General features: G+C 33.4%; 2 protein-coding genes and 1 non-coding gene across 4 annotated transcripts; all 3 read right to left on the bottom strand.

The window, feature by feature from the left end:
• Positions 1-45,626: 45,626 nt before the first annotated feature.
• On the bottom strand, positions 45,627-72,750 carry LOC146994391 (alpha-tocopherol transfer protein-like). 2 transcript variants are annotated; one of them, XM_085827215.1, is made up of 5 exons: positions 72,419-72,750; positions 63,581-63,823; positions 54,425-54,620; positions 49,998-50,108; positions 45,627-45,969 (listed from the first exon to the last, which is right to left on the bottom strand). In XM_085827215.1, exons 1-3 carry the CDS (start codon positions 72,543-72,545, stop codon positions 54,592-54,594), a joined length of 399 nt encoding a protein of 132 aa, XP_085683341.1. In that variant the 5' UTR covers positions 72,546-72,750; the 3' UTR covers positions 45,627-45,969; positions 49,998-50,108; positions 54,425-54,591. The 2 variants fall into 2 exon arrangements, 1 of the variants encoding a protein (XP_085683341.1); XR_015044138.1 differs by lacking the exon at positions 63,581-63,823 and having other exon boundaries at positions 72,419-72,741.
• Positions 72,751-102,306: 29,556 nt separating this feature from the next.
• Positions 102,307-102,468, bottom strand: LOC118198483 (U1 spliceosomal RNA). The gene has a single exon (XR_004759777.1). It is a non-coding gene; the product is annotated as a U1 spliceosomal RNA (small nuclear RNA).
• Positions 102,469-105,607: 3,139 nt separating this feature from the next.
• LOC118198482 (neprilysin-2-like) lies at positions 105,608-229,412 on the bottom strand. Its single transcript, XM_035370178.2, has 21 exons — positions 229,162-229,412; positions 203,391-203,501; positions 200,141-200,248; positions 198,806-198,967; positions 194,091-194,180; positions 190,350-190,561; positions 186,947-187,132; positions 181,138-181,212; positions 172,287-172,411; positions 170,497-170,716; positions 164,551-164,649; positions 160,686-160,757; positions 160,505-160,608; positions 152,499-152,566; positions 142,438-142,489; positions 139,546-139,616; positions 126,424-126,563; positions 122,959-123,018; positions 118,596-118,706; positions 110,673-110,749; positions 105,608-105,884 (listed from the first exon to the last, which is right to left on the bottom strand). Exons 1-21 carry the CDS (start codon positions 229,229-229,231, stop codon positions 105,785-105,787), a joined length of 2,313 nt encoding a protein of 770 aa, XP_035226069.1. The 5' UTR covers positions 229,232-229,412; the 3' UTR covers positions 105,608-105,784.
• Between the last annotated feature and the right edge of the window lie 58,946 nt (positions 229,413-288,358).

Below are 288,358 nucleotides of genomic sequence, written 5' to 3'. Positions count from 1 at the left end.
CACACGGCATACGTCCACATGCATTCCAAACCCGCTTCTCCGTGAATGTGTGGGCGGTATTGTTAACGACTACCTCATAGACCCATACCTCTTACCTGCACGTACAAATGGCTTATGTTAACATATGTTTCTACTAGAGGTGCTAGCGGAATTGTTGCAGGATGTTCCGGCTGTCGTTCGTGATCGCATGTGGTTCCGGCATGATGGTGCACCAGCCCATAACCACGTGCAGGTACACAATTACTTGGATGGGACATTTCCGGGCTGATGGATTGGCCGTGGTGGACCCGTTCGATGGCCAACCCGTTCGCCAGATTTATCCAGCTCGAATTTTTTTTATGGTACCATCTGAAGAGCATCATTTACGAGACTCCCGTTGACTCACTGGAGGACCTCGTTGCAGGACTACCCATTGCGGCTGCAAACGTGCGCAAAATGCCTGTCGTTTTCCAAAATGTTCCTCAATCCATTCTGCGACGTTACCAAGCATGTATTACTGCTGGTGGTCGCAATTTTGAACATTATTTTGAATACTGTATTGCTACAAAGAATCACTTTGCGTTGATTTTGTACATAAACACATTTTCCTCTCATGTCGTTTTTTTTTTGCCTTCCTGCCTCACTTTAGACCCTACATTCCCATAAAAAATTCATATTTTAGTATGCTTCACCACCTCTTCAAGTTTGTCATTTCCTTATCTGCAGCGCTCCTAGAAGCACCAAAGTTCGATAGCCGGAACACAACCTGCAATTTCGCAGGTTAATCGCGGCAAATAAAGCAAGTTGAAGTTGGAGTCTCAACCCCTTCTAGTTCCTGCTTTCCCGGCACTTGAGTCAAGTTTGTCCCATGATCTATGAAACACCCTTTATACAGGCTTCTCACAGAAAATCTGATGCTTTGGAGTTGAGCCGATATTATCTAATTTTACCTCCTCCCCGTTACCCCTTGGACCTTTTGAATTTGAATGTAAATCTTGATCTTATACAAAGAGTTGTTAAAAACGAAATGAGCTATTCACAATTAAGATCTATTGCAAAGGAAACTATTGGGGTTCGCTATCTTCAAAATGAGTGGTTGCATGTCTACACTGACGGCTCTATGTTAGAGAGAACGCGCGATGCTGGATCAGGTATCCTCAGCGAGCTTTTCAGTTTCAACTTATCAATGGGAATTCTTACAGCTGCGTTTTGATGTTGAAATCGAAGCTATTGCTGTGACTATTCAACAACTGTCGATTCGTAGCCACTCGTTTGTAAAGGCAGTCATGTTGTCAGATTCCAAAAGTGCGCTTCAAGCTCTTTTGAATAAAATAGTTCCCAAAGAATCTTAGACTGTGGGCCTTTCCTTAAGGCTATGGCACACAGAATTTCTTTCCAGCCCACTGTAGAATGGCTTCCAGCCTACTGTAGAATTATGGTAAATGAAAAAGCTGATACTTTGGATAAGAAAGGTACTTTCATAATGCAACACATTAATCTACCGCTTTCATTTCATACGACTAAATTGTGTATTAACTTGACTCTTTCGAAAATTCTCAAGCAGGATATGATTCAACTTGCTATGGATAAGAGTTGGAGGATTCTGGGGGAAGAGACAACTTTCATTTCCAGTTTTCCAAGAATAACAGTGGTAGCTCTATATAGACGTCTGACCGCACATGAGTGCTTGCGAGACCACCTCTAGAGAACTGGAGCGATGGATTCCCCAAACTGTATTTTGAGTGACTCCAATCAGCCTATGACTTTTGAACATTTAATAATTGTATTGCACTTTCGCGGTATGAGGACATTGTTAAAAAGTACTTGACAGCCCGTGAACTTATGGCTTAAGCGCTAATGTTTGGCATTTGTAAAATAAATATTCATCCCAGTAACTGAGTTAAAAGTGAGACAAAGCCGCTTTTATTTCTCAATGATCTGTTTCCTTTTTCCTTTTCATTTTCCGTTAACTTCTATGCTTTTTGCTCAATCAGCTATCCTGCAATGTCTTTTTAATTTTTTATTTAGTAGGAAACATTTTCTACGTTAAGGCCTTTGATGGAAGATGATAAGCTGTTAAATTGTTTCTGAGGTTTATCACTGAGAAAACTTCTGGGTTTGTTCCCACAGAGCACAAAGATGTGATATATCTACAGATTGTAAGTGTCAAAAATGCATATATATTAACATGGTGTTTATTCACGCTTTCGTGAGATAGCTGGATTTCAGAGAACAAGAGAAAATAGCTCTCAGCCCACCAATGGCCAAGCGGTAAAATTGCTAAGCACTGGTAATTCTGTCCGAGGTTCGAATCTCGACAAACAAGCAGGCTGCATGGGCGTTTTTGTGGTTTTTTTTTCATGTGTAAAGTGTATACGAGCCAGTTTCCCTTAGAAAGTCCTCCGCGAAGGTATCCCTTCCTTTAGGTAGATAGCCGTAGTGTGGCTTGCCATAATCTACCAATTCAAAACCGTATAGCATCCGTATTTTTTTGGCATCCCTCCCTTTAAGCAGATAGCTCTAGAGTGCGCTTTGCTATAATTAAATAAAGAACCTAACCAAACCATGTTAGCTCTCACTAATTACGATATTAACCACAACAACGCTTTATCTGACTCTGCATACAACGTTTTTGTTCATAGTACTGTACTGTTGCGCATATATGGTATTTCATTTAGCTATAAGCTTGTGAGATGCAGTTCTTTTACATGCTCGTTAATCAAACTGGTAGTGATAGCTAAGCATTAGCTAAACTCGCATTTCAACGGTTTTCTACAGCACTGTAGGGTTAATCTTTGGATTATGGTAACTTGGCGATTTTTTTGGCGAAAATTTGGCGACCAACCCTGCTACAGCAAACTGCGCGTTTTTGTTTGGACGCCATTTTGTTTTCACGAAGTAAAGGCATTTTTTTTAACTCAACATTTTTTTTTCAACAATCTGCTAGCCTAATTACGCTTATGTTAGAACTTTTATGGAACAAAAGTGCTTAATCATGACGAAGATTAGGTGCGAAATTGGGAGAAAGTGCAGAATCGCAAACTGCTTGCCGCGTTTCTAAGAATTGCACATACACGGTATCCATGTACACGTCGACCTATTTTCACTTAAAAAAACATCCCAGAATTGCACAAAAATGGCATTGCGCACACTCTTGACTTTATCCATGTACACTGCTAAAGTCCTAGCTAGTAACCTTCATCACCTTACCAAAATGTCGCCAAACTACCTGTTACCATATTCCAAAGATTAGTCCACAGTAGTATAACTCTCTAATAGTTATTAACGCATGTAAAATGACTACACTGAAATTTTTATACTCGGATCTAATTTGCTTTCGTGCTTTCAGAAAAATTCCTTTTTCACTATAAGATATTTGCCTATAAAAGCCGATATCTTGGCAAAGATGTTAAACTAAAAAAGCTTAAATGATAGAAATTAACAAAACTAAATGAAAAATAGAGCCCATAGCGGAATGTGAATCAGAAGACAAAATTTAAGCATGGTATAGGAAGAGAATTTCAAATTAGAAGTTAATCGTTGATTAATAAAAAATGAGAGAAAATTGTGATACAAAATGTACCAATAAGAACGTTTCTTAAAATATAATTCGCAGGCAAATTTAGATAGTCGGAGAAGGCATGGTTGTAACTGTCCGTCCTTTCATAGGAAAGGCGATGGTGGCCCACCTATTCGGTGCCTCCAATAATAAAGTGACCACCACTTCCGGCCTTGTATAGATTAACGGACTGGGTTACTTTTGTAATTGTTCACAATCTGCCATTGGGAAAAAAAAGAATAAAAAAAATTCGAAATTTAAAATTAACGCTTTCAGGTGCCCATGTTCGGTTGGAGGATTACGTTATTCAAAATTTGATGGCTCTGTGTACCATCGTTTTCTCACAATGCGAGAAACATACATACATTCATGCAGATTCTTTATGATTTAATTTCTTTAAATATAATACAGGGCAATAATATTTGCTGGCAACAATTTAAAAAGTGATGCATTGTTTATAGTGAACCGACGCAAAATGTCGTTTCGAGACTAATAGCTCTCCTGGGGTACTCTTCTTTGGGCTAAAAATGCTACTTAGCCAAGTCTAGGGGAGCGTTCGTGGAAGACCTGCTAATGAAAACAAGTTAGATTTTCTTATACTTATGGGAGGAAAGGGAAAAAATCAGAAACCCACCCCTTTTTTCGGAAATCTGAATAATCATTGCTTAGAGGTCTTAATCAGTCAGCCATTAGTAAGCCGAGAATTTGAAACAATTGTAATTTTGAACACTTTTTTTTTTTTAGTGTTATTTAAAATATACCAATTTATTTATGGTAAATAAAAATTAATAAAGTATTTATCATAGGTTGGCTTTTACGATTTATAGATAAAACCGACATAAGCGCTGAATTTTTTGGCAATACAAGAAAATGTTAAAATTCACATTTTCCCTGAAACTGTGCTACGATCGCAAATAATTAAGTAAGCAAAATTTCAGCAGTTCGGTAGAAATGGGTAAAATACTGATAACAAAATTTACTCGTAAAAAAATTCAAGTATTAAGTATTTAAAAATATCTATTATTAATAAATTTTCAAATAAAATTAAGTGTTGCAAAATCTTATAAGAAATTAAATGCATACAAGTTTAAATGATTACAGGTTCCATAACTAAAAATCTTCAAAACTTACTTCTACGTGAGTCGACAATTATAAATGTGGAGTTCTTCGAATAGCCAATGTTGTTTCGGCTATGTATTATAAATTTGTATGGTGTAATTAGATCCATGTCTTTAAAAACGAATTTTGTTTCATTTCTGGGCTCAGCGTATTTTGAAAAATCATCAAAAATGAAAGCTTCTCTGTCTTCATCAGTTCTAAAGAAACGGTGAACGTGAACCCCATAACGAAAACCTGGTCCATTTAGATGCGTAACAGGTATTCCTTGCGAAGCATATCATGATCATTAAAATAGCGCAAAAGCTGGAAACAAAAATTATTCTCTTAAAAGCTATAAGGATCAAAAGAATCTTACTTTCCAATATATGGTTATTATTCTCCCAGCAGGGGGATAACTATTACTCTCAACTGTTTCAATGACAAATGAAGAATTTGTAATTTCTGCGGCCAAATAGGGAACTAGGAGACATGACATTTGGATTATTCAAAGGTAATGAAAGTTAAAAAATCTGATGTGTACACCACATGACTTCCTTGTATGGAATATTAAATTATATGCATTTTTTCTTGCATTTCATTTCGACTTATTGGATTGAATTAAATCTATTTCGCCGACAGGGCATAAACCACAATACAATAAAAGCATCTTTAAAATTCACTCTAGTATTTGTTTACCATAGCCAAACTCTGGTGCTAGATGCACATAACAGTATTATATTTCGTTCCTATTATAACTCATAATGCACTAAATTTATATCATTTAAAGAATAGAATTATCTAATCGTTGCCACGTGTTCTATTCATATACTATAATAAAGCTAGAATTATGTGTAAAAGAAATCAAGCAAACAAAACAAAAAAGAAACAGTTTTTCACAGACGATTGAGTATTTCTCATTCAATAAATTCAGTTCTCACTTCGCGAGAAGGCAAAAATACATAAAAACTCAAAATATCTATATTAAAAATTACGAAGTAAATCTTAAACACTTATTTCCTTGAAAAAATTCCAGAAAGGATTAAGCACGATTCAATTGACAATAATAAATGAAGGCGTTATCTTTGTTGTTGCGAAGCTAAGTTTCTTTAGATTGGCAACAAATCCACTAGTCTGCTGTTTCAAATGTAAACAATCAATGGCCGCCATATAAAAAAAGGCTTAGCGGCGCTGAAACAACTTTAAATTTGTTGATGATTCTAAAAATATTGCACACAGATTTACTAAAGGCATAAAAACCTTAACCGGAAGATAAAAACAACATATTTCAATCCTTTTTAAAGCAAAAAATGTACAATTTGCAAACATATACGAGTAAAGAAACTGAGATCACTGAGCCGGGTAAGAGAGTGGATATATATATAAATATATTTATATACGTTTGGTGCGGCCAATTGCAACCAAAATACGAGGTGCACATCTACACCAAAATACGAGGTTCACATCTATGTTATAGCAGTCCTATATACAAAATTTTAACGTTCTGAGGCTACTCGTTTCTGAGTTATGCAAGATACATACGTACGTGCGTACGTTCGTACAGACGCCACGAAAAATTCTCTTCAGAATTAATTTTAAAGCAGTTTTATAATTTTTTTGGAGGAAACGAGTCTTTTATTCTGTCCTTAAGTACAGATATCACGCAAAAACATCGTTAAATTGCATTCGATAGCGATCAAAATGGATATTTTCGTTGTAATATGCTGCCTGAAACTTTTCGCGATTACAATACTTCCTTTTTACTTCGTACAAGGAAGTAAAAATGTGAACAAAAAATTTAAAACTAATAATACCTTATACTTAAACTAGTAATGTTTTATAATTAAGGCTAATAAAGTTCTATAAACGCTACATAATTTATGTAGCAAAATTTTCCTCGTTGTATGACCAGACTTTTCTTTAAAAATGTTCATGTACAATTTTCCCAGAATGGTACGCAAGCTTTTTACATTTCTTGAAAAATAATAATAGGCAGCCACAAATAACACAAGAAGAACGTTTACGTTTATAGTAACCTCTCGTAATTATATAATACATTAAGAGTTGCGGTAAAACTCTTAATACTTGCAAAATTTAAACAAGATATTTTTAATTATCATTCTGATGTAGATATCTAAATACGCTATCAACTGTATAAATTAAAAATTTTCATGCGAATTCTTAGATAGAGATACTATTCTAAGAGAAGGCGGAGCAGATATACAAATAGTAATTTTAATTACAATCAAAAGTTTCCTTATGTAGTGCCAAAAGATCATGCATTTACTAGATCAAATTTGGAGTATTTGCATAGCTGGATATTTGCATCGTGGCGCATGAACGTTACTGTATGTGCTGTATAATGTTACTGTATTTTGTGGTATTAATGGTCGAGATATAGTTCGAAGCTCTGAACATGAATGTGTAACCCCTTTTAACGTTAACAAAATTGTACTGGAAAAATTTATGGAAAATTTATCTGGAGAAAGAATTGTTTGTAATGCTTGTGGACTTGATTTTTCTGATCCATTGCTTATCAAGTATAAAAATTTGAGAAAGGATATTTATGCAAAACTATATGCTGCTATATTTATGAGTTTATCTTCTAAAGCAATATATTTAGACGTAGTAAATTATTGTTAGACGTGGAAAATATAATACCATAATATCAGACAACGGTACTAATATGGTTGTTGCAAATGGAGCTGAAAACATTGCATAGTTTAGACCTTAAATCTAATGCTGATATTGCAAATTTCTTAACAACGTCTAAATGTATAAATTAGAAACTAATTCCACTCAGGGTACCAAATGTTGGTGGTTTATGGGAAGTATGCATTACGTCATTTAAATACCATCTTCAGCATACAATCGGCAATGATACATTGATTTTAGAAAAAGTTTGCGCTGTTGTCACATAAATTGAAGTTATTCTCGATTTGAGTCCAATTTTACTCTTAGCAACAGATGGGAATGTTTAGGCTTTAACGCCCGGTCATTTTTTTATTGGCCGTTCTATTACTTCTTATTCTGAACTTGACTTGTCTCATCCTACACGTAATAGAATTTCAAAATGGCAGATTTTTACTAAGTCCATTCAATTCATTTGGAAACATTGGTAAACTGCTTATTTAAATCATCTTGAATAGCTCAACAAATATTTATTAATAAAGAAAATTTAAAAGTAGGTATGTCAGTTGCGTTAAAGGAAGACAATCTTCTCCCATTTAAATATTCTTTAGCTAGAACTGTAGAACTCTTACTTTTGGAACTTTGCGGTTGTACTGGCTTTCAGCAGGAAATTAAAGTCCTGCTCTTGCCAGTTCCTGATGTGATCCCATGTGGGGCCTGACAGAGTAGAAACCTGAAAGAAATTTTCTCTCGTGGAGGTAGAAGTGTGCTGGAGAGAGAAAAAGAAGCACTTTGCTCCTGTACTGCTACATCTGGGATGGAATCCGCCAAGCAGGGGCCGGAGAAAGAAACTTCGGATGACCTGCGTAGGATAGCCCGAATACTAACTGTTCATTCGTCGGAGCCAGTCACGTGGGAGGTCACCCTCCCAGAAACTGACCCCGATCGATGCTGCTTGAAAACCAGAAAACTGGAACTTAGAATTCTGAACTCAAGAGGTGGGCGGCAAATGGGCGGAGGTTTTTGTCTTCAGCCAGGATTTCGTAGATAAGAATGCCCGTGAAATTAACAGGATTCACATTGATAATATTATTAAAAAAGTTGTTTATTCTGCTGAGGTAGTCCTGAATAGTATCTATTTTCAAGTCGGAGTGGAGAGTCCTATTCCGAACATAGGAGCTTTTGTGATGATTCTTAACACCTTATTTTGAAGCACATGGAGTTTGCTAATTTCGTTTGCTTTGTAGTTTGCCCAGGCTGGGGAAGCATACGTGAGAATGGGTCGGATTACAGTTTCATAAATCCTTTTTTTCAGTCTGAGGGTGAGGTTTTCATTCTTTAGGAGAGGGAAAAGCCTGAAAATGATCCCGTGTGCTTTTCCGCTTACTCTAAGCATATGATCCTTCCAATTGTAGTTCTTGTTAAGGGTAACTCCCAGGTAATTAGCTTTATCAACTGTAGGGATGATTTGCCAAAAAGTTTAGCCTCAGTTCTGACCCGTTTCCTCTGTCTGCGATTTCGAATCAGTAGAATCTTGGACTTTTCTGGCTGAATGCACGTTTTCCAGCGACTGCACCACCCCTCAATAGCAGGGATTTTAGCCTGAATTCTTGACAAGGCATACTCTGGGTTTAGAGACTTGGTGGCTATCGCTGTATCATCAGCGTAGCTGGCTGCGAGAAGATTTGTATCCTCGGAAAAGCAAGGGAAATCGTTGGTATAGATGATGTAAAAAAGCGGGCCTAAAATTGACCCTTGAGGAATACCTGCGTAAATATTTTTTACACATGAAGTTGCATTTCCATCTCAAACGGTGCAGGTTCTATTTTCAGAACTTTTACTTGGTAAAGGTAACAAAATAAGAGTTGTGAAAACATGCAATGGTGTGCATTCAATGTATTAGTAAAAATGTTTTATTGCCTATCAAGAATAACAACATTTAGCGTTACATTATTGTGTAATTTGTAAAATTTGTGCTTTATTTTGAAAATGGAACTTTATAATTAAGTTATGGTCATTATTATGCTTACTGGTCTCATATTATTTTATACTGTATTTCTCAATGGAAAATTTCCTGTTAGCGACTGCAGGATTATTTATTCTCAAAATTGTTAAATTGTATATGTTACATACTGAAATATGAAATTTCAAAGGGCGGCGGTATATTAAGTTAGAATGTAGTGGCATCTGCTGTAAGCAAAGAAAACACTCACTTAGAGCCATTATACTCGATTAAGGTAACATGTCAAAACCTGTCGGTAGTACACTATTAACAATTTAGTGTTAAAGTTTTTTACGTTTCTTAGTAGAGTCGTTTCATTTAATTTAATGCAGTATACATATTCAGGCTATATATTACCTAAAAATTTATAACACTTACCGTCAGGAAGTGTTTCTACGTAAGCATTCGAAGATGTGCAAGGAATGCCTAGGTTGTATAAATTTTGGAATTCGCAGGTAATTCTAAATTCGTATTTTGTATAAGGTATCAAGTCATCTATTGCCACGAAATTTTAGCTGAAAGGGTTTAGCTTTATTTCCTGAAACAAAGGATTTCTATTAACATTTATTTGGAAAAAACGAAATTACCACTTCACAGAAAAAAATTAAAACAACTGCTAAGTATTAGTAGAAAGTATACCAAAATTTTTTGTATTAAACAAACCATGAATTAGAATGAATAAACATGTTTCACAACTACAGATTATGTGTCAAAATATACATTTACTTGATTAATGTAACTGGTATTTGGGACAGCGAATTAATTCTGTATTTTAAGCCAAATCAAGAATACTGAACTGAGGTACTTCTGACAAAGAAATGTGATATGGAAACTGGATATTTAACTGGATGTTAAGCATCGTAGTGTGCATATAATGTAGATGTGTTCTTTGGTACTTTTAGCAGCAAAGTATTATTCCAATCTGAACAGAGCCAACAGTCCCTTAAGATTCAAGCAAGAATGCAAATTTCTGACAATGAAATAATAAATGGCTTAATAAGACTGGCTATTCGATTTTATTTCTTTACATAAAGGATCGAAGAGGTAAGTATTTATATCATTTAAACACAATCAGAGTATAAATCTCGCTAAAATGTAATTCACTTTCCTTAAATTAAGAAACACTCCTGAAGTAGACAAAATCTATGTGACTTTATATGCGTCACCAAAATATGATTCGTTATTAATGTAAAATTTAAGCAGTGTGGATGAAATAGTTAATCATTAAAAAGACGAGGTTAAAGGTTTTGCGTTCGTGTTCCATTCTCTGGGTTGTAGATTAGTTGATCAGGCACATCTAAACTCCATGGGAAGACAGCTTTCCGAGTGAGAATAAGGTGTTTGTAACAGGCATGTTTACTAGCTAGTCTGGTATTCATCGCTTTTCTACTTTCCATAGATTGCAAAGTTAAAATCTTTTAAAGATGTGTTAAATTAATTATTTATTTGATTCTTCTGGGAAAAATACCTTGCAGGTTTCGCTAAAATGTATTATTAAATTAAGTAAAAAATGTGAATAAATTTCATTTGCTCCATAGTTGACGAAAATTCACTACTGCTTAGCTGAAATTAAAACCTAAAATTAATAATAAAAAATGGGTTGAATTTGAAGAAATTTTGCTTATTTCACAAATATTATACAAGTTCCTTTTCAGTAATGCAAGCATTTTAATTACTCATCTCCCAAGTGGTCTACAAGGCCCACCAGCGGCCGAGCGGTAAAATCGCTGAACACTGGTAGTTCAGTTCGAGGTTGGAATCTTGCGAACGGGTTGGCTGCATGGGCGTTTTCGTAGTTTTCACCATGTGTGACGTGTATACGAGCCAGTTTCTCTTACAAAGTCCTCCACGAAGGCATCCCTCCCCTTAGGCAGATAGCCCTAGTGTGCTTTGTCGTATTCTCAATACACCAATATTCTCAATACACCCAAGTAGTTTACAGGGTTCTGAGGCCGACAGCTGCACTCCAGACGCCCTCCCAAATGCCGTCCGTGCCTAGCCGTCCAAACCTAGACGTCCGTGCGGTGGCGCCCAGGACGGGACTAGCCGGCAGCAAGATCTCGGGCTCCGATGCTACCTTGTGATGCACTAGCAGCTCACGTAGCACTCCGTTCATGTCCGGAACGGATATCTTAAAAATGCAGCCATTCCTTCAGTATTTATTTCCAATTTTGGGGGATTTCTTAACCCTCTGACTGCTCAATTTGTGGACCGAAATCGTTTGCAAAATTGCGCTTTTTTTTTTTTTTTTTTTTTTTTGTATATTTTAAATCTATATATATAAAAGAATTGAAAATGCACTTTTTCTTTCTAGAAAATATTTTTTATACAGATTTTTATCATGAGAAACTAAGCTGCCAGAAAAACCAATTTCAGATGTTATCACAAAAAAAAAATTTTTTTAATAAATTTCAGTCGAATTACAGTTAATTTCTATTTATTGCATAATATAAAAAAGTAAAATGTATAAAATTTAAGAAAATATAAAGCGCTGAAGAGAAAAATACCTTAATAATGCAGTTTAGTATGATAAAGTTAAAATTTCAGAATCTTTGCACCAGATTCAATAAATCTAATTAATAATCAATTTAATTATTAATCTAATCACTATCATTATCGTCAATTTTGTGGTCGTCAATTAATCGTCAATTTTTTATTATTATCGAAATTTTGTGGGTTTCACAGCAACCTTGAACTGCATAGATTCACTCTTTATCCAAGAGTCTCTTTGCGGTTCACTTTGTCACATACTATTCACATAACTTATTGTCTGTCACTATTTGTACTCTGTCATAACCATTTGCTTGAATTATTTGAATGGGAATCATTTTGTTGGCGTAGTTATTCTGTTTGGCAAAGATATCTACTAATATTTTGCAATTGCTTCATTATTTAGTTTATGCTTTCTCTTGTTTGTTTTAATTAAAGATCTTTTAAAAGGCAGTAGGATTGTAGTTTAGCATCTCATGATTTTCTTCTCTAAGGTTACAATTAAATATGTAATGTTCAGGGCGTCTCTTTCTCCGCATACACAAGTATCTGTGTTTGATATGTTTCTTTCAAAAACGTATGTTCGAAAGAAACCGTGCCTAATCATATAGTAGTTCAGTAACTGGTAGCTATGCTGTTCTCCCTTGCTAACTTTTGGTATTAAGTCATGTAATCTTCTCTCTTGTTTGTCACTGTCCATTCCTGTCAGAATAAATTAGTGCCTCTTTTGCATAATGAAGCTGGAAGCATAAAACTAAATGTTAACCAAGCTGGAGAGAGAGGATTCACCCTGTGCTTCCACTTCACTCAATGCGGGGAGCATATTTCACAAGTGCACATCAGCGCAGCCACTGAGGAAGGGGTTTCGAAAATGGACCAATGAGCTGCTATTGCTCTTGTGACGCTAAATCTTCCTGCATGTGAGCGTATATTGTTTACGTTTTAATTTGCATTTGTTTCGCAGTTATAAATATACGGCGTAATAGTAGAAATCTTGTAGTGCTTTCGTTTTCTGAGTTTAATTACTCGCTGACATTTCACTTTCGAGATTTTTATCACGCATTAATATTTGTATTGATGTTCACAGCATATTATGTAGATTAAGAGGATTCAAGTGTATAATTTTTTAATTGAGATGAGAATGACTGAAAGTGTTACAATGAATCTAGTCTTTTCTTATTTTAGTGCATTCTTTTGATTTTTAAAGTGTAAGATTCAAAACACATATCATCTATTGTTAAAAGTAAAAGTTATATGTGAATAAATTGAATATACTCATTGTGAATAAGATAAATTCCACCTGCTTAATGTGTATTTCTTGTGTAGACAGTTCACTTAAGAGCGAGCAGTTATTAAATGGGAAATTTAACACACTAAATGTATACGAATGCAAATTAGTAAATTTCACTTTGACTAAAATTCTGCATTGATTATTATAGAACATCTTTTTCATTTTTCAGACTGCGATAAAAAGTGTTGACTTCTATTTATTTACATATATAACTGGTGAAAATATTTTTCTCATACACATAGTTTTATGTAACGATTGCATTTGGGCTCAGATGTTTATCACATGTTTCTTTTTTCATCTTATTCACCACTTAATAAGTAACATTTCACATCAATAATTTTTCGTATCCAATCCGTCATCAGCCCGCAAATCTAACATTCCGTCCTTAGCTACGGACGCAGCGGTGGCTCACACAGACGTTGAGAAATCCGAATTAATTGCGGATTCTCTTCAAACTCAATTTACACCACATAATGAAGGAATTTTTGCGAACAGCGCAAGTTCTTTCCCACAAGATGTTGAACGTTTCCTCTCCTCGCCTTTCGAGAGAGAAATACACTATACATCCATGAGCGAGGTAAGCGAATACATTACCAAGCTCAAACCCAAAAAAGACCCTGGTATGGACTCTATCTCTAATCGTATGATTAAAAATTTACCCACCAACTATCTATTTTTCTTAGTAATGCTTATAAATTTTATGATAGAGCATTGCTATTTTCCTCGAAGCTGGAAACAAGCACTTATTGTGCCTATTCCAAAACCAGGCCAAAGCCTTTCTAATTTTCAAAATTATAGACCTATCAGCCTCCTATCCTCGTTATCTAAGACATACGAGTTTGTGTTACTTAAACGCCTGAATGATTTTCTCCGAAATCACAATGTTCTGATTGATGAACAATTTGGATTTCGAGCAAAACACTGCACCACGCACCAGCTCCTGAGGACAGTGGAGTTCATTCACGAAGGGTTTCGTAACAAAATGCTTACTGGCGCTTTATTTCTTGACATAGCCAAAGCATTTGATAGGACTTGGCATATAGGAATTATTATCAAGCTCATACAACTTGACGTTTCGGCCCATTTAATTCATATCATTAATTCGTACCTCACTAATAGATCTTTTTCTGTACGAGTTAATTCTTTCATTTCGGCACCCCGTCCTATACTCAGCGGCGTCCCCCAAGGGTCACTTTTAGGCCCAATTTTGTTCAACATTTTTATAAATGACATACCAAAATCACCCAGTATCACTCTTGCACTGTATGCAGATGATACGGCCATCCTAGCTCAACACAAACGCCTTGAAAACTTGGTCCAAATCATTCAGAGTTATCTCTCTAGCCTTGAGCACTGGCTCATCACTTGGAAAATCAAAATTAATGTTGCTAAATGTGCTGCTATGATATTCAAACGTAGCCCCCTCCCGTACCCTTCCATTAATTTAAAGTTCTTCGACGATTATGTTCCCTGGTCAAACTCTTACAAGCACCTAGGAGTTGTACTTGATTCAAAATTAACCTGGCGCCTTCACATTGAAAGTGTTCTCAACAAAGCGAAAGGTGCTAGAGCCCAACTTTACCCATTTTTAGCTCGAAGGAGCCAACTGTCAATTAAAAACAAAATTCTTCTCTATACATCAATTATAAGACCTGTCTTCATGTATGCATGTACAATCTGGGGTACTGCTGCAAAAACTCATGTCAAAAAACTTCAATCTTTTCAAAGTAAGACCCTACGTATGGCCCTGAATGCAGCCTGGTACGTCCGTACAGATGTGATTCATTCGGACCTAAATATTAAACCTGTAGACTACCATATTAAAAAGCTTAGTCAAAATTTATTCCTCAAAATTGAACAGATTGATAACCGAGCACTTCAGCGGATTCCAGCATACGATCCTGCTATTCGCAGCTCACAGAAGAGACCGAGAGCCGTGATTGGCCGAGAGTTTGGCATCTATCCGCCATCTAAAAGGGCAAGACACGCCCTCTCAACTTCAGTTCCAGCCCCCGCGCCATGAAGGAAGGACGTCCCTTCAGCGAGCTGCCATATAATTGCTTATTACATCCTTTTCAACTGCAATCAAGATCTTCAAGCAAAGTTATCAATCTGTTTACTTAAGAATCACATCTCCCGCAGATTTTAAATCTGCCTAAGAATATTTTCATCGCGATCTCAGTAATTATTTGCACTCTCTAACACAAGCCACATGCCAATGAGCCTACTAATCGTAAACTCTTTCCTACCCACTTTTTGCTTTAGTGTTTGTACTGTGTATAAAAAAATTATAAAAACCAAAAAAAGTATAAAATACAAAAAAATTCTAAAAACTTATAAAAAAAATTATGATACTTAAGTTTTTTATTTCTCATCTCTATCCCTAAACTTTCTCGAGCCTGGGGCTCCCTCTAGTGTGCATCAAGTAAATCACTTATGCCAAATTTTTCCTATTTCTGCTCGCTTTTAGTAATTCTGATGTGGAGGTAGATGGTTTTGAACCATAGGCACTCCGAAATTTTTAAATCATTGGCATTGGCCTCATTCGGAGCGGGGATTAGGTGGATTAAGTTTCGCCGTCGGATATTGTTCCTGCCTCTCAGATCCGGTTAGCAAGTACGTCCGTCTCGTGTGGCTTCACTGTGAGACCACGTGCTAGTACGAATCTGATTGCGTCAGCATTTTTCAATGCTATTTTGCGGTTAGTATTTTTTGTGAACGCTTATATGCTTTCACGATTTTATTTTTGAATTATTTCGCAAAATTTTGATTTTTCACCACCACGTGTCTTGCCATAATTGCCTGATTGCTGGTTTCACATGCCATATTGCTTATCATTAAGACTATTTGCGAGTTGTATATTAAATCGGATTATTTAATTTTGCGCGTTTGATTTTGGATTTTTGGATCGGATAACACACGTAGTTACCCCCAAGCTCTCGCTTCAGGTGATTGTCAGGGGCCTCGTGTGTTCTTCGCCTGCACATCAGTCTGTGGAGAAGGCTATCGGGCCAGGCTCCATCCCGGGGTGCAGGACTCCATTCTATGGGCGCTGGATTTTGGATTTTTGCGTTTATTTCTGCGTAGCGGACCATGGAGAGGCTCGTGGAAATATACACAAACCAGATTAAGGAGTTGGATAAAATCAGAGACAAAAATGATGGAAAATTATCAGATATTGAAAACACATTTTACAATTTTCTGCTTAGCTCACTTGAGATTGTAAATGCGTTGAAAGAACAAATTAACAGTGTCGATGATAAAACACCTACACCTAACATCGCTAAAAACTTGGATGAAAATTGCAGGGCCAGAAGTCCTATAACACTTCATGATGATTCAAACAACAGTACTGAGGAAAAAGCACTTGATCAAGACACAAGTTCTGATGAGGAACCAATTAAACGCCGCAGAGGCGACCAGACCGTGAGAACAAAAATTCACAAACCCATTGCTAAAAAAGTGAAACTCAGCACGCACACACAAATAATCTCTCCGATCATTACAGCTAATCAAGTTAGTAATAGCATAAATGATCATGCGCCGATTAATAGTGTGCAAACACCTGTTGAACAAAAACAAGATAACGAAACTGATAATAATATGGATACTAATGTTAACGAAACAGAAAATCAGGATGACATAAATAATCAGACGATAACTAATAATGATCGCACTGAAAGTAATACACAAAATTCAGAGACTAATACGCAAAGAAAACTCCCACCACTTATTCTTAAGGAAAATGTCATGACTTGGGGAAATATCAAGAAAATATTTCACACCAAAAAATTCTCATTTATCGGACAAAATCTGAGGAATGATGGCATAAAGGTCATTGCTGGAGATGCTGAAAGTTATAGGGGCATGGTTAAAGTGCTCAAAGAGCTCAAAGTTGAGCATCACTCCTACATACTGCCTCAAGATAAAAATTTAAAAGTGGTCATAAATGGACTTACTACTACTTCTGATATTGAGGAAATTAAAACTGAATTAGAGGAACTGAGCTATAAAATTATCGAAATTAAACAAATGTCACGACGACGAGGGGGGGAGGTCATCCCACTCCCATTATTTCTTCTTACCTTACCAAAAACTGATGATTCAAAACGGATCTATAATGAATACAAACTCTGCGATATGAAAATCAAAGTGGTAGAGTATAGAGGCAGACAGGGGCCCATACAGTGTTTTCGCTGTCAGGGCTTCAATCATACCCAAGCCGGATGCAACTACGCACCGAAATGTGTCCGATGCGGCGGAGGCCATTCAATTAAAGAATGCCCTGACAGAAAAAACCCTGATAAGCCCCTAGTCTGTGCGAACTGCGGGGGAGCTCACACATCCAGTTTTAAGGGTTGTGAAAAGTATCCCAAGAATAATAATAGTACAAATAACAATGCCAAAAACAAAACATTCTCAAATCGTATCATAGAAGGAAAAAGTTACTCACAAGCCATATCATCAGGACTGTATTCAGAAACTATTAATGAAGCAAAAACAGTTTTTGCTAATCTAGCGGAGCTAGTAAAAATGATTAAAGGCGCTGGCTTTTTACAATTAACTCAACAAACGAATCAGACAATTCAAACCAATCCAGAAACTACCAAAACACAGATTTTAGATAATGGGTCAATACAGAAATAGTCGGGCCCCTATCCAGTTCATGACCTGGAACGCACACAGCGTCCAGAACAAAATTACGGAGCTTCATAACTTTTTACTTGTTTATGATATTGACGTTGCACTCATCACAGAAACGTTTGCGACTCCCTGCTACAATTTGAACATCGCAAACTATAGATGTTATAGATGTGACAGACTAAGCCATAGAGGTGGTGGGGCCGCGATTTTTGTGAAAAACACCCTGCAATCTTGCCTCATCAGCGAAGATCGTGACAATGGATATGAAGCAGTTACTGCCTCAGTTTTACTCCCATTTTATGCAGTTGTCTATTTTATTGCAATTTATAATCCACCGAATAATGTATTGGATATTGACAAATTAACTGAACTTCTCCCAAATAATAAACAAATCAATCATCCTGGCTGGAGATCTGAATTCAAAACATACTGAATGGGGCTGCCGAAGAACCAACATTAATGGCGAAGTCCTAATTGTATTTATCAATAATTATCCTATCTATTTCTACGCTCCTTCAGTTTATACGTACCTCCCAGAAAACCCTAGAAGAGGAGATATTTTAGACATTTTGCTTACAAATACTGACATTCCAATGTACTTGGATGTTAAAGTCGAACTTACCTCCGATCACGTGCCGGTTATCGCTATTTTGGGCACTAACAAATGCGAAGAAAATAAATTCAAAAACATCACTGACTGGCAGCATTATTACACACAACTGTTAGAAAACCCTCCAATTATTAGCTCACTCAAGAATAAAGAGGATATTGATCATGCAATCGAAATTCTCAACAATAGTATCCTCAGTGCATACAACAATGCTACCAAAAAAATTCCTATTGATAAAGACAATTTCCGTTTACCCAGAGAAATTATGATTAAACAGAGAAACCGTTTGAGAAAAAGGTGGCATATCTCTTGGAACCCAGGGGTTAAGAAAGAACTTAATAGACTTAATAATATTATCAGTTGCAAGATTCGGAAACATCGGGATGAGGTCTGGAATAATAAATTTGAGAGCTTTAATGAAGCTGGAAATGATTTCTGGTCTTTTGCTAAAAACCTTAGGCGCAAGCCCCCTTGCAATAAACCAATTTATTGTAATAACAGAATTGCACTTACTTATAAAGAAAAAGCCGCCATTATGGCAGAGCACTTAGAACAACAGTTTGTACCGAATCAAGATCCCTGTGACCCTCTTTTCTCATCTTACATTCAGCAATATATCAAAGACTGGCTCGAAGGACCAGGGGCCAAAAATCGTACTGACTATACGTCTCCGACAGAGGTTAGAAACATTATCAGAAACCTGAAAAACCGGAAAGCACCTGGCTATGACGAAATTACGAATATTGCAATTAAAAATATGCCACTTAATACTGTTACACGATATGTCAGCATTCTCAATGCCTGCCTAGAAAATAACTACTTTCCCGAAAAATGGAAAAAGGCTAAAGTCATTCTTCTACCAAAGCCGGGAAAAGATGCCACCAAACCGGAAGGATACCGTCCGATAAGTCTACTCCCAGGACTTGGTAAGATTTTCGAACGGGTCATTTATAAAAGAATTGAACCGCATATGGATAAGCTCCCAATGGAACAATTTGGCTTCCGTAAAAATCTCTCTACGACAAAACAACTTGTTCGTCTGTGTGAATTTATTGGATCTGCTTTATTTAGACATCAAAGTGTCGCCTTACTCATGCTAGACGTGGCGAAAGCTTTCGACCGCGTCTGGCATGAGGGGCTCATTTTCAAGCTCATCACACTTGATTTCAGTAGAGACCTCATCTTACTGATTAACTCTTTCATACGAAACCGCAAATTCTTTGTAAACTTTGGTTATGAACACTCTGAGACCAAATATCTGAAAGCCGGGGTAGCTCAAGGTTCTATTCTTGGCCCAATTCTGTATCTCTTTTATGTTTATGACTTACCCAATAGTTCTGATCTCAATACGTACCTCGGATGTTATGCAGATGACACCGCCCTTGCCGTGAAATCAGATAATCAAGATCATGCAATGACAAAACTTCAAGAAAAAATTCCAGCCATAGAAGAATGGTGCACTAAATGGAGAATTGCAATTAACGGACAAAAATCCCAATTGATTATCATTGGTAAGAAACATTCCCGAATCCCTTTAGACAAAAAAAAAATTAATATCTTTAATGAAGAAGTGCCACTTGTTAAAAAGGCTACTTATCTTGGTATAGTTTTGAATCACAGATTCACCTGGAAAGACCACATTCACAGCATTAAATGGAAGACTTCCTATACTATCAATAATCTCCTCCCTCTAATAGGTAAAAACTCTAGACTTGATCTCAAAAGGAAACGTCACATCTATACTGCAATCATCCGACCAATTTTCTGTTACGCATCACCTGCCTGGACGACCTACACTCAAAGCGACATGAAAAAACTCCAAATTACGCAAAACAAACTTCTCAGAATAATTACTAATGCGCACTTTTACGTTTCAAATGAGACCTTACATAGAAACCTACGTATTGACAGAGTTGAAGAGTTTCTTCAAAAAATTAATAGAAAATTCTTTGAAAAAGCAAAAAATTGTCCTCATATGAAACACTTCAAAGTGTTTGATTATCAGATTTTTGCAGAAGACGCACGTTTTCGACCGCTTGCGGCCTTCACCGCTCGAGATTCGAACTTTCCTACATAACTTTTTCACGAGTGCAACGTCGCTGTATATATGTATATAGACTTTTACCATATTTTATTTTACTCTTTTCTTTTATTTGTATGTATTTTTTCAATCTAATAAATTGTATATGCTTCTGCTTTTTAGTATTACCTTATCATGACATGTACCTATCATGAACAACAGAACAAGTCTGATTTTCACCCTGTTTTGCCTCTCCTGGTTCTGAGCTTCGTCTGTGTGTTTTAATAGACTTGTGATGTCATGCTGTCACCCCCTCTTTGCACTATTGATGCCTCCTTTCAATTGTCACTGCTTTCTACCGTCATGCGCCCTTTGGGCATAAGTATCATGAGCCGGAAACATTGCGTAAAAGCAGCAATATGCCGGCAATATCGATAATGATGATGATGATGATGCCTTGAGCACTGGCTCATCAGTTGGAAAATCAAAATTAATGTTGCTAAATGTGCTGCTATGATATTCAAACGTAGCCCCCTCCCGTACCCTTCCATTAATTTAAAGTTTTTCGACGATTATGTTCCCTGGTCAAATTCTTACAAGTACCTAGGAGTTGTACTTGATTCCAAATTACGCTGGCACCTTCACATTGAAAATGTTCTCAATAAAGCAAAAGGTGCTAGAGCCCAACTTTACCCTCTCTTAGCTCAAAAGAGCCATCTGTCAATTAAAAACAAAATTCTTCTCTATACATCAATTATAAGACCTGTCTTCATGTATGCATGTACAATCTGGGGTACTGCTGCAAAAACTCATGTGAAAAAACTTCAATCTTTTCAAAGTAAGACATTACGTATGGCCCTAAATGCAGCCTGGTACGTCCGTACAGATGTGATTCATTCGGACCTAAATATTAAACCTGTAGATTACCATATTAAAAAGCTTAGTCGAAATTTATTCCTCAAAATTGAACAGATTGATAACCGAGCACTTCAGCAGATTCCAGCATACCATCCTGCTATTCGCAGCTCACAGAAGAGACCGAGCTCACTTACGCGAGTCCCATCTGGGGCTCAGCTGCTCTGACTAACCGTAAACACGTCCAAATTCTTCAATCAAAATTTTTACGGCAGATATTAAACGCTCCATGGTTCATAAGGAACGATGACATTCATAACGACCTCAAAATTATGCCCATTAATCGCTTTATACAGCGACTTTCGGAAAGATTTTTCAAAAACATCCATCTTGTTGGAAATCCAGTATTACATACCCTGCCGGTATATGATCCTGCGGTTGCCTCTTCTAAAAAGCGACCCAGAGCAATCTTACAACCTGATTATGCTCAACTACCTTTTAAACGGCGTCGGTATTGGAATACAGATGCCCAAGTGGATGCTTACCTCTCGTTCCTAAACCCCAACCGCCCCCGCGTTAACAATGCGTAAGGGCATTGACCGGAGGAATCTTGATCCTTGATCCTCAGACTTATAAGAAGTATCAGCCCTGGTGGGCTTTGACTAATATAATTCTCTTCGAAGACTTCATGGTATATTCGTGAAAGCTTTAATAAAAGCTGTTTTGGCAATAATCAAAGTTGAATTTCTGATGTTGTAGTCTTCATTTGCAAAAAATAGCTGTACATATTAAAAATTTGTAGAAAAATATAAAATTCACATAAAAATAAGCAGTAATAATTAAAAAATATAATACAAGTAGTAGAAATTTTCTGGATTAAATACGGAGAAGATAAATATAATACAAGTCCTATTTGTTTTTTAAAAGTTCGGTTAGGACCGAACCTGCGATCTCGTTGGGCAAGATGATCCAAGGTCCGTACCACTCGGCTACGTCATCATCTGTTCAGTAAGCGCTAAAAAGTGCTTATACGAATAGTTCCAGTGCCTGGAGGGCGAAATCTAGCTTCTCGTTTTTGTTGGAGACTTTGGTGAATTTGTGGTACAGGTCTTTTAATTTGAATATGAGGGATTTAAATTCGTCTAAGTTTTTGACATCTGATAGTTTGGTTTTTTCTATTTCTTTTTCTTTGGGTGCTGCAACGTTCGCATAAGTTTTCTTATTGTTATTTTCTATGATCGGTTCTGGGTTTGGTTTATTGAAGTTAGGGAAGTCATCTTTTTGAGGAATTTTTTGCTTTTGTAAGAATTTTTTACTTGGATGCTCCGGACAATCAATACTTGTAGCGGCGTGAAAACCGCTACAAAGTACGCATCTTGCTGGGATTTCTTTTTTATCTTTGATCGGACATTGATATGAAAGGTGATTTTCGAGACATCTTACGCAACGTGGTAAATTATGGCAAGCTCTCTGTGTGTGTCCGTAACGTTGACATCTAAAACACTGCACGGGACCTGGTCTGGAGTTATATCCTACAATACGAACTTTCATATCACAGATGTGAGTGATGTTAAAAATTTCTTTTTCCTGTGGAGTTCTGGGCGTTTCGACGTAAAAAATCGGCAGTAATGTTGCAATACCGTCACGCATTCTCTGTAATTGGTGAATTTTTAGAACTGTTATGCTATGCAATTTTAATTCTTCTTTTATTTCATCTATGGGTGTTTGTGCGGTTAAGCCTTTGATAACTGTTTTAAGGTTCTTTTCTTTAGTTAAGAGATAAGTATGGAACGGGATGAGTGCTTTTTCTAGATAGTCTTGAGCCTTTCGGAAATCGTCTTCATTAAAAAATTGAACTCTTATGTTATCTCCTTCGGTTTTGGTTTCGAGTTTGCAGATTTTTAAATTTTCTTTTATGTGTTTGCGAATTTCTGGCCAGTTGTTACTTTTGAGATCGGTAATTATAATTGGAGGAATTTTAGTATCTTTAGGATATGGGCTATTTGGTTTTTTAGGCTTTTCCGGTTGGGTCATGTTGATATCATCATTATTTGCGTCGTCATTATTTGCGTCAAGCATTTCTTCGTTATTGAGGGAATCAAAGCGTGATGAAGTGCTGATCGTCTGTGAACTATAAGAAGATCCACTATCGCGGCGCGATCTTTTGGCTGGCTTAACTACTGACCAATCGTTAGCGCTTTCGCTAGTGGAAGGCGGGAACTGCGCGATGATAGTGTCTACATCTCTTTTCGGGATAAATGAATAGAGTTTCTGCTCTTGTGTTTTAAGTTCGGCTTGCATTGAGCGACGGAGCTGAACGCTTTCCTTTGTGATCGGCAGTTGCTGAACTTTTACAATGGCATCCTTAAGCTCTTGTATATGGTGTACAATTTGTTGCACTTCATTGTCGAAGTCGGTCGTAGTCCTCGGTTTATTGAGGCATTTGCCTTTGTTATCAATCGACATTCTGCTGGCTATCAGGTTGTTCGTGAAAGCAAAATCATACTTACAGAAAAACAAGTTGAGAGAGAGCAAAAAACAAGACTTCACTCAATGAGTGAAGCAATCCAATAATGTGCGGAGGAATCCTGTTCTTTAACTCTTTAATAAGAGCCTTCTAACGTTTCTTTAACAAGGGACAACCTATCTCCGCAGCCGCACGCGACTGCACTTAATTTCTCAATAGCTTCTTAAAAGCTTCTTCTCCACCCGCTAAACGGGTTGCTTTCGACCCCCTAAGGGGACCTTTTAACGTCGCACTAAATAGCGACCAATAATTTTCTTCTCCTCCTTCAGTGTATCACACTGAACTGCTACTAGAACCCGCCCATCGGGTTTCGCCCCCAGTCCTTTTTGCCCAACTCTCCGGATTGCTTGTCCTAAGGATTTTATTTTGCTGTTGATATCAAGAATCAAGGAAATGTATTGCACCTTTTTATTCTTTTCAAAACTTTTTGAATGTTGACTCCTCTCTCAAAATTTATTCCTGACCCTTTTTAAACACAAAATTTAATTTAAAGAATTTCTAAGAGTTTTCCTTTTTTTTTCTCATGCGGAAGGCATTATCTGAAAAGCTTTTATTTTTATAATTAGGCTTCAAAATCTTCCCTTATTAGATGAATCCCTCTTTTGATGTAATTATTCTATCTCTGATGATGTGGAGTTAAAGGCCTAGCCTAGCGCACTCCGTAAATTAACTTCCCTGATCCTTGATCCTTGAGCCATGATTGGCCGAGAGTTCGGCATCTATCCGCCATCTAAAAGGGCAAGACACGCCCTCTCAACTTCAGTTCCAGCCCCCGCGCCATGAAGGAATGACGTCCCTTCAGCGAGCTGCCATATAATTGCTTATTACATCCTTTTCAACTGCAATCAAGATCTTCAAGCAAAGTTATCAATCTGTTTACTTAAGAATCACATCTCCCGCAGATTTTAAATCTGCCTAAGAATATTTTCATCGTGATCCCCGTAATTATTTGCACTCTCCAACACAAGCCATATGCCAATGAGCCTATTAATCGTAAACTCTTTCCTATCCGCTTTTTGCTTTAGTGTTTGTACTGTGTATAAAAAATTATAAAAAACCAAAAAAAGTATAAAATATAAAATACATAAAAATTATAAAAACTTATAAAAAATTTATGATACTTAAGTTTTTATTTTCTCATCTCTATCCCTAAACTTTCTCGAGCCTGTGGCTCCCTCTATTGAGCATCAAGTAAATCACTTATGCCAAATTTTTCCAATTTCTGCTCACTTTTAATAATTCTGATGTGGAGGTAAATGGTTTTGAACCATAGGCACTCCGAAATTTGCAAATCATTGGCATTGGTGTTTGTATTTCTTTTTTCAGTATATCAGTATCCGAGGTGTGGCTTTCGTACGTGAAGGTTGTCTATTTCCGACGCTTTTCTGGCTTTAACTACGTGAATTTTTCGAAGTACGACCCTTTCCTCGTGCATTATCACTATGACTAACGAACATCGTTCGGTCCTTGTGGACCAGTCGTATGCTGTATTAAAGAATTTTGGTCATGCTTTGGATGATCCTGCAAATAAAGAGATATACGAAAGTGGATGTTCTGCAAGAACAATTACGAAACGGCAGGCCTGCTAAGGAAAGCGGAGAAGATTTTCCTTGCCCTTATGGAGAAGGAAAGCCTTTCATTGGATCAATTCTGTGATAAAGATTTCATGAAAGAATTTCCCAAAAAGCATCCGATTGTGATTTAATTTCACCGAAGGCAAGCTGAAAGGAAGAGAAAGCAGTTTCTCATATCAGATAAAACTACAGATGATGAATGGCAAACGCCTACGAAGACTGCTAAGATTTTCGCTGCTCCTGTTAAGGAACCGTTGAAAACCCCTACGAAGAAGACTTCCGCTGCTACTGAGATTTCCAAAGTAGTAACGTCGAATTGTTTTGAAGCTCTCGCCACAGTTCCTGATCCAGTGGCTATGGACTGTGCTGATAATTCCGAGAAAGCTGATAAAGATCTTATGTTTGTTTCTAACGCTAAGACTGATCATAAAAGTGAACGACTTCCACCGATTTTCTGCCCAAGACCGGATGTGAAATGGAGCGAATTAAGAGGACAATTTAACAAATTTGATGTCAAGGATTACGTTGGTGTTTTGACTAACGATACAATCACTCTGATTTTTAATACAGCCGATCAAAGAGATAGAGATGCTAATGAAAGATGAAGTGCAATTTAGTACCTTTCGCCCTAAGAAAGATACACCTCTGAAAGTGGTTATTCGTGGATTGCCTGACGACTCGTCTGTGGAAGAAATCAAGGCTGAGTTGGTTAAAGATGAATTCCCTGTATTAAACGTAACGCAGTTTTCCAAGAAAATTGATGGTAAAGAAATAAAGTTATCAGTTTTCTTTGCATCATTCAAAAGGAACGAAGTGAGTAGAAACATCTACAGAAAGAAAACTCTGCTGGACCTTAGAGTCAAGTTTAGAAGATACAGATGCAATCTAAGCAACATGATTTGCTTCAGATGTCAACGATATGGTCACGGTCAGATGTTTTGTAACAATTCGCCAAGATGTCTCAAGTGTGGGCAGGGACACCTGACCTACACATGCAAATTAGCCAAAGAATTGAAACCTACCTGCGCGAACTGTAAAAAGGATCATATTGCTACTTCGAAGTTATGCGAATTTAAACCAAAAATTCGTGTTGTCTCTGACAGGATGAAAAGGATTTCAGCGCGGAAGTCGCAGTCTATGAATATGTCTCCGTTGACTGAAATACCATTACAGAAAGAAAATAGTGTGCCATCAGACTCCCACTCAGATGCTAGTACTCCAGCTAAAGTGGATTTCGCGATGGATGAAAACCTTCAGAAGATTGCAATCAAATTCCTAGAATTTGTTGAAAAATGTAAGAAAATTGACTCGCCGCAGGACAAAGTATTACTTGCCCTGGAATGGTTGAACAGATGATAAAAATGGACTTGTAAATTTTCTATTATTCTTTTGGATGATGAATCTGATGTTAACTTTGCTTAATTTCGATTTTGCTCGGGCTTCAGGGGATAGCACCGCCCTCCGGACTCTGCGTTCCTGCTCTGGTTAGTAGACACGCCTACTTCTCATGACTGACACCTCCATCTACGCCTGCCATGCTTTAGGTCTTCTTTTTCATCACTTCAGTAGTCCAGCTACAACTTCAGAATTTTTTAAAGTCATGCGCTTATAAGCAACTGTTCATGAGCTGGAAACAGCGCGCTTCGCGCGCTATCCCAGCAATAATTTGTCTGATTGATTGATTGACCTTATTTGGCTTTACACCAGATAGCAGTGAAATATTTCTCCTGAACTAGTTTCTGAAATTCGTGTGGTTATTTAAAACAGGCAATATGCTTAATACATTTCAGTGAATAAATTTTGTTTCTCTTATATCCATAACGTGAGGCAGGTGGCCTTACTATGTTTTCTTACAATGAAAAATAACTTCCTCTATTCGAAATTCAACTTACTTTATTATAAAAGTGAAAACATCTAATAATTTACATTGCTCGAAACAATCCCCTAAAGTTTATTAAGACGTTATTTTTTATGTTAAAACCTAGCCTGTTTTTCTAGGGGCTTGTCAACTTTATCGAAATAAATAAATAAACTAAGTGATAAGTAACAGCGAGAATCTATGTCTAGGCCTGTACTTCTAGGGGCTTGTCAACTTTATCGAAATAAATAAATAAACTAAGTGATAAGTAACAGCGAGAATCTACGTCTAAATATCATTGAAAATTACATTAGTAGTCTTTTAAATACAGTACCAGTTTGTTAAGTTTAAATTTTGTCTTATATCATAGCTGAATATATATAGTATATACAGAGTCGTAGCTAGGGTTTTCAGCGCCCAGGGACAACTGAAGATTTCGCGCCCCCTACTGCTTGCCAAGGATGGAAAACATTTAATTCTAAATTGTCGTAACATCAGTTTGGCGCCCCTCGGATTCTGCGCCCGGGGACAGATGCCCCCTTGCCCCCTCTAGCTACGCCCCTGAGTATATAGCCTTGAATCATAGCCGTGCGTAAATCAAGTAGAAGCGGACGTTAATTCATTGTTTCTATTCTATGCTTTAAGAAGAAGTTTTATAGTTTTTTATTGTTTTGATATTGAGAGATAACCGCAGGAAAAAAATTCGACTGACAGTCTAAAAAGTTAGATTGGCATTCGCACTGAGTTTATCCTTACAACCCTTTTTGTTCTTATCACCAAAAATGTTTTATAATTTAAATGAGTGTCATAACGAATGCTGATTGTTGACTATAAGATGTTTTATAAATTTAATATACACTATGCGATTCGATCCTATTAAATTATTTTCTTCAACATTGTTTTGTTTGAAAAGTTTTCAATCAATTGCAAAATTTATGATTTAAATATTTTCGCACTGCAGCCAAGATTCGTATACTGTATTTTACTTTAAATGTTTTCAAAATAAATTTAGACATACCTGAAATGTTGTCGGATATTCATACACAGGACTATAAGAGACAAAATATTTTAAAATAGGACGAACTCTATCTATCTTCTCTTGCGGAGGACTCCAGCGAACTATCAAAGACGTCGCGGTAACATCGGTGAATTCCATTTCTGCTGGACTTAGTTTTGCTATAATGAAATAAAATCACAGAAGTTTTTGTACAATATGAGATATTTTGCAACTGTAACAACGATATTGTGAAATCTTTGCAATTTAAATATCCTCATTTTCGTTAAAGATTTTCAGATGGGCAGATAAGACGCGAAAATATTCATTTTTCAATTTTTTAACAATTATATATGTAAGAAAATGTTTGGTAGAGGTAAGAGAAAACAAATGAAGTTAGTAACATTAATTCATTTGGTTAGGAACAATGAAATATTTTGTTTTAGATCACTAAATTGCTTATTTCAGATAAATTTAATACGTGCTAAAACCTGTACAGAATTTATACGTGCTAAAACCTTTCATATGTGCTCTAAATCTCAGCGCATCAGATAAATATTTCCGGCAATGAGGGAACTTATCCGCACTCGGAGCATCGGTGAAACATGAAGTATTTCAAGCATACGGCTGCATCTGGTAATTCAAAGAGTACAATTGCAAGCAATTACGCCATATACGAAAATATATATACAAGATACATTACATTAAATATAAATGATATGATTCGGATGAATACGGCTTAGTTATAATTGCCAAATACTGTAGACGATTAATTCATGGAAAAATACCTAATAATTACAAATGCATCACAAAGCTTTCAAACGACGCACAGGAAAACAATTTTCTAAGGATTCTTCTTCCATGTACACTTTTCTTTCCATCCTTTTCTCCCCATGCACAAGTTAGATAATTATGGCGAATAGGATAAGTGAGAGTTTCACAAGAACGCCTTCTTACAAAAGACACCAATGCATCTCTCCTACCTTTGCCACAATATCTCGGAATTCATTAAACGTACTTCAGTCTTGCAGTTATCATATCTGCACTTTATTAGATGTGAAGTTATTTGCTTAGGTATGATCCATAGTAAACATATTGCTTTTTGATAATGATGAAGTCATCTGGGATGGATGTCCTATTTGGATAGGACAAATAGGTCATCCATCCCATGTCCTATTTGGAGCTTCACGATACGTGTTCAAAGCATGAAAATGAAGCAAAGCATAACCCGTGTTCGTGCTCAAGGGCACAAAAGGTTACTAAGTAATTTTAAGAATGTGAGCATGAAAAGCAAAATCACTGCCGATGTTTAAACGAATGCTTTACTTCAATTGGTATTGGACTGGTACCTTGGCTTAAGCGAACTCATATACCTTAAACCTGATCTTCGATTCAGAATGATGATCTTCGAATGATCTTCGATGATGATCTTCGAATATGTGACTGTTGCAAAAATTGGAATATTTTATTTATTTAAAAAAAAAATTACTTCCAACTTTTTACAGCTGACTACATAATATAGCTGCTTTGGGAACTAGTAATCATTGCGCGCATGATATTTTAAAAATGGCTAATGGTACATACTTGAAATTGGATGGAATTCTTTATATGGGCACTGTTTTCTAACCGAACCAAAAATCTGATGAATATTTTAATATTAAAAAATTTTATGCACCAAAACATTACAGATTTTATTAATAAAATACATTTTATAAAATCAACTCCAAATAAAATAAAATTGTAACCTGAAATTCTTAGAATTTTTGCTTCACAGTAGTTTTCGAATGTTATAAAAGCTATATATTAAATATGGAATTAAATTACGCAACAGAATGTTTTAAATTGTGCGCGCAAGGTGAAAACATGACAAAAATTTTATCACAAAGCGTATTAAATTATAAAAATATTTGTGGCAACACAAACTTTCGGAATACTATTTCAGAAAGCAGCTATATTATGTAGTCAGCTATAAAAAGATGGAAGTAATTGCTTTGAAAATAAATAAAATATCCCAATTCTTGCTACAGTCACATATTCGAAGATCTTATAAGTTTTAAGGTGCATGAACCTCCTTAAAATCAAACCACATACTCCAGAAATAATAAGCATTGTTGAAACAAACTAAGCTTAAATGAAATATAGCACACATTTTTAAATACATTTCAGTACTTAGATATAAAGAGAGCTGATAGTACAAATTCTTATCTAAAGAAAACGAATTTATGTGTACACAGTTGTAAAGAATAATTATAGAAATTACATTTTTATATTCTAAAGAAATATTTCATTGTACCTGAGCCTATTTTAGCCTCCGCACCGTTAATGGTACCTATCAAACCTAACATAATTCCCGCTACAAACAGGTTCAACTTCAAGGAGGTGCGTCTGTTAAAGCTATGAACATTTCCCACTATAAACAGGTTCATCATCAAGGAGATTCGTCTGTTGAAGCTATGAACGTTGGTAAAACAGCCGTGTTTCTCTGAGATATTAAAATATTAAATCGTTTGATGTGAATGACACTTTTACTGCTTGATGCCACTTGTGAAAGTGACATATCATACTTCCTCATTTTTTCAGTCAAACGCATCAGAACGTTAATCGCTTCAAATGTAATTGTTCAATTCCGTTTCCAAAGAGCATTCACAGTATTCAGAATATGACAAAGATAGATAAAATAAGCTATAAAATATTGACAGTCGATAAAAATATTACCAGCTGTTACTCTGCTTATGAAAGAACATAAGCTCAGAGTTTACTGCAAAAAACAAATGTTATGTATGATGTAATACTACGTAACAAGACTATCGAATTCATTTTTGAGATGATAATGATTTAAACGGTGAAACTTCTAAAATTGTGAAAACAAAGCATTAAATGTTTCATAAACGTTCTCTTTTCCAAGACGAAAGGGTGAGAGCTATAGGAATCAAGAAGGGATAGATAGATACTAGTATAAGAAAAGAATCAAATTAACAGACGAAAATCTACAATTTGAGATGAAGCTATTTTCTAGTAACTGCTCCATGGTTATGAACTTTATCAACATCGCAATTTCCTGATGTATTGTAGCTGAAAGTTATATTAAGAAAAACAGAAGTTTATAATTATTTTCATGCAAATATGTGAAATTGTTTCTGCATTCTCGAAGAAACATTTAATATATAGAAGAGAATAATTTTTCAATATTTATTTTCAAGTTCTGACTCCCTGCCAAATTTTCTAAGCTTGTTTATTTTGAGTAAGTTATTTATAGTTCAACACATAATTATTTGAAATAAATGTCAGTTTGAAAATTTAATATACAGTTGTCAATACAAAGTCTAACTAACAGTATTACACGTGAATTATAAAATGTAACCAACAGAAATTTCTCTCAAATACCAAGCATTCTAATTCAAACGGAAAATAAATATAAATTTGAATTTTTTAATTTTCGTGCTTATTAGTTCTGTTTATGTTTTTATTGTCGTTATTAATATGCTTTAAAAATTATTTAGCAAATCAAATTTCGCCTCTTCGTTGGTATACGTCTATGAAAAGAGTTGAGGAAGGAAATCACCAAATACGTCACCAAGTAACATGAACTGTGGGGAGATTTAACGCATATTGATTAAACATTCAAAGTCGCAAGCCTTGTGATATAATATGTGGTTGTGGTGAAAATATTAATTAGAAGAGCTATATGTGGTGAAAATATTTGTAGTAGTAAGAATACTTATATATTTTAATTTCTTATGTAATGAAAAAATGTGTTAATTTCTGTAAGCTATGAGAAATATCTAATATATTTATTCAAGTGTATAAGTGATAACCAATATTTTGAATATCAATTTTATCAGCGATGAAATTATGACAGTGATTAAGAGTACATCACGTTGTTTCCGCAATAACCCGAATGACAGGGATAAAATATGTGACCCACAGAGGATAGCAAAATAAAGTACTTACCCCAGACTTCGTGATAGTTAAAGAAGAAAATACAAGTTATTCATCTACTATTTATCTTTTCTATCAAAAAATTTTATTGCTGAGCTCACACAAATAAACAAGAAAATTAAATATCAGATCATAACTATAGTCCTCCTATAAATACAGAGCGTCCATTCGTTTATCGATATACTGCAGAGCACTATTCATTTGCATCACTTTCTATAGATCACAAATTAAACGGGAATCGAAGATGTATGTAGACCAGGAGTATACTCATCTTGAAATTTCTTTTGATTTTGAAGCTTCTACCAGTGAATTAATTTGGAGCAGTCACCACGTGGCGATAGACAATGGATGAGTCTTAAATTTCACAATGAGATCGTTTACGATTTTTGTTTTAAAACATCATTCCACCCAGGATGAATTTTCAGCAACTGCATATAGAATGAAGATATTCAATAATAAAACTACAGTTATCGGACTTTTCAGGAAAGCTAAACGTCTATGATCACACGAGGCTGTAGGTGAAGAGACAGGTCGAAGCCCGTCCTTCACCCTTGAACTCCCAGTAGCGAAGAGGAAAAAAACCGGTCCAACAACTGCCACCAAGGGCTTGGACCAAACGATGACGATTCTTGAAGCGATAGTCTGATGATAGATGCCCGCTTGCTAGCACAGTGGTGTACAAGGAGTTTAAATATTTTTCAATTAAAAAAAGTTGATAACAGAAGAAAATATCTGATTTGCTGAAGTAAATCGAAGTGCATCATGTAGTAAACTTTTCGTAGATAATAATGACGAAATCGGCGAATTCTCTATGCATTCTGACATGAGGAGTGCTTTCCGAGTATTCATAAGGTGATGCTGTGTATAGCAGGGATGACATGTAATGATAAGGTAATCGATCAAGTAATTTCTAGAAACATTATGCAACATTCACAAATGAATTTTTATGCAATACTTGCAAACACTCCATTAGTAATGATTTTTATAAATAAAATGCTTTGAAAGTATGAATTTATATATTTCTAGTTATATTTTTTAAAATTACTTCAATTCATTGCTATTTCGAAGGTCAATTCTTTTCTTCCGGCATCAACTTCTAAGAGTTCTAATCAGTAGCTAAACATTTTAATAAAGGCCATTAGTAATCATAATAAAATAAGAGGTGTATTGGAAAATACACCACACCCTAAGGCGAGATCGAAGTCATGAGATAAACTCAGTAAATAGTAATTTTTAAATGCAATTAAATGGCATGTCAGTAGCTGTCAAGAGGCAAGTAACACTCATAGCAGCAGCAGTCAATCAATCAGACAAATTAACTATTTACAGAAATATTTTGAAGATAAGCATAGTTTAAAGTCACTTAAGTTGGAAAATCTTGGTTTCCGCTAAGGAGAAATGCAACGAAAGGTTCTAAGTGTCGGTCCTCTTGCAAGATTTCATAGTGGAATAAATTGAATATGCTCATATGTTCGCACTGCTTAGCAGGGTCATAGAAAGAAGTATTAACTTTCCTAAGGAATTCCTCGATAGTGTCAAGCTTGAGATCCTCGTGAAGACACTTGTTTTTTACATAAGGATGAGCATTGGTGATTATCCTGAAGAAGCGGTTTTGCACTATTTGCAGTTTTTTTATGTCTCTTTTGGTGAAAGACGTCCAGGCAGGGGAAGCATATGACATAATAGGTTGAATTGTAGCTAGATAAATGAGTCTTTTCTTTTCCAGGGTGAACTTGAAGTACTTCCCGATGATAGGGAATAAGCTCTTCGTAACTTTAACCGCTTTATCCCTTACATGCTGAATGTGCTGTTTCCAAATGAGTTTATCATTTATGATAATCCAAAGATATCTTGCCTGTTTCACAATGGGAACCGCTTCATTAAAAAGGAAAACACTTTTCTTTATAGGTACACTGCGTTTCTTTTTTCTTATAAGTAGCAGCTGCGATTTTTGCGCATTTATTCGGATTTTCCAGAAACTGCACCATTGTTCGATAGAGGGAATAATATCCTGCAGTTTTTTAATCGCGTGATTTATGTTCATAGACTTCACCGCAAGTGCTGTGTCAGTAGAGGGCCGGTCACCGAGCCTTGGGGGACGCCATTTGCCATGATTTTTGTATTAGATAATTCCGATCCAACAGAAACTCTAAAGGTTCGGTCATTGATGAAAGAGTAGATTAGTAAAATCAGTTCTGTGTCCAGATTGAGATCGATAAGCTTGGCTATTAAACCCTCATGCCAGACGCGGTCGAAGGATTTCGCCACGTCTAGCATGAGAATAGCAACATTGAGCTTGCAAAGGAGAGCTTCTCCAGCAAATACGGTGATTCTAACGAGTTGCTTAGTCGTCGAGAGATGAGAGCGGAAACAAAATTGCTGTTCAGAATAATTTTCTCATAGACCTTACCTAAAACCGGGAGTAGGCTTATCGATCTATATCCGTCGGGTTTTGAGTGATCTTTTCCGGGTTTAGGCAGCAGAATTACTTTTGCAATCTTCCATGGGGTGGGAAAGTACGACATTGCGAGGCAAGCGTTAAAAATACTTGTCAGGTTACATATAATATTCGTAGGAAGATTTTTAGGTTAATCTTCGAATTATAGTAACTTGGCGATTTTTTGGCGAAAATTTGGCGATTTGCTAGTTTTTTTTCGACGCCATTTTGTTTTCACGAAGTAAAGGCATTTTTTTTTTTTGTTTTTTACTCAAAATTTTTTTCCAACAATCTGCTAGCCGAATGGCGCTTATGCTAGAACTTTTATGGAACAAAAGTGCTTAATCATGACGAACATTAGGTGCGAGATCGGGAGAAAGTACTGAATTGCCCACTGCTTGCCACATTTTTAAAAACTGCACATACACGGTATCATCCATCTACACGTCGACCTATTTTCACTTAAAAAAACATCCCAGAATTGCACAAAAATGACATTGCTCACACTCTTGACTTTATCCATGTACACTGCTAAAGTCCTAGCTAGTAACCTTTATCCTCTTACCAAAATGTCGCCAAACTACCTGTTACCATATTCCAAAGATTAGCCGACTTTTAATTGCTGCATTTGAATTCACCATCGATACCAGGAGATTTTTTCAGTCTTAGCTGCTTAATAATATTTGCAGTTTCAGAAGGAGTGGCAAAAGTAATAGGCTGACGGACAGTTGGAGCATTCAGCCAATCACTGACTCGTAAAAGGGTGTTTAATTCAAAAGCAGAGTCATTGGGCCAATCATTTGGTGTGAATTGCTCCTGGAGATGTGATGCAAAGATGGAAGCTTTGTCTTATTGGATATTGCCACATTATCATTGTAGTGAAGGAGTCGATTGCTCGAGAAGGTAGTCTTTAAGTTTTTAATAAGTGTCCAGAAGGAGCCATCTTTGCCATCAAGATTCTACATTTTTTCATCCCAAAGTTCAGATTTAAAGTTTTTAATTTCCTTTTGTATTAACTTATTAAGCCGATTGATGTCACGTTTGAGAGCCAGGTCCCATGTTAAATGAAAGCACTTTCTCAGCCGGTTTCTCTCTCTCATGAGCTGACGAATCTTGGGAGGAAGTCGGAAGATTTTATTACTGCTAGGAAAAGTCTCACTAGCTGCCCAAATTGCACCTTTGATACTGTCAGATAATGCAGTGATAGCGCAGTTAATTCCGTGCACGGTATGAAGATTTTGAAGCCGAGGTGGGATATTTTTCAACAAATTTTTAAAAAGTCTCCAATTTGTGAAACGTTTCGTGGTGTATTTCATATTCTTCGTCACACCTAGCGTAGCAATCACGGGGAGGTGATCGGATGACAGTTTATGGAGAACTTCCATGGAGACGAACAGTAGTAGTAGGGACCGCAGTATCCAGTATGTCCGAGAGTTCTATCTGGCTCGATCGCTAATATATTCGGGGGGGGGGCGTGAATTGCCACTGGATGCTGAGAAATATATTCATGAAGTATTTTACCATTGTAGTTACTTTTCCGGCAATTCCAGTCAATATGTTTAGCATTCAAATCGCCAGCGGCGAGAGTAGGTAAATCTGAAGGTAAAATAGTATCCAAAAAATTTTCACAAAGTCTGTTTGCAGGAGGATTATGGATTATTTAATTATGGCACAGCGCACGAGGGTTATCTGCCTAAAGGGAGGGATGCCTTCGGGGAGGACTTTTTAAGAAAAATTGGCTCGTATACACGTTACACAAGGGGCAAACCACGAAAACGCCCAGCCAGCCCGTTCGCGGGATTCGAACCTCGGAACGAACTACCAGTGTTCAGCGTCTTTACCGCTCGGCCGCTGGTGGGCCTACAAGAGGATTATAAACAGCGCAAAAGTGAAGGTGATTATATGTAGGGAGGGTGACACACACAGTAACTTGCTCACAATTAAAGTTTCTAACTTACAACTGATTCATAAAGGTGGTGTTGGTGTTGGTGTATTTAATTATGGCAAAGCACACTAGGGCTACCTGCCTAAGAGGAGGGATGCCCTCGTGGAGGACTTTCTAAGGGAAACTGGCTCGTATACACGTTACACATGGTGAAAACCACGAAAACACCCATGCAGCCAGCCCGTTCGCGGGATTCGAACCTCGGACCGAACTACCAGTGTTCAGCGACTTTACCGCTCGGCCGCTGGTGAGCACGATTCATAAAGGAAATGATTGTATAAAGGATTATACAACGGAAGTGGTTGAGAGATGTTTTGAATGATGCATACTGAACACGTTGGGAAAGACGAAAGACTTCTAATCCTGAAAGTGTAACTGATATAATCCTATTCATATAATTATAAAAATCCAATATACTGCTTCTCTCTTTCTTTTATTTATTTTAAAGTTTGCAAACTTTTCATTTCTTATTCTCGACGCGCTTATTAGCTCGTCGTATTGTTTGAAACATAACTCGAAATACTTTAATTACATGTCTTGTATGCACTGTACTACTGCACGTATTACTTTTGTACTACTTGGTACATGTGTACATTGTATTTTTACAATGGTAGAAAAATTAAGAGCTTAACATTAAAGTATCGATATGAAGCAAATGTGTAAGAAATAAATTACCTATACTCTGTTTTAAACGCATTTTATTATCTGAAAACATCGATATGAATGCTGTATAAAAATATACTTATAAACTGATTAATCGTGGTGCAGAATAATAACAATTTTAATTTAATAAAATAAAGTACTATAAGATAACATTTACCTAAATTTAATCTATAAAACTACTTTCCTAATACATCGTAGCAACATTAGAGAAACATTGGCTTTTATTGTTTGCAGATGAGCATACCGATCAAGAACTTGACAAACAATATATTCGGTAAATGCTTTTCCAGTAATTGAAATTATTCCTCAAAGGTTACTATAGATACCTAAGCTGACAGACAGAATAGAGATTAAGTGCATTTGCTCAGTATGCTGTTTGGAACGATCCAATACCTAACGGGTTGATGTTGATTGCAATATAATTCTTTTGAGGAACTTAATCAAGAGGAATAGATACGTTACCTTACGAGTAAGTACCAAAATTTACTAATGGAAACAGCATTCAGAACAAGAACTAAGTATAAAATCAATTCGTATAAATACATATTCGCGCTATTTTATTTTAGTGCAATATTTAATCTGAAAATATATCCTGAAGACAACAAAATGCGTTCGTTATCCAAATATCTGATGTGGCTGGTTAATCTTTTCATTTGTGCGTGCTACATCGCGTTTGAATTTGGCTTTTCACTGCGAAATGAAAAGTCGGCTCTAATGGCAGTTAACATATTGCTGGTGCTCATCATTGTTGCTTACCGACTTAGGCTGTGTTTAAAACTTGGAAACCTGGAAAGCATCTTACAACATACACTGGAATTGAATTCTAGTTTTAGAGTTAGTCATCAACGTCTGATTATGATTTACGCTATCCTCAGTATGTTACTGCACGTATTACTTTTTAATTATTTCCTTCATAGTGAATTTAGCTTTGATAAACTTTATATCTTCATTTTTAGAAATCCTATTGAAAACGCAATAGGAAGTTATTCGATAAATGTTGTCTATTATTTTACTTTGGTTTTTTTCTTGTATTTGCCAGTGAGTTCCTTCTCAGCATTCTATGCAATAAAATGCCAGCATTTCATCGGAGTAGTTCGAAATCTCGTGAAGTCCATGAAGAATGCTGAGGCATTCGATTACGAACGATACCTATTGAATTTTGACTTCTTAAAGGATATATTGGAAGCGAATGATGAACAGATTTCGTTCTTAGCTTTTTTAACTATCCTGTACGATGCTATCATCATGTATTTAACGTTTTCTGTCATAATAGTACCTAGAAAAGCTTATAACATTGAGACCATTACTTATGTTGTGACTTTGCTTTTCACCAGCTTTATGTCTTTTTTATTAGTGACTGTGTATGCATCTTTGCTTTATGAAGCATTTGCTGAATTGAGCACAGCTGCTGATCAGCTAATGGAAAGAAGTAAATATATTTCTGAAACTAAACTGTTATTCCGTGCAAGAAGGCAAGAAAATGTTTCATTGACTGTGTGGAATATAGCTCCAATAAAAAGAAGCCTGATTTTGGCTATGGTCGGAACTATTTTTACATACTCAATCATATTCGAAAATCTTAAGTAATATAACTGAAATATCTATTCACTTTTAAAAATGATATAAGCATATTTACATGATATGTTTGTTTAACGAAGTTTAAACATGATTCAATTGGATTATTTACATTATGACAAAGCTGGAAAGGATATCTGCGCAAAACGTATACCTCCATTAGAACTTTTTAAGTTCTCATATGCAAGTTTTAATTTTCCCCTTTTAAGATTTTTCCAAACCTTAATTTACTAACAATGAGGAAATTATGTTATTAAATGAAGAAGAAAAATAGCTATGAATATTTTTAACAAATAAAGTGCTAAAACATTAAGTAATAAACACTGAGAAACAAAATCTCACAATATTCTCACAATAATTTCATTACCTAAGAAGGCATAATCCAAGTGGAGTAAAAAATTCTGTGTGTTTTTAAAAAACTGTGTTATATGAAGTAAGTTTCAATGAACTTTTATCAAATTTTATTTCCCTGTGTAATGTTATTTACTGTCCGAGACTCCAATTTAACAACAACAACCAAAAAAAAAAAAAAAAAAAACTTATTAGAATATATTTTTATTAGAATATATATTTTATATATTTTTTATTAGAATTATTTCCTTATGTGAATAAGGAAATAAAACAAAATGCCCCTTCTAATTTATTAGTATTCGCTAAGTATTTCCTTCTACAGCTGAAGGAAAAAAAAAAACTAAATCCCCAGTTGTATTATTTTACATAATATATTTTTAAAGTTATTATCCTTTCTGTTTTATGGCCGTAGTCTTAAGATAAAAGTACTTATTTTCCATAACTGCCACATTTCTCATTAGGTAACGCATCTCAAAGGAAAGTTACAATAAAAATTATTCTGCATTAGAAAATTAAATAATTTTATTGACGTATAGAATTTGAATCATCTATTCCCATATGATTAATAGAAAATGTTCCCATACGTACACATTTACGAAACATGTTATTTTTTATTATTTATTTTTTGTTATTTATGAATCATCTATTCCCATATGATTAATAGAAAATGTTCCCATACGTACACATTTACGAAACATGTTATTTTTTATTATTTATTTTTTGTTATTTATGAATCATCTATTCCCATATGATTAATAGAAAATGTTCCCATACGTACACATTTACGAAACATGTTATTTTTTATTATTTATGAATCATCTATTCCCATATGATTAATAGAAAATGTTCCCATACGTACACATTTACGAAACATGTTATTTTTCTCTTCAAATATCAAGCAACACCAAATTAATTTGGACCTTTGATGTCTCAGTGGAATTAGCAAAATTTGGAAATTGTTAAAGTTATATGTTTAATTTAAAATACAAAATGTACGCAAAAATTACAGCAAATGTACGCATTTGAGCATTTTTCATTTCTTTTTAATTTTCAAAATATCTGATGATTGCAGAAAATCCGGTATGTTAAGCCCTAACGGAAATGTAATACTATCTGAAATTTGCCTGTTATTATGACTCCTGAAAGAATAGTTTCCTGAAATAATAGTTTCCTTAAAGTAAATGTCATCTTCCGTTAAAATTGCAATATACTGTTATTTATATGCAAAACAATGGAATGATTTTCTTAAAAATTGGATATTTTATGCTAGAGTAAGTTTGTAGAAGGAAATAAGAAGGAAAATTACTAACTGTTTTTCAAAATTTTGTCTAATGAAATTCATGAAATTCGCTTAATAGGCGCCTCGTCAGTTTGATTTCATCAATAAATTATCCTTTTCAACCTTATGTGGCATTGTATATTGTTATAAAGATTTTAAGGCTTTAAATTGCTAACTATTAATATCAGAAAATCCACAGAAAAGGGAAAGTCTGTGATGCGATTTAGAGATGGGTCGATGAGGAAATTTCTTTTTCAATTTTCCTTTTGTGAAAAATTACATACTTAAATTCCTAAAATATGTTTAATTCAAAAAAGAGGTAGAACGAAATGCACTGGAAATGTCATGCAGTGGAATATAATGGCATCAGAATACCAGCTGTCAGTTATTAGCTGAAATTATTAAATATTAATATTCTCTCTCATTAAAACGTGATGCATAACGATCTTGTGGATTTTTATCACTCAAAATATAGGAAAATTATAGCTTACTATTTTAGAAAAAGTCTTGGAATATTTGGAACTTGTCTGAAATGAATAAAAAACAAGTAATTTTAATTCCTCAAAGAATTATACTTTTCCATCTCTTAATACATTAGATGTATTCCTCCCATTTAATGAAATTTAAATTTAACAATTGTATTACTTCCAATAGAACTTCAACAGAATTATAAAATTCGAATATCATTTTGATGGTAATTGAAATGTTACTAATATGACTGGCTAATGTGCTCTGAATAATGTTTTCAATACTTATGGATAAGTGTTTAAAATAATGTTATATTTTCTGAATGGGGGAATTTCTGATCAAGTTTTGATTAAAAATTTTTGAAGAGTAGTATTGTTTCTGTGAAAGACCGAAACTGAAAACGTTGACACTTACCACATACGTAAAAGGCCGAATATTTGATTGCATTCTCATGCATTCGGAGTATCACAGGTTTTGTTGCAATAAATAAGATTACATAACATCAATTACATAATAAGCGATACAAGACAGCACCGGGGTGGGTGACCACCCACATGACCTCGGACTTTGACTCTATTTTTATTTAGTGTGGTTCTTTAATCTCTCTTTTAGGGAAAACGACAGTGTTTTCCTGAGTCTTTTTCGTCGTGAAATACGAGGAAAAAATAAGCATGAATGTGTTATATTATGTTTATCTGTACAGTGAATTTTGCTTACTTTTGATTTCTACCTTATGCCAATCCTATTGCTGTATAACTTCAAGTACTCTTTTCACGGACTCATGAGAACTTTGCTCATTATGAACTCTCGTATTATGTTTTTACACAAGTGATTAGAGACTTTGACTCAGTGACTCTATGAACATTGTTTTGTGGAGCACTTTGGTATCTTTTTACTTGTACATAGTCCTTTGCATATTTAATCAAGATTTTTACATAATTATCCTAGAAAATGTACATAGTGTGTAGAGAGTATTTCTTGTATATCTCGCTGTCAAACTGTATTACTGTATTTGAGTCACGTGATATTACGTCACGTGATCAGGCCGGTCACGTGATATTGGTCCCATATCATGGTGACCAATATCACGTGACCGGCCTGCTATGATTTCAAGTTCTATTTTCACCGATTTTTAGAGAAAATTGGCTATGGAAACTTTTAAAGAGTATTTATTACTACTTGAAGGCTCATTGAAAAATATGTATTATTATCTTTTATACTTGTATTTTTTTGATACTGTTGGTTATATGTAATTATAAGGCAAGTTTTGGAAGGAAATGGTTCCTTTTTCCTGCGTAATTTTACAAAACAATACAATACAATATTCTTTAAAAGCAATAGTTTATTGTAATTATGGGAAGAAAATATCTATAATTAATTGCCAACTATGGAGCCATTTAAATTATGATTGATTATCTTTGTACTTGTTTTTATTTGTTTTGTGATAGTTTCCAGTTCCATCTTACTTTTACTTTATTTTATCAGTATCTGACGGATAATAAAAACTAACGGTTAAAGCAGAGATGTTTAACTGTGTGAGAAGAGAAGCACAGAAAATCATAAAGCCAATTATTGTTGTACTTGTTTTTATTCTTTGTTTTCTGGTGTTTTCTAATTCCATTTCATTTATTTTATCAGTATCTAACGCATAATAAAAACTGACGTTCAAAACAGAGAAGCATAAATGAGTAATCAGAGAAGCATAACCGTATTGCATAAGAAGTGACAGGAATCACGGAAGTACCACACATTTAAAAACATGCACCTAATAATCTCCTTACATACTACTATTAGGGAATGACGCTAAGTAGAAAGATTTGCAAAATTTGGGCTTTGACAAACGTCACAACAAGTAAACAATTCTGGTGAGCATCTACCAAATAACGGAGGAAGAATATTTGGCATTTCCATTGCATGAAACATTTAATGCGCTCACTGTTGATAAATTACATATCATATTCAAATTCAATTATAAATTATATTTGCTCTCTAAACCCTGCTCCTTCTTCTGTTGCGTTTTTGTACAAAGTAGATCTCTGTATATCTATTACTTTATTTCTGTTAACTTTTCAAATACTTAAACATTTTTAACCGCTCGGACGTCAAAATTCATTGTTAAGTTTAAAATTTAAACTTAAAACTTAAAGTTTAAATTTAATCTATAAATAATAAATAAATATTAAATAACATTGCTTGTGTATTAAAATAGTTTTATTTATTCGACATATTGATACAATTTAGTACAAATACAAAGATATAACAAATACAGTAATACAGTTTTTGTCAGGAAAATCACATTATAAATTTCTTTTGCATTAGTGTAGCATTTAATTAGGTAAATATCTTAACATAATTTTCAAGACTTGAGTCATTTTCTTGCTGTACTAAACAATATATATATATATATATATATTTCCTAAACAATATTTATTAATTGATTACATTATCATATATGTGGGTTCTTTAGTTTTGAAATTACAATTCATACTCAAACAAAACATATTTAATGAAACATTAATACATCTATAATATCGTTCATCGATTAATACAGCATCTATAACACCGTTTATCTATTAATACAATATCTATATCATCTTACATCTATTAATACATCTATATCATCTTACATCTATTAATACAAGATCTATATCATCTTACATCTATAAAACAACATCTTATATCTCCTCTCATTAAAACAAAATGGTGAGAGTTTTATCAATTTCACTCGTGCTAACAGCTAAAATTTAGACAGCGCGCGAGGAAAAATATTAAGGATTTAAAATCTCACATTCGGCCTTCCTGCTATGCGTCAACCTCGACGACATTATTCTACTCTTGGCATCATAAATCATTGATTATCTTACATCATCAAGAATAAGCCGAAACCTGAAAAGAAATACGAAGGGAGAGGAGAAGATTGTGTGCTAAGGACAAAATTGAAAGGAAGCATCTTAATTGTCCTTCATCTTTGCAACAATAACCTCGTCAACAGTCCCTTCTATTTTTCAGAAATTTCATCTCAATCGAAAAGTATCTTCAATCTTTCACACTTCTGGAAAAGTTCATTTCACCTTAAAAATAACATTAACTGAAATAAAAGTCATTATTAGGTGAAACATCACAGTTCGGTTATCAGTTGTATCACTCCTGGTTAAAACCTCATAATCAGTATTATTTTATACATCTTCTGCTTGAGTCCATGGTTTTATGTATTCAGCGCATGCAGTTGTTTTAATGGGTCCTTCATGATCTTCTTTTACAACGTCACAGGAGTCATTATTCTTTATTTTGACAATTTGAGACGAGTCTAAATACTTTGATTTTAACTTAAGGTTTGGTCTAAATTGCGTTCTTTTGATTGCTACTAAATCATTAATTTCATAACATTTTGAAGAACGTCTTCGAAGGTTATATGCTTTCTTATTTTCTTCTTGTACCTTAAACATTTGTTTTTTCGCATCTTTTCGGAGCTCTTCTCGGTAAGTTTCAAAACTATTTTGAATTTCTGCGTCAATTATTTCTTTAATGCTTTCTTTTGCAGCAGTGTAATCAGTACCTGCTTGAAAATTAGAAGCATTCTGGTTTTAGAATTAGGCTTAACGGATTTATTTTTATCATTATCTAATTTAATTTTTTCATATATCTTAAGTTTTTCCTGAAATTCTGCCAAAGTTTTACAACCGTAAAGAATAGCTTTATTAAATGTAGAATCATTTATACCATTAATAACATATTCCATTAAATCAGCGTTTTCAGTATTACTTTTAGAACACATATTTTTAATTACCAAAAAATATTCATATAGAGATTCTTTTTGCTGAATTTTACGTTTTGATAATAATTCATGTAACTGAGCAGAGTTATACTGAATACCATATTCATTTACTAATAAAGCCTTAAGGGCATTCCACGAATAAATTTTCGTTTCACTTTCAATGAATAATTTTGCCAGTTAAAGATCTTTTGGCGAATATCAGTTTCTGCAATTCATTTAGTTTTAACAAATTAGATACATCCTCAAAGTTTTCAATGAATTTGTCAACCGAATTATACGGATTGCCATCAAATTTAGAAATCAAGCTTTGAATATTATTAAAATTTATATACGCATTTGAAAACTGTGAAAATGGAAATTGAACTGATGACTTACTAATATTTCGTTTTAGCTCATGATCTTCATCAACAGCAGCAAAAGAAGAGTTGTTGAAAATTCGAGCAGTTGATGCATCGATTTCACTATTAACAGAAATATTTCTTCTATCATCCAATATTGCTTCATATTCCTCTTTTTGTTGTTTGTAATTTGATCCCACCTCTGACACCAATTTTGTGGGTTCTTTAGTTTCGAAATTACAATTCATACTCAAACAAAACATATTTAATGAAACATTAATACATCTATAATATCGTTCATCTATCAATACAGCATCTATAACACCGTTTATCTATTAATACAATATCTATATCATCTTACATCTATTAATACATCTATATCATCTTACATCTATTAATACAAGATCTATATCATCTTACATCTATAAAACAACATCTTACATCTCCTCTCATTAAAACAAAATGGTGAGAGTTCTATCAATTTCACTCGTGCTAACAGCTAAAATTTAGACAGCGCGCGAGGAAAAATATTAAGGATTTAAAATCCCACATTTATATATATATTTCAGCAAACTAAATAAAATTTTAAAAGATTTGCTGATTTCAATACTTCTTGGTATGTTTGATTACATAAATTAGCAGATATGGTTGATTGGTTGATAGTTTCCGGTGTCTGATTCACTGATTCAAAATTTCATACCCTTTCTCCTGAGTTTATTTAATGACATTTTCTGTTTTTTTTTTTTTTTTTTTTTTTTTTTTTAAATTTTAAGTAAATTTACCTGACCTGAGAGTATAAATTTATATTTTAATATAACCTGTAATCTAAGAAGATATTAATATAAATAAAGTTTAGTAATTATAACATTTATTTATTACTCAGATTTTATTGTGTCTCCCTTTTTAAACCCACAGTTTCTCATCTCTTCCAAAACTGCCTCTTGCGTGAGCGTATACTTGAAATATTCTGTATTATCTATGGGACCTACAGATCCTCCCAATTCCTCTGGAAGGAATTCTGGTGAAACGTATTTATGGAGTTCTTCTAAATTGCTTCCGTGCATAAACACCTATGAAAAGAATTATGTTATTATTACACTACTTAATTTTTTTGCATTAAAGATAATATTTGCTCAGAGCATAATAATGGGCGAAATACCTATGTACCAAAGTGTGAAAAGAAATACACCAATGAATTTTAATATTTCAAAACTTATGGATTGTTTATAACATTAATACAGAGTACAATGGGAGCAGAAATATTTACTGAAATATTTTTACTTAAAATGTCTTAGCTGATTATATAACTTTTTATAGAACTGTGCTCAAATATATTAATATTTTTATTATAAAGGTTTTCATTAATTAAATAATAGTCAGAGAATTTGCCATAATATCCCCGCAAGTAATGCCACATTTTCCTAATATCGTCATGGGGAGAGTAAAACAAACTCACATGAGTACATTGTCCGCATTGAGTCAATTTATACTCATGTTTAAAATTTAAAGATAAGTAACATTTTTGAGTGTATAGAAAAAATATCATGAAAAATGTATTGGAGCTATTTATTTCCCACTACCTAGTAACATTTTTGAGTGTATAGAAAAAATATCATGAGAAATATATTGAAACTATTTATTTCCCACCACCTAGTAACATTTTGAGTGTACAGAAAAAATATTATGAGAAATTATCGCAACTATTTATTTCTCATACCTAATTCAAGATTATAATCATCAACCTATTAGATAAAATAATAGATCAAAATAATGATAGCAAGTAGTTTAGAGAAAGGTTTTAAAAAGGAGTTCAGTATTGATGAAGGATAGATGAAACGCACTGATCAGTGCCTATTCAGTTTAATTGTTTAGTAGGAAATATGTATATTTTAACGTAAGTTCATTATAAACTGATTTAGCAACTTTAAGGAGAAATTTTTCCACTCCTTGCCGGTCACATGTTTAGTACTTGAAAAAAAGAAATGAAATTTGCTTCTTTTATTTATTTATTTACTTATTTTTAGATTATAATGTTGATAAGAGAATAAATCAAGTATCGAAACTGACTACAAATATAAAAAAACATTAGATTTCAAAATAGCAACACAAGGAAATATAATAGGAAAAACACTGCCTTCAATTAAATTATATACTGCAAGGCACTCTGTTTCAAAATATCAAACAAAATTTATTTCCTTACATTCTTTCTTATGACTATTTTTTTGTAATTATAGGCATAACAATCAAAATTTGATTGAAAAAAAAAGCATTATCAAAAATAATAAAAATTGAAATAATGAAAATCAGAAAAAGAAAAGACAAGGGAACAAATTTCTAACTGCGAAAGAATTTATGCATCACCGAGAAAAAATAAGGATGATATAAATTTAAGACAGATGTTTTTCCAATATCTTAATTTGCACACGTGATCTCTGGCGTCCTTGAAATGCAACATTTCAGATTCTGGTTTAACGTTTGTTAGTTTAGCTGAAAAGCCACTTAACAATTTTTTAATGGAGTTGTATTTCACCAAATTCAAATATTCTGTCAACTAATATTCTGAAAAATCCTCTCTTTCTTCGCAAATATGTGAACTGCTAATATTTTCCAATTGTCTACTTACATATTCAATATGACAGTTGCAACTTAGCAATCAACTAAATTGTTTATTCTCAAAAAATGAAACATCAGCATTTACGATTTCTATGAAGCATTTTATATTCTTTTCATTGTTTTGCATAAAATAATCATATTATAATAAAATTCATAAAACGTACTGAATATTTTATTATTTTAGAACAAAATTTAAGCAATATAAATTCGCGTATAATTTTAACAGCGAAGGAAACTGAGATCAACATTTGGAAATCAAAGTTAGTAAGTACTAGCATTTATCTAACACTTGGAGTTACGTGTAGATGATCTTGTTCATGTAAATTCTCTTACAAATTAGAAGCAATAAAAGGAGCAGTTTCGAGAATAGAGCTTTAAAATCAATCAGGTACAGAATTCGGATTGTGAAGATATAAGATTTGTGTGATGCTAAATATAGCATAAATGAAATAAAATGGAAGTGCCTATCGCTTTAAAGAAACCCTGACAGAGTCCTTTAGGTTTTCACACAGTTTACAAGAAGAAATTTCTAGCTGATGATGCATTATATATGTAGTCGAAAGAACTCGAATTTTCCTTATCAGGATTCTCCTTCTTCCATGTGGGAAATAGCTAACGACCGCTGCATCTCGTTAAACGGGATCCGTTAACTTCCACATACTCTCTGTGACGGTCAAGTAGCATTCATTCAACAAAACAGGAACCTAAGGCAGTGAAGAGAAGAGAAGAATTCGGAGGTCACTTTTCAAACTTCTTGACGTCATTGTTCATTTCCCCCGCAAGTAAGAAATGCAAATTCTCTACTGAAAATGACTCTTTAAACACTGTTTTTTATTAGACTTGTATCACTGAAGACACTGTGTCCTCAGGGGTTACTAAAATGTATAATTTTATTTAATAACTTTCCTGTACCGGTAAAATAGTTCTCCTGCGCTTTGTAATATTAAATTAAACAAAGAAAAAAACCTGCTATACACAGCATATCTCTGAATCAACCTGAAGTTTCAACTGGGAAAATTAAAAAAAAAAAAAAAAAAAAAAACTCTCAAGTTAATTTTTTTACAGGAATTATTTTTCATATTTCTTACTAGCGACCCGCTCCGGCTTCGCACGAGTATAAAATATTAATGGATATTTTAACAATGAATCGCAGTTCATAATCTTTTTCTGAACTTACATACCTCACCTTAAACTACGATTTTTGAAAATAATTTCCCTAATATTAAATTGATTTAACTCTAAATTTTAACCAAGATCTTAATAGAAAATTCCAATCCATAAATTATGGTTTTATTTAATCTAATCTTATCTAAACTTATATACTTATAATTACTATAAGTGCGATTTAAAAATTAACCTTAGAATAGAATATCATTTATATTTTAAAACTACTATCATACAATTATTTATCGTAACTTACTTATAATTACTGACACGTTGTCGCGCTGAAAGCTAGAGAGCTCCGATAATAAACGTGTCCTATCGCTGCTAAATTCAAAGTGCTATAGGGAGAACCGCGGCCTCCGACGCGCTATTTATAGGCACGCTCTAGCCGCCAGTACCGCCGCAAACGCTACGTCCCGCAATTTTTAAATCTGTAGAACTTTTCAATGTGTACAATACTTAGTACATCATTTTGATAAATCTCGTAGTGTTCAGCCTGCGTTTGCAATGTAAGCGGAAAAAATGTAATTATTTACGACATCACATTAGAAACCTCAAAAATAACAGTATTTATCCACTATTTAATGGATATTATTATACATATAAACCTTCCTCTTCAATCACTCTATCTATCAAAAAAAAAAAAAAAAAACCCGCATCAAAATCCGTTGCGTAGTTTTAAAGATTTAAGCATACGTAGGGATATAGGGACAGAGAAAGCGACTTTGTTTTATACTATGTAGTGATTAATATATTTATAAGGTTTATTTTGTTTTCTGTATTTGACTCTTTAATGGAATACCTGGATTCTGTTTGCTAGGGTTCTTAATAGTCCACCCCACCCTAGCTATTGAAACAGCTGTTAAGTAAATAGTGAAATTCGTGTTTCATTAATAATCCATTGCAGTAATTGCAACCATTTATTTAAATTCTGTTTCAGTATAATATAAATAAACGAATTTTAAATAATGTTTAACTTTGAGTGGTACCATTCAGAAACAACTAATGTCAATGATTAATACCGTGTCAAATGACTTAGAAATGTATGAAAAATTCTTTGAACTAGAGCCAGTGTGTTTAAAATCTTAGTAGTCTTTCTGATACACGATGCAGTTATATTAATTGTATTAAAGCTAACCTCTATCTCTTATTAATATAGTTATCCTTATTTATTAAAAAGCCTGTAAATTAGATTTTGCACAAACCCATAGCATAGAAACCATATCACTTTGTATTTGAAACTCTGACAGATGGCATATCTTTCAAATAATCCCTCAATTCCCACATCGATTTTAGAAACACTAATGAAAACTATACTTACCCTCTCTCTTATCTTCTTAGGCAGAGCATGTTTCACAGTATTATAAATAGCATGGAAAATCTCTGGTTCATTTACAACATGAATTGCCTTAAGCCGATAAGGCAGGCAATCCTAAAAGTTTATAAAATATTTCATAAGCAAATACATATCATAAACAGACATGCGTTCAATATTTATTGCAGAGAAATTAACTTACTTTAAAAACAGGTTATATTTCTATTAAACTGTAAATAGTTGATTAACTTTTGCAAAGGATTATTTAACTAACATTGAGTTACAAAACATTTTCCATGCGTTACATTTAGCTCCCCCTACCAAATACCGCTGTTTGATTTGTTTCGCAGACAGCTCATCTACAAGCGTAGCAACAGTTGTTAAACTTCTCTAATTAACTTTTATAGGGTCTCTACATCTGAAGTAATCAGTCTTATTGGAATATCGTCAGCTCAAGACAGGCTACGCTTGTTCGGGTCTGACATTCACTGGGCTGTTATTGGGGAATGTTAATAAGTGATGAATTCAAATTAAGACCTTAAATTAAAAGATAATATTGATCAAGAATCTAGATACTTTCAAAACTCTTAATTCTCATATATAGAAAACAAGCTGGCTTGCTAAATGTAAGCCAAATTCAACTTTACTGACTTTAAGCATGCAGAGTTTTAGAAAACTATAAATATTGAAGCTAAGAGTTCACCAACTACTTAAGGATTTGTGGATAATTTTGATGTAATTTCGTGAATTCTGCTTTAAGACAAGTTTCGGACAATTTGGTAAATCAAATTTCAAAGTAATATAATTTATGTATGAGAAACATTAACAGATATAAATTATCTAAAACCCTTCTCAGGTAGTGAATGAGAACTTGACTTGTTATAGTTAATTACTCAATTAAAGTCTCATTTTTCTGGGATGTTTAAACACCTTATTGAAAGATCTGAAGTCCGTTGATTGTACATTATTTGGTAGATGACACTGTGTCCTTTGTAAAAGAAGTTACTTCCTTTCGTCTATTGAAACGACTGTTTATTCTATAATTTAAATTTCATCCGTAAATGTCTTAATGTTTTTTCGTTATAAGTTATTTTACAAGTGAAATTTATTCTTGTGCTTGGGGAAAAATCACAACTTTGATAATAATTTAAGTGAACAAAATTTTCGTCACTTGATAATCTTGTTTATACAATTAGAATAAAGGTCTGCTCTATTTACTTGCGGGTTATGCAAAGAAACTGCAGTGTATGTCTCTACCAAATTTTATTGTAGTTATCGCAGTATTTATATAAAGATTAAATACACTTTGAATAAACTGGAATAATTGCATTCATTAAATGCACTATTAACTGAAATGCACTTAATAATTTTTATATAAATTGAATTTTAGGTACTTTTCCGTTTCGCCGGCGCAAATCTTGCCAAGCAGACTTTATTGGGGACAACATACAGTATACACATAAAAAATATTAAAAAAATGTTAGTTCTAAGAATTCTTTTTTTTGAAGGCATAAACATTTTAATATCGCTTAAAATTTTATAAAAAGCCAATAAATAAAGACAATAAATTTATAAAAAGACATTAATTTAAGAATTTACTATGTTTTCATGGTTCAACATCCTGATTCGCCGGTTCATATCACGTGACCCCAAGCGATCTCATCTCACGTAAACTACTGTACAAAAATTTAATGCTCTCAGTAATTATCTACATTCTACATTAATTTCAAGTTAAATCTTAATTTGGAACACAAGTTTAAATGCAAGAAATATTTCAATTCGTACGAATAGCTTACTCAGAAATTATGTAAAACTGCAGTGCTTTACTTCGCTAATGCATTCTCATTAGAATTGATGAACTTAACCCTTGAATTTACCTTTTCTATATTTTCGGCTTCGGGTAAGCGCTATGATTGCATTCTAATTGATTTAATTACCGAAAATGGCCTTAGACATAAAACTGAACTATCTGATAAAAATTCTATAAAATTATGTGCCAGTATTGAAAGAAACAATCAATCTGATAGGAAAAAGCTGCGACTTGTTTTGAAAATGAGGCGTAAAAGGTTACCAGCGAGAATATTCCGTTTGGCATCGGTTGTACCATTATTGGAGACTTTATCGTTTGCGCCGGCAAAACGGAAAAGTACCGAATTTTATATTATCTACCTCAGGAGGAGCAATGCAAAGAATATAAAGTCAGTAGATTAAAGGGAATTTGTTCAGCCTAAAGAGTTATTTTGGATGTACTAGTCATTGGTACATGATATTATGTCTCACAAATCGAAGATGACAGAAGACGAGAAAACATTATTCTAAATAGAAGTGCTGAAATGGAGGTGACAAAAACCTGTCTTTTAATCAATGAATTCGGTAGGAGGAAAGTTATCTTTTCTGATTGAGATTGTGAGTTTATCATAACGAGCTCTGATTGCTCTGATTGAAAAACGGGCGAGTCCATTATGCTATTTCTTCTGAAATGCGTCAGCTGAAAACCATCGAAATTGCTAATAAAAAACAATAGTTCACGTTTTCCCCCAAGTTTACGATATGAAGAGCCATCTAATGTGCGCGTGTGACATTTAAAGCGAAAGTTTCCGACCTGGTGTGAATTGACGTACGTGAAAACCGTTTTTTCCCACGTTGGCCGCATTTCGCTCCAACGTACCAGTGTGAACGCAGCTTTATTCGTTGGTGCGTGGTATTCATAGACCTACGGTAAGCACACAGAGTGAAAATTCATACAGTGCTATTTGAGTTGACTGCATACTTCACTAAAAAGTGCATTCTATTCATTTAATCTTTGGTTGTAACTTCCGTAACAATAAAATTTTTTACTACTTATTTTAACTAACTAGGATTCCTGACCAATTTTTTATATCATGAAGTATCTCATGTATTGATGAAGACTTTAATGTATGGCTTTGCACATACAGTGGATGGACAAAAATATGGAAACACCTTGTGAAATGCATGTTCGAAAAGAAAGATTGATTTTAATGAAATATGTAGGTGGCGCTGGCGTTTTTGACTACTGACGCCACCTATACGACTTCGTAAATGTGCTAAACAGTGCAGTTGTTGTCAGAGTACTGTTATGTGAGGTTGTCATTGCATTATGTGAAAGTTAACAAACTTCGAACGTGGGCAAATTGTTGGAGCACGTATGGTAGGTGCTTCCGTAAGCAAGGTAGCCGAGGTGTTTAGTGTTTCAAGAGTTACTGTATCGAAGATTTATTCCGCATATTTGAATAGCAAAAAAACATCATCTGCTAAATCACAGCGTGGACGAAAGTGTGTCCTGAGTGATCATGACAGACGATCATTAAGGGCAATTATGACGAAAACTAAGAAGACCACAGCTGTAAAGTTACTGCTGAAATGAATGTTGTCTTACCGAACCCTGTGAGTACCAAAACAATTAGAAGGGAGCTTCATAAACAGGGAATTGCTGGCCGTGCTGCAATTGAAGCCACTCATCAGTGATGCTAATGCCCGTAACAGGAAAAGGTGGTGTTTAAGTCATAAAGCCTAGACTATAGAGCAGTGAGAGCGAGTAATATTGTCTGACGAGTCTTCTTTCACATTGTTTCCCACTTCTGGCCGAGTTTACGTCTGGAGAACGCCATCTCAAGCCTATAATACAGACTACTTGTTGCCAAGAGTGAAACATGGCGGGGGTTCTGTTATGGTTTGGGTAGCCATATCGTGGTTCCCTGCTAGCCCCATGATAACTGTGTCAGGGCACATGACTGCCAAGACTAATGTGAAGATTTTGGCCGATCAAGTTCATCCCATGGTACAAACTTTGTTCCCCGATGGTGATGGTGTCTTCCAAGACGACAAAGCCCCTGTTTACACAGCTCACATTGTCCAGGACTGGTTTTCTGAGCACGAGGATGAGTTGTCCCATCTCCCCTGGCCACCGCAGTCACCAGACCTGAATATTATGGAACCTTTGTGGTCTACATTGGAACAGAAAGTGCGTTCTCGTTATCCACCGCCAACATCGTTATCTGAACTTGCCACCGTTTTGCAGGAAGAATGGTATAATATTCCCTTGGCAAACATACAGGAACTGTATTTATCCATTCCGAGAAGCCTGCAAGCTGTTTTGGATGCCAACGGGTTTCCTACACCATATTAAGCAAAGAAACATGTTTTTTTAAAGGTGTTTCCATATTTTTGTCCACCCCTGTACATAAATCGTTATAGTATAAAACTTTAACTGAAAAGCGTACTATTCCTTAAAATTTTGTTCATGCCAATATACTATTAGCAGTCAGTTTGCAATTTGACGGCTTACTCTGAAATCGAGAAGCTAACATCTGCTATTGATGTTAAAAATGGAAAATAGTGTAGAGAAGCAGAAAAAGGTACGTAAATTATTTGCACTTAAAATATGTAATTTCAAAGTATTAATCTGTACTTACCTGTACAGAATTGAGGACAAATAGTAAAAGCTTCACACATGCAAATTTAAACAAATCTGCCACAGAGAAGTCCTTAGCATCAAAGATTATCACCCAGCCACATATAGAAACAGCATCCAATTTGCAACCAAGCAACCCAACTGTCAAAGCTACTGCTATAAAATCGTCTATAGAAGTTTCTTGCCATTTAATCGAGCTGCAATTAATAATGTTTTTTTTTTCACACTTTAAGATTTAAAGCCTTACTTGCATGAATAAAAATCATTTAATACATATAGAGAATATAAATAAAAATATAATAATTGTTTTTTGAGAAAGTAAAGAAGGTTACATAAATGCAATGGTCACAAATACAAATTGCATGTGGCCCGAATGAACAGCCTGACAACCGCTAAATGGTCTGATATTTTTAAAACAAAATGAAAATTTTTTAAGACACTGGAATATTTTCCTAGCAAAATAAAAGTGTTTAAAATTCTATTTTAAATTTCGCTTCGTAAATAAGCTTATCAAAATAAGCATAAACGCTAATAACAATAATAATAACTCAAACGAAAAATTTAAATTTACATTTATTTTCCATCTGAAATATAAAAGTTGGTAGCTGCAAAAAATTTTGGTATTTAAGTATAATCCCTTGAAACATGAAAGTCGACAATCCGCTACCATCAAACTGTGAAAAGTTGCTGGAGATTCCCACAAAGTCGCACCAAACCTTCCTGCGGAATTCTGAGCCACACTTCATTCTGCAACGCTTGGAATCAAACACTAGTCAGTGTCTCTGCACAATCCACCGAATATACCACTATTGCGGCAGTATTCGACTTGCTTCGTTTTTGCGATTCCTGTAAAGGTTATGTCGATTTCTACTATTTTAAAACCTCCGATGTGGTCGAAAGGTATAGTCTGATCACTTGTTGAGTTCAATTCTAGGCGTACGGTCTGGCTACACGTACCTTTCCGCGTTTCTTTCCATATGTATTATGGATACCAGTCAATTTACCCTAATGCTCTATAGGCGCATCCCTCTCCTTAAACTTCTGGGGTGTATACACTGACTTAGTACTTTACTATGGCAGTAGAATACTGGGAGGACAGAAGCGCGAAACTGGCGGTTACAGGACCCCGAGGGAAGATTGTTCAATACGGTTGGCCCAAGGGGGGACTGGCTTCATTCCTCAAGCTAAGTCTGTATTATGTGTAAATCCTCTGGCGCAGGGCTGCTCGCGTAGTACTGGTGGAGCTATCGACGACCAGTCAAATTGGCAAGCTTAAATTTATTAGCCACGCCCTTCTAGGAGACAGAAAACAGGAATTGGTGTCCCCTAGGGCACGTTTGATTAGGATTAACTTTAAAAAATCTGTGCTCGGTGAATGTGAGACTGTCGGCAGTAAATGGTGAATTTCAATGTCATGTTTTGGAGGCTTTTTTTGAGCCTGTCTCCCGCCTTCTGCCTGATGCGGATGACAAAAAAATAATGGAGCAGGACATGTAGAACCCTATTCAGTGGGGCGGGACAAGATGAACAATACTTACATTCCTTTCCTTAGGCAGTCACCCCGAGCATGCTTTGTTATAATCTAATAAATAAAACCAAGCCAAACCTCTCGAACTAATTCTTTGTTCAAAATACAGCAAAAGGAAAAAAATGCTGTCGCAACAGAAAATTTATATCCTTCTCATAAGAACCCAAAGTAACTCATCGAGAATCAACTAAGCTTCCATCAAAAGAAAGCTCAAGAGCTATGCGTTTGTATGTTATGTGATCCTCATCGATAAAATGGGCGCTACATAAAACTGTGGCCAAACATCGCTAAATCGCGATGTTTGGCCACAGTTTCATAGTCGACAGGATAATACATATGTACCGAAATGTCTGTTGGCTGCAATTTGTAATGCGAAGGTATTAGCAGCTAAGTATTAAATTTACGAGCCGACATTAATTTTAAATAATTAATTTTAAATAATTAAAATTAATTGATACAGCAATTCACTTAATTGCATGCATTTAATTCAATTAATTGATGCAGCATAAAATTAATTGATTCAGCAATTTACGTACAAAATAACTTCATTAAACTTACATTAAAATGAACAAATTATGAAAACTTACAGAGTTGGATAAAAATTAAGAATAAATAATGTAAACTTATTCTTTTTTTATTTATTTATTAATAATTTTTTCTTCCTAGACATGCAGAAATAATACATACATTTTCATGTAAATAATTATAAAATTATTTTGCGCACAACATTTAAAAAGTGCATAATTTCCCATTTTTCCTAAAAAATACGTCAAATTTCGTCCACTTTTTAACCCTTTGTTAAAGACATGTTATGTGAAGTGTATTCTCTAAATTAAAATCTCTGCTATAATTTTATTAAGAATCTGAATGCAACATGATAGACGAGTTCTAGCACAAAAAGGACACTGAGAAATAATGCACTTTTGCAAGAATTAGATATTGTTATAAGGTAGATCTAACAAAAAGCACAAATAAACAGGTTTTATAAGACGTAATGTTGGTAACCCCTCTAACTCTATAGCAATATAAATTCCGCAGATCTGCCTGCAGTTAACAAACTAGCTACTGGTTCATGGAAAGCATACATCAGAAGTGCCAAGTAAATAGAAAATATCCGAAACAACTAGCATACTGAAGGCATGTAAGCATTTAGTGTCTAAGCCTCAAACTATCCGTTTCATTCCCTTCAACAGTAGTCACACGAATGGGCTCAGATCATAGTTCTGCAACTTTGAAACTATGAACACTGCATTTACAATAAACTCATAATTGAAATGTATTTGTAGACCAAGTAAAATTGCTAGTTCTCCAATGGAAGATGTTATTTGAATAATTTTGGCAGCAGAAAAATTCAAAGTGTGATTTTCGGACCAACAATGTTGAGCAACAGAGACTTCTGTGTTTCCTTTTCTCTAACATATGCCTCATGTTCCTTGACGCGAAATTTTACGGCTCTCTTAGTTTGGCCAATGTAAATTAAACCACACTGGCAGGGAATCCTATAAATACCCCAGGTATTCATATCCGGAATGGGGTCCTTGAGTATGGAACTCGGAATTTTATTGATGGGAAATTTAATTTACATTGGCCAAACTAAGAGAGCCTTAAAATTGCCCGTCAAAGGAACATGAGGCCTATGTTAGAAAAAACGAAACACAGAAGTCTTCTGTTGCTCAACATTGTTGGTCCGAAAATCACACTTTCAATTTTTCTGCTGCCAAAATTATTCAAAAAACATCTTCCATTGGAGAACTGGATTTTCTAGAGGCATTTCACATTCAAAAAAATCTTTTTGTTCTAGTTAATGATCCTAATTCCAATCCAACTTTGCCTTCGGCCTTAAAAGAAATTATGTTTCAGTTCTGGTTTCATCAACAGATGGAGCCACATGCTCATTCTTGTCCAGGCTTTCTTATCTTATCTAATCATTATTTCCTATCTTGTTCATTTGCGGTTTTGCAGCTGAGGATGGTGGTTCGATAAAACCATCGAAACTAGTCCTGCGAAAATTTTGAAAATATAACGCTGAGTTTCGTTGTTTGACTTCTGAATTAGTATTTTTTCGGCGTGTTATTGTGTCTTAATTAGAATATAATGTTGTTAGATGAGAAATCAGTGCGAAAAGAGAAGTGAACGGAAAAGAAGAAAACGTGTTGAAGCAATAAGTCTCCCTCCTTCAAAAAATAAAAATAGGAAAAATATATGCAAAAAATAATAAACATAAAATAATGTTAAAATTTTAAATTTAAAAATAACGGCTCTAATTGTAACTACAACTCTCTTCTGATATACTTACATATGCATCGACTAGTAGCGCTTACAAGTTTACATATATGAAACTTTATTAACAGAAAGTATGAAGCATATTAATAATTTTTTCGAGTTCTCTTCGAATTCATGTTATGTACACTTGCACTTATTTGTAAATACATACAGTGGTGGCCAAAATTGTGGACACTTTTGGAAATTTTTATGTTTTTGAACTTTGTATGCTTATAGAAAATGTTACGTTTCGCAAAATGCGAACTTGTATATATCATTTTACAGAGAATTTATTACTGAATTCAATACAAAACAAAAAATTCAATTATTTGCAATACATAAAAAGTTATATGTACTTTAATATAAATAAAAGACACAGTTAGGAAGTGGTTTGTAATGTCTAGCTTTTCTGGCCAATAACTGTTCTTGTTCTGAGACCCAATCAAATGTTAGTAACTGCCAGTAGAAGCTGACATCATGTTTACACTTGAAACAATTCATTATTTTGCTTTATTGTGTAGAAGGAGGACCTGTATCTTATACACAGCAATTTCAAGTAGGAGTTTTTGTAAAAATTTTTAATATTTAGTCAAGAAACAATGACATCAAATAAAAGAGTAGATTGGACACCTAGAAAGAGATGTAATATTATTGTGTTACGAGAAAGTGGTCTTTCCTATGCTGAAATTGCAAGACAGGTGGGTGGTTCAGTGACTACATCTGGAGTCCGAAAGTTTTGTTTACAATATCAGGAGACAAATTCAATAAAAAACAAAGAAGGAAAAGGCCGAAAAAGGTGCACCACATCTATTGATGACAGAAGAATAAAACGACTATGTCTCCAAGATAGAAAAATGTTATCAGCGGCCACCAGAAGTGATCTGAATGATGCTGGTGTTTCTGTCAGTTCAAGAACAATCAGGAGAAGATCAACAGATTTTGGACTGAGAGGTAGAATTCCAGGAAAAAAGCCTTATCTTAATTTTCAGCAACGAAAAAAAAAGACTACAGTGGGCAAAGGAACACATTAATTGGACAGATGATCAGTGTCACAAGTTATATGGAGTGATGAAACTAAGATATCGTTATTCGGTAGTGATGGGCGAAAATATGTAAGACGTAGAATAGGAGAAGAGCTACATTCTGACTGCATTCAAGCAACTGTGAAGAACCCAGTTAGTGTTATGATTTGGTCATGCATGTCAGCAGATGGTATTGGTCGCCTTCATGTCATCGATGGGACACTGAATGCCAGAAAATACATTGACACTATTCTAGAACCAAAACTTCTACCTTCCATCAGAGATATCTTTTCCAACAATACTTCGTTTATTTTTCAGCAGGATTCTGCTCCTTGCCACACTGCCAAAATATCGAAAGAGTGGTTTCGTACAAAGAACGTTAAATTGTTGTCATGGCCAGGAAACAGTCCTGACCTCAATGCTATCGAAAATTTGTGGCACCGTTTGAAAACTCTTGTCCGAATGAGGCACCCATCAAATAAAAGGGAAATAATTGAGGCTATAATATTTTCCTGGCATCATTTAATGACGGAAGAAGAGCTTAAAACTCTTGTCAGCTCAATGAACCGTTCGATGTGAAACTGTAATCAAAAATAAAGGGTAGCCCACTAAGTACTGATAACTCACTGCAATCATCACTATCTAATGTATATCGATAACTATTATCGTTTAACTTTTTTTGTATTGCAAATAATTGAATTTTGTGTTTTGTATTGAATTCAGTAATAAATTCTTTTTTAAATGATATATACAAGTTTGCATTTTGTGAAACGTAACGTTTTCTATAAGCATACAAAGTTGAAAAACATAAAAATTTCCAAAAGTGTCCACAATTTTGGCCACCACTGTACATCTGAATGCTGTGTTTAATTAATTAATTAAAAATGTTCTTGAACTGAATTTCACTCCTTGGTTACTTTCTAATAATTAATAAAACACATGTTTTGGAATTTATTTTCCATAATTTTCAGTCAGTATATTTATTTAATTCGTATTATATGAGCTACTTATAATTTAAATTACTTCTACGATGATTGCAGTTTTCAACATCTTGTCATTTAGATTTGATTATTATTTTCCTCTTTCTAATTATTTTGCTGATTGATTTGTTGCTTCTAATTAACTGATTAATTCAGATGGATATTTTTACTATTATTTTCCGATGTTAATTTGCTTATTTTCCAATTTTAATCTGATCTGCGTCATGTGATCCTATTTTTGTACCTGCCTTTGTGGAATTTATTAATGAACTATTTGCTGCCTTAATGTAGAAAAGTGTAGGATTTGCTTTGTTTACATTTCATTGGAAACCAAACGTAATTGTTTATCGTGTTGTTCACAATGATGGCAATCCTTTTAGATTCTCTTTCGGCACCAGCCCCCTGAGAAGACGGTACGAGATCAGCAATTCCTTCTTATATTTTCTCATTTCCTCTGATTATTCTGTGACCTTACTCAAGTGACTGTCAGTGTCAAGTTCTATTTTTATTGTTTTTCTTTTCTCATATATGTCTATGTATCAAGTTTTAGCTAATAGGAAAAAATTATAAACTTTTTTCTATTTCATGTCATTTATTTTTAAAGGGCTGTAGTTTATAGTGCATTGTTTTCTTCTTTGTTTTACTTGCGCTTATTTCATTCATTAATAATTTTAACATTTAATAATTGTTGTAACACGCCTATGTAAAACTGCAAATTATGAAAGTCTAACTTTACTAAAGTCCTAACTTTAGTTTATAATAACACCTTCAGTCTCCTACTTAATTTGGTTATTTCCAGTTTCTCCGCTAAAATAAGTAATATGTTTACAATAAATCACTTTAAACTGTGTTATTACCGTTACATAAGAGTTATATATTTTAAAGATTTGAAACGACCGGTATATTAATAATTCTAGCAAAGAAAGAAAAAATATCCAAATTACGAAGGAGACTGAGAAGACTATTATAAATTAAAGTTAGAGATTTAGTTTGCACTATATTTATTTGCACACAAAGATCTATCTTTCTATATATCTATATCAATAGATAGATATAGATAGATATAGATAGATATAGACATATATATACACACATATGTATAATATATATATAAATATAAATATGAAAATATAAAATATGAAAGAAAACTACTGACTTTAATCTAGCAATAGTCCTTTTAATCCCATATTTTAATTTCGCTACGTCCCCTTTTCCTCAGTTCAATTTAGCTACATCCTCTTCCGTACGTATAAAAATTATGAATGTAAACTGCATCATCTAAAACCTAATCCGCATTATGTCATTTTATTAATCCTGAAGTTGAGATTAGCTCTTATGCAATCATTTTTAAAATTTAAATGAAGAAATCAAGACTATAAATACCCTTTGATGAAATGCGCGCTACACTTGCTTGCCTCTCACTATACTATGTGCTGTTGCATCATTCTGTTCTCTGTGTCGTGCAATATTTAAAATGTATTTCATGCTATACTGGAAGTAGGTAGCTAACATTGTGGGGATGCTTGTCGCATCCATAGTGATGTGTAAAAGAGAATATGTACCCTCATAATTATTTATGAAGAAATGAAATTTTTTCTATGTAGCTACGCTGACGTCTGAAAATTTTTCTTCACCATTATGCATCTTATTACATATACATATGTTATGAACTAAAGTGGAAAGATTGATGTAGCATATGTTACCCTTAATAAAGTATATACTTAAAGTTATAGCAGAAATTAAGTAATATATATCTTTATTTAGGTGAGATTTGCAGCCAAAAATAATATGGTGCACTAATCATGCTTGTTTTTTACAACATTTACATTTTGATACCGTTACTGTAAGAAAGGAGCAGCACAGCATCAGTCTAGATAGATCGAGAATGAAAGCGAAATGAGTTGTAAAATATATGAAGGCTTAGTTCAACAGGAGGAAAGGTTTGGTTTGGAAATTTTAAGTTACTATTTACTACATCTTTCAGCGTTATTTAATGGATGAAAACGACAAATACTCAAACTAATATAAAGAATTAAAGGGCATTTGAAAAATTAAAGCTAGAATTTTCACTTACATATTATTATTGTACATATATATGTAAGAAGTTACACCCAGTCAGGAGACGTAAAACTGATGTCACTCCAGGTTGCCTCCAGCACAGTATCAGATGAACAGTGACCGTGGAACGGAAGCAGACGGGCTTTGTCACAGCAGAAGCCGTGGGTCAAATGGTCCCACTTTTGGAAGTAGGTAGCTTTAAAGAAGTTCTATAGTTTTCAGCCAGCATTTGAGGATATGTGAACTTTTTGCCAGAGACACTGGATTATAGTGTATGTAAGGACTAACCAGCGAAGTCAGTTATATCAGTCTCCTGGATAATGGATTCTGATTATCATATTGTTTTCCATTTCACATCATCAGTGTGAGTGAGCTATGCATCGCACAATTTTATGTAGCTAATGTTTTTAGAACCATGGACAATAACTGGCAGATGCTAATCGAACGAAGTAGCGGCTTAGAGGCTACAAAGGTAGAACCAAATTCACCAAGAAAGGATTTTGGTTTAGATTACTAATTAAGAGAAAGGTTTCAGTTCTGGAAACTTTGAGTTTAGGTTCAGAAAGATACGTAATTAGTGTTACAAAAGTCATACGATTGATGGATTGATCCAGAAATGACACAGTCCAGGAAAAGGCATTACTCAGTTAACTCCCAGTTTTAGGATAGGTAAGGGAATTAAGAGGCTATTGCTAGTTTAAATTATAACTTTCGACAAACATATTTTTTACCTCACACACACGCATATATATATATATGTAATGATATTTTTAAATCAATTGATTAAATTAAATTCTAATAATATTGCTTAATAATGTGTTGGCGATTCTCTACCTAAATTGCATCCCTGTTCCTAAATTTTGGCGAAACCCTTTCTTTAGTATAAAATATATTAACCTGTTGGTGCCCGCCAAATCGCCAAAGTCATAAATCTGTCATATTACATAAAGTCCTTAAGAACACTCCTGATGAGAAGATAGCGTCACCTCGTGATTTCAATTAATATCGCTGATTGGATGAGCCTCGTGACGCACACATATGTATAAGTAGGGCTTCTGCTCAAGGTACGATTAGAACGCTTGTGAGATGGATGCTAAAATAAACCTAGCACTTTATGTTCCAAAATTTGTCCCATTCCTGTTGCCCCGGCTGCACAAAACAAATAATGTATGAGAAATTACATTTCATATATATGTCAGTCTCTCTCTATATATATTTATAGAGAGGGAGAGAAGGGGAAAATTATGCTGAGAAATATAAGAATTTAACTTTAATTATAACTTTAAAGTTATAATGAAATTTCTCACCTGGTGTGCAGACGGTAATAGTTCTGCCTTGGGAATCTCTGTAAGGCAGTACTGAGTAACAGTTCATATTCATGACTTCTTTATGTTCGGAAGGTAGGAAATCAGTAAAAATGCGGGAGTACTTCTCTTTAAAGTGATAATAATTTCGTAGAGTGTTGAAAGCCTTTGGAACCTTGTGCTTCTGGTGTCGAAGAAAGCTTAACAAAAACTGGTCATCCATAAAAGGATAGAAATCGGGTTCAGCTGCAAAACAGAATGAAACAGGCTTATTTGATTATCTCTGCAATGACTGTAAAGTGGATAAGCAGTGATTCAAATCACTATCACCACAGTATATGTCATTCTGGATGAAATTAATCATACCAGAAATTTAGGAAATCTGTTACAGCGGCCCTTGGCTCTAGCCAATGGAAGGTCCACATGCAGCAACCATGTTGTGCCAAGGGCAAAAGTAATTCTCAAAATTACGGCGTTTAACAATATTGGGAAGGAGCAATACATCAATAAAATTTGAAATGCGATTAAATGGCAGATAATAGTGACAAATACGGTGCAAATCCGAAATTCGGAAGTTCAATAGCCGGAATAATATATTATCTGAATATATCATCAAATAGTTTTTTTAATATATCCTTTTTTTAGCGAAATATAGGAATAGCTAATATAATATACTCAAGCAAAAGAGAGTATACCGTAAGTAGAGTTTTGTTTCTATGACCTGAGCCTTGAGAGGTTTACCCTACAAAAACAACAATATCCGCGATAATATTCAATCATCCTGCATATTGTTTCGCTTTTAAACATCAAACCAGCTGTTATATTCAGGAAAATAATTGTTTCCGGGAGATTTTTCTTTTGAATTAAATTTGCCGCCTAAATAAAGTTTTTGCTAGCAACGAAAAGTATTAATAACATTTCGAAACTGATACTGTAAAAGCTCGACTATCCAGAGAGCTCGGGAAATGCGGAATGCTGGGTAAGTGGAAATTCCTGCGATATGAGTGTATAAAAAGTGCAGTTAACAGAAGAAAAGCTAACTAAAAGCAAAAGAAAGTTTTCTTAAAATTATAGAAAGCTACTGTATTTCCTATAAGAGTGAATATCAAAAGGGTAACAACAAATTTATTATCTATCTTATATATATATATATATATATTATATTATTATTATTATATATCTTACACACACACACATATATATATATACACCGCTCGACATTGAAAATGCAACACCAAGAAGGAGTGGTCAGAAAGTGATGATATTTGGAAAAAAGACAGAGACAGCAAGCAGCAATAAGTGATCTTTATTTCAAAATGATAGTCAGAATACAGAGCGAGAACGGCGTGGGCTCAGTAGGATATGGATATGGAGAAATGTGGTGGACACCCATTTTTTAACCTTTGGCAATGTGGGTATTGTCCAGCTACACTAGATATCCAGATAAATTACATCCCACAGGACTTACAGGGAATCCTGCCAGGCGTTGCTTGCAATGCTTTGTATTTTACCAGACCGCGGGCAGTGCCTTTCTTTTTTCCTTAAATATACATTGGTGTTTTTACAGTTGGTGCCTTTCGCACATACATGCTATTGAGGGCAGCTCCAGGTCTGCTTGCATACTATGTTTTAAGTGATAGCTTTGTTATATTATTCTAGGTTGTGCTGCATAGCTCAGTGCCTCTTTTGGACAGGAAGCTCATTATAATTATGATTTTTTTTCGGAGATGGATGTTCTTGATAGCGTATCTAATAAAGGCAGTCACTTCACTTTCTGAATTCGGGACTTTTAGATGATGTTCAGCTGTAAGGGGGCATTTGAATATATAATGGTCGGGACTGCCTCTTCCTCCACATGCACATTGATCTGAAGTTGCTAGTTTCCTTGCATAGAAGTACATGGGAAAAGGGCCATGCCCTGATAAGAACTACGCTTTTTCTCTAGTTATTAAACTGGGAGCTGTGCCTACTTTTGGGAACAACTGATAAGTCCTTCTTCCTTGTTCGGCGTTGTCCCACCAGTTCTGCCATTCAGCTTTAGATTTGATGGTTATGATTTTTTTAAGGTGCGAGCCAGGCCATGGTACTGATAAATTTTGTGCATTTTGACCCTTAGCTGCTTCTTTGGCTAGGATGTCAGCCTCCTCATTGCCTTTCGTCCCTGCATGTGCCTTCAACCAAGTGACAAAGCTCACTGAGGTGTAAGACCACCGCGTAAAGCGATGCACGAAAAAATACGTCTAGGCATAGAGCCAATAAGAGTGCGGATGATGTCCTGAAGGATGGCTCTCCAGTCCGTTTCAACCATTTGCCACAGTTCGTCTTCTGAACGAGGCAGGGAAAGAGTCTCGAAACGGCGTCTAATCACATCCCACACATGTTCGATTGGTGACAGGGCAGGAGAGTACGGTGGCTAGGGAAGCATCTGTATACCTTCCAGAGCACGTTGGCAGATGTGACGCCGTGTGTGCAGACCACATTCAACCAATCGACAGGAAATGGTTCTGTTCGACACGGGAATATCCAGGGTATCTTGCACATGCTGCAGAATCGCGGTAGAAGTGACTTGCGGGACCGCCACAGCTTGTCGGTGGATGCGCCGATACCCGCGTGCTGACGTCACTATGGCAGCACTTGCACCCTTCCTTCTTCTCACATTTCCTTGTTCCAACCATGTTCGCCGTAGCTTATGCACCGTGCTCGCCTCCATGTGGGTATCGGCTGCGATTTGACGTAACGACCAACCCGCCCTTCTCAGTCCTATCACCATACCCTTCGTAAAATTGTCTATGTGCTGGAACTGCCTTCGTTGACGGCGGCCTAACATTCTCTCCTATTACACGTATCCTCCGGGTCAAAAGCCCACCAGCGGCCGAGCAATAATGTCGCTGAACACTGGTAGTTCGGTCCGAGGTTCGAATCTCACGAACGGGCTGGCTGCATGGGTGATTTCGTGGTTTTCCCTATGTGTAACGTGTATACGAGCCAGTTTCCCTTAAAACGTCCTCCACGAAGGCATCCCTCCCTTAAGGCAGATAGCCATCGAATGCTTTGCTGTAATCTAATAAACCAAACTCAAACCAAACCTCCAGGACAAAAACCAACTTTCTTCGATAATTCGTTTGGCAGAAATAACGACACGAATATTGCCCATTCTGCACGTTCCTTCCCTTGCATCACGTGCTTGGGAGAGCTGCGCATTTCACATCATTCGCATAACTCAGTGACGTGCGTATACCCTAAAATTTGCATAAATTTCTGACCACTCCTTCTTGGTGTTGCATTTTCAATGTCGAGCAGTGTATATTATCCATTGGCGAGCACTTGCCTATTTAGCACAGAACACTTCTAGGGCCAGAAGTGGTAGCCATTTTACTGTGGAGGCACCTGATAGAAGGCCACCGCTTCCTCCTTTAAATGGACGGAAAGTTACAACCATGCCTTCTGCGGAATTCGAGGCCCTTCTCTTCGGTAATGCAATTGGCTCACGTAATCACTGTACCGTCCGTACATTAAATTATTTAAGATTTCAATCTTTATTATTTTAGGGATGGTATTTAAAATCTTCGAATCCCATGAATCTTGAAACCGGTACGAGATTTGAAAACACGAATCATGGTGCTTTTATCCCAGTTTTCTATATCTTAAACTTAGAAAAACCGTTAAAATTTTGCTTAAAAATTTCGGAAACATTGGTTTTCATTGAAGTCCATGAGAAGCGTTAACTTAAAAACAGGTTGTCATCTCAATGGACTTGGACTGTATCATTTTGAAACGGCACTGAGGGATACACTCTTCGGTTTCTGGAGCGAATTTAGAATCCCATGCTTTGTGCTTACCTGTATTAACTCTTGAAATAATCTTCCCTCCACTACAGTTGCTATGACTATAAAAGCTTCTCACAAATGTAAAATTTTCTAGCGTTACTCAAATATTTTGTGTCAAATTACATCAAAAGAGAACCTCTAGAATTTTAATCATCACTTCTTTCACTAAACTTCACTTGTATCTTCTAATAAAACCTTTTTTAAAACTTTATTTTAAAATTTATTTATATTTAATGCAAATTTTAAAGTCTGAATTTAGTTAAAACATTTTAATAGTATAATACCTTTTTTTACTATTATTATACGAAGAATTCGAAAATTTTTAGGATTCGAATTCAAATTCCAGAATATATAGTATTCATCTAAGTTTTAATTATTATTTTTACTTTTGAAGAAGAGATGTTTACAAATGCTGTAATTTTACATTAAGTCAGAATATTAAAAATTACTTTTTTGCTATTATCAATATAATTATAAATATAAATTATTAAATTATAAGTACAAATTTTTCTATTATTAATAGCAATACTTAGTCTTAATAAGTATTCTTTAACATCACAATTTGAACAACATTGTTTTATTACAGGATAAAAATAATATTCTTTGGAAACATGAAAAGCGTAACTTTTGCTAAAACGTGTATGCATTTTCATGTATCTTTTAATGAAAACGATATTTAACTACATTATGTAATACCTTTGGTAGAAACTGATGGCTTATTAGAACATAATTCTTTTGGCAGATAAATTATTTTAATTTATTTAGATCAAAATTTTATAATACGTTTTACATATACAAAAGAAAATGAAATTCACGACTGTGTTTTAAACCTAAAGGACATGTTTTCTTTTTACTTCCTTGTACTAAGTAAAAAGGAAGTATTGTAATTGCGAAAAGTTTCAGGCAGCATATTTCAACGAAAATATTTATATTGACCGCTATCGAATGCAATTTAACGATGTTTTTGCGTCATATCTGTACGTAAGGACAGAATAAAATACTCGTTTCCTCCAAAAAAATAATAAAACTGCTTTAAAATGAATTCCGAAGAGAATTTTTTGTGGCGTCTGTACGAACGTATGTACGTACGTGCGTACGTACGTATCTCGCATAACTCGAAAACGAGTAGCCTCAGAACGTTTAAATTTTGTATATAGGAATGCTATAACATGTAGATGTGCACCTCGTATTTTGGTTGCAATCGGCCGCACCAAACGTATATAAATACTATATTTATATATATATCCACTCTGTTATTCGGCACAGTGATCTCAGTTTCTTTACTCTTATATGTTTGTAAATTGTACATTTTTTGCTTTAAAATTATTGAATTATGTTGTTCTTATCTTCCGGTTAAGGTTTTTATGCCTTTCGTAATTCTGGAAGCAATATTTGTACAATTATTAACAATTTAAAAGCTGTTTAAGTGCGGTTAACTTTTAAATAACATGGCGGACATATTTGTTTACATTCGAAACAGCAGAATTGTAGATTTGTTGCCAATTTAGAGAGACTAAGCTTCGCAACAACAAAAATAACGCCTTCAGTTATTATTGCGAATAAAATCAGGCTTCATCCTTTCTGGAATGTTTTCGAGGAAATAAGTGTTTAAGATTTACTTCGTAATTTTTAATACGGATATTTTGAGTTTTTATGTATTTTTGTCTTGTCGCGAAGTGAGAACTGAATTAATTGAATGAGAAATACTAAATCGTCTGTGAAAAAGTGTGTCTTTTCTGTTTTGTTTGCTTAATTTCTTTCATACATCGTTCTAGCTAGTATTTGAATAGAACATGTGGCAACGATAAGATAATTCTTCAAATGATATAAATTTTGTGCATTCAGTGTGTCATTATAGTAAATAAATATAGTGAATTTAAAGAGTGCATTTATTCTATTGTGGTTTATGCGCTGTCGACGAAGTAGATTCAATTCAATCCAATCAATTTAAATGAAATTCAAGAAAAAATGCGTTTAATTTAATATTCCGTACAAGGAAGTCATGTGGTGTCCACATCAGATTTTTTTAAAATAGCAACAAGATAGTAGTCTCACAATTCCATTAAACCTCAGTCTAACAAGACTTTAAAACTGTAGATTTTGTAACTTACAACCACGACCTTAAAATCTTTGCAAATTTATGCATAAATTTACTCCATTAGACCAGATTAAATTGGCCTTTATCAATATACAATGAATTAAAAATTAAATTAAACTTACATTAGATTATATTATTAAAAAATTGTAAAAGTTTAATTGTATCCTAAAAGCCATATCAACGTTACCTGCAACCACTTGCACCAAAGTATGAACGAAAAACATTATTTATAATGCATATTTTAAACTTCAAACGCATGAAATTTACGCATGAAAAAGAATTAACTTAATAGGAAAAGGCCACCTGACATAAACAATTCGGCCTAGCTTTGAGTCCTAGAAAACGGATTAACAGCTTAGTGGTTTCGTCGTTTTTCTGTTTATAACGACGCTATTAAACATCTTCCTATGTCAATTCCTATATCTATATGTATGTTTATGCATCATTCTCGGATTGCGAGCACCCTGAAGAAGGTATATCGTAAATTTAAATCCTTTCGTTCTTTCAAACACCGAAATCTGAAATATTTCAAATATAAAATTACTTCAAATAGTCTTCGTTTCCTCAAAATTTTGACTTGAAATGCTTTTTTTAAGAAAAATTGCTTTTATTTTGGAAAAATATATATTCTGCTTTTTCTTTAGCACAGAATTTAATTAGCATTTATATGTTGTCTTGCTGTAAATTTACCCTGTGGTTTTTTTCGGTTTGTTACTCTAGAATTTTCCTCATAACGTTTAGTTACTTTTAATTTTTATTTTAAAGGTCACTTGGGAGCAGATAATATCTTAACGATTAGGTAAAAAATATTTTAAAGTTTTGATTTTTACTGTATTTCGTTTTTAAGGATTTTAATGATTTTTATTAAATTAATTTTTGTATTGCAGCTTTCTTTTATTTTAAATTTTCACAGTCATTTAGATATAATTCAGAAATGCGGCTATATTGAAACTTTTTTTGCTTCTTTATTTAATCTCTATCATTATATTTTTATTAATTGAATAAATTCGAAGCATACTGCACTGTTTTCATAATTTATGAATTTGATTTAAAACTTTAAATTATATATATATAATGCAAAAGGAAAGCTGAAAATCAGAAATAATGGCACACGTAAGTTTCTAAGTCCTAATGATTACAATATATCTATCCTATAAGAAATTAATTTATGCATTTATTGACTCTCTGAAAAACCAATAAATGTACTGCTAAAAATATACGAAATATTTGTGTATTAGAATCCATCAATCATTTGTAGATGAAATGTTTTATCTTCCACATGCCATGTTTAGCAATTACTATTTTACTGTATGTGAATATATATAAATTCCATATTATACAGCTCTCAGAAATCAACATACATATTGCAGCTAGTGAAATATTTTTGTTACCTTTGCAGGCACATCATAAAAAATATTTAAAAATTCTTTAAAATTCCAAAAAATAAATGTATGTAATTAACGTTGTAAGGATTATGTTAATTCTACCAGCAGTTTAATTTTGAGTTAAACTTCCTTTTCTATCGCTTCTTAATTTCAACTTACCACTCCCGGCCAGAACGTAGTTTTAGAATCACGTTTGAATGCAAATTGAGGAAGAGCGGTATTTAACCGCGAAGTTCTACTGTCTTAGTCAGAGAGAACCAGAGATTCTGACTAACACGCGTCCGCCTTTTTTAGGCTACTCTCTCTTAAGCTATTATTACCCTCGGCCATACTTTAGGCCCTTAATAGCTTCGCAGTCAATTAGCATTAAGGGGCCAACTCCGTTAGAATTGTGATAGCTTCGGCTATATCCTTGTAGTTAATTTAGTTAAATTTTAATTCTTAGATCCCTAAGTTCAAGCCCGAGTGTCGGCTTTATTGTAAAACTCCAAGACGGAGTTCTGCTAAATCTTATTTGAATAATAAAGGGTCTTTTAACCCTTTCCAAATTTATTTACTGTCTCACGAACTCAAGCAATTATTCGCTTACTAGTTCTTAAGATTCTTCCCATTCATCTGTAACTTAAGATACATCTTATAGAATCTTTACAATGCACATTTTGGAAAGTCATTAAATAATGTCTAATTTACAGCTTGTAGATAGATATTAGGATCATAATTAGTTAAGACACATAAATATTAATATTTTTAATACAATGTGCTTCACTTCATTCATGATAAAATTGTTATCGTATTTTAATAACAGTGACAAATATTGCTTTTAACTGGATCAAAATGGAAACATAATATATATATATATATATATAATTGTGACAATATGTATTAATGACAATGTGAAACAAGTAATATTTTATACTAACCTCAACCAATTATTCGCTTACTAGTTCTTAATATTCTTCACATTCATATGTAACTTATACACGTTATAGAATCTTTACAATGCGTATTTTGGAAAGTCCTTAAATAATTTCTAATTTACAGCTTGTAAAAAGATATTAGGATCATAATTAGTTAAGACACGTAAATATTAATATTTTTAATACAACGTGCTTCACAACATCATTCATGATAAAATTGTTATCGTATGTTAATAACAGTGACAAATATTGCTTTTAACTGGATTAAAATGGAAACATAATATATATATAAATTTAAACAAATTTAAATTTTAACAAACATGTATATACGTAAAAAAGCAAATTTAAAGTTAAAATAATTTCAAAAAATAAATTTAAAGTTGAAATAATTTAAAAAAATAAATTTAAAGTTAAAATAATTAAAAAATGTGCAAACATATAAAAGATTTAATTTTCGAACTAATCTACAATATCATTTAAATTCAGATAGCATAAGTATATATAAGCATAAGATATATATATATATTCATATATATATATATATATATAATTGTGACAATATATATTAATGACAGTGGGAAACAAATATAATTATATTAATATTTTATACTAACCTGCTATGAGTTTTTTTAGTCTTTCAAGGGAATCCTTCTTTACGGAAGGTGTCTCTCCAAGATCCTTTTCTGCGATTGCTTCCATTTCAGGACTTAAACCTTCTGCTGAAAAAGGCACAAGTACCATACTGAGAAAATAACTTCAAGTAAAATCAGTACTAACTTCTAATGAATAGTAGTTCGGATAACTTTTAAATTAGTGACTTGATAAGTACAGCCTTAGGTTATTCTATTTTAATACATCACCGAGTTTAACTTCTTTATCAAAATTTACTCGCGCTGCTCTCTTTAAATCTATTCAAAGTCTGATATTTTTTTTCCTTTTGCGCAGAAAGGCGATAAGCAGTTTGCGCATTCGGATTTACGTATTTAAATTAAGGTAACCAGTTCCGAACGATGATGGGACACTCGTTATCCTTGTAAACTCTCTGATTTTTGTGTTTTCACTAATCGTGTTCATTAGCGCTATATTTCCTTGACTATTTTTCAAGGAAGGATTTCAACTCGTAACTTTAACAGTGCGTCCGCAATAAAATACATGTTACATCCAGGGTTTCTTAAACATTTTGGCTTGGGGACCCCTTAATATGTAAGAAAATTTTGTGGGACCCCCCATAAGCATTACGCAAATCCGACACACGCGTGAGTGAAACTATCAGTTTCTTCACTTGTACTGTTTCTATTATTAAAATAAATAAATAAATAAATGAATAAGTAAAAATGTGAAATGTGAAAGGTTTCAGATTTTAAATTACGTCCAAAGGGGCGTTTTTTTAGCATTTTGTCTGTTACCATTATTTATTAAAGATCACGTTCTTCGCACATAAACCATAAAATTCAGTTCAAGAGCAATATCGCAAAATAGTTTTAAATTGAGCGTATCTTAAAATTTCCGATACAGAGTCTCGCGCGCTGGAGATAAAAAAGTTTTTTCTGTACTACGTTGTCATTGTTCGCTTTGAAATCCTTGAGTTTGTGAGTCAAAAATTCGTTAAAGTTTTACAAAATATAAAATCGATAAAAAAACAAATTACAAAATTTCAAATTTGGGCTTTCCCATGCCCATATTCCTATTAGGATTACGTCATTCAAAATTCGATGGCTCTATGTACCGTTGTTTTATCACAATGCGAAAAATATACATACATTGATGCAGATTTTTCATTATTTAATTTCGGGCCCACAAGCGGCCGAGCGATAAAGACGCTGAACACTGGTAGTTCGGTCCGAGGTTCGAATTCCGCGAACGGTCTGGCTGCATGGGCGTTTTCGTGGTTTTCCCCAAGTGTAACGTCTATAGGAGGCGGTTTCATTTAGAAAGTCCTCCACGAAGGCTTCCCTCCCTTCAGGCAGATAGCCGTCGTGTGCTTTGACATAAATGAATAATCCAATCCAATATAATCCATTATTTAATTTCTTCAAATATAATGCAGGACTCTAACATTCTGTAGCAACAGTTTGAAAAGTGAAATGGACATTTATAGTGAACCAACGCAAAATGGCAAGACGAAAACATTCTGGAACAAAAAGCCACTTTGGACTAAAAATGCGTCGAAAAGTTTTCGTTTTTTGTTTGTCTGTATTGTCTTATCTTTATCTATTTTCAGATCCACTATATAAAAATATTTCGTATTTATAAAATTTTTATAATAAGTTAAAGATATATCAAAATTGCTAAATTTTTGGAGACCCCCTGTTGCAGGTCTCGCAAACACCATGGGGTCGCGACCCACAGTTTAAGAAACTCTTGTCTAGTCCATAATGCTCCTTTTTATTCTATGAAATCTGCCCAGAATAATCACTGAATGCAATTAATATTTGAAAATTTGTTTACTTAAGGAGAGTGAAAATGTTTCGACTATGAAAAACGTGAAAGTTTCCATTGTTATTAACCCGTCGTTTTTCCTAGTAAAACTAATTGCATAGTTAAAATGTTTTTATTATAGGAACTACACCTTAATTTTTGTTAAAGTAAAAATTTAAGTTTTATCCTGAATATTATTTTTTTGGAAAGAAATATTGAAAAACTTTTGAAATCATAGATTTTAGACACTTTCAGTTAACTTTATGATTCTGTCAAAGCATATTAGGGCTATCTGCCTTACCAGAGGGATGCCTTCGTGGAAGACTTTCTAAGGGAAATTGGCTCGTATATACCTTCCACATTGGCAAAACAACGAAAACTTTCAGCCAGTTCGATCGCCTAGAATCTAACCGAGGTCGCAACTACCAGTATTCAGCGATTTTACCGTTCGGCGCTGATGGACAGATTTTTAGATACATGATCTTACTTAGGTACCCAGAAAACTTACTTAGGTAACTTAGTAAGTAAGGTAACTTAGGTAAAGTAAGTTGAACTTTTTATTGTTCATAGAATCACTTCGGATTTGCAGTGATGTATATTTGCATTTTAATTCAGAAATTTAAGTGAATTTATTTTTGTTCCAAATGTTTTACCTAAAAATTTGAAAATTTTTTGTAATTGAAGGAAATTCGAATATTTAAAAAAATAGCATATTTTTGAATAAGATCAGGACCTAAATAATACATTCCCTCTTCAAGACAAATGTAAATAGGCTCATTCATTATATTTGGGTAAGTAAAATTATGTTGTTGCTGTTATGACTTATCCCACTTGTATGACAGTAACAAAAGAATAAGCCCAGAAAATTTATCGTGGCAAAGAGTGCAAGATTGCTCCTGTCGTTGGCTCGCAGCATATTTAGAGTGCTCCCCATACCGCACAGACACTATATGTGTACAAACATCCTTGCCTTCTGCGGGATTCTAACATGAGCCTTTCGGAGCGGCAGTCAGAGTCTTTAACTACTTTCCCGGTAGGGATACAAGTAATATTATGAAAACAAAATTTAAAGTTTGTTAGATATATACAACTGCATAAAAATGCACTTAAATTTTGAAAAATGTCGTTTCGATAGGAATGCAAAAAAAGGAAACAGATGGATCTATCGACTGCAATTTTACGCATGTTTTTACTTCCTTGCACCATAATCATGTTGTGATTGCTGCTCAGAAACTTCACATTTCATTTTGCTTTGTTTTTTTAAAGATTCTTGCTTCCCGAATGAGTAGAGGGTAAATTATTTAAATATTGCATATCATGCAATGAATAAATTATTTTAGTCGCAAGTACATAGAAGAAAAGTAAGTTAATAAATAAGAAAATAAGAAAGAAAAAAAAAGAAAAAAGAAAAAAAAAGTAAGAAAGAAACTATAAATGAAATAAAATATGAAATAAGAAAGGAATGAGAAAAAAAGTAGGAATTGACAGCTATAATATAACTGATATCAGATTTAACTAAGTTGCTGAATTAAAAAGCGTCTTTCGTTATTGCTTAATGAATGCATTCCCTCTTAAATTAGATGCGCAGATTTATCGCATTTGCATTTATTCACGTGATATTTAAAATTTTTATCAAAATAAGTAATAAAATGTAATAATATTATAGTAGTTATAGTAAATGAAATAAGAAAATATGAAATAAGAAATGAAATAAGAAAGGAATGAGAAAGAAAATAGGAATTGGCAGCTATAATATAACTGATATTAGATTTAACTAAGCTGCTGAATTAAAAAACGTCTTTCGTTATTGCTTAGTGAATGCATTTCCTCTTAAATTAGATGCGCAGATTTATCGCATTTGCATTTATTCACGTAATATTTACATTTTTTTTTCAAAATTAAATATACGAGTTATCTCAGACTTTAGAATGTTTACAACTACCCTGATATCTTTATCATAAATGAAAGATATCAAAGGTTTGTATTACATTAAACGACAGGAAGGTCAACAGTGAAGGAAACACTTTTCTCTTCTTTTGAGAGTAGCGTTAATAATTAAAAAAGGAAAGTGAAGGCTTTCACAGCTTCGTGAAAAACACAACTTGTGAATAAAAAAAAAATGTGTAGTAATTTTAAGTACAATCAGTAATTAAACTTACTGATTAAATTTACAGGGACACTTTAATTAATATGTTAAATCTTAGATTACATTTTTGTAATGCAATTTTTGATGATGAATTGAACTCGATCTCAATTATTATTAAATTATAAAGTATCTTTATGCATGTGGCCCACCAGCGGCCGAGCGGTAAAGTCGCTGAACACTGGTAGTTCGGTCCGAGGTTCGAATCCCGCGAACGGGCTGGCTGAATGGGTGTTTTCGTGGTTTTCCCCATGTGTAACGTGTATACGAGCCAGTTTCCCTTAGAAAGTCCTCCACGAAAGCATCCCTCCCCTTAGGCAGATAGGCCTAGTGTGCTTTGCCGTATTCTCAATGCACCACCATACACCACTTTATGTATGTACGTTCTTCGCATCGGGAAGAAATGGCGGCACCTAGAGTTGCCACTTAGGGTCGCCACACGTAACCTTTATCTTATATACAAAATTTATCTTACATTTCTTGCGCTTTTAATAAAATCTTACATAAAAAACTAAGTGATTTAAAAGCATGTGCTGCCACATTGCAAAGCATTTATGTTTGATATTTAATAGAGAATTCAACTGTTTAAAATAAATAAACTGGTGTGCAAAACTTAAGCAACAATGTAAAAATTTAGCAGATAACCATAAAATTGCAGAAAAGGAGGTCTGGAGATCAGTATAATGAACACGTAAGTCAGTAGAAGCGTGATGTGTATGCAAATATCAGGAACGAAACGTCAGAGGCGACGTAAGCGTACACAAAACGCGTGATGTCGGCAGCTCAACAGTAGAATAAAAGGAAGGACGGAGACGCAATTCAGCATATTCGCTGCAAGTGCCAGGCTAGAAGAAATCACCTGGACGTCTACACATGTGGAAGAATGATCGGAAAGCTGGAGGAGGGGCGTACTGTCACCAGTGTAGCTGCAGAGTTCGGAATCAACAAAAGTGTCGTTTCGCGCGCTTTGAAAGCGTTCCAAGCCACAGGTACAGCGCTTAGAAAGGTTGGCGGTGGCCGCCCGAGGACGACAACTGCAGGGGATGACCGATATATCGTCCTGCAGGCGAAAAGAGACCGACAGCAGTCAGCAAGCGCCATTGCTCAGCAACTCTGTACAGCAACGGGGCGACAAGTATTGCGGTTTACCGTGGCTAGACACCTTCACAAAGGGGGCCAAAGCCACTTAGAGCGCTGCCTCCTGTTGAAAGCTGGTCACCGACGCCACCGTTTACAATGGTGCAGAGAGCACAAAAACTGGACAACTGATCAATGGAGTCGTGTCCTCTTTACGGATGAGAGTCGGTTCAGTACCAGAAGCGATTTTCAACGCGTTTTGATTTGGAGAGAGGTCGGGACCCGGTTTTATCCCAGTAACATCAGGGAAAGACACCGTAACGGTGGTCCTGGAGTTCTTGTCTGGGGAGGCATTATGTTGAACGGGCGAACTGAGCTCCACGTTTTCGACAGAGGGTCTGTAACCGGGGATCGCTATTGTGAGGAGGTACTCCTTCCCCATGTGCGTCTGTTCCGAGGTACCATTGGCCCAGACTTAATTTTTATGGATGACAATGCACGGCCTCATCGGACTCTTGCTGTTGAGGAGCTACTGGAAAGTGAAGATATCACTGGAATGGATTGGCCAGCGTACTCCCCAGATTTAAATCCCATCGAACATGTGTGGGATGCTTTGGGAAGACGCACTGCAGCACGCTTACATCTTCCGGAGGACATCCAACAACTCAAACAAATGCTGATTGATGAATGGACACTCCTACCGCAAGAAATGTTGCATTAGCTGGTTCCGAGTATGCAGTGAAGGAAGGGCATATCCCATATTAAGGAACATCTGCTTGTTGTTCTTTCTCTTGGGTAGACAATCATGAGTCACGATACCTATGGGTTCAATAAAGTTTGTCTTTGTTTGATTCAATACCGTACTCAATGTATTCCTTTTTCAGCTCCGATGCTTTCGTCATCCATCATACATAATACTCTCCTTCATTTCAGCATTTCATGTCTCTCAATTGATTCTCAGTTGATTTCTCGTGGAGTTATGCCAAAGAACCCTGCTGTTGCTTAAGTTTTGCACACCAGTGTATATTGCCATTCGACAAAGTCTACGATATTTGCCTTTCAAATGTAGTAAACTTTAATACATCTCCAAGATTAAAAAAAAAATGTCACCTGTATCCGAAGTAAAATACATTTTTTGCGCTAGTGCATCACCACTCAGGAAAGTATAAGGTATTTACTTAGTGTCGCCTTGAAATTCGATCCGAAAAAACTAAATGATTTCAAAGCCACAAGCACAGTTCTTCATTTCGGTTAACTAAAAGCTAGATTTATTAAAATCTTTGTCTAAACTTTTTTCTTTTTTATAATAATCATTTCAAGCGGCTGACAAGCGTCTAGTTATTAAATAATGAAGAATATGTAAGCATGTATATTTATTATAGAAAAATTGCGACACCTAGAACAGTCCTCCGCATGTGCTCCTCGAAACCTAAATTTTGAAACTCGAACTTTTATGTCATGTTTCGTAAGAAATTTTGATTAACAAACTCTGGTTTTAAAAGCAATGTTTTGCCACTTTGCAAAGCATAAGATTTTTAAATTTAACCAGAAGTGTTTTAAATTTATTCAGAAGCTTAATGATTTAAAATTATTTTGCTTAAATTATTTCGGGAATGTTGCCATCTTCCGAAATAATATATAAACGAAGGTTTTCATCTCCTACTAGCGGGCAAAGTCGTCAGAGGAAACGGCTGCGGCCAAAGCAAAACTTATCATTATCATTATAAGGCCACATAATGATAACGACAAGTTTTGCTTATCATTATCATTATGTTCCCTATCCTCTTAGTTGGCGCAAGCCGGCGTATGATAAATAAACTTCCTTCTATATCTCTCTCTTACACTCTAGGTAAGCGTAACTTCATCGAAAAAGTGCCAGACGTCCCCAAACTTGTCACATATTAAGCATTTATCATTATTTTTTAGATGGAACCAATTAAAATAAGCCGGAAAACGCCCACGTTTAGTACCTGAGTTACATCAACATTATTTATAATATTCATCTTGTTTAGATTTTTCATCAACTCTTTTTACTTCCTTGTACGAAGTAAAAAGGAAGTATTGTAATCGCGAAAAGTTTCAGGCAGCATATTTCAACGAAAATATCCATTTTGACCGCTATCGAATGCAATTTAACGATATTTTTGCGTGATATCTGCACTTAAGGACGGAACAAAAGACTCTTTTCCTTCAAAAAAATTATGAAACTGCTTTAAAATTAATTCTGAAGAGAATTTTTCGTGGCGTCTGTACCAACGTGCGTACGTACGTATCTCGCATAACTCAAAAACGAGTAGCCTCAGAACGTTGAAATTTTGTATATAGGACTGCTATAACATGTAGATGTGCACCACGTATTTTGGATGCAATCGGGCGCACCAAACGTATATAAATATATTTATATATGTATCCACTCTATTACCCGGCTCAGTGATCTCAGTTTCTTTACTCTTATGTGTTTGTAAATTGTACATTTTTTGCTTTAAAAATGATTGAATTATATTGTTTTTATCTTCTGGTTAAGAATTTTATGCCTTAAGTAGATCCGTGTGCAATATTTTTAGAATTATCAGCAATTTTAAAGTTGTTTAATTGCCGCAAAACCTGTTTTTAATGGCGGCCATTGATGGTTACAGGTGACAGGTGACGGAGGACGAGGGCGCCTGATGTTTAACATAGGTAAACAGGCATATGCCCCGCGTCCTCCACTATCTAGTGGCAACAACTCCTTGGAGCTTGATGTTTACATTTGGAACAGGAGACTAGTGGATTTGTTGCCAATCTAGAGAAACTTAGCTTCGCAACAACAAAGATAACGCATTCATTTATTATTGCCAATTAAATCATGCTTAATTCTTTCTGGAATTTTTTCGAGGAAATAAGCGCTTGAGATTTACTTCGTAATTTTTAATATAGATATTTTGAGTTTTTATGTATTTTTGCCTTCTCGCGAAGTGAGAACTGAATTAATTAAATGAGAAATACTCAATCGTCTGCGAAAAACTGTTTCTTTTTTGTTTTATTTGCTTAATTTCTTTTATACATAGTTCTAGCTTTATTATAGTATTTGAATAGAACATGTGGCAACGATTAGATAATTCTTAAAATGATATACATTTTGTGCATTCTGAGTTATAATAGGAATGAAATATAATACTGTAAAGTAAACCTAGTGCCAGAGTGTCGCTATGGTAAACAAAGTGAATTTTAAAGAATGCATTTATTCTATTGTGGTTTATGCGCTGTCGGCGAAGTAGATTTAATTCAATCTAATAAGTTTAAATAAAATGCAAGAAAAAAATGCGTATAATTTAATATTCCGTACAAGGAAGTCATGTAGTGTACACATCAGATTATTTCTTATTACACGACTCGCAGCAAAAATTCCATTCTGTATAAATTCAGTTTTCCATTTCAGCAATGGTTTTATTTCTTGAACCTTGGATATCAAAATTATCGGTTCCATTCCCAAGTGCCGTCAGTTTAGCAAGGGTGTCCGCAAAACTTACATATTCTATCTGCAATTTGAAAAGAAAATGTATATGAACATTTTAATATGAATGAAAGCTCTGTATGTTTTTATCAAAATAAACAGGTCGCGTTGTTTCATAAAAATTCTTACTCTATCTGTGTTTAGAAAGACGGATAGTAATTTTAAAATTCCACCTCGTACGCGTTCGACACAGCACTTCGAACAGCAGTGACGTTCAGCGAAAATTAGCGTTTTTAGAGAGCGTTTAATTGCCCTGTATGGGCGTACTCTAATAGTAACGGAAATCAACGCATTCACAAAGAGCTAAGGTTCTGCCAACTTAGATCCCATTACTATAAAATTGCCAAGAAATTTCATGGCAAACAGAAAACCATTAACAACTCTGCTATTAAAAATGCCAACTACAACCCGAATGATCTTGCTAACATTAACCGTCCTTTGGCCATCCTCAGCCCTTGGATCATGTAACTCTGTCACTAATATCTGCTTTTGTTTGTGCTTTGCCACTGATTATTTTTTGTGCATATGTTATAATTTATTTTATACTGCAACCCATGCCTCTGTACTTCTGCCGAAACCTTTTATTGTTTTTGAAACTATGCTTGTATAACAGTTGCGTAATATTTCCTTTAATCTCTTATGTTTCTTATCATGGATTCGACATGCCATTACTCACAGTTAACCTTACACATAAAAAAAGTATGTTATGAAAATATTTAATCATACAAATATATATATATAAATTTAATAATAATAATTTAAAAAAAAACTTATCTATACCTTTTACCGGTTATTTACTAATGTTCTAAAAGATAATTAATGTTCTACACGAGATAAGGTTTTTAGCCTAGGTACCCAGGTGTCCAGAAACACCGTCCCACTGTGGAAGAGCGTTTAATTACCTAGCTCGGCTGTATGTTGGCTTCTTTATGTTGCTTTTATAAGTGCGTTTTTGTTTCAGCTTTATATGAGATTGATTAACTTCAGCTTTACTTGAATCTTGAATCAATTCTTTACTGAAGAACCGCCCTGTAAGCAATACTTTGAGTGAATACTTTAGAGCTGGGTATCAAATAGCTTTGCTTCTTAATGTCTTTCAGTACAACACGAACATTCCTCGTAGAAGAACATCTTGAAAAAGGTACGTAAATCATTAATGTTCTACACGAGATAAGGTTTTTAGCCTAGGTACCCAGGTGTCCAGAAACACCGTCCCACTGTGGAAGAGCGTTTAATTTCCTAGCTCGGCTGTATGTTGGCTTCTTTATGTTGCTTTTATAAGTGCGTTTTTGTTTCAGCTTTATATGAGATTGATTAACTTCAGCTTTACCTTTGTCTTGAATCAATTCTTTACTGAAGAACCGCCCTGTTAGCAATACTTTGAGTGAATACTTTAGAGCTGGGTATCAAATAGCTTTGCTTCTTAATGTCTTTCAGTACAACACGAACATTCCTCGTAGAAGAACATCTTGAAAAAGGTACGTAAATCATTCCTCAAAAAGTGTCTGTAGTAAAAAAATTTCGTAAACAAGTTTTTTGTTGGCAAACCAACAAGCAAAATCTTTTGACACTTCAAGTTAATACGTATGGCATCATGATTTAAATTTAATGTAATACAGGAACTTTTACTCAATATGAATCAAAGACTTAAAATGGCAATACATTATTGTGTCCATTATCTTAAGCTGAAACAAAAAAGTTGTTAAGTGCAGCTGTTTATTTAAAATGCTAACATTAGCGAAACAATTTCAACCTAGAATGACGCCACATGCAATCAAGTGCTTTCTTCAACGTCAGAATATGTCCTTGCAATATGTTTAATATTTGGCAATGCTATTTTATTTCATATTTTTTAAAATTTACAAATTTTTGATTAACAAACTCTTCGATTTGAAAGAAAGCAGTAGCAACACTTTTCGAAATAAATCATTTTTATCTCCAGCTCCATGAGACTGTTGCCACTCGGAAAAGCGAGTGCGAAAATTAGCGTTTTCAGAGATTTTAATTAATATCTCGACTGATGAAAGTGCTACAAAGATGATAATGGTCAGAATGGTGTCCCACGAATTTGCAGAATCCGGGGGTACCTCTCTCAACATTCAACACTCCGGCCGTTCCGGAGGAGATGATATCACAAACAAGCAAACAGACGTGCACAGATTTATTATTTGACTCGTAAAATTGCTCAGATTTATTATTAGCTGGATTCGTAAAATTGCACATATTTATTATTAGCTGGATTCGTAATCTTAAGCTATTAATTATTAGCTGGACTCGTAAAATTGCAGTAGCTGGGCTCATTAAAATCAGTACACATTTTTCTTTTTTTATCATATATATTTCATGTAGTTAGACAAACAAGAGGCTAATTTAATAAGCTATGAATTTAATTTATTCGAAGTAAAAGTTTCTGAAATCTATATACTAATCTATATGCTTTACATGATCATAAAATTATTTTCTGACATTCAGGACTCTGCAATATCTAAAGTTCTTAAAGCTTAAGCATACTTTTTTAAGTCGTTTGATTTTGGGTAATATTTTTTAAAACTTATTCGTTTCTCCAAAGTTATATCCCTGCTGATTCTTCTAATTCTGGTATATGATTTATAAAGCGACAAAAAGGAAATTCCATGTATTTCAAATTCTTGGAATTTGCAACAAAGTCTTCGAAATTGAGCATAGCGTTTCTCTTTATCTTTAATCTCTTTCCTCTTAATATTTATCTTTTATTAGTAATGTTACAGTAAAATATTTTGGAATACGCTTACAATATTTGGAAGATTTTAAGATTTTATTGGTATTAAAAATTTATCTTGAGATTAAACTTTCTATTTTCAATAAAAACTTATTTATATATAGTATCATTAATTTTTTAAATTATAGGTATAATATTTTCCAAGATAGCTCCTTTCAGTGATCAGCAACATTTAACTTCAGGATTTACTATATTTAGATTTCAATAATAATGTAGATATTTAGCAGAAAATAATTACGATAAAAAGATAAATTATACGTTGATACTTTCTGCTTATCATAAAATATTTTTAAACACGAATACAGTATGAGTAATAAGAGGTATTTGTTGTATAAATTAAATCAGTGTTGTAATTTCATAAACTTGATTTTTACTTAACGGAAGCTAAAATACCGGGTAGCCCTATTTATAGAAATATAGTCGATACGTTTAACTACTTGCTAGACTGGCATTAAAATTTATTACTGCATTGTAGAAAGGATATAGAAATGGAATTAAAATGCTTTCTGGAAGACGCTTTACAACAAATTAAGAATAAAAAAACAGTTTAAATAAATAAGCAAACCACAAAAAATTTAAATAGTCGTTTTCAAACATTACGAATAAAATTATAGGAATAAATAACAGTACAGCATTACAAGCAGGAAAACGCAATCTGATTTGCATAAGCTTATAAATTACAGCATATGATACATAACTCACATAGTGAGAATCAATTATCTGCGTAAATATAATTACTTAAAAAATCTTATCAATGTACTCTATGCCTCAAATTTGAACACACCTATGAATAATCCCAAGTAGCACATAGTGTACAGATGCATAGTGTGCAAAATATTTCAATTAGGACAGCTCACCTTTGTCGACATACGTCATGAAACAAAGATGTCATACGTCATGAAATAGAGATGTCATACAAAGATGCCATACGTCATGAAACAAAGATGCAAAGTGTCAACCTTCGTAGAAGCAGTCGGAAGTTACCTTAATTTCCCTATAGACATTATTATTGAGTACTGCATTCGCCCCACCAGCGTTCGAGCGGTAAAATCGCTGAATACTGGTGTAATATCGGGTTCAAATCCAGTTAAATGGGCCCACTGCTTGGGAATTTTCGTAGTTTCCCTATGTATAAATCGAGTTTGGCCCATTTTCATAGCTAGTTTTCCATCAACTATCCCGAGTTCGAATCCCCACAACATGCTTTTACAGTTTTAGAATATCTGTTTGTTTGTGTGTGACGACGTTTTCGTCCATAATAAATTGTATGATATTTCCAAAATTTTTATTCTCTGTATTTAAGCTCTCTGCATTCATATAAAGAGTTGATTAGATTTGGGGTAAAACTGTACAACTGGAAGTGGTATTTTACTCAAGGCCATAAAGGCCTGTTTACACTAGAGGAACTAGAGGGACTTTCGAGTCCAAGGAACGCAAATGGACTTGATGGCTCCTCTGAAGACAAAAACTCTGATGTGGACAGCACATGATTTCCTTCTACGGTCTATTAAATTATACACATTTTTGATGCACTTCATTTAAACTCGAAACTTCACTTCCTCGTTTTTCATTAAGGATATATTTCTTATTTAATCACTTCAGTTCTCACTTCGCAGCAAGGCAAAAATACGTAAATTTCAACATATAGTGACTATTGACTAACTAAAGCTCATTTTCAAGATATATTTATTTAAAACACTAAACTGTACCAAAAATACGTGAGAAATTTTGAATTTAATTAAAAATACTCTAAATCTAAAAGTTCGAGAATATTTTAAAACTCTTTAATTCCCCCCCCCTAATGACGGCCCCCCCTATTCGACAATGGCCAGAAATAAGGGCCATTTTATTGTGGAACCACTTAATAGAGGACCACCGTTGCCTCCTATAAAGGGGACGAACAGTTACGGTTACAGTCGAAAACATCGAGGCAAAAAAATCGCGGACGAAAACGCCGCGGAGAAAACAACGCAAGGCAAAAACATCGTGGGAGAAAATATCGCAGGTCTAAAACATCGTGGTACAAAATATCGTCGTCGAAAATAAAGCGGTTCAAAAACTTCGCAGTTTAAAAGCATCGTCGTCGGAAATATCGCGCTAAAAAATAAAGTATCTACAATTCATCGCATGACGATAACATCGCATACATGCTTTTTTTTCAGGCTTTAATAATCGTAAATGGATATCCCTGTAATGATTTGTGAGCGCAAGATGGAAAGAAGGATAATTTTCACTTTCATATTTTTTATTAACTAATACATTTTTGCTGATAAAGTAAGTAGGCAACTTAAGCATAGAAAATTAATGCAACTTATAGCACTTAACAGAACTTTAAACTGACATAGTTAACTAACAAAGGTCATTAATAAATTTTTTTTAAAGTTTTTACTGGTAATTTTTCATAAAAAGTATAATCTAAAAAAACTGAAAAATGCATGTCTGCGATGCTATCGTCATGCGATGATTTGTAGATACTTTATTTTTTACCACGATATTTTCGACGACGGATGTTTTTAAACTGCGAAGTTTTTGAACCGCTTTATTTTTCGACGACGATATTTTGTACCACGATGTTTTAAAATTGCGATGTTTTCTCTTTGCGATGTTTTCTCCTACAATATTTTGTTGCACGGCGTTTTCGCCTTGCGTTGTTTTCTCCGCGATGTTATCGGCGGACACCAACAGTTACAACCATACCTTCTCCGGGATTCGAATTCGGGCCCTCTGGTATTGCAGTCGGCTTCATAACCACTGTACTGTCTTGGCGGAGAATTCATTTACGAATTTCATCCGCTTTCAGGATATAAAAACAATGTTAAAGGCGTGTTTGGTGTGTATTTAATTATGGCAAAGCACACTAGGGCTATCTGCCTAAGGGGAGGGATGCCTTCGTGGAGGACTTTCTAAGGGAAACTGGCTCGTATACACGTTACACATGGGGAAAACCACGAAAACACCCATGCAGCCAGCCCGTTCGCGGGATTCGAACCTCGGACCGAACTACCAGTGTTCAGCGACTTTACCGCTCGGCCGCTGGTGGGCCCCCAATGTTAAAGGCAAATTGCGTCTATTCTTCACGAATAATATTAAGGAATTTATTTTACTATATTGTTAAACATACAATTCGCATTAAATTACACAAATTTACGGTGGCATCAGATGAACTCTTTAACGATTTTGACACAACTTAGTCAATGTATTGTAATGAACTGAACTGAAAAAAAGTGTTCTGTGGGTCATTTGATATTTAATGGTCATTGAATGAAACATACGTTTTCCTAATGCACTTTTGATGTGCGTGTCTTGTGGCCTGTTTTTATGGCTGAAGAAAGCTTTCTCAACCCTTGCCTCAGCACTGGAACATAACAGTAATTCTTCGAGAATTATTACATTATAGAATAGACACAAATCACTCAGTCACTAGAAATGACATGGAAATAAATAATATACTCAATGACCCAGCTCATGACAAGTTGGTATTTTATCTATTTGCAACTGTTTCATAATTTAAAAAAAAAAACATTTAATAAACGAGAGAAATTCTTACAATGAAATCAGTAAATTTAAAGATATACTTTGTGTATTATTCCAATTTAAGTTTGGATTCCCCTAAAACCGGCATTCCGGATATATCTTAATTATATTATGCATTATTAATAATATGTTAATATTATTATGTTTGGAGATGCATAATTACACAATATATTTACAGAATTCTGTTTGATTTTTTTTTCATAAACAGTCCTATTCTATGCAAGTTTAAATTTTATTGAAGCTGAGAGACGTTATGTTGAATCGGTGCGTAAACCTTTCTAGCTTTTCACTCTGAATTAGCAACACTGCGTTGTCAAGAGTTAGTTTCCCGTTTTGTTTTTGCTATTGTATTTTGTAGCTTTTCTGTGATGTTAAAACACAATGTATTCCGAACTAATTTCGTCTCCTTTGTAAATGAAACAAGATGTAGTATCAAGTGGACAAAGCTGAATATTTTCGGCACTTTCTCCTGGTGTCCGCCGATAACATCGCGGCAAAAACATAGCGGACGAAAATGTCGCGGAGAAAACAACGCAAGGCGAAAACGTCGTGCTACAAAACATCGTGGGAGAAAATATCGCAAAGCGAAAACATCGCAGTTCTAAAAGATCGTGGTACAAAACATCGTCGTCGAAAATAAAGCAGTTCAAAAACTTCGCAATTTAAAAACATCGTTGTCGAAAATATCGTGGTAAAAAATAAAGTATCTACAAATCGTCGCATGACGATAGCATCGCAGACATGATTTTTTCAGGCTTTAGTAACTGTAAATGGATATTCCCATACTGATTTGTGAGCGCAAGACGGAAAGAAGGATAATTTTTACTTTCACATTTTTTTATTAACTAATAAATTTTTGCTGAGAAAATAAGAAGGAAACTTAACCATAGAAAATTATTGGAACTTATAAGCACTTAAAAGAATTTTAAACAGACATAGTTAACTAACAAAGGCCATTAATGAATCATTTTTATAAAGTTTTTACTGGTAATTTTTCATGAAAAGTAGAATCAGTAAGTTGCATTTAATTTTCTATTCTTTAAGTTTCCTTCTTACATTTTCAGCAAAAATTTATTAGTTAATAAAAAAAAATGTGAAAGTAAAAATTATCCTTCTTTCCATCTTGCACTCACAAATCATTATGCAAATATCCATTTACAGTTACTAAAGCCGGAAAAAAGCATATCTGCGATGTTATCGTCATACGATGATTTGTAGTTATTTTATTTTTTACCACGATATTTTCGATGACGATGTTTTTAAATTGCGAAGTTTTTTGAACCGCTTTATTTTCGATGACGATGTTTTGTACCCCGATGTTTTAGAACTGCGATGTTTTTCCCACGATGTTTTGTAGCACGACGTTTTCGCCTTGCGTTGTTTTCTCCGCGATGTTTTCGTCCGCGATGTTTTTGCCGCGATGTTTTCGGCTGTAACCCTTTCTCCTTTACTGAGGGTCTAGTACAGCAAGGATTGGTAGAAATAACTTATGCTCTATATCGGACTAATATCATTGCTGAAAATATGACAACGGAATGGTAATCATTTGGCCGGAGAAAGATATTTCATTTATCTGTTGATCTACGTTCAGAAAGACATTACCATTTCAATTAAGATCGTTTAAATCAGTACCTGCAAATACGAGGAAATTGGTACAACTTTTTATCAAATGTATTCAAACAGTCATCGTGTGCGCTTTAATTCTCCAAACTCTTGGTGCAGAGTGTGAAACATGCACAACCTCGTGGCAGGGTGGACTTCCGTTTGTAGGACAAAATTCGGTGATATGTGACTAACTGCATCGATGAGAGTTCAATTTTAAATTGTTATCACACTGAAAGAAATAAAATTTTATGTTCTTTTCATATATGAATAAACTAATGAAATGTTTTAATATGTGATCTCAATGTTGATCCACATGTTAAAATTATCTGTGAGACAAGTCTATGATTTTTAATTAAAAAACTAAGGCAGTTGTGTTTATTTAAAGTATTTTCTGCAATCGATTATAATTTTTGCAATATATGTACTGCAGCTTTACGAATATTTTTATTCATTTCTGGGAACTATGTGTGGGTCAAAAGAGTGTGCATAGACTTCTTTGGTTTTAGTTCTCAAAGTACTGTGCTAATAATCACTATAATGACAGATAGTTTAGACTTCTTAGACAATCTACTCTGTTTTTTAGCTTAAATTTTACGATTTTTAAAATTATTCGGAAGTTAAAATTTGAAGGGAAAAATTGAGATTTTAATCTGGTGAAAGGGAAGTAGGAATTCCTGTACATGGTAAAGAAATTTTATATCTTGCTTGAGCTATTTTATAAATATTTCCTTTATATTATATATCTAGATCTATAAATATATTTAGATCTAGATCTATAAACAATTTAATTAATCGCAATAAATTGCCTAATACTTGCGCGAAAGCTGCAAAGTAATAAAATAACAATTTATTTTCTAATAGATTACTTAGTACATTATCTCCTTTGGCAAAAGCAGTTAGAATTCTATTGAAATTGTAACTCGTTAGTATATTTAAAAATTGAATCTTGAATAAATTTTAAACGCAAACATCTTACTAAAAAGCATTTTTGTCATAATAATTCTTACTTGAGAAAAAGACGAAACACTTCCGCATTTATTAATTATAGTTAATTGATTGGAAGTTATCTTGTTTCCCTTCAAAAGTCAACTAATTTCCGATCAATGACGATAATTACTTGGTTTATTGATTATCTTTTCAATATTTCCATTTCAAATTTATTAAATATTTAATTTTTAAATATGCAGATGAGTTACTTGATCCCAATAGAATTTTAACTACTTTTGTCAAAGGAGATAATATACAAGTAATCTATTAGAAAAAAATATATTTTCTAATGAATTATATATATATAAAAATTATATATATTAAATATATATATTAATATATATTCTAATAGAAATATATATAAATTATATAAATTAAATATAAATAAAAAATTAAAAAATCTTCATTAATTTACTTAAAACATTTCTTTTCATTCAGAAACTGTTTTAGAACAATATAAGTGCACTTAATTGCAGCTGTTTAAAATTTAAATTTTTAGATTCTTTTTGTATGATATTTCCTTCTATCACTTACGGTGACTGAAGTAAACATATAATAACTTGTTCTACGGAAGGAGGGTACTTCCCTTCTTTCGACATGAACTAAGCATATACCTTTTAAAGTCGATGCAATTAAAAACCAAGATTCAAAGATCAGAGATCGTCACTATACAAGCAGATCACGACCTTGAGTTTTCTCAAGGAAATAGCCGAGCGTTAAGTAAGTAATTTAACAACATGTCAAGGAAAGGCACTGACTACTATGCAAAGTTCTGTCATTTGTCGTAAAGGAAACCAGCCCTAATTATAAATATATCCTTCTGCATACCTTTCCCCTTTCCTTCGTAGAGATACAAAACTTCTTTTGTCAGATAGGTGTTTCGGAAAAATTTAATATGCTTGTGAACAGAAATTTTCCAAAATTTCATTAAGAAAGCTAGGAAACATATTTAAGATTATTTAAATACATAAATAATAAGGTAGACTTAACACATTATACTTTTGTTTTATCAATTCAATACTAATTTAAACCAATGTATCAGAATAAACAAAATGGATGCAGTTATAATTAAGCTTCTTTTAAAATTAAATATACTAAACAAAATAATTAGATATAGTGAATGATTTATTATCTCCTCTGCTTTAATTATTTAATCTAAGTTTAAATATATAAATTTACTAAATTAAAAAATGTTACATATATCTTTTAAACTTACCTATAAGAAGATTCTCATTTGCCACATTTTAGGAAGAGCCATCTAGCGTGAGAAACTGCTGTCATGTTGTACCTGGAAAATGTCTTAGAAGGTCTTTTGAAAGATTATTAGAGGATCATAGTTTGTCAATTTTCCCTTTTATTTCTATTCTTTGTTTCGATCAGAAGACACATGAGTCTAATCTTTGGAGAAATTATGCAATGCCATGTAATGTAAAACTGACAACGGAAGCTATTTTTCAGGGCTGTTGTCTCACCGTTCGCCTACAAATTTGAAAGAAGATAAAAGGAAATTATTAATTTTTAATTGCGTCAGATTGTGTGTGTGTATGTGTGTGTATTTAATTATGGCAAAGCACACTAGGGCTATCTGCCTAAGGGGAGGGATACCTTCGCGGAGGATTTTCTAAAGGAAACTGGCTCGTATACACGTTACACATGGGGAAAACCACGAAAACACCCATGCAGCCAGCCCGTTCGCGGGATTCGAACCTCGGACCGAACTACCAGTGTTCAGCGACTTTACCGCTCGGCCGCTGGTGGGCTCTAATTGCGTCAGAACCGGTGCTACTGCACCAGGCGGCAGAATTTAGCGGAGTTAAAATGTATTAATTTTAGGGAGATCCCAAGCAGCAGAATTTATAAGCTGCAAAGATTGCACTAAGGGATAAAATGTCTAGCGTGGGCGCTTGTACCTGGTACAAGTAGAAGTCCATGGGACACCAGAATTTCGCCATTGGTCGTAACAGGCTTAGGCGATGTAGTCGTGGAAAAAAGGTATCTGGACGAAAGTCTCACTCTGTGAGTAGCAAAGTTAACCAAGTGCATAGCATTGGTGTCGTGAGACGTTGGAAGAATATAAAATGTTTCCCGTGCATGTCATGATAAGGTTATGTATTTAAAAATAAAGACAGATCTAAAGAACCATAGAGGAATGCGAATGGCGGACTGCCACGAAATGGAACTATTGCCACTAGGGCGGAGATTTGATGTCAGGAGGTACGATGGCAGGGAGTGCTGTGTTTGGCTGGCAGATGATCCGATAAATTGCTGGCTGAGATTTAAGGGAACCTGCATTATAATCTGGTTTAGGGTGGGATGAAAGACTTAAATTCAAAGCCATACTAATCTAAACATAACAGTAAGAAGAGGGGGGAAGTAACTAGGAGCGATTAATAGCGCTATAAATTGGATAATATTTATACTAACGAAATTATGTTGAATTATATACACGGTACAAATTAAAAATATAGCACATGTAAAAGCTAGGTCAGTCTACATATGTAAAAGCTAGTTCAGGCATGTTAAGTAAAATAAAAATGCGAGAGAGATTTATCCAGTTATGTGTCAATTCTATCAGTTGAAATGAGTTATAAAATATTTGTGTCTGAGGAGCAGAGCTCCATGTTTTCTGTTGTTAGAACTGGCAGTTAAATCGTAGTTTAAGCTTCGAATAAGCAGATTATTGATACTGCTGTAATTATTAAAGAATGTTTCCGCTAATTTGTCAGTATACCGTTCAATGTTTATTTAAAATTCCTCATGAATTGATGTGTTCCTCTTAAACCACTAAGTAATTTGCCTCGAAGTGAAATTTTTCAGTATTTGCAATTTTTTTTCATGAAGTTTACAAATATAACTCCAGATAGGAATAGACGTAGGAAATTATGAGACGCGGCGCGACCTTATATATGAGTAACTTATTATCTACGGATAATACCGAGTTCCGGGTAATTAGGGAGATGAGTTTAGCTTTAGCTGCGAAATAATACGAATAATGGCAGGACCAAGTGAGCCTGTGATCAAACGCCAAGGTAAGTGACCTGCTCAGTCCCCGGGATATTTTTGTTATAAATAGGGATATTCATGTTCATATTTCTCTTTTTGGTAAAGAGCACTGTCTTGGATTTGTCAACATGCATTCTTGTAATGAGTGGATGACTGTACAAAGAGATGTACTTCGTATCACGATCGTTGCATCGTCAGCCTACATGCTGTTTTTGTGAGTTTTGTCATTCTGATAAATTAGACATAATACAAGCCCAATTAATGACCTTTGTGGGACGCCACCTTATATTTGACGACATGTAGAGCAGTAATGGTTTGGCGAACAATAAAGTATCTATCCTTAAGATAGGATTATGCAGCGCATATGATGAAGTCCGGGAAAAACACGACTATTAAATTTTACAGTTGGCCCTCCGGCCATACACGATCAAAGACTTTGAAAATATCGAGAAGTAATGCACTTATGATTAGACAATCCTGTTGTCCTTTTGAGATACATTCAGTTACTCTGTGAAGCTGGTGACTTTTAGCTGGTGCGGGATAATAACAAATTGATCTTCAAGGTTCTTGTTACCAAGATGGTTGAATCAGCAATTTTACTGAGAGCAAAGAGCAAACTGATAGGACGACAAAACATGGCGTTACGTAGGTCTTTTCCGGGCTTCAGGATTGGTGAGATGATTGTAGTTTTCAAGCCAGTTCTAAAATGTTGAAGTTGCAAGATATAGTTAATGATTTTGGTGACTTTGTAGAGAATAGTAAAACGCATCTCCTTTATCATCTTCATGCTGACTTGGTCAATTCCAGGTGTTTCTGGTTTTTTCTGAGTCAATTCTTTCTGGTTTTTAGCTTCTAGATCTAATTCATTACCTCCGAGGAGAGAAATTGTGTGACACGGGGTTTGTAAAAGATTGTAGTAGAAGTGACTAAGTTTTTTGTATGTGCATGAGAGATGTTTATGCATAATTGAGATGCATAGCTATCAGCAAGTGACTCAGCTTTCTCAGTTATAGTGTATGCGATCCCGTTAGGGCCGTTACGGGACAAAATGCTGGAGTAGCATCTTTTATGTTTGGGGACAGCTTCCTAGATCGATTCTTATCACTGAAAATCGATTCCAAATACCTGGGCCGGTCATGGGTACGTATACTTTAATGAATGAGCTGACATAGTTATTCAATTGATTTAATAGTATTTTATCAGTAAGGCAGTGTGTTCACTGTCAGTCCTTCCTAGAACTGTTTCTTTTCTTAATAGGTTCCTTTATAGCAAAACCTATAAACCGTTGATCATGCAGGTACAGTAGTACCGCACTAAATGTGCAGTTGCGCTCCAATATTGAGAAAAAAACACCCCAGGGGCCGCACGAGGTTCTACCACTATTGTTCCGCTACTACTAACCTCTCGAGAGGACTTTCAGTTAGCCGTGTGTTTATAGTGCTCCCTTGCCGAACAGACACTATACGCTTACAAACACCCGTATTCAAACCTATGTCCATTGGTACGGCTGCCAGTGTCACTAACCGCTATACCGGCTGGTAGGCTTGCATACACGTATAGATAAAACTGGACGAGACGCCACAATTTGAAGCAAAAAGTAAAATTGTTGTTGTTAACTCACTCATGCAGATACGGGTACAACTAGGCAAAACACAGGAATTTCGCCATTGGTTAGTTATTAGTTAAAGAAGAGATACAAAAAATTAAGCTAAAATTCATTTCACATGATATTGCTAAGTAAGAAGTAATATAAAGCAAATGCAGTGAAACAACAGAGATTTTCTCATTGAATTATAAAAAAATGTAAAGTAATCTACAAACTTAGCTCACTTTTCGAGAAAACTTGCATAAGCACATGAAATTCTTCTGCTCCATTAAAAAAAAAAGCATTCTGAGATAAATGTTAGGGTAGTTATTTTAAAAAAGAATTCACAATTATTTTTTAAAGCTTTTAACTTTAAAATAAATGTACGGATATTTAAAATCCACAGCCTTAATAATTCTTTTTGAAACAGCGTACTAATGGTTGAATTATATGAAATCTTAGTATGATTTGTATAGCATTTTGTACTATTTATTGCGTTGTGTATGTAATTTCACACACATAGTTATTAAAGAATTAATATCGTTAAAGAAGAGAAATATGTTGATGAAAATACAAAATTGTTGATGTTTTTTGAAGGATCATCATGCAATATGTAAAATTATATTAAATATATGAAATGTAATTTCTCATACATTATTTGTTTTGTGCAGCCGGGGCAACAGGAATGAGACAAATTTTGGAATATAAAGTGGTAGGTTTATTTTAGCATCCATCTCGTAAGCGTTCTTCTCGTACCTCGAGCAGAAGCCCTACTTATACATATGTGTACGTCACGAAGCTCCTCCAATCAGCGATATTAATTGAAATCACGAGGTGAAGCTATCTTCTCATCAGGAGTGTTCTTAAGTACTTTATGTAATATGACAGATTTATGAGTTTGGCGATTTGGCGGGCGCCAACAGGTTAATATATTTTATACTAAAGAAAGGATTTCGCCAAAATTTAGGAACAGGGATGCAATTTAGGTAGAGAATCGCCAACACATTATTAAGCAATATTAATAGAATTTAATTTAATCAATTGATTTAAAAATATCATTACAGATTATCCCCCCCATCTGAAAAGGCTTGCAGTCGCGGCCGTCGACCCAAGACAGTCCAGATAGTGAGAGCAGAAAATTTAGTTATTAGGAAATTAAGTGAGTAGGAAAACTGATTGGATTTACCTCAAGGCACACAAAATGTTTACATAAAATATGACATAAAATATTTGAATATAACTAATACAGTATATAAAATATAATAAATGATTAATGAAATTATAATATAGTAACTAAGTGCAGAACAAATAAAGCACTAATAACATATTGCTGGTTAGCTACGCGGCAATAGGAAATATAGGAAATAACTGAATTTTTAAGTTTATATCTTAGGGCATGCCATTCACAGTTTGTGTATGAGTCCGTACAATCATTAGAGTTGTCATTCAGGCTCATCTTCAATCTTTTACTGGTCTTTGGAGATCTCCGGATCATTTAATTAGCGCTAGAATTATGGATCAGCATTGGCACTGAAAACATTTGAGTTTTTATGTCACGATACTAGAGCTCTTATAATCTTGTTGAAAATACACATTTTGCTAGGTTTTTAACATATTTTGTCACTCTATTTTTCTCTTATTAATGATAACAAAACAAAATTTAACTTCCAACATCCATACCAGTTTCTGTACACGATGCTGCAGAAACATAAAATGAAATTCAGAAGTTTCAACAACTGAAATTTAACTTTTTCAACTGTTGCTACAATTTATAACACAAACATAGGAAAACATGAGCTCAAGGAAATGTGAGGGTATAGTACTCTACTTGTAGTATAACCTCAATTGAGTGTTTCCCACACGGAAAGTGCATTGAACTTGAAACTCAAGTTTGAAGGAGCCCAGTAAAAGAAAAGGCCAGACAAACTTTGCAGGCACTGAGAGATAAATCAACTATTAAGGGGGACTACAGGATGAAAACTAAAAGAAGGGTTATGGATAGTTTATTGATTTATAAATTTTGATTTATTCATGATGTAATTTAAAGTTCTCGGGTGGATAATAGAACCTTAATTTTGACGCATGTACAATCTCAGTTGGTTTCTTCGTGTGAAAATTTTCCCTGTCGATTTCATAATTAACTTCAGATAATTTATTCATAATCCGATAAGGGCCTGAATAGGGTGAAGTCAATTTTCTAGTATTTGGGTATTCAAATTCCTCGTAAAGGACAAAATCTCCAGGTTGAAATTTAGATTCTACAAATCTGATGTCATATCTAGTTTTATTCTTTCGGTGGTATTCGATAGTTCTTTTCTTTGCTAAAGCCCTTGCTTCATTTAAGGAAGGGTATTTATTTTGATCAATTGGAGATTCAAAAGGGAGGTTACCAAATAGTAAGTATGCTGGGGTGAACTTAGTTACCGTATGAGGGGAGTTGTTATATTCGATAACAACTTGCTCTAGCACTTTAGTCCACGGTACTTTTTTAGAAGAAGAATTTACTTTACATTTTAGTCGACTTACTATTGATTGATTTACTCTTTCTACTTTACCATTTGTCTGGGAATGGTGAGATGAAGTTAAAAGTTGTTTAACATTATGCTTTTTAAGAAATTTTTTGAATCTAGAGGAAGTGAAGGCTGCATTCCTGTCACTCAGAATTTTTTCGGGGACTTGTATTTGAAATATTTGTTTTAGACAATTGGCATAGGTTTCTGAAGTTACACTTTTAGAGGGAAAAGCCCAGACATATCTTGTTGCATGGTCAATGACTATATGTAAATATTTTTTTGTAGAATTATAATAATTAAATCCTCTCACAGTGTCAATAGAGAGACATTCGAAAGGTTTGTCGGTCGGGGGTACGTCTTGCATAAGACCAAATTTTTTCTGTTTTTTCTTTTTATTAAGTTGACAAGTATGACAATGTTTAACAAAATTTCCGATATCTTCGCTAATATGAGGCCAATAATATTGAGGGGTGATTAAGTTAAGCATAATTTGAACTCCCGGGTGACCAAAATTTTCATGGGTTTTATTCAACAATTTTAATCTTAAAGATTTAGGTACTACAATTTTATAAAAATTCTTTTTCTTAATTACCATCATATCATTTATCTCTTGGTAATTTTTTCCGCAGACATTATCAGTTTTTTGTTGTTGGATTATTTCATTTCTATCAAGTAAATGTACATAATGTTGGAGGTGCTGTGAAACAGGATGTCTAGAAAGCATGTCAGCTTCAATATTGGTAGAGCCCTTCTGATACTTTACTTCATAATTGAACATACTTAGTTTGAGTGACCAACGGAAGAGTCTACCTTTTAAATTTTTAACATTTTTGAGCCAAACGAGGGCCGCATGGTCCGTATGTATAACAAATTTTTGTCCATGCAGATAGTAATAGAATTTGTCTAGGGCATCTACTATGGCCAAACATTCTAACTCAGTAATCGTATAATTTTTCTCATAATTTCTTAAAGTTCGGGAATGATATGATACAGGGTGAAGGACATCATTTTCATCTGGTTGTTTCAAAACAGCTCCAACAGCAGTTTGAGAAGCGTCAACAAAAATATGACATGGCCTACTGGAATCATACAATTGTAAAACAGGTTTGGAAATCAGTATTCTTTTCATTTCGTCGAAAGCTTTTTGACATTGGTCATCCCATTCCCACTTGACATCTTTTTTCAAGAGTCTGTTTAATGGAGCTCTAATAGTTGCATAATTCGGAATGAATCTATGATACACATTCACACTTCCCAAAACTCTTTGTAACTCTTTGGTATTACTGGGGTTTTTAAGTTTCTTAATAACTTCTATATTATGGTTATCGGGAATTATTCTACAATTTTTTATTTCATAGCCAAGAAATGTGATCTGATCTTGGGCGAACACACATTTGTTTCGATTCAATTTAATATGCTCCTCTTTAAACACCTCAAATAAAATTTTTAAATGTTCTAAATGTTCCTTCTCAGAGGAAGAGTAAACGATGATATCATCAAAGTAACTGCAAGCGAAATTAATTTTATTTTTTGTTAATATTCGTCTAATTGTTCTGTTAAAAATTGCAGGAGCATTTTTGAAACCAAAAGGGAGTCTTAACCATTCGAATAATCCAAAATTCGTGCAAAAAGCTAATTTCTCAGTATCTGCAGGGTGAATCGGGATATGCCAGAAACCAGATCTCAAATCAATTGTAGAAAATACTTTTGCTTTACTTAATTTGTCTAACAAAGTGTCAATGCGAGGAAGAGGGTTTGCATCTGTTTTAGCCAGGGAATTCAATTTTCGATAATCTATATATAATCTAGTTTTTTTTCCTTCCTCACGTTTAAGTACTAAAGTCACGGGGGACGAATATGGGCTACAACTTTCTTTAATTATACCTGCTTGTAATAATTGATCAATTTGGGTCTTAATTTCCTCTTCTTCCATAGGGGATGTTCTATAAGGTCTTAATGATACAGGCAAATCAGAATTTAAATTAATTCGTTGAGGTTCAATATTAATTTTTCCTACATCATACTTATTTTTAGAAAACACAGATGAATAATCATTTAACAATTTTTCCAAGTTATACTTTTTGTTATCGACAGTATTAGAAACAGCATTTTTCACATAAATGTTAGACTGAGAAACTAATTCCTTTGGATTTGTAGTCCGAGATTTACAGGTTGGAAAATTTCTTACATCATCATCATTATTATTAACACATGGATAAACATTTGTTGTACCACCTTGAAGTTGGAGGTGTAGAGATATGGGTCGGCTGTCAAAATGGCAGTCATCATTAAGTACAATAGCTCTCTGTTTAATTTTTAAATTAGTACAATCAATACTCAACTCAAATAATTTGCATTCATAAAGTCCTAAAATTACATAATTCAAATTATTATCAAGAACAAACAAGGTAATTTGTTTACTAATCCGTCCAATTTTCATTTGTATACAACATATTTTGTTGAAGATTATTTTTCCTTTAGTTTGGGTTACTGAAAATGATCTAACTCTTTGCAATTTTAAACGTAATTGTCTAGCTGTTTTGGAAGAAATTATTGATATGGTGGCACCACTGTCTACAACACACTCTAGACGTTTCTTATTGGGCAAATATCCCGACACCTTTAATAGTCAACTACTGTGAGGGGTTTCTGGGGTTGGTTCTATTGCAAGGGGCGTAACATTAGGTGTATCAGATCTCTCCCTTCTGAAAGGACAAACCTGAAACCAGTGAAAAGCATTTGGGATTCCGTTCCGGGTGCAAAGTCTACAGGGACTAGGTGGCAATGGCAATCTATTTTGAGAATTATAATTATGATGGCTTGTAAATCCTGGACCACTGAACCGATTATAAAAATTACTTGGTCTCTGAAAACGTTGGAAATTGTTGGGTCTAGGAGAATGTCTCACAGTAGCTGAAATTCTACTTCTATTAAATCGATTGTAATCTTGGGGACTGTTCTCAATCGGAGTAACAAATCTGGGAGGTGCACTTTTGATTTGTTGATTTTCTCTAATCTTAATAAGCTTATGGACATGAGTAAGCCAAGAGATGGGGTCAGAGGGTGCGTTGATCGTCATTAAGGATTTTAATTCTGTAGGAAGGCCATCCGTCAGACCCTCCAAGATCATTTCATGAGTTAGATTTAATTTTTTACCAATATCTAATTTTTTGCGAAAATATTGCATTATGTCCTCTTTATGATTGTACTTGTAATTGGCAAAATCACCAAACGTAGTTAAAGTGGGGTCGAAAAAATTTTCCTTTAAAATTTGGACTAATTCCACATATTTAGTAATTTTATGGCAGTTTCTGACATATACGCTAAGTGCATTACCTTTTAGATATCGAACTACATTATTAAGCTTCCACGTTTCATCTTTATCTAAATGAGTTTTGTTAAAGTACTCAAGCCATGAATTTATATCCATATCATTCTGGCGTCAAAGGGAATTATACTTGTTTCAGGTTCAGCGCTAGCTGCCCTTAATGAATCATCAGGATAAGAGAGGTTTTCATTAGCCATTATTCTTTTAATAATACTTTATAAATAAAACTAATAATACTTTCATAAATAAAACTAATTCAAAAATAATACTCTTTAAATTTTCCCAAAACAATATTAAAACCAAAATACATCCTTAAAATACCAAATTTAAAATACATTTATACCAAAATATTACTTTTTAAAATTTTCAAAATAAAAACACTATTATTAAATCAGTAATTATAACTCAATAGTAATAATATCATTTGCATCACCAATCTTTTTACTAATTGCTTCTGTTTGACTTATTGTGACGAGAATACGAGTGATGAAATCGACACGAAAATACACATTTTTGTGCACTCTTGATTAGATTTTCGCAAAACACGATCAATCACCACACAAGCACAAAGCTCTCGAGAGCAACACAGAACGGCGTAGACGTAGGGAAAGATTTCCATCCTCAAAAGTAGTTCAACGGTAAGAGCACATTTGATGAACGACGAACTTTCGATGGAAACACAGATCACACATCACAGGGGGCAGAAGGATGCTTCTCTGAACGTAAAATAATCTGCAGAATACCAGAATACAGGTAACAGAAGGATGATTCTCTTGAAGCAAGAACGCCTAGCGAAATATGTAGAAACATAGAAGTCGCACAGCGGCAAATTCATCTAAAGTGCGTAACATTTTATCCGTATAATCCTTGCGGTATTTTCTTTTTTAGATAATCCCTTTGAAGGTGGTATCCTACCGGCTTTCTGAAATGTAATTTCTCATACATTATTTGTTTTGTGCAGCCGGGGCAACAGGAATGAGACAAATTTTGGAATATAAAGTGGTAGGTTTATTTTAGCATCCATCTCGTAAGCGTTCTTCTCGTACCTCGAGCAGAAGCCCTACTTATACATATGTGTACGTCACGAAGCTCCTCCAATCAGCGATATTAATTGAAATCACGAGGTGACGCTATCTTCTCATCAGGAGTGTTCTTAAGTACTTTATGTAATATGACAGATTTATGAGTTTGGCGATTTGGCGGGCGCCAACAGGTTAATATATTTTATACTAAAGAAAGGATTTCGCCAAAATTTAGGAACAGGGATGCAATTTAGGTAGAGAATCGCCAACACATTATTAAACAATATTAATAGAATTTAATTTAATCAATTGATTTAAAAATATCATTACATATATATTTATGACATGTACGTTTACTCCATTAGAATAAATGAATAAATGTGAAGAGTGTGTTAAAGAAGAAAGCATGATCTATGGTGAAGCATATTCATGTAATTCAGAATAAGAACTTTTATCCTTGTATTATAAAACAATATACCTCATTTATTACTGCACTGAGACAGAAAATTTTTAATGGTATGTGATTGCTTTCATATATAATACAATTTTTAATTTAATATTTATGATTTGAAAACCTTTTTTACTGTGTAATTTCTTTAGCACGACATGTTTCCAGTTTAAGGTACATAAAACAATTTTTGATTAACTAATAAGGGATAAGGAATATTTGTAAGGAATTTTAGCTGAAAAAGCTTTGTATATATATGTATGTACGTTATATACGCTCGTATATATGTTATTATTACTGTTAGTCAACTAATTTACGGTTTCAATTATAAAAGGAATTAAAAATTGTTGTTAACTGTTAGAACAATCTGCATGCAAAGCTACTTGCTCTGATATGCTAGGGAAAATAACGTAAAATGTTCTTTAACCAATTCTTCGGAACGGTATTTCCACCTGCCTCGGTTGGCCGCTACAGTTTCTCACGCATATTTCTGAAATAGAGTTCTTCCTTCTTTGTCACATTCCTGAAGCATTACATTTCCGGCATAACACTTCAATAGAGAAATAAATAACTTTCTTTTTAAGAGTCTAGGGACAGCGCGAACGCAGTCCCCGCTATCAAAAATTATGCACCCCATACAACCGCGATTTGCGGAAGAGGCGAACGTCAGCCTCTCGAAGTGCAGTGAGAAGCCTCTGTTCGGGGGTAGTCTTTTATTTGATCAAGGCATCCCCAGTGCTAGGTAAGTATGAAAAAGCTCACTTTGCAAAATTTGATCACTCAACGCTATTTATACCTCTAGTGGTGATAGTTTTGGGGTGGCTGGGGGAGAATGCCTGTGGAATTTTGGCCTAGCCTCAAGATAGGAATTAGTGAGCTATTTGATCTGTGGATTCGTTTATGCTCCGTCACATTAATGATTTTGTGGAAATTTCACCAGGGTAATAACATTATTGGTAAATAAAACCTAAAAGTGATGTTCCTAAATTTCGCATTCATCTTAATACCTGGCTCTAATGAATTATTCAAGATAGATGAAGATTAATATTTTATTTTTCATTGTTAATTACCATAATTAGGGGACACATATCACTAAAGCAATTAATCAAATGGTAATTGGTGTTTGAATTGATAATAATAGGAGTCTCTAATGTATTCAGTTTTGCAAAGACACATGAGGCTTAAAAATCTGTAGAGGGTAATTCGGCTGAAACGGAAGAAAAAGAATTTTAACGTGGTAACACGTGAAAAATTCAGTGACATAGAGCTTTGTCCAGAAATACGTGGTCCAGAAATTTGTCAACTAATGCATCAATTCTGCACAATGTCACTGTCTTTTCATGTATCACGCAAGAGAATCAACATGGTAACACATCAGAAATGAGATAATATGCATCTTAGCTTTGTCCCGAAATAAGTAGATATCTGTATAATGGATTTGCCTTTGTATATGTCATGTTTTAAATCTTAAGTCAACCTTGAGACTAGAATGACCTAGAAACAAGTATTGTGACAACGACAGACATTTTCAATGTGCTTACAACTATCTCAGAGAAATAGACTGAACTAAAATAAATCGATTAACGGGGGTTCAATGAGCCAGTTTGGAAGTTTCTTCCTCGCACGACAGGATGGTTGGGAGACTGATGAGTGAGGCTTGTTAGATTCATTAAAGAGCTTCTTAGAAGATCTTCAGGAATAGCTATCACATAACTTATGTTATGACAGCTTACGTTACGACGAGTTTATGAGAATGATATGTGATTCTGAAAAAAATCATAAATTCTTGATCTAAACGTATCGATCGGAAGACATGTGAGATCTGATGCCATTAACTCTAGCTATATTCTTAATCGACAGACCGAACTCAGATATTGCAGAGTTTGATCCTAATATTTTATGGAACAAGTTTGGTCCTAATATTTTACGGAACAAAATAAAGCACCGTGTTACCAGATTTGAGATTACGCTTTAGAAAGGAATATTTAGGGCAACGTACTTAAAGATATCTACAAAATCCTCAAATATATCACATTAAAGTCGATGACATTATGCTAGTTGGAGAAGATTTCAAAACGCGCTTAGTTTAGGCTTTAACTAGAGGTATTGAATTATTTCCAGGTGAAATAGGTAAAGAACTGTGAAACTAAAAACAGAGTAAAATGTACTAAATCATGCTACTCAAAGAGTGTTTTCTCTACAGAATTTGCAGCCAAGACTTGTCCGTATACTCTGCTCCTAGAGCAGTTCTTTTTTAAAGTGACTGGTGAGCACAGTCGCCGGATTCAGATAATGATATCTCCAGAAAACCTCCAGAGAATGTGCCTCGTTCTCTCAAGAAACCGGAGAAATTGAACTTAACTTTGAAGTAACTATACGGCAACTGAATAGGGGGAAAGGATTTGTAGAATTTTACCCACCAGTCAACGAGAGTCAAGGACTGATGTTGCGTGATGATATGATAAGTTTGAATTCTTCACGAATGTAGACAGCTATATAACTTTTTGGGCAATTAGGTGTGGTTGAAAAACATTTGTATGCTAAATGTAAGTTTTCATGCAATTAAACTGTGTTTTGTTGTGTTACGCTATCTTATCATTGTTGTTGCTCATCACAGATCTTTCTCTCTCTCTCTGTTTATATATATTACTAGAAAGCCCGGCGGTCATACGAAATAACCGCTGTTCTAGATATTATAAATTGTAATTAAAATGATTTGTGCAAAGGTGCCTCCTAATTTAAACTGAATCACCCAGGGTAGACGGCGAGGACGCCCCTTTGCTTACTGCCCCACGGGATTGCCCCCTTCTAATTGCTTAATTGCTTAGAGTGTAATGGAGGAAACCACTGGCGGTACATTTCTTAAGAAACCATCGCTGGCTCAATCAATAAAGATGATTTAAATAATGAAATGTTAACTCACATGTCAAAGATCTCTTTGTACACAACATTTCTTGTGTAGATCTTTCCATCATTTTTAAGCTCGCCTTGCAGAGGACCATCGATTATTTTTAATTTTACGTCCGTTCTTTCACGAACTCTTGAACAGGCAACATAAAGTTGACCGTGTCCAAATGCAGGCTCAGGTCAAAAAATGCCAACACGGTTAAGCGTTTGGCCCTAAGACATATGGATGGTCATAGCAAAGGCAAGTTTTGGAGGAACTTGTCTACGTCTTAATTGAAACTGCAACCCAACTTCACCCCATTGGCTAGTACAGTTACGCAAGCAACCAATAAACTATCGGCGACAAACAGGCACTTAAGCCATATATATATATACGGGCTTAACGAAGCACACCGTTGGATTCCGCAGGTCCGTGGCACGCCATTTTGACCATTCGCGTCTTCTTGGGACTTTAATTAGCCGAGATATTAATTAAAACCTAATTTTCCCTACGTTTTCCCTACATATTCCACTTTCTTTCTTGGGTTTTCCCTATTACAGAGATTTGGCCAAGTGCCAAATTCTTTTTTCTGGAATGTCTAGGAACGGCGCCGAGTTGAAATTCGAGACACGTATCCTCGGATTCCATAAAATTCTCCGAATCCAACGATACCGTTCTCATCTTCGTACGACTTTAATCGGCCGAGATATTAATTAGAAACTGCGGAATCGTTAATTTCCGCGCTCATTTTTTCGAGTGGCAACAATAAACTATCGGCGACACACACTTTAGCCGCTTATATATATAAAGATATTGACATTGATACTGATAGTATTGAAGATATTGCATGTAAAAGACTTGAAATCAACGTTGTTGTATTTTTCTCATTGTAAGAAATTTGTTATCTTAAGCAAATGCATGGCAGATAAAATTTACACTGTTTCAGAAATAATGCTGTTTTTCCTGAGTAGATTTATCTAAACAAATAACAGGAATCTAGTATAAGAATAGTAGTAGTTTATTTAAATATAAATATCAGTTTAAAGTACAACAGTTTAACTGTTTTACATGTAGTATCATTTCCACATTTGTGCAAAATGATTCAGTAAGTGAGCAAAAATACTTTCACCAGTTATTCCAATATATGATTTTGAAATGTAATATCTTCTCTAGACGTGCCTACCAAATTTGGCATTTAGTTTTCGGATTCATTGGGGCATCTGACGGGCAGTTAAAATCCTCTGCAAACTCTGGCCGATTAGATATTGCTCCTATCACTCTGAAACGAAAGATATATATTAAATGTATTAGAGCAAAGCACGAATTCATTCTTTTACAATCTTGAAACGAAAGATACATATTAAATGTATTAGAGCAAAGCTCGAATTCATTCTTTTACAATCTTGAAACGAAAGATATATATTAAATGTATTAGACCAAAGCTCGAATTCATTCTTTTACAATCTTGAAACGAAAGATATACATTAAATGTATTAGAGAAGATATATATGACGAAAGATATGTACTTCTAAAGATCGAATTCCTTTTTTTATAATCTTAAAACGAAAGATATAGCATATTAAATGTATTAGAGCAAACCTCGAATTCATTCTTTTACAATCTTCTCCAAAAATTCCTTATTTGCTTTGAAATTATTAATTACTCAATGGAATTCATACATTAATTATTTAAGAAAAACAGAAATTTTTTATGTAATTAAATAAAATATGTGATATCTTCTTAAAAAATAACTGTTTCGTCACATGAAACACTCACAATATTCCTAAAACTTATTTCCTTGAGGATATAAAATATATATTGAACTTCATATGTAGCCTTGATATTACCGAATATATATAAAACAGTTTCGTGAAATTGGGAAGTGAGGAATAACAATGAACTGATAGGTACTCCTGATTCAGCTAAAGGGTGTTTTCAGGCGGTTTTATTGAGGGTACTGGCATAAAAATAGTGTTGATGAGTTAAGCACCGAAATTTTTCCTTTATTTACTTTCATCCATCCCTAGTTCATCTATGAGTTCAGCGGTAACAACAAAACATTAAACAGTGCATGCCCTTACTGTGTAATGTTTTAGGATGATACGTTTCCAGGTATATCAGGTTACAGAAATTAGCATGATATACCTGGAAACATGATATACCATGGATAAAATAACTTTTGATTAAGTAATAAGGGATAAGAAATATTTGTATACAAATATAAGGTATTTTAGCTGAAAAAGCTTTGTATATATATATGTATCTGTATGTAGAAATGTTATCATTATTGTTAGTCAACTAATTTACGATTTTAATTATAAAAGGAATTAAAAATTGTTGTTAACTGTTAGAACAATTTGCATGCAAAGCTACTTGCTCTGATATGCTAGAAAAAATAACGTAAAATGTTCTTTAACCAACTCTCCGTAACGGTATTTCCACCTGCCTCGAAAAATTACGCACCCCATACAACCGCCATTTGCGGAAGAGGCGAACGTCAGCCTCTCGAAGTGCAGTGGGAAGCCTCTGTTCGGGGGTAGTCTTTTATTTAATCAAGACATCCCCAGTGCTAGGTAAGTATAAGAAAGCTCGATTTGCAAAATTTGATCACTCAACGCTATTTATACCTCTAGTGGTGATAGTTTTGGGGTGGCTGGGGGAGAATGTCCGTGCAATTTTGGCCTAGCCTCAAGATGGGAATTAGTGAACGATTTGATCTGTGGATTCGTTTATGCTCCATCACGTTAATTACTCGTATGTTGTGGAAATTTCACCAGGGTAATAACATTATTGGTAAATAAAATCTAAAATTTATGTTCCTAAATGTCGCATTCATCTTAATACCTGGCTCTAATGAATTGTTCAAGATAGATGAAGACTATTTTTTCACTTTTCATTGTTAATTAACATAATTAGGGGAACATATCACTAAAGCAATATTCAAATGGTAATTGCTGTTGAAACTGATAATAATAGGCGTTTCCAATGTTTTGAATTTTGTAAAGACACATGACGCTTAAAAATCCGTAGAGGGAAATTTCGCTAAAATGGAAAATCACCGAATGTTAACGTGGTAACAAGTAAAAAATGTAATAACTGCAGCTTTGTCCAGAAAAACGTGCTCCAGAAATTTTCAAGAAATACATAGTTTGTGTGTGTTATACTATCTCTTCATTCCTGTTGCTTATGACAGGTCAATGTATGTATATATATGTATATATAATGTCGCAAAAATAGTTTTCTACACATACTGCAAATATCCTCTCATTAGACTAGAAGAGAAATACGCTAATGTGACAATCAAATTCGTAAAAGCAACCTTGTATTTAGCGTAGGTATAATGAAACACTCAATCGATTTCGAGGGCAGCTAAAGGTCCCTCCTCATCAGGAGAAAGAAATACTTAGAAAGAAGAAAATAAAGGAGTCACAGAAACACGTGGTACTTATCAGCACTGCACGTGGTTATAACTAGATTTTTAATCAGAGTTGCACTGGCCGCTTACTTTCACTGAGCCAGGCTATCTGATCAAGCATAAAGGACAAGAAAAAATTAGCGAAGTTAAAATAGGGAGTGAGGGGCAAATGCACCTTACGCTCAAAATTTGAACTTCAAATAAACTTATTTGATAAACTTCAAATAAATGATTTTGATCCTCTCATTAATCTACATAGTTTTAAAATTAGCAAAATAACAACATTGTGTTTCGTGTAGATTTTAGTCAAGACACTATTGATTTCGCGGGCAAACAAGTGCAGGTCTCTCTTCACCAAGAGTAAAGAAATCTGCAACGAAGGAGAGCCCGGATGTATTTAGACCCAACAGGGGCAAAGTTAAAGACAAGGTAGCGCAATCCGTGGGAAGAACTAGTGAAAGAGATTGAAAAATTCAGTTACTAGGATTTCAAAATGATAAGGAGGTATTGGATTGGATTCAAAGCCGAAAGTAAACAAGATAAGTCTGCGTGAACATGAAAAGCTTTAAGAAAATGCACTTAGCCAATGAAAGATGTTTTTAGATAATTTTTGCAAACAAAAAGGTCAAAATTATGATTAAATTTTCAACTGTGATTAGCTATCAAATACTCGTTAATTTCCCTTCGAATCGAAACCCTTGTTAATTTAATTCTTAAGAAATTTATAGGATATCTTGCCAGTACGGTTTAAAATATATCGGCCAAGCCGAAACAGTATTAAGTATTCGTATCAAGGCACACGAAACTTATTTCAGAAAAGGCGATATTAACAAGTCTTCGATAGCTTATCATAGTTGCAAATTTAATCACAATTTTGACTTTAGGTCTGCAAAAATTATCCAAAACATTTTTTACATTGATGAATGAGATTTTCTTTAAGTTTTCAGGTTCACAAAGATTAATCTAGTTCAGTTAATTTTAATCCAGTTCTTCCCAACGCTTTTAAAATTCCATTAAAATAATTATTCCATTTTCGTTACTATTTCTCCCAAAAGATGGCGTTACTTCTCATTCGCTTTACTCCTGTTGGGTATAAATACAACCTTTGTCTTTTCCTCCGTTGCTTTTCTTTGCTTCTAATAAAAAATCTGATGTGTACACCACATTACTTCCTTGTATTGGAATATTTATTTGGAATATTAAATTATACGCATTTCTTCTTGCATTTCATTTAAACTTATTGGATTGAATTAAATCTACTTCGCCGACAGCGCATAAACCACAATGGAATAAATAAATTCTTTAAAATTCACTCTAGTATTTGTTTACCATAGCGACACTCTGGCGCTAGATTCACTTAACTTATATAATAATTATATAACGGAAACTAAGTTAACTGTTATATAATCCAATAATTATATAAAAGTTAACTTATATATTTCGTTCATATTATAACTCATAATGCACAAAATTTATATCATTTAAAGAATAGAATTATCTAATCGTTGCCACATGTTCTCTTCAAATACTATAATAAAGCTAGAATGATGTATAAAAGAAATTAAGCAAAGAAACAGTTTTTCACAGACGATTGAGTATTTCTCATTTAATTAATTCAATTCTCACTTCGCGAGAAGGCAAAAATACATAAGAACTCAAAATATCTATATTAAAAATTACGAAGTAAATCTCAAACACTTATTTCCTCGAAAAAATTCAAGAAAGAATTAAGCATGATTTAATTGGCAATAATAAATGAATGCGTTATCTTTGTTGTTGCGAAGCTAAGTTTCTCTAGATTGGCAACAAATCTACTAGTCTCCTGTTTCAAATGTAAACATCAATGGCCGCCATTAATAAAGGCTTAGCGGCAATTAAACAACTTTAAAATTGCTGATAATTCTAAAAATATTGCACACAGATTTACTAAAGACATAAAATCCTTAACCGGAAGATAAAAAAACATTATTCAATCATTTTTAAAGCAAAAAATGTACAATTTACAAACATATAAGAGTAAAGAAACTGAGATCACTGAGCCAGGTAACAGAGTGGATATATATATATAAATATATTTATATAGGTTTGGTGCGGCCGATTGCAACCAAAATACGAGGTGCACATCTACATGTTATAGCAGTCCCATATACAAAATTTCAACGTTCTGAGGCTACTCGTTTTTGAGTTATGCGAGATACGTACATACGTTCGTACAGACGTCACGAAAAATTCTCTTCAGAATTAATTTTAAAGCAGTTTTATAATTTTTTTGAAGGAAAAGAGTATTTTATTCTATCCTTACGTACAGATATCACGCAAAAACATCGTTAAATTGCATTCGATAGCGGTCAAAATGGATATTTTCGTTGAAATATGCTGCCTGAAACTTTTCGCGATTACAATACTTCCTTTTTACTTCGTACAAGGAAGTAAAAAGGATTTGTACCTGTTTACCCTCGAAATCGAGAAATGATTAAATGTACGCCAAACATAAGCTTGATACTTGTGTAACTGAATAGCTATTTTCTATATTTGTGTGTGAGATAGGGCGGTAAATTTTGATCGCCATCGTTACCTTTTTGTTTTAGTAAACCATACAGTAACACACAAACATTCCTCTTATTTTAAAAATTATTCTCAAATTTTACTTACCTATATTTCAAAGGTAAATATGTGTCATCTCTGAAACTTTGCTGGAGGTAGTTATCTGTTTGTTTCTCGCACAGTACCTGAAACAGTTTAAAATGAATGCATCTACAATTGTTCCTTCTTTCATTAATATAGTAGTTACGCCATTAAATAAATAAATAAAATGGCTATTTATTGATCTTAATAGACATTACAAGTGATATAATTATATGAATGAAATAAGAATTAATCATGTAATCCATTTTAAGATATAACTGATTTTTGTTATGATTATAAAAACACTTAAAAAACATGTAATACTGCTTCATTTTATTTCATTATTATTTAGATCCTAAAATTAATATTTTAAATGTCATTCCTTCTTTTATTTTGAATGTACTCTGCTTTAATAATAAACGAATTCTGCTACGGAAAACGTCAAGACATTGGAAATTGTTTTATTTTTAGCTGTTAAGCAATCAACTAAACATAAATATTCATTAATCTTAACTGAAAACATGACATAAAGCATTGAAAGTAGAAATGTTATAGAAGGAATAATTATATAAGAAAATAACAATTAAATGAGATCTTGAAGTCATAAGCAGGCTCATGTACTAATATTTGTTAAAATGTATAAATTAAAAACGTACATAATTTGAATTCTATGAAAAAAAACTATTGTTAATTTTGTAATATTTTGAAATAAAGTAAAGCAATTTACTTCAAGTAAAATAAAATAAAGCAATTTACTTCTGCAAATTACTACTACTATAGGTTATTCTACTTATTCTGGTATAACAATTTCCACTTCATAGCAAAAAGTATGTACCAGTTCAACAGCATCACAATTTCGATTTTCCAGTACGACAGTGAAGAATTCCTACTGTTCTCAAATCAGATCTTAACAATGTTGTATTTTTTTAACTTTCTAAAATTTTATAATTATTTCAATTTAAGAAGTTGCTCATACTTCTAAATGCGCTGTAATACCTTCTAATAATAAGTTCCAGATAATAAGCTGAATTTCATGACTTATCTGCAAAGGAAAAATTCAGAAACGGAACGATATTTATTTATTCTTTAAGGCTTATCATGAATGGTAATCTCTTTTTAAAATACAAAACAAGCTGCAATGAACAAATAAATTAGAGAGTTAATCACAGAATTAGAAATGAGAATAAGATTTGATTAATAAACTTAAACCTAATTACACATTTTGCGGTGACGCAATGTCGTTGCCGCAGATATATATCATAATATTTTTTAGAAATTTTCCCCCTCAAATACTGCGATATTAAGTTTCTAGTATTCTCCACTACTGATTAAATAAAACCATTCTTCAGCAGAGATAAAAATATCAGTATGAAAAATATAAGTTAGAGAACAAATTAATTAACCATAGAATAACAAATGAGAACAAAATTTGATTAATAAACTAAAAGGTTACATTTTAAAATTGTTTCATAGTGATGCAATGTCTTTGTCATTGATAAATATAATAACATACTTTCAGAAATTCTTCCAAGCTACTAAGATATTAAGTCTCAAATATTCTCGACTCTTGATTAAACAGTACAATTCTTTAGCAGAGATAATAATATAAATATAAAAAATATTACTTAGAGAACTAATCATAGAGTTACAAATTAGAAAATGATTTGGTTAATAAACATAAAATTCTTGCACATTTTATGGTGACGTAAAGTCTTTGCCATTAATAAATATTATAATATTTTTCAGAAATTGTGTCCAGCTACTAAGATGCTATATCTCTGATATTCTCTATTATTGAGTATATAGAGTCATTCATCGGCAAAGATAAAATATATCAAAGATAGCAAAGATAGATATACAGCAAGATAGATATAAAACAAAATAAATATAAAACATAAGCAAAGATAGATATAAAACAAAATAAATATAAAACATAAGCAAAGATAGATATAAAACAAAATAAATATAAAACATAAGCAAAGATAGATATAAAACAAGACAAATATAAAACATAAGCAAAGATAGATATAAAACCAGATAAATATAAAACATAAGCAAAGATAAATATAAAGATAAATATAAAACATATAAATTAGATAACTAACCGTTGAACTACAATGAGAATTAGATTTGGTTAAAAAGTAAGTTAGAAAACTAATAACAGTTGAGAATTAGATTTGGTCATAAACGTAAATGTAGCATTCTTGCATATATTGTGGTGACGCAATGTCTTTCCTAAATATAAATACGATAATATTTTTCAGAATTTGTGCCTATCTACTAAGATAATATATGCCTCTATTTTTTATTATTGATTAATGAAAACAACTTTTCAGCAGAGATAAAACATTATCTCTCAATAAATTTTCCCAATTGGTATTTATTATCGCAGCTGGAATAAACGCAAAATGTTCTAAGACGTTAGAAAATGGGTTTTATTAAGCTTAATATTCATTTTCAAGATGAAGCACAATCTATAAAGAAGAGTAAATTATTGGATCAGTACCATTTTCCACAGTAATGACAGTTCGTATTCAGGTATTGTTAATAACACAAAGAACAATCACAAGCATCAATAATAATAATTTAGCCGCCCAGACGGTATAGTGGTTAGGGAACCCTGACTACCATACAGAAGGTCCTGGGTTTGAATCCTGGAGAAGGCACGGTTGTAACTATCCGTCCCCTTCATAGGAGGTGATGGTGGCCCGCCTATTAGGTGCCTCCATAATAAAGAGACCGCAGCATCTGGCCTTGAATACATTAATGGACTGTGTTACACTGTAGCTGTTCACAATCTGCCATTGAGGGGAAAAAATAAATAACTGCAATTGTGTCGGTTTGATTTAGACGCAAACTCGTTGGTCCAGAAAAGTATTTCTCAGAAACAGTTAATCACTATGTATATTGCCAAATAACCTTTCACAAAACTTCGCTGACCAATCTAGTTTATCTTTACTAAGAACAATGGCTATTCTTACATGTTCAGATTTCTGACCGCGCTTGCAATACAGATTTTGTTTTTCTGCCCCAGGGATATTTTTTCATTAAACGGCTTCGCTTTGTAATGCTTGTTAGCGTTCATTGTCTTCCGCAATGTTTGTTAAGGAACTTGTGAACAAATCCTTTTGCTTCATTTGAGTAAAGGTAAATGCATACGCAGGTATGAACCCTCTACGTAAATTCCTTATTGTCTTCGTACTTCAGCTGCGTTTTCAAATTCATTTGTGCTTTAGGCGCCATTTTCTATGTTTGAAGCTTAGTCTGGTTCTATTCATTACTTCAAATACACTCATGTCCATAAATTAAGGATAATTCGGAGTCACGCGGAAATCGAACTCTAAAATAAATATATCACCTGTAAAATCACTATACACATCTTAAAGAATCATATGCAAATTTCAGGAAGTAACCAGATGACACAGATGGTACGTCACAATGACGAGAGTGTAAGAGAGTGATTTATAAGGAAAACAGTCAAAGAAGTAAAATTGTTCGCAGGCGCTTTATAAGCATTTCAGTGCAATAACCGAATAGTTATGACACAAAGGACGCATTTGGATGGTGTTTTACAGGGTAGAATTATCGGCCGTCTGCAATGTGGGCGTACACAACTGGAAGTATCAGACGAACTTGGAATTGCCCAGAGTGTCATCTCCAGGCTTTGGCAACGATTCCAAGATGATGGTAATGTGAGTAGACGTTACAGCACAGGTCGCCCCAGAGTTACAACGCCGAATGAGGACCGGTATTTGGCAGTTACTACAAAAAGAAACAGGCGGAGCACAGCCTCAGAACTGTCTCGTCCGCTCTCTTCAGCCACTGGTACGACAATTTCAAGGCAGACCGTGTACAGACGCTTAGGGTAGATTGGTCTATATGCTCGTAGACCTGTCAGATGCGTTCCACTTACTGCAACTCACTGTCGCGTGCGGTTAGCCTGGAGTAGAGAGCATGCATTGTGGACACCGCAACAGTGGGCTTGTGTGATGTTATCCGACAAGTCCAGGTTTAGCTTGCAGTCTGATTCTCGCCGGACGTTCATACGGAGAGCTCCAGGTACCAGTTACCACCAAGAAAACATCATTGAACGACACCGTTTCGGTAGTGCAGGAGTACTCGTTTGGGGCGGAATTATTCTGGGTTCCAGAACTGACCTGCATGTTCAAATTGGAGCCATGACAAGCCTAATCTATCCTGACGTCATTCTGGATCAACATGTACGTTTGTTTCGGGGCGCCATGGGTGCACAATTTGTGTTTATGGATGAAAACGCCCGTCCTCACCGTGCAAACATCGTAAGCGAATGCCTTCAATCGGAGGATATCACCCGTATGGACTGGCCAGCATTCTCACCGGACTTGAATCCAGTAGAGCACGTGTGATACATGCTTGGCCGACGAGTTGCAGCCCGTCAAACTCCTCCTACATGTCTACCGGAACTTCGGAGAGCATTGCTTTTTGAGTGGTGTAATATCCCCCAAGATCAGATCGATAATTTGATACTCAGCATGCTTAGGCGATGTACGGACTGTATTGCAACGTCTGGGAGACATACAATGTATTAACAATCATGCCAACCATGTAATATTGGTTTTTTGTAAATAGGTTTTTTTTTGTAATTTGCTCCAGGGAGAAAAAATCGCTAATTTTTTAAATAGTATCAAACATATAGCATCTTTTTTTACTCTTTACCTTTTGTTTAATAAATAAGCTTTACAAATAAGTCAAATTTGTTTTGCTTCTAAATCTTCCTTTGCCTGATTTTGCATTATCCTTAATTTATGGCCATGAGTGTATTTAACTTAAGGACCTTTTTCAAAAGGCAGATTTTGGCTAAAAATCTCAAATATTTTTTATTTCACATTTTTAAAGGCCACACTGTTAGTCATCGAAAACAACTTTTCTTTTCTTGATATGTTTATTAGAAGTAGAGATATACCACTTCTTCTGAGAGAGGACAAACCGGAAGTTATGTTTGCGCCAGCAGAAGTGGAAGTTTAAATGGCAAATTAAAAATACAATTTTCGCCCTTTTTAATGTTATTTGTTAGCCAAATAATTTTAAACATTTCAATTAGTTTGCAGTGTCAGTGATGGTTGATTTTGATCTTTATTTTTCTTTAATTTCGAAGTAATATTTTCAGTTTTTGCATAAATTTCACAAAAAATGAATTTTTTATCACTTTTCTATGATTATATTTAAGTGTAATTGCAACCGAGTACACAATCTCTTAAATTCAGAACTGTAACAAACATTTTGAAAAAGCCTCTTGAACGAGATTCCAGTAATTTTAAAATGAGTTATCGACTATTAAAGCGTGCATACATATCTCAGAGTACCTTATAAGAAAGTGAAACTGTCAGGCATTATTAAAGTAATTTATTGGCTTCAACAACGCATGCGTGCTGCATTTTTGAAAAATATTTTCCAGGAATGTATAAAACCATTACTCATAGCAGTCTTTTTCGAGAATATGTCTACACAAATAACTCGTTTTTTAGCCTTATCAATGGTTAAAATTTTTCATGGGAAATGCCGATCGAATCAAAAGCCACAGTGTTTAATTATTACAAAATGAGCTGAGGTACACACACACACACACAAAATTGAAACAGTATAAAGTAAGGATAGCATATTATTGTTTCTCTGGTCATTTTAGTGAGGATAAATATTACATTAGCTACATTCTAAAATCCTCAATTCAATGGAATTATATGATAAAATAGGCTAATTTTTCCATACATTAAATTTTTTTAGAAGTGTTGATTCACTAGGCATAATTTGATTTGGTTTATTTGATTATGGCAAAGCACTCGAGAGCTATCTGCCTAATGGAAGAGATGCCTTTGTGGAGGACTGTCTAAAGGGAACTGGTTCGTATACAGTTGATACCATAGGACAGAATATAATTAAAAACTTCTAACAGCGGCAGAAACACGCCAGTGTTAAACTTAAAACTAGAGGGGAAGAAAAAAAAATTTTTTTTAATCTGAAAGTGCTTAGATTTTAAAGGTAGCCCAAACGGGTTTGTTCAAGTTTTTTTAATGCTTTGACTGAGCTTGAAGTCTACCAGTCTGTATTCCCTTCTACTAACCCATTTCTTTTTGTCTTTTCAGCTTTATTAATAAGCAAAATTTTCTTCGCATTCACGCCATACAGAATTCCAAAGCAAAATTACAAAAATTTTAAGAGCGGCATATGTTTTAGAATTCCTGAATAGTATTAAGGATTGGAATGCCTTTTTCTATTTTTTTCAGTCTTTTCTCAATTTACCGTCTATATTCAGTCTTTAGTTACCGTCTATATTCAGTTTTCTTAATAAGATGGCTTGCAAAATGTTTTTCTTTTTATTATCAACGTTCTGTGTGTTAAATGTATTAATTTCACCTTACGCCACATAAAACTGAACTCAACAGTAAAGTCGCAATGTATTTAAAAACAGCATATATTTAGAATTTAAGATATACCGTCTCGCTCGCTGAAGATAAAAATGTTTTATTCCGTGCAGTAGTTTCCTTCGCGCTTCCAAATTCTTATTAATAACACTTTGCTCGACATCGTTAAAAAATTTCAGAAATGCTTTTCAAAATATAAAATATAAAATTCAAAATTTGAACTTCCAGGTGCACATGCTCGCGTGCAGGACTACGTTATTCAAAATGTCATGGCTTTAGTTATCGTCTTTTTTTCACAATGCGAGGAACTTAACACATATATGCAGGTTCTTTATTATTTAATTTCTTTAAAAATAATGCAGGGCTATAATATTTGGCGGTAACAGTTTGAAAAGTGCAACAACCATTTATTGCGGACGATGCAAAATCTTGTTTCGTGTGTGTGTGTGTGTGTATGTGTGTATTTAATTATGGCAAAGCGCACTAGGGCTATCTGCCTAATGGGAGGGATGCCTTCGTGGAGGACTTTCTAAGGGAAACTGGCTCGTATACACGTTACACATGGGGAAAACCACGAAAACGCCCATGCAGCCAGCCCGTTCGCGGGATTCGAACCTCGGACCGAACTACCAGTGTTCAGCGTCTTTACCGCTCGGCCGCTGGTGGGCTCTTGTTTCGAGACTAATAGCTTATTTGGCCTAACGCCTTTTCGGCTAAATAGGCAGGGCCAGAAAGCTGAAATTGACTTAGATACTGCAAAGTTGTTTGTTTATCTCGGACTAAACAGATTCTAGATCACTAGAATTCATCTATATTACAAACTCCAGACCTCAAGTTTAATATTATAAGACTTTGTAACAGTAAAACTATAACCATTCTTCAGTATTATCAAAATTGTTGCAAAGCTAAATATCATTTTTCTTTCAAAAATGAAAATTGTGGTTCCGTTTTAGTTATGCACATTATTTAAATAGGTTTCGATATGTGCGTAATATGGCTATGATTTAGAATGCATACTTTCAATTTTTCCTGAAATAACTCTAAATTAAGCTTTAGTGCTGTGAAACCCACCAGCCGCAGAGAGCTCAAATCGCTAGTATTTCAATCGGGTTTCAAATATCAGCGAATAGGTAAAGCTGCATAGGTTACCTTGGTGATTTTTCTCCCTGCAACGTGAGGGTTGAGTTATCTGAATTATGGGAAAGCACGCGTATCTACCTAAAGGAAAAAGGGAAAGATGTCTTCGTGGAGGAATACTTTAAGAGAAAATGGCCAGTATTTATGTCATTAACGGGAAAAACCATGATCCCCTCCATGCAGTCACTTTCTTCTTCGGGATTAAAAATCGGATCAAACCAGCGTTCAGCAGTTTTGCCACTCATTTAAGGGTGGGTCTACCATGTGCATCTTAAATACAAACACGTTTGCTTAGCAGCTTTTCTGTGAAGGCGACCCTTTTCTTAGCCGTCTGCTTTAACACAAACTAAATAATCGAAGCGAAAAATTACATGTCCTGCAGCTTATGTCTAGCCATTTATGACTGCGAACTTACGTTTGCTGCACTTATCCAGAACAATTGTTTTGGTGTGTACTTCAATCCTGGAAGCTTTTTCTCTTTTTTTTGATTTGGCCAGTCCGTGTCATTTAACCAGAGATTATATGCCTGTAAAAAATAAAGGAAAAAAAAATGTTTTATTAGTGAATCTAATAAATTAAAACTCGGCAATGAATTTGGTTATAACAGCTGATAATTAACGTAACCAGTACCCATCTATGGTTCTTTAGCAAAATTACACGATATATAAAGTGTTTATTCTAATTTATTAAAATTAATCATTTATTTTATTTAATTAACATACAGTAATTGACGATCAACCGAAAAGATATCCGTACGTAACTCGCAAATAGAAATCGAAAAGAAATATCCCACAGAAGGTTTTTTACACATTTTTAGAACGACTTCCAAGTCGTTAAAGAGTATGTTTTGAAATTTTATCTTAATTTTATCTTAATTAAGTATCCAAAATTGAATATAAATTACATGAATGATATTGATGACTTTAATAAAGAACTGAGAAAAGCATGGGAAGAAATATCCTGAAATTCATGGGTCATAGAAATTTTATAAGATCTGTATGCTGATCAGAAATATAGTAATTAATATCCAGCATAAAATGATATTGCAGGTTTAACTATAAACGGCATTAAAAGATTTAGAAATGCTTCGGTGGTGTATTTAATTACTGCAAAGCACACTAGGGCTATCTGCCTAAGGGAAGGGATGCCTTCGTGGAGGACTTTATAAGGGAAACTGGTTCGTATACACGTTACACATGGGGAAAACCACGAAAACACCCACGCAGCCAGCCCGTTCGCGGGATTCGAACCTCGGACCGAACTACCAGTGTTTAGCGACTTTACCGCTCGGCCGCTGTAAAATGCTTCGAAATATATGATCTGAATGCGTGTTAACAAACTGGATTAGACAAAAGGAGGAGTAAGATTTTACAAGCAAAATATTATTGCTTGATTCAATGAATGTTTTAAATCTTCTTCGCCATCATTATCATATTACAGGACATGCAGATATTCTGGACATTTAAAATCCAATAAAGGAAAATGTTTGGCCACTAAAAGGCTGTAAAAGGATTGAAACAGTTGTTTGTGACTGTAATATACATAAAATAAATTGGTTTCAAAAATTAAGGAAAAACCCAAAAGATAGCGATAACTCGTTCACAAATAAGCCAATTCGTATAAAATTTGAATATATTGTCAAATAGGTTCTTGAGTAAAACTGCAGTATGCAAATTAGTAGTGCGTCATCTGCGATAAGCATAAAATTGAAAATTTGAGAGCAAGCCTGCAAATTTCGCTGTGATACTGAGATAAGAAATCTGGGAGTACCAATTCGTAACAATGACTTTTAGGCATCATTTGCTCGAAGACATGCAAAAGATAGCTATTGGGAGACTAGACGCAGGACAAAGTCAGACAGAAGTGGTCAGATGCCTAAATGTGAGTCTTCTGTAGGTCATAGACTTTGACAACAATTTCTAACCACAGATTCGGCATCCAGAAGGCTCAACTAAGGACAGCCAGCAGCTACGACGAGCACCTATGATCGATATTGGTTGCTATGCGCACGAAGGAATTGAAGGTAATTTTTTTATACCAAACTGACACACCCTACTTGTTTATTTTATAAATATGCTAATTTCTATAGTACTATAATTTTTTGGTAATTTCTTTTGGTCTTATTTTATACCTTACCACATATTGCATGAGTCAGTTTCATTAAATTCTACAGGTAACGGCCCACCAGCGGCCGAGCGGTAAAGTCGCTGAACACTGGTAGTTCGGTCCGAGGTTCGAATCCCGCGAACCGGCTGGCTGCGTGGGTGTTTTCGCGGTTTTCCCCATGTGTAACGTGTGTACGAGCCAGTTCTCCTTAGAAAACCCTTCCTTTAGGCAGATAGCCCTAGTGTGCTTTGTCATAATTTAATAAACCAAAACCTCTTGACGAAACCAGTCTTTCCTTTTATCTCATATCTTCGAAATGCCTAGCCTCTAAAGACATAAAGGCTCTGATGGAATGGATTGAATTGGATTATTAAGTTACAGCAAAGCAGGGCTATCTGCCTAAAAGGAAGGATGCCTTCGTGAAGAAATTTCTAAGGGAAACCAGCTGGCATACACGTCACACATGAGAAAATCTACGAAAACGGCCATGCAACCAGCCCGTTTACCGGGATTCGAATTCCGGAGTCAACTACCAGTGTTCAGCGACTTTACCGCTCGGCTGTTTGTGGACCTTTATGAAATGGAAGGCGATAACTTTATTTAAAATGATTGTTTCGAAAAGTTGGATGCTTTTTAATATACTTGCAGAATGCCTGAAGAAAAAATAAATTTTTGCGTAAAATTTAGTATTTGTACTTTTTTTCTAATTTAAAACTTTTTAATCTTATGATATTTGATTCTTTCGATTTAAAAAACTAAAATATAAATAACATTTTAAGAAACCAAATGTAGGATAAAATTGTGTAAAGCAATGGGCACACTGATAAAACTGTTTAAAGCAGTGTATGCAAGTCATCCTAAGTTAAAATTTCGGTTATGCATCTCTCTTATTTATATATATCTTTTCTGAATGGAACATTGAAAGGCGTGTTAAGTGTGCTTTACTGTATTTTCTCTTTTAATATATGCAGTTTTCAAATGCATAGTAGTCTGTGTCACAAACTATTCTTCCGAAAGAAACGCAATTGAAATAAATAAAATGAAATTCTGGAAAATTTATATTAATAAATATATTTAAAATGCTCAGTTCGAATGAATAAATAGAAAATTTTATAATAATTATCTTACGAGACAATGCAACACTAACAATTAAAATAAAAATTTAAAAATTTAAAATTTTCCTAAAATAGTAATTTTCACTAAAAATATAGTATAAAGAAAACTATTTGAAAACAAAAATAAACGACGCGCCTTTGATTTAAACTATGCGGTTAGAATGAGCAACTAGAAACTTTTAAAACAGTTATTCGAAAGAAACTATGCAGCTTAAACAATTAAAATAAATTCCAAAAAGAAGCCTCGAGGCTTTGCCATAATTAAATAACCTAACCTAACCTTTTTTAATCATAACCAGTGTATTTCGATACGGAATCTTTTCCTCTAGACAGATGACATCTTGGCCTTCAACGAAAAATTCTGGCTAGCTTTTAGGAATTTTATAGTCAGAAAGTGTTTCTGCCAAGTGAACGAAAACTGCCAAAACCGCAAAAACGTTAAGTCGTTAATTCAAACAATGAAAACTAATAAAACTGAAGCTGGATTCTATAACCATAGAATCAAATGGAAATTTAATTGAGAAAGCGGTTTGGAGAAGAGAATTCCATGAACCTAGCTTAATCTGATTAAACTGCTAGCTTTGATTTTCTTTCTTTCTTTTTCACTTTACAGTCGGCTAAATTAGCTATTCCAGTAGTCATATTTTAAATGTTCATATAAAATAATTTTTTATGTCCATATCTTTTTAATATAATTTTAAATGTCCATATCTTTTTAATGTTCATAAATATCCATACCATCTTGCAAAGACCATATTCTTGTGGTCTTTGCAAGATGCCCTAGCTTCTGGTTAGAAATACGCAAGTTACAATTATGTGCGTAAATAACCGTAAAATATTTATTCTTTATACAAATAATCAAATAATTAAACGACTGTTTTTCTTCCTCTTTGAATAAAAAGTGTTTTTAAATATGAGTTTACCTGCCAATACTTGTTACTAATCATCTGTTATATAAATATCATTGTAAAAAAAAAAAAAAAAAAAAAAAAAAAAAAAAAAAAAAAAAAAAAAAAAAAAAAAAAAGGGGCAAATACTAATTTACCAGTGATTCCTAGAATTTATCACAATTAGGTGGTATAAATGTGAAAAATGTTTTATTTAGAGATTTTATCATATGAATTTTACTGTAAATTCCCGCTTTGTTTTATTGTGGTTCTGCTTTTTGCGCCTCATTTTCTATCTCTGGGCATTTATAAATAAAAATTATTCGCTGAATAGAGACGTTTTAAAAGTATTCTCATAGATATTGACCATTTACTGGTGATGTGTTTTAGTAAACAGATTTAGTAAAGGCCGAAAATGGAAAAGTTTAAAAGCATCTTTCCGAAATAATCTTTATTATAACTTCATGTTAGTATAAACAGACATTAAAAGAACTTTCATTTTCGTTCAGTAAATGCTAGGATTTCTCGTTTGGAAACTTTAACTATAAAAATGTCAACTCTCAGTTTTAACACACATTAAAGTTCAGTTTCTTCTGTATTATAATTGAAACTTTAATAATAATAGTAATTTTCTGCTCTCAAAGGGTTTAGGCTTTACATGCATTCTTACCTTATAAGCGGCTAGAAAACCAGTATTGTCAGCTATATATTGAGCCATAGTGTAATCTACCTGCGAAAGATATAATAGCTTCAAAATACATTCAAGATTATTTTCCCAAAAAGAACAGGAATGTACCAAAAAAACAGGAATATACTAAAAAAAACAGGAATGTACTAAAAATCAGGAACGTACAAAAAAAAAAAAAAAAAAGAAAAGAAAAAAAAAACAGAATGTACGAAAAAAAAACAAGAATGTACCAAAAAAAAAACAGGAATGTACCCAAAAACAGGGATGTAAAAAAACAGGAATGTTTGCAAAAAGAATGTATCCACAACGGTTATGGAGAATAAACATATATTGCAAAATTTTGTATTCACTTTTACGGCGAATGCACCATAAAACAAACTTTTTACTACTGAAGCATACTCGCATTTTTGCTTAAGGCTACCTCTTCATTTACGATACCAGAATTTTTTAAGTACTTTTTAGTGCATAAATATTACATTCATTTGCACTTTTTTTTTCCGCAATTAGGGAAAGTGAAGCAAAATGAAACCCAGCAGGTTTTTAAAGTAATATATAAATTTATAAAATATAGTTTATAAAGCAGATAATCTCAGCACTCCATTTCAGATTATGTTACTAGATCAATTAATAGGAAAAGACAGTAGCAGAGTGTTATGTTCCAATTACATAATGTTTCGGCTACGCGGGACTTGACGTCAAACGGGACAGTTCTCAGAACCCGCACATTTCCAGTAAACCCATGTAGCTAGCTTTGGACGCCAAACAGTAATCGATTATTCCTCAGACTGGCATCACATGATCCTTTAGAAGCAGAACTTTCGTCTGATTGGTTGATCTCTAACCGGGACAGAGCTCCAGCCGAGACATTTTCGGTGTGGTTTGAAAAAATACCGCGTAGCCGTTTCTGTAGCTAGGCGGGACTTCGCTTCCAACGGGGTTCTTTTTTCTAGGAATCCTCCCGTTTAGACCAGTGCTACCAAAATCTCGATTCTCAGAAAAGTCCCGTTTAACATGGACTCTCGACAGATGTGATAACCTACGTAATGTTAGGAGAATCAATAGACAACGAATGGATTCGAAACGATAAATTTATGCCCCAAGTTTAATTTTAGAAAAATCTGTAGTATAAAAAAAGAGAAAATTACCAGTACTAAATAAGTAAAACGGAAAGGAAATATTAAAATATAGTTATTTTATCTCGTGTGTTGCTCTACTCATAAGCGATAAGTGACGGTGGACGTGGGCACTGACCCTTTGTCATAACGCTCTATCCATAAAGAAAAACGGAACTAATTCCGCAATATTTTCAAAATAAAATTTTAATTGTGTTTATATAATACTTTACTGTTTTTACCATTTATGGCCCAAGGTTAATTTTAGAAATAAAAAAGAGAAAATTGCTAGTATTAAATAAATAAAACAGAAAGGAAATACTAAAATATATTTATTTTATCTTTTTATGTTGTTCTATCCACATGTAAAAACGGAATAAAATTCAGAATATTTTCAAAATAAAATTTTAATTGTGTTCACAAATCACAAAATCACAAAATTTTTAAAAGCAGCACAGTAGCGTATGTTTGGAATTCACTATTAAGTGTTGGCATACATTTTCAGCTTTCTTTTTCAATCTTTTCTGAGTTAACATGGCTAACAAAATTTTTTTTTGCCTTTTAAGGTTCATTTTAATTTTCTAACCCACTATTTTAAGTTAAATTACTTTTCTGTAACAACTCGTTTCTTTCCCTGCCAGGATGTAAGTTTTCCACTGCGGTATATTCAAATTAGGTAGAAAAAAGAAAGTACTTAATGGTTTGGAGGGAGCGTGTTCTGCCTGCTTGAAGGACACGTTGCTAACTTTGATTATCTAACGACTAGAATTCTGCTGCGTTGAGTTATGTTTGCCATGGAGCTTGTTTACGCCGACTTCGGTCGGAACCAGCCTGCGTGCTAATTTAACTTTAAAACCCTTAATCTATATTTAAATTTCATTCATTTTAGTTTACCTTTTATATTTGATTTAAAACTGTGTTTTAAGTGTTTAAAGCTTTGATTTAAAGTGTTGGTTTCTGTAAGTATAGATTGTTGCCAGTTGTCTTTTTAAAGTTGTGGTCTAATTGCATGTTAACAAAGATCCAATATTATAGTCTTTTTATTATTTTCTTATCTGCTATCTTTATTTATTAAATTCAATATTACTCTTTTTCCACTTACGCCACATGAAATTGAATTCAATAGCAAAAAGACAAAATATAAACAACTTATCTTTAGAATTCCGGATACAGTGTTAGTAGTTGCGATACATATTTTTATATTCGCTATATTATTTCTATAGAAACTAGCTGCTCGCGCGGCCGTGGCAGCTAGCTTTTTATTACGTAAAAATGTTTCTTATGTACTTAGCAGCTAGTTTACATTATGTAAAGAATGTGTTTAATGATACGTAGAATGTGGAATAGTGCAAAATAATATTAGAAGAATTAAAATAGAAATTATATAAGAAAGATAATTCAATGTATGGAAACTTGCTTATACAGGATATTTTGAAAGAAATGAAAAGAAATTTAGAGTAATAAAGCACATAGGGGGAAAAATTTGAAAAGAAAAGGGGTAAACATAGGGGTTAAAACTAAACTTTATATCAAAAACGGTCTGAACGAAACTTTTTTTCCCTCAGGAATAAATTGAATCCCCCCCCTCTCAGAAATAAAGTGAATTGTCGCCCAGACGATATAGTGGTTAGGGGAGCCTGACTAAGGACCGAAGTGTCCGGTTTCGAATCCCATAGAAGACAGGGATGTTTGTTCCCTGAGAAGACATGGATCCCGGAGAAAACATGGATCCCGGAGAAGACATGAATCCCGGAGAAGACATGGATGTTCGTTCCAGGAGAAGACATGAATCCCGGAGAAGACATGGACGTTTGTAGATGTATAGTGTCGTTGCAGCAGGGAGTTACTCTAAATATGTGGCGAGCCGAAAGTTCTCTCACGTGGATTGGTGGAAGAGGAGAGGGGTGGGAGACTAGCGATCCGCCCCTGGGATGCTCTTCCTCAAAACTGAGGGTGGAAAATAGAAAATCAACCTTTCTTCGGAGTAGGCTCTGGCAAACATTGTTCCATGTAATATGGGCAGGACAACAACAAAATAAAGTGAATTAGTTATTTATTTCTATTTTTTTTTTTTTTTTTTTTTTGTTAACCCAAAGTTGCCAAAAAGTATAGGTTCCCTTTAAACAATAACAAGTAGATTGATCTTCAAATGATCTTAAAAAATTCTTCCAAATATACATAACGCTTTTACGTCCTTTCCACCTTGAAGAAGATTAACTTTTATTTGTAGCATTTCTTTATAAAACTCTTCGTTTGTGAGCTATATCACATTATTGCCTTAAATGGTAAGCTTTGAAGAGGGCAAAGAGAAGAACAGCTATTCGAATTTTCTTACCTTTAAATTTAATCCATAGTTTTGTTTCTTGTAAGTAAAATACTGATCTTGGAAGCAACTGACTTCCGATTCAAACTTTTCTCGCAATTTTGGAGTGGTCCACCAAGTGACGTGTTTACCATCTTTATCATAGTCCTTACCTGTGACGATAATATTAGTATTAAAAATGTAGCACAGAAAAGACACCTTTCTCATTTTTCATAGCATCAACCATAGATATATATTAAACGAAGTGAATGGAAAGTATAAAGGATAATAATAAAGTATCGTAAACGATACTTTAATATTATGAAGCTTCCGATACCTTTTCCAACACTACTGAAGAGCAAACAACAAAGAGCAAAAAACTCTTTTGAACAGCTTTACTTAAATAAGCATAAAAATAAACGAGAAAATGATCTCGGATTAAATCTACAACTGTGGCGCCCAATATATTAGTTAGGTAAATCGATTAACCTGATGTGTGATGATATTTAAAAGCATGATAAAAACAGTTATCTTTCCTTAATAACAAGCATTTTAAAATATAAACCCAGAATCTGGCAGGAGTTCGGAAATAATTCTGTTTTTTCGTTGTCCAACTGGTTCCTTGCACTTGCACAACTCCCGTGCGTTTTGCTTTTTCAGGATATTTTAAACAGCAAAAACGATATAATGAAAACTGCTTATGAGAAAGGCTAATTAATTCGAAATTTGCGAATTATTTCGATAGCAATGGGCAACTACTTCAATCAACATGTCGAAATACTCGAGTACTTTTTGAAAATAACAAAAACCGAAATTCATTTAAAATAATCGATATTTGTTCGATCGACGATTTACATGATTTTGAGATAACTTTGAAAAGAAACAAGGCTAAAAATCTTAAATCGCTGGAAATTAGCGAAAAAGTAATGATAAAATCCGATTGGTAGCATAGCATTTCTTTTCTTTCTTATACTCCTGATCTCGGATCAGGTATTGTGGTTAAAAGGAAGATGGTAGCTTTTATAACTGGCTAAGGCCTTGAGCACTATATAGGTAGGTACTTTTACATTACAACTCTTTCATCGCAAATCTTTTCCTGAACACTCTAGAGGAGTGGGCTGATCCAAGGGTCTCTTACCTTTTTTTTTTTTTCTTAACCTATACCTCTCACAGAATTTCCTTATCGATAGTATTTTATTAATTTTTTATAGTATTTAATCGATATTTTTATTACCCCCATGCTACAAATACACTACACGCTTACAAACATTTGTGCCTTCTCCGGGATTCGTCCCCCGACCCAATTATATGGTAGCCGCCACCATTATTCACCACATTTTTTAGAGTGCTCACATTTTAGATCTTACAATAAAGATATGTATTTTGTGTTATTATTCTGCACCACTTGGAAAGAAACCCTTCTCTTCTTTTCTACCACCTAAACCTGGGAAGAATTCCAAGAAAAAATTTCCGAATACATTGGAAAAGATTTCCGATAAGCATACACTAGTAGTTCGGTGCGAGGTTTGAATTTCGCGAACGGGCTGGCTGCTTGGGGTTTTCTCCATGTGTAATGTGTATACGGGCCAGTTTCCCATAGAAAGTCCTCCAAGAAAGCATCCCTCATCTTAGGCAGATAGCCCTCGAGGCTTTGCCATAATCACACACACACACACACACACCGATAAGCATACAAAGTTTTGCGCATTGTATCTGAGAAATTCCGCAACAACTGAAAATTGTTTTAGCAGTGCTTTTGGTTGTCTTAGCGCAAATCTAATGGGAAAAAAATTCGTTTAATATTGCTTTAAGCTTCATAAATAAAACATATTATCTTTTGAATGAATAGGATGCAGAGGATCGAATTTTGTGAACATATGTTTTGAATGAATATCATTCCAAAAGTGTTTTCTCAGATTATAAATTTTGTTGGTTATTATACATCTGGAATTTGCAAATCTGCAATGATCAGATTAACCGAGGCGTCCCTCAAATTTATTTTGACAGCTATTTCATCTTTAATTTAAAACGAGTCGACCATACACTATTTCTGTTTAAAAAATAAAAACATTTACTATTTTAAGGCTTAAAAATGACTTCTCCACAAAATATAAAATTTATTAGCAGTGTTTTTTAGCTTGATTTTATTTTCAAAATCTTTGGTATCCCATTTTCAAGTTATCTGATGATGGCTGCATCTGGAACTTCATGTTTTTGTTTTTGTTTGTATTCGCAAATGATTCAGCTCAAACTATCAATAAAATATTTTAACCGTGATAGTATTCAAATTACTTGAGAAGTAGGAGTGCATATGTGAAATATGCTCTAAGTAAATGAGTTCAAATGAGTAAATGACGACTATACAAAATTCATCCTCCTGCGGAGTTACATGAGGCTATAATCATTATTTCATAGATCCTTCCAACAGTGCGTTGAGACATATTGAGGTAGAATGCATGCGGCTTACATTTTGATAATGTTAATTTGAAGATCTAAAGAATACGGTACTATTCGGTTTCGAGGGCTATAAAAAATCGCCAAACTATTGTTGATGCCAATGCTGCCAAAAATAATTGCGGCAACCCTAATAATTGCGGCAAGAAAGGAAGTATAATAGTAAATAACTATTTAAGATTGATGTTTTAATTTAGATGAAAAGTTAATTTCATATAATACTTTTTTATCATTATATAATTTATATGAAAAAGGCTAAACATGACTGAATGGAAGCATAAGAGTAAATAACTATTTCAGATCATTATTATAATTTATATAAAAATTGCTAAACATAACTGAATGGATGCCTGCATCGCTATTTCGCTACCGACTTATCGCTAAAGCATAATTTCATCTCGTTGGTTGTTCAAACGTAATTTTCTATAATGAATGATGCCTTTTGTTTGAAAATGTTCTCCGTAAAGTGCAGAATTGCCGCTCACTTATTTGTTTGCCGCTTTTTACAACGGTAAAAACAATTGGATTTTTGTCAATTTTCTTTTACTTTTCAAGTGAAAATAGGTCGATGATAGATAAAGTCAAGGGTGTGCGCAGTGCCATTTTTGTGCAATTCTGGAATTTTTTTTAAAGTGAAAATAGGCCGATGTGCACATGGAATTCATGCAATTCTTAAAAACGCGCCAAGCGCGTTTTTAAGAACCAAGAATACTTATTAATTCCAACTAAAAATATTTACAAGAGTTCCGTTCATCGAAAATGCCAGTAAATATACAATCACATGAATGCTAATGTAATGGTTATATAGGGTTATAAGCACATCATTTCCACTAATATCGTTTCTTAGAATGGTGTATTGGTGTATTTAATTATAGCAAAGCACACTAGGGCTATCTGCCTAAAGGGAGGGATGCCTTCGTGGAGGGCTTTCTAAGGCAAACTGACTCGTATACACGTTACACATGGGGAAAACCACGAAAACGCCCATGCAGCCAGCCCGTTCGCGGGATTCGAAACTCGAACCGAACTACCAGTGTTCAGCGACTTTACCGCTCTGCCGCTGGTGGGCCTTCTTAGAATGGACAAACGGTTTCTTGATACTTTGATACTTTGGTGGTTTTCTTGGCATTCAGCAGGATGATTCGTTCCTGCTCTTGCCAGCATCCTCAGAGAATCCCGACTGGACCTGACATATGATGAAGTCCGAAAGATGAGAGTTCTCCATACGAGGTCAAACGCTTTTATTTCCCAGAATCCTATCCTATTGTAACTACCATGTAAGTAAAACTAATGACCAAAATTCTTACTGATTTTTCAAACCGGTTGAATGCAACTGGATGAAATTGCTTGGACTAATACATAGTTTCTTTCGAATAACTGTTTTAAAAATTTCTATTTACTGATTCGAACCGCATAGTTTAAATCAAAGGCGCGTCGTTTATTATTTTTTTTCCAAAAGTTTTCTTTATACTATATTTTTAGTCATAATTACTATTTTAGGTAACTTTAAATTCTTAGACTTTTATTTTAATTGTTAGTGTTGCATTGTCTCCTCAGATAATTATTTTAAAATTTTCTATTTATTCATTCGAACTGAGCATTTTAAATATATTTATTAATATAAATTTTTCCAGAATTTGATTTTATTTATTTGAATTGCGTTTCTTTCGGAAGGATACTTTGTAACCCAGACTACTATGCATTTGAAAACTGCATATATTAAAAGAGAAATACAGTAAAGCACACTTAACACGCCTTTCAATGTTTCGTTCAGAAAAGATATATAAATAAGAGAGATATATAACCGAAATTTTAACTTAGGATGACTTGCATACACTGCTTTAAACAGTTTTATCATTGTGCCCATTTCTTTACACAATTTTATCCTACATTTGGTTTCTTAAAATGTTATTCATATTTTAGTCAAACATTTTATTTTTGAAATCGCAAGAATCACATATCATAAGATTAAAAAGTTTTAAATTTAAAAAAAAAAGTACAAATACTAAATTTTACGCAAAAATTTATTTTTTCTTCTCTTTTTCTTCAGTCATTCTGCTTCATTATTGCTCTTTTTCTTTAGGCACTCTGCAAGTATATTAAAAAGCATCCAACTTTTCGAAACAATCATTTTAAATAAAGTTATCGCCTTCCATTTCATAAAGGTCCACAAACAGCCGAGCGGTAAAATCACTGAACACTGGTAGTTGACTCCGGGATTCGAATCCCGGTAAACGGGCTGGTTGCATGGCCGTTTTCGTGGATTTTCTCATGTGTGACGTGTATGCCAGCTGGTTTCCTTTAGAAATTTCTTCACGAAGGCATCCTTCCTTTTAGGCAGATAGCCCTGCTTTGCCGTAACTTAATAATCCAATTCAATCCATTCCATCAGAGCCTTTATGTCTTTAGAGGCTAAGCATTTGGAAGGTATGAGATAAAAGGAAAGACTGGTCTCAACAAGAGGTTTTGGTTTATTAAATTATGACAAAGCACACTAGGGCTATCACGAGGGGGAAAACGTCTTTTAGGTGACATCCACATACATCACTGGATAAACTCCTGAATCTTCAAATAATTCGACTGAGAAATCATGGGATTCTCCGTTTAAGATACGATATGATGTTCTATAATGTAATTTAAATTTATACAACCATATAATCTAAAACCAGCCTCTCTTCACTTAATCTGCAATGATATTGTTTTTGCCTTTTCTGTTAACACAAGCTCAATTGATGGTATTTGCTGGTATGCACGTCTAAGTGTTTTCTCTTTCTCTAAATTCTTTGAAGTATCTATCCTGAAAGTATCTTCAAAAGCGTCCAACTTTTTGAAACATCTTGTATGTCTGACAGCCAAATTTTCCTGCAAATTTTCGCTTACTTTTCTCCCTAAGTTTCTTCTTTCCTTCTACAGTTATTTTCAGTACTCACACAAGAAAATTAAGATTTTTCGATTGCTGGACTTCCATAAATTTTGCATTCTTGCCAATTTTTAAAAAATATGAATTACTTGAATTGAGTTTCAGCTGAAGACAGCTTTTCATTTTCTAGTCATTTTAACTATAATTAAAGTTTAAAGCGAAGTCCAAAGGATAAATATTTAGTTAAAAGATTTTTTGCTAAATGACAATGAAATAAAAGAGTCCAACAGTGTTCTGTACCACCGAGTAACCCGATTCTTATATCTGCTGAAACAATCTAAATCATATTAAAGATCATGTTTTTTTATACAATCTATAACGCGAGGGAAAAATTAGATTCTTAAAACGTTTTTTCTAAGAGAATTAATATAAAAATTTATGTTTATATATATATTTTTAAAGCTGGGACTTGAAGCAAACTGTCAAACTTTTAAATTTTAATTTACATGGTGGTTATAATTGAAGTTCCACTTTGAAATGGTCATAAAAGGAAAACTACCGGACCAAATGTTATCACACTTGGGAATCGTGTAAAGGAGGTTATGGGAATTTATTTTCCCCCGGAAAAAAAAATCTGAAATGTTTCAGATTTTAAATTACGTCCAAAGGGGCGTTTTTTAACATTTTGTGTGTTACCTTTCTTTATTAAATATCATGTTCCTCGCACTTAAACCATAAGATCCAGTGCAACAGCAATATCGCAAAATAGTTTAAAACGAGCATATCTTTAGAATTTCCGATACAGAGACTCACGCGCTGGAGATAAAAATGTTTTTTCTGCACAACGTTGCCATTGCTCGCTTTGAAATACTTGAGTTTGTTAATCAAAAATTCGTCAAAGTTTTAAAAAATAGGAAATCGATCATAAAACAAATTTCAAATTTCAAATTTGGTCTTCCACATGCTCATATTCGTTGGAGGATTACGTTATTCAAAATTCGATGACTCTATGTACCGTTGTTATATCACAATACGAGAAATATACATACATTTATGCAGATTTTTCATTATTTATTTTCTTCAAATAAAATGCAGGACTCTAACATTTTGTGGCAACAGTTTGAAAAGTGAACCGACATTTATGAGTCCGACGCAAAATGCCAAAACGAAACTAATAGTCCTTCGGGATTCAAATCCCTTTGGACTAAAAAGAGTTCAAAAACTCATTACCAGAGAAAAATTGGCGCTGTATGCAATATTGTTAAATGAAATAAGACATAAAAACATCGGTTTAAAATGTGTTTAATCGTTTCCGAAACGTGTTACAAAGCATGTTCAATGTAGCGTCCAGTATTTTCGGAAAGCAAATGTTACGGACATGTCGGTGTATCACATTTTTCATTTCTGCCAAATGTTTCAGATTATCACCATAAACAGTGTTTTTGAGATAACCCCATAGCTAAAAATCACAGAGGCTGAGGTCTGGTGGGAAGAAGGGAAGTGTCGGCTCGTAAGACGTTCATTCGCGAAATGTTGCCTAAGTAACTGTGCGACACATGTGAGGTGGGGCCTAGCCCTGCATAAAAATCGTAGTATATAAAATGCCACGTTACTGCAGTTCATGTATCACGAAACATTTTAACATTGACTCTAAGCGAGCTGCAATCACAGTGGTCCAGCTGTCGACTGCTATTCAAAGAAAAATGGTTCAGTTATGAAACTAACTGTCATTCCACACCAAACGGTGTGGAGTGACTGCTATGCAATCGAATGCAGTAGGAGAAAACAATGGAATTAGGTAGATAACATGAGGGATTTCTTTGGACCGAATCGATTAAAAGCGTTTTGAACCAGCATATTCATGTTTTAGGGCCGAATTCAGGCTTCAAAAATTACAAATTAGCGATCTGTAAGAAAACGATTCCCAGATTGTACGTACTTGTGCGAGTGATTTGCGATCTCACATTTTCTAATAGCTAATTCGTGGTTTTCACGGACGAATTTCTCCCTTACATGGATGGCGCACTCGACTTTTATCGAATTTGACGCCTTTAAATGGTAATTTTCTTACTTCAAAGTTTCTTAAGTGTATACAACATATTAAACCCGTGTAACAAAAGGTTAAGTTATATTTGGACACTTCTTTCATTTAACAATATTGAATACAGCGCCATTTCCCCCCTAGTGGTGAGGTTTCGAACTTTCGTTTTTTCGCGGAAAATAAATTCCTATGACCTTATACGATTTCCAAGTTTGATAACTTTGGGTTCAGTAGTTTTCCTTTTATGACCGTTTCTTTAATTATAACCACCCTGTATATTATTAAATTTTAATTTGAAGCTATGCGTTTTATGTATACCATGCGTAAGATTTTCGCTTTTATGGAAAAAATAAAGAATCGAAGCAAATATACTTAGGATAATTAATCAAAACTGAAAAACTTTCTCCTCCTTCAGAAAATAAAATATTGAAACTTCGACCTTAGTTATTGGATTATCGAAATATTCAATTTGATTTATCTTCTAAGTCCTAGTTCCGTCAAAAATTCCGAATTACTGAAGCTGAAGTAAAAGGTTTAGTATATATTCACTGTATGTTAATCAGAGTTAAGTAATCAGAGTGTAATAAAAATAGATTATAGAATTTACGCTGATGCAACTTTTTGTCTGAATGCACAACATGTAATGGAAGAGAAAGCTTGCAGAGATTTGTTTTTGACATACGTCTAAAAGTAGATGTCATACTCCTTTTGTCTCTTCAATGTCAAAAAACCTTCCTTTGAGAGGCAACTTTGGTTTTTGGGAAAGAAAAAAAATCACAAGAAGACAAACTTGAAGAACATGCAGGACGATTGAGTACACATACTTATTTTCGGAATACAAGCGGTTCTCCGATTGGTTATTGAATAATGAAAAAAATGCATTGTCACGCAATATAAAACATTTGGAATGCGTTTGCTGACTGAATAACGTAAGATTAAAAGTCATCTGCTTAACTCACAGCCATTTACAAGTCAACTACTCGGGCAATTGTAGAATTGTTTTGATTTTGAGCTTGTAAGACAAACCTAATATCGCTGGATTTAAACACTTCTTTAATCTTCCGAGAACATTCCTTCTTTAGCTCATATTCCAAGAATATTAAGTGAATACAATTATTGCAAAAGAAATTGAATATTCATTTGCACTACGGCTTGGTAGTTTACTAACGAGTTAAAAAAACTTAAATTCTGCTTTTTGTGTCTAAGAATACAACATTATATTAAATATTTACAAATAAAATATTAAATTGGAGATTTAATTGGAGCCTCACCAGTTGCCTAGCATTTGAAGATTGTTAAATACTAATTGTTTGTTGCGAAGTCTAACCCAGGCTTGCATGGTTGATTTTCGTAGTTTTCTAGGTTCTCTTTACAAAGGTTCTCTATGAAAGCATCTTAACCAAATAGGTCCCATGTTCTTTCTCGTATGTTCAAATAACCAACTAACCTAGTTTAAGCACGATTTCCAAGTGAAGTTACTAGCAAAACCCGAATACTCATTAAAAATCATGTTGCTTGCCAATCGGGAGTAACATGAAAGATACAGCTCCAATAATTGAATTGCTGTTACGGTACGCTGTTTCTAAACTTAGATGGTCATTCCTTAATTAAATACAATTGATTTGTAACTTGTACTAGAGCTAACGGTAAGAATTGAAGTGCAAATAAATAATATCGTGTGCGATCTTGATAAATATAAAATTAGAAATATTTGCATTCAGACAGAAAGTTTTTTGAAATATTTGCAATTACTTTATAAGAAGAATTTATTAATAACCGTAATAATTACTTATTATATTGCTGATGATTAGAATTCAGTTCTTGACAATTACATTCTAAATTAGAATTTTGGGGATATATTGAAAATATGCTACGCATAAAAATACATTTTAGCATAAAAAATGAGTTGGTGTTTTATGTTTAAAAGACTTCTTAAATTCATTTAATAAACATCGTACCCTAGTTGTTAATTGAATCCAGAATTTGGGTGTCGTTTGTATAATTATTCTTACTTGTCCACAGAACCTGCTGACTTATCCAGCCATTAAGTAGCTGCAGATCATTTCTACATAACCATTGAACTTCCATTATTTCAGTCTCTAGAAGGTTGTATGTTTATATCATAATTTGACTTTTATAAAAATGATTATTTTAAATCTTATGTTTCTATAAACATATACTGTGCTTTAAAAGTATGGAGGATAGTATCAGCCGCTTTTTCAGCCACTTCATAAGCAACAATTTGTTATGCAGTTAATGTCTTAAAATATTTTCATAAAATTCAAATAAACATCAAACGAAAATTCTCAGTTTTAGACAATTCGATTTAAACGAAGTAAAGTAGCAGACGATAAAACGCCGAAGGTAAAAATTTACTCTTATTAAAAAAAAAAAAAAAAAAAAGGTAGAGAGAAATTAAAAAAAATAGTTAAAAATTTTAATAATATCATCTATAATTTAAAAAAAATAGCTTTTCATATAGTATTAATAAATATTTATTACGCATCCTTAAGGGAAAAAATTTTATATAATTAATTCTTCGTAAAATCTTCTCTAGAGGTTTGTATGTTTATATATTAATTTGACTTTTATAAAAGTGATTATTCTAAATCTTATGTTTCTATGAAAATATACTGTGCTTTAAAAATATGGATGATAGCATCAGCCGCTCTTTCAGCCACTTCATAAGCAACAGCTTGTTTAGAAATAAATTATGCAATTAATGTCATAAAATATTTTCGTAAAATTCAAATAAACATCAAAGAAAGTTCTCGGTTTTAGACAATTCGATTTAAAGGAAGTTAAAGTAAAGTAGCAGACGATAAAACGCCAAGGATAAAAATTTACTCTTACAAATATTTTTTTTTAGAAGGAAGAAAGAGAGAAATTTAAAAAAAATAGTTAAAAATTTTGAATAATATCATCTATAATTTAAAAAAAATAGCTTTTCATATAGTATTAATAAATATTTGGTTGATCTTTACAATATGGTAACTGGTAGTTTGGCGACATTTTGGAGGCGATAAAGGTTACTACCTGGGACTTTGGTAATAATGTGAGCAGTACTCAGTTCCGATTACGCATTATTTTGTGTGAGGGAAATGAGAGATCATGGGATATGTCATGTGATATTAATGGACGAATTACGGTTCTTTAATCGGAAAAGGGGGGAAATCGGGAAAAATCTGGAAATTTTGTATTTGGCTTTATTCTGTGTTGTGTGAAACGGTGTTGGTTAATTTTTGGATCCCATGGCCGTAACTAAAGTGAATTCGAAATGGGTATTTAGTGGTATTGAAAAGGGTAGTAATAAATGTTTGTTTAAGGTTGTGCGAGATAGAAATAAAGATGTTTTATTAAGTTATTTATTTTACCTGGTACCTTGCTGTATAAGTATGATTTTAAAGATCCTGAAACAGAAAGAAGAAAAGTTTATCAGACACGTAATCAAGATTCTGAAGAAGATTAGGTAAGTTAGTATTTTTAATTATTTGAGGATATTATTTTTATGCATTGTTCTAAATGTAAGGTGGAAAGGAATTTGGTATTATTGGGAAAATTGTTATTAGCAATGATTTAGTTTAAAGTAATTAGGATTGTAAGGTAATTTTTATTAATTTAATGTATGTGCTCATTTATATTTTAAGTAGTGTTTTTGAATTTAATTATATTTTAATGAAATGATAGTTATTTTGTGAATTTTATGTTTGTAGGAATTTGGTATACGTTTTAGTTGAAGTAAACGTGCATGGAAATAATTTAAATATCTGACACTAAGTATTTGTAATAGTTGCGGTATGAATTCGTTGGTGACGTTTATAATATAATAGATGATTTAGAGGTAAAAGTTTTTGGATATTTTATTTATTTTATATGTGGAAATGTTCATATTTGGAAAGGGTAAATACTTTTTCGCGATCAGGTAATTTCATATATGTTCTTTTTACCGGGTTTAAAGATTGAGAAAATTGTCATGTATTTTCGTGAAATTTTCCTAATTTATGAGAAAAAAGCAGTGTACATGGATATAGTGAAGAGTGTGGGCAATGCCATTTTTGTGCAATTCTGGGATGTTTTTTTAAGTAAAAATAAGTCGACGTGTACATGGTTTAGTGATATTTTAATTAAATGATAGTTATTTTGTGAATTTTATGTTTGTAGGAATTTGGTATACGTTTAAGTTGAAGTAAACGTGCATGGAAATAATTTAAATATTTGATACTAAGTATTTGTAATGCTTGCGGTATGAATTCGTTGGTGACGTGTATAATGTAATAGATGATTTAGAGGTAAAAGTTTTTGGATATTTTATTTATTTTATATGTGGAAATGTTCATATTTGGAAAGGGTAAATACTTTTTCGCGATCAGGTAATTTCATATATGTTCTTTTTACCGGGTTTAGAGATTGAGAAAATTGTCATGTATTTTCGTGAAATTTTTCTAATTTATGAGAAAAAAGCAGTGTACATGGATATAGTGAAGAGTGTGCGCAATGCCATTTTTGTGCAATTCTGGGATGTTTTTTTAAGTAAAAATAAGTCGGCGTGTACATGGTTTATGTGTATGTGTTATTTTGAAAAACGCGTAAGGTATTGTGCACTTTTTCCCAATTTTGCAGTGAATATTTGTCATGATTAAGCAGTTTTGTTTGATAATATTTCTAGCATAAGTGTAATTCGGCTAGTAGATTGTTGGAAGAAGTGTTCAGTAGATAAAAAGAAAAGAAACATGTCTTTACTTCGTGAAGACAAAATGGCGGCGGGGGAAAAAAATAGAGGGTTGCTGTATGAAAGTTGGTTGCCAAATTTTCGCCAAAAAATCGCCAAGTTACCATAATGTAAAGATCAACTAAATATTTATTACGCATCATTGAGGGAAAAACTTTCATATAATTAGTTCTCCGTAAAATTTTACTTGAAATTTAAGGTTAAAAATAGATGTGGCAATTCACTGTAATAAAAATCTATAAACCACATCTGGCGTTATTATCGCTCAAAAAAGAGATGCCAAATTTGAAAACGCGAAAATATGTAAATTCGTGTATATCTTAGAAAATTTTGAAAAAAAAAGTCTAATGTTTTGCAGGTATGCTTAGAAATACACCTACTTTAAGATGATGGTAAAAATTTTATAGGTTATAATTCAAAAGTTTTTTCGAAAAATTTATAAAAATTATTTAAAAATAGAAATTTAAAAAATAAATCACAAAAAATGGGTAAATTGTATTTGGAATGAACCTAAATTTCGAAATGCGAAAGGAAAAATAATAAAAGTTTAATAAAAAAAAGATATATTAATAAATATTTGCCAAATTCAATTAACATTGAGGAGCTAAAGTTTTGAGAGCTAATATTTTAAAAACTACTGGTACGAGTTTTACAAAATTTAGTATTCTGGCATAATTTGAGACGTAGAATCGAAATATGGAAAACAATTGGTATGTTATTTCAGAAAAAGTCCGATTTTGTGTCAAAATACCTATGTTAGAATAGTGCTATATATAAATCTAATATATATCCTAAGTCGTGCTTTCGACACATGAAAAACGCAGTTTGAATTTTGTCAATCGGCCCAGTAAAACAAAAGATATAGCATTGTCCTTTTTTTTTTTTTTTTTTTTTTTTTTTTTAAGCAGTGTTCGCAAGGTCTCAACCTCGCAAACGACTGAATTAATTATCTAATCAAGGGCTGAATAAATGCAAATTTAAAAAGCTGTAAACACATTTTCACCTGTGTCTCCAAATTCAAGAGGATTATACTTATACATATATTGAATAAAATATGATTTAAATAATTACCTTCCTGGCTGAAGAATGCATTTGTAATTTCTTGAGCAATCGTGAAACCCAAGGCCCCAAAATTTAAATACCTTGTAAAATGAAATATACGAATTAATATCAACGATCCAGTATTTCTTCTAACTTATAAATGATATAATACATAATCAAAAGCATTTATGATTAACTTAATTGAAAGTCGTATATGGGGAAGATAAACAATGGAAAACGTTTTGATGTTAAAAATATTTTTAAAAAAATATTTGAACAGTTACGGTATGTTACGTTATGTTACCTTGCATGTATCATCCACTTGCTTTGGCAAGTGTTGCCATTGCTTGAAATATTAGTTCTTTTCTTATTTTGCACGCGGTTTCACACATAGCCTGTTTTCAGAGTTTTGCCAACCCAGGAAATAAATATCTTTATTTAGTATTTCAAATTTAATTAATGATAATTACTTAATAAACTAAGAGATTAAAATGCAATAAACGTCTTAGTGTTAGTTTAAATTTTTTAACCTTATTTTGAAATTCTATGCCTGGTTAATGCAAATTAAATGTATCCAATTTATAATATGTCCAAATGAAATATTTTGTGAGAATTTGAAGCTATACTGTAATCAATAAAAGATAATTCTAATGCTACATATTATGTATCTGATACAGTATTTTTTTTCATTCGTTTCGGTACGCAAAATTTTAAAAATAGTTGATGCCATAAAAGTACTCAGGAAATTTTACATATAACAGTCGCAAATTATTTAGTTTTTCAGATGCTACAAACGAAGTTATTTTTCCATGTTTTAATATTTCCATTTATCTGCAAGATAATTATTAGATCATATATTAAAACGCATACTTGACTATTATATTCTTGAAAATCATTATATTCTTGAAAATAATACAGTTTTAAAGAAAACTATTCATAAACAGCAATTACGAAAAATGTTTATCTATTTTAAAAATTACTGGTTGAAAACTGAGGCTTCACACTTGATCAAAGAGACTATTGCCAATTTTATTCTGCTTGTCCAATAATATTAATAAGGATTATGGTTCTCGTAAGTAATGAGTTCTGTGAAAAGATTTCTATTATTTCAATAGCGAAAATAAAATTTGTAAATAAACAGCTTCAAATAAACACGCGTTGATTAAATGCACTAAAACTGGAAAGATATGAGTTAAAATGAAATTTTTGGTTTAATATCACTGAAAATAAAACAATGCTTTCTGCAAACAAATCCATATTACCAGCCACAAATTTAATTGGATTGAATGGTTACGATTTTACTTTTATTATCATAAAGAGAGTTCAGACAACTGGAATCAGTGGAAATTTTCATACATTTGAAATAGAAATTTCTGATATTTTATTACAAAACCTTTTTCAGCTGCAAGTGGGAAAACGACTGAAGAGAAGTTGGTGATCATGCGAAACAATGAAAACAATGAACTATTTATTTAATTATGTATTTATTTAATTATGGCAAAGCACACTAGGGCTATCTGCCTAAGGAGAGGGATGCCTTCGTGGAGGACTTTCTAAGGGAAACTGGCTCGTATACACGTTACACAAGGGGAAAACCCCGAAAACACCCATGCAGCCAGCCCGTTCGCGGGATTCGAACCTCGGACCGAACTACCAGTGTTCAGCGACTTTACAGCTCGGCCGCTGGTGGGCAACAATGGACAAGAAAATTAGAGAAAGCTTAATGAAAACACTGCTACTGACTCCATCTATTAATGAAAAATGAAAATAACTGTGGAATAATTTATTTAAAAGCTGAGCATAAATTTGGATCATTAACTAAAACTGAAAGAATTTTATGAATTAAAAATGCGTCTGGAAAATCTAGTTACCCTACGGAAGATGATTTTTAAATAGTTTTAGCTGCAGAAAAATGGAAGTTAGAATTTTATGATCAGCAATATTGGGCAGCAGCGGATTTGTGTCCTTTTTTTTTTTTTTTTTTTTTTTTTTTTTTAAATATATGATTCCTGTTCATTAATGCTAAGTTTTAAGGCTATCTTAGTCCGATCAGCGTGTATTATCTTAGTCCGATCAACGTGTATTATCTTAGTCCGATCAATGATGGAACACAATGGCAAAGAATATGGTTTGCACTCCACGATTTCACATACGAAATAGAATCTTTAAGTATGGAAGTGCAAACTAAATTTAGTAAAATGCGTAAATTGATACTATTATAAATAAAAGTAAAATAATTGCTAAAATAAATTTGATACCTAATTTTTTAAAAACTTTTAAGGCATTTATTTAATTGTTTGTAATTTGAAAAGGCTTTTTATATATATTGCTTCATTGTTTTTTAGTTTAAAGAATGTGGTAAAGTAATAAAGAAAGAAAATTCCATCTTTGACTGTAAGAAAAGTATTCCTTCTAACCAGCATGGCAACAAAATAAGCGTGACGTCATAATGTTTTCAAGTTTTCCGATACATCCAATGGCATAAATTTATTCTCAATTAAGTTCCTGTTTTGTTTAAAGATCACAACATGACTTATAATTATCGGGCTATCGTCTTGTATGATGGCGACTGGATGTCGAAAAATGTTGTGTGTCAAAAATTCAGCACTAAGCAAAAGAAATTCTATATCGAATTTTTAAAAAAAAAATTTGAAATTGTGTATTGTCATTACAAACAGATATATCAGAAAACGGTCTCAGCAAGGTCTTTTGTCTGGAATCCATAACTGGACAGTCCAAATGCGCATGACACATCGATAGCTAGCAGCGCAAGCGTTTAGTGATTGGAATAATATAATTCATCGTACTATTTTAATGGGCATCTGATATAAAACAGTTATTTTAATATCTAAATCATGTTGTAAAAAATTAAATAGTTAACAAAAATTTTAAAACAGAACTTAAAATTGGCTGATAACTTACGATGGTCGATGCATGTGGAAAAAAGGATATTGCAAGATTCCTGCAGGTATATCTGTAAAAAGAAAACTATTCGTGAGGAATGCACAGAAATAATAAAAAAATTAAATCACATTTAATTCAGAGGCACATCAATGTTCTGAAATATTGAAACAGCATTGAATTTTGGATCTGTAAATCCTAAACCTCCTCGAAGGTTTCGGGTACTTTTCCCTACAGTAAACGTTTTTCGTAAGTTAATGAATGAATAGTAAGTACGTATCTTATAATGGAAACAATTCAAGTTCAACCAGCTGTTAAGCGTCCGGAGATAGAGAAAAGATATTAGGTTTTAATCAAGTGATTATTGCATTCCCGTGCTATTGGCGCTTATAGATTTCTAAAGAGCACTAGTGAAATTTGAATCTTGCAATTATTTCTAAGATATAACTACATTCTTTTGTTTTTATTAAAATTTATTTATTAAAGATCTTTTGATAACTGCACTTTGAAATTTTAGTGCTATCCATTTTCGTCTTTTCTTAGTTCAGTAGCACAAACGTTTAATGGGAAATGTACTGGTCTATCAAAAGGAACTTTGTTCCAGTAACCAAAAATTTATCATTAAAACTAAAAATAAAATTTAATAATTTTTAGGGAATTATACATGCAGATTTTTGAAAATAAAGCCATTGCCATTTAGATAAAAGTTTTATCAATGTAACTCAAAAAATCATATTAACAGTAAATTTTAAAATCCTAAAATACAGTATTTTCAAACGTTAGTAATTTGTTAATTAGTTAATTTCATTATATTTTCGACAGAATATGATTATTTTTGTATTCTTTCTCTCTTGTGGGAATTTAATTTACAAATTCTGAAATAATAATTATGGCATAAATGACTGACTTGGATATTTCTGATGAAATTTTCCCTGACACTATTAGAAATTAAAAATTAATACTTATTTAACTATTAATCGTGTACAGCTAGCTGTGACATTGGTTTTCGAAAGGTGGAGTATATATATTTTCGTGTAATCGTTTCGTAATGATCAATTACATTTTTCATAGCTGGCTATCAGTTGTTAAAATCTTGTACTTTTTTTTTTTTTTTTTTTTTTTTTTTGCAGCATTTTTTTACATTTTTGTCTAATTTATAGGGTTTATCTTGTGAAATTATTATTAATTTTTTTCTATATTTCGTGGCAAGATAACCTGACATCAAAGAATTGTACGGCTAGAATGCCCGTAACACAGCTTCTGCCATTCTAGAAACTATAATACCACTTAGACGATCGGCTGATGAAAGTAACAGTTCCGGTTGCCCATTTATACCCAAAATCTAATCAACTCTTTATACACTGCTCGACATTGAAAATGCAACACCAAGAAGGAGCGGTCAGAAATTTATGCAAATTAGAGTAGACGCACGTCACTGAGTTATGCGAAAGATGTGAAATGCACAGCTCTCCGACACACGTGAAGTAAGATATATAAGGGAAGATCGTGTCGTTATTTCTGCCAGATGAATTATCGAAGGAAGTTGGTTTTTGTCCCGGAGGATACGTGTAATAGGAGAGAATGCCAGGCAGCCGTCAACGAAGGCACTTCCAGCAGATAGACGATTTTACGAGGGGCATGGCGATCGGACAGAGAAATGCGGGTTGGTCCTTACGTCAAATCGCAGCTGATACCCACATGGATGCGAGCACGGTGCATCGGCTGTGGCGCACATGGTTGGGATAAGCAAATGTGGGAAGAAGGAGGGGTGCAGTTGCAGCCAGAGCGACGTCAGCACTGGATCGACGCATCCCCCGACAAGCTGTGGCGTTCCCGCAAGTCACTTGTACCGCGATTCTGCAGCATGTGCAAGATACCCTGGATGTTCCCGTGTCGACCAGAACCATTTCCCGTCGATTGGTTGAAGGTGGCCTGCACTCACGGCGTCCGATAAGAAGACTGCCATTGACCCTACAGCATAGATGCCAACGTTTAGAATGGTGCCGGACTGGAGTGATGTGGATGACAGATAAGTCACGCTTCTGTTTATCCAGTCACAGTTGCCGCATACGTGTGTGGCGTCGACGTGGAGACAGATCTAATCCGGCAGTAATTGTGAAACGCCCCACCGCGACAACGTGGCAAAATGGTTTGGGGCACTATTGCCTACGATTCCAGGTCACCTCTACTTCGTATTCAGGGCACAATGACTGCCCAACGATACTTGGATAATATATTGCGGCGGTTGCAATTGCCTACCTTCAGGGGCTGCCTAATGCAATTTTTCAGCAGGATAACTCCCAACCACACAGTGCTCGCATCTGCCAACATGCTCTGCAAGGTATACAGATGCTTCCCTGGCTAACGCACTATCCTGACCTGTCACCAATAGAACATGCGTGCGATGTGATTGGACGCCGTTTGCAGACTCTGCGTCGTTCAGAAGACGAACTGTGACAAATGGTTGAAAGGGAATGGAGAGCCATTCCTCAGTTCACCATCCACGTTCTTATTGACTCTATGCCTAGACGTGTTTCTTCGTGCATCGCTGTCCGCGGTGGTCCTACATATGCAACGGCATCAAGTCAAAAAGATAGTCCGTTTAATTGACAAACTGATGAATCTGGGACTTGATCTTTGTGCCTTATAATATCGACATATGATTCAACTTCTTCAACTGCTTGTATATATTATAACCCATCTACTTTTATGCTCTGAAGTGTTTGTAACCATTGTAATCTATTGTAATCCATCTGTTATAAGTCGCTGTGTATAGCAGCAGTCAAATATTTGTATATTCTCTCTCAGCATCTTTTTCTAAGTGCAACCAGGTAATATTGTCTATAACAGCTGTCCTTGTACCTATGGTACATTTAATACCAGGTGCTGTTTAGTATCTGTATATCTTGCATTTGCCTATTTACCGATGAATAATAATGTTATCTTTTGCATATGCACATTTATTATCAAGTGCTGTTAAATATCTGTATATATTGAATTTGCATATTTATCTGTTGCATATGTATTGTCCTAATAGTCTCTTTGTTGTCCATAGCAGCTATCAATGTACTTACGGTACATTTTTTACCAGGTGCTGTTAAATATCTGAATATATTAAATCTGCATATTTACCTATGAATAATAATGTTATTGTCTTTATTTTTATCTTTTGCCCATGTATTATCAAACATATAACTGTCTGTGTTCCCTCATAATGCACTATGATAATATCTACATTGAACGTATTTTGCGTTTTTCACTGTGTAATAGTATATAATATCTTGGCATATCTAGTTGGGCGTATTAATGGTACATTGTTTGCCAGTTGCTGTTAAACATCGGTATACCATATACTTGCATATTTGGCTATACATTATACTGTTACTGTCTTCTTTTCATCAATTGCCCATGTAATATCATACATTTAATTCTCTGTGTAATAATAACACTAAATGTAATGGGGTCGCTAGAGATTTTCATTGTATAATATATCCAACCATTATCCATTGTTTTAAATATATCCATTGTATTTATACCAACATTGAATGTATTTTGTGTTTTTCACGGTATAATATATGTTCATAATTTGTGGCATACTTAAGTCTATATTTCATCCTTTGCAAATGTATAGTAACACATTTAACTGTCTGCATCAATTTATTTGCTGCATAAGGATCACAAGTGTCATGATAATTTTAAATGTATATTTGTGTTACCAACACTGAATGTATTTTATATTTCTATTGTATAGTATTGTATAGTATCTACTGTATCGTATCGTATTATGGTATTGTTTTGTATTGTATAGTATCTTATATCAGTTGGCTTTATACAGGTTAAATATGTTAATTTTTATTCATTATAATCGTTTAATTAGCTTTTGTATTGTATTGTATTGTAGTATTGTATGGTATCTTATATAAGTTATCTTTTATGCAGGTAACTGCATCAATTTATTTGCTGCATTAGGATCACTGGTGTCATGACAATTTTAAATGTATTTTTGTGTCACCAACACTGAATGTATTTTGTATTTTCATTGTATAGTATTGTATAGCATCTATTGTATCGTATTATATTGTGGTATTGTATCTACTGTATCGTATTGTATTGTGGTATTGTATAGTATTGTATAGTATCTTATATCAGTTGGCTTTTAGTACAGGTTAAATATGTTAATTTTTTTTTGTATTGTATTGTAATATTGTATAGTATTGTATAGTATCTTATATTCGTTAACTTTTATGCAGGCTAAATATGTTATTTTTATTCCTCATAATCGTATAATTAGCCTTATTGCATGTTTTTCCCACAATACCACGGGATCAAGTGTATTGTACCGCTATTGCATTCTGTTACATTGTATTCTTTTATTTTTATTTCTTTTGGTATATCCTCTGTGTATTGCTGTAATCATTTACATTCATTATTTCACTATGTTCTCTATTTTTATGTTATATTGTCATTAAGTCTAATTCTACTGTCTATATTTTATTCATTGTATATTATTGGGCTGCCCAACATCAGACTGTACTTTAGCTTATGTATATTCTATATTTGTGTGTATTACACCTTTGTAAAATTTTTGCTTATTGTCCAAACTCGCCCTTTTTGGCCCTGCATGCTTTTGTTATTTTATTTAATAAATGTGGGGCCTGGGCGGTTGTTGGGACTGTCTTTCGTGGGCATTTGGTCTGTTGGACTGCCCCCGGGTTGAATTTGGCTCTGGGTTTGGGCGCCCGGCGCGTGGCGTCTTGTGATTCCTCTTTAGGCTCTAGATATAGGTGGACGTGGTGCTATACCGATTAACCTTTTGGTAAAGGGACAGTGCCCACGTCCTCCGTTGCTTATCGCTTATCCTACTGAGCCGACGTCGTTCTCGCTCTGTATTCTGACTATCATTTTGAAATAAAGATCACTTATTGCTGCTTGCTGTCTCTGTCTTTTTTCCAAATTTCATCACTTTCTGACTACTCCTTGGTGTTGCATTTTCAATGTCGAGCAGTGTATGAATGCAGAAAGATTAAGTACGGAAATGCAAATTTTTGGAAATTTCATACAAAAGTTATCGTAGACGAAAAACATCGCCACACACAGACACGAGACAGGCAGACGTCAGCGTAAAAATAGTAAAAACGTGTTAGGTTTAAGGTTTACCTTAATTCGTGCTTGTTGACTGAGAAGTTCCTACTTGTATTGTTCGACTTACAATATATATATCTGTGTATATAGGTTAGCGAGAGGTGAAAAAACACCTTAGATTCTTAACAAAACAAAAAAGGTAACTGGAAAAAATCTGAAATACATCTAGCAAATAATTTTTAGTTATAGATTTTGACTTAGGTACTTTTCCGTTTCGCCGGCGCAAATCTCGCCAAGCAGACTTTATTAGCGAAAACACATAGTATACACATGAAAAATGTTAACCAATGTTAGCTTTAAGAAATTTTTATTTTGAAGGCATAAAAATTTTAATATCGTTTAAATTTTTGTAAAAAGACATTAATTTAAGAATTTACTGTGCTTTCATGGTACAACATCCTGATTCGCCGTTTCATATCACGTGACCCCGAGGGTTCTCACCTCACGTAAACTACGCTACAAAAATCTAATTCTCTCAGTAATTATCTACAGTAATTTCAAGTTAAATCTTAATTTCGAATAAAAGTTTTAATCAAGAATTATTTCAATTCGCACAAATAGCTTACTCAGAAATTATGTGAAACCCCACTGCTTTACTTCAATAGTGCATTATCATTAGAATTGATGAATTTAACCCTTGACGTTGCCTTTTTATATTTTCGCTTTCGGGTGAGCGGTGTGATTGCATCCTAATTACCGCGAATGACCTTCGGACATAAAAATTGAACTATCTGGTAAAAATTCTATGTAATTGTATGCCAGCATTGAAAGAATCAATCTGATAAGAAATGACTGCGACTTGTTTTGAAAATGAGGCGTAAAAATTTTACCAGCGAGGAAATTCCGTTTGGCCTCGATTGTACTATTTTTGGCGACTTTATCTTTTGCGCCGGCAAAATGGAAAAGTACCCAATAATATTATTTATTTAAATTAACAATCCAGATAAACTTATTACTTCTGAATAGTTAATAACTAAGGAATATCTAAGTTTTTAAGATTTATCAGTTCTAAGATATATTCCGATTTTACGTGTGAAGAATGAGGAGAATAAGGCATGAGATCTCGAATCTAAGAAATATGGCAGTTAATTTTATAATACATTAATTTCTTAATAATTTGCAAAAATAAATTCATCATTCAGTTCATTTGACATTTCTGTTTTTGGCGTAGTATAAACGAATTTAGTGAATCCGTTCGAAGTTTTTTCGAATTTTAGTGTTTAAAGATATCAGCCTTATTTACGGTTATTTAAAAATTTTAGAATTAAATTGTGTAGTATGTTTATACAAATTGTTTCATTTGACAGTTGTAATACCTGTTAATTATTTTTTCAAAATAAAACGAAAATAAAACTTTGAGCAAAATAAAACGCTTCCATCTAAATCCGCTGGCTTTACAGTTTGCCTAGGGAGTCACATTAAATTATTCTTTCACCTGGAATTCTCATATCAGCAGAATTCGCATTGGGAGTCACTATAAGATTATATCCACTTCTTAAAGATCGGTTTCTATCCTTAAACCGGAAAAGGCAAGTCAAACATTAGACCGATCTTTTCATACGCATCACAAACTTGGGCAAATCTCAGTAAAAAAGACATTCTGACTCTTCAGAGGCCACAGAACAAGATTTGAAGTATATGAACAGGAGTCCCCTACCATGTAAGAAACAAAAATATTCAGCAGATCTAAAAATGAGCACATTGCGAATTATCTTCAATGAAAAATCAAAATATCAACGAAAATTAATCACATAATTCTGCTAAACTTGCAAAGGCTCTCGCCTACGGGATCCTGAAACATCAGGCTCTTTGCAGCATTCTACTTAAAAAATACAAACTCACAGTTGAAAAGTGTCAAGTGAGTCGACAGCCAATCAGAAAAATGCACTTCATACTCAGCAATCAAATTTCGAGCTGCGCTGTGAAGAAATATTTATGTCTCAACGAACATTAATTTAAATGAATTTAAACTGGATTTATTTCCTCGTCAAACTGATAGGCTATCTGGATTTCTTTTACTGTGTCTTGAGCTCTCTGGAATTTGAAATTGAAATATCAATGAAATTCTGTGCAGATATTGCAATTTTTGATACATCACATATGCATTAGTTGTAAATACACTCTTAGACAAAAAAAAAAAAAAAAAAAAAAAAAAAAAAGGCGCACCGAGAAGATATAAAGCAAATTTGACACAAACTGATATGCATACAGGTTTCGACGGAAAATGCAAAATTTTACATTTTGGCAGCCAATGAATGAACGGTTGTCTCTACACCGCGTCTCATCTGCGCAACTGGCAGGATATTTAAGAAGAGAAATTACGATTCCAGGTCATAAATTATTCACGAATTTCATTCCATGTACTCTGGTAGACAGTAAGTATGCCTCGCATACAGGTGCGCGAACGATATGCGCAGATGTCAGAATTTGAGAGAGGTCTGTAGTTGGACTCAAAGAAGACGGTTGGTCTTATCGGCGAATAGCTCGACATTTGGAGCAGGACCGAAACCACTATTAGACACTATGTTGGCAGGAATGGGTGAACCATGGCCGCACACAGTGGCAAGAAGGAAGCGGCCGCCCTAGAGAAACGACATAACGTGAAAACCGAGCAATCGTCAGAGCGGCACTCACAGCCCCAGATGCATCATTATCATCGATTGTACGTGCAATTAGTGCTTCAGTGATCGCAAAGACCATTCCTAGATGGCTCACAGAAAGGGGTCTGAGGTCACGGCGCCCCTTTCTCCGACTACCATTGACCTCTGTAAAACTTCAAGCCCGTTTGCAGTGGTGTCGGGGTCATTCGCACTGGAATGTCACTGACTGGAGTAGAATAGTCTTCAGTGATGAGTCCCGCTTTGAACTGAGCCCCGATGACCAGCGAAGGCGAATCTGGAGACGCTCCGGACAGCGGTGGGATACCAACCTGACTGTCTTCCAGCAGACAGGCCGACAACCAGGAGTGATGGTCTGGGGTCCCATTTCATTTCACATTAGGACCCCTTTGGTTGTCATCCGTCGCAACCTTACAGCACAGCGGTACGTCGACGAAGTTCTAAGGCTCGTTGTGTTGCGCTTCATGTCACGCCATCCTGGGCTTACATTTCAGCAAGATAATGCCCACTCCCACACTGCACATGTTTCTATTGCTTGTCTTAGTGCTTACCGAACATTACCTTGGCCAGCAAGGTCGCCGGTTCTCTCTCCTATTGAGGACGTTTGGAGCATTATGGGCAGGGCCCTCCAACCAGCTCGGGATGTTGACGATCTAACGCGCCAGTTGGACAGAATTTGGCACGATATCTTTCAGGAGGACATCTGCAACTTCTATCAATCGATGCCAAGCTGAATAACTGCTTGCATAAGGACCATAGGTGGACAAACGCGTTACTGACCTTTTTCACTTTGTGAAGCTCTATCACTTCAATAAATCATGCAATTTTTCTCAAACTGTAATCATTTGTTTTTCTGTACATGTACATCACTTCTACCGATTTTCGTCCCATTCAGGTAACTCCTTCTTGGTGGGTCATTATTATTTTTTTTGTTGAAGAGTTTATTTTACATAGTTTACTGAACTTCTATGAAACTGCAATGCTACTGACGTTATGTAATCATAAAGATACTCCGGAACTGATACAGACTTTGAGAGCCAATTTTCTGTACTCTCATCGGCTAAAGAGACCTCAAATGCAAAGTGCGTCGATTACCAACTCTTTTGCTCTCATCTTTAATGGTGACACTGTTGTGAAGAACCTACAACAGTGAGGCCCCAACGTGGGATTCATTGACTGAGCTGGTAGGAGCAAGATAATTTTGTGCTATACACTAAGGAATGCCGCGTGAAGCTAGGGTAGCTACAAGCTTTGTACAGCACCTGAATTTTAAGAAAAGGAAACCTAAAATTTAAAAACGAAGTATTGTAATCAAATTTTACCCTGCAAGAGTCAGAAGTTTTGTGTTTATTCTTTACAATGAGTATAATTTATTTTTATTAAATTCAAGTTAATAGACTGAGAGACCGTATAAAAATTGCATTTTGGAATTTTTATAGGGTTAATCTTTTAAATCTTTTTAAAACACATTTGTAACTGGGAGTGCATGTTGATGAAGGTTGGTTGAGAAAATAAGGCTGCAATAGAATTGTTATAGACACATGTGTTTCACATTTCATGTGAAATGTGAAAATGTGAAACACATGAAATGTGAAACACATTTGTAACTGGGAGTGTATGTTGATGAAGGTCGGTTGAGAAAATAAGGCTGCGTTAGAATTTTTATAGATACATGAGTTTTGAGTCACAATCAGCTATGATAATACTATTATAATATCTACATGTATTTAGTTTGATTTAGCTTTACATACAAGAAGAATTAAAAATGAATACCGATATTCGTAAGAAGAAATGAGTATTAAGAATAAATCATATTAGCGATAATGAATCTCATAAATCTTTATTAAAATCTATTTCGAAGTCTCGGACTGTTCGCCATCAGCAGCCCGTATTTATCCTGTGACACATAATCATAATTGAGAGTAACGATGAATTTGGCAGCAAACTATCCCGAGAGGAGTAAAATTTAGTCATTAAAAAACTTTAAATAGTAAGAAATCTGATCTGAATATCTTATTTGAAAAATGAAATGATGCATGAAACCATGGTATTAAAATATTCCAAACATAAAATGCTAGAAATGCAGCATGTATGTACTTTTAAAACTACACATAAATGTGTTATGGAAATTTTATACTTATACTTTTATACAGAAGTGATATCAATGCAATCCATTAAAGATATTGTAATAAAGTTACTGAAATTACTGATTTTATTATTAATTTGTATTTTGAGGTTGAAATTTATAGATTTCATTTTACATAAATTGTTAGAACAGTTTGGAGTAAATGAAGCTTAAAAACAAGAAAAAGGAATATTCACCAATTCTATTCTTATGGTAAACGTGAACAATCTTTGTCGAAGATCCTTCTGCATATTCCATCCACCTACTAATGAATAAAATGCATCAAAACGAACAGAAAATTTACTTATTTCTAAAGATTTTTTTTCTTTAGTGATAACATTTGCTTACAGTTGTAATTAAATAAAAAAAGTATTCATTTCAAAGTTCGAAAGAAATGTATAAGGTTAATGTAAAAAACGTTCAACGTGTAATTTTCCATTTAAAATTTACAATCCAACGAAGAGGGATAACACATACCTTAACATAACAAGTAATGCATATATGTATGAATATACTAATTTCTCATCCATCACTTTTATTTTTGAACGAAGTGTTCTATAGCTATATAAGCAGGATCTAACAAACAAAATGCATTTATTTGTTGTAAAACTAATACATTTTCGATCTCTAGTATTCTAATTTGGAAAAGAAACAACAATAGAAAAGATTTTAAATAATAGATTTTTTTAGCCTTTTTAATTAGTATGAAAAGATTTGTAGTTTGCTTACAACGTTTACAAGCTTAATAAAAAATTCTCATAAAATCTATTTCTGTATTATTTTGACTCTATCTAGTAAGTTATCAGTTGGGATGCCAAAAATTTAACTCGGTAAAATGTTGACAGTACATTTTTAAACAAGTCGTTTTTCAGTTAAAATTGTGAAGGTTTTTCTGTTATTTCTTTTTCCTGTTGCAAAATGTATCTCATTATTATTTACCTATGGCTCCACATCGCACGGCTTTATCCTTCACAAACTTTGCTAGCAGCGAATCCTTTAATTCGCTTGCGAAAAATTTAGCTTTTTATCCGAGGAGAGTTTTCCTTCGTTTCGGTTTGAATGACTGTTACGTAATTGTTAGATTAATTAAATAAATCTAAGAAGTATACTTATCGACGACCAACGACTTACGTCACCCCCACAACATGTTAACCTCATATATTACTAGCTTTCATATCATTATAGTCAATAAAGTACTGTAGTAGTATTTAGTAGTAGTATTTAGTCAATAAAGTACTGTAAGTTTTACGTTCAGCCTGATAAAAGATTGTATTTCTTAATTAGAAAATTTCGTTATTTTGCAGTTACAGTCCTGTCCCGCTGGAGTCCAGTCCCAGCGGTGCCCATAATACTAGTCCTGTCCCGCTGGAGTATCTCGTCAGTCATTGAAATAGATTTCTGGAGAAATTTGCTAGCGTAAGGAAAATGACGTCATCTGATATTACTGTGTTTAGTCGAAGAAGAGAGGCTGAAAGCACGGATAACGCTATTAAAAGGCTTTGTAACTAATGATGAACCAAAAGTCGATACTACAGAGCTGGAATGTAAATTGGACAATGTTTAAATCGTTTAAAATAAATTTAAAGATCTTGAAGGGAATTTTATAGTGTTTGAAAGATAAATATTGTGAAGAATGCGGAACCGTCTATTTCGGAATGGAGCATGAGCTCGAAAAATTGAGGTAAGATTTAAGTATATTTTATACGAACTGGACACTAAGCCCTGTAACAACAATCGTATTTCTAATTCTGATAATAATGTTGCTACACCAAACGAAGTTCGTTTAAACTACCAGATATTTTCTTACCTAAATTCAATGGAAACTACCAAAACTAGTTTCTTTTAAAAACTCGTTATAAGTCAGAGCATTTAACCGATCATAAACGTGATATTATTTGCAGTCGGTTATTATTCGAAAGGCAAAGGATACTCAGCTGTAGAAAACAGTTGCAGTCAGATTTGAAAAAAAAAGAAGGTTAATATTCACATAACCGAACTATTATTCAATACATAAAATACATCACGAATCTCCAAAACCACTGCGAATCTTAACTGGCGGAATGCACAAGTACCAACGTACATTAATACTGATGGATACAGAACTTAACCAGTAAACGGAAATAATATTAATAAACGTAATATTAGAAAATTTAGATAAATAGTCAAGACGTTAATTTGAAAGTCTTTGACGTCTACAAATCAGCCTGACTGGAGATGTTCATAGGTTATTTAGAAGTATGATGTCAAAATCCATAGAAAAAGCGAGAATGTCGGTTATTTGTAACATTAAGTACATATTTTGTGTTTGTACATCTTTAAGTGTGTGCTTTGTAAAACTCTTCACCCATTGTATAAATTCTCGTTATTTTTAAAAATGAAACCTATGAAAATATCGATATTGTAAAAAAGCATTAACTGTGTTTAAACTATGTAAATTTTTCTCACACGCTCAATTCTTGAAATTCTAAATATGCCTGTAATTTCTGCAATGGCAATCATAATTAGTTTTCCATTGAAATCAGGATATTTGTATTCAGAATGAGCCATATTCTATTCTAAGAATCACATTCTGGGAATATTCACTTACTAGTCGACATCAAGAACCAGAATTCCTTTCAGTTAAATATTTAAAAGAAGTTACAAAAATCGCAGATTTTTTTAGACAAAAATAAAACTTGACAAATGCCATTGTTGGGCATGAAATCCGAAAAAATATTTGCTATAATAGAAGCCATTGTTTGTTTAGGCTCGATGCAACCAAGCAAACTTTATAACTTCGGATTTTGCAAATAATTTGCAGTTAAGGGGAACAATAAATATGGCTGTTCTTGGATTAGGTGGAAATATAATAAAAGTTGAATTTAAAATTGGGGCCTTTATTACCAATGTAAATTCTTTCTTTTCCATACAGAGTTTTTGGTTGTACCTAAAGTAAAAGACTTTGCTTGACCAATACTAGGGCCGGAAGTGTTGATCACTTTATTGTGATGTTGTAGGGTTTATATTTATTTTAACTAACATTTATTTTAAGTTTAAACTACCTTTCCTGTCAAGCCTTACTTTTCCCCTGGAACTGCCAATGCCAGAGTATGTAAATTTTAGTAGAACGCGCAAGGATTCAAATTATCAGCGGAAGTATTCTGAGTTAAATAGAAAGGAAACGAGTTCAAGGTGTGCTGTTCTTACTTCACGAGCGCGGAGGTAGTTAGCCAGAAATTGAACCCTGCGTTTCGGCCTGTGTGCTTGCCTGGAAGAATTGTTAATCGTTCAAGTGATCTTCAAGTTTGCTGAATTAGCAGCGGTATTGTAAAACGCGGTGAGGTTAGTTACTTTTAGAGAGCCTCGTAGTTAGAGTCTTGTCTTTAGTTTCTTTTCAGGTTATTATTTTTATTTGACCGCCGAGTTGGCGCAGTTTGTGAGCGTCAAGAGCACGCACTTGTAATTTATTACGTTGAATAAAAAGGGACTTAAACCCTTAACAAGACTCTGTCTTTTATCCAGTTTTCATAGTCACCTCTTGGTTGCGTGCAAGTTGGAGGCACGCAACGCTACAATGTTTTATTAGTCTGAAGGGGCTTTGTCGCTGAAGGACAATTGTTTTCGTTTTGCGATTTTGCGTTGATTCACTACAAACAGCGAATCACTTTTCAAACTGTTATCACAAAGTATTATCTAGTACTTTCTTTTTACAAGATTCAATTTTCGGATTTAATGCTAGTGGTGTAGTTGAAAGTGAAAGTTCAAGTCAATATTGCGGGCCAGTTTCTCAATCCGAAAGTTTAGACGCAAGTTTTTATATGTTTAATCGGAGAATCGGAGAAATGGCCAACGATCCTCCCTGAAGAGCAGAAGAACTAAACTTTTGTGAGCTTCACTATCATAAATACATAGGAGGGGTGAGAGTGGATGCTTTATAGTACACAACGTGTTCCAGACAAAATATATCATCAATTAAGTGATTCAAAAAACATAGGTAACAAAAATATTAATCAAATGATCAAAAAGCTACATAGAGACCTCAACACAAAAAACTTGAAACAGATTTATCTTTTTGCTCAAATCCCATGGCAAGTGCACAGGGAGAAAATGCTTCATCCATAGTTTTCTCTTCTCCTCACTATAAACTTTAACACTCTAAACAAACCTGAAGAGTTGTCAGCGAAACGCATCAGTCCTACTACTTCGGGCTTAATTCTGAACAATATTTTACTATCAGAAGAATTTAAGTAATATATTTTCGATTTAATTGTTCGTTTTCGAAGCATAGAAACTAGTTGTGGACATCAAAAAAGTATTTAGAACAGATTTCAAATGACTCATCACAAGGATACGTATCATGAAAAGAGCGCAAATGCGATACCCTTGTGTTTTCAGGCTGTGAACTAAACGTGCTCCATTTTTGCTATCAAAACATGAAGCAATTAGCTTTGGAAGAACAGCAGAAATGCTGTTTAGTTTCTGAAGCAGCTTTTTCTGATGTCTGTATGGACGACATAATGAGAGGAGCTTGTAGCACTGAGTCTGCTACTGAATTAAAGAATCAACTGATAAAGATGTTTGGAAGTTGGAATGACTTTACACAAATGGAACTCGAAATATCATTTGTATTAGACCTCTCAAAATCTAAAGCAAAGTTTTACTTTCATTCCAATGAATTGACCAAACCTTTGGGCATAAATTTGTAGCCGATATCAGGCATTTTGGCTTTTAAAGTTGCGTTGTAAGACAAATCCTCCTTTATGAAAAGAGATGTCCTTTCATTCATTGCCCGGCTGTATGATCTTATTAGTTTTAACAGGGCAGTCGCATGTAAAACAAAAATTATTCCTTCGAAAACTTTGGCCTCAAAAATTGAATTGGGAGGAGGGATTACTCGAAGCATTTGCCAAGGAGTGAACTCGTTTTGTTTCAGATCTAAAGGACAGGAAAAATCTTAAAATGGAACGGCATGTTTTTCATTCTACAAATGAAAAAATAGCAGTTGGAGGTTTCGGTGATGTTTCAACATCTGGCTATGGAGCAATAGCTTACCTAAAACGCAATCAAGACAGTCTTTGTTTAAAGTTACTGGCAAGCAAGTCTCGAGTAACTGCTCTGAAGTCTATATTGATGCCACGTTTTGAGCACTCAGTTTGCCATCTTCTTCCTAATCGTGTTAAAAGGGAGCTGATTTCCTTAAATTTAGACATTGAAAAGTAAAATTATAATTGATTCGACTACAGCATTGACATGACTAAATTCTCACCCACATCAACTCAAGGATTTGGAAAAGTGTATTGCGAAACTTCAGGCGTTTTCAGAGAACTTCGAGTAGCCACAAAATTGTTCTGAGAAGAAACCTGTGGATTTAGTTTTCCATGGAGTCGAGCCTAACCAACTTTCATCTTTAGATTTGTGGTAATTTTGATATCATTGTTATTCACAATAGCTATTAACTTTATGAAGTGGCAAAAACTATTAACTTTTTTAAGGTGCACTGAGATCTCCTTAAATTTCCCTTACTGTCACTTCCATTGCTGATTTCATTAACTATTTGCTTTAAGTAATAATTTTGTTAAACTAATTTATACTCTTAGTTTCGTTTTTAGATTTATTTCCAGCTTTCGACAATGGAAGAGGTCATCGGTCCTAGAGATAAATTCACGTATGCCAAACTATCCATTGTAAAGTCAGTAAAGATTGTAAAATGTAAAATGTGATGTGCACACCACATGAATTTCTTGTACGGAGCATTAAATTATACACACTTTTTTTCTGCATTTCACTTATTTCCTCGAATTTGATTAGAAATATATTTCTCATTCAATTAATTCTGATCTCAGTTCGCAGCAAGGCAAAAATACATGAAACCTCAAAATATCTTCATTAAAAATTGGAAAATATAGAAAAAAATAAAACTCTAAATACAGTTTAAACAAAAAAAAAAAAAAAGTTTTTACAATTTACTATGCAAAAACAAGCTAGCAGGTCAGTAGGCAACAAGGCAGACTTTTAGTTGCACAAAAATGAAAGTTTAATTTTGGTCCCACTCGGCACAAAGACACTGAAGGTGCAGAAACTGAATTATCTTTTCTACTAAGTTTCAAATATAAACAAATATGGCTGCTATGATAAACAAAAATTAGGTAGCCACACTTAACATGCACATTTCCTAAAGGCATAAAAATCTTATCCGGAAGATAAAAACAGCATAATTCAATCATTTTTAAAGCACAAGATGAGCAATTTTACCAGCATATAAGAATAAAAAAAAACTGAACTCGCTGAGCCAAGTAACAGAGTAGTATTTTATTACATTTTATATATATATGTAAGATATAATAAAATACTATGACTACGTTAAGAAATAATTGGCAACCTCAAAATTCATTATTCTAAATTTAATGTTCTTGCCCTAAGTTCATCTTTTCTTCCAAATTCGAGATCTTTTCAAGTTACATAACACTGCCTGCAAAGAGAACTAAAACCTAAAATTAACCAATTGTAGCTTAACTGTACATATGCACCTCCCTGGTATAAATATTTCTTCGCGAGCAATTACGTCATTCTTCTTCTTAACTTCGCTATGCTCAATTGCTGTTTACCTATAACCCGTATACATAAAAATTATTGTTACTAACTATATTCTAGAACTATCTTGTCTACAAAAAAGTGATGTGATGGGCATTATCAATCTATAAACTATGTTTCGAAACGACCCCGTCTAGAAGTTTTTTGTTTATACATCCATCTTTCTAACTACGTAGTAAAGCCGTACCAACGCCAATCGGTTGCAACCTTCTTCCTTCAAGCCAAAGTATAACACATACATGTAATAAAAACAAAGTCAGAAGTAATTGGAAGAGCAGTAGGAGAAGTTTTGAGGGCTTAGTAGTGTTGATCCATTATGACAAGGAAATTGGAGGCGAATGCAGATTACATCTTCAGTTTTATTTTCAGCTACACACAAGTCGTCACATTAAATGTGCCTGTTCCAAAAGGCTTACATTTTCGATAACTTTGTAGCAAAAAAGAAGAAACAGATAGACAGCAGTGTAGCTATACCAAATCGTGGAAAGCAAGCGCGTAATGTTCAGGATGAAATCTCAAGTCAGATTGAGTTAGTTTTGGTTCTCAAAGCATTCTGATTGGATGGTTAAGATTGCTGCAAAATTATTATTGGCCGTTAAGAGTTTTAGTTCCGTTTACATCACCAGAATTATGTAAGAGACATGACATAGATTTTTCTCGAAATGACGCAGTGCAGAGAGGGGTTACTATTTTTAGAATAGAGAAGGGAAATTTATGTTGCTAATTTAATCTTCTTTACTTTTCTTACATACATATATATAAATATATTTATATACTTTTGGTTCGGTTGATGGCAAACAAAAAGAGAAGTGCACAGCTACATGTTATAGCAACCTTATATATAAAATTTTAACTCTCTGAGGCTACTCGGTTTTTAGTTATGCGTACATACTTACTTATATACGTACAGACGCCACAAAAAAATCTCTTCTGAATCCATTTTAAATCGGTTTTATAATTCGTTTGGAGGGAAAAAAATTCTTAATTCTGTCCTTACGTACAGATGTCACACAAAAACATTGTTAAATTGCATTCGATAGCGGTCAAAATGGATATGTTCGTTGAAATACGATACCTGAAACAATACATCCTTTGCTTCGTACAAAAAAGTAAAAAGAAATTCATGTCGTTAAGATGCAGTTAAAATCTAAAGAATAGTGACATAAATAATTTCAATCACTTCCTTGACGAAGATGGAATACTTAGGGCTGGCGGCAATTTAAATAAATCATCTTTGTCATCAGATTAAAAAATCTTTTCTGTCCTGTGAACGAAAGCATCCAGTGCTGCTGCCCATGGATCATTAATTAACTATAACAACAATGCGACCATTTTCAAAACCAAAAATCTCCCAGAAACTTATGGTAACATTGCCGAAATGAAATGCCAAGAGAAATGCCGAGTCAATGCCGATTCTCCTGTTACATTATACGGAAAATTACAACCATTTCACATATAGTTTTAACAAAATTATTTAAATATATACTAAATTCGTAACAATATGCTATCTTACTTTTGTAATTAAGAGTTTTAGATACATCGTTTGGGAGTTTAGAAATCTAAGATTACATTTTTATTTTTACATAAAAAGTGGAACTAAAAAGTAGTTATTTGTGATTGAAATATAGCATACCTATTTCCTTTATGATTATTTTTAATCCTTTTTAAAGAGTTGTCAGTTAACCACTTGTGCACTTTCAACGTGTTGTAAAAATAGCTGTCGTTGGCAAACTTTAACTGTTAAAAGAATCAAGTTACACTGTTTTAATAAGTAATTTTTAGGCAAACTTTCATACAAATATTAGGATACTCACATCTCTGTATAGACCGAAGATCTTGTTCAGCAGATCTTTTGGATATCCAATATGTGCGCCTAAGGCTAGAGCCTACATGAAGACAGACAAAGATTTAAAATAAGTGATCCAAAAAAATATTCAAAAATATGCAACGGATAACTAATTTTTAAATGCACTTTATTTTATCCTATCAGAAATATGCAGAAATATAGACATAATATATATATACAAAATAAGTTATAAAATTAAATTTGTCAATTATAAAATATTTAGTTGAACTGTAAAACGGTTTATAAAAATATCCAATTGAATTATAATATGTCAAACAAAGAGATTTGGTGAATGTATAGAAAGAGAAGTATCATTTAACATTAAATTTTGCGACGCATAAAGAAGAAAATTAATGCTTCCTTAGTTTAGAATTCGACAATAATTTTTAGGTAAAATGGATTGATTTAATTCTCAAATAAAATACGTTTGCTGTTATGTAGTGTTCATGTTGACAACTATTGAGCGCTTTTTGTTAAACACTAGCACGTTAAAAACTTTTTTTTTAATTAATACCTTACAAATGAGTTACTTCAAAGTACTTTCTCGATATGAATTACGTTCGTTTTAAGAAGAAAGATTTTAGCATTATAGAAAGTGACAGAAGCTTCTTAATCGTACAAATCTAAGTTATGCTGCCCAACAGGGATGCGTAATGGCAAACCGCACATTGAGTTGATCAATGTTAACGAATTCCGCTTACTGCGCATGCTCAACGGTGTACCGTTGGCGTGGGAGGAAATACAGGAGACTAAGGGAGGGGCATAAGCAACCCTACAACAAGCCTGTTAGTCCTGTTGGTTTTACTGTTTTACAATTGGAATACCAAAAATATTTGTTTGTGCTTATTGCATGTGCTTCTGTTTCATTTCATTTTGGTTTATTTTGTTCATAAACATTACATTTAATATCGGTTAGTTGGAAATAGGGTCAGTTTGAATGCCTAGCAGGCATCAGACCACATACTTGAGCTGTTTTATATGTATGGATTGATTATTCCAATAGAGCCCACTTATTTGATTAATTCAGTTATTTAAACTGGATTTATTCTTTAATTTGCTAAAGCAAATACGAATGGAACGTATGGTAAATACACAATTGCTTTAATTCCTGCTTCGTAATCCTTCTTAAACCAAAATTTGCGTAGTTTACAGAAGCAACTTACAACCTGACAAGTTTTAAAACCCCGAAATGTTTACGCCCAGATAATACAATATCAGCCGCATACCGTATTTATCTTCTTTTAAAATTGAGCCACAGTTGTAATTGCGCCAACTTCTATCCTGGGCATGCGCAGTAAACGAAATTAGTTTAACATTGATCAACTCAATGTGCGGTTTGCCATTATGCAACAGGGAAAGTGGTGAGCGACTCTGACTGCCATACCGAAGGACCCGGGTCCGAATTTAGAAGGCACGGGTATTTGTAAATGAATAGTGTCTGTGCTGCATGGGAGCACTCTAAATATGTGGCGAGCCGAAAGTCCTCTCGAGAGGTTGATGGTATTGGAAGAGCGGTGAGACATCCAGAGTCCCCGCCCGGGTGCTCTCAGTCAAAATTGGGGACGGAACTGAGCAAAGTCGTACAGTCACCCGTATAGTGCCCAATGTTCAATTGTTGTTGACAAAGGCAATTTCGCACTCCATGCCAGGATGAATTTTGTAGGCTTGTTCCGATGCTGCTGTCAGACAAGTGGGATAAGTCACAACAACAACAAATATAGGTTATATTTCCGGAAGCTGTTCTTGCAACGAAGGCCTTATCAAAGGAACGCGGTGCGTTCCGACTGAGAAGTGTTGAAAGAAATTGATCCCGTATTACAAAACCGAGCCCGAATATAGTCACACGTCATCAATACATTAAACGTGGATCTAATTTTATTTCACTTTTACATTTCAATAATGCTCAAAATAGAAACTGCTTTAGCGTGTTAATAGTGGCGGAGAGAAAAGTAGCAAGAACATAAATACATATATTGAAATCTGTTAACGCAGCAACAAACTCAGAAGGGTGACAACGCGCATCAAGAGGAATAATAATTGCCATGAAACTTGATATCGCAAACCACCTTTAGTCGCCCTCTAATGGGCCACCTTCAGATAGAAAATGATCAGCAGAGTATTCCGTAATTAAGCTATAGCCTACGTTATTGCTATTCTTAAATATGGCACCATAAAATAACATCTAAAATCAACTGAAACTTATAAATAGTAGCTAGAGCTTGGAAAAGCTATTGAACAAGGAAACAAAATGTTACATCTATAGCAATAATTAATTATGAAACATACATAGTTGTATGACTGTAAAAGCGAGGATTAGCGATGTATTAAAATGACAACTGAAATATTGATGCTGCAGGTATTAAACTAAAACTTAGTTGCCTGAAAAGATACGTACATCAAGTATAACAGTGTATAGAATGAAAGATAAGATGCGTATTGAATGCTGAAAAGAATGTCAGATTTGTTCAATAGAAAACAAAATTCATAGGAAGTCATACAAAGGAACTATAATTCATATATCTCATTTAACCCTTTCCGGCACGCTACCTTTTAAAGTTGGAGTTTTGATTAAAAAAAAATGGTAGGCAGTCTAATTAGGCCTAGAGGAGTACACAAGTATAATTTTGTGGAGATAGCACTTATCGTTAATTCTGTGGTTTAATTAATTAATTCAGTGTGCCGAGAGTGGGCACACTGATTGAATAGAGCTTCGAAAAGAGTGCTGAAACGAGCATTGTTGTCAATGAACTGACCGATGAGATACGAAGAAACAAAGAATACATACTCTCAGTTGTCCTAGATTATCGATGAGCCCGGTCTGGGCACACCTAGGGTTCGCCGTTTTATTTTAGGCAAGATTTCAAGGTAAAAATTTAAAACTAATATAGAATAAGGAGATTAGCATACAGCCAAAAAATAACATAGACATTTATTTTCAAACAATTCCTTTTATACCCTAAAAAAAAACCCCGGAAGATTTCTCTGAAAAATGAAGGTCTTAAAAAAATAAACATGGCTAAAATATATGGACTGGATTGTGTAGAGCTGCCATCTACTATAAATAAAGAAGGTTCAGAGTAACCTATAGTAACTTATAAATCCTTTTCATTCAATTTTTCTGTGCGTACAGAAGGAAAATTTTAGGTGTGTCCAGACAGGACACACTGTGCCGCAAAGGGTTAATAGATATGTTACATTGGTTTTTGCTGAGGAGCGGAGTTCTTCTAATGTATGGAAACGCTATCCAGAGCAAAATATTCCTTAAAAACCAGTCAATGTTATGTTCCCTTCCTATATAAAGCCAGTTATTTATTACACTGTGAGATTATTATTTAATATTAAATAAAGATTATAAACATAGCAGGTTTAGAAATTAATAAAGGAATTTTATCAGCTCTATTTTTGAGTATTATATTGTCAACTTTCAATGTATTTTCCTTCTTTTTTTCTATAAAAATCCTTTATCTTAAAGGCCTACCAGTAGTCGAACGGTAAAAGTCGCTGAATGCTGGTAGTTCTTACCTGAGTTCGATTCTAGTGGCTGCATAGAGGTTTTCGCGATTTTCCCCATGTGTAACATGTATACGAGACAATTTCTCTTTGAAAGTAATAATATGCTTTCTCTGGTAATAATAGGCTCGGGTAGCTTTATAAACTCAGATATTATGCTTTAGAATTTATGGACATCATCCAGTCAGTCACACAACGTTGAATGAAAAATCTCTGAATTGAACGTTGTATATTGTGCAACTGTTTGCGCTGTAATGAAACTGTTCTTTGATTGTATAATATTTACTATCGTAAATAAATAAATGAAAAGGGAAAAAACAAACCTTATCTCTGGCAAATTCTTTAGATACTGAGTCTCTCCAGTGATTGCCTATGAGGGTATCTGGGAAAATGCTTTTTATACGTTGAAAAGTGTCATTTGCCTGAAAGAATAAGAAAAGCTTACTTCTACATACAAAATACACAAGAGACACACTTCATATTGATGGTTCTATGCATATTATGTATATCTCTCGGGTTTATAAACCAAAGTAAAAACTAAAATTAATATCCAAATTCCTCCAAAAAGCATTTCAAGTTTTTACTGACAGTATACATATTGCTTGCTTGCCTAAGAAATACTTGTCCATAGGGCAATAAATAGATATGATTTTCCGCATTCGATAAAGATTATTGCTACATTTTTGACATATCATTAACGCAAATAACTTCTTAGAGTTATCATACTTGCTGGTCATTTTTCTTGTATGCATTCTTTCAGGTTACAGCCGAAAACATCGCGGCATAAACATCGCGGACGAAAACGTCGCGGAGAAAACAACGCAAGGCGAAAACGTCGTGCTACAAAACATCGTGGGAGAAAACATCGCAAAGAGAAAACATCGCAGTCCTAGAACATCGTGGTACAAAACATCGTCGTCGAAAATAAAGCGGTTCCAAAACTTCGCAGTTTAAAAACATTGTCGTCGAAAATATCGTGGTAAAAAATAAAGTATCTACAAATCATCGCATGACGATAACATCGCAGACATGCTTTTTTCATACATGCTTTTCGCAAACATGTGTTAATAACTGTAAATGGATATTCCCATAATAATTTGTGAGCGCAAAATGGAAAGAAGTATAAATTTTACTTTCACATTTTTTTATTAACTAATAAATTTTTTCTGAAAAAGTAACAAGGAAACTTAAGCATAGCAAATTAATGCAACTTATAGCAATTAATAGAATTTTAAACCGACATAGTTAACTAACAAAGGCCATTAATAAATCATTTTTATAGTGTTTTTACTGGTAATTTTTCCTGAAAAGTATAATCTATAAGTTGCATTTAATTTTCTATGCTTAAGTTTTCTTCTTACTTTTTCAGAAAAAATTTATTAGTTAATAAAAATTGTGAAAGTAAAAATTATCCTTCTTTACATTTTGCGCTCACAAATCTTTATGGGAATATTCATTTACAGTTATTAAAGCATGTATGGGAAAAGCATGTCTGCGATGTTATCGTCATGCGATGATTTGTAGATACTTTATTTTTTACCACGATATTTTCGACGACGGTGTTTTTAAACTGCGAAGTTTTTGAACCGCTTTATTTTTGACGACGATGTTTTGTACCACGATGTTTTAGAACTGCGATGTTTTCTCTTTGCGATGTTTTCTCCCACGATGTTTTTTAGCACGATGTTTTCGCCTTGCGTTGTTTTCTCCTCGACGTTTTCGTCCGCGATGTTTTTGCCGCGATGTTATCGGCGGACACCATTCTTTCACATGCATTTGTTCATCTGTAATAGGATATTAATTATTTTGCGATACTACTGGTAAAATATAATATTGTGTACGGCTACGTAATACATTGAATGCGCACAGGTCCGATGATAAGTTAATAAGAATTTATTTTATCAAAATAAACACTTGAGAGTTCTGAAATTTTCCTCTGAAGTACTCGTACAGGAGCTCAGAGTATCCCAGAGTACAATCAGTAGTTACGCCCCAAACTACTAATAACGTTAAACGTAATGCAATGCAAAGAGCATCTAAAGAGAAAGCTAACTCTGATATCTCAGTTCACGCGGAACTAAACAACTGGCAATAATAATAACTAAGCAACTCTTAGCAGATGCTCTCTCTTCTGTCTTAAATAGTTTTTCAACAGCTGCCGAGATATATTTCTAGTACTTTCTGCTTTTCAAAATTACTGGAGAGCAATATGAGGGTACAATCACTGTTACAGCTAACAAAGTGGTCAATTTTAACATTTATTCAATTTCAATACATATTACGGTGATACAGACCAAAGGTAGCCAAGTTTGGCGATTTTTGGTAATTTTTCTCGCTAACTTTTGAGACAAAGTCGCCAAAACCGTTGTTAGCTTGGCGATATCTCGCCAAATTACCGAGATACTCATTTATTCAACGTTAAATGCACTTGCCCTTGTATTCTTACCTTTCCGGCACAGCTTCTCCTTAGATTTTTCATGTTACAAAAGAAATACAACAATTTGACTTATAATTATTCTAGAATTATTCATCTAAGTACAAAATTCTTAACAATATGATGACTACTATAGAAAAACGCAAATAATTATGATTTTTACACGTATGTTCTTGAATTTTAATTCTTGTAGCTTGAAGCTTGTACATTTTTTTTCGAGAACTGAGGGTTAATATTTCCAGTAATTTTCTATTAAGTCCAACAAAGAATAATTACACTTTTGATAACAATTGTAAGGAAATTGTTTCTTTTTCTTTTTTTTTAAATAGAATTCCAGGATATGCGAGCAAACATGAAAAATAAAACCTATAGCAAATGAAAAGTACACAAAAGTTTTCACAAATAAGTATTCAACACACAATTTCATTTTAAAACGATTTAAACTTTAAGAGGTCAGAAATTACTAAAGAAAGCAAAAGTTTATCGAAAGGATATTTTACGTCACATTTAACTATCTAGAGACTTCTGTAGATGTTTCAGTTTAATTGAAAATCGTATATTTTGGAGTATGTGAACCCAGGTCTGGACTAATAAAATCAAATTTACTGTTTATTATGAAGTGTTCAAATCTTATATCTTTTAAATTCTCCATATCACATGCACGCCAACAAAAGTTCCAAAAATTAATATGTCAGTTAAAAAATAGTCTAAAATGCTAAAAATTAATATAGAATAAAATAAGTATGCCGAGTTAAGGAATTTACAAAATATACAATGAAAACTTAAATTTACGTAGAAACGTACTAAATAAATAAATAAATAAACACAATATATGACAGGTAACAATTATGTAATTAAAATATAAACAAATAAGGGCAAATATAGAGCAGTTAAAAATTAACAGAAAAGTAAAAATTCAGTAATGCAAAAATGCGGTTTTCACAGAATGGTATTAAGTAAAAATTAGTGAGATCTTTGTAAATAATAGGAATTTCAGATTTAATAATTACGTTGTTGGCTTATATCACTAATAAATGCAGCTTTCAGCGCGTTATTTAGTTACAGCACATTCGTAACTTACTTTTCAATTTGTATCTTCAATTATACATGTAGAGGAAAATTAGATTTCACCGGTATTTTTCACTAAAGCAATTTCTTTAGAAATAGCTTTAGTGAAAAAGCAATTTCTTTCAAAATTGCTTTTATTTCCCAATCGCCAAATGCTGGGGGTGAAGAATCATCATCCACCACTCTTTTAATCCGGGCGCCCCTGTAGAGACATTAGGTATTTTTTAAAACAGGAGATATGAAAAATGAGCAACGCCTTCGCCAGGACTCGAACCACGGACCTCTCGAATACGCGTGGGGCGTGCTGACCACTACTCTACGAAGGCATGCTAAGAAGGCAAGAAAATACCTTATAAGCTGACAACGTTCATTTTCCTCGATGCCTCCAAACAGGGATACCTCTATTATGGCGCTGTGCTCAGAACAGGGCTTCTGAAATGAAAAAGGGCGCCACTCCTGTTCTGGTGTATTCGCTCCTAGCACCATTGTAAGCGACTCTGTCTTTGTTGCAGCTTCGTAGGAAGCTGTGCTGGCAGACCGCACAGTTGCAGACGTCGTCGCTCTGCTCGTGACGTATTTGCCAATTTCCTGACTCAGGTTACATGACGTGGTTGTACATTGTACAATTCTGCAAGGCCGAGAAAATAATATGACTGTCTTCTCTTGCGTTAGTTGCCCGAGGACATCGAAATCGTTCATGGCGCTCAGTATGACTTCCGGGGGCCTATCGATTCCATATTTTGCTGAAAGTCAACAAGAGCACCAATGCCGTGGAATAATAAACTGCACTTCCGATAGACCACTATCTTGTGATCAAATCTTTATTATACGAAGCATTACACAATCTGTATACAAAGAAGCAGCGCTCAAATGAGATTTCAAAATAAGGCACTCGCTGTAAAATCTTCTCATTTATGCACAATGTAGATAGCATTATTCATACCTACTTTGTATGAATGCTCTGGAATGCTTATCACTTACATATCTTATCATGTAATATCTTTAATGCAAATTTGACATTTGTTGTGCATCAGCTTCATAGTGCAACAATTTTAATGGCCTGTTTTAATGAAGACTATACTACTTTGAGATCTAGCATTTTTTCCAAAATTGATAACACTGCATCTGTAAAGCTCCAAAAACTTTATTCTGAAATTAAAACAAAAACTATCAAATGTTTCTAATGTATCCAAGCCCAAAATCGAACAAATCCCAAAATCGAACAAAGAATCCTAAATATTATATCTCGCAAATACCATTCCTGGGAACAGAAAGTTGCAGTGGTTTACCTGTCAAGATGATCTAAAAACAAATCAAATGTTAGAGACGTTTTCTTCCGATGCAGCCTGATTCATGACATCAGTAGTCATATCGCTGATCCATTGTTAATAATATTGCTCAATTGTGGTATAAGGTATTTCTCCCACTTTCTTACCGTGCCTTCGTGCCTGGCCTTTGAGTGTATTCGAAGCTGAAATTTCCTCTCTAGAACTCACGATTCCAAATGAATGTTATAGTACGAATAAGAAAACAATTTCTTTTCTAGGTTAAACTCTGCGAATATTACATCCCCCTCCTCACGTATTTGTTCAAGATAAAATGGCTTTCTCTTTCTTCTGGAAATTTATCTCTTACATGTCATTTGTGAATTTGTAAGTTTATTTTAGTATTTTGTGCTGTGCTGTTCTATTTAATTGTTTTTTACTAACCTCTGTAAGCCTTGTGTAATACTATGTGGTGCACAAGAATTTAAAATTTTCAATTAAAAACAAAGCCATTTCTTCCAAACACTGATCGATCCACCAGCGGCTAAGTCGCAGAATCGCTGAACATTTATAGTTGTATCTGGTTTCAGTTCCAGAGAATGGAAGGCATGAAAGCTTTCGTAGTTTTCCCATGTGTTATATGAATATGAGTCTATTCCTCGACGAAGGGATCTCTTTCCTTAGGTAGATAGCCTTCGACAGCATTGTTACTGTTTAAATAATCCAATCCAAAAACTGATCGACGTTCACACTATACGAAAATTCGAAGCCTAATATTGTCCCGCATTGTGCCAGACATGAAGACAACATTCTGAGAACTTCTCACTGCCACATGTCAGGAAAACCTCCGCTTGCTTAAATGTTAGAAGTGTCTTTAACGCATGAACTTCTCACAACGTTTGGTCAGCGGTTGAACTGTACTGTAAAATGATTCTAATGATCTCTGTACATTTAAATGAAGAAAATGCTTTTATCTCTGCTAGCCAAACTACAAACTATGCTTTTCCCAACTACATGAATAGCTGAAATTCGAAGTTTACTTGCCTAAGCATGTAATTCGGTCCTATTTCGATTAGAATGAAAATAAATTATATTTTGTTTACGAAGGTACCTTAATATCGTTTTTTTATTTTCATTGAATTAACATTAAATGAGAAATATTTTTATTTTCAACAAACATAAAGTACTCTAGCTCATTATTTAACTAAAATGGCAGACGTTTTTTAATGGATGTAAAATGATAATTAAATAAAATTAAAATGCAATATATCTTGTTAAATTTCTACCTTTTTAATTTTCAATAAATTTATGATATTAATGATATAATATCCAAATCATACATCTATTATGACAATCTTCCTTTATTTTATGTATTATTAATGGTGCAGAAAGAGAATCCGGATTTCCAGAGTTTCGTACGTCAGGAATATATGACGTTCTACATCATTTGTAAAACGTCATGTACTGCTGACGTACAGAGAAAAAAGGGATTTAATACTTACGGCATTAAAGATAGCGGTTTTAAAATATTGCTGCACGTAATAAGAATTAAGAGGAATTCTAAAATTATCCATAATGGAAGAGACACATTGTTTCCATCGCAGTTCATTTTTTGAATCGTAAGTTTTTCTCATTGAGCCGTAAACTAAATTCTTCCATTCGTTCGACAGTAACGGTAAGGATTCCAGAACAACTCTCCATATCATATAATTAGCCACTATTCTGAAAAGAGAAGCAAAAATTATCAGATTATTGAAACTAATGTGTTCTAATTTTACTTTCTAGTATGTTTTTCATTCACTAACTTGAATATTCTTCTGAACAGTTTTGTGAGAAACATTAAGAAATAAAATATACTGAATGTCTTAGTATTAGGATTACAAGCTTTTACGAGGGATAAAATACACTCTGATGGCTTGGAATCAATCATATAGCAGTATAAGGGCATATTAAAATGTATATGCGTCTGTGTGGACATAAAATACCAGAAACAAAAGGATAACACGGATGGGAATTTATATTGCGATAATAAATGTACATTAAGAAAAGTAAAAGGAAAGAAAGTGTCTTACACGAACTGTAATACAGGCTTTACACTTTCACGAGTTTCAGAATATTACTCAAAATTTCGAGCAAGTCAATAACTATACCATTAGATACTGCAATGCGCTCAACTAGTGCAGCTCAATCCAATGCCTTCCGCTCAATAGAGGTGTCACGTATTTATGCTTTCATATGTGCCAGAAGAGGTAATTAAGGCATGTTAAGTCCAGCGATCGATCGAGATAGTACACTGGACCACCATTCCCGATCAACTATCGATAAAATGTAGCATCTAATTGATTACGCGTTCTATGGTTAAAATCGGCGATGGTCCCATTGTGCTGGAACCACAAAATTTCGCATCGATGCAAAAAGCTCTTCGTTATCCAGAAATGTAGTAACAGGTGTTTCAGAAATATGAAGTAGTTGCTACCGTTGAGACCAAAAGGCAATTAACAGGTAAAATCCAATGAGGTGGTTCTTCAAAATGCTGGCTGAAACATCCACCGCAGACAACTCGGTGTTGCACAATTTGATGTCGCATGGAGGATCGATACATGGCTATTATTGAATTCATGACGTGTTCCCTTATTAAACACGATTCATCGATGAGCAACAGAGAAGCAGAGGAAAGGGGATCTATAGCACTCTATACTCGAATGTTCGAATTTGAAATGACCTGTATAGGGCATAATTATTCTTAGTGTTGGATTTTGTGTTGATCTTTCCCGCCTTATATCAGCTCCCTGGAAGGAGCTGTTTGAGTTAGCCTGCGTTGTAGACGTACAAAGGAATTATGGCTGGGAGTACATCTTATCAGGAAGCGTGCCTTGTGCAATCACTTCTGCTGCTCGCCCATTATACTCCGTAGTTCCATATACTGGCTATATTTTTGCTGATTCGTGTAATCCCCAATTTCCCTAATTTTGCATCTGTAGGTGAAATAAAATTTGTATGCATGTGAATGAGAACGCTCGAACCAACTCCACCGAGAAGCATTTCTAACGAATTAAATTTAGATATTCACATTTATTATAAATGCAATAAATGCAAAGTATCGTTTAAAATTTAAAATATTGCTTTGAAACCCTCGTTTAAAATTAATTTCAAGCAACAGCCTTTTTTGCATTCTAAAAAAAAAATGGGGTTGTTCAAATGAATTATTTGTTAAGATGATCTACAATCTTATTTTTACCGAAATCGGTTTTATGAAAACTTTATGTTTAATTTAAAGTGAAATTTCCCTTACCTCTTATCTGTTTGATTAATCAATGTGATCAACTTCTTGATATAATTTATGTCACCAATAAACAAGCTTTCATCCCTGGTTATTTTAACTTTCAGCAATTCACTAAAATATCTAATCCACATAACCTACAAAAAATAAGATATAAGAGATAAGTGCTTGATATTATTACTTGCACAAAAAGATATATTACAAGCAACACGACATAAGAAATGAAATATTTGATATTAAATCTCGGCAATATGATTTTGATTCAATAAGTATAGGATTGGCAAGGAAGTAATTTTGGTTTGCACAAATAAGATATCGTTATGTTCATTTTGCTCTTCTTTTGCCAGTCTTATTTATATATATTGTTACGTTTTTCTTTTCTTACTTCTGATTATTCTGACACCAGTTGTTATGTTATTTTCTTCCTTCGCGTTCGTACGGGGTTCATGTGAATTTGGAGTGAATAATGACGACACTACTTGATTGATGAAGTATCGAAACACACTTTATTAGCCAGTACTTATGAGGACAGCTCCAAAATCACGTTACAGTCGTCGAAGAACTACTGTAAACATGCTGACACAATCAGCGACACAGCCTTAAGGTTATCAGGCTATCACGGTGGAGACAGCTTCCTGCAAAGCAGCCGACTCTGCTTTCCGGAGTACAGCTCCCGACTCTGCTTGGTCGTTCTCGGAACTCCACGTACTCTCGAGATTCTCCACTCTACAACTCGCGATGCACTCGACGACACACACAGCACAACTCCTGACTCTCAATTGAGTCGTTTCCGGAGCTCACCACGCTCTTTCGACGATGCACTAACCGCGATACACTAAGAGACTCCTTCGGTGCACTCGACGACCCACTCGGCACTCGCTGCCCGGCTGTCAACTCGATCGACTCCGCACTGCTCGCTAGACGAGGCGTACTCTTCCTCTCGATGAAGCACACACTGACTGCGGACAAGCAGGGTTTATATAGTTTTCGGCTTGTGTTCGGGAACATTCTGGACTAAACCGGTAAGAATTCGTTCCAGAAGGTTCTCCAACCGTCCATGGTATATCGCCAATTTTGTCGCCAAATGGGCGATTTCTCGCCAAATGTGGCAACCCTGCCCTCCCTTGCCATTTTATGGCAACCCTAAAACTGCTTTGCGGGGAAGCCATCTTACCGCGCCTGTACATTTCGTAACAATATATATATTGAGATTTGGCAGATAACACTTTTTCGTGCTATAGAAACCAATTCCGTATATTTTTGTTTAGAACTGTTAATTTACGGACAATTTTAACATAGGGTATAAAAATGAATTCTTTCCATATATTTTACTTCTTTATTTTCATAAAGGCTTGAGAGCGGTTGATACTTACAAATATTTACGTTAAGTTTATGGTGTTGTATACTTAAAACAGAACGCAAATGTCAGAATTGGTTTAAAATCTTTAATTCTGGAGATGTTTCACTTGAACGTTCTGGCCGATTTTTCTGAGTTGATGATAGCAAAATTAAAGCCATAATTGAACTGAACTGTCATATAACTGTGCGAAAACTTGCAAAAAGTTTAAATGTATCACACGCAATAATTGAAAATCACATAGAATGTTTTGGACTCTTTTAAGAAGTTCGATATTTGCGTTCCGCATGAATTGAAAGGAATTCACTTAACACAATGAATTAATATTTCAAACGTAACGTAATCGGCCCATGTCTGAAGCGAATATCACTGGTGATGAAAAATGGATCGTCTAACAATAGCACTAATCGAAAACTGTCGTGGTGCGAGCGCGATTCGCACTTCAGACTTAAAATAAGAGCTTAAGAATATAAGAACTTAAAACACACAGTACATTCAAAATGAGAAAAGAAAATAATGGAAGTTAAAAACTTACTAAATTATGTGATTCAAATCTTATTTATTGCATTAACTTAAGCTATTATGACACTTTGAATTGCACAAGAGGCCCTTGCTTTTACAACTGCATTTATTTGTGGAACACTTCTTTTGCAATGACAGTGTGTACATACACTCCTCTCTTTTCGACCTACACCAGAACATATTTGTGATTGTCGACATACACCGGTGAGGGTCCGAATGTAAAGAATGTAATACAATATTCGATCTTTCACCGACGTGTTTGGTGACTGCTGACATTCTCCGGTGAAAGTCAACATTCTCGAATTTCGGTCTTTCACGGGAACATATATACACCAAAAAAACTGGAAGATCCATGACTCAAATAGAACAAAAAAGTGTAGTTTTTCTATGTCGCATATTGGTTCCAAAAAATTTATTGGTCTCTATAGTGGCACTCAAGTTAAAATGCGGTAGATGAAAGTTTGTCACTGTCTTGACTGGGCTGGGTCACCTCTCTCAAGTCACCTGGGTCATTCTGTCTCTAGTCACCTTTTAAGTGAAAAAGACTTTAGGGAATTGTAAACTTCCCCTGTGCATGTTCCTGTGGTTTAACGATTAGTAAGTCTGTTTGGCAACCAGAAGGTTCGTAGGCCAAATTCCGGTGAGAACTGATTTTCCATATTTCTCCCCTAGCAGTTCTATAACTTTGCAATGGCGTTCGATTAAAGCGTGGCGGATGTTAAATCATCACCAACTGGATTTGGTCAACTTCATCTCGTTACCATCTTCCCTAGTTTCCTTTAAATGGAGGAGAATATAAGAAATTATCGCATTTTTACAGAGCATATTTTCATAGTGTAATTGTTAGCACATCCAGCCAGCAGTCGGAGGATTTGTGTTCAAATCATGGTTACGGGTTTGCTCATTTTTCACGATTCTCTCTCCAAAAAAAAACATTCTAACAGCTCTACAACTATTTCCTGAACTATGAAGCACCTAGCAATGAAAACAGATCCTCTTACCTTGCTAGCCGCTGACTTTTTCCCCATTCGGCTAAAAGAATTCTTACGGAATTTTAATAGGTAATTTTAAACGAAATATTAAATATCGTAAACAAGTCAAAGGGGAATAATTTAACTTACTATTTGCATAGTAAGTAAAATTATTCCCCTTTGACTAATGCTAAATAATTAAAATGGACTCTGAATGCGAAAAAAAATGTATGAGCACATGTGAAATTCAGTAAAACAATTTAATTTAGGTGCCAAGTTTCTTATACTGTTAAAACGAAACCATGCTCAGTCAAAATGAAACAAAATTGTAATAAACACAGTAAATGTAATCCTAAATTACGTATTTTAATATTCGTGGTAAATTCAAATATTCTTGATTAAAAAAAAAGAAATGTGTACCAAAATTTCTAAGAATACTTCTTGGAAATTCGTTTACAGGAAAGGAAAGAATACATTATTAAGGAAAAATATGTACCTATACAAGATTAGTAAACATTCTTTCCAGCATTAGTTTTCATTATTCGTTACTTTGCAGATAAATTATTTGAAATTTTAATATTGCTTCATATTCTTCATAAGAAGTCTCGACAGGCTTTGCAAAAGTTTTAAAAATTATTTTGTCAAATCTAAAATCTGCAAACATATGTCTAAATTAAAATTTAGGTATCATTTACAGTGACGGATTACCAATATATTGAAATACACTGTAAATAGACTTGAAGTTTTTATCTCGCTATTGCAGAAATAGTTATAAAAATACAAAACGAAATATTCAGAGAGGAGTTGTAAAGTATAATACATTTTTCCTTCCTGTAAATGAATCCAAATTTACGTTAATTTCTTATTGTCCATTTTCCTCTTAATTTATTCCGTTTTCATCTCTCATTTGTATAAAATCATATTATCAAGATGATTGACATAAACAGAATTTATTTCGCGAAAGAATTTGGTCTAGACATATATATATTAAACTTTCATAGGTCATACGCCAGAGAATATTAAAAGTTGTACCCGAATAACATAATTGTTTCTAACCATCGGATTGATGAATGGCTTTAATATCTGACATGAATGAAATTTTTTAACTTCAAGTGAATTTAAAATATATGTATTAGTTTGACTAAACTAAGTCACAGATCTCCGAGAAAACAAATACGTAATTTTACTGTATTCGGTGACATTTTTTTCGGAAAACGAGCTGGTAACGTATAAATGTATTTCTCTAGAAAACGTGCAGATAGAAGAACCTTCTTAAAGGCAGAAAAAACCATTTGCATAGAATGGTTTTAGCAGTTCGCTTAAGATATATGCCATTTTGAATTCCTTTTTTGAATAGACCTCATGAATTATCTAAGTGATATTCTATATGTCTGCAGATCAACAGGCTTAAAATCGATCGATTTTTTTTTCTTTCATATATTTTTCTCTTTTACATGCGGATTTATTTGGCTACTGTGAGCATTACACTCCAAACGAACGTACTGCACGTATTGCATTAGCCGTCGATAAAAGTTGGCAGATTCCAGTATTTTTCAACATATAAGATAACATATAACTCAAGGATGCGATACCACTAGCCCTAATGTCAATTGTTGGCACTCGCACTGATGTCAACGGCTCGCATGATTAAAACATACGTCATGCTGAACATATCACGTGGAAGCATAAGTATCTACATAATAGTCTTAGCATGTTTGGACAGGTGTAGGATCTTGAGAAACAATTCGTGAATATGGCTGTGCTCTTGCAACTATATACTAAATTAGAAAAGTGAAAAGTTATGGAATTTTTATGCACCAAATGAATTAAAGCTACACATCGCCTGATAAGAGTTTTATCAGATATATATATTTCTGAATTGTACATAAAAGCATGAATGGCTCGAGCAGATGAAAAACCAACGTCGAGACGCGAATTTATGAGATCACGCCTATCAAAATCGTGAGGACCCAGGACTAATTAAATAAAAAATAATAAACGTCCTATGTTCTAAGATGAGTGGCTCACACTGTTTGAAGTGAGAGCCCCTCAACTTCCTGTATTCACTATTTCCAGGGTAAATATTGCGGAAGATTCTCCTTACCGAAGTCTTTTACACCATTCATGTCGAACTGAAACTCTGAAAAATTTGTGAAATGTAAGTACTCAAATGATTGACTCCTGACATTAAAGATCAGTGCATCCCAAGAGCTTATGCGTTGGCATGAAGCTGATAATGGTGCATTACTTTAGTGTAGCTTCAATAGTATTTAAAGCTGGTTTACATTTCTGAGTGCAATGAGGCTTTCGTTAGCACAGTCTGACACGTTAGCAGAGTTAGATGGCTGAGTACTCGTCGATGATATTGTGTACAATCTACTGCTTTTAGATCGATAGTTATTTTTTAGATGGAGCCACTAAACCATTATTTTTAAATAGGAGAATAAACATAAATAATGAAGAATACATTGTAAAGATTATCTTAATTTATCTAACAGTTAAATGAGTTAAAGTTGCTTTCTTATCTCTTCTTAATTTCAAGCTTACAACTTCCGGCCAGAACATATTTGTAGAATCGCTTTTGAATGCAAATGAGGAGATGTATTTAACTGTGAAGTTCTACTGCCTTTGACAGAGCCAGTGATTCTGACTAGCACTCGTTAGCCTTTTCAAACTGCTCTCTCTCTCTCTTAAGCTATTATTACGCTCAACCGTACTTTAGGCCCTCGATAGCTTCGACGTTAATTAGGGTTAAGGGACCAACTCTGTTAGAAAGCTTCGGCTATATCTTTTTAAGATTATAGTTAAGATTAGTTTAGTTATTAGTTTCTTGAGTTCGACCCCGAGTGGAGGCTTTATTGTAACTCCCAGAAAGGAATCGTCTGTTAAAACTTTATTGGAATAATAAAGGGTAATTTCACCGTTCTTACGTTTTGTTCTCTGTCTGACGAACTCGAGCGATTATTCGCTTACCAGTTCTTAAGATTCCTCAACTTTAGGTACAGATTAAAACACTTAGGAATCTTACAACATAAATGAAAATGATTCCATTAATTATTGCATTAAATCATTAAATTTTTAGTTCCATTCAATTTAAATTGCATCATATTTCAGTAACAGGAGCTTCATAAAGTAAAAAAAAATTCAATAGCTTTCATATTCGAACGCAGAATAAAATAGTGGGGAAAACATGTCTGAAACAACAACCAATTTTAGTTGAGTCATCTAACATTTTTTCTACAATTCATCCACGGGTCAGTATTTATTAATCTTTCAATTAAAAATTGGTTTTCCGTGGCGTTTTACACGTGGATATTATAAAGTTAATTTCTTCCTATAACTTTTCCGTATACAGTATAAAATCCGAAATCCGGAATCGTTGGGAATTCGGCAATTCGGTATTCCGAATAGTAATGTAGCATTTATGTCCATAAAATTAAATTAAAGAAAAATTTTGTGTGTTTTTTTTATGAAATTATTGCTTTTAATATTAGTTGTTTAAGTTGTGTGTTTCTTTATTTTTTCGGTAATATGTTTTGAGCAGATATAATTTCTTGTTCAATAAGAGATTTCCATTGTTCAAGTGTATACGAGCCAGTTTCCCTTAGAAAGTCCTCTACGAAGGCATCCCTCCCCTTAGGCAGATAGCCCTAGTGTGCTTTGCCATAATTAAATACACACACACACCATAGTTCAAGTCCTGAAACTACCATGTGCTGTATTCTCACTGTAGAAAAATAAACTAAAATCATACCAATTACAATGGCTTTTTATAAATGATTCAAACGCGATTCTAAAAATACGTTCTGGCCGGAAGTTGTAAGCTTGAATTTAAGAAAAGAACTTTAACTCAAAATTTAACTGTTAGATAAATTAAGATAATCCTTACAATGTATTCTTCATTATTTATGTTTATTTTCATATTTAGAAATAATGATTTAGTGGCTCCATCTAAAAAATAACTATCGATCTAAAAGCAGTAGATTGCATACAATATCATCGACGGGTACTCAGCCGCTTGTTGTGCTAACGAATGCTTCAGTGTTAATCGAAATTTTTTCATTCTCAGCAACCTCTTTGTCACTTTCTTCCTAATCGGCAGCTACATTTTCTCGATTTTAACCATAATGCATGTTATAGGATCTGTTAGTTGACTCACGTTGAAGCATTCTCATAGCAATGCAGAACTTTTGTTTTATCATATTCATTTATTATTACTTCTCCGCATTTTTCTTCACAGATTTGCGTTTGTTGGAAAAGTAGTAAACATACTACTTTGCAGTCGACGTTGTCGGCAATATCGCCAAACAAGTCCAATTTATTGCCAATAATAGATAAGCGTGACATCACAACACATTCATAAGAGCTGGAGCTTGTATAAGTGAACGGCAAAGGCTTTCTTTCCGTCAGTTTTAAGCTTATAAGCAACAGAATCATGCTAATTTTTTTGCATGCTTTACAAATTAAATAAGCAGCTTCAAACTTTGCTAAATAGTATTCAAACATGGTACATACACATAGGCGGGACTTAGGCGTAGCAGAAGTTTATAACTTAACAACTTTTTTCGAAATACAAAAGAGTGCAAATTTAGTTTTTTGTAAAAATTCAAACTGCATTTTTAAAAAATTAAAAATAATATTTTATGCTAAAGTAACATTATATGACAGATTTGTAAGTTCTATTAACATAAGCCAGGATTGTGGTTAATAAGAAAGACACTGCAATGGGTAGACGATAGCCAATGGAAGTGATGAGGAATCCTTTAGCTTTAGCTTAAAATTGCCAGAATGCATCATCTTCCTTAGAGAAGCCGCACTAAGCATTTTCACAAAACAGCAAAGAAGTCAAGATGAAGAAAAAGTATAAAAATTTCTATTATTTCGGGAGCTTACCACACATCGAAATCAGGCAAGAAAACAATAGGAAAGGTCTAGATGCCCTACTGGCAAAGCAAATATGAATCAGTGCTTAACCAGGAGGTCAGAACTCTAATTAGGAGCCCGATACAAGTGACTCATGCACATAAGTCTCATGCATCGCATCCCTCTTATTATTAAATGGGAGCTTATCTTATGCAAACCCTGATCTTCAATAAACCAAGCTACGTTTTCTAAGGAAACTGTATATTAACTGCTTTTTATCCTCTATTGTCTAGCCTTGGTTAGATGAGACAAAAAAATGCTAATTCTGAGAACCGTTTAAAGACGAAGGTTTAGTGGTAACCAGTGTTAACCAGAGTTAATTAACCAGTGTATAGTCATTGGCCAGGATGTGATTCCTAGCTTGACAGTGTCATGCAAGAATCTTAATTAACTGAAAAAAACCGCTTTTTAAGGTACACCTGGTTTTTCTTGACAGACATTACTAGACTTAACAAGTAAAACAAATTTTCGAAATAGTAAGCTAGCATCATTCTAAATTTTTACAGCATTAAGCAGAAAATCCATAATATGCAAAAGTAGAATACGCATGAATTACAAACAAGATTTAACTTTAAATTCGAATAAGATATTAAAATAAGCAATATCTATAATAATAATGATACTTTATGGTTTTATGTAGAATATAGAATTAATTGCAGTCTTGAAGTTAAAGATTTTTATCTATAACTTCACGCTTCGTGGAAGAAATCATTTAAGTGCACATAAGTAAAACTAAGAAAGCACTTTTTATACAAATTTAAATCATCTACAAAGTTTAAAAAATAAAAATCAAAAATATTTTTTTAAATGTGGCATAAAAGACATTTGCGTCAGTTTTATGTTGATTATCACAATAATCATTTAAAAAAGCCACTGCAATTGGTATAATTTTAGTTTATTTTTTCACAAAAATTTCCGTTTGAAACTCAAAATAATTTTAGTTTATTTTTTCACAAAAATTTCCGCTTGAAACTTAAAATAATTTTTAGAAAGTAGTTCATCTTTTGGCATGCTTAGCTATAATGAACATTGATATAGTACATTATTTTGACTATGATTCTACTTTAGATAGTTACAGAATAATAAATACCTTGGGCACTTCTTGCTTGAGTTGCTCAACGGTATAGAGATTCCATAGGTAATATTCCTCAAGCGGCACAGAGAACTGTGGAAAAAATAAACATATTAATCAGTTCTAAAAAATAGACATCATTTCATTTAAATAATTACTAAATATGAGTAGGCAATACAAAAAAGCATCAACTAAGTTTTAACATAGATATATTTAATAAAAGCAAACCCATGAACTCTGATGAAAAAAATTTGCTATATATCGTAAGAATGTCAATCTCACGATTACTGAATTTCAAATTCTATTCATATTAACGTTTTCAAATGCTTCTTCCTCCCCCCCCAAAAAAAAAGAACTTTCAGTTTTTGTACTTTTTTTTTTACTTATTCTGAATACAGATAAAGTCATACGCATCTGTTGAAGCTGCATTAAATATACACTACAATCAGATAAAGTTTTTATTGTGATTCTCTAAAGTCATTATGCTTAACACATCACTAGATTATTCTAAATACCTACTTTCAGGTAAAATCATACGTATCTGTTGAAGCTGCATGAAATATACACTGTACAATCAGATAAAGTTATTAATGGAGTCTCTTAAGTCATTATACTTAACGCATCACTAGATTTTGCTTTAGCATTTTATTTCGCTTAATCAAAAATAATTAGATTTCCTGACTGTGAGGAATAATCCCACACATCAGTGCAGTGTCTTCATCAGATTATGTCCCACATTCTATTAAACATCAAAGTGAGCTTCAAATATAATTCCTTTGCTGCTACTCAATAATATTCTTACTACTTTTCATAGACTGGTTTCTTGCTTTCGAAACATATGTAACCAGCTCTGCTTTCGGAGACCTTTTTGAGCCTTTTCAGCATTTTCGAGTAGTGTACAAAATTATCTAACACGTATTTAAGCAGAAATCGTAGATTTCTCAGAAACTGTGAAGTATAATTTTATTTTTATGATGCATGACATCATAACAATAAATACAAGAGGAAAAATTTAAGAGCACTGCATATGATTAAGACTGTAGCATGAAACAATTTAAATGGTAATAATATGTTATGAAGAGAGTTCAGAAAAAAAAAGGTATAACTCAGAAAAATTAAGGATTGTAAATTTAATATAAAATGCGATCTCCTCCTAATCGGTACACATATATGACAACACATATATGACAACGTTAGCCACAGTTTGAGTAATTAAGTTCCACTCTTCCAGAAATTTCATCTTAAGGGCATTTAACTTCTTAGGAGGATGATGCCTCCTCCTAAAGTTCCTAAAGTCTCTTACAATGCTGGCAATAACATTGGCTATAGTCTCTTACTTGTTGGAAATAACTTTGTTAATCACACTTTGAGTAATTAAGTTCCCCTCTCCAGAAATTTCATCTTAAATGCATTTAACTTCTTAGGAGCATGATGCCTCCTCCTAAAGTCCTTCACAACTTCTTGTCTAAGCTAGCTCATAAGTTCTCCATGGAGGTAACATCAGCAGATTTTGCTAAATACAGTATTCGCTTAGTGTCTTCACTGTCAAGGAACTCATCAACAAGATTAGTTCGATATGGACTAACATTATCGTCTATAAATAAGAAGATCCGCATGGCACGTTCGAAAAATCTTACGTAAGGTTCTAAGACCTCACCCAGATATCTGCGGATGGTCACAGATCCGCTGTTGAAAACGTATAGGAACTCACCACCAATGGCTACTGTCACTCCCCACCCAAACCATCCATTGGATGTAGGAAGTAAGAAGAAGCGGCCGTAACCGGTTTTCCTCAATACGCTGCTTTGAAGCACTGGCAATCCCTTCATGGAGACCAAAACTTTGGGTGATTTACCATTACGTTCAGTGGGTTTTGACACGATCGGATGTAAATATTTTGTAATTACGTCGTAAATGCACATATTTCCTTTTTCTACAATATTTCAGAGTCCTAAGTATATGAAAAGAATACATATTTAAGCAACATTTCATTCTGAACGCAATTAAATGCTATACTTTTCACAGAGCGATTTGTTCAGAACGGTTTAATTTGAATGAAATATTTTCACAAGTTTTTACTAATTACATTAGAAAAAAAATTTAAAGTAATTCGATTTTATTCGGTTAAGGATTAAAAATATTAAGATCAAAGATTTTTTAAAAAAAATATTTAAAACTTGTAACTGAGTTATTACAAAATTTAAGGGACTATAAACTGAGTTATTACAAAATATAAGGGACTATAATATTCTTTTAATTATACTTATCAGATTTCTTACCCTTAATTAAAAGACTTGCTTGGAAAACATTTAAGAATCTGGAATCAATAAGAGGACCATTCATGATCGGACCTCCTTTGGCAGGATACACAAATGTTTTCACCTCCATCGATTACCTTATGTTCAAATTCTTAATAAGCTGCCTTGATGATGTGGCACGTTCACATCATCATGGTACTTCCGCCGAATTCGTCTTCCGTTTTTCCGTTTTACACATTTGTGTAAAACTATACATAATTTTACACAAATGTGTGGTTACAAATCAAGGAAAAGTTAACTTATTGGCATATCTGTGTGTATATTTGTTAATTTTGACAAAGATTGCAGCATTTGGTGGTAATTTTATTTTTTAATTAACCCAAATGAGTAAAAAGTGTAAACGCAAAGTGATTATTTTGCAGTTATATAAAAATAAAATGATGAGTTTAAAATGAGAAACTATAAAGCCTCTCCTCTAAAATTTTTAAAAAGTACATTTAACAATAATATGTGGACGACAAAAAAATATTTTGCTTAAAACATTTTGGCGGTTGGAACATAAAATAAAAGTAGCAAATATTCTATCAAGGGTATCGAAAGACGTATACAATTTTAAAGGTACCGTAAGGTATTTTTCATGCTTTAAGCATAACATTAGCGCTAAAATCTATATTTTTGTTGTTCAACAGCTTAGAATTTTATAAACCAAATTCATAATCAAAATCGCTGTTGTTAGTTATGGAAAAATAACCAAGAAGTGATTGTGTAAATGTCACTAAACTATACCAATTGCTATTATCCATCACACAATGAATGTTTCTTTTATGCGGAAATGTCCCGTTTTTCCATTTGTATAAAACTGTCGTGTGTCGAAATACTACTATCGAAGCGCTGTCAAGGGAGCTTCTGAATGTAAAAAAAAAACACCCCATTTGGAGACCGAATCTTCAAGGCAGTGCTTCACTCTTAGTGCCGGGCTTGCCCTTTCTCCCTTTCTTACCTCCATGATGCCATCAGACCTGCATTAGCGAGACCATCATTTTCCATAATGTTCGAAGGAAGATTTTTTGGTCTTGACTCTCTCCAGATGTAAACATGTTTAGAACCAGATGTTAAACTAAATCTCGACTCATCAGTAAGGAGAACATAGGACCATTGTTGTTCATTCCAGTTCTGATGTTTCTTTGAACCAATTAAATTGATTTCCCTTTTGTTGTGAAGACAGTGAATCACATGCCCTTGGTTTTGTGGCATACAGACCTTTTTCATTTAGTCTTCTGTGTACAGTTTGCTTTGCCACAACAGCTCCAGTTGCGACTGCGATTGTTGAATTTAACTGCCGAGCAGCAGAATTCCTGGTAAGAAAGGGCAGTCATTGCCAGATAGCGATCTTCAGAAGTAGTTTTTATTCCTTTACAACATTGTTCAGGTCTTCTTACACTAGTTCTAGTGTTCTGCAATTGCTTCCAAACCGTAGAGACCGTCTTGAAATTGTCTCACACCTCACCGCTTCCATTATTGTACGGGCATCTTAAATGGCCTATGATTCATTACATCACAGATTCTTCCAAATGATACTTCCGAGCCATAACAAACCGATTTGAGCCCTTACATTCTGGATCAAACATTACATTACAGAAATTCCCAGCCCCAGATCTTCACTTTGCGGAAAACGCTTGATTCGCCGTCATATCGCGTTAATTTACATATCAGAAAACGTTTGATTATTCTTCACAATTCACTCACTTTACATTTTCCTTCATACAAATGTTGATATTTAAATTAATTATGGTACATAGATAATGTTATGTTTCGGTTTAAAACAAAGATGGATTGAAAATGAATATAGCGCTTGCAAATGGCTTTTTCAATAATAATTGCACAGAATGTAAAAATATTTCAAAGTTTTGTTTACATACTACTTTATAAATGTTCTATGTGACTCCCTTTGGTAACACGGACAACATCTAAGCAGTGCTGCGTTTCACGTCATACTTTCTGAAGCATATCTGTAATCACCAGCTGAATTAGTTTAAAGAGGCCGAAAATGAAACAGTACGTAATTCCATCCCCTGCGATGTTATGTGATGTCTGCGATGTCTGTGGGGTTATGTGAAAGACCTTGTGTATGTGCTCCCTTTGCCAAAAATCCTTCCAGAACTCAAAATGCGCATTTATAATGCGCTTGCGTTGTTGACTCCGGATATGCTTCAGAATGTATGGCGTTAAATGGACTACCGCTTAGATGTTGGCCGTGTGACCAGGGGAGTCACATAGAACATTTATGTAAAGAAAGATTTTTGAACCTGTTTTACACCTCTTTTGAACCTGTGCAATTCTGATCGATAAATTCTTTCCAATTTAATAGTTATAGACGTTTGTAATCACTATAATCATTTGAATCCACACTGGAGAGCTAAGAGAATTCTGGGGAAGGAAGTTATGGATACTCTGTAACTACAAAATCTTAATAAGAATTAAGCAAACAGAAAAACCCGGGAATCGTTGCCTTAGATTGAACAGCTGTATAATATGTTTTTTCTCGTTTCATGATTAAATGAAGGTTTACAAATGTGTGCATACATATATCGCATTATATTAGTAACAACTGTAAACCTTCTGCAGCCTGACCCCCAAAATAAAGGCGTAGCTCTCAAAAGCAAATCTAGAAGTGATGGTAGTCGTATTTTGAGTGTTAAAATTCATTGTTAAATCTTTAACAATAAATTTAAATTCAATTAAAAATGAATTTAACAATGAATTTAAATTCATTGTTAAAATTCATTGTTAATTATTTAACAACAATTTAACATTCCATTGTTAAATATTTATAAACACTGTAACATCCTGCATGAAAAAAAAGTCAGAATGAAAGAAATGGTTTCAAACCAAATAATTAAAAAAAAAATCTGAAATTTTTCAGATTTTAAATTACGTCCAAAGGGGCGTTTTTTTAACGTTTTGAGTGTTACCTTTATTTATTAAATATCATGTTCTTTGCACTTAAACCATAAAATTCAGTTCAAGAGCAATATCGCAAAATAATGTTAAATTAAACATATCTTTAGAATTTCCGATATACACAGTCTCGCGAGCTGGAGATAAAAGTATTTTTTTTTATATATAACGTTGCCATTTCTCGCTTTTAAAGCATTGAGTTTGTAAATCAAAAATTCGTTAAAGTTTTACAAAATATAAAATCTATAATAAAACAAATTCCATATTTGGGATTTCAGATGCCCATATTCGCAGTAGGATTTCGTCATTCAAAATTCGATGGCTCTATGTACCATTGTTTTATCACAATGCGAGAAATAGACAATCATTTATGCAGATTTTTCGTTATTTAATTTCTTCAAATATAATGCAGGACTCTAACATTTTGTGGGAACAGTTTGAAAAGTGAACCGACGTTTATGAGTCCGACGCAAAATGCCAAAACGAAAGCAATAGTCCTTCGGAACTGAAATCCCTTTGGACTAATAACATATTATAAATAGATAAAGAGAAAGAGAAATAGTTTCATAAAAACAAATAGTTTAAGAATAAAATGAGAAATCTATACTTACTTCTGCGAGCTTCGTCTCGAAATTGACAAGTTCAGTTATACTTTCCGAAACGGCGGAACTGAAAACAAAAATAGGCATGCGAGAGGAACTCAACATATAAGCCGCTCTCTCTATTATTTTCTTGTAATGATAATTTTCTTTATTTATCAAATAGTCTCGCTCTATTCCTAATGTCGGATGGTCCAACTTAAAAAAGAAAACAAAGTTAGTTTAGATGATCTAGAAAAGAGTAGAAACTTTTAGTAGCACTGTTTTTCATTGGGAAAAAGGTATTAACTTTATATTGAAGGAAACACAAGTTTGCAAAAGAGCTGGTGTTTTACAACTGAAATAAGAATTCCGTTTAACCAGAGAAGCTAAAATACTGCACATGTACTTATACTGCACCAATTCCTGTTCCTAATCTTTGGCTTCTATACCACGTAGTTCATTTTGGCGTGTCTTGTTGTAGCATTTCTAACATTTTCTGAACGTGAATGTTTTCAGACATGATAACTTTTTGTTCTTTTTTCATTTTCGTAGAGAAAAATATTATTTTCTCTACGAAAGGTTTTCAGACATTATTAGTTAACAAGTTTGCATCATTTTGTTTAATTTTGTGAGCTACACCAAAGCATTTTAACATTGGTAGAAACCCCTTGTTAAAAATACAATTTTAAAAAAGTCCGCAGCGGTAGCGGTACTTGGATCCACTTCTCAAAGAAGCAAAGTTAAGTAAATTGTATTTAAAAGTATTAGGGAACATATTTATGACTTCAACAACTATATGACTTAAACAACATACATTTATGGCTTCAACAACTTTAACATAATTGTATGTCATTTTCTAATTATAAGTTAAATTAATAATTTCATATTCATTTAAAAATTTTAATTGAAAGAACTGGTTTCTGAATGCTTACATAAACTGTAAAAGGAAATCACAATTGTATTATTTACTTACAATTCTATTATACTTGAATTTAATTTGAAGCAAAAAATTTAGAGAACATTCCAGAAAGAAGGGAGATTTCGAAATAATTCTTTCTTTTTTGAACTTGTAGAAATTGATTCTTAGGCATTGAATATGGAAACTTCATGAAATAGATGCAATTTCCTTTTTAGGAAAAAGAATAATTTCCCTGGGCCTGGAAAAGTGGCTCTGACTGAGCGCGTTATTGTATTAGAAAAGAACGAGAAGACAGCGACAAATAAATCCCCTAGTCCGGTTGCCAGACAGAGAAGAGAAGAGACAGAGAAGAAGAAGAGGTGGTGGGTGAACATTAAGTGTCAAGTAATAGCGAATAGAGGAATTGAAAAGTTAGGGGTAATGACCAAAAATACCCCGATTTCTACGAGCGAAAGAGAGGACGAAGAAAGCCAAAAAGAGTTGTTGAACCCTTTTTTTTTTTTTTTTTGAAGCCACTGTTTAGCTGAGTGAAATACAACAGTCTGTCTATCATCATAAGAAAAGCTCTCGCCAGTTAGTCTGCAGTTGTCTGTTGCCATAGAAACGAGTCTTAACCCATTTTCCATAGGGGTGTCTTGAAGATTTACTTTTCACTTTGCCATCTTGGCCCATTTAAAGATGAATTGGCAAACCTTGGTTCACCCCCCATTTGAAATGTACTAGCCCTGTTGCTAAGGCCCCACCCGCCAGTCACTGTGGTGGGCGCTGTTCTTCTCGTATACAGACAGTATATACTCAGCTAAACAGCAAAGGACGAACTGGCCAAAGGAAGCGGCAACTTAAGAGGTTATCACACTTGGTTACAATCCCTGCTGGACGGGACTTTTCTAAGAAACGAGGTTCTGGTAGCACTGGTTTAAACGAGAGGGTTCCTAGAAAAAAAAAGCCCTGCCTGAAGCAAAGTACCGCCTAGCTACGGAAACGATGTTGCGGTTAGGTGGGATTTTTCCCAACCTCACTGAAAATGTCTCGGCTGGACCTCTGTCCCAAGTAAAGACAAGCAGTCAGACAAAAGTTCTGATTCTGGAGCATCACGTGATCCCAATCTGAGCGATAATCGATTAGTGTTTGGCGTTCAAGTCTTTGTAGTAAGGGAAAATGATAAACTAGCTAGTGGGTTTCCAGTTTACTCCGCCGCTGGTGGACTACGATAAAGACAGTAAAACATCAATCTACAGGAATTTCCTTAGTTATTCTCAAGAAGGAAATAAATTATGCCTATTGATATTCTCTTTTTATTCAATAACTATAAAATGTTTAGAAACATATATATAACCTGTTTTCGGCTCGAAAATGTTTTAAGATAAAATATATTTAAAGGTTGGTTGACAAGACAGTCGAAAGTTATGATAAATTCGTGGTAAGCAAAAATTGAATTATGAAAAGGGTAGACGTTAACAAAATTTTAAACTGGAGAAAAGGCACTTGACGCTAATCATTAAGTACCCACCACCATACTATGAAGTTGTAAAGTTTTATCTCAAGTTCGAGGATACATGTATAACTGAGAAATTAGGTGTATCAGTAGTTTTCTGAGAGAAAATGATTGTGAATGAGCCACAAATAGGAATCAAGACAATCCTGTTTTATGAAAAAGAATGTATGATGGTGCTGAAAAACATGATAGATAGTTGCCCTAAGGAAAATTAGCACTTTTCTGCGTGATAATTGTAATTACAGACTTTTTTCATCCGCGACTGTATAGCAGGGATGGCCAAATTTCATGTCAGTAAGAACCATAATTTGGATTTCAGGAATTTGGATGTCAGTAAGACCCATTATTTGGATTTTCGATTCAAGTTAAAAAGCCTCAGCTAAATTTTCCAGAATCCACAAGTCCATATATACAACACATTAAAAGTAGTGAATCAGGTTTCAAATAGAAGGAAGCTTCTAAGGACTTTATATAGTAATGATATATTAGTTCATTTTGATTATTAGTGTATGAATGGTTCTGCATTTGATGCACTATGCTAAGAAAACATTTGTTTTAGCAGTATATTTTGTAGTGTCCTTATAAACTTTTTCTGTTAAAATGTTTGTAAAATCATTTTGTGAAAGTTTTCTGCAAACTGAAGCCTTAACTCATGTGATTCATTTCTTACTTTATATCAATTTATTTGTGAATAATGGAACCACTTATTTGCTCAATGTCTTTGGAATACACGTTATACTACCGAGGAAACAAATAGTTATATAAAAAATTGTTGAAAACATAAGTAATTTTGCTTTGTACAATGTAAATCATTTTTGTAATTTAAAGCATTCAAATATGCTTCATATATAGTTTTATGAACGGTTTTTATCCGATTTCTAGTTTATACTCAATATTACTGAATCCTTTTTATCAAAAACTGATTCAAATTTTCTTAGCGCTAGTTAGCCCCAACCAAATGTTTCAGCAACAGCTATTGCTAAGTTGTACAAGTAATATATAAAGCCATGTATACTCACTCTTATGATGTAAACCGATCTGTTACTTGGGTGCAGTATCACACTCAAGTTCATAAACATATTATGACTGAAACCCATTTTGCGCAGTTTAATGAGAGTTTCCATCCAGTCAAAGGACGCGTTATCCCAGTTTTCTCCTTCAATCATTGGCCAGCCACCAAGTTCATTCACAACCTCCTTCAGAGGTCCCTTTCCTGCGTTGTGGATACTTTCTGATCCCAGAAAAAAGTACTATGTGAGTTCAGACATTGGGTGGATAAGGGATAATAAAAATATAATAATACGGAAGTTCAATTTGAAATCGTCATATTACGGTTTACCATCTCAAAGGATTTGCCATTAATTATTTACAAATTCTTAAAAACCTAGAAGCAGTCAAATATTTCAAAACGTAAAAAAGTGGTTATGCACCATTTTTGTAACGTACTGCATTCGAAACCTTTTTTTGTTAATAGCAACAAACCTCTAAAATGTTCATAGAAGTTTTCAGTTGTATGAGTGCAAATTAAATGTATTTTAAATTAAATTGATTGTATTTATATACTATCAAAAAAATAGCTGTTTTATTCATAGAATGCATTTTTTTTATTTTACATTGCTAATTCTGCTAATCAGAAACAGACTGAAGTAGCACATGTCCAAAGCATGTATTTTTTCCTTGGATAAAAAAATATTTAAAATTTGTTTTTGGTTTTAGTTTTTTTTAATATTTTTAGTGTTACATGATATTTTTCAATATTTGGAGTGTAAAAAAAAAGCTTAAAATTACAGTGTTTTTTATACCTATTTCAATCGTTTTTGTATTTTTTATTATTGTTATATAAACTAAAAATTATTAAAATTAAACTAAAACTAAACTAAATTTATATAACTAAGATTTACTATCAAATTTTGATAATGTCTCAAAATGTTGTAAAAAGGACGAAATAAGCAACATAATCTCCCATAATACATGAAACGCGATACATTCGACATAATTTTGATTTTAATGTAATTAAATTCAAGGTGCTACTTTGGTAGACGGTTGCACGGATTTTGGCGATTGTTTGGCGAGTTTTCTTTTGGCGAGTAATACAACTTATGGTAAACCCATTGCTAGATAAGTTATTTATGGTAACCGATACTTTGTTGTCATTTTATTAAAAAAATAATGCGTTTTATTATGCATAACTTCCGTGTTTTAAATATTATTTATGGCTTCTAAATATTAAAACTCAATTTAATTTTACATTTTTATTTGAAATAAAAATTTTGTTGTTTATAATATTTTATATAATTTTATGCTGTTGATGATGTAATCAATGACGTCACCTTACTTAAAAAGTAATTGGTTTTATTAATATCTATAAATTTAATCTAATGTTTTAAACATTATTTATGGCTGTTAAATATTAAAATACAATTTAATTTTGCATTTGTTTTAAAAATGATTTTATTATGAATGATTATTTAAATAATTTTAATTCTATGCGTGATGTAATTAGCTCCCTGATTGGTTACTGAATATTTGTGCATTACCGCGCCATTTTAAAATTTTATTATTCATCTCTTCGAATTCGTCAGATTTCAAATGAATCGAAATTCAGAATATCTTCGTTTCGAAGATGAATGTTGTTATTGGTAATTACCAAGAATTATTGGTATTGGAATAAAAAAATTGCCCTTTGAGACCTTATTTTGGCCAACCTGTCTTTCCTAATCAAAGATTTATTTAGAAATTGTTAATAGCGTCAGAGGAAATTTATTTAAAATTTTTTAGGAAACCGCGCTAATTGTTTCTTCAATGAAGTGAGAGATATGTGGATAACAGATGAAGATGGTTAAAAGAGCCAATTCAATTATGATTTCGGTTTTTTTGCGGTACTTATCAATAAACAAGAGGTTGAGTTACTCAAAAAATGTAAGTACATATTTTTCTTTTATTTTATAATTGTATACTTCAATTTTTGTTAAAAAAATTAATACACTATTTTCAAAAATTGCTGAGATAATTATTGTCACATATGTTTTAATGTTAATTATATTTTATATAATGTATTTTAAAGTATTTGAATTTAATAATATTCTAATTCTTTTAAATGTTGGTAGGATGGTTTTTAATTCGATATTCAATATCAGTAATATTTTAATGTAATTAAACGTTGGCACAATGTTTTTATAGCGGTGTTTTTATTCTTTTTTTTCGATATATGAAAATAATAATAGCCTTACTTTAGTATTTTATACTCATAGTAAATGTATTTATTTACACTTGCCTGCCATCTTAAAAAACAACATTTTCAACAAAAAATTAATCCATTACTTTTAACGATATTTATTTATTTTTTTTTTTATTTCGAATACTTTACTATGCGTAGAAACAGCGTTTTTCAAGATGGCTGATAATTGTAAAAATCGCGCCAACAATTGCGCCAACGTAAATCGTCAAAAATCCGTGCAACCGTCTACCAAAGTAAAACCAAATTCAACATTATGGAGGATTGTCAGATGTTCTATAGTATGGTATACATGCTGCTGGCTAAGCAAATCTTACAAATAAATGAAGAGCATTAACCTTCGCCAAAGGCAACAGTCTGAACAACAGCAGAGTGCGGAGTTTCATAATCAATAACAGACTGATTAAATATGAAATACAAATCAAAGATTTTATGCTTTGCCGAAGGAGAGATTTCCGAGAATTCGTGATCCACAAAAACGTGTAGAAGATAAGTTAAAGATCTTATATTTCGAGCAACAGCAATACTTGCCAAAGAAATATTGTGGAAAGATTTCGTTTTTTTATTAATTTTACTAGCTACGAGTTCCATTAGATATTTCTCTAATGGTACTAACTGATATTAATATCATAATCATATACAGATTCTGCGCTACCTAAGTGAAGGATATCACAGCATTTCTTTCTATTCAAAGATCCAGTTGGAAGCCGGTTTTCCATTATGAGGAATGAGCATAATGTAAAAGAGACTTTTACTAACGTTTATTACATAAGAAGGATTTTAAACAACTGCAAAGTTATTGGATTGACAGAAAAGCGAAGAATCAATAATACACATAATTTCTTATAAAGTGTTTTTGACTGGTTACAAAAACCCCTCTCCAGATATGCAGTAAAATGATGCCTGGAATTTGTTTATTCGAAACCGGTAATAAATTTCATAAAATACCATTTTTGGGAAATAAAGTGGTACATGATTGCTATGACTAATATAGAGACTCTGCTGTTTTCAGCTATAGTGTAGTACATGCAGTTAATTTAAATTTCAAACTTAATTTTAAAATTTAAAACTAAAATTAAAATTATTTTAAGTTAATTTAAATTTTATTATTATTTTTATTTACATTTTTTTTTTGCAAATCTAAGAGGGCCACAAGTGCAGGCTTCGAGGGCCATTTGCGAGGACAGCAATTTGGCATAAAGGATTAAAATGTAAATCAACAAGATCTTAATTTATCAGAAACTTTTGTTTTCACATCTTAAAAGTGATTTTCATTTAATATTCACTGTAAGCTAGTGATTTACAATTTAGTTATACCGCAGATGTTTCAAATTTAGATGAGAAAGACGTGCATCACTAAATAAGCAATTCAATTCATAAAAAAAATCATGTATAGTTTTGATACATATTTAATTTGAAGAAGCTGATGAATTGCTGTAAAAGCATCAAAACGTCAATGTTGATTTTTTGCATCATAATTTACATATATATAGGTAAGGAAAAATAAATTCGAGAAAGAAATTACCAGTATCCATGCAGGAGTCATAGAATTCTTTTAATACACGAATGTGAGAGATGTTACGTTCTTTCTCAGTCAAATTCTTGCTTAAGATACCTGAAAAAGTAATAATACATATGTAACTAAAACAAATTTCATTAAGCTTTCTTTCCAAGGAATGTTCAGATGTTTACCATGCATAACCATGTATAGGCACTCATATCTACGAAGTGAATAAACATGTAGAATTTAATGAGAAATGTTGTTACATATTTGATCTTATTGTGTGATGGTAATGTTATGTCACTGTGAGACAGAGCCTTTGGAAAGTCGTATTTTTAACTCTGATGAATACGATCATTTTATTGCCTTAAAGTGCTCGTCGTTGTAAACGCTTCCACAATCCTTACCGAAGGTTATTAAATTTTCTAAATGCACCTGAAGTTTTGCAAGTGTTTGAGTGCAATGTATCCTTTTTATTGTTTTTATCGAAGATTAACCACTTGCGCTAAAAAGACGTGCCACGCACGTCGAGATTCCTTGTCTCAAACCGCGCGAAAAAATGAAAATAACGTGGTGCACAATTCGCCTAACAACGAGATTGTTTATTTCTCGAGTTACAGCTCTGAATTGCACTCGCAGACGCGGAGCGGCGTAAATGAGACACTTTACCGCTTGTTATATTGTAACGCACGGCACCGCAACCGTAAAGTTTAGTCGTAGCGCAATTGGTTAAATATTTTACCTTACTTTTAATACAGTTTGGAATATCATTAAATTACGCCAATAAAATTTGTATATCCCATTCTGGAAATGTGTGTAAATTTTAATAAAACCTGAATCGGTGTAATTTTTCAAATCCCTTGTACAAGAGAGGTTGTAAAGGTTATATTAAGTTTCTAACAGTTTAATTTTTAAACAGGATTTACTCTCTATTTTCGTTTCCCACGTACTATTCGATACCAGAATAAGTTTTTTTATAGCGCCTTACATGTAAATGAGGCAGAAAAAGTATTTAAAGGAAGGTTTCGCTTAATTCAGCAGAAGCCATCATTAGACCGATTATAACTTATACTGCTCCGACTTGGACAAGTGCAAACAAAGGAGACATCCACAAGTTCCAAGTTCTTCAGAATAAATTTCTAAAGACGCTCCTAACTTCATTAGAAACGAAAATCTACACTGGAATCTCAAGATTGACTATATGGAAGACTTTTTACATAACCTCAACTCGAACTTCTTCCAGAAAGGCGCGACGAACAAAACAGCAAACTTTGCCCATATTCTGAATTACGAAATCATCTTAGAAGATTTGTTTATTCGTCCAAGCGATTCATATTTAATCAGGCAAGCTTGATACTTATTTTAAATTTACAATAACATGATCATACACACGATGTTTACGTCCTCTCTTCGTAAATATTGACGCCGTAGCATTTCGACCAACCATCAGCAAACGATTACAGAATTTTCACCTGCTTTTACTCGGGAATTAATGCTGTGATTTTTACATCATTTTACTCATACCACCCATAATTTTCGATTATTTTGATGGGCAATATGCCTAATGAACTTAGCAATTACAGAAATTAAAAAGCGAAATTTGACTTTACTATTTCACAAACAGCAACGCCGATTGGATAACTCTGACTAGGCCACGTCCCTTGCTCCTCGACCAGCATTTCTTCTCACCCATGCAGGTAGGAAGTAAGAAGGAGTCGCCCTAAACAAGTTTCTCCCGTACCCTGCTCTGAAGCACCGGCGATCCCTACGTGGTGACCAAAACATTGGGTCATTTACCATTGAGTTCTATGGGATTTGACGCGTTCGGATGTAAATATTTTGTAATTACGTCGTAAATATACATATAAATGTATATATTTTCTTTTTCTACAACACTTCAGAGTCCTAAGTATGTGAAAACAACATATTTTTAAACAACATTTCATTCTGAACGAAATTAAATGCTATACTTTTCATAGGACACTTTTCTCAGAATGGTTTAATTTGAATGAAATATTTTCACAAGTTTTCGTTAATTACATTAGAAAAAAAATTAAGGTAATTCGATTTTATTCGGTTAAGGTACAAAAATTAAGATCTAAGTTTATTGTATTATTAATATTAAAATTATGCATTATTTCTTTTCTATTTATAGAGTTTCTTCCTAAAATACCTTCTTAAATATGACATGATTTTTTGGCTTCTGAGGCATCTTTTAAATCGAAAAATGTAAGTCAATTTATAATTAATGCTCTATTCGATTCATTTTAAATTAGAGAATTATTATGAATTCCTAATAATTAAATAGGTATTAAATAGTACTTGACTTTCTCTGAACATTTCTGAAAGGGAATAAAATAAGTTTTTTTTAAGCATTATTTAAAACTTGTAACTGAGTTATTATAAAATGTAAGGGGAATAATTCTTTTAATTATACTTATCAGATTTTTTTTACCCTTCATTTCAACAATACATATTCCAAACTCTTTATTACGTTCTTAAGTGCGCATCTCATAGCATTTGCTTTACAATACCTTTTAACAGATTGCTTTCCAATACGAACAATTCTTGCTTAAATAGTTTTATAACGTATTTCTCAACAGGATTTCAATTTATGTTTACAATTCAATATTAAAGTTATTATATATTTAGATAACATTTATAATCATTATAAATTAGATACATTTAATAATTAGATTTCTTCACAGTGCTTTCACAGTTGTTTATAAGTGAATAAATTCTTCATTTCAAATACATTTATAAATAATTTAATGAATATTTAAGTATTTTGCCAAAGACATTTACATGCTTTTTGCAAGCACATGCATAAATACCCATACATATTTCCTATTTTTCATTTCCGGCATGTGCAAATCTTTAATTTCTGTGCATTCACTATATTTTTCGTGTAAAGTAATTTACACTAATTTAGCATACACCCGAAAGTTTTACATAAAATATATATATGAATATAATTTGAATAAAAATTATAAGTATTATTTTTAATACCCACTCAAAGGTCAGTTTTTCTTCAAAATTCCTCCACGATGGCATCTCTCTCTTTAGGCAGATAGCCCTTGCATGCGTTACTCTATTTAATAAAAACTTAATCTGACCTATGTGCCTAATTACAAATATTTTAACATACATAATTTTATATTTATAAAACGTGTAAGCCCAAAGTGATTATTTTTCAGATATATAAAATTAAAACGATGGGTTTAAAATGAGCAGCAGTAAAGCCTCTCCTCTAAAAAACTTTAAAAGGTACATGTTACAATAATATATGGATGTGAAAAAAATTTGCTTTATTTAAAACATTTTGACGTTTGGAAAATAAAATAAAAGTAGCGAATACTCTATCAAGGGTATCGAAAGACGTATACAATTTTAAATGTACCGTAAGGTATTTTTCATTCTTTAAGCATAAAATTTTTCTTAAAATCTATATTTTTGTAGTGCAACAGCTTACAATTTTATAAAACAAATTCATAATCAAAATCGCTGTTGTTAGTTATCGAAAAATAACCAAGATGTGATTTTTGCGTAAATGTCACTAAACTATACAAATTGCTATTATCCATCACACTATGAATGTTTCTTTCATGCGAAAGTGTCCCTTTTTCGATTTCTATGGAACTGTCGTGTGTCGAAATACTATCAGAATCTTGTCAAGTGAGCTTCTGAATGTAAAAAAGAACACCCCATCTGGTGACCCAAGCTCCAAAGCAGTGCGTCACTTTTAGCACGGGTTGGCCCCTCCTTCCTTTCCTACCTCCATGTTCTCACCCGCTCCAGTCAGCATTCGAGCATACATACATAAGGCACCATCTGCTCTCGTATTCATCCTATCTTCCCCTCAGAGGGGAAAAAAATCAGGTTTTTACCCTGCTTTAGGACTTTGAATGTCTGGGAAGTATTTCTACGCAATAGATACCCAGAACAACACAGCAGTATCGCACTAAAGCAGAAGAGCTTAGGAGTCCTTAGTGTCTTTAGTCCTTAGTGTTTGATGTCAGGCTACTTCGCTGTTTAAAGCTATGATATTCGCTGGTTAATTTAATTAAAGGTCAACTGTGTTATGAACTAACGAAGACGAAGATAAACTCAATAAGACGAAGATACACTCAATTATCGAGTGTATCTTCGTCTTAGTTTAGCTTAGCATTAGGATTAGTTTCTTATTTTCTTGAGTTCAAGCCCACATAGAGACTTTTCTGTAAGCATAGAAAGCGCGGTCATCTGTGTTCTTAGTATGAGATAATAAAGGGTGAATTGAACCCTTCTCTGGATTTTTTCATTTACACACTTGGACTCAGCGATAAATCGCTACCTAGTTCAACTCGGTTTCTACGAAGTCAAGCATAGACAAAGCACTTAGAAATATTACAAGATTAATTCATGCCCCAGATGTACTATAAATTCATCTTTTTATTTGTTCCTCGTGTTCTTTCTAAAAGTAATGCTAACATATCATACACTGCTCACCATTCCTATTATGGACAACCACCGCAACACAGAGCATTTTCCTAAAAGGATTTCAATTTGTAGCATTATTGATGTGTTTCATATTTTACTATTACGGCAAATTAATTAAAATAAAGTAGAAATGGCATTGGCATCACTCTCGGTTCTGCAAGGAGTTTTAAATTTCACCTCCTGAACACTCTCGTTAGGTCGAACAACTGATGACATGTGCAATAAAATCTCTTGTCGGATTTAAGAAACCATTTTCTTACCGTTGAGATGGAGGAGGATGTCATCTTCAAGCTCAGTGTAGACGGAAACATAAGGTCTCTCTTCAGATACATTATGTCTTTTCAGCCATCCACCACAGGCGAATTGATAGAAGTCATTACATGGGTCCACAGTCTCATCTAAACTGGGTATGATGGCAGCGGCTGAAAGGCAAATAAAATCAGATTACATAAAGATAATTTCATTTGAAAATAATTATCGTTTATAATTATTATTTTTTCATTTTAGCGTTATCAAATCGAAGAGTACCTTTATAGTACTGCAAAATTATTAAACAAAAATATATTATATAATTGTGAAGAAGAGATATTCTCTATCATAAGTAAACAGATGTTGTTTTCTATTATAGATACCAATGGTGGCGAAACTCAATTCCGTTGAAATCTGGATTGCGAAAATTCGTTATCTATTAGCTTCTGTATTAAACATCTCCCTAGGATAATTCCTCTGAGTGAAATAGCTCTCTGTACCAACACCTGAATGTCTGACTTCTTGCTAAAGACGCCATATCGTATTTGGGTGGCAATAAATTGCTGTACGTGTTTGCTTAACCATAACATATAAATTTCTGTATAATGGTAAAATGATGATAGAAATTGCAGTGGAATTTACTTTTAATTCTTTTTAAGTCATTTTTAGTCCAAAGGGAGAATTTGCACAGAAGAACTATTAATTTCGTTTTGGCATTTTGCCTTGATTCACTAAGAGCGTTGTTTCACTTTTCAGATTGTTGCCACCAAATATTATCGCCCTGTACTATATCTAAAGAAATTAACTAATGAAGAAACTGCATGAATGTATGTATGTTTCTTGCATTGTGAAAAAACAATGCTACATAGAGGTATTAAATTTTGAATAACCTAATCCTCCTGCGATTACGGGCATCTGGAAGCCCAAATTCGAAATTTGGAATTTCTTTTATTATCTATCGATTTCATATTTTGTAAAGCTTTAACCAATTTTTGATTAACAAACTCAAGGATTTCGAAGCGAGCAATGGCAACGTTGTACAGAAAAAAAATTTTTGTCTCCAGCGCGCGGAACTGTGTGTCGGAAAAGAAATAAAGGTAACACACAAAATGTTAAAGATAACACACAAATGTAATTTAAAAATCCGTTCAGATTTTTTCTTTCTTTATTCTTTTATTTTATATATGTTTTTGTTTACATTATATGTTAACATGTTAACTTCATACAGTTTGAAATTTAGAATATGTGAAACAATATAACACAACGTTTGCAAGAGCTGAAATAAAATCAACAAATAAATTTCTTTTTTACTGAGAAAATACTAGACAAGAACATTTTAATGTCACCTGCTTGGTGGCATTCGACTGTCGAGCACATTTCGCAGTTTGAATAGTTTTTGAAGGATGACACTAAAGCTTTTACATCTACTAACATGTCAGCAACGTTTCGTGTACCTGAAAGAGATAATTTCTTATATTTTTCAGTCATGTAATAAAATATTTATGGATGAGCATATAACAGAAACACAATTTAACCCTATTTTTATGTTCTCCAAATTTCAAGTAAGGCTTGTGAGCCCCTAAAACTTGTTAATTAAAGAAAATCATAAAATTGATTATAAAAACATATTTTCTGCTTTATGCCTGCTTTCCTAGCGTTGTATTCTACATAATTTCAGTATTTCTTAAGAAAAATTAACAAACTTCTATCCCAAGCCTCGACAAGGAATGAAGACTTTGGACCTTGATCAACCCTTTGAGTACATTTGACGAATGAGACTCGTTATCTGCTTACTTGGGAGAAGTTACGTGGACGAGTCTGACTCGTCCACCGTAATCAGTGTTGGTACTAAAATGCTGTTTCAAATCAAGTAAATCAGTGTGAATCTGTGTGAATCAAGTAAATCAGTGTTGTAACTGAAATGCTATTTCAAATCATATAAATCAGTTTGAATCATGTGAATCAAGTAAATCAGTGTTCTAATTAAAAAGCTGTTTCATGTCAGTAACATGTTCGTCCCACAAGCATAAAAATCTTCAAATAATTCAGTACTCAATTGGTTAAATAAGGCCACAATAGCCTATTTTATTGCTTCCCGAAGGAACGTCTTACCAAATTTGTTCCGACAATCTTTCTTTCATGTACACACCGCATTGTTTCTACCCTCATAGGTGTTCTTCCTGGTTTAAGATTAAACTTCAGAATAACCAAAAATGTTTAAATGAAATTACATTCTTTGCTCCAGCATGATCAAAAATAATGTATTAAAATTTCGATTAAATTACATTATTGTTGTACGAATAGTTAATACTCGTAAGGATAATAATAACAATAATCTTCCTGGATAACCCCGGATTCCAAAGCTTCGTGGGAAGCCATTTCGACCATCCTAATCTTCGTACTACTTTAAGCAGCCGAGATATTAATTAAATACTTCGTAGAATATACTCCTCAAATGAGTCTGAAAAAGAAAAAAAAAGGCGTCTTGTTGGAAATCGTTTACAATTGATTATTGAATAAAAAATAAAATGTACTAAATTAATCTCCTTATCGGAAGTGTTAAAAAGTAATATTTTAAAATTTAAATACGTCATTTCCTATTTGTATTCTAAACTTACCTCCTTGTAAAATATTTCTTTTGTATTGCACTTCATGCAGTCAATATTTTATATTGGTTTTTCGACGAGGTTAATGAAATTATGATTTCATAGCATATAGCGTTTTAGTATTTCTGCTTTTGAGTTGTAAGCAATGAAGGAAACCCAACAAAGTCCTTTAAGTAAGTTTTCCTATGCTATTTATAATCTAAAAAGATTATTTATCATTTTAACTTCTTCTTACTGATGATAATTATATGCTATCAGAGTTAAATTTGATATGAGATAGATTTAAAAGGTTACAGAATACTTTATGTAATTGAAATGCGTTACGGATGGAACGCAAAAAAATTTGAAACTATGCTATTTCGCGTTTGACCAAATAGCAAAATGAAAGTAACATATAAATGCAAAGAAGCTGAACAAATGTATGTTGCCTGCTTACATACAAAATCCAGCTTACTAATAACTGGACGTAATTTTATGACTACGTAAAAGGCATTTAGTAGGTCGTAAGCCAATACACTTTTAACAGATAAATGTATGAAATAACTTACTAGGTTTACTATATAGCTTCTTTTCATTTCAATGTACTTAGCACTTCAATTATTTAAATACTTAATTACAATTAAGAAATTTATAAACATAAGTTTCATCGAATTTTCACCTGGTCTCTCTTCTATCATCATCGTTGCTGTAACTTGAATTACTCAAATATCGATTAACACAACCATCATATTAAAATTTGAAAGAAAAAAGTCACTGTGTGTTAAATCTTATAAATACGATAGGTAGCGGAGAAGCTGAGATTCTCTTTTTGAGCAATATTCACTTACGAGACTTTACCGCCAGGCAAAGCTGCACTTTCTGCTGCGTTTGCTATGGCGTATTGTCTTTACTGTCTGTCGAAGTGGCATACTTTAAATCTGAGCAAGAGCTCCCATCATAAACACATGCTGTTGTAGGTTACATGGGAAATAATCAGTTAGCAATGGTTTAGTGGTCTCTGTTCATCATAAATAATGGTTGTCAAAATCTTCAAGCCAGACTCAGGCAGAATTAAGGAGTTAAGACTCATCACACCGTTATCTTGTTTCTTTTGTCGATCTACGAATTAATACTTCTCAATCAGCGGTATCCGTCGTACATAAATATCTTCAGCAAACAGCATTAGAGAACATCTTTCGGAAAAAATCAATTCTTTTTTTTTTTTTTTTCCTTTACTTCTGGCCTCGGCATTTAAAGAACATCAGCTGCAGGCATTTGGCATTGCCCATTTCCATCGCACTTTGTAAAATTGTTACAAATAAATTTTTTCTCTCACATTCCTTGATTTTTTTATGTATTTCTTCAGTGACACGTCCAAATTTGAGCCTTGTTTAGAATAATATATAAATGACACTCGTCGCTGCCTAAAAATGGTATCCTATCTTTTGATAGTAGGATAGGAAGTCGCAGTAAACTAAATTACTTATTCTATGTTTAATTAATATATATTGGTTTTCTGCCTTCAGGAACCAATTAGCAAATGATTTTCGATGGTTTCAAGATTCACAAGTACTGATAAAAAACATAATTTCGCATTCTTACAAAAATCATCTGATAATTACTTGTTACGGTACATAAATTTATTTTTGCGCTCCACGATGTTGATGTAATTGCTTCATCTTATTTTCCAATGCCACAAATTTTAACAACATACTCAAATTCTAAACTTATTAAAAGCCTCTGGATTTCAAACCTTTTTTTTTTTCCTTTTTCGTTCCAAATCCTCCAGTAAAGTAGAAAGACCCACATTTAATTATCATGCATTAATCAATAATTTACCTGATAATCTTTATTTATCAGCTAATGTCACTACATACGTAAAAAAATTGTCAAGAATTCAAATGTTATTACAATTAGCCAATCTTGTTAAAAATACAAAATTTGAAATGAAAATTCTTTTGCCTGCAAGAAAACCATCACCAAAAATAGCTTATATTAAAATCAAAGTTACCTTTCATGAAGCAACCGGGTTTGATACTTGGGCTGTAGAGGTCAGTGCTAAGCGATTCGAGATTTCTAACTGGGACTGTTTCGTCTAATGTGCATATATCTGGTCCAGATTCTAAGAAAATATTAAATCTTTTTTAGAATTCAATGATAAAAGGGTTTGCATTTTAAATAATAGCAACAATATATATACGCAAGATAAAAAAATTAATTGTTAGTTTCCAGTAGTCCCTTAACTCTGTATTTTAATTTGATTTTACTTCATGTTTCTGCTTAGCAGATAGTTATAATAACTCACTCCAAGCTGCGCCATTTCAAAACTTATCCTTCTCATATGGTTCTTGCATACCGCTAGTGAGGCAGAAATTTTCTAAACTAATAAAACTAATAAAAATTTCAAATTGGCAAATCGAAGTTTAATTAACCAATCAAAATGAAGATTAAAACAAACCTAAATCCCTCTGAATCGAGTTTTTAACTTAGACACGCTGCATTATCTCTCTGTTTCTTTTTTCTCCTCTGCCAGTACGCTATTGTCTAATGGTCAATTCTCTATTGAAATTAGTTGTCATAAAGATATAGAAAAACATAATTGTGATCAAGAAAGATGTGCGCATATTGCCCCCGTTAAGTTGTGAAGGTGTTTGTCAAGACTTGGTTTGTTCAAAAATAAAATTGCTGAATTGGCTATGACTGCAACTATTTCTTTTATTCATCTCCATGTCATCAACTTCCATATTACTGTCACAGATTGATTCATGAAGAGTCCATACAGCGTAGCAGAACTGAAAATGATCATTGCTATTACCATCCTCAGTCAAATTGAGGAAATGTTTCAGAATGTCACTAGGAGTATGATAAAAACATACATTCATCTAGGAAGTTATCCTTCTTAGCATATTTTTATAAGAATATAGGGTATGCTTCTTAAACACTTGCTGTTTCTATGAACGGTTCAATTTTACATTGAACACTCTGTGTATAAAACAACTGTATTTTGATTTCGTTTGAAGCGTTCAGATTTTAACGATTGCCAAAAAGGATTTATTTAAGGTTTCTTTTACGCTGTCGCTGAGCTCGCAGTCCACCAGTCTATTGTTGCACTCTCTCCTGCTAGCCTTATTATTAAGCACCATTTTCTTCTTTTCTTTTTATTATTAACGTTTTGTGTGCTAACTTTACTTAGTTAAATAATAAATTAGTAACTCGCAGTCCAGCAGTCTACTGTTGCACTCTCTGCTGCTAGCCTTATTATTAAGCACCATTTTCTTCTTCTCTTTTTATTATTAACGTTTTGCGTGTTAACTTTACTTAGTAAATAACTAACTTTACTTAGTAAATAATAAATTAGTAACTCGCAGTCCACCAGTCTACTGTTGCACTCTCTCCTGCTAGCCCTATTATTAAGCACCATTTTCTTCTTCTCTTTTTACTACTAACATTTTGTGTGTTAGCTTTTGTGTGTTAGAATACTGCGAGTTACTAATTTATTATTAATAATAAATTAGTAACTCGCAGTCCAGCAGTCTACTGTTGCACTCTCTGCTGCTAGCCTTATTATTAAGCACTATTTTCTTCTTCTCTTTTTATTATTAACGTTTTGCGTGTTAAGTTTACTTAGTAAATAACTAACTTTACTTAGTAAATAATAAATTAGTAACTCGCAGTCCACCAGTCTACTGTTGCACTCTCTCCTGCTAGTCTTATTATTAAGCATCTTTTCTTCTTGTCTTTTTATTATTAACTATGTAACTAAGTAAATAACACGTTCTTTGCACTTATGTCACATAAAATTCAAGAACAAATTCACAAAATAATTAAAAACAGCATATATTTAGAATTTCCGACGGACAGTCTCGGGATAAAAATATTTCATTCCATACAGTGTTGCCACGGCTCGTTTTCAAATCGTTGAGTTTTTTAATCAAAAATTCGCTAAAATTTTATAAAATATGAAATATAAAATTAAAAATTAAAAATTCTGGATTTCAAGTGCACACGTTCGGGTGAAAAACAAACATTATTCAACATTTAATGCCTCTAGCCGTCGTTGATTTTTCACAATGCAAGGAGTACCCATACATACAAACATAGATACTTCATCATTTAATTTCTTTAAAGAAAATACAGAGCGATAATATATGGTGGCAGCAATTTGAAAAGTGATTCACCGTTTATAGTGGAGGATGCAAAATGACATTTCTAGACTATAGCCCATTCGAGCTAACGTACTTTTGGGCTAATAAGTGAATTAGTAGCTCGAATATGTCTGCCACATTTAACCCTCCAGGCGGCAAGGCCGTATATATGCGTTCGAAAATAATGGCTCTCATAGCGGCAAGGCAGCATATATGCGTCCAAATATTTTGGCCCTCATGGCGGCAAGGCAGCATATATACGTAAACCTAAATTTTGGCACGAAACGGCAAAGCAGCATATATACGGCCTGTCTCAGAATGCCCTCCCCTCACTGCTCTTAATGTAAACTGACAGGTGATAATTTTTCTCTGCGGGAGGTAATTGAGGAGAGGAAACTATCTATTCGCTAGGGGCAAATGGGTTTCATCGTTAGGTTTTGAATAACAGTTCGAAATAAATAGCTCGTTCAAAACTTCCAGCTGTTCTGTGCTTATACCAGCTATAGTAAACTTAAATGTTCATATATAAATGTAAAGAGAATTTTCATTTTCCAGCCTAATTATTCTCCAAATTTTAGATGTAGTTTGGCAAAATGTAATTGGAATTAAAATTAAAATTGCAAGAAACTGAAACAATATTTTGAAATATGTGATTTCAATTATATTGCAATTGTAATTAGCTTCGCAATTACAATTAGAAAGTAAGTACTTTTTAAATGCAACAATAATGTATGTAATTGCATTTTAATTCTTAAGTCTTACAATTACAATGCAATGATAATCACAAACATTATAATTATATAATCTAATTACAATTAAAAATTTTATTGCATCTAATCACAACTACGGTAATATTAGCTAATTATAACGTAATTTTAACTGCAATTGCAGTTGGTAATTATAACTACGTAATTAGGAAAGTAATTGTCTCTGATAATTAGAATTACTTAACATAGTGAAATTATGATGATAATTGTAATTCTAAGTGTAGTATGCAATTGTAATAAAATTATGCAATTACTAAGTAGTTATAGTTAAAAAGTAGCTGTTTTTTTAATTACAATTACAATTTACGTAATTTCATTTAAATTACAATTACTCTATATTTGTGAAATCCAATTTCATATTCAATGCAACTGCAATCATATAATCTAATTACAATTAGACTGTCATTGTAACTCCAGTAAGTAATTATAATAATGTAATTAGGATAGCAATTGTTTCTGATAAAAGCAGTTACGTAGCCCAGGAAAATCATGATCTTAATTGCAAATGTAATTACAGAATGCAATTGAAAACACATAGTAATTGGAATAATATTATGCAATTATCTTGCAATTACAATGTAACAATTTTTAATTACATATACAATTTACTCATATGTATTTTAATTATAATTGCATTTTAATTGTGAAATCTAATTGAATAAACAGTATAACTGTAATTATATAATCTAATAAAAATTACAATGCAATTGTAATGACCTCTTAATTAAAATTGCGCAGCAGATGATTGTAACTATTTAATCAGAAAAACAACTGCCCCTTATAATTTCAGTGACATAGGCTAAGGAAATCGTGATAATTTTTGAAAATTGCAGTCAATAATATTATATTCAAAATGTTTCTGCATTTTGGATAATGAGTTTTTAAATAATACAACGGGATAATCACCTATAAGAAAAATATTAATATTTTCTGTCATGTCTTCTGAATCATCTTACATATATTGTAGTTTGTGGTACCAGCATAAATAGGAGTTTATTTAAAGGAAATATTTTATATAGACCGAAATGCACATAACGTTAGTAAGCAAATATGTATGTTTATGATCTTCGATATACATGTGAACTTAAATTACAAGATTAAGGGAAAGCAAGCAAAGAGTTTATACCAGTGCAAAGGGATGTTTTCGCAAAGAATTTGTTACGGGACGCTTGTCTTGTTTACATTACACAAGAAATAAATCATAAAAATTACATTTATCCTTTTCTTTTCAGAAAGGTTTGGTTTGGTTTATTTAATTATGGCAAAGCACACTAGGGCTATCTGCCTATGAGGAGGGATGCCTTCGTGGAGGACTTTCTAAGGGAAACTGGCTCGTATACACGTTACACATGGGGAAAACCACGAAAACAGCCAGCCCGTTCGCGAGATTCGAACCTCGGACCGAACTACCAGTGTTCAGCGACTTTACCGCTCGGCCGCTGGTGGGTCTCTTTTCAGAAAGGAGATCATCAAGGACTAAACTAAGCCTCATAATGTTATCCAACCTATTGCTTTAACTGGTAAAAAAGGATTCTGATCAGCAATCAGTATGCTTAATTGCTGTGTGTATTAGACATTTTACTAAATCCATTTATTATGAATTACCGCCCAGACAGTAAAGCGGTTCGTGACTCTGGTTGCCGTACCGAAGAGCCTGGGTTCGAATCCCGGATAGGGCATGAATGTAATTTCTTCGTCCTCTTCATAGGTGGCAACGCTGGTCCACGTATTAGTTCCCTCCTTAATAACATGACCGGCCTTAGTAGTGATCAATGTCTATAAACGGCTACTACCTGCCATTGGAAAAAAAAAATTACGAATTGGTCTTTTATTCAACATAACATACATTTTCCATAAATAGTTAAAATGCATTATTCAGTTACTTGCATGAACTTGCATGAACTATTTTCCATCATTGTTTCACGTAAGAACAAATAAAAGTACAATTTTCTTATGCACCTGTGATTGTCATATTATTTGGATTACTGTAAAGACTGCAAAGATGCTTCTGTGGAGGACTTTCTAAGGGAAACTGGCTCATGTTCACATCACCCGTTAATAAAAGCAGAAAAAGATCTTTACTTAATTGAATGCAACGAAACGTTTAAGAAGAATGATGTACTCATAGATAACTTTCTAAAATAAAATGATTTGTATTCATGTTACACATAAGGAAATCCACGGAGCTATCTAAACATTTAGATTGTTTGCCAAAATGGGCATCCGATTTGAACTAGTAGTATTCAAAAGACGACTTATTACTCTGCTGAGCGAAAAATCTAATTGCTTTTGAAGTTATATTGTAATTCGAACAATCATTGTATTACAATTGTTATTATTATTTTTTCCCCAAAGGCAGATTGTGAACAGTTACAGTGAAACACATTCCATTAGTCTATACAAGGTCAGAAGTTGCAGTCACTTTATTATGGAGGCATCTAATATGTGGGATCATCGCCTCCTATGAAAGGACGAACAGTTAAAGCCATGCCTTCTCCGGGATTCGAACCCAGGCCCTTCGGTATCGCAGTCAGGCTTCCCTAACCACTATACCATCTGGGCGGCACAATTACAATTATAACTGCATTAGTTGTAGTTTTAACTACAATGGATAACCAGCTTTTCTCAGTCAATAACAGATAGCTTAAACTTTAAAGATAAATGGAAGGTCTTATAATTTGTCGAATGGCAATATTCTAAGAAAGTGTAGTCTCCAGGATTTTCGAAGTTTAATTACAGTCTTACATTTCGCATACTCGCAGCACTTGCCCAAAGGCTGTTCCAAGATTATTTCTGTTCACCTCATCCATTAATTTTGGAGCAGAATCATGTCTAGAGACATTTTTTTCTGAGGACAGTATTTTATATAATAGAAAAAAAAAATAATAATAATGCGTCTCCCTCAAGGTGCAGGAAACAACAAGTACTGATAAATTTAATTGAAATTACAATTATAATTTTAGTTAATACAAATACAATGTTATACTTTAACGGTTAGAATTACATTATAGTTCTAATGGCAAAAATATCAAATGAGTGTTATAGATTAGTATACTTTTATTTATCACAATATTAAACTTTTAATGCCGTTTTATTTTATTTAGCTTATCACAATATTGAGCTTTTTAATACCGTCGGTACTGAAAAAATGTTTTACTACTGTCATGAAATGTATATTCGATAATAGTTTCTAATTGATGTTTTTCTTACATATATTTTTCTGCATAATTCATAAATGTTTGCAATGGAAATAATTCTGAGGGTTTTATAATACTTCTAAATTTTCATGAAATAAAGTTCCATTAAGGTATACTTGAAGGAGACTCTCAGTGCAAGCACTCGAAAAGAAGTTATGCTACATTTACATATTATGAAACGGTTGAATGTAGAGTATTTACTTGTAACAGCGGTGCTCAATATATCGCGTTTTCTGAAAGAATGCATATGTTGCCTAAAATCGAATTTAAATCACTATAATCAGAATAATTGGCTAAAGTATTAAATTGTAATTTTTACAGCATCAATCGGATTAGTGGATTTTATTGAAGATAAAAATGTGTTGATATTGACAAGCTATATTAGTTTTTGTACTATAATGAATGCTAGCTAGTAGCTATATGAATATAATGAATGTACTATAATGAATGCTACCTAGTAGATACTCTAGTTAATAGCTAGAGTAAAACTCAGGATATGGTAACGTTAAATAAATAAATAAATAAATAAATAAAAAAGAAGAAGAAGAAGAAGAAGCAGAAAACGAAAGCGAAAAGGAACTGAATACATTCGGAAAGAGAAAGCTTAGTATGGTGAAACATTAGAAACGTGTAGACAAAGTATTAATACTATATGTGATAAAATACTAAGGACAAATTGAAATACATCATAGCTACGTTTGGTGCTTTCTATATTATTTGTATCAATATTAATATAAGTACCGAAAAATACTTAAAAAATAGGTATTTTCGAAACTTTAAAGGAACAAAATTGCAGTCTGAAAATTTATAGCAGCGGAACTTTTGAAGTAATTTCATGCCTTCTGAAGGTCGCCATGAACATAACAATTTATAACTGTCAGCTTTTACAACTAGGAATCAGATAAACTCTATTGTCTGTTAAACCGGACTGTCTAGTAATGTTTTCGGTACTGTCTAGTTTTCGGGAATGGCGATGTATGCAAGCTTTTTCCTCTTTCTGCCCTAAGAATAAACAGCTCATAGGGGAATTCTGAAAAATATATAACCCTTTCATATATGTACTCATACCCTGATATTTACAATAGCGTTTCTTTATTTAGATAGCTTTGAGCATGCAAATTCAGTAAAAATCAGAAAACAAGTACCATACTTATAACAAAGCAGGTTATCTCAGTAAATGAAGGGAATTAAGTACCGGCGATGGCAAGATTTTCCCATGGTTCGAAGATTAAGTAATTTATTCCTTTCAGAAAATTTTCTCGGAAAGCAAATCATCACTTACGGATAGAAGAATGTTCTAAGAACTACGGGACAAATTTATAATGGGAATAAAAGAATGAAAGAAATCGGAAACTCTTTTCTAGTAATCATTTTACTCCTCGAAAGTTGGTTTCAGTATCACCTTTTTAAGAAAATGACACATGAAATGGATTTCAGAAACTGAATCTCGAAATCATCAATAACTATCCAATATTCTGCATTTGTAAATATTTAATTTGCATTTCAACCAAATGTTGAAAACAAAGCGCAAACAAATCTCCTTACAAAAGGAAAAAAAAAAAAAAAGATTCCCATTTTTTTACAGTGATATTCCATTAAATTATATCAGAAAATCATATCACTGATGGATGCAATAAATACTAATTTCAGACATGTTGCCTGTTTATGTTGTTAACTCTCTTTTGCAACTGAACACTGGTAGTTTTGCCTAAGTTTGAATTCCGGCGAATGCGTTCGTTGCTTGGTATTTTGGTGAATTTTAGGTTGATATATCAAACCAGTTTCTCTGAAAAAGTCATCTACAAACGCATCCTTTTCCTCAAGCAGGTGCCCATCGTATGCTGCCTGACGAATGTGCAAGAATTTTTCTTCTTTTACACAGCTTTCATAATCATATATTACCCACCAGCGGCCGAGCGGTAAAGACGCTGAACACTGGTAGTTCGGTCCGAGGTTCGAATCCCCCGAACGGGCTGGCTGCATGGTCGTTTTCGTGGTTTTCCCCATGTGTAACGTGTATACGAGCCAGTTTCCCTTCGAAAGTCCTCCACGAAAGCATCTCTCCATTTAGGCAGATAACCCTCGTGTGCTTTGCCTTGAATAGCACCATACCAATAATACCATAATCACATAATTATATTATTGAACATTTTTAATTTGCAAAACTATAAGTTATGGAAAACTCAATGACATGTTTATTTAGCTAAATAAAAAGATAAAAATTAAATGCGTCATCGACATCATTTTGTTAGTAATATCATTATATAATCTATTGTACTTTTTTTTTTTTTTTTTTTAGTGTATTGGGGAATTAAAGAAAATTTCTCAAAAGTATCATCATGTTTTCGTAAACTGATATATAGTGTTAAATTATTATATTAAATTTCAGTTTATTATAGCAGAAATCGTAAATAGCTGCATTATGTATAGCTCTTGCTTCGCTGAGCTTTCAGAAGTTAATCTGCGTCCATCCGCATAATCGAGGAGCAGGTCGATTTGTTTCTCAGTGCAATCGCTGTGGGATCTTAATTCTACTGACCGATGTTCTATAAATTTAAAATATTTTGCCCTGCCGAAATTCTGTAGCTCTCTACATTCTAAAACTTTTGCCGTTGTCAAGTGCCAAATTCTTAGAATTTCGCCATCCCTAAATTTTCTTGTTCGATGCCTCTTTAAATTCTAAGAATTTTTCAGCCATTAATCTGCCTCCTGGCCAAACCTGTTTTTCGATGCCATCTATGTCACTGAAAAAGTTGAAAAATCGGAATTTTAAAAGCAAACTTCCTACTTTTCATAAAATAAATTTTATCGATTAGCAGTGCTATGGAAGCATTAAAACATTTATGTAATAAATACACAAATACTTCAGAAACATTTTTTTCTCTCTACTGAAGAAAGGCCTGTCTCTGACTACCTGCGAATTTGATTAAGTTTTATCCAAAATCTACGTCAAAGCGTTTCTTTTTGGCCTAATATTAAATTTTACATTGGCATGTTCCTGTCCCTGCTTGATGTTGACAAGATTTATTCAAAACTTACTGTTCTTATTTTTTATTTTAAAACAAACAATTTAAATGGAAATCCTCAGCTTGCTTTTATTTATTTAAATAATAACATTTGATAATGTGAATTGAGATCAAGAAGTAATTTGCGTATTTGAACCCCAAAAAAAGTTAAACACCAATTTTGAAGCTTTTGTTTTGGTTTGCTTTATTTTTCCTTCAAAGCACGCGAGAGCTATCTGCCTAAAGGGAGGAATGCCTCCGTGGAGGACATTCTAAGAAAAACTTACTCGCGCCCACATTATGCACAGAGAAAACCACAAAAATTCCACTTTGAAAGGTAAAAGTGTCTAATTTTTTAGAGAGAGATTTTCCTAACAATGAATTTTAGCCATTTAATATAAGTGCTATATTTCATTAAGAATTAAAACAATGTTCTTTTGTGATTAACGTAAGGTAACTCTTTCTGTCAAAAATAATCATATGAAAATGCACCGAATTTCATTACCATGTAATTTAGTTCGGAAACTGAGAGGTATCTGTGACTTCTTGTCTATATGTAGAAAATTTTTAATAAGGTTATTATAACTGAAATTTGTTTCAAAATATTCAATATTTCATAACTTCTATCAACCAATAAATGCGATAAAGGTAAACTCATCTTTTATAAATATGAAAAAAGATAAACGAAATAAATTTGTGGTAAAATGAATTACAAACATTATGTCGAAATGACTGACACTGAGCATGTGTTTGTTATTTTAATAGTAATTTAATTATCAATTACATGTAGCTTTCAATAGGAATTAGGTATTTTAAGCCTCTTATAAATTTTTCCTTAGCGTTAAAGCTCGATAACATGAATCAAAAGCAGAAAATTAGTTAAACTACACTGTCTCACTAGTCGTAAGATTATGTTACTGAAATATGCATATAAAAACAAATTAACATTTTATAAACGTACATTAAAATACCGAAACGCAATAAAAATCAATAACATTTATACTTAAAAAGCAACAAAGCCGGGCTCATGTGAGTCACTAGAAGAGGCGCCAAATTGGTTATACGAATTCGAAAATTACCTTAATTATTAGAGGAAATAGGCTTCGTCAAACTTAAATCAATAAAACAAACCAAAAAAATTGCAAGAAAACCTGGAAATTAATGCAATATGCATTTCAGTGTTATTTCTTATTTATCAAAAACGAATTTTTTAACGTTTTCATTTGAAAATTATAAATAATTGGCTACATTATTTCTCTGAATTTATAAAACTACGATTAAAAAATACTTTAAGAATTATGGTATAATTATGCTATAAGAGTTATGACATTTTGATTTAATACAATTACTTTTGCTTAATACAAGTGTAGCTATTTTTATATTTATATGGACGCGCATTGACCTTTCTGCCTCAGGTGAAAAATTATCTTGGCACGGCTCTGATAAGCAATTAAGATTAGAAATATGCACAAAATTAGTAACAAGGCAATACAAAACTTCCTTTTCTGTTTTGGATTTCCAGAAAAAAATATCTTTTTTCGTCTAACCAAAGCATGGACACAAAACGTGTTCCTTCCTCCGTAAGGGCAAAAGCAGCCCATCTGCTTACTCGCCTCTAGGTGGTAATCAAAGGACAGTAGGAAAACATCACTTAAGTGAAACCACTTGTTGATCGCCCTACAAGAAGGGGGGAAGAAAATCTAACAAAGGCCGTTTTCAGGACAATTTTGGTTCACACTAAATGAAAAAAAAATTGTAAACATGGTTAATTTTTACTGCAGTTTTCGAGACGTAAATATATTTGAATGCGAGCCGCCCGGTGGGTTAACTTATAAGTTTACTGGAGCTTTCCTTTAAATAAATATTCGGTTTGAGTTTTCACAGAATGCCATATTTTTGGAATGTTTTACGTATATATTTTCTGAAAATTCTGAGGTCATATACGAAATAAAGAGCGAAATATTTAAATTTGTATGCAACAATAAAAAGAAATATAATTTTATAGAAAGATTCTTAATGTTAATAGCTTTGATAATGAATTAGATGGCAAGCTTTGGTATGCATACTTGCTCTGAAACGTTTTGTTTAATAGATTTAAAAAAAAAAAAAAAAAAAAAAACGGAGATCTTACGTACTATAGTAATCGTTTTAACTACACCAGTATTCTGTTTTGGCACGTAGTCAGCACGTAATAGTCTTTGCATAAATTAAGAACGAAGCATATTTCTAAACTAGTGGAATTTGTACATGAATAGCACATTATGACCCTAAAATAGTTTAGAGTTTGTTTAATTATTTAGTTAATAATGGCAAAGCACACTAGAGCTATCTGCCTAAGGGGATGGATGCCTGCGTGGAGGACTTTCTAAGAAAAACTGTTTCATATACACATTACACATGAGAAAACCATGAAAACTCCCATGCAGCCAGCCCATTCGCTTGGAATCGACCCCAGGTCGGAATTACCAGTGTTCAGTGATTTTATCGCTAAGCTGCTGATGGGCAGACCCTAAAGTAGTAAACCTACATGTGAACATTATATAAACGTATTTTTGCCAATTGAAAACTTATAAGTTGTATGTGTGAGTATATTTCACGCGCGACATGTAACAAAATTTTAAGTTAAGGAGACTCATACACCTTAAAACCCATAAGATCTTCGAATAGGTGACTGTTGCAAGAATTGGGATAACTTATTTATTTTAAAAGCAATTACTTCCAACTTTTTACGGCTGACTACATAATATAGCTGCTTTCTCAAATAGTCATCAGAAAGTTTGTGTTACCACAAATATTTTTATAATTTAATCCGCTTTGTGACATTTTTCGTCATGTTTCCACCTTGCGCGCACAGTTTAAAATATTCTGTTGCATAATTTAATTCCATATTTAATATATAGCTTTTATAACATTTAGAAACTACTGTGAACCTAAAATTCTAAACATTTCTTGTTAAATTTTTATTTTATTTGGAGTTGAGGTTATAAAATGTATTTTATTAAAAAAATTTGTAATGTTTTCGTCCATAAAATTTTTCAGTATTAAAATATTTATCATATTTTTGGTCAGTTAGAAAATAGTGCCCATATAAAGAATTCCATCAAATTTCAAGTACGTACCATTAGCCATTTTTAAAATATCATGCGCGCAAGGTGGAAACATGGCGAAATATTTTGTCACAAAGAGGATTAAATTACACAAATATTTGTGGCAACACAAACTTTCTGGTTACTAGTTTCCAAAGCAGCTATATTATGTAGTCAGTTGTAAAAGGTTGGAAGCGCTTTTAAAATAAATAAAATATCCCAATTCTTGCAACAGTCACATATTTGAAGATCATGAGTGGTTTAAGGTGTATGAGCCCCCTTAAAGAAAGTTACACACTAGTAAAGCACAGATTCTCTAAATGTTTAACTGATCTCTGCACAAAAGCGGCAGATAGCAGTGAAAAATCTGAAAGTATCATAAACTTTAAAGTAAAATATATCAATTAGTTTTTCTTTTTTTTTTCCACACGGAAACCAAATGTTACTAATTTTATTTTTTAGAATAAATATAAACATTAACGAAATGTAACTGTATCGGCAGAGAGACAGTATAAACGTTGCATTTGGTAATATCTACAAAACTGATTTTGTGAACTTAGTATGTAACAGAAATGAATGTTTCACTTAAAACAATTTTGTCACTGGAAACACGCATCTTATCTCTACGGTCTAATGGTGACCAAAGTAAAGACTTTTATGGAAATGGTGAACAATTGAATTATTTTTAAGTTATTTAAGTTCACACAATTTAGTATGTACTATTACTTTTTTTTTTACAATGGAGGGCTGTAGCCGTTTTTAGGGAGGAAACGATGGTCCTTTTATTATAGAGGCACTTAAAAAGCGACCTAACCAAAGATGCCGCCTACGAAGGAATAGGCAAATTACATTCATGCCTTCTTCGAGATTCTAACCTGGGTACGGTAGTCAGACTCAGTAATTACTTTCCCGTCTGGGAGACATATGTGCAGTTACTGCCGGTGCTATAAATGAATTCAAAATGCATATGCGCTATCTGTAAATATATGATGTTAAAGCAGCAATTTAATGCAGTGAGAGTATAATTCCTGGGGCAATCGTGGGATAAGCAAATGAAAAACAAATTTTTCACGACGAGAATTTACACTTAAATTTTGGGCGAATGTGTATCCGAAATAAAGCAACAGTATAACTCTTACATAATTAATAAACATAATGTTGTACAATTTTTATTTGAAATTCACATTTGTAAATAAAACATATACTACAAATGTATTTAACGCCATTAACTTAGGTCAAGATTATCATTTAATTGAACGTTGCTTTTGTGCATTAAATTTTACATATACAGATTTTCTTCCAGTAAAAAGAAAAAAAAAAGAAATCGTTATATATCGAAATTTGTGCCGTCATTGACAAGCACCGGATGGCCCCTTTAAAGTAATTTCGGGAAAGAATTTTTTTTCGCCATTCTCAAAGTCCTGCACAACTTAAAATAATTTAGTTGAAAATTCTGGTTTTTATTTTGATGTAAGAATATTTTGAAGTGTATTTCAAAGTACACTTTATATACTAATCTTATACTATATTCTAATAGAGATATAAGCATATATTCTAATAGAAAGTAGCATGATATTATTCATATATAAAACAATTCAATACATTTAATAAATATTTTTAGATAATGGAAGAAATCCGAAATTCAGGAATTTACTTTTATTTCTGGAAAAATTTGATATTCCCGAAAACTTTGAAAATCCCTTAAATTTAGACAGAAAAAAACTTGCGGAAATTAGCCAGCTGATAAGGTTACTCTTTTAATCGTGGCTACTCTTTTAACTTTTATAACATTTTTAAAGAAACGGAAAGCAAGCGAAGTTAAGACTGTTTATCGTTATTTTCGTTTACTAATGATTATCAGTGGTTATCTCTGCTGTATTATCAGAGTTTATCTGTGCAATAAAGAATTACTATTATTGTTCACTAATTTTAAATCCCTTTGACTGATAATTTTTGGCATTCTAGATATTCAAATAATTATTTTGATTAGCAATTCTACGTAATTCTATGTATGTTCAGAATTCTATATGAAGATATGACATATCAATTTCCTTTTTTAATTATTTGTTATTTTCATTAGCAATTCTACGTAATTCTATGTATGTTCAGAATTCTATATGGAGATATATCAATTTCATTTTTTAATTATTTATATCGAGCAATTAAAAATTTTAAATGATCTGCTAGAAATTTTACATAATTTTTTTCTAATGTAATTTTCTCTCATTTCTGAAGCTGTCAAATTCAAAATAGGATTTTCAGTATACCTGAAAAATTTAATTCCGGTATTTTCATCCTAATTTTTTTACATCATTATTAAGTTTTTTATAATACGCGATGGAATTTTTCAAAGTCATTGTTTTAAAATTTTATATTAGTATTATTAATTATTTGTAAAACTTATCCATTAATTTTATAACTAACTTTTGAACATATTGTCATGTGGTCAAAAGTTCTGAGACTGTTTTATCACAATCACTCCGAAATGCATTCGTTTGAATAGTGTTTTGAATCATCAGTAAGGGTTTGAACGTTTTAAAACAGTTCACTGAACATAAAATTGTTCACATTTGAAAATAGTTCATTGAGCATTAAAATGTTTCTGCGTGCAATAAATAAATAATTACAAAGGATATTCTTTTGTTTAGTTGATAAAAAAAGTATTTAAAGGAAAGTTTATTTGGAATTTTTGGAAGTTAAAAAGCACCTCATTTAAATTTTCTTTCTAGTTTTGTCTTTGTACTCATTTTTGAACTTTTTATTATTATACTGTTGCCTAAAATAGCAAACATTCTAGTAAAGAAAATAAAGTGATTTTAATCGCGAAAATCATAAAAATCTAAATAATTCTTATAGTAGTGGTAGTAGTAGTAGTAACGAAGGACGTAGGCACCATTCCTCCAACCATTATGGTTAATCGGTTCTGCCCACGTCCACCCTTGTCTAGTGTTTATTAATTTTCTCTAATGAATTTCTTTCTTTTGTAATTTCTCTTTACTTTTAAGCCTTCTATGTATTATTTCTTTATTGTGAAGGTTCTCTTTTATTATTTGCACCATTTCAACTGGAATGCTGTCTAAGACTTCTTGCAAAATTCCTTTCATTTTATTGCAGTTCTTTCATGAGTTTCTCAGTTTCAAGGTTTCTGTTGTATTCTTCATATTATACCTTATATATTGTGTTAATGTCTACCAGAATAGTAATTTTTCTTTTCAAAGTTTTCGTCTTTTGCTTTTAGCATGTCGCTGAATCCTTTCTCTCTTTGATCACACCGAATCAACATGGGTATGCTTTCTTGTAACCTAATTTTCAAGTTTATAATATCTTTATGACAATTTAACTACCAATGTGTCATATCTTCATAATCGCGAAGAGTCAGTATCTACTTTTCGTAATTTGAATGCATGTACATATTAAATGCATATGCATTTTAAATATAATATGTATGATAGTTTTTAATAGAAATTAATCCCTTTTTCAAATTATGAGCACTGATGTTATTTGCTTTACTCTTTTATAGAGTGCCTTTATTACTTTACTTCTTTATTTATTATAATATTACATCTTTATTATACCCTGTTATATGAAATTATATTACTTGAGATAAATCTGTGCCCAATTTTGTTAAGATATGCATTGTTTTTGTGACTTTTGCACTGTGTATTTCTGTTTTACTAAGAATTTACTAAAAGCTTGAATATTTGTTGTTGGCATTTTAATATGAAAATCTTTAGTGAGTGGACAGTTAATAATGTAATGTTCAGGCGTCCCCAAATGACCACAAATACAGGTACTTGTGTTTGAAATACCAAACCTTTCGAAATATTCGGGGAAAGGTCCATGGCCTGAAACAAAGCGCACTAATTGTGGATTTGCAATTAGTCGTTGTGGATTTACCTTGGCAAAGGTTGATGTGTTCTTTTACCCGTTTCACTGTTATTCCATTCGTCTTGCCATTTTGATATGACAATTGATATAAGATGAGAGGTTGGCCATGGGATATCTATAAATTCTGCTTTTTTTTGCTATAGCAACCTCTTTAGCTAGTTGGTCTATTATTTCATCGCTGTATATCGCGGCATGACCTTTTATCCATTCTAGAGTTATTTTAAATGAAACATTAAGTTGAAAATCTTTCTTAATTGTTTAAATAAATGATGAGGTAGTTTTCGGATCTTTAATTGCGTAGAGTGTGGAAAGGCTGTCAGATTTCATAGTTATATTATGTCTGCAATGTTCTTTAATGTATTTGATTGCTTTATTTATTGCCATCGCCTCGGCTTGGAATACACTATTATTTTTGTGAAGCTGATCCTTCCATTGGTGAATTATGATGCCACTATGAAGTGTTACGAAAGCTCATTAAACATTCTCATTAATTTTAGATCCGTCAGTATAGATCTCATATTCTGTAGCAGGAAAAAGGTATTTATTATTTTTTTTTAACCGACTCCTAGTTCTGTGCTGATATGGAGCGGCATTAAACCGGCCACGACATTTATTGCATTTAAAGATGTTGTTCGAAAGGCTTTAGTTATATTTAAAGCAAATGGTATCTGTATACTCTGAAGATGTATAATTATTCACCCCTGCATTGAATATGCCCATATGGCTTCACAGTGCGTGACAATTTTTTCAATAACGATATGAAAAAGAACTTTTCGGATATGTGGATTCACTCCCCAATGCCGTCCTTGCATTTGACGTACTTTAATTGCAACAGCATTAGTACGTTTCTTGATTTTTAAAATATGGTGTATCCAATTCAGTTTTTGGTCAAATGAGAGTCCTAAATATTTAAGTTGCGTAACAATTTTGAGGCGAGTGTCTTGTAGAGAGATCGTCGGACGACGTGCCAGTGATCCTCCTTTTTTTAGGTATTAGAAGAACTTGCGATTTATTTTCCGTTATGGTTAGTTTAAGATCTTCACAAAGGGTATTGAAGATATTTCAAGTTTCATTAGCGTTCTTTAGTTCTTCTCTGGTGCGTCTTTGAACAATTAAGGCGGCGTCATCTGCATAAGCATATACTTTAGTATGCATTAGCCATTGGACTTTTAGTATTTTATCAAATGTGTGATTCTTATACTAAAATATAAAAATATCATTGGATCATAACCTGCATTTCATTCAACATTTGAATTATATTGGATAAGAAATGTGTAGTCACGCATATTTCAAACTAACGCGCTATAGCTTTTATAACTTTAATATAAATTATGTTAAATATACAGTGGATGGACAAAAATATGGAAACACCTTGTGAAATGCATGTTTGAAAAGAAAGATTGATTTTAATGAAATATGTAGGTGGCGCTGGCGTTTTTGACTACTGACGCCCCCTATACAACTTCGTAAATGTGCTAAACAGTTCAGTTGTCGTCGGAGTACTGTTATGTGAGGTTGTCATTGCATTATGTCAGAGTTAACAGACTTCGAACGTGCGCAAATTGTTGGAGCACGTATGGTAGGTGCTTTCGTAAGCAAGGTAGCCGAGGTGTTTAGTGTTTCAAGAGGTATTGTATCGAAGATTTATTCCGCATATTTGAAAAGCGAAAAAACATCATCTGCTAAATCACTGCGCGGACGAAAGTGTGTCCTGAGTGATCGTGACAGACGATCATTGAGGGCAATTGTGACGAAAAATAAGAAGACCACAGCTGCAAAAGTTACTGCTGAAATGAATATTGTGTTACCGAACCCTGTGAGTACCAAGACAATTAGAAGGGAGCTTCATAAACAGGGAATTGCTGGCCGTGCTGCAATTGAGAAGCCACTCATCAGTGATGCTAATGCCCGTAACAGGAAAAGGTGGTGTTTAAGTCATAAAGAATGGACTATAGAGCAGTGGAAGCGAGTAATATGGTCTGACGAGTCTTCTTTCACATTGTTTCCCACTTCTGGCCGAGTTTACGCCTGGAGAACGCCATCTCAAGCCTATAATACAGACTGCTTGTTGCCAAGAGTGAAACATGGCGGGGATTCGGTTATGGTTTGGGCAGCCATATCGTGGTTGTCTGCTAGCCCCATGATAACTGTGTCAGGGCACTTGACTGACAAGACTTATGTGAACATTTTGGCCGATCAAGTTCACCCCATGGTACAAACTTTGTTCCCCGATGGCGATGGTGTCTTCCAAGACGACAAAGCCCCTGTTCACACAGCTCACATTGTCCAGGACTGGTTTTCTGAGCACGAGGATGAGTTGTCCCATCTTCCCTGGCCACAGAATGCACCAGACCTGAATATCATTGAACCTTTGTGGTCTATATTGGAACGGAAAGTGCGTTCTCGTTATCCACCGACAACATCGTTATCTGAACTTGCCACCGTTTTGCAGGAAGAATGGTATAATATTCCCTTGGCAAACATACAGGAACTGTATTTATCCATTCCGAGAAGACTGCAAGCTGTTTTGGATGCCAACGGGTTTCCTACACCATATTAAGCAAAGAAACATGTCTTTTTAAAGGTGTTTCCATATTTTTGTCCAACCCCGGTATGTATTAAACAGAATGAGCGTGACAGTCTAGGTATATTTAACCATGCACGTTGTCGCTCCAGCCCTTACTATAGCAGCATAAGTTGTAATGGTACTATTCGGTTTTGAGGGCCGTAAAAAATCGCCAAACTATTGTTGATACCAGCGCTACCAAACACCCTAACGCAAGAAAGAAAGCATAATAGTAAATAACTATATAAGATTGATGGTTTAATTTAGATGAAAAGTTAATTTCATGTAATACTTTTTTATTATTATAATTTATATGAAAAAGGCTAAACATAACTGAATGAAAGCATAAGAGTAAATAGCTATTTCAGATCATTATTATAATTTATATAAAAATTGCTAAACATAACTGAATCGATGCCTGCATCGCTATTTCGCTACCGACTTATCACTAAAGCATAATTTCATCTGTTTGGTTGTTCAAACATAATTTTCTATATAATGAATGATGCCTTTTCTTTGAAAATATTCTCGGTAAAGTGCAGAATCGCTCACTTATTTGTTTGCCGCTTTTTACAAAGGTAAAAACAATTGGATTTTTGCCAATTTTCTTTTACTTTTTGAGTGAAAATACGTCGATGTGTACATAGATAAAGTCAAGGGTGTGCGCAGTGACATTTTTGTGCAATTCTGGGATTTTTTTTTAAGTGAAAATAGGTCGATGTGTACATGGATACCGAGTATATACAATTCTTAAAAACGCGCCAAGCAGTGGGTGATTCTGCACTTTACCCAAAATTCCATTGCAGACTTTTCGTCACGGGCAATTCCCAAATTGTTAAATCAATTGAATATCAAAAAAGGATTTAAAAAAAAGGATTTAAAAATTAAACTAGTATTTCAATGGCGTCTTCAGAAATCTAGAACTATATAAACTTACGCAATCTGAAATCAGCGCGTACGCTAGATTTGGCACGCTGTTAAATGGGCACGTTTGTTAGATTTGGCGCTTTTACGCATACATTTTCGCTGCAATTTTTTTACGGTCCTCAAAACAGAATAGTACCGTTGTGGTATATGTAAAATCCTATTTTTACTACTTGTAGAATACAGTTATAATGCTTTCAATCAGAGCTGCTTATCAAAATAGTAAACAAATCGGAATTTGATTTTGTGAACCCTGTTTGAAAACACACCTTTTCGAATTTAAAAGAAAAAGGAGGAAAGAGAAACTAATTCACTTAAGCTGACATAGTTTCAAATAATTTACATCCATAAACTGTACGGCTTTCAGGCGCTTAGTGACGACAAGACTAGTTTAAAAAGCGGTAAATAGCAGCAATAGAAGAAAATATTTTTAGAAGAACAACTCTATTTCTAAAAATATTTCCTTTTAAAAAAATATTTTTAGAAATACAGTGTCTGACATAAAAATAGAAAAAAAAAAAAAAAAAAAAAGAAAAAAAATCTGAAATGTTTCAGATTTTAAATTACGTCCAAAGGGGCGTTTTTTAACATTTTGTGTGTTACCTTTCTTTATTAAATATCATGTTCCTCGCACTTAAACCATAAGATCCAGTGCACCAGCAATATCGCAAAATAGTTTTAAAACGAGCATATCTTTAGAATTTCCGATACAGAGACTCACGCGCTGGAGATAAAAATGTTTTTTCTGCATAACGTTGCCATTGCTCGCTTTGAAATCCTTGAGTTTGTTAATCAAAAATTCGTCAAAGTTTTAAAAAATAGGAAATCGATCATAAAACGAATTTCAAATTTCAAATTTGGTCTTCCACATGCTCATATTCGTTGGAGGATTACGTTATTCAAAATTCGATGACTCTATGTACCGTTGTTTTATCACAATACGAGAAATATACATACATTTATGCAGATTTTTCATTATTTAATTTCTTCAAATATAATGCAGGACTCTAACATTTTGTGGCAACAGTTTGAAAAGTGAACCGACATTTATGAGTCCGACGCAAAATGCCAAAACGAAAGCAATAGTCCTTCGGGATTCAAATCCCTTTGGACTAAAAAAAACAATGTTGCATATAGTTGTTACGGTGAAACACCGAAATCTGGAGAATGTCGACTTTCACCGATGAATGTCAACATTCACATAGTCTCTCGGTGTATGTCCGAAATATTTTCCAAATACTCTTATTTCTGACTTACACCGGTCAATGTCGACACTCACCATGTACTAATGGTGAATGTTGAACATATAACAATATTATATTTTCTTCTCCGTAATTCAGTCGCGAATAAACGCACTTGAAACTTGAAATAAGAACTTAAGAACATGAGAACCTAAAACACACAATACATTCAAAATGAGAAAGGAAAATAATAGAAGTTAAAAACTTACTTAATTATACAGTCCGATCTAAATGAGAAAATAAAATAACAGTAATAAAAAACTTACTAAATTATGTGATTCAAATCTTATTTATTGCAACAACTTAAACTATTATGGCACTTTATGACCTCTCTTTTCGACTTTCACCAGAGCATATCTGTGATGGTCGACATACACCGTTGAGGGTCGGAATGTACAAGAATGTAGTGAAATATTCGGTCTTTCACCGACGTATTTGGTAAATGTTGATATTCTCCTGTGAAAGTCGACATTCTCCAATTTCGGTCTTTCACGGCAACATAGTCTTTGTGTGAATGTGTTAGATCTCCTAGCTTCAGGCATTAGTAAATTCTTTCTATTTACGATGTGAGCAATAAAATTTTAATGTATTTTACCATTAACCATTTCGATTGTAATACCAACATACATATCTTTCGTGTAATGCTATTTTTAAAGGATAAGAATAAAATATTTAAGATTCTAACAAAACTTAGAATTATGCCGCATTGGTTATACAACTATTATTTTTCTTTAAAATGGGAGAGAAGGTTTAAAGTTTCTTCGACTTAAAAATGTTTAATATTTCCCACGGGAATGTTTTTATCGTATCTAACTTCAGTTTGCATACATAATATTTAGCAAATTTTCATGCCGAGGAAAAGCATTTCTAGCTTAAAAAAGTCCCTTATTTGTTTTATTTGTCCGTTTTATTTAATGAGGAAAATGTAAAACTAAAAGTCCAATTTTAATTAAGATAGTAAAATAATAATAAACCAAATCCAATTCCTACTGCGAATGTAAATCTCCGTTATGAAATAAAATGAGTAAATAAAAATCAGTGAATATAATTGAAAAGAAGTACTTTAAATCCTTCTAACATCGTTATTTGCCGGATATTCAATATCAAATATGGGTACTGTAATGCGTATTCAGAGTAGTATTATTTTTAATATGGGTAATGAAATTTTATCGTATAAATCAGTGAATCAGTTCAAAAACTAATGAGATAGTATGCTTTACTTTCATCTATTCATTCATAATTATTATCTAAAATGTATACCTTGCAAAATGCATGCAAGATGTAAATTATTTGAAACCATGTCATCTTCTTTACATGACATTTACGTGAAAGTGTTTATCCGATATTTAAGATATTTCAGAATATAGATTCCTGTATTATAGCTGAAAATTTCTGAAAATATTTCAGTTTATTTTATTGCATTTTAGTTTTTTGTGTATCATTGCAATAACATTTATTTGTTTATTTTTTTTTTGCGTTTCGGGTAATTCTTTTAGGATTTATTTTTATATGACTAATTGGTGGCCATATAATTTGCATGCAAGTGCTTATTTCTTGCACAGAATTAAAGATGTTAAAATTCTGAATGTAGTAATGTTTAAATTGTAAACATGCCTGGCCTGAAGTAATTATTTGATGATACTAATGGATTTTTCTCGTGCATAACTTGAAAGGTTTTAAACAAAATCAAACACATGTTAGATTCTTGAAAACACAAGCTAGATACAAGCGCAAGCACTAGCACTAAGCACAAGCACTAAAACAAGTTAGAAATAACAGCAGTTACAATTAACAGCAGTCAGCAGTTATTTAATTTTATAAATTTATAATAATATAAAATTAAATGAAGTGATAAAATGATGAATGGTGAGATGAAATGTGCATAAAATTCAATTCAGATAGTGATTTCAAATATGAAACAGCAGTAAACTTACACAATATGAAATACATTAAAACACATAATATTAAAATACCAAGAAACTACTCTAAAACAATGTCGAAATAAGTAATAAAGGCTAGTCTCTTTTAGATAGTGAATTTTTTTTTAACTTATTACGTTCTCCGCCTTCAGGTGCTACACGGAAACGGTGGGATGCACCGTGGAGGTCTTTACATAAGATCTGAATTTGTGTATTGGTGTATTTAATTATGGCAAAGCACACTAGGGCTATCTGCCTAAGAGGAGGGATGCCTTTCGTGGAGGACTTTCTAAGGGAAACTGGCTCGTATCCACGTTGCACGTGGGGAAAAACCACGAAAACGCCCATGCAGTCAGCCCGTTCGCCGGGATTCGAACTCCGGACCGAATTACAAGTGTTCTGCGACTTTTACCACTCGGCAGCTGGTGGGCTTAGATACTGAATTAAAACAGTATTAAACTCAATTACGATTATACGGCAGAGAAGCAAGTCGCAATCTCTAAAATGTTTACGTCTGTTAAATTTTGGGCATTCTTTTAAAAAAATGGCTCACTTATGGAGAAACATTACAATTGGAACAAACTGGTTCACTCTCCGCTTGTTGAATTTGAGCAATTAAATTTGAAGATGTTGCCATTGACAATAAATTCGCAATAAAATGAACGATCCAAAATTCAGATATAGCAAAATATAGCATGCAAATATTAAAAACATTTTGCGAAATTTGTAGTACCAATGCATTTTTTAATATCATATTACCTATAATTAATACAAAAAATAGCAAATTTTGGCATTTCTGAATTATTTTCTGGTTAAACCAAAGTTAAATAACAAAGCGGTGATTTTTTATGTTTGCAAAAAACCATTTCTGTTCAAAATCAGAATGCAACGTAAGAAGTTACTGAGCTACTGATAATTAGAAAATAAAAGGATTAGTAAAAGAAAAGGTATATTAGATGAGGATTTAAAGAAAATTCAAATAGAGATGATAGATATAAATTAGCAAGTGAAAGGTTTGAAAGCGTGAAAATCAATATTAAATTAGCTCAAACATATTATTATTATTCCAAAGAGGCAATTTGCACAGAAGGACTATGATGATAAACAGAAGGACTATGATAAATAATTTCGCTTTGGCATTTTGCGTCGATTCACGATAAGCGTAGTTCCACTTTTCAAATTGTTGCCTCCAAATATTATCTCCCTGTATTATAGTTAATTAAAATTAACTATAATACAGGGAGATAATATTTGGAGTATTAATAATAATAATTATATAATTAATAATATAATTAAAATTAACTATAATACAGGGAGATTATATTTATAAATTAAATAATGAAAAATCTGCATGAATGTATGTGTGTTTCTCGCATTGTGATAAAACAATGGTACCTAAAGCCACAAAATTTGAATAACGTAATCTTCCATAGAATATGAGCATGAGGAAGCTCTAATTTGAATTTGAAATTTGTTTTATTATCGATTTCATATTTTACAGCACTTCAACGAATTTTTTATTAACAAACTAAACGATTTCAAAGTGAGCAATGGCAATACTGTATTTAAAAAAAAGCTTTTTTATCTGCAGCGCCCAAGACCAGAAATTCTAAAGATATGCTCATTTTAAATTTATTTTGCTATATTGCTGTTGAACTGAATTTTATGGTTTGAGTACGTAGAATATAATATTTAATAAATAAAGGTAAACGTTAAAAAAACTCCTCTTTGGACGTAATTTAAAATCTGAAACCTTTGAGAATTTATATTAATTATTATTATTTTCATCGATGGATTTCATTTTTTCAATTAAAAGCAAATTGTTTTACAACATAAACTCAGTTTCAGTATAAGAAAAAAATTCAAAAACATGAATCATATCTAATATGGTAATAATCACAACAGAGTAAGAAATTCTAAATGCAGATTACAAAGAAGAAGTATTATCTGTAAAAAAGCTAAAAAATTACAAATCAGATTAAAATTTGAAAATTCGGCAGAATTTCCATTTATATAAAATTATTTTATAACCCACTACATTCTTGTTCTATTAGTATAATAAGGAGAAGATGTTTTGTAATTTCACAGAGTTTTCCATTAAAAGCTGGGGTTAATTTAAGATTATCATATTTATAATTTTATATTTTAAATTTATCCATGTTTGTTTTACATATTACGATGGGATTACTCTTTAACTGCACTTAATCACTTTAATTTTAGCATCGTCTCCTCACTCAGAATGCATTTGAATCGAATATTTTATAACCCACTACGTTCTTGTTCTATTAGTATAATAAGGAGAAGATGTTTTGTAATTTCACAGAGTTTTCCATTAAAAGCTGGGGTTAATTTAAGATTGTCATATTTATAATTTTAGATTTTAAATTTATCCATGTTTGTTTTACATATTACGATGGGATTACTCTTTAACTGCACTTAATCACTTTAATTTTAGCATCGTCTCCTCACTGCAGAATGCATTTGAATCGAATTTCCTCTCCCTATCAAATGTACTCGTATTTCCAAGTAGGGAAGGGGCAATCGCAAACAACATATTATCTATTGTTTCTCCCACAAAACTATTTATAAGTCTAAAAGTTTAAAACCAAAGTATGAAACACAACATTATCTATCCGGATTTAGCATCAAGTAGCTGCGCTGAATGTCCGCAGTCCTGTAAGGAATAGGTTTAGATCCAAAACTTCTGTGCTAAAAATAAAAGCTATCAGTTATGTCCGAGCTTCTATATATCGTAAACATATTCTTTAATGCCATCACGACTAATAGAATTAGTTATTCTGTCCTTTCGATAATATTGCTGGTGGCAAAATGTATTTTAAAATAATTGTGTATATCAGGTCTTTTCCCTCGAAGAAATCATTTTCTTAGAAATAAATAATTTTTCTTATAAATTAAATAGTAAAAAATAAATACTTTAAAACATTTAATTTTACTATTGAAACAAATAATTTAAAGTTTATATGTTAAATAGTTTAAAGTGTATAATAAATAAATGCATTTATAAAGTAAATAGTTTTACTTACTTCCTTTGTTTTCAAACGACGCCATGCAAAGGAGCTTCAGAAGAACTTCTATATTCATTGGGCTATACATTTTAAATTTACTGCCTGAAGCTCTTTTTAGCTACAAAATGACTTGACTTTATTAAATGTTGCTACACATTAACCATACACTGTTCCAGAAAAGATTAAGTTTAGCAGAGATTTTGACACTGCAAGACTAAAGATATTTCTTGATACTCGAACGATACACGAGAAGGAACAGAAATGAAAGGATATTTGTGCTAGGTAATTGCCTGTTTTCTGGTTGGCTGGAACGTATGTACCACGTAGCACTGTCATGTGTCAAATATCACTTATCAAATCATTGAATACTACGTAGCAAACTAACTGGTATTGTTCTCACACCAGATGCCCGGTTGACAGCATAACGCAACGACAGATGAACAATAATCAATTGAACATCAGGTCAGATGAAACAATGATATTCAACACATATAGCACTTGTATCAGACAGACTGCATTCGGGGGGAAGCTCAGGTGAAATTATACAGTAAGTATATAAGAATGAGATCCAAACGTGACTTCGGAGATAAATGAGATCTGTATCTTCTTCACATGATGTCAATAATGCGTTATGTATATATTGTCTAATCGGTGAAGAAATGAAATTGGGGGCATTTTTTCTGCTCAGCCAAATGTTGTGGTTGAAAGAATACATGAAAGAAGTCGAACAGTGTCAGACTCACTACATGCATCTTTCTACGTGATGTGTGAATGAAAAAAAATGAAATAAATAGTTTGTAAAGTGCGTAAGTGACTTCAAGGCTATTAAGTGCCAAAATCTAACGATAGCAGCTGTATTTTTATAAAATATATGAGTTTGGAAGTGCATGCTGAAAAATTAGGTGACTTAACGATAAAATATTTCTGTTCCTAGATTTTTATAAATAAAACTGTTAAATTTGTTTGATGGTCATCTCTGTCTGCTGCTTTAGAGAAAGAGCTAAGAATTTCAGATTTTTCTCGTAACAACTCATGACAATATATAGAAAGATGACAATATATAGAAAGATAGATAAGCTTATGATAAATGAAATTCTTTTATGAATGCCGAATTTACTAATTTCCTAAGTTCAAATAGTAAATCTTGTAATTTAGAGGTTACAAATGACTTTAGGAAAATCTCTTGAAACGTTTTGGAATTCTGCTTAACATTACGTTAACTATCAAGTGCATTTATTATCCAGACGACTCGGTAAATATAATCATTGAGGAAACTTAAGATATTTATCACATTCGCACCTTTTAAAAAAGCCAGTTTCAAGAGAATTGACTTACGAGAAAACGTTAACTATTTTATTCACTTTAATAATTTAATTATTTATGGAAACAAAATGACAAATATTCTGAATGATAATTTACACCACATAGATTCAAAAATTAAATAAAATTAGAATATTTTCTGAAAATGAGATTGTTTTTTAGTCATTATCAGAAGAAATAACAACCCCCCCCCAAATTTATTTCCATCTCGTATAATGTAAAGATAGACTGCTTATATTGTAAGGATTATGTTAATTTTATTAACAGTTAAATTTTAAGTTAAAGTTCCTTTCCTGTCAGATTCTTAACTTCAACTTACTACCTCCGGCCAGAACGCTGTTTTGGAATATTGCTGAATATTTAATGAGGAGGAGCGGTATTTAAACCACGAAGTTACTTACTGAGTGAGAGAGAATCAGAGCTTCTGATTTACGCGCGGCTGCCTTTTTGGCCACTCTCTCTCTCAAAAAGCTATTATTACGCTCAGCCGTATTCAGGCCCTTGCTTAGCTTCGTAGTCAAATAAGTTGAGGGCCCACCAGCGGCCGTGCGGTAAAGTCGCTGAACACTGGTAGTTCGGTCCGAGGTTCGAATCCCGCGAACGGGCTGGCTGCATGGGTGTTTTCGTGGTTTTCCCCATGTGTAACGTGTATACGAGCCAGTTTCCCTTAGAAAGTCCTCCACGAAAGGCATCCTCCCTCTTAGGCAGATAGCCTAGTGTGCTTTGCCATAATTAAATACACACATACACACACAAATAAGTTGAGGGGCCAACTCGATCTGAATCTTGATAACTTCGGCTATATTTCTTTAGTTAATCTTAGTTTTAGTTTAATTCTTAGTCTCTTAAATTCAAGTCCGAGTGAGGGCTTTGTTTGTACACTCCCAGGCGGAGTTTTGTTAAATCTTATTGAAATAATAAAGGGTTAGTTATCCTTCTATCTTGTTGTTTCTTGTCACCCGAACTTGAGCGATTATTCGCTTATCAGTTCTTAAGATTCTTCCCTTCCAACATTAACTTAGAATTACAAAGTGAGGAACTCTACAATATAATCGTAAATTTCAATTTAAACCCTTAGATTCTCCCCCAAGAAGGCATTAATTCCGTTGACACATGGTCGTCGTCTGCTTTGCCATAACCAAGTAAATCAAACAAAACCTAGTTCACATTTACTGGACATAGCTGCCTTTTTTAAAATTGATTACTGTAAATACATAAAAATTTTTAAACACATCTAAAATAATTAAGACACATCTAAAATAATTAAGACACATCTAAAATAATTAAGACACATCTAAAATATTTTAAAGACATTCTTAGTATTTTCTTTTAAGGACTGATGTGTGGCATGTCAGAGATGGACCAAAGTTAGTTCCCTATAGTTGCTTTATTGCATTATGCATACATAGCACTATAGATCCTATGTTACACATCATTTTTTTTAGTTCTCAAGAAATGAGACAACGAGATTATTAAAAATGATATAATTATAATTTGAAATTGGAAAGAAATAAGTCAAACTGAAAACGCATTGAATTAGAAATGTATATGAACATTATTGTTTTTTGTGTGAGCAAACTTAATTTCTTGTCTAAGTTAGAGAGCAGAGCCCATATTTAAAAAAATTCTGGAAAACTATTTAGTTTTTCCTAATTACCGGAAATAATTCAGGTTATTTTTATACTATTAATTTTGTAATTTATAATATTGTTAATTTTATTAATTAAATAATTGTTAATTTTTACTAACAGCTGCAAAATTCTCAGGGCAATATAACTGTTTATCATGCAATTAGAGAGCATAATTTGTAACATATTAGAATAATTACGAGTTTTCATAAGCTTTAAAATATTTCACTAAAGGTTAGTCAACAAATAGGCATTGAATTGTCTTTCGGACCTAATTAATTATTATCACAACGCACATACATTCTCTTTAGTGTATATTAAACAGCTATTTAGAAACCTACCTCAAATTGACTTCCATAGGATTTTCTATGATAGGAAAATATTTGAAGTTATGCACTTATACAAGATTTATTTTTCAAGAAACACTTAAAATATAAATTATTACATTGATGAGTCATTAGGATTTTTTTTTTCCAATCAGGAGACCAGAAAATGTGCAATGCTCTCGCCGGGGCTAGAGCCCTGGACTTCTCGAATACGCGCCGAGTATGATTCCAATTACAACACGAAGGCATGCGAAAAGAAGTGTCGTGTAGAGAATTGTCTGATCGCGTTATAAAAACTAGGTGAATGATTTTCTGATTTAAAGAAATCTTAATTTTATTTGATTCTGAATTATTTATTTTAATGCTTTAATTTTGGGGAAAAACAGATGCTTCTGGGAATTTTAAAGAATATTACTTATTTTCCTTTATTTGCAATTTTTGTCCAGGCTTTGATTCATTGTCAAAAGAAGCAGGGAAAGGGAGGCAATTTTGCTAAGTCATGATTTCGCGCGCTTTTGTTTTCGCGCGCTTAGAATGTTCTAGAAGAAATTTCATTGTGTAGTTGACCTTAGGACAAGTACGTGACAGAAGGGTCAGAGGTTGCCACTTAACCTTCGATGGAAATCATTCAGGTTTTGGCGATCGGAAGGTCCGGTTGTTGGCTAATTGAAGAGGGGCGCGCATGCGCGTTCACCCTTATTTCCTCATTCAGGGGTTGAAACGCAAAATTTGCCCAAATTAAGGGGGCGATAATTGAAGCCATAGTGGGAGCCCGCGTTTGTGAAGGAGAGGAAGCAAATTCGAGTTTGAATCACTTTTTCGTGCGAGACTTACTGTATGGATGTTACTTTTGAAACTTGCTCTTGGGTTGAGCGATAGAAGCGATGTAATTTACGAAGAGAGGTGTTTCCCGGCGGGGAGCGGCAAATATGCTCCCCGGCCGCGTTTTGGTTAAGAGGCGAGATTGAAGCGGTATGAGTATTTGCTGAAAGATTTAAAAGACTTTACTCACTTACTCTTGGAATGACTTTTCGTGCGGAACTTATTTTTGGATGTTACTTTCGATCTTGCTCTTGGGTTGAGCGATAGAAAACGATGTAATTTACGAAGAGAGATGTTACCCGGCGGGGAGCGGCAAATATGCTCCCCGGCCGCGTTTTGGCTAAGAGGTGAGAGACTTTACTTACTTACTCTTGGAATCACTTACTGGGTGGACTTACTTACTTTTGGGCTAAGATTGTAACTTCGAGCTTGCTCTTGGAATGAGCGATAGAAGGCGAGCTGTAATTGCCTAGTGAGACGTTTCCGGCCGGGAGCTGCAAACATGCGCCCCTGCCGCGTTCTGGCTAAAAGGCTAAATTGAACCCGGGCCTTTCAGGATTAAGACTTGTGGCCCGATTTTTCGAAGCGGGAAGACCAGGCAGACAGCCGTGCTGGGCAACAGTGCTCCTGTTTCTGTTTTCCAAAGTGAAAATTGCTTCGTCGTTATGAAAACCAGTTACCTGCCGTGTGTGTTACGCCAATAGTGCCAGGACAGGACGATGTCCTCTGAAACTTCCATTTGTAAACGTAGATCAGCGCCGCCGACGTCAACGCTTATTAGGATACGAGTCCTCCACTTCAAGACGTCCAACCAAGATAAGTTTTATTTTTTGTGTTTGAACTTTAAGTAAGGTTTCAACAACTTCCTTGGAAAGTAAAAACAACGTCGAATGTTAAATTAATTCTCAGGCTTTCAATTGTTTCCCTTTCCCCTTCTTAATTTACCGAGACAAACCTTAAGGTCTTTATATGAATTAAGATGTAATAATTTTAGAAATTACAGAACGGGTACCCGTTAAATTAAAAGGGTCATGTAATAGATTTGCAAATCATGAATTTAAAAGTAACAAAAAAAAATGACAAATTGAAGAATTCACTTGTGCCTAAAATAAGTAAATTGTAACTGTAACAGAAATAAGAAGTTTGACTCTCTGATTAGGATAAGATTAATTTTTAATTGTGAGGAATTTGAATAAACTGGTATTTAATCTGAAAACCTACTATTTATGTTTCTTTTTATCTTTTATGTGTTTTTCTTATATATTTATTGATTTTACATGTTGTTTATTCGATCCTCTCACCGCGCGGTCCCGGATACATTTTCAGAACGCAATGCATTACCGTTTTATCTATACGATCACTAAAAGTGTGGCAATTAGCTACTCTTAAGAGTTTAGTTTCTCGGTTGATTTTTAGTTAGTTACGGTTTCACCTGTCTGTTTCTGCATTAGTTTCCTCCCTAAGAGGAAGTTGTAACACAGCATTAGTGCCCATGATTTTTCGGCAAAGTAAAGAAACAGAACATAGGTGTTTCTTACAAAACATTGGTGCCGTGACTACTCAACAGAAGGGAGAAAATACTTTATATACTCCCCCTCGTAAAGCGGGACTGGGGATTAGCGGACCTAATCGCCAAATCCTGGTGGTGACGAATTAACGTCCATCACCTTTTAGTTCGGGCGCCACTCATAGACATTTTAGGATTTTTAAAGAAGCAGGAGACGTGAAAAATGTGCAGTTCCCACGCCGGGACGCGAACCCTGGAACTCGCGAATACGCGTCGAATTAGCTTCCAAATTCACCACGAAAGCATGCAAAAAGGAGGGAGAAAATACCTTACAACATTCTTTTATATAGATCGAGCATGCAGTTCAGTTTGCCATATACTTTGAAATCGAAACCAAAAGAGATCACTTTCGTTTGCCGTTTATAGGAATATAATAAAATAAACCTTATCAGAATAGCTGCAAAAATGAAATATAATGAATTTAGTTCTCCGGTTTATAAATTAGTAATACTTCAATTAGTTTTAACACAGTAAATTATTTAATTTGAATTTTACTTTTCTTTCAAGGAAATAAAACTATCAATAAATTTAATGTTCATGTGAATTTCGTACTTACTGTTCAGATTGTAAGACCAAAAAAAGCTTTAACAGAAAATTTAGGAAAACTGAATATGCAAAACTAACTCGTTACCGGATTGATCTGTTTGCAGCACCGCATAGTTATTTTTCTAAACTTCGGATAACTTAATTTGTAGCAATTTAGTATTCATTTAACTAACACAGTTGTTTAAAATTTTTTTTTTGCATCATTAGTGTCCATGTAACTCACTCTTTCCAGAAAATTATGTAATTTTTTAAATTTTAAGTGACAAACGCCTGTGTGAAAAAGAAACTTAAACCGTACTGTGTGGGCGGAATAAAAAAAAGAGCAGAACTCGCAAATTGGATTTGCTAGTTTGACAAATGACAGCTCGTAAATATTTGCCAAATTTTCCAGTAGAATAGCTTGCCAAACGGTAACTGTGATTGAAATTTAAACGCATTATTATCTGCTCGAAAATTGTGGTTCCTGGCTTGTAAATTCACCGAGGTTAAATTTTATTCAACAAGCTAACTTCCCTGTAACGTTTTTAGTTAAGACCTCAATTAGAGGAGCATTAAAGCGAGTTTGCATTTATTCTTTTTTTTTTTTTTTTTTTTTTTTGTTTTGAATGGATTGCACTCCACTCCCTTCATGGAAAGCGACCTGTTAGGATTCGCGCATAGTTATAAGGTGATATTTTATGATAAACAAGAACTTCACTTTTAACAGAGGCATCCCCCTGAGGGCCCCTAGGGTTTGTACCTAGGCAGTCTCGGCCACGGGGGATGACATTCATGAACATGGCGGTTCCCATGGTCCATGGGCTGGAGACTATATTCACTGGTCATGGGCCGGTAGGTGTAAGTCCCGTAACTAGGGTATCAGTAGCCGAATAACGCTTCGGCAATTTAGTGTCCAGTCTCGGCTGTCCTCGTATTCTGTGTAAAGCCTGAAAGGAGGGGCAGCCCGCGTAGTGCTGACGCCTGAGGCAAGGCGTTTGCTTGCAATAGAGGTGCTCGCGCAGAAACGCTATCCCGAGGATAACTTTATGCCAATTTTCTAACATATACAAAGTTCGAATTTCTGAGAAAAGGTTCATAAGAGTAACTTGGGCTGAAGTGGCAAAAAAGATGTCATAGGTGAAATATAATGCAATAAGTTCATGAACAGTTTTGTGTGCCGAGAGAATCCAGAAGCTAAACCTGTCGTGACGCTGAGAAGTGTGAAGAGTACGAGGTAAGTGCTCGAAAAGAAATGCCTTCTAATTGCCAAACTTAAGTCTTACATAATTATCTGCTTACATAGTAGCACAATGCGCAAACGGCAGCACTAAGTACATACACAAATAATACACAGTACAATAAATAGGGTAAATATGATTATGAAAAATGAATGTAAATATGCATCAAAATATATACAAATTATACAAGAAAAATTTAAGAGAGATGCCTGAGCAGTGCCCGAGGTCTTTTTTTGTTGACATCACTAACAGGGTCATAATACAGGGTGATCAGCGAATAAGCCCTGATTTCAAAATTAAATATCTCTACAACAAAGATCGATAGAATTATGCGGTAAACTGTACGTTTATTAGAAAAACTGTAAAAATGGTGTACAAAAGTTTAGAAAATTTACTTACGATAATCGTCAACAGAGTGCGCTGTAATCGCAATGACCTATCAATAGCCTTTAACCTTTTCCCGTGGGCTATCGGGGCCAATTTCGAACGTATTATGGCCATTTAGTCACTTATTTTAAATGAAAGGAACAGAAAAACAAATCGACAGGGTCTTGCATTTCCTAATCCACATTAAGAAGTAAATTTTAAATCTCCATAGTTTACTGAAATTTCTTGAGACACGTTGAAAGTGATGAGTACGACTGCTGGCTAGTGAAAAGAGGCTGTCATAGAAAGTGAAATAATGTATTCCATTTAACAATGTGTTTTTTTTCCCTGGAATTTCACCGATTAGAACACAGTCCTACGGCAACACGTGGCAGTTTTCAAACCTGATTCAATGTTCCAGTTGGAAAAACATTCGCATGCTCTTCGCGAAATTCGAACGGACTGGCAGCGTGGCTGATGATTGAAAGGGGCCTTGGCAAATGGCAGTCACTCCTGAAAATGCAGCCAAAGTTTCTGGAATTGGAATTGTTCAGCAAAATCCTAGGAAAAGCATCTGACGGATTGCATCCGAGACAAGTTTAAAGTACACAAGCACGCAAAAAAATAAATAAATAAATAAATAAAAATAAATAAATAAATAAAAATAGCCTACGGATAGACTAGAAGAGAAACACCTTAATGTGACAATCAAAATCGTAAAAACAACCTTGTATTTAGCGTAAGTATATTGAAACACTCAATCGATTTCGAGGGCAGCTAAAGGGCCCTCCCCATCAGGAGAAAGAAATACCTAGAAAGAAGAAAAATAAAGGAGAAGGAGTCTCAGAAACACGTGGTCTTTATCAGCATTGCACGTGGTTATAAACGAATTTTTACTCAGAGTTACACTGGCCGCCTACTTTTACTGAGCCAGGCTATCTGATCAAAGCTGTAGCACAAAGGACAAGAAAATTAGCGAAGTTAAAAATAGGGAGCGAAGGGCAACTGTACCGTCACGCTCAAAATCTGAACTTCGAATAATGGGGTCGGTTTTTCCCCTATTAATAAAATTCACCCTTCGATTCTAAAAGATTTCGTTTCTGTCTTGAATTTTGGGGGAATTTATAGTATATCGTGTCAGTGTGGTTTAAGATATATTGGCCAAACAAAACGAGCGTTGAAATTCCGTATCAAGGAACATGAATCTTATGTCAGAAAAGGCGAAATTAACAAGTCTTCAATAGCGTATCATAGTTGAACATTTAACCATAATTTTGACTTTGGGTCTTCAAAAATTATCCAAAAGGCTTCTTCCATAGGTGAACTGGATTTTCTTGAGGATTTTCATATTCACAAAGATTTAGTATGTTTAGTTAATGATTTTAAGTCCAATCCAGTCCTTCCTAATGCCTTTAAAATTCTACTACTTAATTCAATTACTATTTTTGCCGATAGATGGCGTTACCTCCTCGCGTTTGGTACTACCAGACGGTATAAAAATTCGCTCAGTGATTGCTTTTCCATTATTCGCAGTTCAGATTTTGAGCGTGAAGGTGCAGTTGTCCCTCGCTCCCTATTTTTAACTTCGCTAATTTCCTTGTTCTTTGTGTTACAGGTTTGATCAGATAGCCTGCCTCAGTAAAAGTAGGCGACCAGTATAACTCTGATTAAAAATCCGGTTATAACCACGTGCAGTGCTGATAAGGACCACGTCTTTCTGAGACTCCTTCCCCTTTATTTTTCTTCTTTCTAGGTAATTCTTTTTTCTGATGAGGAGGGACCTTTAGCTGCCCTCGAAATCGATTGAGTGTTTCAATATACTTACGCTAAATACAAGTTTTTTTTTACAATTTTGATTAGCCTACGGATGTGTCCATACAAAATCCAAAGTCATCATGATAGATGTGCAACAAAGGGTTGATTTTGCGAATCAGATTCTAACAATGACAACGACAGATTTGATGTGAGCTGCATATGGTTCACAGATGAGGCACATTTTCATGTGAATGAAATTGTTAATAAACAAATCTGGAGAATTTGGGGTTCCGAAAATTCTCATTTGTGTGAAGAGAATACACTGGATTTGCCTTAAGTTACTGCATGGGCTTCGCTATGCGCCAGAGGCATTACTGGATCCTTTTTCGTACGAGAAACGATAACTAGTGAACGTTACGTTACTATTTTGGAACAGTTTGTCAGCACTCAACTAGCGTTGGAGGATCGACCAGATATCGATTAGTTTATGCAAGATGAGGCTCGACCACATCGAACAGACAAAGTTTTTCGTTTTCTTCATGAATACTTTGGGAATAGAGCAATTGCTTCAGATTATCAGCAGTTTACTGACAGAGGAATTGCTTGGCCTCCATATTCCCCGATCTGAGACCTTGTGACTTCTTTCTGTGGGACGCATTGAAAGACACTGCCTATCGAAACAATCCCTCTACTCCCGCTTCACTTTTTTGTTTTTTAGACAACGTACAGTTTACCGCATAATTCTATCGATCTTTGTTGTAGAGATATTTAATTTTGAAATCAGGGCTTATTCGCTGATCACCCTGTACAAGATGTGAATGGTGGAATTCTGCACATTACAGATGTTGTCATAGAATGGTTTTTTGCCAGTTTGGCCGTGTACAGCTGAATTTCAGGTACTTTTAATTCGCGATGAATATCAGAATTTATGATAAACCAGCTGCCTTTGGCCACCTCTCTCAGAACAATATTCTGGGCTACTTGAATTTTATTAATTGCCATTTCTGCGTATTATTACTGATTCACACTATCTTACCCGCAATAAACTTTTACACAGAGACTTAAAACTTGAGACGATTCCTGATTACATCAGAAGATCTAATGAAAAATTCTTCAAGAAAGCTGTGCAATGTGACTTTGTTAATTACTCCCAAGTTTTTAATTGTGAAATTCTCTTCGAAGATAGAAGCGTCAGACCACTTGCAGCTCACACCTTCATGGGAGGAGATGACAACTTTTTCACTTAGATCCTCAATTGTTAGCTATTTATACTTCCAATGCATCTGATTTTGATTGAAGTTCTTCTGTAGCTTCGTTGAATAGTTGTATTTAAATTGTGTTGTATAGTTGTTTTGTATTGTGTTGTATTTAGCACTATTGATTGATGTTGTTTAATTGTATTTGAATTTGTCAAGCACTAATATGTCATCTTATTTAATATGGAAATCGAAAACTTCTTGCCTTTTACGCTTTTTTTGCAGTTACCATTGCTATAATTAAAATATAATTTAACTCTAATGGAGGACGCAGTTATTTCTGTAATAAAAGGAAAAGTCGAATAATAATCAAGTGGAAAGTTTCAAAAATCCAGTAGTAATATGACGATACTAGAACCATCTTTTGAGAAATTTAATAACTTCATCATTCAATTTTTATATAACCCTTCATACAAAAACTTCGGACAGTCCTGATATAGATAACTCAAAACCGTGTCATAATGTTTGTTTACATACTTGTAGGTCGCCTATCGAGGAAGTATGTAATCCCTTGTTATATTCACAAGAAGACTACGATAAATGGCATAGCTTTATTTTTAGAAAGATCCGGTATTAGTCAATTTGCGCATTCAGCATATTTTTTTCCCTCTTTTATTTCTTAGAAAATATTTAAACGATATCCCAGTAGTTCCATTCAAGATAATAACTGAATATGAGGTGTTATTTGAAGAAAGACTATAATAAAACTGTAGCTGATACGAATGAGAGATTTCAGTTTTGTTTTAAAACAATGACCTGAATGAAATATTAGAGAAAGAAATAAAAGTGTTTAAGTCAATCTGGCTACAACATCCATTCAAGCGTCTTAGTAAGAAATATCACACTTCATTTTTTTTTTAATAACAACCGTTTTATTTTTAAGTTGAAAGTTTCCTATATTTTTACATTCGAGGCCTTTCTGGCTTCTTTGAACTATGTGATTCTTTTATACAGTAAGACCCCGCTTAACGCTGTTTCGGTTTAGCGCTCTTTTATTTCAACCCGAGGATTCCACGAAATCGCTCGCAGCATACGGGGATTCCCCGAAATATTATGCCGCGATAGGTTTCAAATACATATCCGAAAGAGTGTACTTGTATTTCTTGTTTGGTGCGGTATTGTACAGACATATTTTGAAGGGGTAAATGTGGAAGATGTCGAAGAAATAATTCAAGAAGCAGCGGCTAGTCTTTCTAATGATGAGCTCAAGGAATTAACTGAACAAGAAGAAAACAAAAATATTGACAGCATTGATTCAGAAGAAGAGCAAAAAGAACTTTCGATGGCGTTTGTAAAAAGGAGTTTGTCTACCATAACTGAAATAATGGATCAATTTATTGAAAATGATCCGAATTTTGACAGGAGCTCAAAAATAAGGCGTGGTGTTAGAGATGCTCTATCCGTTTATGAAGAACTTTTAAGAGAACAACGCAAAAGAAAAAGGCAAACAACATTAGATGCTTTTGTCACAAAAAGGCAGAACACTGAAAACGCGGAAGGCTAACTAAATATGACTGACTGAGAATTTTATTTGTTTTTTTTTAAGAATATTCGTTTTGTTATTTATATTTTGGTTTTATTTTTGCAAGAAATAATAATGTGGTATTAATTTGGGCTTTAAGAAATAAGTGTTTGGTTTTATTTTTATTAAAAAAACATACTTTTTAAATTTAATACCTAACCAATTTCCTAGCCATCTTCCCCTAACCCCAATATTCACATGTAAAGATAGCCTCGTTTAGCGCTGTTTCGCATTACGCTCTACTTTGATGGAACGTATCCCCCGCGTTAAGCGGGGTCTTACTGTATGCGGTTTCTGAAGTATTAGTTCATTTTCATTAGAGGAGCACGTTTTTTCAAACCATGATGCGCAGACTGCTTTCTGCCATTGCTTTCGTTTTATTTGCTTGAAAACATCAAACCTGAATGCTAATTTACATTAACGTCTGCATATCCATCAAGTAATTTCAAAACTGTCATTTCTTTTAAAAGTAATAAAGAGTAAGTAGGCGCTCAATCCCGGAACGAATTTTATTGTTTCGTACCGAATATATATGTATATATATATAATATACTAGAAAGTTTGTTTCTAAGACAAATGGAAAGGCCCACCAGCGGCCGAACGAAAAAGTCGCTGAACATTGGTAGTTCGGTCCAAGGCAAATCCCGCGATCGGGCTAGTTTCATGGGCACTTTGGTGATTTTCTCCTTGCGTAAAGTCCCAATCACATTATGTTTCGACTACGCGGGACTTGACGTCGAAAGGGACAATTCTCAGAACCCGCACAGTTCCAGGAAACCCACGTAGCTAGGTTACTATTTTCACTTACTACAAAGGCTAACATTAATCGATTATCGCTCAAATTGGAATCACGTGAGGCTTCAGAAGCAGAACTTTCGTCTGATTGGTTGTCTCTACCTGTAACTGAGGTCCAGCGAGACATTTTCGGTGAGGTTTGAAAAAATCCCGCATAGCCGCAACATTGTTTCTGTAGTTAGGCGGGACTTCGCTTTAGGCGGGACTTCGCTTCAGGCGGGGCTCTTTTTTCTAGGAATCCTCCCGTTTAAACCAGTGCTACCAGAATCTCGTTTCTCAGAAAAGTCCCGTCTAGCAAGGACTGTAGCCATGTATTATAACCTCTTTATGTGTGTATGAGCTAGTTTCCCTCAGAAAGTCCTCCACTAACGCATCCCTCCCTTTAGGAAGATAGCCCTCAAATGTGGCGATAATCAAGTAAACCAAACCGAATGTAGGTATATTTTCTAAGGTTTTTTAAATACTAAACATAGGAAATTCATTTAAGTATAAATTGGACAAAGTAAGTGTCCATTTAAGGAATATAAATTGAAATTAAATTATTCAACATAGAACGAATGTAATAGCTTATGAATGTGTAAATGTCAGTAATAACTAGTTATTTTTCTATCGGAAGCTTAGTTAAATCTATGACGTCTTATTCAACGGGAAAATCAAAAGAATTTCTTAAGACTTTTGCTTTAAAGCTCATAAGGCAATTTCTCGTTTTTATGCTTTGGTACACGAAAATACGTCTGTTAAAATGTTACTTAAGTTGACATGAACAGCATGGGATAAGGTGCAATGGCTTTATATTAAGACATTATGCTTTAACCAATGATGTTTGATTTTATGAATATTGATAGGGACTTTATAGTCTCAAACAACTGTGGACATTATGAACTTTGTTTTTAAAGGTACGATATTCTATTTTAAATTTAATTTATTAGTCCTTATTTCTGTGCATATCAATTGTGAACATTATGGACTTTATTTTTAAAGGTATTGCCTTCTATTTTAAATTTAATTTATTAGTCCGTATTCCTGTGCTTATCAACTGTGGACATTCCTAACTTTAAAGTTTTATTCTATTTTAAATTTAATTTATTAGTTAAATTTAATTAATTATACCTGTGCGTTTCAATTGTGGATATTATGAACGTTTTCTTAAACATACTCCATTCTATTTTAAATTTAATTTATTAGTCCTTATTCCTATGTGTATCAACTGTGAACATTGCGAATTTTATTTTTAAAGGTACTGCATTGTATTTTAAATCTAATTTATTAGTCCTTATTCTTGTTCGTATCAACTGTGAACATTACGAATTTTTTTAAAGGTATTGCATTCTATTTTAAATTTAATTTATTAGTCCTTATTCCTATGCGTATCAACTGTGGACATTCTGAACTTTATTTTTAAAGGTATTGCATTCTATTTTAAATTTAATTTATTAGTCCTTATTACTCTGCGTATATTTCAAAGTTTAATCATTTAAATTATTTACCGAAATATGAAGATATAAAAAATGTTATTATAATAAGAAATATAAATAACGGATATAGGTCAATACCTGTTAACCACTTGTAAAGACCATACATCTCCATTTACAGTCAACTGAGCTGATTTATTCAATATCAATGATGGATATAGTGAATGCGCATAATGAAACAAATAATCTATGCTGTTTTATACCAAAATTAATATTCTTTGATTTTTTAGATTTTAATTGCTGATAATTTAATTTAATTTGTAATAGCTGACTATCAGAACCAATCAGAACTTCCTTGTGTAATGTTTGTTTAATGTGTGCTTAGCTTCTCGTAATTCGCTAGCTAGAATGCGTTCACTAAACATTTGTGATGATCGGCTAAATATTGTTCTGTCCTTTGCAATGAAAGTGAAATCAACTTGATAAACTAGATATGAAAGTAACAAAAGCATCAAAATGCACCGATAATAGGATATGCTTTTATATATTTATTTGCTTGCCCAGTATTAGATGTGTTGTCATGACAGCAAATCTTTATCTCTTTATTGAAGTAAAAAGTATTCATTTTACTACATTAAGTGGTGCATTGTCGAATATCATTGATTATTACTTTACTGAAGAAGGATTTGTTTAATTCTATTCAAACGTTTCGGAAAGCATAACCAAAGTAATTTTGAAATAACATGTTATTTAGCAATGACGTTCATAGAAATAATTGTTGAAAAGAAAGTTAAAATGTAAAATACGACTACATAGAATTTATAAAGGATTTTAATCAATTCTTACAGAACTAAAAAGAATAAAAACTATCACTAACATCGATTCCATGAAACTATAGAGCAATATTCATTTAGATTAGAAATGAAACTATCGTTGTCGTCGGAAACTATTGTTGTCTCTTAGGCTAAAAACGCAAGATCTCACAGAGATTTGCAACAACAATCATTGTAAATTTACCATCTTCAGAGGCGGCGAAAATATTGCTCTTTCACATTTCAAAAATATGAAATTCAGCAATAGGAAAGACTTGAAAAAATTTCATAAAACTAAACTGCTACATAAATGTATATTCGTGTTGTTCCGACTTAGTGCAATAGCTAAAGTTAAAGCACCAAATGCTAAAGTGCAGAAAGCGAGCATTTTCTGGAAGAATTGTTTGATTCTAGTTAACCTCTTTGCTTGTTTATATCACATTTTTCTTTATGCTGCTCCTTTAGTGTTCTATGATATTTCAGGAGTTTCAATAATTGTTGTATTACTGGCCTTTGTAAATGCTTCTCATCGGACTCTTATGTGCTACAAACTGCATTGCTTAGAAGATATCTTACAACGATCAATGAAATTAAGTTCCATCTCTACGGGGAAGTCTGGACAATGGATTTGGCTTGTTTTTGCTATAACTATCTTATTGTATGGTTCATTATTAACTTGCTTCTGCTTCGCCGAAAGGGACATATTTGAAAAAGTTTTTTTTGCTATTGGGTTGAATATTAAAAATGTAGAACTTAAATATACACTGAGATTTATCAATGGGAGCATTCATGTCCTTTTAATATATTTACCAGTGAATTCCTTTTCTATATTCTATGCAACAGTTTGTCACCATATCAAAACAGCAAACAAAACCTTGATGGACTCAATGGTGAAGGTAGATGCTTTCGACTACAAACTGTATCTACGTTTATATAACAATGTGAAACGCATTTCAAAAAGGGTTGATAACGAAATGTCTTTACTTGCTTTTTTAGCTCTTCTCCAAAATGCAGCGATGATGTATTTTGTGATTATTTTGATTATTTTACGGAAGAATTCTGACCTGACACCGAATCATTTACGAATATTGTTAGTATCTTTAACTAGCTTTTTGTCACTATTAACTATATCCTTTTCGGCGGCAGGGGTTTACGAATCATTTATTGGGTTGCATGAAAGAGCTGATGAACTTATGGAGATGAGTCAGCATCCACCTGCAATCAAATTAATCTTCGATGCACGTTCAAGAAAAGAAATTTCTCTTAGCGTATGGAATATTGTCTCTATCAAAAGAAGTTTCATTCCAGCCACCCTGGGAACTATCTTCACATATGCAATCTTAATACAGCAGAGCGTTGGGTAATAAAAATTGACGTCTATACACTCTTGAATAGCTATTTAAAATGAATCGATCTATCTTAATATATTCTGGCAGAAATTAAGGCTTTTTCACTAGATCCAAAACGCTGATGTATTAAAATTTTGCGAAACAAATTTTGCAAATTACAAAATGTGCTCTAAAGGTGAAACGAATAATAAACTGAAAGAGACGATTATGCAATAAATAACAAAATAGTAATGCAAATAAAGCCATGTATAATTTTTTAAGCTTTTATTGTAACTGTTGTTATTGTAACTGTGAAGATAACATACAAGCATATACTGAGAAAACTGAACAACTGATTCTCAAATATTAAAATTTTCATTCTTGTAACTAAAAATTTGTGTTTTAATTCTTTATCCTTCGTTTCTCAAATCATGTTTTCTCATTTTGTTTTTGTATATTCTTTTAAATTGTGATGCTAAAGGAATTTATCGTGAATAATTTATTACGTTCATGGTATTCAAGTTTTTAAATATTTATTTTAATTATACAGGCTATCATAAATTTAATGCTATGGCTAAATACTGATATCAGAAATCTGTTTTGTAATTTGTTGCCAGCATAATGATCAACAAATTGCATTTTGACTTTATTTGGGCAATTTATTGTTTTAATCAGTTTTATCAAATCCGCGATTTATGTATGTTATCCGGAAAAAAACCACTTAGTTTATTGGATTATTCTGGATATAAGAAAGCAGTATTTTTGTTAAAGCATTTACCAGTGACTTGATTTACGTTCTTCTGTTTAAGCATTATTCATTTTATATTTCATTTAAATTTATTAAATAGTTTTTTATTCAAACGTATTTCAGAATATAAACTTTCTTAGTTACAAGCAGATTATGGAGCAGACAGCTTTTCATTTTTTTCCTTTTGTTTATTTAAGTTCTTCCACATTATATGATGACCCCACCAGAAGCTAAGTGGTTAAGACCATTCAATACTTCTCCCTGGGTTCTCCCTGGGTTCGATCCCACGTAAAAGGGCAGCCTGCATAGTTGATTTCGTAGTTTTTTCTCATGTGTAACGCGAATACTGGTCAGTTTTCCTCAAACAGTTCTTCAGGAAGGCCTCAATCCCCTTAGTGTTCGCATGCTTTGGCATATTGAATAACACAGCCTAAGCTAACAATAAATGACGAAAGTTTCAAATGAAATTGCATGATATTCAAGCCAAAGTTATACTCGACTGGAAATGTGTTTTGGCAGGATATGGGTCTCTGTCATACGATTAAAACTGAAACAATGATTGAGTCTCTTTCATATTTCAATGAAGATGTAGCGTAGACCCCCTAATGGGCATGTAGAATGAAATCAATATGTTGGGAAGACAGTACTCACACACAAAGTTTCAGACAAGCATAAATAGTAATTTTGTTTCTTCAGAATGACTGATTTAATAAATTAACAAAATTACTATAATTATGTGAATTAACTATTGTTGCGTCATTAAAATTGAAATTTTTTAATAAATAGTATTTTGTACTTCTTTTAATCCGTTTTCTAATTGCTATATATATTCGCACCTACCTGTTTATAAAGAAGGTCCAGGAATATATTTTATATTACATTTCTTGTAAAGTTTTCTAGATAAAATACCGCGCTCTAAGGTTACAGCCGAAAACATCGTGGCAAAAACATCGCGGACGAAAACGTCGCGGAGAAAACAACGCAAGGCAAAAAGTCGTGCTACAAAACATTGTGGGAGAAAACATCGCAACGAGAAAACATCGCAGTTCTAAAACATCGTGGTACAAAACATCGTCGTCGAAAATAAAGCGGTTCAAAAACTTCGCAGTTTAAAAGCATCGTCGTCGAAAATATCGTGGTAAAAAATAAAGTATCTACAAATCATCGCATGACATTAACATCGCAAACATGCTTCTTTCAGGCTTTAATAACTGTAAATGGATATTCTCATATTGATTTGTGATCGCAAGATGGAAAGAAGGATAATTTTTACTTTCATACTTTTTATTAATTAATAAATTTTTGCTGAGAAAATAAGAATGAAACTTAAGCATAGAAAATTAATGCAACTTATAGCACTTAATAGAATTTTAAACCGACATAGTTAACTAATAAAGGCCATTAATAAATCATTTTTATAAAGTTTTTAATGGTAATTTTTCTATACCATTATATATAAAGTATAATCTCGTATAATTTGCATTTAATTTTTTATGCTTAAGTTTCCTTCTTACTTTTTCAGCAAACATTTATTAGTTAATAAAATATGTGAAAATAAAAATTATCCTTCTTTACATACTGCGCTCAATCATTATGAGAATATCCATTTACAATAATTAAAACCTGATAAAAGCATGTCTGCGAAGTTATCGTCATGCGATGATTTGTAGATACTTTATTTTTTACCAGGATATTTTCGACGACGATGTTTTTAAACTGCGAAGTTTTTGAACCGCTTTATTTTCGACGACGATATTTTGTAGCACGATGTTTTAGAACTGCGATGTTTTCTCTTTGCGATGTTTTCTCCCACGATGTTTTGTAGCACGACGTTTTCGCCTTGCGTTGTTTTCTCCTCGACGTTTTCGTCCGCGATGTTTTTGCCGCGATGTTATCGGCGGACACCGCGCTCTACTGCTAACAAATGTTATGGAATAGCACTCCTGTTCTACGATTAACTTAATGGTTCAGAATCCTCATGCTGTTGTAAACATTTGGTACCTGAGTTGTAGAACTGCCCAGCAGACGATACAGCTCAAATGTTCATTCACATACTGCATATGCCTGCAAATTCAAGAAATCACCGAATAAAAACTGGCTAATTGCTTGGTGTGCAAGACTACGAGGATTCACCAACATACGTAAACGTACATGAAATTCCAGAAGGTACTTAACAAAGGACTCGCAATTCAAAAATGCATTCAAATAAGTGAGCCAGTGAAACTATCTGAATAGATTTCAATTTTCAGCACAACACAGCTTCACTATTTCAAACACCTTTTCCGCTCTCGGCATAAGCCGAGAGTCATGTAAAACTGTCAGCGTCATGTGAAATGTTCTTACTTGCGAATTTAGTGCCACCAGAACTGGCTTATGATGTGTGCAACAACTTTCTTTTCAGCATTAACATCTCTCAATAAATAACCATATCATGGAGTGACATTATGTGTTTTATTACGCGGCGTGGATCCCTGTTTAAACTGGAATGCAAAACATGTAGTTGCCAATCTATGGCTGCAAGCATCGTAAACGGTTGTCTCAATTTAAAACACCCTGTTTATGAAGTTGCAGCCTGTGAAGTAATGCTTCATGATACAGCATTTTGTGCATCTAAAAATTTCATTTTACTTCTCGTCGGAAGCTCCTTTGGTACTGAAAGTAAAATTTGTGATTGCATCATATAATATAAAGCAACTGGGTTTTGTTTTTTGCTTTGCTTTATGTGATTCTAGCAAAACGATCGAGGGCTACCTGCCTAATGGGAAGGATACTTTCGTGAAGGACTTAAGTTAAGCTGACTCACACAACGTGACACACGGGGAAAGCCACGAAAATGCACATACAGGCAGCCTGTTTGCGCGATTTGAAGCTCGGCCCGAAGTACCAGTGTTCTTTTGCCGCTGGTAGGCCTAAAGAAACCGGAGATATGGTCATTTAAATTTGTTGGATCTGAGATAGAATTAATTAGTTTTAGACTTTATTTTAAATGCAAAATTACAAAGTGATTAATTAAATTTTTCATAAAATTATGAAGTGAAAGAGAAGAATATTTACCTAAGTATGCTTTTTTTTCTGCTTCCAGGTTTTTCTAGCAATGATTATTTCTCAGCTGGATCTCCCAAAGAATGTCAAATGATTTTTTAAGCTCACTTTATCTTCTGAATTTTCATACGAAATCTAATTATTAGTAAGAAAGTTACATACAACTACTTTTGGAACAGGACGAAAGTCTTTTCTGTTGGCTTTCTTCCCAGTCTCACTTTCAAAGTATACACGAAAGTATTCTTAAAATTATCTTCTCTACCTTTCGGAGTGCTCCTTTTTATCGAGATCTCTAAAAGTGACGACAAAATTTTGGGAACTGTTAGCTGAGTTAAAGTTTTTATGTTACTCGCTAGTTCTTGACTGGTCTTTCCTGCAATTTTCTGTCGTATCTTAAATTTAGTCGATGGTAATATTTGAGAAAATTTTCCAAGGCATCAGCACCTAAACGCTTTTCCGCATCCTCTTCTGGGAAAGCAGCAGCCAAATTTTAGGCTTTGGTGACAGAGTTTCATTAATTTTCCCCAATTTAATTCATTTAATTTGCGTTCTGTACATATTGTTACATTGTCCGATGATTTCTCATCATATGGCGATAGCTTGAGAACAGGATGAGATCATATTACTTTAAAAAAATTTTAAAGAGCCGTCATATTACTTTAAGGGGACTCATACATCTTAAAGCCCTCATGATCTTCGAATATGAGACTGTTGCAAGAATTGGTATATTTTATTTATTTTAAAAGCAATTACTTCCAACCTTTTACAGCTGACTACATAATATATCTGCTTTGGAAACTAGTAACCAGAAAGTTTGTGTTGCCACAAATATTTTTGTAATTTAATCCTCTTTGTGACAAAATATTTCGTCATGTTTCCACATTGCGCGCATGATATTTTTAAAATGGCTAATAGTACATAATTGAAATAGGATGGAATTCTTTATATGGGCACTATTTTCTAACTGAACCAACATTCTGGTGAATATTTTAATATTGAAAAATTTTATGGACGAAAACATTACAAATTTTTTTAATAAAATACATTTTATAAACTCAACTCAAAATAAAATAAAAATTTAATATGAAATCTTTAGAATTTTAGGTTCACAGTAGTTTCCAAATGTTATAAAAGCTATATATTAAATATGGAATTAAATTATGCAACAGAATGTTTTAAACTGTGCGCGCAATTTGGAAACATGACGAAAAATGTTGTCACAAAGCGGATTAAATTATAAAAATATTTGTGGCAACACAAACTTTCTGATTACTATTTCAGAAAGCAGCTATATTATGTAGTCAGCTGTAAAAAGTTGGTAGTAATTGCTTTTAAAATAAATAAGTTATCTCAATTCTTGCAACAGTCACCTATTCAAACATCTTATGGGTTTTAAGGTGTATGAGTCCCCTTAATAAGTTGGTGCATCAATTACAGAAAGTAGAGCTGGGATATTGATTGCAGTTTGAACCAATTCCAGAATTTTCTTATTTGAACTATCAATATAATTTGTGTTTAGAGCATCATAATCTTTAAAGTTATGTGCCAGAAAACTTATTACTGCTCCTACTGTCATTAAACTTTTAATTCCTTTCTCGAATTTCTCATTTAAAATCAGAAATATTAATTATTATTGTCTATCTGTATTACAGATCTGTGCCCAATAGTAACTTCTTTCTCATTCAAAGCATCCGAATTTTTTTCAATTGTAGCAACGTTTTCTTTCATGTCCGAGATAACATTAAAAATCATTTCGGCATTGGATAATAAAGTCCTTCTCCAGAAAGAGAAGTGGTGGTTCTCTCAACATTCACTACATTTATTTTTAAGGAGTCCTTCCTCTCAACGACGTTGAATCGCCCAACGACATTGAATTGTCTCAACGACTCCGAGTTCAACGACTTCCGAATAACGAAGTCTTTATTTCCAGATCCTAGTTGCTGTTTCTTCCCTGCTAGTAGCAATCATTTCTATAAAGGCTTGAAGCTTTTCATCTACCTTCCTTTCTTCTAGTCTCTAGCTTTCAAAGGCATTCAAAGTCTTAAAAAGCGTCTTCAAACTCTGAACATGACACTAAGGTATATTCAAATGTTGACTCCATTCTACCAATTATTTGCTAATTTTGGCCTTCACTTAAATGATGCCTTTGCTGAATAATTACTGAATACCCATATTAATCTCAGAGACTGAATTCACTTTAAACAGCATTACAGGCCTGAGTTCCAACATGCGTCTATTACGCACCCCATTGCGAACGAATTTGCATTTTTCGATATAAACGTAAGCGCGGAAGTACAATTTTTTCTTTAATTGTACAGTACAAAGTCATAGATCCGGATTCTTCGGGACTTCGGCCATTCCGGATTTGGGATTTTTCCGGATATTAGATCATCAGTTTAAAACTTGTAAGGTGACATGTAGAAATCATAAAATTAAAAATGTGAAATCGTGATTTATGAAATAATGAAGTATTTATGATATAAAAGATAACGAAATTTCCAAAAAGAAAAGCTTAATTTTTATTTGTTTACTTTAATTAAATACTTCTTTCAATGTAAGTTTTTTAAGTTACTTTTTTTGGGCTGATATTTTCTCTTTATTCTGTAGACAGGCATAATCAGCCATAAGGTTCCATTGTTCAAGTCCTGTAATTAAGTAATGTGTCGAGAATTCCAAGTAACTTGTCAGTCGAATTTTTTTCGTTTTCAGTAACCTCTCTGTCACTTTCTTTACTGTCGGTAGCGGTATTTTTTGGATCTAGAACAGTACGCATGCTCCTAAAACATACTCGCCGTACTCCGTGCTGAGAAAATGCTCAAGCACTATTGGCTGATCGGATTGATACGTAATAACGCTACTTGTTTGGTCATGTGACAAGCCGATTGTATGGATTCTGAAAAAGGGTTTTGGGACCTGCATAAAATATAATTTGTAGTTTGCTGAATGAAACGTAATAAATTTTGTACGCATATACAATTCCGAATTAATAATAAACCATTAAAAGGTACAGCTGGTAGAATATATAACACAAAGCTCTTTAGACATAACGATTGAAGTATTTTATTTGAACGATATAAGAGATATTTACTAGGAAGAGAAATTTTGTTACCGGACGATAAAAGTTTTTATAATCGTACTTTAGATTTTCAAATATCAGAAATTGTGAAATAATATAAGAGATTGTATTCAAATTTTGGGAAGTTGGAACGTGACAAAAAGGGATTTTTTTTTATTTATTTTATAATGAAACAAAAACCGGTTTTGTATTTATGAACATTTTTGGCAGAAGAATGGTTTAATCCTCTAGTATTTGATTGGTATGTTAATATTTTCTGAAACCAAAATTATAAAAATGGAGGACTGTTAATATTTACAGTCATAACTGAAATTCTGAAAACGAATATTGTTTTTAATTATTTAAAAATACAGAGCAACTTGTGATGACGTCCGTCTTTTAAAAAGCTACAAAAAGACAAACTAAAACATTACTTTCTCATTGTCACCAATAATGTATCCAAGAACATTGTTTCAGTTTTGGACGTGGGCATTCAGTTGTATACTAAGTTATGTGAATAACAGGAAAAAAATAAGCATTCAGAAACTTATAAATAGTCATTATGATATTTCTAGGCAGAGTTTGACATGATGAACAAATAATTTCAAAAAGTTGTGTGTAGTGGATTTTTCATTCGGAAAGCCCTTTGTAAGGTCGGCATTTCCTCAGAATATCGTGTTGTGCCTCGAATAATAAGAAGAAATGCTTACCAGCAATTGTTGGAATTTGACAGAGCTAGGATCGTTGCCTATTGAGAGTGTGGATTATTGTTCTGTGATATCGCCCATCGCACTTGTCAACATCCAACCACTGTTTTGCAAATATGGATGCAGGATATCAGCGCCCTCCTATGACTAACGCCTGAAAGGAGAGACATGTTGTGAGGTCAACACTGCAAAACCATACAACTACATCACGGACCACTAGTTAGAAAATGGACTTGTTTGCAGCACTCCCAGTATCTGCTCGCTCGGTGCGCTGACGTTTTCAGCAGCGTGGACCTATCAGCACGGTGTCCATCACCTCGGCTTTCCTTGACAATGCTGCACAGAGACAGCGATTCTGGTGTGTCGGACGACAAAGCTTCACACAGGAATGGCACAATGTCGTCTTTTCAGACGAGTCCCGGTTCTGCGTGCAGGATTCTGATGGCCGTATATGTGTCTGGAGGCTCCGAGGCGACCGCACGTCGTCTGGTTGAATTCGATTTCGGCATAGGAACCTTGCATCTGGTGTGATGGTTTAGCCAGCCATTGGGCACACGGCACACACATCTCTAGCTCGGATCGAGGGTAATTTAAATGCAGGCCGGTACAGTTCTGACATCTTACGTTCAGTGATTGTGCCCTATCTTCGAGGCCTACTAAACGCCATCTTCCAGCAAGACAATGTAAAACCATATGTTGCACGTCGTGTTCTGGCCTTCCTCGATACGCAGAGTATTCGATTGCTGCCCTGCCCTCTTGATCTGTCACCCACTGAAAACATCTGGTCATCATTTGCTGAGAGACTGGCCCACTACCCCTCTCCAGTCAATACAGTTGATGAAGTATGGCATAGACTTGAAGCAGCATGGAATGCGTTGCCCGTTTCTGTCATCCAAGCAGAGTTCGACTTAATGCCTAACCGAGTAAAAGCCGTTTTAGCTGCCAGGTGTAGCAGCTTTTTCTACTAAATTTGCACCCCTGTAAACCCCCAAACTGTTCACAAATTTAATAATTTTGTCTTCATGCCATACTGTTTATGTACAGTAAATATCTTTTTTGTATTTCCTTTCCTTCGTGGTGTTGCAGTTTTAATGGCATTATTATTTATGTATAGTGTATTATTGATTAACATTTATCCAAGAGACTTCGAGAGTGAGTACTTTACATTATTATTAGTTCACAACACTATTGCATTTTTCTGTATGCAAGGTAGACAGCTCCTAAAGACTCCATGCAGCCATCAATGGAGTTAACCGTACATTCATATTAAATAATTTCTTTAATACTTTTCTCACCCACCAGTAGATTGTAATTAAAGTAACGAAGTGACTTATAATTACAAAATAGTCAGACTGTCCTGAAGTAAACATTAACTATACATGCAAAGCAAAAATATTTGCATGAAATACGTGTATGACACTTTGTTACTCCAGTATGTTACTAACAAACTTGTTACTTTGTTACTTCAGTATGTTACTTCAGTACTTACTTATCAGAGTGTCTTGGATCAAATCAGTATTTTAACAGATGGAAAATTAAATTCAACACTATGATAAGCAACTGCAGTTTTTCATTATCATAGTGGCATGGATATCTTTGAAGATATAATTAATAGTATCATGTACGCTCATTACAACAAAATGAAGTATAGTAAAACAACCCAATACCGGACAGTTGCAGGATCACTAAATATCTATAGAATGGTTCTCTGCCTCGAAGATATGGAAAGTCAAGAACTGTCTATTAACGGTGTATATCTGATAATGTGAAGTGTCCATTGCTGGAGGCTCGACTTACATTACCATCATCTTGTGAAAACATTTTCCATTATGATAACGTACATAAGATAGTGTTTGAGTGAATCAGCTGTAAAATTAGAAAGATACTCGTTACTTCCTTATTAAAATGGCTATTCCATAGGTCTCAGGCATTGCTTAAGATTACATAAAGCAGTCAGATTGATTCGTGAGAAATTATTAACTCTATCTCAGATTTTATTACACTTATGAAAGCTACAGATCTGATTTAATATAAAGCACCTGAAATAGTCACTGTCTTATTGACTAACCATTTAGTCATCCTCATACCATTTTCTATTGTGCATAATGATATAAAATTAATGCCTTAGTAGCATTTCTCAATGAACATCATGCTGTTCATCAAATTTCTTAAGGGATAAATCAAACAGAGGTGTAAGCAACAGTCTTCTAAAAGATTACCTTCCCTAGAAAATACCAGCCAGATTTTAGACAAAAATACAGCATGTCTTGTGAAAAGAAAATAATTACTTACAAAATCTTGTTTCCAGTACTAATAAAGCACCTAATTATACATTAAAATTTAAAACATGATTTACACATCTGCTACTCAATTATGTATTAATTTAGAAGTCAAACAACTAAAATCAGCGTTATATTTTCAATGAAAATATATTATATAACAATTTTCAGTTTGAAAGTATAACAATTTTCAGAGTAATAATATAATCAGCGTTATATTTTCAGTTTGAAAATAATAACACTGATTTTTGTTGTTTGAATTCTAAATTAATACTTGTTCGGAGTGTTATTGTATCTTAATTATTCACCTAAGTGTTACTTATCTATTATTTGGCTTCATAATATAATATGTTGTGTAAAATGAAGTAGACATAAAAAACATTTTAAAAACAATATATTTTTCTTAGTGATAAGAATATAAAATGTCTTGCTAGAATGGTTTTTCTGAGTGAATGAATTAGAGTTTAAAACGATAAATCTGATAGTGCTATAATAAAGCTTGGTAGGACTAAAGCTGGATTTCCTATTAATTTCTACTTTAGAAATTTTTTTAGCTTTGTGTAACTTTTCTCTTCATCATAACATCGTGCATTTAATCATCATATATCATCATCATGCATTTAATTTTCATAACATCATTTATTTAATGTACCTTTAAAAGCTAATTAATTAATTCTGACAAGTATTTTGCTTGAGAGATGCTCTCATGGAAGGATAATTACTAAATGATATTTGTCTCATATATGCTTTTCCAGTTAGAAAATACATGAAAGGCCAAGCCAGCCATGGACCTGCCTGAGATCAGCTTACAAATGTTTTGTGGCTTTAACTATGCAGCTAGGTATTAGAGATACATGTTTAGCAAAAATCTTAATCTTTATAATATAATGTATCATAAATACTCTATGCCTACATAAATATATCTCACAGAACATTTGCTTAGGTACAGCTAGGATAACTTGATGTTATTTTGCATAGATTTTTAGTCAAAGTTATCTCTGAAGTAACATGCTATAGCTTTGTTTGGAGATATAGAATCTTGTTAAACAAACTCGGGCAAAATTTATGTTTGAACTATAATGCCTATAATGGTAACACACAGCCTATAATGGTAAACTGGTCACGTTTTCGACGTTCATATTACTAAACAGAAATTCAAAACACCAGCTGTCATATTTTGGCGTGAAATGATCTTTTTTCTTTTCTTTTTTTCTAAATGCATAATTATTAAATTCTTCGTTCGGCTATGTATTTATAATGTACTGATGGAAAATTAAATCTCAACGCCAAGTAGTTGTGTATTCATATTGCAAAGATGATTCTATTCCTATTGCATGCTAGAGGAATTGAGTGTGACGTTAGTAGCCCGGCGTCCACCGAACACATCGCGGACAGAAACGTCTTGGCGAAAACAACGCAAGTCAGAAACGTTGTCGAACAAAACATCGTGGGAGAAAAGAAAGCAAGGAGAGCGAAAAAAAGCTCTAAAACTTCCAGATAGAAAATAAAGGGCTTCAGAACTTCGCAGTTTAGAAACATCGTCGTCGAAAATACCGTGGTAAAATATAAAGCACTTACAAATCATAGCATGAGGATAACATCGCAGACATGCGTGTTTCAGGATTTGAAAGATGTAACTGCATTTTCACATTATGATTTATGAAAGCAAGAAATGATGAGGAATATTTTTAAATTCTAGTCTTTTTCCAATGGCCAAATTCTAATCTTTCCCCAATGACCAATATTAAAGCGAATTAGTTTCCTGCTGAACCGGCCAGCAGCAGTGACCGAGCGGTAAATTTCCTAAACACTCGATTCAAAGAATGAGCTGGCTGCGTGAGATTTTTGTGTTTTTCTAATGCACAACATCGATAAAAGTCAGTTCCTGAGAAAGTCCTCAAAACTCAGGTTCCTCAAAGGTTCTTATGCAGGTACAGCTAATGTGCTTTGCCACAATTCAATAAATCCAAATTCCCTACCAAAATATTACTCAGCTGATATGTTCATCATAACTAACAAATTAGCATCCAAACAATCAACTGCATACTGTACATGAGAATGTTAATGATACATTAAGAGCATGAATTAAAAAAAAAAGATTTAGTTTTCGTTAAAAAATATCAGATTGATAAAGCTGAAAGAGACACTTTTAATGGAAGCAACCTCAAGCAGTTACTCATCTTCTTTGTCCTAATCTTTCTTTAGATTATATTTTTCATAAAAGATACCAATAAAACTTTAAAAAAGAGTCTAATTGATTAATGACCTATATTATTTAATTGCGTAAGCTTAAAATTCCATTAATTATTATAAGTAGATTTAATTTTCTATACATTTTCACTTTTTGAATTTTAAGTTTCCTTCTTAATTTGTCATTAAATATATTAGTGAATTCAAAAATATGTCTGTGATGCTATCATCATGCTATTATTTGTAGGTGCTTTATATTTTATCTTGATATTTCCGGCGACGGTGTTTTTAAACTGCAAAGTTTTTGAGCCGCTTTATTTTAAACGGCAATGTTTTAGAACTGCGATTTTTTCTCCTTTCTATTCTGTCTCGATGGCTTGTCCAACGACGTTTTCGCCTTTCCGTTGTTTTCTCCGCCCGATGTTTTCGCCTGTAACTAGTGGCCTACTATGAACATGCAGATCACGCTTGTTTTAAATATACGATATTAACTTCATACGCTTTATCTATTTTCCGGATTGCTAGTGAGACCTGAATCAAGAATGCATTTAAAAAGTGGTGGGTTTTTTTGTTTTTTTTTTTTTTTTTAAATATACAGCGAAAAGACTTTGCAGAAATGTATTTAATGCGCTTGCTCGTTGACAGCAGTGGTGACGGTAAGATACTGTCTCAAGAAGACCGGAATCCTGTCGCACACGTGTCCCCTTTCAAATGGAAGATCACTGATTTTGCAGCATGTAGTTTATCACACTACATCTGCAGCAGATATTCGAGCTTTAGTTGCTACTAAAGTGACACAGTGAACTGTAACAAATCGATTACTTGAGAGACACGTCTGAGCCAAACGTCTGATAATTATGGGATGTTTAGCATTGAATGATAAGTCAGAATTTTGCAGCAGACCTCCCACCTTAAAACACCATGGTGCTACTTTGGTAGACGGTTGCGCGGATATTTGGCGATTTACATTGGCGCAATTGTTGGCGCGGTTTTTACAGTCGTCAGCCATCTTGAAAAATGCTGTTTTTACGTATTTTACGCATATAGTAAAGTATTCGAAACTTAAAAAAAAAATAAGTATCGTTAAAAATAATGGATTAATTTTTGTTGAAAACGTTGTTTTTTAAGATGGCTGGCAAATGTAAATAAATACATTTACCAAGACTATAAAATGCTAAAGTAAGGTTAAATTATTACTTTCATATAATAGAATAAAAATACCGCTATAAAAACATTGCGCAACATTTAATTGGATTAAAATATTACTTAAATTGGATATCGAATTAAAAACATCATACCAACTACTTTAAAATAAGTTTTATAGGATTTAATTATTTAACATTAAAACATATGCGGCAATAAATATCTCAGGAATTTTTGAAAATATTGTATTAATTTTTTAATAAAAATTGAAGTATACAATTATGAAGTAAAAGGAAATTATGTACTTACATTTTTTAACCTGTCGTATATTAATAAGACTGATGTTTTAAACCTGCTACCTTACGGCAAAAGCAGGGATTATTAGAACCTTTCAAACTTTTATGTAACCACCATACCGTACTCGTACTCTAAGGGAAGATTTACTGACCTCATCAGCAAATATCTTTATTAAACAAAACATTTTTACAAAACAGAATAAATTACATCAATTACAATTTCTCTTTTTATATACAAATAATACAAAGAAATAATTCATACATAACAATTCATCTTGAATTTACTTAAATTAATATCCATAAAATAAACATAAAATAATTTACAATAGATTATTTGTACACTTATTATTTCTTCTAATACAACAATAATAAATAAGTTACAGTGATTGCTCAAATATAACATTTTCAAACTCAGTAATAATTTTCATAATTTCTATTATTCCTTTTTTAAATTTTTCAACTTGAAATATTTTTACAATATCTTTTTCTTTATTCAAACATGGTAAGAATTTTAACCACTTATTTTTCAACAAATCACATAAAATTACATGCTCAACATCAGCTTCTGGTTCACCGCATAGACACTTCAAATATTTAATATTAAATCTACTATAATACAAGGGTACATGTGCATGATTTGTTAAAAATTGGGCCAAAAACCCATTACCAATACACCTCTTTTTATTAACTTTTTTAAAGAATCTATAGGTATACCTTCCTTTTGAATCTTTATCCCAGAAGTCCTGCCAAAAATCAATTATACTGTTCTTTAAAACATTTTTAAAAGTTTCTAAAGAAGTAGGAAGAAAAATGTCAATCGAGTTCTTCAGCGTGGCTAGTTTAGCACAAATGTCAGCTAATTCGTTCCTTCGTGTCCAATATGACCTTTAATCTAAAGAAGATTGACATTTCTTTTCTTTAAATTTTTATCAAAAGAACATGAGTATCATAAACCAGTTTAGTAGATGATTTACCAGAAACTATAGCAAGTAATGCACTTTGGCTATCCGAATATAAATCAACATCATTTTTTGTATCTTTTCCCAAAATCCATTCCAAAGATTTAAAAATGGCAAAGACTTCTGCCTGAAACACTGTTGAGTTATCACTTAATCTAAACTTTTTAATAAATCCAATTTCACCATTTGAATAAGCTACAAAAGAGCAGCCAACTTTTTCCCCTATCTTTGAGCCGTCAGTAAAAATTTCGTGTCCTTCATGAGTAGGGAACTTCTTGTCCCAATAATAATCAGTAAGTAAAGCAGGATGAACTTCATTAACTATTTTACAAATTTCAATATTTGAAGAATCCACTTGTAAATCATAAATTTGATCAGAACTTCTGCCATGCTTTAAATGAAATAAAATACAATCTCTTTGAGCAATCAAATAGATTGGCTCGCAAGCACTTAAAGTAAACAAACTGGCATTAGAAACTGTTCTGAAACACTTAGTGATACTTAACATAGCAAGCCTTTGAATTTGAATTAACAAATTATTAACTCTAACATTATTTTTATACCATGCAGCACACGAATATAAAATTTTTCTTTCAATCCCTCTCTTATAATAAATTTTCTTTTTATCACTATTAAGACCTTTTATTGCATATAATTTATTCAAAATAATAGAGCACTGTAACTTTATCTTTTTCAAATGAGGAATGAAAGTAAGTTGATCATCTATTAAAATGCCGAGATAATTTAATTCTCGAACACTCTTTAAAGAAAACCCGTCAATGTGTCCTCTCGGAAGAGTAATCATTTTACCTCTTTTAGCTATGCCCATAATAGCACATTTTTTATAATCGAAATTCAATTTAACTTGTTTTGACCAATTACTAATCAGATCCAATGTATGATCTATATCAGCATCCACTTCCACTTGCTAACACAATAATAATTATATCATCCGCATAAGCTTGCACCTTTACGTTGTCCTTAAACGGTAATTCAAGCATTGAATCACATAAAATATTCCATAATAAAGGTCCTGCATTAGAACCTTGAGGACAACCTCTGCCATAAAATCTTTTAATACATAGATTACCATCTTGAAAAGAAACAGAACGCTCATAAAGATAATGTTCAAATAACTTAAAAAGATTAAAAGGACATTTAAACTTTTTTAACTGGAACAAAACAAAAGGCCACCAAACACTATTGAATGCACTCTTAACATCCAATGTAACAAGTGCTGTATGCAATTTCAATCTTCTATTTTCTTTTACTTTGTCCAATAAATCAAAAATAGCTAAAGTGGTACTTTTTCCTTCTATAAATCTATATTAAGATTGATTCAGTATTTTATTTTTATTCATATAAAACCAAAGTCTATTCGTCATTAATTTATCTAAAATTTTGCCAAAAACTGGTAATAAACAAATCGGTCTATATGAAGAGGGATCCATTTTATCTTTTCCCTCTTTATTAAATAAAACTAAGGAAGCATTTTTCCAAATCTTAGGAAAAATACCATGCTTCAAACAAATATTATAAATTTTACAAATGAAACAGGAATCAATTTTTATTATTTCTTCTATTATATCTAGACATAGTGCATCATAACCTGGAGCTTTTCCTTTATTCATTGACCCAACCACATTCAAAATTTCTTCTTCTGTAAACTCTAAATCATTGAAGTCATTTTCATAAGTCCGAAAATTTTGTCTTATTTCTTTATGCCAATCCAAATCATCTTCAATCGAGTCATCCGAAAAATGGAACTTAACCAAGTAATCCAATGTATCTTTTATTGAATTTGTTTCAGAACCATCATCTCTTTTTAACCGACTCAAAGTAAGTGCAGATTTACACTTTCCCACAGTAATTTTATATGGAATACCATGTGGTTGATCCAAGTTAGTTTTCATACATAAATCATCCCACGATTGATTTTTAGCAATATTAATTTCTTTCTTATAAATTCCTCTTATTCTCTTATATTTATCCTCCAAAAACAATTTATCTTCCAAATTAAAGGCACAGAGAAATTTTCTTCTTGCAATCCTGACTTTAGACCTCCAAAGATCCAATTTCTTAGTCCACCAAACAGAGGACCCTTTTGCTTTAAACTTCTTTTTGATTTTATTCTTTTCACAAATATTTACAATTTCATCAGTAAATCTTTCAACTATTTCTTCCAAATTTTTTTCATCAATTTTTAATTCGTTATATTGCAACAAAAGAGCCGAAGCATCTCTTTTAAAATCAATCCAATTTAAGTTTTTTAATGAAAACCTCTTTCTCATCACAAGAGAATAATCTTTCTCACCAAGATCAATTTCTATATAGTTATGATCACTGCAAGAAATATCTGTGATAACTTTCCAATCAATATTTATGGAAGTATGCACAAGAGTAAGATCAATCCAGGAAGAACCTCTTGCCCCTTCAAAAGTAGGAGGAGAATCTGGATTATTCAAGATACAAATCCCATGTGAATTAATAAATTCCAAAACTTGTTTTCCTCTAATATCTTTCTCTTGATCACCCCAGACTTCACTTCTAGCATTAAAGTCTGCGCCAATTACAAAATCATTGCATAGATCTTTATTCAGAACTCTTGAAATTTCATTCAAGCAGAAAATCAAATCAGCTTTAGGAGGACAATAAGCAGAAATCAACAACATATCTGGATCTCCAAAGTTTATTTTCAGAACAACCAAAATATTTCAAATTAAAATTTCAATCACAGAAATTGTCTTATCAAAAATAACTATTCATGCTAACGGAATATCATTGTCATCAAAATAAAGTCTAAATTGAGATGAAAAACCCTTAACTTTATTTTTAATATGATAAGGCTCTTGTACTAAAGCAAATGAATAATTTTGTTCTAATGTTCTTTGTTGGAGTTGAGACACTGCGGCACGAGCGTGGTGAAGATTAATTTGAACTCCTCTGATTTTTATTGAGGAACTAAAAACCATAATTTGTCCTCCTGATTAGTAGATCAAATTGTCTCTTTAAAAATGAACAATCTTTATCCAAGTTAGAATGCCGCACGTCTAGCCCCATTTTATACTTACTATTCGCATTAGTACAATTTATACACACTGGACTGTTTTTACAGCCCCAGTGATCATGTCCTTTCTGTGCACAATTAGCACATATTAGATCTTTAGTACATCTTTTGTGAAAATGCCCAAATTCCTGACATTTGTAGCATCTCACTACGTTCAAATATTCTTTAACATTAACCGAAAACAATTAAATTACCATAATACGAAATCAATTAAAATTAATCTTTCCTTGATTAATTACATTTCTAAATTTTTAAGGTTGGATTTCAACCACCCAATGAACCTTATTATTCTTTCCTTTTATTTGAAATAGTGGATTAAAACCACCATCTTCAAATATAGAATTCTGTTTAACAACAGCTTCTTGTAATTCCTCTTTTCCAACTTTCAAATCAATATTATATAATATAATTTTCGGATTTTTTTTAATCGAAGCTCTGACCTCTATATCCTCTTTTAACAATTCATTTGTTTTAATTTCCTCTTCTAGTTTATCAATTTCTTCATGGTTTAAACATTCAATGACAATTCCACCATTATTTATTTTTCTGACATTTCTAATCCCTATTTTTAACTTTACAGGGTCAATAGCTTCAACAACTTTCATCTTTACTTCCTCTGAAGACACTCCTCTCACTTTAGGATAAATAAGTGCCACATGTTCATCTTTCTTCTTAATTTTATCTTTCTTTGATATAAGTTTTTTCTCCATTTTTTGTTCTCTAATAATATCTGCAAATGACTTTTCCTCTATTTGTGGTTTTTGAACCACATGCAATTTTCCTTTTAAATTTTCTATTTCTAACGCTTGAGAAACAATTAAATAGCGCTTCTTGCGCTTTAAAAACTTTCTTTCTTAGAGGAACTGTTACTCTAGTTGCCTCTTCCAAACAAGTTTCAATATGACTAATTAGTGATCTAGCTTCCTCTATCAGTTCATTTTGAGGAACAGTCACTGTCTGTACATCTTTATCCATTTTTGATCTAAATCAATTGGGACCCTGGGGTTTCCCCAATTAAATTTCTTTGGAGTTTGGATTTCGACCTCCCCCCTTAGGAGGAGGAGCCCTCAGACCACGACAAGGTACCAAACTCCTGGGAAGTTTTTCCTATTGGCTTTTCCAAAATAAACTTTATCAAAGATAAATCACTTTTTCAATTTTCACACTCAATCACAAATTATAAGCCAATAACTTCCCCTGAGGGGTATATTAATAAGTACCACAAAAAAAAAGAAAAAAAACCAGTCCGCTAATGATCTTCACCTGTGTGATCCACATTTCTCACACTTCATTGAAGAAGCAATTAGCCAGGTTTTCTCCAAAAATTTAAAATAAATTTCCTTTGACGCTATTAACAATTTATAAATAAATCTTTGATTAGGAAAGCAAGATTGGCCAAAATAAGGTCTCAAACGCAATTTTTTTTATTCCGATACCAATAATTCTTGGTAATTACCAATAACAACATTCATATTCGAAAACGGACACATCCATTCGCTTTGAAATGTGAGGAATTCGAAGAGATGAATAATAAAATTTTAAAATGGCGCGGTAATGCACAAATATTCAGTAACCAATCAGGGAGCTGATTACATCACGCATAGAATTATAATTATTTAAATAATAAATCATAATAAAATCATATTTAAAAAATGCAAAATGAAATTGTATTTTAATATTTAACAGCCATAAATAATGTTTAAAACATTAGATTAAATTTATAGATATTAAAACCAATTACTTTTAAAATATTTTGTGACGTCATTCATTACATCATTCACAACATAAAATTCCATAAAATATCATAAACAATAAAATTTTTATTTCAAATAAAAATGCAAAATTAAATTTATTTTTATTATTTTGAAGTCATAAATAATATTTAAAACACAGAATTTATGCATAATAAAATGTATTATTTTTTAAATAAAATGGCAACAAAGTATGGGTTACCATAAACAACTTGTCTAGCTATGGGTCTACCATAAGTCGTATCGCTCGCCAAAAAAAATCGCCAAAAAATCGCTAAAATCCGTGCAACCGTCTACCAAAGTAGCACCAACACCATCATCATCTAGAAAAGGAAAAACGTGAGTTTAATAAACTTTTAGGACTTAAAGATGAATTATGTTTTATATCTTTTATATCTTAATCTTTTAAGATCAGCTTCACTTAATTCTGTCATTATTAACATGAATAAAGATTAATAAGCACAAATAACTTCAACAAGGTACTTAAGCAGCAAAAAATATTTCCACTTAATCTTTCTAACGTCATGCAGACGATTCGCAGTACTAGTACTTAAAAGTTCGTTAAATACAGTTCTAAAGCATATAACTACAACGCATTAAATATCATTAAATGCCTCACCTGGGGAACCAAATAGTAGCCTTGAACTAAAAAGCATCAGCTTTGTATAAAAACTTTATTGATATTCTAAAATATAATATGTTTAAGAGAAAAATTGCCTGCAGCACAGTGCGGCTAAGAACGCTATTCTACTGAAAGATAAACATGAACAACTGTTGCCATTCACACAAACTCAATAGTAAAATAATGCATGTTGCCAGTAACAAGATTATTGTAAAAATCATAACATAAAATTAAACAGTGAAAATAAATAAGGCAAAGATAAAAAGAAATTCAAATATTAAATATACATCCAACAACTGCCATCTTCGGTTTCATTGGTGTAAACTAAAGCTCACTAGAGGGTGTAGTGGAGATCTGTTGTGTTCTCAGAGACAGCCGGCTCTCTCTCTCCTCGTGGTGCCTCTGATGGCCATATGTTGGTTAGAAAGAATCAAAGTGAGCGGTTGGATCTAAGCTGCCTGCAGTGCAGACACGCTGAGCCTATATCTGGAGTTACGGTCTGAGAATAATTTCTTATGACTGATGAAGCACTCTTGCTGTTATCCCACACATCTTGGTAGCAAATCTGTACGTCGTAGTAGTAACTGCGTTGGTCGAGCAATTCTTCACACATATTTCAAGAGACGTTTTCAACAGGATAGTCCCCATACCGCTGCTATCATCCAGCGTTCTCTACAGAGTGTCGACATATTGCTTTCGCATGGGAGATCATCCGGTATTTCTCCCATCGAGCATGTGTGGGACATAACTGGAAGACAAATTCTGCATCATTCCAAACCAATATGGACCGTCGCTGATTTGACTAACCAGGAGCAACAGACATGAAACGTCATCCCAAAAAATTACATATGGCATCTCTACGAAATAATGCATGCTTGCTTTTATCATCCTGGTTGCCGCAGTTGTTATTAATGTACCACCATTTCATATTTGAAATATCTGTTCTGGTACATACTTGCGACCTTGAAATATTAATCTAATAAATATACTAGCTACGCAAATCTTTTGCCTGCATTTCATTCCTCTAAACTTATTATTAGGATTGCATTTTCCATTAGTATATATTAAGACAAGCTGTCCATCAGAAACTCGCTGAGCTCATGCAGGCGCTAAAACAACCGCTTAAATTCATCACAGATATTCGTCTGCTGCTTCAAGGCAATATTTAGATCAAATAATGGATGCAATTCCGCATACTAGTCTGAATTAGTACGTATTTCTGCAAAACTTGAACAGCTTCCTGCAAGAAGTTTCAATAATAATTTCAGTTGGTTGTGAACAGGTTGAAAATTTTACAGTTTACACAGAACTGGAGATTGTAAATAACATGTTGATAGAAATATTTTGATATCTACATTTCTTAGTCGTGATTGTAAATAAATCTGCCCCTTTAACTATCAGAACATACATACTTTTAAATGCTAAATCTCAATTAGAATATTTCGCTAATTTTGGTTTTATATCGTATTTTTAAAGCAATATAAAAGAAAATATATATACGTAAATTTAATGAAATAAGATAACTAAAATAATTAATATAAAATTAATTAATTTTTAAATGAAAATAGCTCAGTTTATCTGCAAATGTTCTGCACTTTTCTATCTTACATACACTATAAGTGAAGTACGAAGGCATATTTAAAGTGGCGGTGTTTCTCGTACAAGTTTTCTTTTGTTGCCACAGTAACGGGATGAAAAAAAAAAAGGATTAGTTCTGTTAGCATAGCTAGTAACACTTTGACTTAACTTTCTAATTTGACGCAGTTTATTATTTTTTGCAAGCTATAATTATTACAGCTTTCTTTTCACAGTTAAAATTTGAATTTTCGTTTATTCCGAAAAGATTATCTAATTCAGCAGTTTCAGTAGGATCATCAACGCGAAAGCGTATTTGATACTTGACTTCTATAGCAGCTTTGGCACAATTCGGGTTTAATGTGCGATTTCAAAATTAGGCAAAACAATAACCTTATATTAACGCTTTTAATAACCTTATGTTAAGAGCTTTGAACGCTATAAAAATTGAAATTTTCCAGATAACGGAATTTGTGAAGAAATATGGAGAAGGATAACAAAAGAAGATGACATAACAGAAGTTTTCTACTGCAATGATAATGCCCAATCAGTGATCAATTTGTCGTATAGTTTTAAATCGAGAAAATATCGCTACCGTTAGTGAAGAAAGTGAACATAATTAGATTTCTAAATGTAATATATGAACAAAATAATTTATGTGGGAGTCATCAACGTCCAATGCTGAATTAGAATACCAGGATTATGACGTCATCAGTATAGCATCACCCAGCGCAGTAAGAATCATCCCAGACAGCGTTGAGACCTGGTCGAGAGTGGAGGGCAGACGTGAGCAGACGGCTCACACGTCTTCAAGAGTTTATGAACTTAGATTGTGCTTTTGATGTTATGCCTTTAGGTGTAAAAGGACTGTTGGTGCATCATTATGTTAATCCTGCATACCGTTAACTTCATCTTTATTTACTTTTTCTTATTTACTTTTATTTCTTTCTATTAAATAAACCATTTAAATATTACTTCGTGCTCTCATGCTGTGAATTAAGTCAAATTCTACAAAAAAAAAACATGGCGACCAACCGTGCGGCCTCGAATTCCAAAATGTGCGAGTAGTAGAACTGTCCTTTGAACTACTGAGTGAAAGTTATTCGATTTATTGGATTACTCGTATAAAGTGTGGATTACCCAATTGACGACGATCATCTGTCGGGTGAGTACAAAACTTTCTTTCCAATATGAAGTTAGTAGAAATTCCAGAATTGGAAGTAGCTTTAAAGAATATTAAAAGTTCTGAAATCAAAAGTTTGCATAAGCTTATTTTTAATACTGATGGAGACCGAAATAACCGGAAACGATTACGTGAATTTTATGGCTTTATATTTAAACCAGATTCTGAAGAATATAATAAGAAAATAGATACAGTGCAGAATAGTTTTACTTTGAATGAGTTAATTAAAGTTTGCAATGTATTGTGCATAAATTCAGAAGGTTCAAAAACGGAAGTCGTAACCCGAATTGTCTCTTTACTATGTGATTTATCTGTACTATTTGAAAATATTTTGCATGAAGAGAATAGTGATATTGAAGATGAAACTATTAATAAAATTTCTGAAGTAATGCTTGATGATAATCAAAGAGACAATCCTGGTTTTAATGAGTCTCAAGTAAACAATAGTATGCAGCTTCCAATTCAAGATCATTTTAAACCTCATCTTAGTTTTTCTGATATTGAAAGTATTGTTAATCCTTTTTCTGGTAATGCATATGAAAATGTTGATAAATGGATTGATGAATTTGAAGATGTTATAAATTCTTTGAAATTAAGTGATTTGCATAAATTAGTTTTTGCTAAAAGATCATTAAAAGGTAAAGCGAAACTATTTATTCAGAGTGAACCTAAAGTTAATGACTAGTGTAAGTTAAAAAATCTTTTGAAATCTGAATATGGTAAAGCTTTTAATTCTGCTGAGTTGCATGAAATGTTATGTAAGCGTAAATTAATGCCTAATGAATCTTTAGATGAGTATTTTTTGAAAATGAAAGAAATGTGTTCGCGAGGTAACATTGAAGATGCTTCATTAATTAAATATGTTATTGATGGTATTCCCGATTCTGTGATTAGGAAAACTATACTATATGGTTGCGAAACGATAACTGAATTTAAACAAAGGCTTAAAATTTATGATAAAATGAGATCGGACAATGAAAAATCCGAAATTTAAAAATCCGAAACCGAAAGTAGACACTCAAGTTAAAGATAGAAGTAAGCTTTCGTCATCAAACCGAAATCAATCTAACGTTAATAAGGTCAAATGTTTTAATTGCTATAAATTTGGGCATTATTCAAAGCATTGTGTAAACAAATCGAAGGGTGTAAAACGTATAAAATGTAAGAAGTTCGGGCATTATTCAACGGACTGTCCAGAGCAGACCCCCGAGAAACAAGCAGCTTTAATTCAACGAATTTGTGACAAGCATAGAATTATGAAGACTGTAGAAATAAATAATCATTTAGTTGATAGTTTGGTTGACACTGGTTCAGATGTAACGATATGCAGCGTAGAGTTACACAAGCAGATTGGTTCTCCTAATTTAAATTGTAGCGATATCACATTAAACGGAATTGAATCAAAGCAAACGTACCCCATCGGCTTTTTCATTTCTGATATTTCAATTGATGGTTTTTTACTTCGTACGAAAATTTATGTTGTTAAGTCATTATGTAATCAAATTGTATTAGGTTTAGATGTATTGAATCAGTTTAACTTCTCTTTTACCGAGAATGGCCTTCAAATAATTTCTCATCGGAATAAAAGTAATGTAAACTTGATAACTGCTGAGTCATATCGAAATTCTAACGTTCGTTGCGTTATGGGAAATTTGAATATTGCTGTATCATTGAAGAATGTTCATGATCTTTCTCAGTCGTGTGGCGTTTCCGTTAATGTAAACAAAAGTCCCGAAAGCGGAAGTAGCTCGACGTTTAATTACCTTTCACATCTGGTGAATGCTATTTCTGTCAACGAGATTGATTTATCGCATATTTCGAATGCAGAACATAAAGAAAGACTGTGTAATTTAATTAATTCGTACTAGCCTCGGAAAAATAGACAATCTGACTTCAAGATGCAAATAAATTTATGTGATGATATTCCTGTCTGTCAAAATAGAAGATACATGTCTTTTGCGGAACAAAAAGTTGTTGACGATCAAATTAAGGAATGGTTGAAAGAGGGCATAATAAAGCCTAGCAATTCTAATTATTCGGCGCCTATTGTTTTGTGTAACAAGCGTGATAATTCGAAACGTTTATGCGTGGACTATCGGAAATTGAATAAGAAGATTATTAAAGACAAATTTCCACTGCCTTTAATTCCGGAAATACTTGATCGTCTAGAACAGTCAAAAGTCTTCACGACACTAGATTTGAAAAATGGCTTTTTCCATGTAGACATAGACGAAAATTGCACCAAATATACCGCATTTGTAACACATAATGGTATCTACGAATTTCTTAAAGCTCCTTTTGGTTTATGTACTAGTCCAAATGTTTTTCAAAGGTACATTTATTCAGTATTTCGTGACTTGCTAAATGAAGGTGTACTAATTATTTATATGGATGATATAGTCATACCGGCTAATGAAGTTGAATGTTTAGACAAATTAGAAAGAGTATTCAAAACTGCTTCGGAGTATGGATTACAAATAAATTTTAAAAAGTGTCAATTCTTAAAACGTAAAATTGAATTTTTGGGACATGTAATTGAAAACGGAACTATTCGACCATCGCCTTCCAAAACTGTTGCTGTTCGAAACTTTCCACAACCGCGTAACTGTAAACAACTACAAAGCTTTTTAGGACTAACGGGATATTTTCGTAAATTCATTCCTCAGTATGCTGAAATAGCTAAACCTCTTAGTGACTTGCTTAGAAAAGGTATTGGTTTTAAGTTCGATTCCGAACAACAGGAAGCATTTTTCAGACTAAAAGAAATTCTCTCTCAGGCACCTGTTCTACACATATTTAGGCAAGGATATCCATTAGAACTTCATACTGATGCTAGTAGTCAAGGCTTTGGTGCGGTATTACTCCAATTGTCTGATGATGGTAATTATCGCCCAATCCAGTATATGAGTAAGAAGACTTCACCGCAGCAAGAGAAACTCTGTAGTTACGAATTAGAAGCCCTTGCAGTAATAGAAGCTCTGAAGAAATTTCGAAACTATTTGTTAGGGACTAAATTCAAAATTGTAACTGATTGTAGTGCTTTTCAGAAAACTTTAGATAAGAAAGATTTAACTCCTAAAATTGCAAGATGGGCAATGTTCATTGAAGAATTCGATTACGAAATTGTACATCGTTCAGGAAGCCAAATGAAACATGCTGATGCTTTAAGTAGAAATGCTCTAATTTTAACATCATACACATCCGATCTAACTGAGAAGATTCGGTTAGCACAACAACAGAATGAAGATGAACATGTGAAATTGATAAAGAATTTAGTTGAGAAGGGAGAAGAAAATGGATTCTTCGTGAGAAATGATATTTTGTACAAATTTGAAAATGGTAAAGATCTTCTAGTAGTGCCAGAATCCCTACAGAATGAAATCATACAGAAGGTACATAAAAAAGGTCACTTTGCTGTAGATAAAACTGTGAATGCTGTAGAGCAAGAATTCTATATTCCCAGACTGAAATGCAAAGTTGAAAAAGTAATTGCTAACTGTATAGAATGTATACTGTACAACAAGAAGCAAGGAAAAGCAGAAGGATTTCTTCATCCTGTACCGAAAGAAAACGTTCCCTTGAGTACGTATCATATCGACTTTATTGGACCTCTTCCATCAACGAACAAGAGATACCAACACATTCTAACTGTTGTCGACGCTTTTGCGAAATTTACTTGGTTCTATCCAGTGAAATCACCAACTACGCAAGAAGTTATTTCAAAATTGAAGCAACAACAGACTGTATTTGGAAATCCAGCCAGAATCATTTCAGATCGAGGTAGTGCTTTACATCGAAAGAATTTTCAGCGTATTGTACTGAAGAAGGTATAGAACATGTCAAAATTACTACCGGTATTCCAAGAGGTAACGGACAAATTGAGCGAATTCATAGAATTTTGATTCCTGTTTTGTCAAAATTATCACATGAAGATTCAACGAAATGGTTTAAGTATGTTCCAGATGTTCAGAGAATAATCAACAGTATAACTACGAGAAGTACAAAATATTCACCGTTTGAGCTTCTCATAGGCACGAAAATAAAGAATAAAGAAGATTTGAGAATTAGTGAGATATTGAATGAAGAATATCTAAAACAATTGATACAAGAACGTAATGAAATGAGAGAAGATGCGAAAAACAACATTTTGAAGATTCAAGAAGAGAATCGTAAACAATTCAACAAGAAACGTAAGAAACCGAAACTATACAAGATTGGCGACTTGGTAGCCATTCAAAGAACTCAATATGGGACTGGTTTGAAACTACGACCTAAATTTCATGGACCGTATAAAATCATAGCTGTTCGATCAAATGACAGATATGAAGTCGAAAAAGTAGGATGCCATGAAGGACCGAATTTGACATCTACTCCGGCTGACCATATGAAGCCATGGTCAAATTTATTTGATGTGTGTATCAGCTCAAAGCCTAAGGACCTGATACTCTTTTTCTTTCTTTCTTTTTTTTTTTTATTCTCTTTGCAGGTACATGATAGTGATGTCCAGTCAACAGACATCGAGGACGATGCCTCTTCAGGCTGGCCGAAGCTGTGGGACTCATCAACGTCCAATGCTGAATTAGAATACCAGGATTATGACGTCATCAGTATAGCATCACCCAGCGCAGTAAGAATCATCCCAGACAGCGCTGAGACCTGGTCGAGAGTGGAGGGCAGACGTGAGCAGACGGCTCACACGTCTTCAAGAGTTTATGAACTTAGCCTTTACATCATTATGTTAATCCTGCATACCGTTAACTTCATCTTTATTTACTTTTTCTTATTTACTTTTATTTCCTTCTATTAAATAAACCATTTAAATATTACTTCGTGCTCTCATGCTGTGAATTAAGTCAAATTCTACATTTATGCCAATTTGTAAATTTCTTACTGAGGCTCAATAAAAATGTATACCATTGGAATGACTAAATCCGTTTCTTCTATATACAGGTGTCACCTCGTTGGAGACTAGAATAGAGTGATGAAAGTGACGAAGTGGTTTTTGAAAATCAAATGCTTTCGATAAACAGAATAGTGCGAATTCTCGACACGGCAGTACTTAAACAGTATAAATTATATCTACCTATTAAGGTAAAGAGAAAGTATTTACACAGGAAACGAAGCAGCTTAAATAACAGCATTGGGAGAAATGTTTAATAAAACAAGCAAGTAAATGTTAGGCTATTTGGGTGAAATTTGATTCCCTTAAATGCTTTATTATTTACTAAACAACTATTTCCTATTTTTAATGTTATAATTTCTATATGTTATCTTACTAGATTTAAACGGGTTATCTAAAATCCTGAAATTTCTCAAATTCAGAATGGCCGAAGTCCTGTTGGCTACGGTTACAGCCGAAAACATCGCTGCAAAAACATCGCGGACGGAAACGTCGCGGAGGAAACAACGCAAGGCGAAAATGTCGTGCTACAAAACATCGTGGGAAAAACATCGCAAAGAGAAAACATCGCAGTCCTAAAACATCGTGGTACAAAACGTCATCGTCGAAAATAAAGCGGTTCAAAAACTTCGCAGTTTAAAAACATCGTCGTCGAAAATATCGTGGTAAAAAATAAAGTATCTACAAATGATCGCATGACGATAACATCGCAGACGTGCTTTTTCAGACTTAAATAATTGTAAATGGATATTCCCATAATGATTTGTGAGCGCAAGATGGAAAGAAGGATAATTTTTACATTCATATTTTTTACTAACTAATAAATATTTGCTGCTAAAGTAAGAAGGAAACTTAAGCATAGAAAATTAATGCAACTTATAGCAATTAATAGAATTTTAAACCGACATAGTTAACTAACAAAGGCCATTAATAAATCATTTTTATAAAGTTTTTACTGCTAATTTTTCATGAAACGTACAGGCTATAAGTTGCATTTAATTTTCTATGCTTAAGTTTCCTTCTTACGTTTTCAGCAAATTTTTATTAGTTAATAAAAAAATGTGAAACTAAAGATTATCCTTCTATACATCTTGCACTCACAAATCATTATGGGAATTTCCATTTACAGATATTAAAGCATGTTTGCGAAAAGCATGTATGCAAAAAGCATGTATGCGATGTTATCGTCATGCGATGATTTTAGATACTTTATTTTTTACCACGATATTTTCGACGATGATGTTTTTAAACTGCGAAATTTTGGAACCGCTTTATTTTCGACGACGATGTTTTGTACCACGATGTTTTAGGACTGCGATGTTTTCTCCCACGATGTTTTCGCCTTTCGTTGTTTTCTCTGCGATGTTTTCGTCCGCGATGTTTTTGCCGCGATTTTATCGGCGGACACCGTTGGCTACGTATCTCGGACTTTGTACTCTATAAATTAATAACCATAAGTACAATAAAAAAACGCAAGGAAATTTACCGTAAAAATGTTCCCTCAAACTCCGAAATAACAAAATATCTCATCATTGGAAAACTGTTCTGCAAATTATAATTATCTGGCTTTAGAAAACGAAACTTTTTTACACATAAAATGGCATTTTCCTATTTTGAAAAAATCACTAAATTAAAATCCAATGGCATGGTTTTTCGAAAGAACATAAAATTAAAATACACATTGTTTTGAAGCGTTTCATTCGCTAAGAGATTAAATGCCTTGCTTTCAAAAACTTGACAATGAAATATAAAAGAAGGCAAAACATTGCTACCAAAACTTAAAAGTTGGATGGGAAGCTAAAACTTGCCTTCGTAAGAGATCAATATTAAAAGAAAATTTTGTCTCTTTCCTACGTGAAAAAATATTTATTTTTCTTTCAAAGAGGTTAACAAAATCGATGAAGCAATCTCGTGATTGCAATGAAGTAGCAGCAATTAATTATCGACTTGATAAAAGATTCAGAAGAGAAAGTGATTAGAAAGAGAGCTGAATTCTATGCTGCGAACATAATGTTTGATTTCGATGGCACTTTCAGGTATGGTTTAAGTACGCTCCTTTAAGCTATTAGCAATTTTAGAAGAAAATTATGGTAAACTTATACTTATGGTAATTATTACTCTACGATGAATGTTATCTCTACAAATGTTATGAAGAAATATATGTCATAAAGAAAGAGCTGTACGACTGCTTCCGGAGCAAAGATATAACAAAATATTAACTGAGAATACTTGATTATCTGTGAAGTACTTGAAGCTCAAATGCCTTTTAAATAGATCCAGTTATTTAATCAGATAAAACATTTGGTGCAGTTTCCAAACCTGTCTTCTTCTAAAAGATAATACGGAGTTGGAATTGCGATATTAAGACTTTTGACCGATTTTAAACTCTAAATAATATTAGAAGACAAATTTTCAAGATGAATTGTACCTACTAATATACTACGTTTTTGTCATACACAGAATCGCATAATAAAGTATGATGAAAAATTCATGGAATATTCTTAAATGATTTACCGGGAATGAAAACAAAAATTTTAATACTACAGTCGATATTTTCTGCAAACGCATCTCTATAACTTTGAATATATTTCAGCGAATCCTAAACACTAAGTATCAATTAGCAAGAAGCGAAGAAAGTTGCATATTGTTAATGCTAAGTTAGAAATGATCGACAGTAAAATGAGTACTGAATCATTCACAGAAAAATATCTATTTCTGATTTTCCATTTTACCACACTTGCCAATTTTGAAGCAAAGTCTAATGATTCCAGATTTTTAAAATTCTTCAAATATACTTTTTATTGCTTTCGTAACCTTCTTTCTGTGTTTCACATAGTCTGTGTCGTGTCGCAAACTATCTTTACACCCAGTACAATAATGACATTTGCAAATATTGCTATGTCCATCATAGCTCTCATTCTTCGATTTACTTTAGCGTCGAAAATAAAAAGATTAAAAGATATATATCGATACTTTTCCGATATGCAATTTCATCACAATCCCAGAGATGAACTACTGATAAATCTTTGGATAGTATTTACTTTTCTTGCGCATGCTTCAGCTACTGTGTTTGGTTTAATATATGTGATACCAAGTACAGACAAGGGCTTCATTTTGCCCAATTCTTTCTCTCAAAAAATTATCTTAAGTATAACGATGTTTTATGAGTTCACTCTGATGATGTGTATACTTTTTCCTGTAAGCAACTTCGCAATATTTTATACTACACTGTGTCATATGATAAAACGTAAAATTGTCAAGTTCGGAAAGAGAGTTAAAAGGGGAGTTAACTCCTCCTTCAAGAAGCATCTTCAGTTCTATGACACCCTCAAATGTTTAGTTGGAAATATTGACGAAGAATTGTCATTTCTTGCTTTCTTAACAACTCTGTATAACGCTTCTCTGATGTATTTCACCTGGACTGTTGCTGTCCTTCCGAAAACTTACCCATTCTGGTCAATTCGTCTTTCAGTATTAATTCTGTTTGCATCCAGCTTTTCGACATTTTTGCTCATGACCATTTCAGCATCTTTGGTTTATGAAGCTTCTGTGATGGTTAATGATGCTGCTCGCATGCTTCCTGGAGATGAAAATGGTTTTATAGTCCAACAACAAATATTTCATGCAAGCGCAGGGAACGAAATTGCACTCACGGCGTGGAAGATAATGCCCATCAAGAGAAGTTTTATCCTAGGGACTATTGGAACAATAATTACGTACTTAGTTCTTCTAGAAAATGTAAGAAATGAAGCTTTAGGTAATAATTGTGTAGAATATGAACGACTACTTAATTATGTTGCTAGAAAATGCGCTTGAATTTATTTATTTATTTCCTTAACTTGAGTTAGATGAAGTCACTTCACAATAATGTTTCCTCAAAGTTCTACAAACTTTAATACTGTATAGTTTATTATATTACATCTTAGATATTGTAATGTACTGACCTATGTTTTGCATGTGAGAAATACAAAAAAAAAACAGCTAATTCTTTACCTGGATTAAATGCCAGAGTATTCTTATGCAAATATAATGTCATTTATTATTATGAGATTAGGCAATGATTTAATCAGTAATTCATTTTTAGAGCTTTTTGCACCTTAAAATAGATGTAAATCTTAAAGAATGTGTATACTTTTCTCCTTTTTTCAAAAATATCTCTTTGCTTCAAATAAATGTAATAAATGTAAGTCTCGGTAGTACGCTAATCTTAGATCTAACGTTTCGAAGGGTATAGTTTATAAATTAGTTAAAACATTAATTCGGTTTTTTAATGCTTTTTTTATCAAAATTACATTTTAATCTAACGATTCACTAGAATTTTTTTAAATTTTTTTAGTTACTAATTATTTAAATTTAATTATACTAATTATTTAAATCAATTAAGAGGAAATTATTTGGGCTTATCCTCATTTGACTGTAATTATAACCTTTTTCATTATCACCTTATCACCTTTTTCATCATTATTTTTATTTCATGCAGTGATAAAATGTAAACCATCATATTCTTGTCCATACCAAAGGTAAGTTTTCAGTTGAAGTGAATTTTCTTTTATCAAAACTCGGTGTTTGATTTGAAAAAAGAAGAAATATTTGCTTCTAAGATTTGCCCTGACAATTTCATTTCTATATTGTCTGTAAAAATTGGTCAGTCCTAATCTATATTTCGATGATATTTGATGATATTTTTCATTTTTTAAACACATTTGTGCCCATCACTGAATTCAAACCATACAAAGGATTCACTTTCTACAGCCTCAAACTATTCGTTCAGGTCTGATGGCTATTCTCTTATAAAGTTTTCTGGTAGTTTGCCAAAATTATCTTTAGCACTCATTTGTGTGTACATGTATATGTTTCATCCTCTTATAGTGGACTGTAGGAAGTAAATTTATTACTGCCTAAGACTGAACTAACCTTCCAGATGAGCCATGCAGAACGTTTTCAATTAAATAATCACATTAATTATTAGGCCAAAGGGATTTGAATCCCGAAGGACTATTAGTTTCGTTTTGGCATTTTGCGTCGGATTCATAAATGTCGGTTCACTTTTCAAACTGTTGCCACAAAATGTTAGAGTCCTGCATTATATTTGAAGAAATTAAATAATTAAAAATCTGCATAAATGTATGTATATTTCTCGTATTGTGATAAAACAACGGTACATAGAGTCATCGAATTTTGAATAACGTAATCCTCCAACGAATATGAGCATGTGGAAGACCAAATTTGAAATTTGAAATTTGTTTTATGATCGATTTCCTATTTTTTAAAACTTTGACGAATTTTTGATTAACAAACTCAAGGATTTCAAAGCGAGCAATGGCAACGTTGTGCAGAAAAAACATTTTTATCTCCAGCGCGTGAGTCTCTGTATCGGAAATTCTAAAGATATGCTCGTTTTAAAACTATTTTGCGATATTGCTGTTGCACTGGATCTTATGGTTTAAGTGCGAGGAACAGGATATTTAATAAAGAAAGGTAACACACAAAATGTTAAAAAACGCCCCTTTGGACGTAATTTAAAATCTGAAACATTTCAGTTTTTTTTTTTTTTTTTATTTATTTCTTCTTAACTCGCATCTAATAATGTAGCGTGATTAGGTATTTGTCGGAGTAGAAAGATGAAAAGTTGCTGCCCACGCCAGGTTTTGAATGCGGACTCCCGACTGCTAACCGGAAGTAACTACTTCCAACTACACTACGAAGAAAGCAAGGATGAAGAAAGGAAAAAATTCTTTCAGAAAGTCTGAATTGCAAACACACCATAAAAAAACACAAAATTATATATTCTTTCATCTTCTGCAATTTACTGTATTTGAAAAATGCATCGAAATGTATGACACGAATAAAATTCCAGAAATTTTAAAAAATAAATATTACACATTCGTACTGAATTTCATAATTTTGACTTACTTGTACGAAGTAAAGGTAGTATTGTAGTCACGAAAAATTCTGGGTATCATATTACAACAAAAATATCCATTTTGACCGCTACTGAATACAATTTAACGATGCTTTTGCTTCATATATGTACCTAAAGACGGAATAAAGGGCTCTTTTTTCCCAAACGAATTATAAAACTGATTCAAAATGGATTCAGAACAGATTTTTTCGTGGCGTCTGTACGTACGTACGTATGTATGTATTTCATGTAACTCAAAAACGAGTAGCCTCAGAAAGTCAAAATTTTGTATATGGGACTGCCATAATATGTAGTTGTGAACCTCCCCTTTTGGCTGCAATTGGCCGCACCAAAGTATATATATATATAGATAGATTCTCAGTCTTTTATTCTTATATGCTGGTACACTGCGCATTTTTTGCTGAAAAATGGTTGAATTATGTTGTTAAGATAGTTTATCAAATAATTTCGTCTTTGGATTCGGTATGTTGTTCGCACTTTTTGACGGTTATAAAGAGGATTTATCCGAGATTCTATCTATTATGAATTCAATTGATCCAGCCATCCAATTCACTCTTGAAATTGAATCCAACAATTCCCTTCCCTTCCTTGATATTCTTATAATCCGCAATGAAACTGATTTTAGCACCACTGTGTACCGTAAAACCCTTTGCAGTTTGTTTACCACCCCATGCCAAGTCATGCCACCCTGTTAAGCAAAAATTGGCTTCTTTTTACTATTACGTATTCCGCGCGCTTAAAGTTTGTTCCTCTGAATCTTTGCTTACCAATGAACTTAATTATTTGAGAGCAGTTTCGATTGACCGTGGATTTTCTCCCGTGATTATTGATAAAGCCGTCAAAAAATTTTCAGATTCCCATCAAAGAAGACATTCCACTGTTAGAAATAATATTAATGACCTTGTCGTGCTTCCATTTTATCCTTCTGTTAGCTATTAAATTGCACGGATTCTCCAGAAATTCAATTTTCAAGTCGGTTTCTTCCCTATTAATAAAATTCACCCTTCGATTCTAAAAGATTGCGTTTCTGTCTTGAATTCTTGGGGAATTTATAGTATATCGTTTCAGTGTGGTTTAAGATATATTGGCCAAACAAAAAGAGCGTTGAAGCTTCATATCAAGGAACATGAATCTTATGTCAGAAAAGGCGAAATTAACAAGTCTTCAATAGCGCATCATAGTTGGACATTTAATCAGAGTTGGATCATAGTTGGACATTTAATCATAATTTTGACTTTGGGTCTGCAAAAATTATCCAAAAGGCTTCTTCCATAGGTGAATTGGATTTTCTTGAGGTTTTTCACATTCACAAAGATTTAGCAGGTTTAGTTAATGATTTGAAATTCAATCCAGTCCTTCCGAATGCCTTTAAAATTCTACTATCTTAATTCAGTTATTTTTGCCGATAGATGGCGTTACCTCCTCGCGTTTGGTACTGTCAGAGGGTATAAAAATCCGTTCAGTGGTTGCTTTCCATTATTTGAAGTTCAGATTTTGAGCGTGAAGGTGCATTTGGCCCTCGCTCCCTATTTTAACTTCGCTAATTTTTCTTGTCCTTTATGCTTGATCAGATAGCCTGGCTCAGTAAAAGTAGGCGGCCAGTGTAACTCTGATTAAAAATCCAGTTATAACCACCTGCAGTGCTGATAAGGACCACGTGTTTCTGAGACTCTTTCTCCTTTATTTTCTTCTTTCTAGCTATTTCTTTCTTCTGATGAGAAGGGACCTTCAGCTGCCCTCGAAATCGATTGAGTGTTTCATTATATTTACGCTAAATACAAGGTTGTTTTTACGATTTTGATTGTCACATTAGCGTGTTTCTCTTCTAATCTACTTATTGATATACTAAAGAGCACCAAGTGAAGGAATGAAAAGTGTTGGAATTTCATCTACTACCGTTTGACCATATCTTTTTCCTACCCACCTTTCTGCGGCAATGAGAAATTTCGCATTTAGTACTTGAAAACACGAATGGCCTCAAGGAAATAATCTGACTGACATCTGGTTATAGTGAATATGCTTGTAGCAGATCTAAGATCCAATACCCAAGACAGTATAGTCAACTCCGAATACTAGAACGTTATTTTCATAGGACGTGGTAAGCATTATGTCCATGCTATCCATTTCAAACACTATCTTCCAATAGTTTGACAGACTTGCATGAGTTAACGGTCTTGCTGCCCCTTTATGTATTTTCCAGTTTCCTCTCAGAAAATCTTCACTTTCCGCTTTTTTACTGTTATGTGACGACAGCAGTTTCTTTGTTAATTAGCTTATTATGTAAATAAGCGTAAACATAACGTATCAATGTATCAGTATTACATGTCCTTTTGCGAAGTATGATTAACTGGAATGCCTTCTCGTGCTTTCTTAATAACAATCTTGTAGCTGACACAGGTACAGGTAGAAACGGGAGGAGCACCAGAAACTTTCCCACAGGGACAGAGAGTCCTCGTGGGGCGTCAGAAAAAGAAATGGCATTTCATTAAGACCATACCGTCAGCTCCGCCACCTCAAGCGGTCACTAGGGCTCTAACCCAACACCAGAATTTATTGAATTTAACAAAAAGATAGGATTATTTAACTATGGCAAAGCACACGAGGGCTATCTGCCTAAAGGGAGGGATGCCTTCGTGGAGGACTTTCTAATGGAAACTGATTCACATACACGTTACACATGGGGAAAACCACAAAATCGCCCATGCAGCCAGCCCGATCGCCGGGTTCGAACCTCAGACCGAACTACCAGTGTTCAGCGTCTTTACCGCTCGGCCGCTGGTGGGCCCTAACAAAAAGATAGAAATATAATTGTGAACAATGAAATACAAATGTAAATGCTAATACATTCAGAAATAGTAACATATAAAAGCATACTTAAACATAAAAATATAGCATTTGAATTTGGAGTAAAATAAAGAGCATGAAAATAAAATAAAAAGGGCATAGTATAATGTTATGAAAAGCAAAATACTTCATGATTGTTCATAATGAGTATAAGAGTTCACGATTGTTCATAAGTGCATCACTCAATCATAAAATTCGTGACTCATTCATGTATATATATAAGAATCTCATGATTCATTCATATAAAATATAATACCGTGAGTGTTCATGATTGTTCATTATAATCATAAAGTTCATGATTACTCATAAGATTTCATGGCTTATTATAGAAAAGCATAATAAAATATATATAATAACAAAAATAATATAAAAATTTTAAACTTGGCTTATAAATTATAAGAGTTCAAGTTTAAATTGTTATTTGATGAAACTTTACAGAGATCTCTGCATAAAATACTGAATTTTGATGTATTCGCTGCCTCTTGGGATAAAGGTTGCGAAGTTAAGTAATCATTCTGTTAAAATAAATATTAACAGCTGTCACAAACCAATATAGAGTTTACAGAATCACTAGCAAGGCTGCCTTGTTGTAATAGGCTGTACTGCTGAGTTATTTCGAATGGCCCAGGTGTGGAGGTACCTACTGGTCTTTTTTTTTTTAGTCCAAAGGGACTTGAGTACCGAAGGACTATTGCTTTCGTTTTGGCATTTTGCATCGGACTCCTATAAATGTCGGTTCACTTTTCAAACTGTTGCCATAAAATGTTAGAGTCCTGCATTATATTTGAAGAAATTAAATAATGAAAATCTGCGTAAATGTATGTATATTTCTCACATTGTCATAAAATAACGGTACATAGAGTCATCGAATTTTGAATAACGTAATCCTCCAACGAATATGAGCATGTGGAAGACCAAATTTGAAATTTGGAATTTGTTTTATGATCGATTTCCTATTTTTTAAAACTTTGACGAATTTTTGATTAACAAACTCAAGGATTTCAAAGCGAGCAATGGCAACGTTGTGCAGAAAAAACATTTATATCTCCAGCGCGTGAGTCTCTGTATCGGAAATTCTAAAGATATGCTCGTTTTAAAACTATTTTGCGATATTGCTGTTGCACTGGATCTTATGGTTTAAGTGCGAAGAACATGATATTTAATAAAGAAAGGTAACACACAAAATGTTAAAAAACGCCCCTTTGGACGTAATTTAAAATCTGAAACATTTCAGATATTTTTTTTTTTTTTTTTTTTTTTTTTTTTTTAGACTGTCAGATTTAAAAGCTGGGTGTATCGGCAATCTCTTCTGGACTCCTCTACGACGATGTGGTTTTCTTATGTTTGTTGCTCATCTGCTAAAAGTCGATTTTGATTTTCTTTCCTTAAAACTGTTCAGAGATTAGCCAATACTAATAATAATGAATATTGAAATCTCATTTTTATTGTTCAGTAAGCTTGGCTGTCAGCACGGGAGTAAATATCTTTCCCATATTAACAAGTGCAGTGTCTTTTGCTGACGCTGAAATCATTTTCATCGATATTTTATTTTCTTTCCCCTGTTGCCACCACCATGCGAATATCGTTTAGTTTTGTTTTTAATAAAGTTTTGTACGCTAAGTTTTGTAGAAACCCAATTTAAATTTTATTATTTTTATTATTTTGAATGAAATAATTCAATTTGAATTTTTTTTTTTTTTTTTTTTTTTTTTTTTTTTTTAGAACACTTTGTATATTTGGTCCTTGGTCAAATGGTTATTAATGATAAAATTATTGCTTTGCGACGTTTATACACGAAATTTTGGACATGTGATGTAATAATTGGTAGTCTATATAAGTGACTACAAATTATTTTGTGTCACATGATCCCCATAACTTGTAGTCAATTCAATGCATATTCAATGCCAAGCAGATATTCCAAAACAAGGTTGAGTTCAGGGATGGAAAGAAGAATTATCGCTTGCTTTTTCCTAACTTGTCCGAATTTCAAGTAACAGTTTCTAATATTTACCAATTTTAAATTCATGCTCTACTATTTATACAGGGAAACCATTTATCCATTTTGAATAGCGATTCTGTTACTACGCTAACTGATAGAAGATACAATCTTGATTTCTAAGGTGACCGAAATAGTTATTTAATGAGACACCTTTCTTTATGTGTAAAACGAAGTGAGAAGAAAATGTAAATGGCTTAATGAAATAAGTTTTAAAATTGTCCTAAAAGTAAACGCTATTGTGGATATGACGTTTCGTAATAACGTTTGCAGGTTCCAATATTTACAGCAAAAGTGTGATTGAGTAATTCTGTATTCTGTAAGTAAGACTAATTCTGTATTGTGTAAGTAAGTATTCTGTTTTACATCAACTTTCTTTAAGTATTTAAAAAGAAGGACTTTATATTAAAACAGCTATTTTATATTAAAGAGAAGGAAACATTAAGTTTCATGTGCTTCCTAGCCAAAGGCATAAACAACGCATTTTAAATTTGACTTTAAAGATACTCTTAATGCATTCGACGAAAACTAAAATTTAAACGCAAGAACAAATAGGCGGAACAAATTTATATTGACTGCAAACGTTTTACGTGATTATAACTTCCTCATCTGAAGCGAAATATTATTTAGCCTAGAACAATTTAAGCAACTAACAGTTAAATTCGAACTGGGAAAGAAAAGCATTAGAACATTGTACATGTGCATGTGTTTCTAAATAAACTAACACCATCAATTATGAAAACAATTATGCTAAAATACCTGCTGTTGATCCAGAAATCTCTTTTATATTACAAGTAGAATCAATAGACACTTTGTGAATAGCAACAAAGGCCTCAGGCGTTTGAGTTTACATAGGAAACAATGGCACATTCAACTATTGTAAGAAATCTTTAATTTTTTAAAGAGCATCATCACGACATATTGAAAATGCAGTAAACGATATCACGAAAGGCTATTATCAGACTCCTTTTATACGAAGTAGAAGCTATATATCTTAACGATACGTAAGACAGCATAAATGTTCAAGAAATCTGCTCGGAAAGAAGATCATAATGTCTGTTATTTAATTTCACTGTTAACTATTCACCAGTTTTAATATCACTTTCATGTTCCTTTTCTAATTAATTTAAAAATCTCGTATATTCGGTAAAAAAAAAAATTTTTTTTAAGTTATGTAGTTGCTGAATACGCCATAACTTAATGAAAATGCCTGGAAGAGTAAAATACTCGCTGAAATCTCCATTTAAATATGTGTTCACTCTCTTCCATATCAGTGCAATATTTAATTTCAATTCTAATACCAGAAATCATAAACTAGATAAACTCTTCAAGTATTTGCAACAGTGTATTAGTTTCTTTGTTTGCACGTTCTATGTTGTATTAACATTTACTATTTGTGTTGTGAAGCTAGATAAAAAAGCAATGGCATATACGATGCTAATATGTTCTACAGTACTTCACAGACTTATATTAAATTCTAGACTGTGTCGCTTGGAAGATTTATTAAACGATATCTTGCATTTAAATATGGAAGGTCCATCTGTTAATCATGGCTGGATTTGGTTTTCTGCTCTAATTAGTATTCTAATGCACGTAGTTATTTTTGCATCTTCTTTACAAGTCACCCTTCCCTTTACTTCTGTGATCGATTTCTTGATCGCATCTTCTTTTACAAATACAACCGCTGGGGAATTTATCAACGTGCTGTGTACTTATGTCGAAATAATATTTCTTTCTCTACCAGTAGCATCTTTCGCAATATATTACACCACTGTATGTCAGCAAATCAGGGGAATAATACAGAACTTAACGAAATCAATGAGAGAGGAAAAACATTGTATTTACGACAAACATCTGCGTTCTTACAGCGCTGTAAGACGTTTCACAAGAAGACTTGATGATGAAGTATCAGTTTTAATTTTTCTAGGAATTCTTTACAACTCTTCTACGATGTGTTACGTGATTGATTCCATTTATAATGCTGGCACTTTGTTAAACGTATTCATGAGCAATTTTGCGGCGAGCATTTTATCCTTTATAATCATCACAAGTTCCGCAACTTTGGTTTTCGAATCATCTCTTGAATTCACTTCAAACATAGAAGATATGCTGGAAAACAGACAGTGTTACTCTAACTCGAACGGAAGACTTCGAGATTTCACCGGAAAGGAAATTCATTTAACAGTATGGAAAATCCTTCCCATCAAAAGAAGTTTCATATTTGCAACTGTAGGAACTCTCTTTACATATGTTATCCTTATTATGAACATCGGTAAATAAATGAAATCTGTATGCTTGAGAAAGCTGCGAGACAAAGTCATACATATGTAAGCACATTAAAAAAGGCTTTAATGTTGCTGTTTAAAATCTTGTGTCTTTCTTTACATATGTATAAATTCTTTGCAGTAAATTTTGAAAACTCTGAGTAGTGAAATAATTAGCAGTACTTTTTTTAATTCTGAGAAAACAATTTTTATTGAGTAACTAAATTTCTGGCTAGAGCTCACATTAAAAAGAACCTTTTTCTTTATTATTCATGACATTGCTTTCTATGTATAGCAGTTGTTTTTATCCTTATTAACTCTTTGAAGACCATAACGCCCCAGACGGCCTTTCATTTAAACGATCACAACCGCCCAAAACGGCCAAAATTCCAATGTTGTTTTCTTCCCTTCCCTAAGGTATGCAGCAGCAGGTGCAGTTTCCCCAAATGCATTGTATCAGTTTATTGCAGACAGCTTGTCCTAAAAGAATTTATTTGTGGTTTCTTATCTTTATTTGTTAGGAAGTAGATAGGATGACATTTAAAATCTTCACTCTTCTTTGTGCGTTAATGAATGGGGAGGGGAGAAAATTGCTGTGACTCTCGAAAACCTTTTCGGGAGGTTCGGTATTTTATGCATACACGTTAGCGAAAACTTCAGTTTTCAAAGAGTTAAAGAAGTCCTCACGTTTATTGCCTAAACTGGCAAATATAATATCCTAATCTTTAATTCGTAAATCTCAAATGTTGTCGAATTGTGCTGCAGTCGCTTCAACAAAGCAGTATCCAACGTTTAATGCTGAATCATTGAAAAATCAACAATGAAAGGGTGGAATGTTGATTTTAATTATGTGTGCATTTGGTAGGATAACGTATGGTTATCATCTAATTTAGTTTTAATAACATTTAAATTTTATTTTATTATGTTAAAACAAGACTTAAGGCAAATCCAGATCTTCAGTCCCATACTGTCGATATTTTCTGATTAGAAGTTAATTATTTAATTTATGTTACGTTGAATCCAAAGTAAAGGCTTGTTTTAAGTATGCATATGAATAGAAATTAAACAGCATGAAGGATTTGCAGCAATGAAACAGCAACCAGGAATTACAGCTATGACGATTACTTGCTACATACTATTTTATTTGATTCGCTGCACACAGCACATCTGGACTAACTGCTTCCTTATTTAAACCTGAGAATCGCAGCGAATCCACCAGTCAATCTTGATAATGTCTCGCGGGATAAGAGATCAGCTATACATAATTTGCATGTCATTTTAAAATATAATTGATTTGGTTGTTCACTGTATTTATAATATACTACAATTTGTACTATAATGTCGCCAACGAAATCCTTTTTACTAATACAAGGGTTAACAGTAATCTAGTTTTTAATGAGCTAACACATTGCAGCATATGTTTATATGCTGCTATTGTTAATTAATTGTTTTTATTAAATAATATATTAGTGTTTGAATTCTTGAAGACAATATAAAATTCTACATTTTCAGTTTACTTTATTTTCTTTTTAATTAAATTATACCCGAAAACAAGTGATTAGCTCAGAATTTTATTTAATGATAGTTTATGACAAAATTCTTTTAATGCCTTTCTCTCTCTACTGTTTATAAAAAATTATGCCATTAATTCCTCTCATTAAAGAGATATTGGTACGGATGAACCTTCAACAAATGTGGTCTATAAAGTATAGTTACATGACGAGTGTATTTTAATGTTTTTAATGTATAATCGTATCTTTAGTTAATGTTTGATAAAGCAGCCCAACCCGGATAGTGGTTAGCAACGCTGACCGGCGTTCCGAAAGACCCGAGTTCGAATCCCGGGTAAGGCATGGATGTTTGTAAATTTATAGTGACTGTGCAGAGGGAACTCTAAATATGCGCAAGCTGAAATCCTCACGAGAGGTTGGTGGTAGAGGAAGAAGGGTGGAAAACACTCGCACCCGTTCCCCCGGGATGCTTTACTTCAAAATTTGGG

The sequence above is a fragment of the Stegodyphus dumicola genome, chromosome 11, assembly GCF_044657685.1.
Source record: "Stegodyphus dumicola isolate Sdum_Otavi_A_Nest chromosome 11, ASM4465768v1".
NCBI lineage: Eukaryota > Metazoa > Arthropoda > Arachnida > Araneae > Eresidae > Stegodyphus > Stegodyphus dumicola.
This window is presented reverse-complemented; position numbering and strand designations above follow the sequence as displayed.

Bases quoted from the DNA above. Each gene is read 5' to 3' on its own strand.
- LOC118198482 (XM_035370178.2), bottom strand. From the start codon at position 229,231: ATGTATAGCCCAATGAATATAGAAGTTCTTCTGAAGCTCCTTTGCATG. The intron at 170,717-172,286 runs GTAAGGGAAATT...TTCTCTTTTCAG, and splicing joins ATTAATCAAACAGATAAGAG to AATAGTGGCTAATTATATGA. The intron at 142,490-152,498 runs GTGAATATTCCT...TTCTTTTTACAG, and splicing joins TTACCATAAGAATAGAATTG to ATATACCTGCAGGAATCTTG.
- LOC146994391 (XM_085827215.1), bottom strand. From the start codon at position 72,545: ATGGTACTTGTGCCTTTTTCAGCAGAAGGTTTAAGTCCTGAAATGGAA. The intron at 63,824-72,418 runs GTTAGTATAAAA...TCTGTTTTGCAG, and splicing joins ACTAAAAAAACTCATAGCAG to CTGAACCCGATTTCTATCCT. The intron at 54,621-63,580 runs GTGAGAAATTTC...TATTAATTGCAG, and splicing joins TATTACCGTCTGCACACCAG to CTCGATTAAATGGCAAGAAA.